A 270,445-nucleotide genomic window follows, 5' to 3' on the forward strand; every position below is an offset into this window, starting at 1 on the left:
TGCTATGCAAAATGTAAGTTTAGAAGTAATAATTGCTTTCCATATATTTTCTGTACAAGCTAATTTAAGATGGAAAAAAGCCTCTTGTTAATTGGTATTCTGTTGATCATTTTTAGGATGAATACAATAATATATATATATTTATTATAACTTAACCGTGTTCCTCTCTCCATATTAGAATCAGGGAAATGAGAAGGTCACATCTCATCCTGCTTTGTTTGACAGTTAGTCATCCAAATGATGACTCCCCAGGTCATTTGACACTCGCATGTCTCTGTTTATAAATTGTTGGTAAGCCTTTCTTGTAGACGTGATGTGTTACTGAGTGCCACGTCTGTGTATCAACCTGGTAGAACTGGGGCATATCTTATGTAATTGTAACAAGCAAAATACACAATGCAATGAAGTCTCCAAGTGGTCTATCTGGTAATAGCCTGTGTTCAGAATGTTATGAGTGAACTGCAGTGGATTTCCATCTACAATGGAATTGATATTCAAGACTTTAAAAACTGTCAGACTGGATAGACCAGGATTATTAACAGTAATGGCAGTATTAGGACTGTTGTTCAACTATTGTTTTCACTGATTAAAATTAATAAAATATATATTTTGTGATTTAAATCATCCAGAAACTGATACATTAGTTCACAAAAGAACTGTACAATACCATTTAAGGCATCACAGATATCAGTTTATAATGAAGGACATTCATAATATTATGCATCTAGAAAACATATACAGTAACATACAGCAACTAAATGATGGTAAAATGGTTTAAAAAAGGCTTAAAAAGGAGAGCAATCGACCCATTTTGACATTTTTTAGATTTTATTTCACGCCACCCTACAAGCTAATGAGTCCACTTTTTTTAAAGCAGGTAACAAGATCCTTTAAGCAAAAATGGAAGCCAAAAGGAAGGTCCTAGAGATAAGAGATGTTACACCTACTATCACACATGGTCATAGGAGATTGTTATTTTAAATACTTTAATTTTAAGCACATCAGTAGTCCAAATCACAGCAACAGAATCATTTCTTGAGGAAAATGTTCAAATGTGCTGGATTGGTAATAATGTAGTAAAAACTAAATCTAATTGCAATGTAAATCTAAAGAAACCCCTGACTGCACTAATACGAGTGACCCTGAAGGATGTTTACACTGAAGAATGAGGAAAATGTCATATGTTCAAAGGGAAACAGATGCCAGGAATTCATCCAGATCTGCAAAATGTTTGCATGCACGGCATATTTTTTGCATTCAAATTAGTTAATCAGGAAGACAGATTTTTTAAATGAATGATATTCTTTGTTGGTATGCACTTTACGAAATAAATTGACTAATCAATGTACTTGAATATTAGTATGTGTTATTTAAAATGAAATGTAAATAAAGCTTTAAAATGATAAAATACAGCAAGCCTACAGACATCAGTGACATTTTTAAGTAAAAGCAAAATGGCAATAATCTGGCATTGTTAACATTGATTTTGGCCACAGGAATGTCACAGAAAAATGCTACAGTACCTATCATATACAGTAAATATACCACAAATATCAAACTGAACAAGAATGTGGAATTAAGATTTTCATTGAACTTTGCTGAATATTTTTTAGCACTGATTGATAGTGATGCAGCAAAATCATTTAGATTGTTGGAATACAATATTATTATTAAAACAATTCTGCTTCATCTGAGGACAGTCTGCTTTAAAAAAAACTCCACTTTGTCATCTTCCACTATTAGGCTTACGCCTTTTTCCAAACCATAATCCCTGACAACATTAGCAGGTAGCACTGACTGACAGCTAAGAAGGCGAGTGGCCAGCTGCCGTTGGTAATGCTAGCTTGTCCCACAGCACTCCCAGACCATTCCTCTTGGCACGTATGCTCAAGGTATCACAAGTTGCTTGGGAATTGCTTGACAACAGTTTTCAAGTCTTTCCAAAGATTGTTTCCACAGATTCTCCAAAAATTAATCAGGATTTTCAAAGCTGCCTGGACATATGCCTCATATTGACATCCCTAATTAACTAGACTCCTCCTTGTCCAGTTTCTCTGTTTAGAGGGACAGCCTGATCTAGGCAGTGTTTGGTTGCCTTCCACTTCTTATGCTCAGCTTCACCTTAACCAAAGTGATACTAAGGGTCTTTAATTATGTTTATACTCTTCTTCTGGTCTGTATTTACATGTATAACATATTAACCTTGGGATGAATAGAAAGTTCCTTAGCTTTCATAGTGAAATCTTCTCTTGTATTTTACTTGCTGACTGATGGAACGTACAGAGATTTTGTATGCATCATGAAATCATGTGAATCACTATTATTGCACCCAGATAGAGGCCACTCAGCTAACTGTGTAGCTACTGTATCTGAGTTTGTATGTTCTTCCCATGTCCGCATGAGTTTTATCCCATTGTCCAAAGACATACTGATAATTGGTTAATTGGCTTATGGGAAAAATTGATCATAGTATGAATGTGTGCCCCCTGACCGACCGGTGTCCTATATACAGTACAGTACACTGATATCCCACCCTGCGCATGTTGCTTGCAGCACTAGGTCTCCCTGTGACCTTGTACTGGATGAAATGGCTAGAAAATGGACAGATTGGTAAAAAAAAACAAAAAAAAATCAGTCACTCTGCAGGCAAAAAAGTTTGAACAATGGAAAAGTGAGATACTAAACCACCAAATACTTCTAGCACACATTGCCCCAAGACACTTTTGTGGTAGCCATGGAAACCATGTATTTTTATTACTAAATATACTGACATTTAGCACAATTGCACTTGATTGTTGTCACAGGTGATTCAGAGAAATTATAGAATAAATAATAGATTTTATTTCTCTTTAAATGTACTACAGTTTAAATATATTCACTGGAAAGAATATTGTGCAAGTATTAAAACTACATACTTTTATACAACATATAAAACAAAACTAAGCACTCCATGCAAATATGCTAAAATACAGGACATTACTCTGGATATATATAATAGTTATTTAATGTTTTCTTTTTTACTTAAGCCATGGCATAGCATGACAATGCAGAAAATTCAACAGGTATGGCCATGCAAAAAAAATAAATAAATAAAATTATTTGGCTGCAGTAAGGCCAGTAAACAAGTCAAAACTGAACAACTGGATTAGTTGAGGCCTCAACAGCACATTTACACCTGTCAATCCAAAATCAAATTAGCCACTTACACCCAGAAGCACCCATGACATGCAAAATATCTGTAAATAGCTTTGAGGTGGATCCTGAGTACTTCTGTCATGGGAGTCTGGAGTGGTGTTTCTGGAATCCATATTTAGAGCCATCAGCATATAATGTATGCAGTACTATGTGCCAGTTTAAAATGGATTAGATAGCATGATTCTTTTTCAGAGTCTACCGTCCCAGACTTCACCCAAGACACTTTTCAGAGGAGTCTCAGAGGACAGAATAAAATGAATTTGAAGAGAGGGTAGAGTGGGATACGATTTTCCAATAGGTTAATTTGTACTGGTTCAGTAACTGTATGCATTTCAGTTATGTATTTCATTATGCAGACCTCTTGGTAATCTGATGTACAAATTCATGTTGACTGACAAATGTATAAATGGCTAGCAATATTTGCGACTCACATCACAGCAGAAAGAAAAACAGTTTTAACTACATTAATTTTTCTAAAGTTAATATGAATGTGATCAAAGCTTGCTTTAGGTATCAAATGGGAATATTAACAGTCTCAAAACAACACTCTTTGTTTACTAAAACGTAAAAATAGGGGTTCTGGGAGTCACAGCTGAAACTGGACTTTTTAAGAGTCTCATACTGACAGGACCCAGAGGCAGTGACTACAACACAAGTGCTGGTACAGTAACTAGATGAGGCATATCTTTTTTTGGTATACCAGATGACAATCTTAAATCTTGAAATCACCTACTGTACCTGTATATGTGAAGGTGTTGACAGTATTGTCTTTGTCATTTTAGAAAGTTACAGACAGACTGCTTGCCTACATTTTGCACTCAAAACACCTCCAAGGACATCCACATAAATATATAAACAGAAAATACTATATTCTATACTATAACACTAGAATTTTTTTTTTTTAATTTATTGTTTAAAAATAATTTGACATTATAATCTGTGTTCAATCACTTCTGGGGACTAAATGTTTCAATAGGCATATCAGTGGGTAAGGGTTGAAGTAACACCTAGACAATTCAAACATTTTTGTTGAAAAGTAGTGAAAAACCAGCTTGCTTTGCAATTATTGCTCTGAATTACATGTAAGCTCTACATTTGCATTAGCAGCCCTGAGGAATATCATTCATTTTTTCATCTAATTTCATGTCTATACTGTACATCAATAAATCCTCACTGCAAACATACTATTATCTCACCTTTGGATATGCACACTGTGATGTCTTGTTCATTTTTTTCTAAACATATGTAGCGGCGAGGCTTATTAATAAGGCAGAATTAAGTGTTTCTGGGCTTTCCCAAATGAGGCCCCATTTCTCTGTTCATCTCTGTGGTGCAGCCACAGAGAAACTATTCATGCAGGCTGATTTAAGGTTCCTTTGATAAGGTTTCCTAGGACAGCTCCCAAAGGGGGATGCACTTAGCTAAGCCTGGCTATCATGATCAATGGTCACATTGGCGCCTATCTGTCTAGGGAGTGCCAGATGGACATCTGGACTGCATTCCTAAGTGTCAGGAGTAAGTGACTCATATCTCACCTTGATCAACCAATCAGGGACTGGTAGGACCGAGTAACCCACGTGGGACTCTGATGCCCATGGAACTTTCAGCCAATCAACGAGCTGAAGTTCCTCCAGGTAAAAACAGGCAACACAGAGAGCCTGAGAGATTCAGAAGAGATTCAGAGGAGGATTCTGTGGACTTTTCTAAAGGGAATTCAAAGGAGAATTCCAGGGCAGGACGGCCCAGGAGCAGAAGGCTCCCAAGGGCAGGACATTCTCGCAGCGCGCCTCCTGACCATCCTGAGACTCAGCACGGACAACCACGGAATGGCCAGTGTGTCCGAGTGCCAGAATTTTCCTTTGTTCTAAGAGTCTAGAGTGGAGGTTGCCAGAGAGTAACCAGAGGATCCACCGAGGTGAGCACCAGCAGCAAGCCTCGTGAACAGGTCGGAACTGTGGACAGCTGAATCACTATTCAGAACTAGCTCTTCATCAGGAACGAACCGGTCCTCTTCCTGACTTGCTGGGACCCACAGTCATCTTTTCTCCTGTGCGCAAACTTTGCTAGTTTAAGCCAACACTAACTAGCCGGTCAGCAGCATCTGCAGCGCACCGTTGCAAGCCGCACAGCACAGCCTGGCACCGAGCCAGAGAGCGCGGATTGGACAGCAACAGCCTGCAACTGTTTCTTTGTGCCCGCAGGAGATCTGAATCCCCAGAGATTGGATGAGTATTCAACTTCAATGCATTACAGCTCGAGAATTCAATTGTTATCCCAACCAGTTGATATCAATTTCATTCCTAAGAGTTATGTACTTGTTTTGAGTATCTAATGTAGAAGTTGTAACCAAGTTCAATTATGAACCGGTCTTAATGAATGATATACTGAACGTATGTCCTCTTGATATATGTAACTCTTTGTAACTGACTGAATATATACCTTTTGTATTCTGATAACCCTCTCGATAAGATCTGTTAGGTTTATATGGATATTTTATGTATTAATAAATGTATCCTCGTGTATTAGTACCTGTGTGTGCGCGTTGTTTGAGTTATGTCGCATGGTTGGATTCTAAAGCCATCAAAAGAATTAATTTTGTGATTTACTGCTACAATTAATAATTGTTCCAGTAAATGCCCAAACCCTACAGAACTGGTGCCTTCAGAGAGCCACTACATTTACATTTTGGCTATGGCAACGTTACACATACAAACGAGCATACAATTGACTCTTGGTATTGAAAAAGGACTTCTAGTTTCCAAACTGACTGAAGATTTACAGTAATTAACCACTAGAGAGCTTTGTAAAACAGACACATTTGAATCACTGTTTCTGAATTGTTCTCTACCTTCCACTTGCCAACCATTTTAATTCATCCTGGTCAAAGCTGTCTGCTTTGCAAATAAATTATTAATAACAATTTTCATGGAACATGAAGGCACCAAGTAAATTTTATGCTGAAAAGTAGAAAGCAAAAACGGTATTTGAGCTGTCGAGGTGTGAATGAGAGAGTAGAACGTTAAGAGATAAATAAAGCTTGCGAGACCAAAGGTGCATGTGAGAACAGTCACAAGAGAACTGTGGTCAAGTAGGTTGTGCAGTTTAGGAGGTCAGTGGTATGACCTCATGGTTTATGTCTTGTAACAACATTACAGTTTACGGTTATCCTGTATTTTTTCTTTTTTTTAATCTGGGAACAGAAAAAAACGTTTTTGTGAAAGGGAAATATCAGTAGAATATGGTGCAAGGTATGGGAAGTCCACATCAGGTTGATGCTTCAAGAATTGTGTTCAGATGAGGGCCCTGTGAATTCAACTTGAAGCATATACAGTACTTTGTGTAACGATCAGTTCTTTCCGGACCCAATGCGGACGACACAATCCGAAGAAGTGGGGAAACACTGGGAAAACGTCATGCAGGAATACGGGGCTGAAAACAGGGGGGCGTGTCCAAAGTGCGCTGGTGCACGGGGGAGGTGTGGCCGAGGCAAACAATCCAAAAGAATAATCCTTAGAGGGTATCCAAAACACAAGGGTAGGTCCAAAACCAGGAGGTCCATCAAAACTAGGAATTAAAACCAGAAACCGGGTCGGAACCGGCGGACAGGGAACAGAAACGGGAACGGGAACAGAGATTAAAACCTTAACGGGACCAGGCGCTTCCAGGTCCCGGACTCGCATGGCACGGAAACCAGATGCAGAGCCCGGATGAGCGTCAGCGCCTGGCTTTTAAGGTGGGCTGGGAATAGGAATCAGGTGCAAAGAATAAAGTCTCAAGTGAAAGGGTTGGAGCACCCTTAAGGAGGGGGGACTATAACCGTGACACTTTGTAAATCAAAGTAAACAGCTTAGTTTACATTTAATTAAAAACGGAGTTTCATTAAAAACGGAGTTTCATTACAAACTGAGAACAGGACTCAAAACATCTTTACACAAAGGGTTGTAGTATGAAACAAGCAAGGTTTTTGAAGATGATACCCTGAATTCTTTACATCAGTTAGCTACTAACTACTAAATGGGCTTGTCAGGGCTTTGTTCTTTTGTAACCTTTCTTACATTTTCAGGTTCTTACGAGTTGCCCTTTCACCTACACCCTGGGATTTGGACATATACAACAAAAAACATGTCGGTATCAACTGGGAAAAATATAATCATATTCTGCATTTAATGTCAATTACATAAAATATTATATGATCAAAATGAAAAATATAGTAGTAAAATATATTACTTAGCATCACATAATGGAATACTAAGCTTCTGAACCTTTTCATCCAAGAACCATTAATAAAACACACAACTATAATAACTATCTTAGAGAAAGGGCAGCCTGCAAAAGAAAGCATTGGCTTCCATGCTTTTAAACTAAAATGCAAAACATACACCTAGTGGGCCTGAAATAGGGCACTTGTGCTGGGAAATCCTATAGAAACAGTACTATAATGTATACCTTTATGACAGTAATCTAAAAATTTTAAATAGGTTAACTCGGTCGTGGGATAAATCAGTCTGGTGCTTCAAGCTGAATGCATTTAAACTTTTGTCATCCAATCTCCTCTTATCTCATTTTACTTTTAAATAAGCATTTGAAATTAAGAACAAAAAAAATCTTTATATAAAACAGATCAATGGTGAAGCACAAACCAGAGAATACAAGTGAGGGGGTGTGCACTGAAGACTGAGAAGGAGGAAGCTCTATTTAAAAAAAGGAATTGAGAGAGTCTGGAATGAGCTTTTAAACCATACTGTTGGAACGAATAGTCTTGCTTCCTAGTAAGAAAAACTATATGACCAGTCCTTGGAAACTGAGATACTTGGACCCAGACTGCATACAATAGGCTGAATGACCTCCTCTTGTTAATAACCCCTTATGTTCTTATTTCCTTTAATGTTTAACCACATGTTCGTAATGAATAATTTATACAGTATATGCTATACTGAAAGGCATTAATAATCCAACAAATCAATAGGAACCAAGAGCATGTGTTGTGTTATATTGCCTGTCAATATATACTGTATAGTGACACTGATAGGGTCATGGTGCAATAGCAGATCTCTTTTAGGTGGGTCACAACCACACACAAAGGTATTAAATGGTGCTCTTTATTTATTGTACAGTGGAATTTACAAAAACAGTCACAAATAGTTCTTCTCAAGCTCTGTCTGAACTCTTCTGTACCCTGAATACCTTCTCTATAAACAGTTGGATAGCTAAACTGCTTATCAGAACCGAAGTCTCTTAACTTTAAAATGTATAATGTTCAAACAGAGGTTTATTCTGTGCTATAAAGAGAAGAAAAGAAACACAGTGTTTTGGATGTGGAGCATTCTTCTTCATTCCACACCCGAAGAAGGCTCTATAGCCAAAACGTTGTTTCTTTTCTTCCCTTTTCATCATGGAATACACCTTCACTTGTTCCTTTGCTGAAGCAGCTATCTGCTTGAACTACTAATGTTCAAACATCCCATGATAGGTCACTTCTATATTTGATAGGCCTGTCTTTTTTCATTCCCAGGCATTACTATGGAATGTACTTGAGAATAGAATCCTCCATTTCTCAGAACCTGCCACTGTCCTACAATATTACACAATTTACTTTGAAGTGCATTTTCTCTACATACTGTACAACTTTGCAGGAGTCTGGAATAAGCTCATCAGTTGTATTTTTTAGGTCAATTCCCTGACAGTGATAAATGTTTGTCTGCCCTGGGATGGACTGGTGTCCTGTCTAGGTTGTATCCTTCTTTACACTCGCTAGATGCTGGGATAGACTCCAGCTCCCTCTGCAAGTTGTGCAAAAAATGTTAAAGTCAAACAATTTCATTTTGTGTTCTTTAAAAAAATCTATCCTTTGCATGGCCTTGGTCTATCATTTTCATGCAACGCATGTATGTTGTAGACAGTTTACTGTACCTTGTGTGCACCTTCTTAATTTTCTCTGGGTATAGGGATTGTTCACCATCAAGCATTATGTAATCTTTGATTTAATGGCAATTCCTTCAGTGTTTTCAAAATCTGTGTCACCATGGCAACCACTTCTACTGACACTACTGTCTCCAGGGGCTTGGCCTTATTTTCATGTTCACATAGATCGCAGCTGTTTTCCTCTAACAAAGCAATTAATGCACTGGGGCATAACCTGAATCTGGAATTTTTCAAGCCCGGAGGTTTCTTTTTTATATTCTGTAGGTAGGCCATCAGTTTACAAGATTGTTTGTTGAGTATATTTCTACTTTCTTTCCTAAAAGTATATATTTTCACCATGCAATTGTTTCTGGTCAGAAATGATAGAAATAGGTTATGGGAGACATAACCCAACAAGAATTCAGTTTAAAAGCCAGTAAAGGTTAAATGAGCACAATATTTTGTATAGTACAGGAATTCAGTTAAAGATCTTTTTCATATTTTCAGAATGTTGCTATTTCAGTTTTCATCGCATTACATGGATTCTGAAGCAATTCATTATTGAATCCTACGTGTGTTAGCCATTTTCTATTTTCATAATTACAATAAAAACAGTAGGACAAATGGTTACAATTATACAATTACTATACTATATAACCAATATTGTTACAGAAAACAATTGGAAATTACTTTGAAGTGTACTTAAAACCGAAGGCACTTTTTTTACACAAAAGTTCATGGGAGTGTGAAACAAGCTACCCAGGCATTTTGTCGAAGCTGATGCTTTGGCTTCATTAAAAAAATAGCAGAATGAGATCTTTGGATCAATAAGCTTCTAATTACCCAAACGGATCAGTTGGATTTACAAAGTGCATCTTGTTAAATTATGGGAAAAGGCCCTAACATTTTACATAAAGTTTCAGCTTTTTACAAATTGTGATTCCAAGCATTGAGCACAGAGGTATGTAATCTTTTCAGAGATGCCCTGAAGCACTTAACAGGATATTAGTGTCATGTGTACGTAATTCAGGCAAAGAAATCATTCAATCACCTTGTCAGAGACATTTCTGTATTCCAAACTAAAAACACAGAAATGTTACTTCACAATTTGTTCTTTGAACAGGGATATTAAGGGATGATAACCTTATTAGTAACTTTTTGTATTTAATAAGATTGGTACATTTAAAATTGTTTTTTGTTAACAGTTTTTCTTTACATCTCCATTCATTTATAATAGTGTCAGTTTTAGCATTCAATTATGCATTTCTAATACTCACTGAAGTATTGTTGTATCATTGTATGAGACATTATCATGATAAAATTAACACAAGAAGATTGTGAAGTTTAAAAGATTAGAAATGCACAATGTACTGTATGTCGAGGGAAACTGTCAAACATTGAGTTTGTACATGAGTACAAGGAAATTACTATATTACTGTAAATCATTTGAAGGATATTTCCAAAAAAGGAGATGAGGCTAGTTGGCTGAAATACCACAGAATGATATTTTAATATCATAAGCTGAAATTTCAAGGTATTCTGTACCAAATACTTCATACATTTGCAGAAAACAGTATTTGTGAGAGGGGTACCAAAGACATTTACTGTATATTACAACTACTTTACATTTAATGCAAGACTTCTGATGTAATTTACATTACAAAGTGAGTACTATTGGCATTACAATCTAAGTGATTTTGCAAAGATTTGTGTTCTGTATATCAGAGTTGCATATCTAAAATGTAATAGAGAGAAATGTTTTTGAAGTGGCAATGTAGAATAATGATTAGATGGAACTGTTCAAAATTCTATGAGGCACTGAAAATGTCTACCCAAACGTTCACTTTAAAGTAAAAAAACAATAATAGAATATTATAAAATTAAATACAATTAAACTGAGATAAAATTGCATTTTGCACATAGCTGTGAATATGAGGAAACAGCCAAGGCACACTGGGCGTGGGATAATTCTATCATTAATGTTAAATCCACTGAAGTACCTTCTCAAAAAAAGTATTTAGTTAACAGAATGACTGCCACACCACCTTCTTCAATGAGGGTATCGCTAGTCAAGGCACCACACATCTGTTCTAGAGTGTTCTACTTTCATGATGTGGAGGTGAGTGTTATGTTAGACCCTGCTCTGTCACAAAGTCAATACAAATGATCCCACTTTACATCTTTTTTTTTGTGGTACTTGTGGTACACCCCTCTCCTTTGTAGGACTGAGTTACACCTGTCAAAAATAGCAGAGTAAAAGATGCATCTTTATTTTGCCATGTTTGTTCAAATTAATCACTTTTCATAATAGTAAAGTGAAGTGCAAATGTGCATTTACTGAACCATGCACAGATGTTTGTTTTGGGGGTGGCATTTGTCAAGATTGGTTCTGATGAAACAGATTTTAATATCGTTACAAAAATAACTTCTCATACTTATTTAAAGTTCAGGTGTTTTCAAAATCTGTGTCACCACTATCCACCCCACTGATAGCTGATGTGTGGTGAGTGTACTGGTGCACTACGGCTGCCGTCGCATCATCCAGGTGGATGTTGCCTATTGGTGGTGGTGAAGGGGAGTCCCCATTACCTGTAAAGTGCATTGAGTGGAGTATCCAGAAAAGTGCTATATAACTGTAAGGATTAATTATTCTTATTAAAACACAATTTTGAAAATAATTTATTTAATCCCAGAGTTTCAAGGGCTGTCTGGTAGGTAAAAAAATAAATCTTTCCCATTTACAAAAAACACTAATTTGCTCAAAAATATAGATCTGGGTTCCATGAACAGAAATACAAGTTAAGAGAGAAGAGTTTCATGAACAGAAATACGAGTTATATTACTGTCCCCAAAGAGAGGGTCAAAATGCTTGTGCTCTGAATCTGTAAGACCTGTTACCAGATGTTTGACCAGGTCACGTGCATATTTTAAGTATCTAACTTGGATTTTAGGATACATTTCAATAAGTCTTAAGTCCAGTAGCTCCCTGATATAATGCCACTTCCACTTCTGTCTGCTTTTAATATTTCTGCAGAAGTTACATTTTGTGCAGTCTTTGAGGCAGGATGTATTGGGAATGATGTGTGGCCCCTCCTCCTCTTTAAGAAGAACCAAAAGCGGATCCTAACTTCGGAAACATTAGTCCTGTGCACAGGGCTTTCCTGTGTTGATTTATGGATGTTGTGCTATGTTCTTATGGAGACAGATGGTGTTTTGGTATGTGACTGACACACAACATTGGTCCTTGAGGGATTTGATAGTGGAGTGTTTTGAATAGTGTCTGAAGTCTGTTTGAAGAAATAAAGATTCCTGTCCCAGTCTGATGTTAACTAACCTAACCTTCAGAAATTAAAAAAGATTGGTGCCACACTGTGTTCTGTTGATAAGCAGAGCATGTTGGTGGATAATATGTATATTCCCCAATACCAGTACCATGAAAGGTACCAAAGGAATGGAAATTTCTGTGTTGAACTAAAGGACTATATCCACATTGTTTATAATCAACATCAACCATTTGTATATTATCATTAGATCAATTTCATTTCACACATGAATATGGATCAATAGATTTATGGTTAATCTAGAGCTCAGAGAGACAGGTTTAGTACCTACAGTACATCTACATGCTATAGTGATTGGCAGCACATCCTTCAGATGATGACAAAAATTAATACACCACATTGACATGACAGACGTCATACCTTCACAGCCAAATGCAGAAGATGTTTTGTGTTGGTGCAGAATTTCTTTTTGTAGCTTAGAGTACGGGGTTTCTTGCTCTGTTCAGAGAAGTTGAAACAAATTATTTTCTTTTGTAACAATGTTGGTGAATAAAAGTAATCAAATCTGTTCAGGAAATGTAAAAATAAATGTCTACAAGTAAAAGTAACAACCCACTGTATGCATAAAAAAGTAGCAACAGTAAGATTTTTACCACTCACATAATTATATACAGTATGTGTATTTAAATCTAAAAAGGAATAGAAATGTTAGTCACATCTTTGCTTCATAAAACACATAAATTTATGTATAACTATTTCCTAAATCTCTTTCAAAAATCAGGTGTCTGGAGAGTATGTTAGCAAGGCTTTCCTGCGTAACTCTACTGAGCATGCTATAATTATGTGAATCATTAAAACTTATATAAACCTGTAATCACTATTTTCTTTTGTTTGAAATTCTTCACTTTGGATTTTTTGTTTATATCAAATGATAAACACTTAATTACATTCCTAAATAAAAAGGCAAAAATATAAATGTTGAAAGTAAATTTACAGATTTATATCTATTATGTAAATTACTTGTTAGCACAAGGGTGCCTTCTAGTGGCAATGTTGACACTGTTTAAGGCATTATTAGGTTTTGGTACTTTCCCGCTAGTGGTTCTGTTCTAAGATGACTGCTACAAAAACAAAGTTTTATGTCACTGTCACTCAAGTGCTCCAAATTCTATGTCTTTTAATAAGGAATATTACAACTTGGTGTAGAGGATGGTTTATTATTATCGCAATCATTACCTAGTGTACTTCTGTGGATGTGAATGTCACAGAAACAACATGGAGATATTAGTTACAGTACTTCAGTAAACACACTATATACAATGAAGGACAAAAGGACTTTGACTATATATTAAATGGTCTGAATACTTTTATAAGGCACTGTATATTGATGCAAAGGAACAAGTAATAGGTTTATTCCATGCTGAAAAAAAGAAGAAAGAGAACACAATGTTTCAGCCGTGGAGCCTTCTTCAGGTGTGACACCTGAAATACCAACATTTTACTGTAATGGGGATAAGAACTTATCTTCATAAGGTTTAAGTAATGGTGACTGTGGTGTACCTTGGGCATTTTGTGTGAGGTGGCTTCCACCTATGAGACTGTAAGAAAAATAGAATATAACTAACAGGGTCCCTGTTGAGTGACACCGGAGGCCTGGGTTTGAGTCCCCAGTGGTGGGGGGCTGACCTGAGGTGGCAGCGGTGAGGGTGCATACCCACATGAACCTGAGAGTGCTACAATATGTAATTACATTGTGCAACAATTCAGAAGTTCAAAAAAATTCTCCAAGTGGATGGTGCAAATAAAATATTTTTACACTGAAAAAGCATAACCTTGTACATTTAATGTTTATTCCTATTAAAATCTATTTAAAGAAAAGCAATAAATCCATTCTTGAAGGGCCTGCATTATTTCAATGAGATATTACAGGACATTCCAAACAAAAACCAACCACAACAGTCTATTATCTTATATGATGAATGGTACGCTGACTGCAGCATCCCCAGTTGGTATACGCACAGCCAGAAATTCTTAATACTTCCCAATGCGAATAAACAACTGATCTGAAAAAATGTAAATTTTGTGGAACACCTAGCGTTGTCTCAGTAGGAACAAAATTGCCAAAGAGATTCAGTGCGGTTTTTTCTGTAAAAATTGATTTGTCAGGGTCTGATGATCTGGTAAAGCTATTACAGACACAGTCAGACTGCAAATGCCAACTTCCTGAGAGATAGTGTCAGGTAGCCTGGAAGAAGACAACTTTCTATGTCACAGTAATGAATGATGCCATTTCCCCCCTCAATCATAAATCAAACATACATATGACACTCAATGAAATTCAGAATGTAAATTTAGAGTTGAATGGTAGAATCGGAAGAATATGTAGTCAGATATTGAACCTGGCATGCTAAGCCCATGTCTAAAATATTTTTTTACATAGAGCAATTAAGAAATATATGATATTCAGTTTTATTAAAATCAGGAAAATGCATGGTGGAATTGTTTCATGAACATTGTCCGTGTAGAAAATGTTGTAGTGATACTAAACTGATATAATACTTCTTTAATAAAGTCATAATCTTGTCCTGGTCTTCACAAAGAAACCCAGATTAAAATCTGTGCAATACTAAAAAATGAAAACATTTCTATAACAAACCTTTATACAGTATATCTGTGATCAATATTAAGAGCCCTGACAATTGTTTCCTGTGTTGTGACAGTACATTAAACCATTTTAAAGATGTAAGAAAGCAATTGAAACAAAAGCAAAATAATCTGTCTAGTCTTTCTTCAGATTTTTTTCCTCTCCACTGTACGGTCAGGCTCACACATAGCCTCTTCACCTTCTTCTCCTCTTCTTTTGTCTTGTTTATTTTAATTATGCATTGGCACACACTTTGTTTGTCCTCACGGGTGCTGGGAGGGAAAGTGTTGGTCCGGGGTCCATCTTTGGGGGGTAAGTGAAGTTCATTTCCCCGACCTCAGGATGGCTGTGCCAACTTCACCCTTTCTGGGGAGGTTCTCAAGCACAAGCCAGAGGGGAGCCCCGGCCACATTATTCTCTGGAACTCCATCTTAATAATTCTCGTTTTCTTTCGCGTCTTTCTCGAGCAGCTTTCTCTTGGGCAGTGCCCCTCAAAGCGATTCCTCCAGTCAGGGGTTCTTTCTCTTCCCCCTTGAAGGGTTCATCCCCAGTCATGAGGCAGCGCCACTCAAGCGACTCTCCGCGAGTCAGGGGTGTTTGCGTTTTTATGCCCCAGAGGCTGCCAAGTCAGCTAACCCAGTCGGCCACCTGGGTTCCCCCATGCAGTCCGGGTGCTCTTTTCTCTACTTAACTAACCCCTGTTTCTCCCCTTCAAATACAGACATAGTGTATATGACACCTGTATTTTTGCCTCATTTAAAAATATGCTATGGATGGACGTTTGGACTTAAATTTCATTTTCGTTGCTGGCTGCATCTGGGCAAACACGTTGCTTTTGAGTTTAACAACATATACAGAAGACATGAGAAAATCCCACAAAATACATAAGCTCTGCCAAACAAACTTAAGTCTATTTAATAAAATGCATCACAGGAGAAAAATATTTATAAAAGTGGGAGAAAAGACATTACAATATTCAAAACTGTAACTTTATGAGGAACTCACTACTAACCGTTTCAATTCGGCCTGTTTAAAATCAATCAGTGGAAGGACAGGTTTATTTTTAAGTTACACTTACAACGTGAACTCAATATGACCACGAACTATGATTATAAACCCTCCATTTGAAACAGAGGTGAATTCTGATCTGTAACCTAACACAAAATGGTGGGATTGATAGATAAACAACAAACAAAATAATGAAGAATTACTGTGTATCATAGCAACGACAAATAATGCATAAGACGTAATGATCACAAAATGTGAGAAATATTTAGAGATTATCTGTGTGGTGTACACAGATATTTATACAGGGATACTGGATAACTGTTGCAAGCTTATTTTTTTTTCTCCTTGATTTTATTTTGCATTACTATAAAATTGAAAAATTCTACATATGTTTGTGCTCAAACTGTAGATTGTCCAATATATGAGGGGCTGATGGTCAGGATGTCCTTTGGTTGACTGGAGTGAAGGTTAGAGATGTTTATATCCTCGCTGGATGCTATGGTGAACCCTATATTTGATGAGCTTCAAGGAATCAATACACCAGCTCTCTCTGGGGCTGGGACTGGCTAGTAGCCATCAAAACTCTTGTGTATGCTAGGCCCAGAAATCTATTTAAGCTTGATAGAATGTATTCCCACCTGGAGGATTTTGTCTACAATATTTAAAACATCTGTGTTTTCTAAATGTTCATTCCATAAGTAAATCTCATCACAAAAATACTAGAGTACACCCTTCATCTTTTTAATATCACTTTGATGACATAGATCAGGGTGGTCAGTGTGTCTAGTCTGCTAGTTTTCTAGGTCTCTAAAGAACCATCACCTAAAGAGTGGGGTTAAGTTTGTAAATTGCTCCTATTAAGCTAATTAAGAGCTGACACACAGACGCACCTCACAAAGACCACAGTTGGATCTCCTTGGTTGACCCAAACCCAAAACCACATGACCACAAATATTAAATAAACATTTTCTCTTTTTTAACATTTAATATGAATAATTTAATCATTTTGTTTTTTAAACAAATTAATTGGTATGCCACAGCCGTCATGAATTTGTAGAGGAATTCCCACTGAAATTCCCAAGTGAGAAATATACTTCCTGTTTTGCTGTTTCAGAGTTTATCCACAGTTTATCCACAGGGTGGGAGTCATGCACCAAATTCCAGAAAGCAGATTGTAGGTGTAACAAACCTGAGCATTTTCCTGTTATTAACAATAATGTAAATATATTAAGAGACGTACTGTATATACTATATACTTAGTTCTTAAAAGTTACATTTATTAAAATATACTGTACAATTAGTTGAGAAGTAAAATGAAGTGAAGCAGCCCTATATTTCTACACTAGTAAATATACTTTTAGGCTTCATGCTTGATGTGATTCGACTTGCCTTCACTGGTCATTTCTTTGAATCACAAGCTGTTTAAACCATCTTCCCTTCATGGAAACTAGATAATTCCATCAATTACTTTCTGAATTAGGAATTTGTTCTCTTTTCGCATACTGAGCTCTTACCATTTCCTGATGCTGATTAAAATAAACAACACTCTCCAAGGACTGATGACTTATGCTCTATAATGTCTGATTCAGTGTTAATTAAATGTTAAATATATTTAAATCAAATAAATGTTTAACTGTAAATGTTTCATTAAAAAATCAATACTGATTGCAACAAACTATTCATGTTTATATTACAAATGGATTTCACTCTCTCTCCATGTTATCGTTTTTTATAGCGTCAGCATTTCAAAGGTGTTTTCTTAATGCTTTAGAAATGAAACAGCATACTGATGTTTGACAAGAAAATGAACATGGATTACCCTGACCTTTAATGGCATGTATAAAACTGGGATTGCCATCATGGCCTAAAAAAACTAAACACGCTCTTTAGGAATTCAAAGTATATGGGACTGTATTTCACTGTGGCGAACTCTAGAATGACTACAGATGAGACAATTTAACGATGAAAACTAGGCATCAGTCTATGAATGAGAGATCATCCTTACAGAGAAAGGGCTCACTTAAATGTGGTCTCTAGTCCTTGTTGTTCAAGTATTCCTGAACGAGAAAGGCACTGGACTTTTGTGCTGGAAACTCAACAAAGCTAACATTGTTTCACCCCGTGATATCATAGGTTTACTGTGAATGTCCTTGTCACATTTGCCCCCTCCCATCTCCCTTTTCCTACACACTGGGCACACTGAAGCCATAACCTGACAAACAAGGCTCCATAGAAAGGATTAATCTGAAAAGCTACAATCGTGCTATTTTATGTCATAATTTATGAATCATGGACGATATCCTACGCCTCTATTTGGGACTACAAGTCACCAGTTTGTAAATGCTCGATCGAGGCATGTGCCAAAAAGTAATCTATATACTGTAACCCAGGTCTTGTAGCAAAAAGAAATTGACCTGACACGTCTGTGGTTTTGTTCAAAGCAAAACCTTAAATCCCCAGCAAGAAAATGTCAGCAACTATCAGAATGTGAGGGGTCGCATAGCCTTACACTACACAAGGACAGCTGCTTATCCCAGACTTGTAAGTACTGTCTAATTCAGCTGATAAGATATTGACTTTGTTCTGTATTGAAGTTTCTTTTTTATCAGTAACATACATTCTTCAAGGAATGGGCAATCCTGAAATTCCTCAGTGAACTGTTGAACTACAATCCATAAATGGGTTCTAAATGGTTTCATAGCAGACTGATATGATATGATGTTTATACAATATTGTATGATTTACAAAACCTTCTTCTCAGTTGCTTTAGAAAATAAAAAAATTTGAATATCAACTCATGTTCTTAGAACTTTTTCCTCATTTAATTTCTTTTAAATGTTATAAAATTAATTATTGCATCTGCTGCTGTATATTGCATTTAATGCTTTACTTCTGGATTTGGACATTACTTTTTCTTGCAAATCTGTTACGTTAATGAAGGCACTGCATTTTGAGTAGTTTAAGTTGTTGTTCATTACCTTGTACATAACATAATTTGTAGTTTCGGAACATGAGAACAGTTATTGTACAAATGAGAGGAAAACATAAGGCCCATCTAACCTTTTGACAATTTGCAGCTTATTGATACTGTATAAAGATCTCATCCAGTCGTTTTGTGAAAAAAGTCTGGATATTAGCTTGAAAAACAAGGATGAGTAGTTTGTACCATACTCCCACATACTCTTTTGCATAAACGTGCCTACTGTTCTCAGTTTTAAAGCACTTCCACATAGTTTTCAGTTATGTCATCTGGTTTGTGTTTCTCTGTTTATTATGAAAAAGTCCATAAGATTGACTTCATCATTGAAGGTTTTGAGTACTTGACTCAAATCCCCTTGTACTGCAATCTGTTGAAGATTAAGAATATTCCTTTAAATTCTTAGTAACTTAGTAACTTTAAATTCCTTGGTGTCCATATCACAGAGGACCTCACATGGTCTCTCAACACCACCTGTCTGATCAAGAAAGCGCAACAGCTCCTGTACTTCCTAAGACGGTTGAAGAAGGCTAAGATATGTCCCCAGATCCTCACTAACTTTTACAGATGCACTACAAGCACACTGACGGGCTGCATCACAGTGTGGTATGGCAACTGCAGTGCTGCTGACCGCAAAGCCCTACAGCAGGTGGTGAAAACTGCCCAGTCCATCACTGGGGTTACCCTCCCATCTATCCAGGACATTTATGACAGACGGTGCTTGAGGAAAGCTCTAAGCATAATCAAAGACCCCACACACCCCAGCTACAGACTTTATGATCTGCTACCATCTGGAAAACGGTACCGGAGCATCGGGCTCGGACTACCAGACTCAGAGACAGTTTTTACCCCCGCACTATCAAACTGTTGAATTCCCAGCCTCTCTCACTTTCACTCTCACCTCACCTCTCACCTATGATCTGAACCTCACAGTGCCTTCTTCCTTTCTTTCTTTCTTACCAAAAACCCAAACACACATTGAAAATCTACCTCTACCATACATGTCAAAAGCTCACTCCCCATAATTTCTATCCCTTTATTTTATTCTGTTGATGCATATTTTTGCACATAACCTGTTACCTTTTTGTTGTTTTGCACATTGCCTGTTGTTGGTTTTTTTTCACATTGCCTGTTGTTGTTTTTTTTGCACATCGTCTGTTGTTGTTTTTTGCACACTGCCTGTTGTCTCTGTCTTTCTTTTGCTACACAATTGTATTGTTGTTGTTGTTTTTTTTCTCTTTGTACTACTTATGTCCGAGAGCTAGCTAAATAGCATTTCGTTATACCATATACCATGTATATGAGTGTAATGACAATAAACTTGAAACTTGAACTTGAATATTCAGTTCTTTTAGCCTGTATGTGTTAGACATTCCTTAAAGTCCTGGAGAGGTTGCTCTTCCTTGAACTGATCTCAGAGCAGCAATCAATTTTTTTAAATGTGGTGACCATTGTACACATTTTACAATATTGTAGACAATATGCTTAATGAAGCCTCAGTAAACACATTACACAATTTTAAAATAACTATAGATTTGAATTCTATACCATATAACTATAGTGTATTTCCTAATATTTTGTTTGCCTTTGTATTGTTTTCCGACATTATCTAAAAGATGTCACAATGTGTAAACATGAATACCTATTCCATAAGTAACCTCTTTGCCTACTTTATATGTCACCTGTGAGGTGTACAGTATGCACAGTCTTGAATTTTATATCCATCTTTTTCAATATTGATTGCTACTTACAAAATTGTAACGTTTGTTAATCCTTCGTTTTGCATTATCTGTAAACCTGTCCAATGTAATAACTATACAATATTTTAACCTAACTAAATCATCCATATGATTATAATCTTAACTGCATGAATAGAACTGCTACCTGTTGTAGTCATTTAGTTTATATTGATTAAGAGATCTCATTAGTAAAGAGTTGTTAGTAAATATTGTTTGAGCTTCCACAAAATGCATGTTGCATTTATCATATTAAAGACAACCAATCTGAGTTTGAGAAACTGAAATCTCATTTGGATAATTCTCAGATTTTTCCCACCAGAACTTTAAGGGTGTATATTTACATTTTTACGACTTGAGGTGACATTATTTAATTGGTGTACAGTCTACATAACTTTATTGTAACTTCACTATTTAAAACCAAAAAGTAGGTCTACAGTGGTTAATATACTAATAATATAACCTAAGTTGTGCTCGTTACACCAGATTTCATATTGGACACAGATTTTTTTATTATTTATCATTCTACTATATGTTTTCTTTACACACCTTACGTAAAGAAAATGGTCCCTTTAATTTACAGAAGCATGTAAATTAGCATAGAATTAAATATATGGATTTGGGAAAACTGGATTTGTAGGTACATAATAGATACTACTGTACATACAGTACCTGTAAGTTTAGGTACTTAATAGTTATAGTACGGAATGCAACTTAAAACTACTGTTTAGAATAACATGCATGAACTATTTCAGAGAATCCGAAAAGTCACAAATAACAGTAGGCCATCAACCTGTCAGTCTCCTTTAAAGTCTCCTTTAATTAAGTGTATGTTCAGAATTTCTAAGTGAAGTCTGTGTGAATTAAACTCTTTTGCATTAAGAAAAGTCTGAGTCAATCTGAGTCAAGATATAAGATAAATATATTAGCTATATGGAAACATTTTCTAGATTCCATATTATAAGCAGTTCATAAACCTCTTTCTCTCAATACTCAGATGCACATGTCTCTGACAACATATGGGAATTTAACCCATTTCTAAGCCAATTGTTCGTCCTGTATTTTGTATTACATAGAGTAGCCTTTTACCTTTATGGACATGTAGAAAGGAACAGCTGACAACGATTTGATAGGTTAATGTGATGGATTAGTACTACATATAGTTTTTCCTGATAATCTTTACTTTCAGGGCTTTTCAAAAAGTTTTTTAGGGTCTTTGTGATGCACACCATATATTATTTTTTGATATAACCACATTTTTGTCAGGGAAAGTGATGGATGCAGATGACAGTCTAGTGTCTAGCATAGCACCGTGGCTGTCAGTTGCCATTGCTCAATGAGATTAAGGACCTGAGAATGACATGTACTGTATTCTGTTCCACAATTTACTGAGGTGTTAGTTTGTTTTAAAAAAGCTTACAGGAAACTACCTCTGAAACAACATTCTGTACAGTATATACCTTTGCGATCATGTATTTTATGCAAGTGATATAAGGAGCCATATTGTTGAAGGCAGTATATAAAAGACTGTCAAAAAGTAATCATGTTTACAAAAATACACTTAAAACAAAGAACTTAATATTCAAATTGAATAATGTTTTCTGAAATGTTACTCTTAAATTTTCTTGCTGCAGGTTTTCAATTGTTTTCCATAAAGATAGTTTATTGACATCAAATTGAAAATTTGACCAGTAAATAGAGCTTAACATAATGATATGATTACAAAAACATATTAATAGATTAATTTAGCCATTTAGAAATAATGCTTTACATTTACACATAACCCTTTTCGAAGGAAAGCTTAATATACTTTAACATATCTTAAAATATACAGCACCCCCTAGAACTGGGACAGATTCAATCTTATTTTTCATTTACAAATGAGAAATGTATACTTGTGATCATGACATTACCTCCAACATGCTTCAGAATTTTCTCAGAAGTACAAAGATGGGGCCCTGAGAGTTTTGGAACAAAGTTTACCAGACAGATGAGACCCAGATAAACTTTTATCATAGTGATGGAACTGCAGCTGAGACCATCTGAAGACCATCTCATCTGTGAAACCTGGTGGAGGGTAATGTCATGTTCTGAGCATGAAGGTCCCTCTGGAGCTGACTCATGTTTCATTATTGAAAATGTATCTAATAATGACAACCGCAAAATTAATTCTGACATTTGCAGAAACATTTTGTTTGCTTATGTGGAAGAAAATATTTCTAGCTTTAGTGGATGGAGCTGCACCAGTGCAACCAAAGAGTTAATCAGTAGAGAAAAAATGGAAAGTCTTAAGATGTCCACGTCAATCTCCAGATTTCAGTCTGCATTTACATTCATCTCACATACTGAAGAAAGTATTGAAGTCAGGACACTCCAAGAATAAGAAAGAACTTGATCTTGTAGCTGCAAAGACTTGGCATCTCACATGATTACACAAACAGTTTAGTGAACTCAATGGGTCACAAATGTGATGCAGTAATTGAAAATAAAAGAGAATATTAACCAAAATACTGACTTTTATGCTCTGAATGAGTATATGATTAATTGTTTGCACAGCATTACAGGAGAAAACTGTGCATTATATTGGAATTATTCATATTAAGCTCATGATGAAAATTATGAATAGTTTGACTTTAAAGAAATATAACAATTTTGACTTTGCTGTCCAAAAATCTTTGGAGGGCAGTCATTTTTAGATTTGTGTTCTCAGGAAAAACTGGGACAGTTATAAGGTGTAACCATTTAGAATAAGACTGATAAGAATATGAGACCAGGCACAATAGGTAGTGTAGATATTGCATGCATAAAATGCCTGCTTACATTCCATAGTTGCCATCTGTTATAGTACATGCCATTTATAGAAGGAGCCTGTTGATTGTTCTCAGTCAGTTCTAAGTAGAATTGCAAAGAGAGCTTCACACTTGACATTTTAAAATTTGAAGATCAGGAGGGAAAAAGACTGGAAAGCAAGATGTAAAAGACATTGCATGCATTTCAGACAGTCTGATAATAGATGCAAAACATTACAAATGTCCAAAAGTGTGATGACCTTACATGCCATCAAATTCAGCAAGAAGCATACTGTAGCTTAAAACTGGATTCAACTCATGTTCCCAGACTGAACTTTCATCGAATGTGAATCTAAAAGGATAATAGATCTTTTTATTCATTACACACTGTATGTAATGCACCTTCCAAATTATTACCATAACAAAACTGGTAGTTATCAAATTAAATCGTCATAGTGCTATTTTAAATTTTTTATTCTGATCTCCACTGATTACCACTGATTACCACTAGTAGTAGAAAACTGACTACAACTTTAGATATTAGAATTTATGATTTGAGCATGAAGAAATTGAAATTTGAAACCCCCATCCTTACCTGAGGTGGCTCGAGGCATTTGAACACTTCGAACACATTAGGACTCACATTGAATGTCACAATGCTGGTGATTTTATTATAGAGGTCTAAGCTTTACAATCTAAATACTCATCAGCAGCATCCCCCACGCATCTTTCAAAACCCTTACTTAACCTTTCATTAACACCAGGTGGTCTCAGAGTTTGAGAAAGTGCAGACTAGCTTCTGCTGTTTTGGGGATGCAGGTGTTTTTTACAGAAGCACCATCGTTGCTGAAGATCTGGGTGAGCTTGGTGGAGAGTGAAAGTGAAGACTCGGGTGAAAGTGAAGTTTGAGAATGGAGTGATTAATGGAGTTAATTAAGTTGAACACTCCTTCAGTGCTTTTCAAGTCTGAAAATCGAGGACAGACCACTTTAAAGGTGAAAAACTAAGATGACACCCTGCCAGAGCTGGAAATATGGTGAACATTATGCAAGCAATTCTCACAGAATGCCTCTAATGGCAGATTGGCTGTTAACAAATCACCTGAAACACCGGCCTCACATAGTAAAATTGGGGTGTATAAGCATGACTGCCTTCACTCAGATTCTTTTTTAGAAATTGCATATGCATGCAAGCAGACGATTTTGAAACTGTATTGCAAGATTAAACATTTGGTCATACAGTACATTAAAAGAGGCTAGACCATCTTATGTTTTCACTTCTTACCAGCTTTCACCACACTCCTAATAACCATTTGTTAAAATGGTTCTCCTTATGTGAATAATCACTTGTACTGTACATGTCACATCCCCCAAAACTTCTAATCAAGAAACATTCCAAGAAGTTGGCAAATATGACTGGCAGGATTGCTGCCATGAGTAGTCATTAATGGCTGTGCTTTGACAGCTGTGGAAACAGGTGACCGCTGCCCTTTCTACCTCAGCCAGCAAAAGAGAGAAATTTACAGGACCTCTTGTGCCACCTTTCATCTCTGAGAAGTTTGTAACAGATGGAAGACAGATGCAGCGCTTTCAAGATTTATTCAGACCTCATACAAAGGATGTGTGAATTGGATAATGTGTGCTGCTGATAAAAAATTCTAATAACTGTATACTGTAATCATAATAGCAAAGGCACATTTGTCATAAATACTTTAAGTACAGAAAACATGAGAGCCACAATTATTCACTGCATTTTAATTAGTATTGTGTAAATCCTCCTATGGCATGGATTACACTAAGAAAATGCCATCTATAGGGTGTTGTAAGATTTTTTTTCTTCTGAGGGTGATTTTTTCCGATAGTTTTTCCTGTCAGAATTGTCCTTCAGATCTTTTGGTTTCCATTTTTGAACCAGCTTCTACTGTTTGAATCACAAATGTTTAATTGTGTAAAGGTCGGGACATTTCAGGAGAATTTATTTTGTGTGAAGTACACCTGTACATTGTACGTGGATCATTATCATGCTGAAAAGTCCATTTTTGGCCGAGTTAAAGCTTCTCGGTGGGGAGATTGGTAACAAAGAGCTGCTGCACACCCTCATAATGTGACCTTTTTTGAGGTCAGTCACTTCTTGCCCTTACCATCTTACACATAGTCACTTTCTTTGTACTTCTGTATGTGTGTGTACTATTGTAATTAAGTTAATCTATGTACAGTATTAGTTATTTTAAGCCAAACATAATGCTGATAGGCATGTCTAGAGATAACAATTTTCATTTCATCTGATCTTATTAAATGGTTTAATTGTCATTCAGACAATTAGTGAAAGTCAAGTTACCTCAGAAGAAACAACTGTAACCCAGTCATTAATGTCATCTTCAAAGATGTCATACAGGTGACGTCAAATGGTAGTTTTTTACACTTTATATCCTGAAGAAGTCTCACAGCATGTGATAGCAAGATTCACTTGGATCCTCTTTCTCACAGGTTATGACCCTATACCAGTAGCCATAAATTTCATCATAACAGATACTGCAGAGGAATGAGGTAGAATTACATTTTTAGTGTGTTTCTTTTTTATACTTACTGTATCCACCACATATGGAGGTCAATGACCATGTGTCTGCAGTATGTGGAGAGCTATCTGACCTTTGTTTTGTTGGATTCTGTTTAAAAGGATATTTGATGATGCCAATAAGCATGACCCTCATGTTTTCTGGAATTCAGTTAATTATTAATGACAAATAAGACTTTGCTTTGTGCAATCCTATAATGATTACAGTATACCATTTTTAGTATTGTTTTAAAAAAAACATTAACGAACCCATAACTCATTCATGATTATAGAAAATGATTTTTTTGCTTGTATTTAATTGGGCATATGAATAAATCTAAATTTGTATTTAGAAATTACGGTTTAAAATCATTGTATAACACAAAATCAGCCCTACAAAATATAAACATAAATGTTGTGACAGCTTGCTTCCATCAATATTATTGGGTATTTGATGTGATGTATAAGATCAATAGTCTTGACAGTATCATTGAAAAAAATATAGTTACTGTACATTCTCAATAGGAAGACTTCTTTGTGGCATATAAGGATTATTCACTATTCACTCTACATTAACAGACTTCAGCAGTGTTACTTTTGTGACTTTTGAAAAAGATCTGTTAACTGTAAAGGAGGTTTGTTCCTTTAAAGTGGATTTTTTATTATTATTCTGGCAGTACTAGAGACATATTTTAGAGTGAAGCTATACCTCACATCAGTAATCAGCGTGATAGTATAATGGTAGCAGAAAGCATCTATAAGGAACTTCTGTATCTCTAGATGCAAAGAGATGTTGATGCTGCTAAACTAGTTAAATTACATATAGAAACACACATACAGTACTGAGTGATTTTTGTATTCAAATGGATCTAACATATAAAATCATAGAGACTATTTTAATTGTTTTGCAGCTACACAAATATAAAGAAAATTCGAATAATTAAATTGTTATAACTATATTGTACATAATCTATTGTTTTTTTGCTGGTTACTCATTAGGCAGTTACAGATGGCTTAATGTCTTTCAATAATGAAAGCTATTCAATAAATTCAATCAACGAATTACTGTACACACGTTCCTTCATTTTAATTGTTTTGGTATTTTGCTGCTCCTTAAAGTGATATATTTTAGTAATGCCTCAAAGTGAGAAAGCTTAGGCAATACAAAGTATCACTTTCTTTGTAGCTAGAAACAACTTATTAACCAGGTCCTTGGCAACCATCTTGGCTCGCTTCACCAGCAAGAGACTTGTCAGTACATAAGTCAAAATGAATGCATAAATAAGTTACAGCTTGGTTCTAATGTCACAGGAAATCTAATCTAGTTTCAATAAGATGTGTGAAATAATGTTGAGTTAAATCTAAATAGATACAGTGTATTTTATTAGCAGATCTGATTGGGCTCCTCCAAAATATTTAGGCTCTAGGCCCACGCCTGGTTTGCCTATGGCTTAACCAATTCCTGCCTTTGGTACCAATTACTGCTGTCAGTTTCTGGATAAGTCTCTCCAAGCTTTGCACCTTGTGTCAGTTTTTTTTCTGTGCCAATTTGTTTCTATAGCTGGTTTCTAGAAAAAATAATATGTTTCACTGGAGATTGTGCAACATACTCTATCTATACCACATCTGAATTTCATCTCTTAACACTTTCGACATATAGTCTGTGTGATCACAGATTTGTCAGTAATCACAAGGTCCAAATATCTTCTGATAATAGTATTGCAGCAGCATGTTTTTTTTTTATTACACTTGGAATTACGTGTTGGGAAATATTTAAAAAATGTTTCTGTAGCCTTGAATGGACATCAACCCTGGTGCTGCTTATATCTACTGATTCAAGCTAATAGGAGTGCATGTCAGATGGATTTCCCTAATAAGCAGCAGGTCCTGAGTCTAAAAACAACCAAGGACCTCATAAATTGGGTTTAATCTTTAAAAGCCTCAAGTGATGAAGGGCCCAGCATCAGTGCCCCAAGAGAAATCCTAGCTGGATTGGGACAAAGCTACAGGTCACCAGTCAATTATTTAATAGATGATCAACCAATAAGGAACCTGCAGGGTGGGGAAGAACACTACACCTTATAACATCACTACCAAGCACCTTTAAATGTACTGCATATCTAATGTTCAGCTTTGCAATTTCAATCCATTCCTGGCAATCTGAAAAAATATTTAGCCATGTACTGTATGTAGCCAACCATCAGTGTCTGCGTTTCAACTTTTTTCTTTTCTTCAAGACACCAAGCTGAGAGTGAGTGCATATGTAAACAGGATTCTGCTCAAGACATTCTCTGCCACAGGAAACATTTTGAGACTCACCTGCCAGTTGTAATTTTGCCTGATCAACTAAATTTATACGGTTGGATTTGTTAACAAGTATCGTCGAATATTCAGCAGTAGCAGCTACATCCTATGGGGACAACAGTTTCTCCACACCTTTGTCTCATCTGTACTTTGTGCATAATCTGTTGGAAAGCCATTTAAGACCATCAAAAACCTTTCCTTTGAAGAGTCATCTTCAGCTCCAAGCTAGGCAGATCTTCTCTTTTTCTTGACACCAAGAGGACTACTATTTTTGCCAAGCCACTGGAAGAATATTTGACACAGCTGCGAATGAACCCAGCTCAGTTCTGTCTACTTGTGGGATTATCAAACTCTCTATCCATCAGCCTGGCCAGTATGTTGTTGGATGAGGAGAAATTCACATGACAAATTTCAAACCTTATCTCGACATTTACTTGTCCTTTAGAATATTAATTTTATATATTAAGCCATTATATGAGACTTATTTAAATTATGAAGTTGACCATAACAAGTGTTAATGTCAATGTATTGTTACGTCCCAGTGTGTGTTCTGTGTGTGTTTTTTCTGTTATGTCCACACTGCTGACCCTTGATTGTTCTCCCTTCCCCATTGGCCCACCATCACACCACTGTTTCAATATGATGTCATCATCAATCAGCCTTCAGCCAATCAGAACACATCTTATTCACTATATAACATGGAGGCTTTCAGAAAGAAAAGGCCTTTCGTTTGACTTCGGTCCTGTTCGGTTTTGGTTTTCGCTTCGCTTCTGGTTATTGCGTCGGCTTCGTTTGTTGGTTTGTTTTGCTTTGTGTGTGTTTATTTTCGTATAGCTTCGGCTTTGTTGTTTTGTTGGTTTCTGTTAGTTTCTTTGTACTTCCGTTTGTTGGTGTGTTCATCCTTGTTTTGTCATTACCTTGCCCAAGTGTTACATGTTCAACTTTTGTGTTCTTTTGTACCCTGCTCCTGTTTATTACTCTTGTTTTCCCTTATTTGTCTTCCTGGTTCACTTGTGTTTTTGTGTGAACTTTTGTATATAAGGTTAGTTTAGGTTGTTGGGTACACTTACACACTTAGTTGACTTTGTATTAGTACACTAGTTAGTACGGGTGAGTGCCATTTGTCTTGTATGGTTTTGGGTAGTCAGTGCAGGTTAGCTAGGGTGTTGAAGACACCGAAGACCGTGTGTTTCGGGTTTTCTTTTGTAGTCAGATTAGCTTTCCCTCACTGTCCTAGCCAGCTCCATTTTGTTTGTTATTTTCTTTTCTTTGGCACCACTCTAGTTCCTTACTCTTGTTATCACGCTTCCTAGTCCCTCACCAAAACCCCCCTGCTTCCAAAAGAATTATCCTAAATGTTACACCCCTTTTCCCCTAGACACTTGGGGTCGTAACAGTATTGTTACCCTCATGATGTTAATATTTTTGTTATCCCTGAGTGAATGAACAGCTATTTGTATCAAAGCAGACTGAGAACACAGTGTACACATGACATTGTTTTTCTGCAATAAATTTAAACATGTTCTAGGTTAAAAAAAAACATCAGTTCAGTGGATTATTTATAATATAGAAGATATCAAAGCTCCATATATGCATGATTTAGGCACAATATAACAGATTTGTTTAAAAAATAAGCAACAAAATATTTATTATTTGCAGAATTATGTCATCACCTCTGTTTTTTCTTTTACATTTAAAATCAAAATAGTGGAAAGTGCTGGCAGTGAAACCCCTACAAACATTCCAACTATTGAAATTATTGCATACTTTTAATATACAACTTTCTTTCCCACAAATATTAAATGATTAATGTTGGTTGTCTTCACAAAATACATTAGCATGGCTACTTCATAATTTTAACACATTGTGACACTGATTCTGGGAAGTTAAAAACAAATTTAAAAATATTCATTTTCAGTTAGGGTTCAAATCATTTGTAGAAATATAACATTTTTAAAACATTCTCAACAAAACACATCCTGTGGTGGAATTAAAGATAGGTATGGCAAAAGGCAGCTTTAGTTTAAAGTTAAAAGCTCTCAAAACAATCCAAAAAGCATCAAAGGATAGCAATAAAAATCTCTTTACAATAAATACACAACTACAATTAAGACAGACTTTAATTTTCTTTTGATGATTTTGTTAGGAATTTTTAATTATTAGAATTTATAGAGTTGAATTCCTTCCTTGAAGCATTTCTATTTCCATTTTTAATTTCCAAATTTCACTGCACTCCCAACACAGAAAACACTCATTCTCTTTACTGAAAATGAAGGCAGATTTGAAAATCCTCTATATGTGGAAATTGAGTCTTTTGTTTATCAGAGAAAGATATACTAAATTAAATTAAACAGTCATATAATAATAATAAAAACGTTATTTTATATAGCGCCTTTAAAGGTGGCTTCTCAAAGCGCTTAATATATATATATATTAATACATTGATATAGTTAATAAAACATTGACACACCCACAGTACAGTGCAACCAGTAAAATGAGGCATAATTACATTGTACTTATACAGGTATAATAGAGATCAATTGTTAATCAATAATTGGCTTAACAAAATTCCACTTTTAAAATGGCTTGTATCTTACATGACTGGGATCTTTGCAGCATTTATTAATGTTTTTAATCCAAATTATTACAAAGACATTCTTTCTTAATATGCTCATCTTGTTAGTTAGAAAAGCATGTTTGAGTGTCCCATACACAACATACTGTACACCTAAGAAGTAGACAATATGCACAACACTCGGATAACTCGAAAGAAATGTAAAACCCTAAAATCACGTGCTTCATATGGTACAGTACTTCAATGTCATCTGGAATTTTAAAATGGCAGACGTATCCAGCAGTGAAACTAAAAATCCCCTCTTCCTTCATTCCATCTAAACACACATTGAGTTTAAAAAATTGCTGCATCAACAACTTCACTGAGGCATTTTTCCTCTTCCTTGTCACAGCACAGGGAATTTAACAGTCAAGGTTAGAATAGTATTGCCTTTACCAGTAGAGAAAGGTATTAACCAATTACTACCCACCCACCCTTCCACCCCTCCAATAAGTGCTCTCCCTCCTGCAGGTTTTGCTGAGAGATGCAGACTGCTGGCAAGCATTCTGTGTTGTGCTGAATTTGAAGGAAGGAGGATCTTTCTGAGGGGAAAAGGCATCATCAGATCTTTAAGGGAATAGCAAGTGAAAGCTTCCATCATGGGCACACCTCTACGGAGGAAACCCCCTGCATTAGAGTAAGTATCAATGTATTTTTTTAATGTATTGCCCGTATTACTATTATTGTTACCATGGTGATGCTAGCAGATGCAGTGTATTGAGCTGTTGCTGTTGTCATTGCTTCTACAGAGACCGGAATCACTGCTAAATATTTTAGCCCTTTGATAATTGACTTCTGCCTACATATACACTGACTCTTTTTTATTATTCATAAAAAGAATTCCATTACTATAGACTGAGTGCCGGTTAAGAGTCAGGTCTTCCTAAACGCCTTTTTCAACAGCCTGTGATGATGCAGCAGGGTCAGCATCAGACAGTCTCATACTTACATGCACAAAGCTGTTTTGACAGTAGGAGAGGAATATGCTCTATTGTTTTTTTAGGGTGTTGTCTTTATAATCTGCATTAAGAGGAAAAAAAAGTCATTTTTTATGAAAAAAACTAGTATCTCTTAACGCATCTGCACACACATGCCCTTTCTCATGCTGCTGTGTGTCTGAAAAATACATATAATAATAACTATTGTTTCTCATCTGGTTTCCCTTTTGTACCACTGCTGTATACATACAAGCTGTTTTCATGAAGACATTGTCACATCTTTCTTTATTGCCTTAGCTTGGCATACAGTACATTTATACAGTAGAAGATATTGCATGGTTCATGTAACAGAGCTCTGGGTAGCATTTCTCATGCCCTCCAGAGGACTGACATTTGTCATGGGATAACATGTCATAGTATCTTAAAAGCCAGCTGGGTCTTTCTAAGAACTAATATAACATTACTGGGTTAGTATTATAGTACTATACTGTTTAAGAAATATTATGAACTGAAATAACTGGAAAATAAAGGATTACTGGTACAGAATATCAAGTCAAACAGAAATAAGATTATCTGTCTCAAGAATACTTAGAGAATTATGTTAACATATTTGTAAATTTTTCAAGGTTGTTTTTAAATCAACATACAGTACATACTTTAGGATGAAGCATTCATTAAATTTAAGCTTATTTTCATTTTATGAGAAATAAACTTTAAAATATATGTAGTAACTCTTTACCTCGCTTTTAGTCTCTGAACAGTTGCCATCAAATTACAATTGACAGCAGAGCCATCTGAAAGCTGGCATGATTTACAGGAGAAAATACAGAGAATTTTTTTTTTTTGACAATCTACTGTACATCATATATAGAAACTGCATGAATCAATGAAATACAAAATCAACACTGAATATACAGTACACCAGTATATCTACTGTTCTCATTTTAAAATGAAGAAGGTGAAAGGTGACCCACCCATAAAACACATCTTTTTTCAAATAATTGAATAAATAAGTTACTAAATGAAAATACAAATCAACAAATTACATTAAGCAAAAAACAGTGCTTCTGACCTTTGTAATACTGTACATTGTACAGTATATATGAAGCTAGAGCACATGATGGCAGTATTATAATGTTGACTTTGAGAGATTTATTTCATATAATATTACTGTGCTTAAGTTTTAGACATGGCTTCAATCAGGTCCTGAAACCTTTCCTCACTCAGTACATTGGAGTATATCTCATAAGGCAATCATAAAAAAACAGAAATCACACAGAAAATATTCTGTGGGGCATGAAAAATCCATCAAATATACTGGGCACGGCATTTCCCAATAAATAAACAGTAATATCCCCAAATTACTGGTGAAAATAATTTCATTTAGTTAATGCTCAAACAGTCATGTTACTGTACCAGATGGTAACATGGGATTTGCACTTTTGCATATTTAAAGCACACCATATTGGGTACAATAGTTAACAAATGTGCAGAAGTGAAGATGGAAAAGGCAATACTTGTCTTTTATGTGTTACTGCTTTTGTGACACAAAAGAAAAGAAAAAAAACTAACCGTGGCACAACCCAAATGCTATAACTGCTCAAGTAAAATAGGAGAAACCCCTAGGAGGCTAAGGTCAGGGTCACCACCACATTGGTGTGCATTGGTCAACTATCACATCTACAGTAGAGATACATACAGTATAGACAGGTTAAACTCATGACTAACAACTGTCAGAGCCAATTGTTATAACCCATTTATGTGATCAGTACAGTATATCCAAATGAGGCATCTCCATCTTGGCATTATCCTAAATATCTACAGCAGATATCTCTCTGCAACAGGACTGTATACATTTAACAGCATATGAGTACATGTTAACTTGTTGAGGTAGTCCAAAGTGTATTTTACTCAAAGGTGTGATGCTCTAATCTTAATGATGCCATTACGATTAGTGAGCAAAATAATTGAAAAAACGATGTACTGTAGCTCAAAAAGATCAAATTTGTTGATTTCATATTTCAAAAGACAGGAATTAAGTTATAAACAATAGAGTTTTCTGTAAAAAAGCTTTTGAACCCTTCCCTCCAAACACACGCATCCACACTCACTTTCCTCCATATTTGCTGATATGCTTCAAATGGTCAACAGCATAACTTATTCAATATTTAAAAGAGTACGTGACAGATTTTCAACTCAGATAGCATTTCTGTTTAATTCTGCAATACCATTACCTCTATAACTCAGATAGTATTTCTGTTTAATTCTGCAATACCATTACCTCTATTAGGAATATTTTTTTTGAGATTACAGAATGTTTCTGTACTGAAATTTATCCAAAAAATGATACATTTTCTAAAATGCTTTCAATGATGTTGCTGCTGGTGGGAGGCAAAGGTTCAGTAATATGGTAACTTACGTCCTTATGTTCCAGTATGACAGTGGGCTTGAGAAAAGGCATGTCTCCTAGAAACATTTCCAGTTCAGTTCACGGGACTATTAATTTATAGTCTCCTTTTTCAAAGAAACAGATGTTTTCAGTTGCATTAGGGAAATAACCCATCAGTAGCAGCTTTTTGGCACAAGTTATAAGGAAACTTGCTGAATCCAAAGCAAAACATTCTCATTCGGTCAAGAGACATACTTAACAGCGCAAATTTCATATTTTTTATAACATATCATTAAGTTTTATACTTTAAAACAAGGAAACATAATGCAAAGAACAAGTTATGAATCTTTTAAAACACAACTACTTTCTCTCAGGCTAGGAATGTACTATATGACATAACCCAGCAATTCAGCAACCCAATTTGCAGAATTCAAGGTGTCTTCATTACTCATGCAATGTTTATGCAACATTTCACTTTAACACTGAGGTGAGACCTCATTGTAAAAACAATGTAATGGTCCTGTAGTCTTTGAACACAGGAAATACCGTAGTTCATGAGAGAGCGACAACATTTATAACAAGGTTCACTTGTTTTCATTGCTAATCCACAAGGCTAAGACAAGGAGTCAAACAGCACACAATTTAAAGTGTGTGTACAGTACAGTACGTAGCTTTACCTTACAGATCTCCATTGCATTGCACAACCATTCTTCAATTTATTGGAATTTCTAAAAGAGAGGTACAAAACAGGAAGAAAATACCTGTTCTAAATTGATTGGTGAAGCGATACAAAGACATTAAAAAAGAAGTGAAAGCCATGAAATAATGAACATAAGCCTGACAGTTAGGCATTTGAGTCACAGCTGGAAAATGTCTCAGCTCATTCAGGACAGCTTGTAGGATGTTTCATAGCAGAAAATACTGAAAGGCAATTTACCTTCATGTTTAAACTCTAATATCTGTAATTGTATCTTTTTTTAAAATAAAAAATGTTTGAACTCTCCATATACAGGGGTGTTTTACTGTATATGGAACACAAAAACTAAACAGTGAGACAAATAATATATTTTTTTATTCATTGATAATGTCACTTCGGCTCAGATTTTACTTTTTGTGCATGTGAGGCCATGCTGCCAGAAACGTTTAATCTGATTTGAAGCACATTAATCTTGAATTATGACAGTATCCTGTTTCTCAATCCATTCATGTAACAAATCACACATGTACCCATGTAGAGTTATCGGTGGAGTTAACTTTAGAGATATCTGCTGGAATATACCAATCCCATATCAATACTTTATCATCTGTGTTGTCTTGGATGTGTCCCTATCTGACCATTATTTAAAAAACAGAAAGATTTTTGCCAATGGGTGTCATTTTAAAGACTTCTATAGTATGTCTAAATTTTATTCCAGATGTTCCAATCACAGCTCATAATATATATATATACTGTATATACACAATATAACATGAGCAAATGCCACAATCCACAACTTATTATGTGGTTAAAGATTTAGCTGAGGAATATTTTTGTTGGTCTGTATTGGTTCAAAATCCCCTATACTCAGAATGATGATAGAAAACTCTAATGCTGAAAAAGCCTTTGGTGCAATTATATGTTTGGTTTGTATATACAGAAGCATACAGTTAAAATCAGCAAAGGATACATTGACAAGTTTAGAAAGGGTCTTGTGTGATTATGGTCTCAATAATTATGAATTTCCTACAAATACATTTTATAAATACATATACTACCATGTTTGTATTCATCCTACAGCTTACATCAATCAGGACACTCCAGGAACAGAAACAAGTTTTAGTACATATTTTGATTGCAATGCTTTTTAATTAAAATAAACATTTTAGCTTTAATTTAATGAATATGTTTGAGCTACAAATAAGTTCAGAAAAAACTATTGTTATGAAAGCGTTTTTCAGGACCCTATGCAGACAGCAGAATCCGGAAGGGAGTGAAACTAACACAGGGAGAGAAGACTAGGATCGGGGCTGGTAGACGAACAGGGGGGCGTGACGAAGGTGCGCAGGTGCTCGAGGGGGCGTGGTCCAGGGAAACAGTCCAAGGGGAGTCCGGAGGGAAATCCAGTGCAGGCAAAAGTCCAGAGCCAGGTGATCCAATCTTAGACAGACATGACAAAGTTGAAAACCAGAGCGGGATCCGGCGAAGGGTCGGGGAGATAAAAGGGGTGACGGGACCAGGCGCTCCAGGTCCCGGATTCGGGTGGTTCAGGACTCGGATTTGAATGAAAAGAAGTTTCAATGTCTTTATGGACACAACTGGAAAATATTGAAAAAGTGTTCTGAATAGGAGTGCATATTCTAATACCTATTATCACAACTCAGAAGAAGTCAAAAAATAAAAATGTGAAAGTAACTCAAAGGTTTCTACTAAAACATTAATAATTAGACTAAAAACACATTCACGTTACTTATAAACATCTGGTTTCACCCAGAAACCCAGAAAAGGGCAAAAAATAAAAATTAAAACACGAATTCTACTTGAACCAAAAACACATTTATAAAAGTCTGGTTTCAGTAATTCTCTAGCCCTAACCCTTAGCAGGTAGCTATGAAAATGAAAATGGCTGTGGGTGGATGTGGGAACTGGGGATAAGAAGACTGCCCACCTGAGGTAGTGAGTGCTATGAAATGATTGGTGGGCCTAAAAAGGTTTTCAGTTTAAGGGTCGTGCTGTGAAATATTGTGGTTATATTGTCATGATTTTGTCAGAAATAGAGTTCCTTGAAAGAATAATCTGTCTAGCTAGCTTTTTGGATTTGATATTCCCATACTGCTTGTACAGTTTGTAAAACAGTGCTGTAATTCTACTTGCTTTTCTTATATATTCTTCCACACATGGCTTTCATTTGTCACTTCACTCTATCACAGACTCAGAAGCATGAAAACCAGACCACACATGATAAATTGCTGGCACAAATGCTGTTCAAACAGCTCCACGTTTGGCCTCCTTTTATATTCAGAAGAGGAAAAATAAACACAATTTGTAACGAAGTTTGGGTTTTTCTAAACGTATCAATATCATCTGTTGGTGTAGAAAAGCTACTTAAATGTCTTGAAAAATAAATTGGTTCACACAAAGAGCTTTAAGTCACATCAAGTAATACTTGACCTCTCGTGTCTTACAGTACTGTATGTCACATACCTTCATATGTTAGAGGGTACTGCTTTACAGCTTATCTTGTTTATTTAGCATATTCTGATAGGCATTAAACTAAAACTGTCTGTAATTGTCTACATCAAGAAGTTTTTAATTGAAGAGCTGCAGTTGTAAAAATATACACAAAAGCATCTAGGCAGACACATTTTTGGAACTATGCCTGAACTATTATACAACTATTTTCTAAAAATTGTGCTGAAAAGATTAGTCATCTCCAGTACATATTATAAATTCTGGTCTTATTTTTATTTCTGAAAATCACTTTTAACATTCAACTTCTAACTGCTCTGAGAGGAGGTGTATATATAATGTATATACAGTGCATACAAAAGTAGTTTAAGATTAAGATTACTCCCAAACTCAATATGCATAATGATAGTTTTTGCCATTTATGGTTTACTCCTAGACAGCTTGTTGCATGGGAAGCCATTTTTGTTTCAATAGAAACAGTATTAAGTGTTGTAATACTACTGCTACATTAAATAAAAGATTGCTAGTAAATTTAAATCAACTGTCAGCAATTTCACACACATATATGTTTTCTAACACAAGGGCAGGGTGTGAAATAATGACAGTGTTTTTTCTGACAACTGCATACAGTAGAAGGTCAAGAAAAAAAGCATTGTACACTTACACTACAGTTATGAGAAAAGCCATGCTGTTTCATTTCCTTATTTTACTGTACATACCAACCTGCGCAGAAGCAGATTTATGAATTCATATATGAACATTTTTATTAATTTTGACAAACAGTAGAAAAAAAATGAGCTCACACAAAGAAAAATGGGTGAAATATACAGTAGTTTATTCTGAATACATCTGAAAAAAAATCTGACCACATAGTCCTTGTTTTCTTTTTTTGCAATAATCCTAATTTGACCAGATTAAATGTGAGTTTCCTGGTTTTGCCTAGTTTTCTATGGTTAAGATTTGCACTTCAAAGGTTAATCTCTTTTATCTAAAATCACAGTGTCAGTCATATGTTTAGGGGTTTCTTCCTAGTCTGTTGGTCATCATATCTGTATTTTAAGAATCATACTTTAAGAAGTGACCAGAATATCGTTACTAGTTATAGATAATCTGTTTCTATAACCTAAATCTTTGTCAAATTATAATTCAGGTTAAGGACCTTTCTAACATAAACTGCATTTTAGGCTGTTTTTTGCCTTTTGTAGCAAAGGAGATGACAGGAGTTGTCTTGAACAATGTCAGTACAGGTTTCCTTGAAATAAACAGAGGGTTTGTATTGTTAGGAGCTTTGAGAAATGAATATGATCCTGAAAACAAAAAGGAATTCGCACCAGCAGTCAAAAAATAGAAAGGTATGCAGCACAAGTACATAATGGTCTTAATGTTTTACTTTAAAAGGTAAAAAGACTTTTTCCAGTTTATTTATTTGCTTTTGGATTTCCATCTCCCTTTGCCTGTTTCACATCTGGAATTTGTTACTGAGCAGTGCTAGTTTAACGATGAGCTCATTCTGCAAGAGCAACAATGTTGCTTTTGTCTGTCATTTCAAGTAATGACGTATGGCTCATTAATTTGACAGAAACGAGAGGGAAAAACTGTTTTTCTTCAGATCTCCAGACTACACTGCTGCACTACTGTTAGGATTGTTTAAGGGGAAACACGATCTTTGTTTTGTTTCATGTGTTAAAACTTTTTTTTTTCTTTTTGGCTGGACCTCATTGGTCAATTGCTCAAGAATTACAGAAAAAATTATCCCACAAGTCTTGGAGTTTGGAGTACAATACTGTAACAGTTTATATAAACAAATTAACCAAATGCATTGGAAATATTATTTTACAGAAAATAAAATAGCATTGATAGCTATTTTAATATGGTTGTGGTGGTGTTACTGTATCAAAAGAGATGAAGGAAATGGTGAAATAAAAATAGTACACATTGATTTGGAAGCAATTTGTGGACAGCGAATGACAGGCTTCTTCATGCAAATTATTTACTGCATTGATAGAGACCTGCAGTGGCCGCTAACTCAAGACTTTGTAAGGGATTCTAGGAAACAGATGAATGATTTGTTTATTGAAGTTATTGCCGTTTTATTTGGGAATACATTTTTGGCTTGTTACAGAGGAATTGTGTTTAACATTGCTGCCTCACAGCACTAAGTCGTGGGGTTCACTTACTGGGGTGTTATCTGCGTGGAATTGAATATGTTCTCCCTGTGTTTACCTGGGTTTCCTCTGGGTGTTTTAGTTTCCTATCACAATCCAAAGACATACTGGTAGGTTAATTGGCTTATGGATGAATCGGTCCCGGTGTGAGGGTTGTGTATGTTGGTATCTGTTTGTGCCCTGCCGCTTCCCTGCCAGGTTGTATCTTGCCTTGGTACTGTACAGTATATCCACCACAGCACTGTACTGGATAAGGAGGTTAGAAAATGGATGGATGAGTTGGCTTTTGAAGAAAAAAACGTTTTTGAACAGTATTTTATTAAAGTATACAGTACATCTAAAACCAGTATGTCTATATGTTGTTAAGAAAGGGTTCTGTTGTTTTCAAACCAGATTTGTCTTCTGAAAAACCCAAATGTGATCAATAATTTATATACAAATTTATGGAAATCCCTTAATGAAGTTATGATCTATACATAAATCAATTGCATATTACAGCTCCAGTACTAGAAATCACATTTCTATTGGGTCGAAGCAAGCCTTTTGGCTAAGGATAACACCTAGTAAGTAACAGGTTTTAATGTGCCAGGACACATTACAGTACATTACAGAACAGTAAAATGGGCCTATATTAGGTCTTTCTGAGGGAAGCAAACTCAAAAAAATTGCTGTTGTTGGTACTCACACAAAGATTTTCACTGTTCTTGCTGGTATTCTAGCTTGTTACACTTACAGTATACAGTATCTTATAATTTGGAATTAAATGAAGGATATGTGCAGTTTCCAATCAAGAGCTTTGAACATTTATTATTCAGATACATGGCAAGCTAAATTGGAAGATGAATATGTACTATAGTTTGCTTGCAATTCTCGTGTGTTTTATTTTTGCATTGAAAAATAACAAACATTTCTAAAGTTATGAAAATGTGCACAGAAACTTTAACTCTCATTCTATTAATAGCCCAATAGCTCCTTCTAATGTTCATTAATTACATAAGTTTTTTATCAGTTTTTTTGTGCATCAGTTTACAAAAACAGGCTGAATTAAGGTGACTTGACAGAGAAATCATGATTTACTGAGGCACTTTTTTACTTATCAAAATGAGATTTATGGAAACTGTAGTAGAGCTAGCTTAATCAAAGAGACACATGTTTAATAATGTACTTTTGTTTATTAGCAACAACACCAACAGCCACAGGGCAAAGATTTATTAATTTAGATCTTTGCAAGCTGTAATACCAGACAACAGGTATGATATACTGTAATCCTAGGTTAATTTATTAGCTTGACACATCCTAAGGTGCTAACAAATTAATAGAAACCTTAACTCAAATGAAAAATAGATGTTGAAATAGAAGTAAGTTGTTTAAGCAGCATCTCAACACCGGGGTCACTGTCTCCTACATTCTATCCTTGATGCACTTAGATTCCTTCCAATGGATATACGTGAGCTGCCAGGCATTTCCCCTCTCTGAGCTGATGTCAGCCAATAAGACAATTTATGCCCAGGCCAAACAGTACAATTTCCATATCTAAATCTTCCATCATATTTTACAGTTTTAATACACTGTATCATTCCAGCCACAGTAAGTTCAAGGATTTTAGAATTCGTGCAATAAAATAGTATTTGTTTCCCCCATAAATACATCAAACTAAAACCAGAACTTCAGTTCGGTTTATTTATCTCAGCATGGTTTTATGATAAAATAGAAAACAAAAACCACAATATTTGTGTTGTTCCATTTTTTTTCTTCATTTTTGCCAGATTTTCAAGGACATACAATGTTGACTTATAAATTGTTGGTCTCTTGACTGCCTATAACTCAAAAAGAACACTGCATTCATTGATAGAGTTCACTGGCGTGTTCTGGTCTGAGTAACAGGGGTTCTTAGAAAGTCCTTTTGCATAACTGTCCAAGAAAATACAAATACAATAATGGGGAATTTCCATTTTTTTAGCAAAAGCGAGGCCTCATACTGGCAAAACGACAACATAGGAAAATAAATCCCCCACTGAGAAGGAAAGTACTAAAATCTCTGCTTTGCAAAATATTAAGACCATGGCTTTTAAGACTTCAGCTAGCCAGTAAGCCCAGCCCCAGTGCACAAATATAAATAAAACCCGACTTGAAGCTAGCTTACAAGGAATTTCCTGAAGAGCAGGGATGAGTAATTCCAGTCCTTGATAGATGCAAGGGCATCTAGCTTTCATTCCTCGAATTTTAATTACCTAACTGGGCTCTGTTTTTATCCCCCTTTTTTCATTTTAGCCTTGAACAGTTGCTTATTGAAAAACACCTGAAAACCGGTATAACTGAAGAAGTCATCTCTCAAGAAGTGGAGAAGCCCATATCTTCATTTATGAAGTTCAGTCAAACTCTATGAAAGACAGAGAAAAGGTGCCATTAGAATAGAGAGCTTTAATGGGGTAACTGGCCTGGCTTTGTAGATCAACAACCCGTCTATAAGAGGAGAGGTCTTGGACCATGACCCCACTAACGAGGGATGAGCCAGGGGGGATCTGTAAGGTTGAACAAGGGGTAGAGGGGAGTGAAAATGGAATATAAAACATATTAATGAAGCAAAGGGAAGGAAAATGGTTTCATGTCAGCAACAGTGATGTACTCTAATTAGGACTGTGCCACAAGGGGGTCTTAAATAAGTGATACCTAACTAATAATTAATATTTTTAAATTCTTCTTAATGCAGTTGCCATTTATGCTTCACTGCATGACATCATTTGCACTGGTGTTAGCGTTTTTTTACAGAAATTTTTTACACAATTTTCTTATTTTCATTTGGAAGACATTTTGAAACTTTAATAATGAAAATATTTTCCTGGCATGACACTCGGAGATCCATACCTTTTCTAATTTCTGCCGTCATTACAGGTTCATTGTTTCCAGATGCCCGCTTCTTAACGTTCTTAACTCTCAGTTCCAATTCATGCTAGAAATTAAAATGGAAAATCAAGAAATGCAACAACAGCCAAGATGGAATTATTTTTAAGAGGGGCAAATGAACGGGGGCAACGAGCAGCTGTCAGCTTTTACGCAGTCTGATGAAATCAGGATTTATTGGTGATTTTTAGAAATCTCAGGCCGGTTTATTATTTATATATACAAAATATAGATACGTTATTAAAATATATTAAATAATAATCAGCACCTTAATCTGTAAAATCTATTTCCTTTCACAAAATCTTTCACACTATGTTTTACAATGTTTTACAATTTATCATCAGAGAAAGACCACATCCTCACATTTAAGGTTGCCACTCTTTTTACTAGTGCAGTTGTTTAATATTGTGCATTTTATCCCAGAAGATCCCAGACAATTTCACATGTTGGAGGGGACCAACTGCATCTGCCCCTGAACTGCAACATCCACCTGGTAGATGAACAAGAGCCATAATACACCAGCAGCATCACTTCACAGCAAGTCTGGTAGAGTAGTGAATTTGCCAATTGAATTAAAGGGAATCTTTAGGGAGGCTACTGTAGGTGTACAAGCCCAGAGTTGAATTTAGCTAGGATACCAGGTTAACACCCCTACTCTTAAGAACAATATAATTGCATTATTATCTCCTGTCATGTCCAATGCAAAAGTCATTAAAATAACTTAAGTTTTAGAAACGTGTAAGATGTTATTCTAGTATTCTTTATTTTCATGTTTCGGTACTACAGCCCTTTCAGTTTCTGCTTCTCTTCCCAACTGTTTGCTTTAGGTGTTTATTACTACTATATTACTACTGTAACTTTACTGTATTACAACTTTATTACTTGTATGTTCTCCCTGTGTTCACATAAGTGATTGGGTTTCCTCCCACAGTCCAAAGACATACTGGTATGTTGATTGACTTCTGGGAAAATTGGCCCTGGTCTGTGCGTGCTCTGTGATGGGGTGGCATCCCATCCAGGATGTATCCTGCCTTGCACCTGAAGCTTGTTGGGATAGGTTCCAGGTACCCTGCGACTGTTTTTTAATAAAGCGTTTAGAAAATGGATGGATATAATAAATATATCTAGATATAAATAATTGGGATTGTTCTTGATATTTTTTATATTATATATTCTAAATATTCCTGTTTTTTAAAGAACCATTTGGAAAGTTTGGAAAACAGCTTATCCAAAAATCAAAACCCCTAGTTACAATTTCTAAACTGACTCTTTTATTTTTAAATATGGAGAGATACAGTAGCAATATTTAATATTTAATAGCAATATTTGAAAACAATCTTTCAAAACAATCAGGTTATCTGGACAACTACATACAAACTGCTTTCATAGCAAAAATGTAGAAAATGTGTTAATGTTAAGCTTTTGGAACTCAAGCAAAAGTCAAGATTCATATAGTTATCTCAGTCATAAAGTTGATATATGACTATATGACTGAGATTACTATACTATATAAAGTCTAAGAATGCTGCTCAACTTTATGGTAGGCTTTAACTCACTTATACATTTAGAAATATAAAAAATGGACATTTCACTTTATACTTGTTACGATGCGTAGGTCAGGACCCTATGCAGATGGTAAAATCATGAAGAGACTGGAGAAGGGAGAACAGGGAAACACGACAGGATCAGGATGGGATAACTGACGGGGGGGCGTGACGGCAGTTTTTCCGGTGCTCGGGGGGCGTGGCACAGGCGAACAAGTCCTGAAGTCCAAAACTATCCAGAAAGGAAAACCAGGAAGCAGTCCAAAAGTCCATAGCCGGGAGATCCATCCGAAACAAAAACTAGACAAGGATAAAAACCGCAACGGGATCCGGTGCAGGGAGAAGGAATGAAAATGGGATGACTGTGTCAGGACGGCATTAAGAAGCCTATGCCCTCAAGTCGCCTCTTCCAATGCAGAGTAGCTTCGGCAGTAGCGAGGGTGCCCGCCTTGAACAAGGAAGGGCAGGATCAGAGGCAGGTGCACATAATCAACTAAAATGTGAAAGCGCCCTTAAGAGGAGAGATTACGATCGTGACAATACTGAAACAACACATTTGCTTGTTTGGCTTGGACATGCTATTTGGCATAAAGGTACAGTAGTCTGAGGTTCTCATGCGCTCATTTCTGTGCAGTGCTGAAACTGTTATATCCGCTACACATTCTTGTCTCTTATTCTGATTTGGGCATCTTCCAGACTCTAGTCTTAGTTTTTGCTTTGCCAATAATTCTTTAAAAGTTTTTTCCTCTAAAAGCAGGTTTGACCAGCTACCTCTGAAATTATTTTTTGTCCCCAATGCTTTTTGAACAAAACACTGTACACGTGTGCAATCAAAACCACCTCTTCCTGAGCATTTATACAGAAATATAAATCAGACATGTGAATGCACAGGTGGTACTGTATATGAGTCAAATTGTAATCATTATACATTTTATATCATAGTGAAATATACTGGGTTAGTTCATGATTCTTCGGAACAGCTGTATTTTAAACCAACTGAAAAACCAACTGACAAATACAGTTTGTCCAGCTTCTCTTTGGAAAAACAAGTAGTATACTTCTAGTAGATATTGTTTAATATAATTTAATAATATATCCCGCCTTGCGACTGTTGCTTACCAGGATAGGTTCCTGCTTCCTCACAACCCTGTACTAGATAAAGTGGTTAGAAAATGGGTGGATAGTTGGAATGCAGTCACTAGTGCCAGTCCTGGACAGACATACTGGGACATGCTCCAGAACAGTTTTGTTTCCTCTAAAACACACACAGGCTAGTGTATTGTTGTTGGCTGTAAACATCAGGCACACCAAATGTCATCTGGCACTATGCATTGAGAAAACTGTTACAAAGCTCACACAAAGCCTTATTCATAAAACATAAGAACTCATTCAAATGACATTAATCAGTACCTACATGTCTTCATCTGAGGCTCCTACCCCTTGCAGGTTTTCACTGGACCTGTATGTAACATGGTTTTACACCTGGAAGAAGAACATAAAACCAATGCACGGTCCTGGGTCCTCCTAGTCCGACCCTGGCACCATTTTCCTGCTACTCCTGATGTGTCTTGGAGTTCTGCCCTGTGACGCAAGTACAATGTTACATAGGCAAAGTGCTGAAAAGGACAAGACTGCAACAAAGAAAAAGAATACAATTATATGGTTTATTATCTACATGTATATAAAAAGTGACAGTTGGTGTGACAATTTTGTTTGTACAAATTGGTATGTGATGTCTTTCATTTTGCATGCTGTAGAGAAGAAAATCACACACCCATCTGGGACTGAAAATCCGTTCCAAGTCTCTCGTTTAAATATAATAAGCCTCATAATGAGCTTCTTATGAATTCTGATACAAATAGATTTTCAGTAGATTCAGTGTGACAGTTCTTCTTCAGCCTATAATTTATTTTTCATCATTTGTTTTAGGATTCTCAGAGTGATTCATCATCTTCTTACCTTTAACTTGATCAATTAGTTTTTTTTTTTAGAACAAATACTAAAATGGAAATGTGTTAAAACCATGATATTAGTCATGTGTTGGAAACAGGAAGCAATGGTCTATGGTAATAATACTTAAATAATTCAACCTCACTTCTTGTGAAAGGGGGTCCCTTAATATGTAAAAGGATTATTTAAAAGAATATTTAACGCCAGTCTCTATTCATACTGGTATAATATTATTAAATATGTGTTTTTCCATTTTCCCATGAACAACCCTGAACATGGACAATTTTTCTTTAATGGTTGAATTTATATAGCTCATTCATATTCTTTTCTGCTTGTACAATACTCTAGTGGTAGAAATAATAATAAAACAAGATGAATAACAAACACTGTACATTAGTCCTTCTTTTATTGATTACCCACCATATCTTAATGAAGCTATTGCACATGACTCAGAGCAGAAAGCTGAAGATTTTTAAAAAGGCAATTTCTGATTCTCTAAGAGTAACTGGCATATTGTAAATGTACTGTAAGTGTTGCGAGTAGAACTCCCCAGACACCCCATATTCCTTATTACAGCTTTAAAGCATGGCTTTTAAAGACAGCAGTTATTGCCCTCTTGCCTAGTGTTGACTGTTGCAGCCTGCCAATGTTAAAGTCTGCCTCTTCCATAGAAGCTAATTTTGGCTTACATAATTTACTCCTGATAGGTATTTTCCTATATCCAGGTATTAAATCATTATACGACAATCTCTTTCTTTTCCACTCCCTATCTTATTCTCTAAATGTTAAACAAAAAATACTTGGTAAACAGAATATTTTTACAGCATAATCTGTATAATTACAACATAAGAGCATACCAAGCATTCAAAAGCTCTCTGGGAAAAAGCTTTTGAGATGATACAGTAAATGTCTTCAAGGCAGCAATTACTAAACAAAAAAAATATTTCAAGATCAAAATAATATAAAAGCCTACTACAATCCAATAACATTTCCATTGTATATCTGTATGTAAATGCTGGAAGAGTCTCGGAACGTGTTGAGAATCTGTGTGAGAGTGATATTAAACATATCACAGTCCTTGCTGACACATCCCAGAGACAGTAAAAATACTTTAAATGGAATGATCAGATAGTGCCCCTTTGTACCCAAAATATTGCAGCTAAAAATATCCCATTCACATTTAGTAAAATAATTGGTACCATCTCTAAGGAATTATTTTTGAAAAATACTTTTCATGTGGGTTTAAAAAATAGTACACAATGCTTATATTGTCTATACACAAGATTGCCGTAACATAATGTGATAATTTTTCCAGGACGTTTTTATGAATTCCTCAGAGCATTTCAGCACGAAGGCACACTTCAGACAGGCTAGCGTGCCTTTTTCCTTATAAGGACTTTTTATGTCCCTGCACAGGAGAGAGCCGGGCAGGAGAGAGTCAGCGGGAAGGAGACAGCAGGAGTGCATTAGGGAGCCTGAAAATCAGCTATTGGCCCATGTACAGTTTCCCTTGAGTCCTTTGACTGTGAAAATGAATCAAAATTAACAAGGTGTCTGGGTTGTGGAGCCAGAGCTTTAGCAGCAGGTCCAGAAGCATGTAGTATGTTCAGAGAGGAAAAATATGGGAATAAAAGTTTTGTTTCAAATTGTTTACTCTGCATAGAAACAAAATCAACTACTGTTCTCTTTGTTTAATGTTAAATGAGTTGTAGTTCTCACATTCAAATTTATTATGAACAATCCCTGGTTTATTTTCATTTGAGTTTACGTAAGCAACTGAGCACGTCTCTTGCATAATGGGAGATGTCCTATTGCACATTTGACAGGAGAAACACAATGTTAACAAAATAGTATAAATGTATAGTTTAAACAATATACAGTATTACAGGTGAAACATCTCAGCTACTTTTATACATTATCAGGTTTTTCAGTTTGCATCCTGGAATTCTACGTACTCTTTTTTGATTACTTGCTATGTGAAATATTTCAGAGCGAAACACATTTGAAGAACATCTGAAACCTGATTTCAATTAAGCATTCTGGGAGCAAAATTAGCATTCCAGAATGCCCTAAAATCTATTCCTGGACAGAAAGCTGTGGAATGTTGATGTTTTCCTAACTTTTTTTTTTCACAAACGTCAGCAGCTGTGAATGTTAAGTTATTTATTATTCTTGAGTGGTTTTAATAGAAGATGTAAATTTAAGGAAAATCAACATCTGAGGACCATACAAACATAAGACCCATATCAAAATACCATAAAATAGAAAACAGTACTGTCTATTGCAATTTACCATCATATATATTGTATGAAAGTGTATTAGTACTACAGTGAAAAAATACTTTCATATCTTATTATAATGAGATGTATTGTGTAAAAAATAAACCAATGTGTAAAAGCATATTTTCTGTGTTCCATTTTATAACTTTTGAAACTACAACTCAATTACAATTTGTGACATAACTGCCATTATTATGGCAAGTATCTGCCATTATAATTAACTGTATTCAATATTGTTTATGATTAAGTCTGTAGGGGCTTGTAATATTCAGATAAATGCCAACACCAAACAAGAGGCAAATTATTTGAGTGTGTTGAAATTAAAAACCACACTAGTTTTATGGAAATGATTTATCTAACCTGTTGGATTGTTTTGCATTGTTTATGAAATATTCAAGTGATTTAATCTATTATTTATTGCAAATTGTTTAAATGGAAATCAATTTTATTTAAATCCAGTGCGTGTGCAGGTACTGTAGACATACTGTACACAAAAGCATTATTCTAGCTTCAGCGATACATGTCCGTTTTTTAGTAAGAGCACAAGAAATGTTACAAATGGGAGGAGCTCTTTCATATTGTAACACATACAGCCAACATTGCAGGTTGTGCAAGCCGGCTTGCCAGCGCGGTGACGTCACCACCCTTCCCTGTGAATAGCAGGGACCTCAGCCGCCGGGCTGAGGGGAGATCTCCCTTTAGCTCAGCTGGCTTGTTCCCTGTTGAGTTACTGTATGTCAGAGGACAGGGTTCAAACCCCTAGTGGTGGGGGGCTGACCTGAGGCGGCAGCAGTGAGGGCGCATACCCACGTAAACCGGAAAGTGCTATAATATCATCTAGTGTGTTTGGTACTTTGTGGCTAACTGGGTCCAAGGATCTCATATAGCTGTTTCTTGAAGGAGACCAGAGAATAAGCTTCAGCAGCATGGCTGGGTAGCTTGTTCAACTCTCCAATAACTCTTTAAAGAAGTTCCTCTCGTTCTTGGTTTTGAATGCACTTCCACTTAGTTTCCACTTGTGACTTCTGGTTCATGTTTCACTGTTTATTCTGGGTTGAGTTTGTCTTTAACTTTGAGGTTTTTGAATAGTTAAAAAAGGTTCCCTCATAGTCTTCTTTGTTCAAGACTAAAAAGGTTCAGTTCAGCCTGTCAGTGTAATATATTAATTTAAGCCCCAGAATGTATCTAGTCACTCTGTTTTGGATGAATTCCAGAGCAGCAATATTTATTGTAATGGGGTGACCACATTTGTACACAATATTCCAGATGAGATCTTACTAGTTTATTATCAATTAACAATAATAATTCTAACATAAAGTGATATAAATTCTAAGCTTTTAATTATAAATCCTTATGTTTTGTTTTCATTTTGTTGCTTTTTCCACATTGTCTAGGAGATGTAAAGATTGTGTTTTTTCCACAAACAGCCTCTTCAAGGTCAGTGTTTCTCATATTTGTAGTAACAATTAGCTAATTTTCTTCTGACCTACTGTACAATGAGGACTCCCCAAAAATGTTTATTTTGGTGCATGCATGCAAAACCACACACCTAAATATTTTCTTCACTCTACAAGGTGTTTGCCCAGTCTTAATCCTTCTATCTTTCTATCATTTGCAAACGTGTCTAGCCAAACTATGCCAGATTCTAGATAACTATTAAAAAATAGTAGAAACATGGTCCAAATACAGGTCCCTGTAGAACTCCATTAATTAATTACATTACCCCAACTTCACCATTTATATTCATTCTCTGCTTTCTATCTACCAACTAGTTCTCTATTCAAATGTTTCTATGATCTGCTGGTTTGGTAATTGGAATCTGAGCAGAAAGAACAAACTGGGTAGTTGTTCAATGAATTTCCGCCCTCAGAGCGCAGATACAGATTTCCCAATTAAAAAAACAGATTCAAGTTCTCATTTATGTCTATGGCCATAACCTTTCTCAACAGCTGATTCTCTTGTTCATGTTTATGTGTAGTGTTTGTGTTTTCTTTATATTGTCTACTGCTGTAAAACATTTTGCCCCCTGGGTTTAATAAAGACACTCTCTCTCACTGAAGCCTTAATGCCTGTAATTTAAAAATTAATATTTTATGTGAAACTTCGTCAAAAAACTTAATTAAATACAGTACACATTATGATACTCTGTGTGTCTCCTTTACTGTTTTTTTTTGTTTAAAGTACTCTAACCAGAGGTTTGTTTCTGCTGTAAAGACCATAGAAGACATTGTGTTGCCCACCACCTATAACATAACATAAGCAAGGAATCACAAGGTGTTTGAAATGTTGTTATTGTTCCTAAATGTAATTTAGTTACTCCTTTTTACAGTTTAAGAACTCTAAAATGGTTCTTTACCTTCCAATGCCACTGAAAATGTTAGACCTGTGCCCTCCAACCCCAGCTGCAGAGGAGGAGCATTGAGCCTTAAGACGTCAAAGAAAAAAATTACAATCATGCTAGCTATCCCTCTACTCAGCTGCTTTGCAGTGCACATACATGGCTTATGACAGCAGGAGCAGAGAGAATGCAGGCAGCTTTACAGGCTGAAAGCAGGCACCCAGCCAGTGAATGAAATGATCCTTCCTTCAGCACAGTGCCTCAAACTGACTGGATACTCCACAGATGAGAAGTGACTTCAGGCTCTTTCACTGGCTCACTCACTGACTCTCACTCGCTGACTCCACCAGGACAGCTACTGTTTCTCCATTTGTGACTACCTTTCTTCTGTGTGTCCTTCTTTTTAGGATGGCAGAGGCTGAACTGCATAAGGAAAGGCTCCAAGCCCTGGCAGTAAGTCAATGTTTTTTTTTCTTTTCTCTGTTCGTTTTTCTTGGAATAGTTCTTTTGGATGACTGAGATTGAGAGCCAGTGATTCAGCACGAGATGAACCATTTCTCTCCTGACTAATCAATGGGAATTTATGACTGTTCCATTTGAGCACCATGGGTCTGTGTGTCACATTTAGTGCATAAAAGAACATGCTGTACATTGCTTTGGTGAAATAGTGCTTGTTGATTAAAATAAAGGGAAGGCAGTTAATTTGTTGTTTTTCTTAACTTTGCTATTCTTAACTGTTTTCTATTTGCAAAGTCTAAAATCTATCCGAGCTAACCTACCTTTTAATTATTCTGTATAAAGAAGACAAAATGTTATTTAGAACTTTTGCAATTTAAAACAATAAAGTTGTGCAAACATTAGAAAACATGATGATCTATAAAATATCCAAATATCTTAAGTGTGGATTACCGGATGGGCAAAAAAACCTTTTGACATTCAGTATTTTTACCAAAATACTGTACATGTTCCGCAGGGTTGAGACTTTTCATGTGTCAAAAAGACATTTAGTCTTAAGTTTACATGATTCCTTCTGCTTTCATTTAACTTTTGGGATTCTAAGAAGTTATGAGTTCTGTTATCAATTAAGCAGTGAATGCTAGCTTCTGGGATTATTGAATGCTCAAATTTAAGGAAGATAATGTTAAAGGTTAACTGTGGAAACAGAATACTACTGCAAGTTGCTACTACTAGCAGAGAAAAAAAAACTCTCTTCCCTACTGTTAGTTGGGCGGAAACATAAGAGAAGGAAATGATCATTATATGTAAGATGAAGGAACATCAAGTCATGGCCATGACTTAATTTTAGCAAACCAGAATATGACAAATTATAAACTGCATGTGATACACAGCCAGATATTTGAAATTGTGTGTTCAAAGGCAAAGCTTTTTAGCACAATTCAAAATAACCCTGTGAGCAGTGCTGTAAAAAAAAAAGTAAAAGTGCCCCCCTAACATGAAAATGCCTCTTTTTAAGGAGATTTCTCTGTGATGCCCAGTTCTGTTCTGTCTCATGCTTGCCACTTTCCTATATTTTATAAGGAGAAGAAACATACTGTAGCTTGAAAGCTTTTAACTTATTTCCATTACACGTACAGGTAGAATAAGGTAATACTAATGGATTTTTTTCTTATCGAATTAGTCTAAGTAAGCATCTTGTTTTTATTACAGCTGTTTGAGCTAAGGAAGTGGGAAAACTTAGTTTTCCTTTTTTTTTTGGAAGCTTCTTTAGGGAGGAAATGCCAAATATGGCATGAAGATATAGTCAATGAGTCAATAAATAGTTGTCCTGCTTGGAAACCACAAACATCACAAACAGCCCCTAGTGAATGAGTAAAGATGTAAAAGGGCACAAGCAGAAAAAATGCTTTCAAAGGCACATGGCAGTCTAATTTTTAGGTTAACTGTTGTAGGAAGTGAAATTTAAATTAATTAACCAGAGATTCAGAAATTTAACCTATTGTTTGGGCCACTTAGATTATGTTGTATAATCTAATAATTAGCTGGGATAAGGAAAGTTAAAAAACAGGCTTCAAATTTGAATGTTCTATTTATACATGGATAGGTACAATGTACAATTCATGGATTGTGAGCTACTGTACATCATTCCTTGTTCCATTGTTTTTTTTCTCATTTGACCTCAAATGTAAATAATTTACAGTGTCCGAACACACAGCAACAAAAAATAGCAGAAAGCATAGTTCTATAAAGATTTTTCAGGAAGATTGTTAACATACTAAAGAAACAAGAAATTAGCTATTCATTCATTTTTTTAATTTCTTTTGTACAGACAATAGTGGGTCAGTGGAGATAAAGGTTCTGCTGATATTCTGTATGAGAGGATTCAATCCATTGAATCACTGTGTGTGTTTAAACGTAGAGAATCATATGGAGTTCAGTTCAGCTGTTTTAAATGTGGTTACACGTGGCTTTCAACAATATCAGTAATGCACCATTGTTCACTTGAATGTAGAAATGCAAGACCATAATTTCAACAGCTCATCTGCAGATCTGCAATTGGTAGAAATAGTGAAGGTGCATAATTGAATAGGTATTGTTGTTCATGCCAATAAAATTATATTTTAAGTCACATATATTTTTAGATTTTTTATGTGTAGTCAGTGCAAACTTAATTTCAGTCAGTCTGTCCAATGGATATTAAAGATTTCAAATAATTAAATAAGAAATCAATTTCTGATAAAAAAAATCATAACAATAATATTTTTCTCCCTATTTGTTAATCCAGACACTAGTCAGCACTGTATAGAAAATGTTGAGCTTGCCTTATTTTATTGCTGTTTTATGGCTTTTTTACCAGTCTGTTTTTCTGAACTGAATCAACCCCCACCCCTAATATAAATTATTACTGCACATCAAACGAGGAAAGCGAAACCAAAATTTTGATCTTAACTCCGATTTTGCCAACTCTGAGGAACTGAAGGCAATGAAATAACAAACCATAGTAAAATGCTAACCAGTAAGACTGTCTTGGTGATCTGCAAAGATGAAGTTTATTTGTGATTTTCTCACATTGCTGTAGTGTTTAAATGCTTTTCTAATCCCACTTTTCCTTCATGGGGTTATGCCTTTTAGTTAGGTTGGCTTCTGTTTCAAGGCCTCATAACCACAGAGCTGAAGACTAACATTGCCTTACTGAGTAAGCTCTGGCCAACTTCTGTCCGCGGGTTTTTGCTTCAGCCAATGAATGAGCGGGCTGCTGTTACTCAGACTGAGCCTTATGAGAGCGGCTCGATAATTGCAGAGGCCTCCGTTTTGATACACCAGGAATCTGGGCCCAAGAGCTGCTCTGGCTGCATTCTCATGTGTTTACACAGATGACTCCAATTCCAGGGCTGCCCCCCCTCCCTCCCTTCACACGCAGTTCCATTTATCTTGATTGGGGGGGGGGGACATTTACAGGACGGTTAATTTTAGCAGCAACTGCTTTGGCTGTAACTTCCACCCTCATGCATGGGGGCTGGGCCACAAAGTGGGAAATCAGAAGAGGCACGGCAACGTCCTCAGGTTTCTTTCTCGCGTAACGGTTGTGAGAATACGCAAGCATGTTGTAAAGGAATGCGGGTTATTGTCCATCTCCTCCCCAGACCTCTTACCCTCCCCTTCCCCTTCACATGAATAGTCATCAGCTGGCCAGCGTGGGAGTGCATTTATAATAGCTTGAAGATGCCAAAGAAGCCAAGTCATCAAAAAGGCACATTACAATCCAAAATGCCTTTTAAAACTGGCCTTGCATCTAAATGTCATTTTATAAATATTGCCTTCTTAAAAGGCATTCCCTCTTAAATGTACTACAGTTGTGCACATTACAATGAATAATGCCGTATATGGGGCCTTAAAGTTGGCACAGTATTGTTTTTAAAATTCTGTTATCTTTATTTTTTTAAATATCAAAAGATTTCGCATTACACAATTTGAGAATACAATGTTCTTTATTTGCAACTTACTGTACAATGGATTGCTTAAAGCACAATAGAGTTGATATACAGTAATTATTACAGTACAAGCTATAAAAATATACTTTATTCCTATAGAGGCAGTAAAAATATATATATTGAATCTGTAACCAATGTATACTGACGCATATCCCCACTCAAACATATTTACAGAATATTGAAGTTCATCATAGAAATGCAGAGAAAATTTTTATTCCATAATGCCACATGGTTCCTCTCACATACTGGGCCATGACAGCTTAGGTTACATTGGTTCATGGTTCAGAAGTGATTTTTTAACACCTGCAAACATCACGTGACCACTTTAGGGAGTGTTAACATAGCAGAGATGCCCAAGGCACTGTAATAATAAATTTAGCCTCTGCAAGATTGTGTTGTTCTCATACCAATTGTTGTGTGCTTTCTATTTTGATAAAATTTCAATAATGTTAAAATATTTAATAAAAATGTTACACATCTTTAAGATAAATAACAAGTTCATCTACTGTAAGTGTAAGTTGGTTACAAAAGATCCTTGTTGTATTAGACGTTTGTGAATACTAATAGCCAAGCAATATACAAAACAATATCAAACCTTTCTTGAGTGTTTTTCACATCACTTCTTTTTAGTGCGGGTTAGTATTTAATAATGCTAGAAATTATTTGAACAGGCTAGTCCACATAATTTTACATGTAAAAATTTCAGCAATATCTAAACAATAAGATGTTTTTAAAAAATCTAACAGCTAATCATATGCTCATAAATAGCTATGGAATTGTTTACTATTGGTTGTAAGAGGTGTGTCATGGTGGCGCAGTAGTTAGCACTTCTGCTATGCATTTCTGAGGCCCGGGGTTCATTTCTGGACATGGAACGCGTGTAGTTTGTACTGTATGTTTTCTCTGTGTTCACATGGCTTTCCTCTGGGTACTCTGGCTTTCTTCCACATTCTAAAGATTAGGCTTCTGGGAAAAAATAGGCTTCTGGGAAAATTGGCCCTTGTGTGAGTATATCTGTGTCTGTGTTTGTGTCTGGTGTGCCCTGTGATGGACTGGTGTCCCATCCAGAGTGCCCATTGCTTATCAAGATAGGTTCCAGATCCCCTGCAAACCTGAATTTAATGAATTAGTTAGAAGATGGATGGATATACAGTATCTGTATTTGTACTTTACTTGTAAGAAAGAAGTGCTCCAAATTCTGAATAAAGAGTTCAAGTCTATATTATGAGTGTTGGATTTAATGTTCCACACAATATATTCAAACAGGCATTAAGTGATGTCACTACATGTGTTTACATACATGTTTCTGGCCTTGACTGGCCTTTAGGGTACAGCTGTTAGAGTTTTTTTCTTAGAGAATTATGATGTTGTAATTACAGGTTGTGAATTCTCCTGTAAAGTGGCCTAATGCATCCTTTCTGGTAGTTTTATTCAAAGTAGGATTTGTCTGAACTGAATAAATAAAAATATTCCATTGTTGAGTCTTCTGCACTAGCTTACTGCAGTGTCTTACATTAGTTTTAAGTTGGTTGTTCTGATTTTTTTTTCTGTTAACAGCTTTGACTCATGCTAGTAATCATGAAATGTAGTTTAGATGGAGTTGGTCTCTCTTTTGGTTGTGCAGGTTTGTTGTGTTCAGTTTGTTTTCCCATTCTCAGCTTTAGTAACCCTTGGTGTGATAAATACAGTAGTTCTTTGCTGAGTTGCTTAGGCCTGATTTAATGGCAAACGCTAGATGATAATATCAGGTACTAATGCTGTGTACTTTATTGATAAGTAACAGACCTCCTGGATAAAAATCTCACTACTTGAATATTACCTAAACCGTAGCTGCCCAGTTTGCAGAACTACTGTATATTATTTTCATGCTAAAAATAAAAGAACTTTAATCACTTTCTCTGACTCTAGAACCATTTGCTTTAGGATGTCTTTTACAAAGCATGTATGTGCTATTTATTGCTAAATGCAGATAACTACACATATAAAATTATTCTGCAAAATAATAATCTTTTTCTAGAGTCTTTTATAAAGCCAATGAAAGGAACATTTCAAGTTGCTGTTCCTGTACAAGTTGAGGAAAAAGCAGATCTGCTTATTGAATTGTTTGTGCCTCAGTTTGGAGTTTTATAATTGCATGGTTTACGCTTCTTTAAATGTCATTTTTTAAATAGGTCTTAAGTACCTCATATAAAAGTCTTATTCATTATGAGCACTTGCTTCTCCCCAAAGTGGTGCTCAGGTTTTTTTGTAATCAAAGTTTTATTTTTCTTGGACATTCAATTTCAATATATCATTTTAGATCAGTTTCCTACATAAGCAGTTAAATATGTAGCTGTGAGAGAGTGGTAGGTTCAGACAAGGTGGAGACTGTTGTAAGAACTGCATTCCCCAGAAGACAATGAAGGAGTGACTTGTTGACCTTTCACAGTAGCCCAGGCAAGAACAGACACATCATGTTTTGTTAGCATGTGTCATCATTGATAAAATGAGAATTTTGAATGTAGGATTGTGTACTGGGTGTATATTCTCTGAAAGCTCTTGTTCTGTCTAACGTTTGGCATTATTGGATGTATTATGCATCATTATCTGTTTCTGTCAAGAATATTGCTGTGCATACTGTTTCTACTAAGAAATTTCATTTAAAAAACCATAAAAGCACAAAATACAAGGAAACTATGTACATTATCTTTATGTTTTGTATCATGATATCATATCATACTGATGAAAAATATATAAAGTAGTGTTTAGTAATTGTAAATTATAACAGGCTTATTTTATCATTTGAACAGCAATATCTGTTACTCTGCTACTTTGTTATATACTAGAATATATACAAAATGTATACATTATGGTTATATCATTCAGTAATAAGCAGTAATAGTGTGAGGATCTGCTAAGATCAAGTAGCTCTTGCCCTTGGGCAGTCAATGTCCCAAAGATTTTGAGAGTTATCTTAATGCGCAGAGACCTGGAATAGAGAAATGTCAACTAGTATCAATTAAGAGAACAAGCTGCTTCAATTACAAGATTCAGTGCAGAGAGATAGGTAGCTGCCAAGTTTGAACGAGAATCTTGGTTTTAAAATTAAATGCATACTTAATGTCCCTAAAACAACTTAGTATTAAAATATTAGTTATATGATCTTTTATTCTACACTTTTTAAGACTTATGTTTTAAATTTGTTGCCGTTTTCATTACATTGAAGATACTGTACAGGTTAAAGCATATACAGTACTATAACATTACAAAAGCCAAACCAGAACTTATTTGTGAAAAGGGTAATATCTTCATCACTTCATCCTTGAGTTCTGTTTTAAAGAAATGAAAGAACTTACATCTGTTTAAAAATACAACAGAGTTGAGAGGAAATATAATAAAATAAAAACAAGAAATGCTATCAAACAACACGCAGAATAAGGAATGGACTTATCAAAAATATCACGCCTTTTATTCATAATGAAAATTGTTCCATGACGCAACAGCAAATTCAGAAAGTCGGACCCTCATTAAAATATTACAGCCCCTGACAAATGTTGTACTTCGTAATCTGAGAGATGCAATACTTTTGGATATAGATGTATGCACTACAGTTTACACATTCACAGTACAATTAATACATGTTAATTTAAATCAATATAACCTTAAAAACCTTAACTATAAACTGTATGTACTGTAGCTGAAAGAAGTGTTACCTGCTGAAGTAGTTGTTTACAATACACTGGTTTTATAAGGTTCCTTTAAAGGGCTTCCATTCTTAGAAAGCATGCTGAGAATGCAATGAATGTCTGTCTCCACATTTTTTTAAAACGATTGGTGAACTACAGTATAGAGGAAAAACACATCACCTCTGAAAGCTTGTTTGTTGAAAGTCAGTAGCTTCTACAAGTCTGAAATGTCTTAATAGGAAAAATGGAAATGTTGTAAACATTCAGTGAAGCTTTTTGTTATTTGTTTTATAGTCTTTTTTTCAGGATAACAAGAGAATGTTTGCCATATGTGGATGATAATAGCTCCCAGACATTCATATTTCACTCATTGTTTGTCAAAGGGTAAATAATGCTGTACACATTAATCTTGGCATTCCTCTGTGTTGTGTAACATTTTTATTTATACTACAAAAAGTATTTTGGATGTTATATTTTTCCAACTCAAAAATAGAACATATTTACCATGAAGTTGCACTAAAAGTATTTTTACTTTTACTTTGGCAATACAGATTACTGTGATTTTAATTCTAAAGCCCTTAGGATATATTTTGCTTGGAAACTAAAATTACAGTATGTGTTTGATGTGAAACTGTACAAATGAGGCTTGTCGTCTGCAAGGTGTGCATTGCAAAAGATGCTATATTAATTTTTGCTTTGAAAGATGCATATTTTAGGGACAATAACTAATGGAACAATGTGAACAAAGCTTTCTCAGATTAATGTCAAAGTATTTAAAAATGTGTTCAGGTAGCAATTTAATCTAATTTCATATAAATAGCCCAAAACTCTACCATGTAACATTTGGCTTTTCAAAACTCTTGCTTTACAGAAACCCGGAAATTGTTTTCTCCACTGTAAATCTCTGTCACACCTTGGAATGCTTGTCAACTCAGGCAGGCTGCACTCAGTTGCTGTTAAAACCGAAGTTATTTTAATGTTTTCTTCCTTATTAGCAGTATGTTTCCAAATAACAGCTGCAGACTTCAGTACTCATAAAAAACGTCTGCTCCGTCTTTCAAAGACCTTTGCCCAGCCTACTGCACATGAAATGTTTGGTAGCTTATCCAACTCTTACACAACAGACAAATATTTTCCACTATTGTAATTGTAATGTACTTGTTTACTTTTAATTTCCAGGAATCCTTTGTGAAATCCTTTATGAAAGATTGTCCTAAAACGATCACTTCTAATAACAACAGTTAAGATTTGAGAAATTTCAAGTTCAGTGTACCTCAAATATATTTTTAGGATGTATTCGTTTGAGCTCAGTAACTGATAATGACATAGTCAAACTAATTGAAGCATGCCATTGCAATTCCTTTTCTCTATCCTTATTGCTTGGGGTCATGTGGTCTGATTTACTAAAACTAAGTCAGAGTACAGTATGTTAATGATATTATATTGTGAAATCATCAAATGAAAGCCATAAGTGTATAGCTTCAGACATTTTTTAACTGCAGAACCCAGAAAAAAACATAAACATGCTTTTCTTTTTATGTTAATTGACTCTCGGGGACTCTATGTCATTAACCTTGGGGTTATATTCTATACTTCGTAAGTGAGAGTGTTAAGAAAATTTGATATGCTTTCTGAAGCATATTTTATTTTTAAGGCATATTTTAGCTGGTCATTATATAAATCATCCATGTTTCTGAAAACAAAAAATGTATTTGTTTTATGTAATGGTTATACAAGAACTGAACACTGCTATACTGCTTTGCTTCACAAAGAATGATGTAAATATTTTGTAGTTCCTAAACACTAGATCACTATTTTGTTAGAATACTAAAAAAACAATATGCTGTACCGTATAAGTGTATTATTTATATGTCAGAGAATATTACATTACTTTACATTTATATCTTACTTTTTTTAACAATTCTTTTAATTTATCTTTGGTTAGAAGGTAAAAAAGAATCATTCTAAACTTACATTATGAAGGGAACTAAATGACACTGCTCTGAGATGGCTGGAACTCCACTTACCCATATGAATATCACATGTGGAAATCATTACTCTATAAAGCAGATACAAGGCACAAAATAACATTCAGTACTGTTATTTAATGCAAATATCCTAAAATGCAAATTTTACATTACTTTACACACTTACCGCAACAATGTAAACAAGTTAGTAATGCGTTCCTTCAATATACAATATGATTCTAATCTAAATGAAGGAATAAACTCTATAGCGGCCTCAAAGAAACCAGACACAGATGGTGTGTGATTAAAGTCAACATGGATGACATTATGCTATTCTATTGAGTGTGAAAACACCACACAGCTGGATGCATCATGTTGGCATTCAGTTAAAAGGAACCATAACGAATGGTAATCTGGTTCCATATTGATTTGCATGGTTGTTTACTTTTTTCTTTTGGCATTTGCTATGTATTTAATATGTCACATTTTAGTCAACTCCTACCAAGCATCTGTGAATATAATTTAATGTAGAATTAGCTTCTAGAAATGCAATTTATTTTGTTTTATCTGTATTAAGAACATGGAAAGAGAAGAACTGATACAAATGAGAAGAAACCATTCAGCCTATTTAGTTAGTACAGTAGGTAATAAATCTAAGGATCTCATCCAGCTGTTTCTTGAGGGAAGCTACAGTAGGTTATCCGCTTCAACAACATTTCTGGGTAGTTTGTTCTGTACTCCCACAACCCTTTGGGTTGACTGTGTTAATGAATTTGAAGATTTTGTCCTCCATAATCTTCTACATTCAAGTTTAAAAAGCTCATTTCTGTTAGCCTGTCTGCGTGGGATATTCCTTTAAGCCCAAAAATGTTTGCTTTATATATTGATTCCCCATATTGTCTAAAAGATGTAAAAGATCTGTCAACTTAAAACGTTTACATTAGGTCTTTTTCGTGAGCTTCTTCTAACGTTTTCCATGTTGTATTTGTAGTTTGTTTCTACTACCTGCATGGAGAAATGTGCCCTTGTATATTGCATATTAAAGTGACCTTCCAGGTAATTGTCCAGTTTTATCAACAATGTTCCATCTAATTTTTCTATAAGGATGCTGACACGCAAATTGTCAAAGATTAAAACACCATGGGTTAATTAAGACTTTTTTCTTAAAGGTTCGTTACAAAGAAATAATAAACAAATTAAACAATTATCTGAAATAATCACACAGATTTGATTTCCTATTATTTAAGTGATTATACTGAATAAATTGAAGTATAAACACAAAGAGAAGTAATATGCACTATGAAGAAAGTAATAAAACCTTTCACCAGCTAAATTGTAACTTACAGTATAAAAGAGTCATCTACTGCATTACTGCATGTGCTCTCCAGTGGTTTTAATAAGCATCTGGGTACGTGGGCAAAGAGCACCACCATACTATATTTTAAATGATTCATTTCCTGAATCTGTACTCTGTACAGAAATCCACAAATAAAACTTGTGATACTGTACACTGGAATGCAAATGTCTTGGGATTTTGCACATGTTCAGGAGGTCCAATTCTTTTATGTTATGAACATCAGTTATTTACTCAAAGCCTTCACTACAATTTTCTACTACTATGGGGAATGTGATGGGTATTAATAAAGCACACTTCACATGGGAAGAAACAAGACTTGTGGTTAAGTGGTCTTTAAAATTGATCACATTGATCAGAATCTTCAAAAGCTTGGCAACAGCTATGTAATGTAAAAAACTGTATACTGTATATGAACAACAAATATGAAGTGCTGTAGTACCTAAACCATCACATCTCTCAATCAAATCTATTTGATTAATTCTCAGGTGTTCCACATAATTAACATAGTTTTCTTCTCTCTACACATCAAAGGTAACACCATACTTTTTTACTGCAAAATACAGATCTGTCAGGATAAAATATTATCTTTAAAAAAAGGCTACTTTGTGTTTCTTCAAAGTATTTCAAAATACTTTTAAAGAACAGGAAACATTCACTTAAAAAGTGGAACAATCCAAAATGTCTCAGAGTTTTGTACAGTGATGTAATTAACTATCTTTTTAAGATACCCATCTTAGTATGTAAATACCCATCAGAACTAAGGTATAATACCTTTACGTGACCTCTGTATTTGTAATAGTATCACAGTTACTCAACTCTTGGAAGACAGACTGAGATCCCCATGCCAGACAACTGTTTTGGCATAGCAGGTTAAGGGCTCATTTGTGGCATGTGGATCAGATGCTAAGAGGTATGCCACTGATGGCATTTCAAATCTGAAGTCCATCCACTTACGTTACATTGGTGCTGGGGTGTGGATTTATCAAATTGATGCTTAGGAGTTCCTGATTGTGCTCCAGACTTCAGAGGGGGTGAGTGTAAAAAGGAGGTTGCTAAATTGGTATCTCTCCTCTAAGAGTACTCAAACTCCCTTCCCCAAGTGAAAGACATTTTAGAATAGCCGTTTTTGGGGGCCGTGTGTATCAGGCACTTAGAGTGCCTTTGGAGGCAGTTTGAATCTGAAGTACAACCACATATCTTATATCAAAATGTCTGTGTATGTAAGTCAGTCCTTTACACACTTGAAAACCACTCATCTTATCAACACCACTTTTTTCACATGGAAAATGGGTTTTACAGACCAGGTTCAAGCACATAGCATGCATTTTCTTGAGCAAATTTCTCACCATTTTTGCTCTAACATTTTTTACAGAACACTTGCTTTGGGAGATATAATTTACTAATGCTCCACAATCATTTAATACCAACTCGTACAAACCTTATGAAAAACATAATAGCCACACTTGTGGTCGGTGGAAAGATTATTTAAAATCATATGTTGGATTTCTCCCAACAGGGGCTTGCCCACATTGCAGCCTATGCAATGGAATTGTATCTGAAAATTAATATTCATTTATGGTATACACTAACGGTTAACATTAACTCAGCCAATCAGCAGCAAAATCAGCAGCTGTATATAAGTGAGTTACATGCAATTCCTTCTTCAAAATGAAGCTCATCAAAGGTCAGATGGTTATCTGGATTAAAGCACTCATAGTTAAAACATTTTTATCTTAAAACATAGTTAAAATATAATTAAGAGGGAAGGGTGGTGATTTAGACGTGGCATGGTGGCACAGTGGTAAGCATTGTTGCCTCACTGTGCTGAGGCCCCAGGGTCAGTTCCGGACCTGGAGATGCTATCTGTGTGGAGTGTGTATGCTTTCCTTGTGTTTGCATGGGTTTTCTAAAGGTGCTCCAGTTTCCTCCTACAGTACAAAGTCATACTGGAAGGATTAACTGGCTTCTGGAAAAATTGGCCCAGGTGTGAATGTAGGTATTTGTGTTTGCTCTCTGCAATGCATCAATCCCATCCAGGGTGTACGCACGTGTCGCTTGCTGGGGTAAGTTCCTGCTCACCTGCAACCCTGTATTGGATCAATTGTATTTAATTGGATAAAACGGATGGTTGGGTGGTGATGTACATGTGAGCTGAATAAATGAAGGCTTTACATACGGTATACTGCAGCTAGTGTGTATGCAATGAAGAGATGAAGTCCTGTAAATCCGCAATTATCTAGTGTATGTCCATTCAGACAATTTTTATTCCACATTTTTATTTTATGGCAGTTTGAGGGAATATTTCTTGTAGTTGTGAAAGCACGTTAAAAACTATTTTTTTCACCCACACTGTGTTCCCAGAAGAAGTGCTTCTTCACTCTATTTTTAGCTTGGTTTCTTTGAAAAACTTGGCCAACATTTTGGCCTTTTCCGTTGTTGAATGTCAGTAGATCTAGTAGAACTACCCTAGAGAATCGACAGAAGCTGGAATTACTTTGAAACATTTTTAAACACTGAGACAAGCTTTAAAACCCAATCTTATACCTCTCGTCTGACCTACATTGCTACAGGAAGTCACTATACTGTTATAATTTTCCCTGTAAGGCAGTATCCCCCCATTTCCCTTCCAGGCAAACCTCCTGTGGCCATACAAAATTCCTTTATTGTAACAGCACTAGTCAAAGGAAAGTTTCAAGCACGCAGCCTCTGTTTCACAAATTGGTAAAGGGTGTAGAGAAGGCAAGAAGGTTAACGCAGCTGTAAAACAGCTGTTGTAGATTTAACATGAGAAACAGGGCTTCTTTGTCTGTGCTGCATTTCATAGCAGTAATACTTGATATAAATGTTACTAAACATTAGTATTTGTTCAGGCTGTTGCCTCTTGGGGCCTGCCTGCATTCATTCCAGTTATTGTCAGTGGCTCCCTGAGAAGAATAAATAATTCTGAATGAGAAATATGATCATTATGACATCACATTAAAAAGTGACGATTGTTATCTGAATCATGACATTCAGTCACAATATAGTTGTACAGAAAGTCTGGTGTGTGCACTAGAGGAAATAGAGTGTCAGACAACTCTGTATTTGAATTACAGACATGCAACAATGTCTCATCCTTTTGGCTGGAGTAAGTGTAAGCTATAATGATCTAAAAAATAACTTAATACGGGGTAATTCACTATTCTTTACTACAGTACCTGCCTTAAGCTTTTATGGTTTTACAATAGTTTCACATGGTCCATTGATTGCTTTCTTTCAAAAACAAATTTAGCCAGAATTTGCAATGAATGCAATGAGCAGTTACCTGCTTTTTTAAGAATAAATTGAAATAAATCTCACCAGTTATACTATTATGTTTTTCATAAGGTTTGTACGAGTTGGTACTAAATGATTGTGGAGCATTAGTAAATTATATCTCCCAAAGTACCTTACATGTTTGGCTGACAGTGGAAAGCATATTGTTCCTATTAAAAACATTAAATTATTAGAGCTGAGCTCTAGACTTTTTTGTTTCACATTGTAAATTAATTATTTCAAGAAATGTCCTGCAAAATACTGTATATTTATATTTATATTTATATTTATATTTATATTTATATTTATATTTAAGTATAAACACATTTGACCTACAAAAGACATATTAACATTCTTGTTTTAAAAGCTGAAGTGAAAGCAGTATAAATCAAATGTTGTCTAAATAAAAAAGAAAATATTTTAATCCCGATTGTGTTGTTCAGGACATTTAAAGAGAAAACTGCACTGTATTTTTCCATAGGTCCCTCTTTTGGTAGGGAATTTAAAAGCAGTCATTCAACCATGAAAGCCAAGGATCATTCAAAATAACTCCGGGATAAAGTTAGAGAAAGACAAGCGAAGAGTATAAAAATCTCAGACACTGAACATCACTGTGAGTATGGTGAAACTGATCATTAAGAAGTAGGAGGCATATTGTACAGTAATACCGAGATTGTCTCTGCTGGCTGAGATTCCAGGCAAGAAGAAAACTGGTTAGGGTGGGGCACGACTTTGAAAAACCTATAGTTCAGTGGCTGAAATGGGTGGGAAAATGACCATGAATAAGGGTTGGCCTGTATGGCAGAGTGGCAAGAAGGAAATCTTTACTGAAAAAAACACCTGAAGTCCTGTGTGGATTTTGCAACATGTCATTTAAGTGAAACTGCACAGTGTGGCATTTTTGTGCTGTGCTCAGATGAGACAAAACACACGGCCAAAGCTATTCTAGAGACAAAGACATTTCATTGCCAGCAACTACTGCTGCACGCGGTATCGTTGTGCATTTGATAAATGAACTTTGATTTGATTTGATTTTTATTTGATTTAGAGTGGAAGAAGAATAAGAAAGTGCATGTCCACAAGTCGCCAAGTCAAGGTCCCAACTTGAAACCTATTGAGAATCTGTGGAAAGATTTGAAAATGGCTGTCCATAAGCGATCCCCAAGTAACGTGAGAGAGCTTGAGCGCATTTTCTAAGAAGAATGGGCAACAATTGCAACTAAAATTTGGTAGTGACTTTTCAAAAAGACTTGCAGTCATAATTGCCTCCCAATATCCACAGATCTGAGTACTAACGCTCTCAACATTTTTCCTTTCTTTTTCCTGTTCTGTACCTGGCCATTAGAAATCAGATTTTGAAGGGAGTATTATGTTTAAAAATGTTTATGCATCGTTTTGTAATGTCATAAAATGAGACACGCTAGATGAAGTCAGGAATATTTTTGCAAGGCACTGTATAAAAAGAATGACTTAAAAAGAAACTTTAAGTTTTACATTAAACGTTTGATAAATAAGTAATTTGTTTTAGCAAGTCCTGGTTCAGCTCATTTGAAAGCAATGTACTGTAACAGCAGTATAGTAAAGTTGTTGTTTAAAATGTATGATGAAGTTATAAGAGAAATTACATTTTCTATGAGTTTTGATCTAAGCATTCTTCTTCTAAATTTGAATTTTAATAAAGGAAGTATTGCTTTCAATATGTCTGAGTACTACTGTATCTTGTAGATAAGAATGAGAGTAGGTTTGTAGTAGAACTTGAAGCTTTGTTGGAAACATGAAAGAATGATAGCATTTTGCTATCTGGAACCTACTTGGAAACATTTTGCTTCTGAAATGCTCTATGCATGTGTTGATCCTGGGTGGAAGTTTTCTTTCAACACCTTACAAAGAGGCATATACTGTAATATGAAGCTCTTGTGTTTACACCTATAAATTGAATGTAAAAATGTCCTTTACAATAAAAATAAATAAGTGAGAATAAGTACAGATGATCTCAAAAGGATGTGTACTTGGGGTTATTTTAAATGAGAGAAAAACTGCAATTACTGTAAATGTTAGATTGCATTTACTACTCTACTAATGTGATGATTAATTATCACAATTAATTCCAGATTAAGTTGCAAGACAAAAAACAGTCTTAAAATGTGTTAAAATTTAGCCTTGGGGAAGTTTAATGTTAATCATTTATACAGTATATAATTCTTAAACCTGCTTCCTTATTAAATTAATGCAAAAGTTGACTAATAGAGCTAATCCTGTACTGCTTACTGTCGAATTTACTGTTGAACTAATATTTAATGTATCTATGCAGTTCAATAAGGACATCTGCTAGATAACTCATTAAACTGTAGATAGAACACTGAATCGCACTGTTCTGGTGCTTTCATAAATGAGCAGTTTCTTTTCCTGCATATAAATACAAAGTTTAAAAATTACAAGTGCTCTGGAGAGGCTCATCTGGTAAAAACCACGCAAAGGATGAGTTCTGATGCCTGGAGATGGAAGGTCTAATCAAGGCTTTCTTACACATCAGCTGTGGCTCAAATCCCCAATGGCCATACAAAACTGTCGGAGTGCTGCCAAAACAGGATGGGTTACAATTGGCAGATGGATTCCTAACATGCCATACCACAGTAACCTTTGTTGATGGCTCAGTGGCTCAGTGCCTATGGGTGCATCAGAGGTAGCTGTGCATCTTTTTGTTGTTTCCAATTTGTGATCATAGTTCAGAAAGTAGTAATAACTGTAGTTGGCATTTATTAATGCTTGTACTTAAAAATCCACATTCTATATTTACGTTTTCTGTGGAATAATAATAATTCCTTACACTTATATAGTGGTTTTCTGGACACTCCACTCAAAGCGTTTAAAGGTAATGGGGACTCCCTTCCACCACCACCAATGTGCAGCATCCACCTGGATGCATGTACACACCAGCTATCAATGGGGAGTTGAACAGATTGATGAAGCCAGTTCATAGATGGGGATTATCAGGAGGGCAAGAATGGTAAAGACCAATCTAAATTTGGCCAGGACACCATGGTAACATCCCTGGGATTTTTAATGACCACAGAGTCAGAACCTCATCCGAAGGACGGCGCCTTTTTTTTTACAGGATTGTGTCACCGTCCGAAGTGTGAGCGCCCCCTACTGACCCTCTAATACCTCTCCCAGCAGCAACCTTAGTTTTTCCCAGGAGATCTCCCATCCAGGTGAAATAAAAATAGTTGGGCACAACACACACAACAAAATGCAGAGTCTAGGACCCATGAGAAATTTCACCCTACCAACAGTAAATCCTAGACTGGGTACATCATATCAGATGTCCACTGGTGAACACAGGAAGTCATCTAACAGAAAGCATGAGGGAATGTTTAGAAAATCTATGACTGGTGGGTGTATGACAATGTGTCCAGTTAATTGGGGGATTGGATTGCATAATTCATTACAATTAATTCATAATTAATTATTTAATTCGGAGATTGTGCTGAATGAAAATAAGAAGACAGTTTGGGCATTGAGATTTCCAGTCAGGGCACACAAAAATGACTATTACACTTTCTGTTAAAAATTCTAAATAAAGTTTTACAATGTTTTCATTTACATTCTATACTTCTTGTAGGGGAAATGTATATTGAGCACATTACTTTTTAATGCATAGGTTTTAAATACAGTCCAATCTATCCCTGTACAAAAAGGGTTTGTTAACCGTTCATTGGCAGCAAACTTTTACTTGTATAAAATAACAACGATTAAATTGCTTCAAAGATTCTTTATAGTTAATATTACTTTGGCCAGAAACATAGGCAGTTTTTTATTATTTTGAATTTGCTAGTTAAAAATGTTTGATGATTGACTTTTCTTTAGTAAAGGTCTCTTTTTTTTCTCAGTCCAAAATTGTTACTAAGCACTGCAATGCGTAAGGTATTGATTGTACCTGGGTCTAAGGTCCATGTTTGTTTATTAATAGTTGGATTTTATGTCAAGAAGCACAGCCTTCAAATGGATTACTGTACTTGATCATGCCTCTGTAAAGTCCAATAAGTTTAAAGAAGCAGCTTATTCTGTTCAATTTTCTTTTTTTTTGCATTTGGTAAAGAACAGGCAATATTGAGGTCTGTCGGAGGGCATAAAATGATAAACTGTTTACATTTGGTAAAGAACAGGCGGTAATAAGGTATGATGTACAGTAGGGCATAAACTTAAGGGAGTTCCATGTCAAAAAACAATAGAAGATAAATAAGAATACAAGAGTCAGTATATTTGTTTTATTTTGCATCCAAATCTCTTTACATTTTCTTTGAAATTCACCATTGAAATTAAGTCTGGAATTGAACGTACTGTATACAGTTTTGATACAATTAATCTAGAGAAATGGTGGTTAGAAATGTTAACAATGTGTTCCTAGTTCTTGACTCTCAAAGGCTGTATTACTCTACAAGCATTGTCAGTGCATTGTCTTTGTAAAGGATGTTGATATTGTTCTTAATATGTTTAATAAATAATATGAATACATTTGTTCATATATAAGCCTTACATTGCATGAGGCCTTTAACTGTGAACATTTAAAGGTGGTGAGAGTAACCCATTTTCTGTCAGATTCAGTCCATGCCTGTTTGCTTTGCTATGAAAAGCTTTTCCATCCTGTTCATTTCCCAGCTGCAAAGATTACTATACCATGCATACAGTTCCAGGTGGATTAACGGAGTGCCTCTGATGTAGCACAGTCATTTTTTTCTGAGAAAGTGAATTACTTTAATAAACCTGAATTCCCAAATGTAGTGCTATAATACATGTCACACAAAGCACACAGGCTGTTTTCATGGAAGAGAAAGGGACAACTTTCAAGTATTAAAGGTGTTGTTAGGGAATACCAGTGTCTGCTTGTAAATCTGAATCTAGCTAAAGGAACTGGGGATAAACATGTATATGTTTTATTGCTTGTTATTCATTTGTAATATTTATGTTTTATATATAGCTGGCTTTTTAAACTAAAAGCACTAATCACATTATATAGGGCAGATAGAGGTATGAAACTCAATTTATCATGAATATGTGTTTGGTACACATCTCTGCTGAGGAGACATCGTCAAATTAAATAACAAAAACACTGTCGTGGGAACAATGTGTTTTAACTCAGTTGATACTTATAGAACACACTCAATTTATGTGAATAAAACAGTAGAAGATCATACAGTGAATAAATAGATCATATAGAGTATACAGTATATTGTACAGCATTTTAGAGGCTCTAGCACATAGTGGTATACTGTTTTACACTTCAATATGTACAGTATACTAGAATAAATAACTATATAAAAGACCTAAATAAAGTGTGAAAATATCAGATTTACAGATAAAGTAATATTTTTGTAACTCAAGTAATTATTTAGTGTCTTCTGAGGGAAGTGAACACACTAGACAGAATATTGACACAATCAAATTAATTAACTTAATCAATTTCCCAGTCTCGCATTCTTCTTTGTAATACTTTATTACTTTTAATACTACATTACTCTATGTGTTACTGTAATTTTAATAAGGTTTTGTATTAAGGTTTTGTGAATATCTCAGAATGCAAAACCAAAGCTGTTACAGAATAAGGGAGAAGCAAGTGATTTAGGAAGCTAATTTTTTCCTTTTTGAATCTTATACGTCTGAAGACAGAATATACATTTTAATCCTTCATTTACAGAAATATTAGTTGTTCCCCTTTGAACATTAACCAAACTCAGGTAAACCTACAGTATATACAGTACTGTGTTTCAAACCCACTGACGTTTGGATGCAAATAAAAATACCTAGCACTTTGAGTAATTTCAAAGTGAGTTAAAGGACTCCTAAAATTTCTTTCTACTGTATGAAGCATAAAAGTAGAACATATAATTTTATTTAAAACTGTGTATTTGTCCAAAGGTGCTAAACATACAGTAACATTGAAATATCCAGCACTTGGTATTGTTATCAATAAAAGCCATTATCTTTTTTTTTCCTTTCAGGTGCTACTTCAGATACTGTATCATCCACAAAATGTGTTTTTCAAGCATTTAGTATTCTGCTATTTCATTACTGCATGAGGCCATTACTTCAGTACTTCAATTCAGCAACACACAAGAAAGACATTTACTAAAAGTTTCACATTTGTAGTGTAGTTCAGTGACACATAATCACACAATTTTCCTCTTTATATTTGTAACTTTACAAAGTTCTTAATTATTCTGTAATGTTTTAGATTTGCTTTGAAGACATGTCACGTGAAATGTGGTTTCTTTAAAAATGTACATGAATTTCTGCCTTGTTTAACTGGACCTACAATCCCATCTTTTGTATTTCAGCATAATAGAGTGTCTTGTATTCCATTTTTATTGATTTTCTATGTATTTCCTTCATATGTTGCATTCTGCTATTTATGATTAATAACACAAGCATAGTCCAATGGTATATATTTTTATTTCAGAATATAGAGATAAATTCTCTAATTCAGGTTCAGGCTTTGAGATCCTCATATACAGTAAATGTACATAAAAAATCTGACCTTTCAAATATAAAGTCTAATGATTAAAAGTAGTTCAAGTTGGTAGCTGCGTCAGCATGCGTAGGCTGCAAAGGAACAGGTAACGGGTTTATTCTACGCTGAAAAGAAAAGAAACATAACGTTTCAGCTGTGGAGCCTTCTTCAGGTGTGAGGAAGACAGGGCAGGCAGCAGAGATTAAATAGCACAGGAGAACAAAAGCTGAAAAAGTGGAGGAGAAGGGAGAGGGGAGAGGCAGAGAGGCCACTCAGGAAGTGCAAAGTGGAGAGGGGTGGAGAAAGGTGTGGAGTCAAATCCTGCATGAGAATAGAGATGATTACATGAAAATAAGTCTGTCATTGAGAGGAGGGGGAAGGTGTGAACCTAGTTTCAGGATGAGTTTCGTTTCTGTTCCTAATTATTAAAAGTGTTCATGTGTGAGCTCTTGTGTGAAATGTGTCTAATAATAGGAAATGTAGTCACTCGCTTTAAGATTTTTATGGTAAATAGCTTTTTTGGGGTGTTGAGCTGAGCTTGCGATTATAATCAGTATTAAAAGTTTTAAGTACAGTTATCTGATTCTGTCTTGTTTCCCACAGACAAACTGGAATAATGTCAACTAGACATGCATTTTGCTGAGAAAGCTTTTTTTGTTCATTTGCTTTCAGAGAAAAAGAGTGGCCAAATGCTGCCTGTGATTTCTTCCTTTACATTTACTGTAACTACTATTTAGTATTTAAATAGATTGTGCTTGGCAGCTATTTTTGTTTATTCTATTATGCGAACATTTTATTTTTTTCTATGTTCCTAAAATGGTTGCTCTTTTCCTTATGCCCTATTTCTGCAGGTTTGATGTGGATTAATAATAGTTTGATAGACCATTTCTTTTAAACAGTGTGGTTATACCTGATTGTGCTATGTGGTTAACAAAATCTCTACTTTCCCAAATCAGCCAATTTACTTTCAGCTGTAGCACAAAAAGCCTATTATTTCCCAATTTGTACTATTTCAAATCTACTGCCCTTCACAGCAGTTGAAGTCTGAAGTGAGCACAACCACTAGCTATGGTAAAGCATCTGTCCCTTAAATTCCACTTTTAAACCTGTACATTTAGGAACTTTTTGAAAACCCTTTCTTCAAATTTCTTATTAATATAACTTGCTATACTTCTTTTAAAGGCATTTGGGGTTTTATTTTCTTTATCACTCTACTTCCTTGCTCTATACTTTAAATATAATAGTACTGTATACAGTACATCTGGTACAATATGCTGTTCTTTTATGATCTTCAGTGTCTAACCACACCCAGTACTATATTATGGCTCTACGGTGTATGGCATAGCAAAGAAAAGTGAGGGGATTTAAAGCAAGCAATACTATGCACATGTATTGTATATTTTATTTTTATTGTCTCTGGGCACCAGTATACCAAATCAGCACGACATTTACTGTATAAAACATTACATGTAACCCTCATTTTGATGTAATTTTCAATTTTTTTATTAAAGGAAAAAAGAAAAAGACAAGCTGAAATAGATGGCAAAAGAAGGCAGCTGGAGGACCTTATATTGCAACTACAGCACCTCAAGGTACAGTAAGAGTGCCCCAGCCGGAGCTGTTCGGGAAATTTAAATGCCAGAATGAAGCACATATCAAATGTTTTATTTTACTTTTCCTTCTGTATGGGTGTCTTTAAAAAGATAACTAAAGTGTTTTACCTTTTTAAAAACAGTGCTGATTTTAACACTGATTAGCTGTCAGCTACTGTACCAGAAAACTAGTATTCATGTGATAAAATGTGCTTCATGCTTGTATATACAGTATAACCTTTTGACTTTTCATTTTTGAAGTTATCATAGATCTAATCAACATTGCAATGGTCTTTTCTATGCAACTACAAAAAGTAAAATTACTCAAATGAAGTTTTGGAATGTATCCATGGTCTCTGCATAGTTTGTATACAGTTTGCTTTGAAGAAAATCTCAGAACCTCTGCTTATATCATCTGCAATGATAAGGGCAAAAGAATAGTAATATAATACAATATACTGTAAGTTTAGAGATCTTGTGATATAATAACAAATGTATTGGTCCTGTGCTTAGTGTTCAGTTCATGTCAAGGGATATAATATATCAGTGGAACACAATTAGTTATAGTCTCTGAGGAAAGTTAACCTTTTACAACATTGTAGGTAAGTACAACTCTAAAATCAGAAAAAAACATCCACATTACAACTTTAAAACAGAATTTTAAAATTTTCTGATCTAATGCCTCAACAGATACAAAAGCTAGTTTTAACTGTTTTTGGACTGTTTTTTCTGCATTTAAACATAAAAAAGGAAAAGTAAAGATCCCCACAAAAAGTCTCCACGTAAAATAGGTCTCTGCAGAAAAATGTCTGGAAAAAAATCTATAGTACATGGTAATTTATAAGTAAACTAAAAAACACACAAAAATCTTAATTTCATAATTAAAAATAGCATTACTAATTTTAATAGAAATGCTTTAAAACAGCATAAACATTACTAGACCTTTTTGTTTATGCTCATTTGCAAACAACTATCCTGTGGTCAGGCTCTTTTCCCTCTCTTATTGTAAAATATAAGATCTAAAATCTTATGCCAATTACATAACAAAAAGCACTTTTCTTTGGTTAATTTGCTTCTTCAAAGACATTTTTGTTTCTCTGCCCTCCAAGTAAAACGTGTTTTTTTTAAGATATGGCACTAAGTCCCAGTGACCATAGCAGTGTGATAAAATACTGTCCTGTGGGACCACTGAAGAGAGACCAAGCATGAGAAATTATGGGTTGTTTGATAAAGAAAACAACACAGAAGATTAAAAAACTTTTAACCCTTCTGTGCCTCTGTTTTCAACAACCCCCAAATCTAAAATTCTGTTAAGGGAAAGAAAGAGACTTAATAGTCATTATAGACAATAACCAACACAATTAGTAAATGTCCTTATATACAAAATTCCCTAATAATATTAATTTACACAACTAACACCAACTAAGGCCAAAAATCATCAGAAAACAGCTCTAAAAAAAGAAACAAACATCTTATTGAAATGCATGTACAGATATTAGCCATTTCTTTAAATCATTCATCTTTTGTTCCAAAATTTAACCAGTCTAATTCCAAGACCTGGTATTATTTATTAGCCTTTGTGAAAAAATAAATCAGAGAGGTGTTATGAGTGATTAGTGGAGAGGCATTGATTTGTTCTGCTAATCGACAAACTCATAACTGTTTGTCTGTCATTCTGCCCTTGTCTGTCATTCAGTTAATTAGGAAGAGCCTTTAAAAAGTTAAAAGGCAGATGTGATGAAAACTGTGTATTATTATTATTTCTTTGACAAGTAGATTTCAGGATTTTGAAGCACTAATACATGTAAAGTAGCTATATAACTTCTGGTAGATTCTGGTGGAAGCTTGAAACAGAACATGGCCAGGATATGGAATGTTTGTTCAACAGTGGGCGTCAACAGATTTAAACTCGTTCTCATCGGAAAGATTGTGCAGTTGCTATGATTATGTGATCCTGTAACCTTCTTTATGAGTTTAGCGTTCAGGCCTTTTTTCCAGACTTCTTCCTTAGGTGGGTGGAGTAATAAAACAATACTAGGGTAAAACATCTACTTGCTCAAAGTCTGCATATTATTTTTATTTATATTTATATGATGTTCTGGGATTTGTTGCCAAAGATAACGGGACAACATTTTTGCACAACATTTAAGTAAAGATACTAAATTGAAGAGTCTAAAATGAGTTAAGGGATTCAACTCAACTACCTAATTTGTACTTACACACCTTTTTCATGTCAACAATATTTTACAAAAAACACTAATGTCTGCAGCTTCCTCGTCAAGTACTGCAAAACACGTAGAAAAGTAAAAAAACAGTAGAAAAATAAACTAATAAAATTCATTCTAACTTCAACATTCACCTTGAAAGACACTTAATCCCATTGCCATTGACTGCAGTCTCTAGCAAGTCTTCTATCCCAAACTCTTCATATTTTCTACTACAAAGTTATTAAACAAAGTTAATGTCAGTCTTATTCTTTTAGCACACCTGATGCTCAATTGATAAATAACAATAAATAGTTTAGTAATATCCCATTATACTGTATATAAAAGTCGCTGAAATTAAAAAACCTTTATAAAGTAAAAAAAAGAAAGTTCAAAGGCAGAATGATATCTTCAAAACAACGTGTCTTTCATAATTAGCAAAAGATAAAAGACAAGGTAAAAGATTCTCTTCAACAGCCATAGTCATTGCTGAATATTGCAAGCTTTTATAGAGATTTAATATTTTAGGTGATATTTTAAACTTAAAAATAAAACATGAAGAAATAAAAAGCTGACATCTTCTGTGCTAGATAAACTTTTTCATACCAAACATTCTTTAAGTTTATAATTCTGTTTCGTGTGTACTGAAATGGGAGATGGACAAGGCAGACCAGTTTGCTGCTGCACACAGTGTTGGTAAACCAGTACTATAGGTGGTGCTCTTCCCTCTGAACCAGAATTTCCAGTCCAATTACACAAATATGAGGACAAGAGACACTGTATTGCTGGAGGTAATTCTAAGTCTGCTCTATACTGTAAATGCTAGGAATTACTATTAGTAGGTGAATAATGTCCCACATTCATTAAAATTATTGAGTTTTAAAACTCGTCTAAATGCTAACATGTTAGCTGTCTATATGTTTATTCATGTAGCATATGACTTTTTCCTGTTGTTGTCTGAAATAAGTTCATAACATTACAGGATGTAACTGTAGATACAGTATAATTTATATGTGATATAAAAGTACAGTATTATTAGGAACAGGAGGCAGTTTAGAGTTGTTTAGTAAGTGTATACATTTTTCTTTGCTTCAGTTTAATAAGATCACAGATGTCATTCCTACATGTTTTCCAAATTTTGTTGTTGCAATGCAGTTTCCTTCTGTAAAGTAGAAATTTAATCAAACAAGAGGCCTGTTTGGTAGTTAGTAGCTTATTGATGCAAGATTCTCATCCATTCAGCCAAAGAAGAAGCTTCAACCACATGTCTGGCTACCTTACAACTACTTTAAGAGGAAGAACAATTATTAAAAGTCAGAATACTATCCCAGAATGCTCATATTTTGATTTTTTTCACCTTTCCTAACAGTTATTCATAACAGCTTGTAAACTTCTCTCAGGTTCCTCATGAAGTTAATTTTCTTAGAGGCAGTTCAGTCTAGTTTCTGTGGTACAGGTGTCTTACAACTCTGAAAAGAAAGAAAGGCTCAGCTCCTCTTCAAAGCTCTCTGAGAACAGACTTCTAGGGAAAATTAAATGTTGTTGATAGCTGTCAAAGATTAAGCCTCTTGTTATCCAACCACTGCCTGTGGAATAGGATAGACAGCCTTTCTATGTCTTCCATTCTCTGAAGCTCCGTCTCATTCTTTCATAGTCTTTTTTTTCTGAAAGTTTAAACTTTTGTTTCGGTATCTATTTGTAAAGTGTCTAAATTTACCTTAAATAACACCTTATTATGACCACATGCTCAAAATGGTTCTCTCATCTCTGTGTTCATCACTCTGTCTTGATGGTTTGAAAGGGCAAGTTCAATAAAGTCATTCTCCCTAGTAGGGAGCAGATCAACTGTAGAACTCTTTTAAGTCCTCTGACAAACAGAAAAAAGAAGCAGTTTACAATGACTGCTATTTTAGTTTTTCAATTGATATTCCTATTGTTTTTTTCCAGTTTGTGTAATGAAAGTTCAAATCTCCCAATAAAACCACTTCTTCATTTATCCCTGTATACAGTATATAGAATTTTGTGTTCTGTAGCCTACTGCTACATACAGTAGCACTATGCCCACCCATATACTGTAAATACTGAAAATTGTCACAGTGTCACATACTGTACAATGGTGGAAATTTGTCATGATTCTGTGATTTGTATTTGTGATCACTTCCTGTGTGATTCTATTTGATATCTTTAGGGAATTCCATGAGACAGGTCTACTATTGTACAGTATATTGTCATAAACGCCGGCTCATATCTGTTTTCCTCAGTCCAAAGCAACGAGAGAGCGATGGCTTCTCCAGGGAGCCCCTGCTGCCACCAAGGAGGAGGAGGATGCTCGCAGGAGGCAGTCAGAGGAGGATGAGCTCCAGGTGAAGAAGCTGGAAGACAACATTCACAGGTAAGGACTCTGGAGTTTTCATACCAGCAAATCAAACACAGAAGAATATACATTACATTTCAATTATTTACATAATGACTCAGAGTTGCCTGGAGCAGGTCTGGTGCTTCATTTAAAAATATATCTATTCAAATGTAAAACAACTGGAAAAGGAGTGACCTATTGTTGTCAGTATTATTAATCAGGCACAGTAGATACAGTGTACTGTAGTAAAAACTTTAAAAAGTCAGAGGAGCACTAATCTTCCAGGACTGCATTTAGCAGACAGTACATTCGCAGTAGCATTTGGATGGTAAAATACGAGATCTAAAATAGGCTGGCGCCTTGGCAGTAATACAAACAAATAGCAAGAGGGTGACAACCTACTAAAATAGAAGCTGCATTTTATGTGGAACTGTGAAGCAGAATGAGCTTGAGAATAATATGAGATCACTACTTCTGTAGTGACACCAATGCTGAAAAGGGTAAACAACACTTTAAAACAGCTTCCTTTCCACATCTCCACCGTTTTAAATGACAGCTGTTTTCCGAGTTCAACTATCTTACCTATAGATTCACATATGTTAAAATTAAATACACACAAAATTATGCTAGAAATGGAAAAACTGTATTTAAAAAAATTGTAAAAAATTGAATTCTTTAAATGTCGACACCCTTTGCAGCAATAACACACACATGCCAACACATCAATGTTTCCAAATAACCAAAATGCAAATACAATATATATGGTACCTTGAAAAGTAAATTTATTTGGCAAGTCTGTGTGTAGGTCTGCCTATGGCCATAGGTTTGTTTGCCCACAGTTTGCTTTACTCCTGCAGTCCAAAAACATGCTCTCCGGGTGAACCCGTGTCTTTAAATTGTCTCTGGACTGTGTCCAGAGTGTCCTGTCTAGGGTGAAACTTCCTTGCACTCATTGTCTGTTTGTTTAGGCTTCAGCTCACTGACACTCCATATTGGAAAAGTTGTTCTAAAATGGATGGATCTTCCTAGCAGTTTTTGTCTTGTCTAAGTAACTATTATTATAAAATGTCTGTCCTGTGGATTTCTGGTTAAAAACTGTAAAGTTTGCTTCCTTTGAATGTAATACATATCTTGGGTAGAAGCAGTTGTCTAATTTTACCCAGCATCAATTTAATTGTTATAATACTGTATATTAAGTTGTCCAAAGCTGTTTCTATGAAGCTACCCAAAGGTTTGTGAATCAATTAGAATTTCATGAATGGAGCTCATTTTCAGCAGAATTTGTTTGTCACAATTTATTTGTATTTGGAGTATTTAGTTAGGTTTTTCAGTATATGTGCTTTTCTACAATTTGAGTATCAACTGGCCCGTTTATACAGCAAACAGAGGTCATACATAGATCCTGTCTTGTAAGCCTCACTTTGAGGTTAAAAACTGGGCTTACAAACAGGCAATAAAGTCTCTTGTCCTTTTGAACCCAATTGAACCATTGGGTTGGGATAATCTATCCTTCCAGTTGGTAAGTGTTTCTGATAGCTAAGCAGAAATGGTTTGAAAGCCTCATTCCTGCTTTTTTTTCTCTGTAAGTAATATTAAAGCTTTTACATACAGTATATGAAAGTATGCTTAATATTGTCTGCAGATTAATATTGCTTTATGGGTATAGAGTACCAGGTCTTGTACATTAGAATAAACATGTGAAAAATGCTGCTTTTTCTAGATTATTGTAATGTTTGCTCTGTAATGCTAATTGTGTGCTAGTTAGGCGGTTTATACCTCAGTTCATTGCTCTGAATTTACCAATTACTTAAAAGCAATCACAGAATTAACACTGTTTGTTATAGTTGTTTTACATCTTTGCGGTTTGTTGTATTTTGTTGAATTATTCAGGTCAAATAATGCAGAACGGAACTTTCAACCTTTCACTCTGTTATTTAAATAATAAAAACACAGTATGAACCAGAATCAATACACCCATGACAGAAATGTAGTATCCTTTAAATACTTTAAACACCATATGGACATTTTATGATAGACGTTTGCTAATTGAAGTGAATTGAGGTGAAAAAATGTTGTACTGCTGACAGTTCAACAAGAGGAGGGCAGGTAGACTGCAAGGAGAAAGCTGTGTCATGGAAATTTTAATGACCACAAGTAATTAATTAAGGTATCGGTCTAGCATTTCATCTGAAAATCAGCACCTCCTATGGTACAGTGTCTCTCATCAACACAGTTGGGCACCGGTTTTTAAGAGCAACTTGTTTTCTCATGAAGGCCTTCCATCCTAGTACTAATGAGACACCAGACTGATTTCAATATAAAGGAGGAGTTCAAACATGTATTAAACACTTAGAAGATGAGAAACAAAAAGGAGAAGTGCTATCATCCGTTAGAAAGTGGGTTGTATACCTTTTAGTTGGTGATGCCTTGCACTTATTATCAAATCAACAATACTGTACATCACTTATGACACGACGCAGACATACAGTAGAGTCTGAAAACTCTATTGACAATGGCTGAGAAGTAATAATATACTGTAGTTCACCATTTTTTACACATTTGATTGACACAAATGCCCTTGGTCTTGCCCATTATTTATTAGATTAGCTACTGTATAGCACCTCATCTTCTTTTTTGGGATAAAACAATCTCTGACTACTGGTGCAATAAATCCAGTTTAAGACAAGAGTGCTAATAAAACATTTGAAAACTTTCTTAGCAGATTACAATGAACAATTTAATTGGTTTGTGAATACATACCTAACGTTGATTTTTCCAACCAGGAATAGCAAAGCATTTGGTTTATCTAAATGTACTGTGTCTTTCCATGGTTGCATGCCAACCATGTGTTGAACGGTATCATGTGAAACTTGGAGAACAGTGTGGAGCCAGTGGGAGGAGATTAAATATAGTCTCAGTGTGCAGAGCAGTGTTGTTTATGGTTTTATGGCATTTGCTGCATTGGAAGATATTTATTTTGCATAATTGAATTTGCAAGAACACACTATAATAATTCTACTGTTTTAATCACAGGTCTTAGTAACCACATTTTCCATGGCTGAGCATCCACAGTCTCCTGTCCAATAAACTGAAGCGATTTACATCTGCAGGACAGCAGAAAATGTCACCATTTTCTCTTCATCTTTTCATATTCCAGAAAGACATTTTCTTTTGACCTCTGATTATACTTCATTAAATTCTGATTTACGACAAGATAAATGCTGTTACACTCACACAGGTCTCAATTATGAACTGGTGAATTAGCATTGAGAAGAAGCAGAACTACTTCATAGCTTAAAGGACATATTACAACTTGAATAAGTCTGCTCTAGTTCTTAAGGTTCTTCAGTTCTCTGACTGAAGCTACTACATCATGTATGGTCCTTGTGCTTTTGTGTTATTGCTTCATGGAAGATATATGTTTTGAAGGAAAACTAGGTAGTTTGTTTTTATGATTGCCTTGATAAATGTAATTACTGCCTTAATGGAAAGAAGAGTCAATTGAATTACTATTATCAGGGAAGCTTTTCAGACTTTATCAAGGGAGAATTGTGCTATTTATGAGACTGGAGACCATGATCAAGGATTATTTATATAATGTCTCTGTATATCACATTGACCATTACCATGGGCAATTTTGCATTACCCTTTCTTGAAAATGATAGGTGGCAATTGTTATCAAGACCGTAAGAGGAACCAAGCTCACTTTCACTATACTATTATGTCTCTGCCTATAGCAGCAAACAGATAGTTGCTGTTAAATTTTAACTGAAAAATCCCATGAGAATTAAAATTAGCTTGTCTGCAAAATTTTATAATTAATTGTTATTCATAATTGGTAGAGATGATAGATAATTTATATAAATAATCGCTTCTTAGAATACCAAACTTGGCTCCATATAATTTGTCATAAGGCAAGAAACTGCATTGCTTGAAATATTTAGAAAGTAAAAGCTAAAAAAGGTAATCATGCTTTGTTGATATAACCATGAGCTATATAATACTATATTAATAAAAGGTAACTTATAAAGAAATAAATATTTGAAAAAATATTATTTTTAGCCAGAACATTTAAGATGAATGAAGTTTTAACACCAATTATAAAATGCTTTACAGTTCAACAACAATTTGTCAAAGTAAGAAAATTAATACATAATTAAAAGAAGAGAGCAGACAGAAAAAAGTAACACCAAGATTATTTGGATATACAGTGTTTTCTCATAATGAGTCAAAACAATGTGATTCTTGAAATCTTAAGAGAATGCCTATTACAACTAATGTATTGCCATACATGGGGTGCTGTGGTGGCTCTGTGGCTAAGGCTCTGCATCTGTGGCTGGAAGGTTGCCGGTTTGTATCCCGTGGCGGACAGAGGAATCCTACACCGTTGGGCCCCTGAGCAAGGCCCTTAACCCCAACTGCTCCAGGAGCACCATATACTGTAAATGGCTGACCCTGTGCTCTGACCCCCAAGCGTCTCTCCCTGTCTGTGTGTCTCATGGAGAGCAGGTTGGGGTATGCAAAAAGATGAATTCCTAATACAATAAATTGTGTTTGGCCAATCAATTTTATCTGCAATTTCTAATTACATTTCTGTGAAAAATTAACTGACAGAAAACCTGTAATTACAAAACAATGATGGATCCAAAGTATAAGTGCATTATCTTAGATTGATTCTGTGAAAAGTGGTGACAAAACCCTCTTTTGTTTCTTTAAAGTGGCAAAATATTACAAATTGTATTTCCATTTACAGTCTTGGAATTTCTGTGCTATTTAAAATCATGCGTGACATATGTAATTATGCTTAAAGTGGATGTGAACCCTGTTTCCAAAACAAGATACCCATCTGAAACGTCTATGTATTGCTATTCCATACAAAGCTGTAGTTTTCTGGTTAGTTTCATAACTATGGTCTTCAATTTGGCATTGACGTAACATTGTCACAAGAAAAAAATCTAACTCAAGGCTGGTTTTCTTCTTTGAGCCTCAGTGTCACTTACTGAAAGGACCAGAATGATCCGTGTCTCTACAGCTGAGATCTGTTCTTTTCTTAGGATGTTAGTAACAATCATTTAGCATGTTCTGTCTTTAAAGAAACTAACTGAAAGGATACTCATCTTTCATTGTGCCAGCTGCTAACATAGAGAAAAATGGTCTGATACATGAACAATTTGTAACTTAAAATCATATTTGCATATCGACAAAGTGAAATGTGCTTAAAACACATGTGCTTAAAAAATGTGCTTAAAATGTGCTTAAAATGTGCTTAAAATGTGCTTTAAATGTGCATAAAATCATTTAAAATGTTTGTCCTTTCAGTCTTTTAGAAATCAAATAAGGTGACCAGACTGAATAATCTCCTCCCATTTGTAACCTTTCTTACAGTTCTTCACCACTTAAAGGTTTGTGAAGGGAGACATTTCAAGTGAGTGAGTGGACACACGATCAAATTCTTCAGTTAGGAGGGTATTGAACACTCATTGAAATGGTGTTGTTTTACTTGAAGGGAAGCTGTTTTGTATTTAAGCCTTAGCCTGTGGGCAACAGTAGCATAAAAACAACTTTCCTGGCATGTGGAGAAGTCATAGGGAGTGTCCCCTGGCTATATTTGCATCGTACTGAGCTGTATCCTAAAAATAAAACAAGAGGAAGACAGTTTTTACTGCTGATTAGGATAGTCACAAGGCTTACACCAAGAGACTGGTTTTCTGTGTATCATTAATGGGGAGTGCTAAGGCAAGGTAACTGAAATCTATGTTTCAGTATGCACTCTGATGCTAATGTAAAGTCACAGGAGCGGGATTTTACACTCATCTCACTGCAGAGCTGTAGGTTAGTAGTTAATTTATTTCCATGCCTAGAAGAGGGCCACCGGGTGCAATCCATACAAAAGGGTATTAGCTTGTGCCTACTACTTGTTTCTTTGATAACCAATTAAGCTTCTTTGATAACCCTATCTTTTCATCGCTTGTTTGACTCATAGAATTATTCTTTTTTCAAACTTTTTAGCTTAGCAAATTCTTTTTTGTATGCAGACACTCAGTTTCAAACTACTGCTCCACTTATTACCCTTTATGAATTTATGTTTTTTTTTTCCCAGATTTTAATATGACTTCTAAAGAGCTCCTCCAATTAAAGATTACAGTATTGTATATTGTGTAAAAAAAAAAGTGCTAAAACCCAAAGGCTGCAGGTGTGGATCCTTATTATGTCCATTCCCAATTATGGCTGGGAGTTCCCAGTTATGGTACCACACTGGCCAAGCTCCATGAAGATTGAGTGGATTGTCCTCAGATTGCTGGGCAACATTTATCCCTGTCAGTGGCCAGGCGCTAGCAGGACTGCAAGCTGTCAGTGACAGCTGTGTGCTTCCTCTTGTTGGATTCCAGCCTCTAATATGTGTTCTCCAGACGTTGTAGTGTGAAAAGAAGAGAACCAACAGATAGCATGAAAGGGAACTGCTAGTGGTGACCTCTGCTGGCTGGATAGTGTATATATAATATATACTGTACAGTATATGTCTTTAGAGTAGAGGCCATGAGTTTTCAACCTGATGAATCAGCTCTTTAAAACATATGCCTGTGGTTCTGACAGATACAGTATGTGTGGGAGTGCAGTTACGAGCTGGATTGAACCGCAGCTGGTGATTTGATATTGGGGAAATGTGAAACCAAAATGTAGGTTGAAAGTGTTTCTGATACAAATTCCAGTGATTAATGAAGAAATACCGGGGTATTATTGTACCCGCCTTTCAGGCAAACAGACAGCAATGAACGAAATCATTTACAAGTATAGAATCCCTATTGAATAAATGTATAGGTAAACTACAGAATAAATGTATAACCACCTCCAAGAATGGGTGAGTTTTTAAAAAATGAAGTAAAATAGGCATATGTATTACACTTTCATTAGCCTTTTCTACATGTCAGCTACTTCCCCCCAACTCTCTTTGTGTTAAAATATGTGGGCTAAGATCCAGGTTCAACACTGCACAGAAGGCACAGTCTGGATTGGCCTTCTATAGCCAAAGCCTGCCTAGCAGTGAATATTATTCACAAAATGTGTTATTCAAGGTTATGCAAAATAATTGGTCCCAGCAGGCCCATGGTCTTTGCTAGCCAAATACATTATGAAGCATTATGTAGAATTTAAGGCTGTAAAGTACTGTTCATAATTGAATATCTCAATGTGCCTTGAACTTTTGATTTATTGGTAACATGACTGCTGCAAGAATGTATTAACATATAGATTCATGTCTTTTTCCTTTCTTGTTCACTTGATACTCTGGAATTATGCGAGCTGCCAGTCATTACATGTGTACTGTATATCCATAAGGTAATAATAACTGGTTGGTTATTTTATGAAGATGGAAGTCAGAGACTGACTATGCACATTAGCAAGAACATGAAGTGCACCCTGTCCTTTCTTTTCATATTTTTGTGACCATTAACTAGAAATCACACTGAAAAAGTAAATTATGCTGACATCACACAAAGAATGACATGGTGTTATGTTTTATAAGACAATATTTTTGATCAATTAAAGCTTTATCTTGGAAGAAAAGTATTTGATTTTTGAGTTATTCTTTCATACGTAATATGAACGAAAAAAATAAAATGCATTCACTGTATATAGCATTTTAAATCTCAAAGGATCTCACTTTGGACCAAATTGGACTCACTTCAATTACCGTTGAAATACTACAGTCACCTGTGTGATGTACAGTATCCATTATGTACCACAACCCCATTAGACATCAGATGTAAAAGTGACAGATAACATCATCAATTACACTAAGGGATAAATTAATATAGGTCAAATTGTGCAAGTCCAGAATGGAATTTAACCAGGATGTTGGTATTAGCACCAAAGGTTTTACAGATAGTGATCTTAAATGAAGTACAGTAGCAATAAAGTTCTTTGCCCAATGTCACTAGTCAAGTGCTAGAATATTGGAAGTTTTGGAAATTCTGTTCCAGAGTTAAGAGTGCCAACTACTAGTCCAGCGCTTACAAAGGCAAGTTGGTTTTCCTTGGAAATGACCCATTACAGATCAGACCAGATGTAACCTTGCTTAGCTCCTGAGATCTGACCAGATCAGACTTGAAAGCTGAATGGCTGTTGTAGTAAGAAGATGTTGTAATAAACTAGTCATAGAAATTACCCAAAAACCTCACCACATAAACAGGCTGTGATAAATTTTACATATGCACCAGGTCATCAAGTGATAGTGAGAGCGTGGTCAGCACAGTTTTTGATGCATGGGCTCATTAATATATCCTTTTGAATTGGGTGTGATGATGCCATACACCTCATTAGCGCCTAGCACTTGCATTTTGAAACAACCTTTCTAGGCCAGCATTTTCCTAGTGCAATCCTCATAGCAAACACTGAATAAATAAATCAACCTGATAGTTTTGTACACTTTTTATTTACTGCAGACAACTGATGTACTCATAATAAACACAATAAATAGTTATAAAGTTATGATTCTGGAACCCTAACCATAATAACATCAATAAAGCCTTTAAAGGTAGCATCTCAAAGAGCTTTTTAGTAGGCCTAATAAAATATTAAAACAAAGTAAACAAAGTTATAAGGATAAAAAATTACAAAATAAGCACACATTAGAAAGACACATGGTTAAAAGTGCAGCAGAAGATACATACTCATTAGAAAACGGAGCACACACAGACATTAAATAAATAAAAGCCTTTCTGAAAAGGAAGGTTTTGTGTTTAAAATGCACATAGAATTCCATGGATTTGGGACAAAGCAAGAGAAGACCCTGTCATCCAGAGAACTAAACCCCCAAGAGAAACAAGGTTTCAGTCATCAGTAAGATAAGAGCGGAACCATTTAAGTGTCAGTGTCAGAAAATCCAAACAGTCTCAAGATGGAAGATTAAAACATCATGATTAACAGTGTCAAAAGCAGCACCTAGGTCTAGGAGATTGTTAATAACTTTAACAAGGGCAATATATATGTACTGAAATTGTCTGAAAACTGGTTGAAAGGGTTATTTACACTAAAATGAATGTTAAAAGTTGTATTGCAACAGCACAAATGTTTGCAAGAAAACACAAGATAGATAAAGGATGAAAATCGTTCAGGTAGTCCAGTGCCATAGTACATTTTTTCTAGGAACAAGCATAACTGAATCCATTTTAAAGGTAGTTGGTACCACTCCAGTGCTCAAGGACTAATTTATTATGTTGAGGCCAGTAGGGCAGTGGGCTGAAAAGCAGGATTGAAATAAAACAGAAGGAATGGAATCTAGCAGACAGGTGATGGGTTTCATACACAACACCATTTCACTAGGCCATGCAGGGTCAAGATGAGAGAAACAAAACGAAGAACAAGCAAAAACAAGACGGCAGTGAATAAGTGTAGGGGTGGCAAGTGTGGAGCAGAGAATGTGGTGCCAGATGTTGTCAATCTTGGTTGTAAAAAAAAAAATGTTGCAAAGTTTGGGTGAGGCAGGAAATGTAATAGGGCAGTTAGGCATTAGTAACTGATTAATGGGGAAGAAGGTGTCTAGAATTGAAGTAACTGGATCTATAGTAGCAGACTCTGTTGCATCCTTGTATCCTTGTATTGACAGCAGCCATATCACTCTGCAACTCACAACTGGCAACCCACTGAAGCTAAGCAGGTGTGAGCCTGGTCAGTACCTGGATAGGAGACCTCCTGGGAAAAACTAAGGTTGCTGCTGGAAGAGGTGTTAGTGGGGCCAGCAGGGGGGCGCTAGTGATGGGGACACTATACTGTAAACAGGCTCCGTCCTTCGGATGAGACGTAAAACCGAGGTCCTGACTCTCTGTGGTCAAAATCCCAGGGTGTTTCTCGAAAAGAGTAGGGGTATAACCCGGTGTCCTGGCCAAATTTCCCATTGGCCCTTACCAATCATGGCCTCCTAATAATCCCCATCTATGAATTGGCTTCATTACTCTGCTCTCCTCCCCACTAATAGCTGATGGGTGGTAAACCTTCTGGTGCACTATGGCTGCCGTCGCATCATCCAGGTGGATGATGCACATTGGTGATGGTGGAGGGGACTCCCCTTTACCTGTAAAGTGAGTGGAGTGTCCAGAAAAGTGCTATATAAGTGTAAGCAATTATTAATTAATTATTATAACTATCGTACTCAATCGAGTACTCCTTCCAAGACATTGAATACTACGCACAATACTGCCAGTCCCCTAGACCCTGGGCTGCTCTGTTACTCTGGATTTCTTTGACAGGTGTGCACTCGTACACCTTGCAGTAGCACTGGTACCTCTTTAAGATCATTGCAGGATGCAAGAGGCATTGCATCATCCTTGCCAAGCACTTTCATCCAGGTGATCAAAATCACTGTTTCACTGTGTGTACTTATAGTTCATGCAAAGTATTAGAAATCTAGTTTCCAGGTCAACTAGGACATACAGTAACTAAGGGAACACATGAGAAATGTGATTATTCCTTGTTTGTTTAAGTGTAGCAGTGCAGGTTGCTGCCTTGCTTTGATTGATTAGAATGACTGCAGCTCTACTCGTCTGAGCAGTCTGATTGACTCTTTGACTCACAAGGAATACAGGAATACATTGTTGATGCGGCCTCTTCAGCAGGAAAATCCTGAGGTTTTTGATTGCTGGTGAGCTTAGAACTTCAGAACACAAAAGATAAAGTGAGCTGAAGTCTCTTCGTTGGACTCTCTTATTTAGTTAGCTGACATTTATTGATCCACAATTCGCAATCAGTTGCTTGATTAAGGCTTGCTGGAAATAAGCTTCTTTACTGAAGTGCAGTAAAGTAAGTGCAATTACTTACCAAGTGCAGTAATTATCATAGATAGGGCTGTTTTTTGTTTGTTGTTCCTCTTGTGTTCAATTCCATGAAATCTTTTTCAACTACTTCCCACAGCTTTAGCCTTGTCATTACCAAAGACATACAGTAACACCGAAATTGATTTTCTCATCAGGAGCGTTTTTTTAAATATTGGTATCGGTTTATTTTGTGGGTGACCATAAGTTTTTGCCTTTTGCAATTTTTCCATTGCCTGTATAGGTGAAGAGCTTATATAAAAGCTGTATATTATGACATTGTATTAAATCAAAGCCTTATTAGGCATTTAGAATGATAAGACAGGCAGTACAGTATGTGAAAACCTTTCCCAACAATTGGGATGAGATTCAACAATTCATTGTGATGAAAACCCTTTTGACAAATGATGAAGGAAATGCAGGGAATATCATCTTGACTTCACTTTTTTTCCAACAAATTTATCTACTGTGTTTACGCCCTGCTGTAGCCTTATCTCCTCAAATCAAATCTCAGAAGCTAAGCAAAACTGGGCCTGGTTAGTCCTGGGATTACAGACCTTCAAGGAAAATCAGTCTGCTGCTGAAAGTGGTGGACTGCTAGTTTGCTTCCATTTGGACTAGGATTTCTAATCCAACGCCCCAGTGTGATGATTGAGAGCAAACTGCACCTTTGAGTTACCTTTGTCAGTATTACAATGGGTCTTCAGTGGGTCACTGAGATATATTTCAGTTTTCATAAAGCTGGTAATGCTTAAAGATGCTATATATTTAAAGAAGGATGATGCATAGCTTTATATGGTAAATTATATAATTCATATACTGTAAACGTAACATATACATAGGAAGAGTGTAGCTGGGAGACACATAAACATTTTGTTTATAATTCTTTTATGCTTGCTTAAAACAAACAAATTGATTGCAGCCAAACTTTCACACCTTTCAAAGGCTTCCTTAAAAAGCTATCAATGGCCCTCATTTTCACATGTTACTGAGTTCACAGCAGCTGCATAAACAATTCTATTTCCATAAACTCTTTTTCTATGGACATACCTTTGTATGATAGCGCAACAAAGCCTACAATAGAATTCCAAGTTTGGTGAGACGCATGATGACGTCATAACCAAGTGCACTTTACTGTACTTGCTAATCAGACACGTCTGATAATGACACATCCAGTAAGGAAGTGGGATAAGGGAACAGGAAGCTGGAAATGGGAGGGGACCTGGGAGTGCCGTGCATGAGGTCACCGCTAAACTATAGTGACCAAAGACTTTATTTTAAGTTTTGGTTACGGTGTCTACCCAATTAGATTTGCAACCTTTGAATACACAGAGGAAATATTGAGTGTTTTATGGCTTTAACAACCCTATTGTTAGGTGACCATATATTAATAAGATTAGCAACACCCATTAGAGATCTTTTCTAATTTTTTTACATAGACTTAGCCAATTATGATAAACAATTGCCCTTTACCTAAATAATTATTTATTATTGTGTGCCTACCCAGCTACGTAATTGTACTCAGTTGTTTTCTTTTAAGTTCTAGCAAGCAAATTATTAATTTTACTTTCAATTAATTATTTGCTCATTAGAACTTAAAAGAATCCCTACAGCTATTGAGATTGACTCAGTCTCTGTTGACTTTTATTTTACATGTGGCCGGAGATTACATCTACAGTATTTTAAAATGGCATCTTTTTATTTTTCAATGTCTAAATGAACTAATTATTCAATCATGGTTCAATTAAATCGTTTAGACTTCTGTTAGAATTAAAACTAAAGATACTGGTATGATGGGTTGAGATGGGGAAAACCTTATCATAGAATGTCTTTTCAGCGCAATTAGATTAACTAAAATTGTATTGGAACTACTGGACAGACATTGGTGGACATCACAGCCTATAGTACGTCTATTAGAAAATGTTCCTGTGTATTATTGCAAGATTACAAGCTCTTTATACATTATACAAACCACTCTATTTAACATAACAGAAAACTCTCCACAACAGAAGACAACAAAAAGTGATACTTAATCAAGGAAAATATGATACTTAACTAAGAAATTCAGAGACTGATGATGGTAATTCACAAAAACAGAATTCTAATAGAAATGATAATTTCTTGCATATTTATATCTCTTTTCAACCCATAGCATTCCATAGCATTCCATATATAGGACACACTTCATTCACAAGTGTCTGTGTGACACAAGTAGCAGTTCCACTACACAGCCATTCATGAAAAGGATGGAATTCATTCAAATTCAAATTCAATCACAACACCTGAGTGAAATTTAGTAAGGACACTGGGGTCAACACCCATACTATTTTGAACTGTGCCAGTCATATTATCTTTAATAATCATGCATTAAGGACCTTTATTTAGTGTCTCATCTGAAGCATATTATGCTTTCATGATTATTTAAAAATCATTGTCAATGAAGAATCTTGCAAAATTGTAATAAATACAGTATATGTATATTATGTATCTTTTTCTGTTTTGCATTTGTTCTTAGTTCTAACATTCCACTTGAAATTTACAAGGACTTTCATGTCATTATATTCTGCTTGTAAATCTTCTAGAGCTACTAAATCTGTGCTACTTAAAAAAATGGAATGCAGGTCAAATTTAACAGGCATTCTCCCTACTGATTATTGAATTTTACCACGCAGGTAATTTTAATTTTAATTTAATGGGAGTTTTCCCATGCAATGTTTGGAAAGATTGTGGAAGTCAGAATTAAATAGAAGTCTTGCTGCATAGAGCCCTAATGAATATTACTTTATTGATTCTATGCTCCATACACTTTTTTGTTAGATTTAAAGGTTTAATGTAACAGTGGGTTTAGCTGAATTGTTTGACATGTAATTCTTCATTATACCACTAGGTGTCAGAGCAGATCTGTTCTCTGGTCACAGCACCCCACAAAGATGTTTGAGAAGATTCTGTGTTAAAAAGCACCATCTTACTGTGAGACATTATTATTTGTCATGATTAATAATATAATTATTGATTATCATTTTGTCTTTGTTTGACTGAATTGTCTTTCATTTTTCTGATGGACTCCAATTTTTGTATATAAAATTGGACTACATTATACAAATAATGGACAGCACTCATCCAGTATAATAATAAATAAAACCAAAAGCTAAAATATTTCCATATGTATGACAAAAGAAATAAAAACAGTCTTTTAATGGTCAATATTTTCCCAGGAGTAACTGGTAAGCAAACAGTTTACATGAACACCCAGAGCATTGCAGGCAAAAATAAGCAAATATGCTTAAATTTGAATTGAAGAGTTTTATCAGGGCAGTGTAACATATATAAGTATAAATAATTGATCTTGACAGTTACAGCACCAAATGTAAATCTGGAGTCAAAATCCTAGAAAGACTAAATCACAAAACATTTTAAATCCATTTCTATACAAACATATATTTAATACACTCGCTATAATTAATAATAATAATTATTGCTTACACTTATATAGCACTTTTCTGGACACTCCACTCAAAGCGCTTTACAGGTAATGGGGACTCCCCTCCACCACCACCAATGTGCAGCATCCACCTGGATGATGCAACAGCAGCCATAGTGCACCAGAACGCTCACAGCTATCAGTGGGAAGGAGAGCAGAGTAATGTAGCCAATTCATAGATAGAGGCCATGATTGGTAAAGGCCAATGAGGAAATTTGGCCAGGACACCAGGGTTACACCCCTACTCTTTTCGAGAAACACCCTGGTATTTTTAATGACCACAGAGAGTCAGGACCTCGGTTTTACGTCTCATCCAAAGGACGGCGCCTGTTTACAGTATAGTGTCCCCGTCACTATACTGGGGCATTAGAACCCACATGGACCGCAGGGTTAGCGCCCCCTGCTGGTCCCACTAACACCTCTTCCAGCAGCAACCTTTGTTTTTCCCAGGAGGTCTCCCATCCAGGTACCGACCAGGCTCACACCTGCTTAGCTTCAGTGGGTTGTCAGTTGTGAGTTGCAGGGTGATATGGCTGCTGGTTAATATAATTATTCATAAACATATTTTAAGGTGTGCTTGAGTGGATATACTGTATATTTATCCATACAGCAGGATGTCATTAAATTACTTTCACTTTAGTCAGAGACTCATTTGTTATTTTTGAGGTTCCTCACGATAAATTCCACTCTACTTGACCTGTTCACACCTATACACAGAGTGGGATTGTCTATGATTTGTTTAAAGAATTAATCCTTGAAATACTGTAGGTGTAACCATGAAAACAATGAATGCTTTAAAATAAAAAGGTTTCAAAGACCTTTTGCTGCAGTTCTCTGTATAATTTCACTTGAAAAAACCCTTCTAAGTTTTGAACAAAAAACCCAAAGGTACTGTACTGTATGTTAACCATGTTTCTTTCACACACCCGTATGCCAAACATGTTATTGAAATGGCGTATGGTATTTTTAATGCAACAAAATATGAACTGTCACTTTTTTGAAATAGAATGAATTAACTTTTCAGAAAAAATATCTGCATAAATACTTAGGCTAAAGAAGTACTGTACGTGTCAAAAGATAAATTAGCCTTCTTAATCTCCTTTATAGCTTATGTTACCTCATGAGTTTTTGCACAGTTCCATGTAAATGTTTACATACCGTATAGCAATCAAATACAAGTTATTTTTTTCAAGCAAGCCTTATGCAATAATTGCTTCTCGACAGATTTTACTGTTTAACTGAACCGTGAACTTTGGAAACATGAAAGCACAGGGCTGCACTGAATTGCATTGAATTTTTAAATTAATTTATTTGGTTGTTTATTTATGCGTCTCTTGACAGCAGTAAATATTACCAGATTATTTGTAGTCGTGGGAAGATTCCCATGCATTAGTGCCATTGTTACTGCTGACCAAATAACTTCTGTGATCAAAACAATGGCAGGAAACATTAGAGGGAGGAGGTAAAGTAGGTTCCTCAGCTAAAAGTTTCCTGATTGGCTGTAATGGTTGAGAATAACCAAAAAAGCATACCTCTGGGAAAAATTACGCCTGACTTTTACCACAGGGATAGTCCCATCCTGCTAAGCAATACACTGATTATATAACAGAGCCCGCAGTCGTGTCAATAACATACTGCTTTTCAGTTCCCTAGATGTGGAATTTTTAGATCCGGATTTACAAAAAAAAAGTATCTAAGTTTGAAGCTTGCTTTGCCTGCCAGATAATGCCTTTACTTGAAGCAAAACAATCTTACAACAGACTGTTTTTTAAAATGCAGACGTCTGATTAATGATTGATAATTAATGAAATGATGGTGGTGTTATTTATTATTTATACCATATTTAATCAATTCAAGGAATACAGTACATTGAGGTGAATAACATTTCTATTCTTTTTTGACTGTTACTTTTGCTTGTGTTTTAGTGATGCCCTGTGACTTTTATTATTTACATGGAAAGCTGGCTGTTTGAACAGCCCCCTGTCTTATTGCATTTCCCTATTTTGGTTTTCTGTAGAAGAATAAACCTTTGGTTTTCTAGAATATCACGGCTGCAGTGTCATTCTGTCTTTCGAGAAAATGTGACACTATCCTAACTATCCACTATAACTAACAAGGGATTATTAACAGCCATGAAATCATAAGAGTGATGAAATCTCCTTGTTCTATATTAAATATTTGGATTTTTCGTTATGAAAATCAAGGAGAAGAAACTGATTTTTTTTTGTTACCATCTAACTACACTATCAGCCTTAAAATACTGATAATGACCCTTTTCATTTCTTCTTTGTTTCATTATTTATTTATATAAATATATTTCTATAAATAAACATAATTATATATTGTTGTCATTTGTACAATACATGAAACCACCTGGATTTAATAAATAACAGTTTAATTTAAAACTCTATTCACTTTTAATTATTCCCTTGCAGACAGTGTGAGCAGCCAGCAGAGGAGTTAGTACGAGATAATAAAATACTTGTTCCACTGCTGTGCACAGCTATGAAAGCAAAGAAGATGCTCTCTGTGTTGTCTATGTCAGTATTTGCCTCACACTGGTTTGTTAAGAAATGTTATAATTAGACACTTTGTCACTTAAATAAATGGCATACGGGGTCATATTATTGAATTAAAACAGATTATAGGTGTGTGTCATTATGCGTTTTAGATCTGATACATTAAGCTAAAAATTGCAGGTCTAAGTCTGTGCATCAGTTTGATGCCTCCCGAGGAATTAACAGCTGCAGTTATACAGTAGGGGCCCTATTAAAACCTAGGGATTTGTGCTACAATTAAGCAACCCACTTACTGTACAGTACCTCAAATGACAGACTAGATCTATTAAATCAAATCAACTGCTGGCAATGATAATAGCTTGGCGTTTCATACAGGGAGGTATCACTTCTTTCTCCAAAGGGTAACAGCCAACTCCCCTGTGTAGCATCATGTAATGTAGCCTTTTTGGCAAGTGTTGATAACTGATAATTAAATTCAATGTCAAGGCGAGAACAGATGCTGAAGTGAAGGCAAGCCTTAGCATAATAATTAAAGGGAGCACGGCAAAAGTGAATTCAATGTTTTATTTTGTTTTGATTGAAGTAAACATTGAATAGCTCTTTGCATGCAATACGGTACAATCTAAACTATACTTACAATGAATTCTAACCTCATAATCACCATCAGCATTATTAGAAGTGGTATTTTTGTTAAAAATACACAGCTTTACTTGTTACCATATTACATCTGAGAGGTGTCGATTGATTGAGAGTTTACCTTTATTTTGCTGGTTGAAATAGTAATGAAACCTCAGCATACTGTATTGACTAGAAAAATTGTACAGTCGCACTGTGTAGTAAGGCAAGACTTGTGTTATTGTTATGATCTGAGTAAGAAACATGTACTCCTGTAGGTCTTCTTTAGAACACTGGCCTATTACTCAATTCAAAGTAAAGCACATTTCTGTTCAGTTTTTAGCCAGCCATTAGTACCATGACTGATCCCAGTCTTTTTTATCCAGAGTGGTGGCACTGTGGCTTAGGATCTGTACCTGTGGTTGGGAGTTTGCTGGTTCAAATCATGCAGCCGGCAGAGGAATCCTTCTCTGTTGGGCCCCTGAGCAAAGGCCCTAAGCCCCAACTGCTCCAGGGGCGCCGTACAATGGCTGACCCTGCGCTCTGACCCCCATTTTCTCTCCCTGTCTGTCTCATGGAGAGCAAGCTGGGACAAATTCTTAATGCAAGAAATTGTATATGGCTAATAAAGTGATTTTATCTTATCTTATCTAGAGGAGCACAGAATGAACAGCCAATCAAATATTACAGCATACATCTTCTTAATTCCCGATCACCAAATGGGCTTATTTTTCACCTGATGCATTTTGTCAGGCACACAAGACACGTGCTGATAAATCTCTGGCTGACAAAATATAAACACCTGCAAAATTATAATGATAGGTTTCATTTACTACTTAAAAATCACTTGTTTCCTTCTGTTTCAAATGTAATATGCACTTGACCCTGACCCTGGCACGTTAATTCATAACATGAAGGGGAAGTTATTATCAAAAGTATTAAGCTTAAAATTAATTAGGAAGTCAGAGTTTACTGTAAAAAAGTTGATAAAGCTTGTGAAGAATTGTTTTGAAATTCTACATTTCTTGTTCTTGAGTTAATAACAAATATTTTAAACAAGAAAGGAGGCCATATGGTCCATCTACTTAATTTTTGTTTCTCAGAGACTAATTGATCCAAGGATCTTATCTAGTCATTTATTAAAAGATGCCAGATGTATCTTTCAATTCAAGTCAAATATGTTTCTCTTTATTTTCCCTAGATTAGAGGGAGAGATCTATCAATTGGAACGCGAAGAATCACAGATTTCAGCCAAGGAGCAAGTTCTAAGAGAAAAGCTTAGAGAGACTGAAAAATCCTTTGAGGATCTTCAGAAAGTAAGTAAAACTCTTTTCAAGTAAATAGGAGGAGAAGACTGCATGAGTCTGCTTGGAAATTCCAGACATCTTTCAGCATATTTGGTGGCTCAGCCCTTCTCCTGCAATTGGGGTGTGGTAACTGGCACACGTTTCACATTTCCGGAAAAATAGGATTTCATGGGTCTCAGGGTTATTAACTCTGCAGCCTTTTTCAGTAAAAACTGTAAATGTACAGTACTGAATATTACAACATAGTGATAAGAAAACAAAATAAATTCCTTCATCTTTATATATAATCCTTCACTACTTCATTTCTTTGTACTACCACTTAAAAGCTGGAAAAGTACATTATAATTACAAAAGACACATAATGGACCAACCAGACAGAAGTTGTGGGATGCTAGAGTGACTTCAGCATAACAAATTACTTTTTAATTTACTTTTTTGTTTACACTATTTCAATTCTAATTTAGTTACATTATGCCAAAACAGTATAGCTTACTATACACTGTGGATGTTAGGCATACTGTATATGTCCTAGCTCTGGAGTGAATGTATTCTACAGTAGTCCAGAAGATCCCAGCTGATCCCAGAGATTACAGGCAAACTTACTTTAACACTGTAAAGGGGCCAGGACCACCTGGCAGGATAGAGATCAACCACATTTAGCTGGACTTGTGTGAGGCCCACACTTTACAACGTGTGTGGGTAGTTTGTAAAGGTCATGCTGCATGCAACATGAGAAATAGTAAAATGAGAGAATGCCATTCAGTCCATCCAATCTCTTGGGTAGTTAATTGACTAGTTAGTTAATTGAGGGATCTTATCTAGCCATTTCTTGAAAGAAACAAAGGTATGGCTTTAATAGATACATACACCATTCGTGTAAAGTACCTCATGTCCCCAGTTTTAAAATCTGTATTGAAGACATTGCAGAACCTGACAAGTCGCAATGTTATACATTTCAATTTGCTTCATGTTTACACTTACGGTTATTTGGGTAGATGGCTATTTAACCTAATTGTAGCTGGATGTCAGAAAATCAAGCTATATCATACCCTTTTTACCAGGAAAAGACTTTGCCTAAGTGAACATTTCAAACACATGCTAAAAGCACTCTCTGCCATCAAACTCTCAGTGGCATCTGTGATGCACCACTGCAGGTGTAATCAAGTTCATTATACTCAACAGCCTATAAATAGCTGCAGCAATAATATTCTCTTGTGGTTCTTTTAACATTTATCTCACAAATATTCAAGCAACCTTCTTAGGAGTCTTTCACATACAGTACATGTAGCTCAAATTTTACATACAATATGTGGTAAAAATACAGTGACGTATTTTCTGCTAAAATTATTTCTCTTATTTTGCTTTATAGAGTCTTCTGAAGCAAGATGGAGGTATGTACCTAAGCTATTGAATTAACCATTTACTGTAAAAATAAAATGCCGTAAAAATATAAAAAATAATAGTGTTGTAACACAAGTTTCCTCAAGTGAAGCCTGAGGTGAGGTTAAATCTGTGCCAACTCACTATTTTTGAATAATGGAGTGCCGTTCATGACTTATAACACAGGTCAAAGAACTGTAGAATTTATAAGGATCACAGAAGCTAAAATATGTCCAACTTCATTAAATATTAAAACAAATATTTATATTTAATATAATTGGAAAAATTACTATGAAAAAACTAAGCTAAAATTACTATTACTATGTTAATGTGTTTGTTAAATATTGAATTATACATATGTTTTATATATATATACTTATCAAAACAAAAGTACCACTTTATACTTGGGACTTTTAACACTTTATGAGTTCATGAGGTATCAAGTCTTTTTTACTCTGAAGTGTTGCTGCTCTAAGACAATTGTCTTATAACTCAATATGAGTTATAGTTATAGCGCATCTCGAAGCTTGCACTTCTTTGTGAAGCAGTGTGGGGTCAGTTCTGCAAAACATGAGCCCCTGGACCATTTCCCTCTTGCCTCAGCTAGGCTTTTGAACTCCAGTCACAAGGCAGTGACTCTGCACTTTGTTTACTTTTATCCACCTATTCAGTGTGTATCCCCCTGGCTGCAGGGGCTCATTGTTCCCAATAATACATTTCCACAGGCTTTTGCTGCCTAAGCACAGAACTACGAGAGAGAGAGAGAAAGAGAGGAGAGAGAGATAGAGAGATAGAGACAGGGAAAGAGAGGGAGGAAGGGGGATGGGGTGAGTGCCCCAGGGCTCTTACTGCTGACCTCTGGTGTTACTTCCTCTTCTCTGTCGACAGATGCGGTGAATTACATTTACTCCCAGATTCCTGATTTCCCTGAGCACTACTCTCAAAGACCTGAGGTGGCTTCTGGAGACGGGCGAAACCCCAGGAAAACTGGTAGGTCTCAGTGACTGTAGGGAGCAGTAGTGGGCAGCCAGCCTGTGACAGCACGGAGATTACATTGAAGGGCATGCAGCATGACAAACATGCTGTCTAGATACTGTATGTACACATCGAACCACAAATGATGTCTAAACCCATATAAAGTGCATTAGTCTGATACACTCAACGTTACCAAACTCGGTCATTAAGCATTTAGTGAAAGCTTTTGCAGCTGTGACTCAGAAGTAGAATGTCATGGGTTTTAATGGCTTGCTTTTAGATTTGACTTACACCAACAACCTTGTCTAATGTTCCAATGATCAATTCATCCATTGTTTCTTCAGGATTTTCAGAGGTGAAAAATCTTTGTTTGCTGCTCATTTGCATGTGCAATATTTATATTAATAATTGAGAACTGACCGCTGCTACCATAATGTACTTGTTTGGTCACACTATTGTGTGATTATCTCTGATTGTTGTACTGCTTTACTGTACTGAGTTTTACCATTCTTTTTAACTAAACTTTGCTGAGCAAATCTTATGTATGAAATCTGGCAGTAAATATGCCGATAACAAACAGCAGTACATTCGTTTTATTTTTCTTATTGGTTGTGTGGAAACTTCAAATGAATAAACCAGTCACAGATTGTTATTAACAGTATTTTTGAATGTTTTAGCATGAAATGGTACTTGTTGTGACAATTGTAATATTATTGAAGTGTGATGCTGTTCCTTGTACTTGGCCTGTTGACTTAGGTTCAGTAATACAGATGTTAATAGTTATTTGCTAGAAGCTGTACTGTATATTTCAGTTGAATTCTTCATCAGTTATTGTATTTCAAGCAAGACATTTATTCATTCCCAAATATAAAATGGTAAAGTCTAAAAAAAAACTGCCCTCTGTAGTATGATAAAATCCCTGATGAACTTGCAAAATAGAGACTTACTGAACAAGAAAAGCATTTGTTATGTCTCCGTTCTGACCTGATTATGTCAAATTGTTAATTAAGTGTAAAAGCTTTTAAAGAATGATAGAAGATGACTTTTTTTCTCCTTTTCAGTAATGTCACACACAAAGATGCAATTAATATATTTAAGAATTAAAGGTTGGTTTAAGTTTCAATGGCATTCATCATTTCAAAGCAGCCTTGTCTTATTCTTATTTGTTAAAACATGACTCTTATCAGAGTTAAACAAGACTGTAGTTTCTAAAACTGCATGTTACAAAACAGATAATAGAATCTCCCAATGTGTTTTCTACTACTAAAGCAGCACTTATCAGCTAGCTGTGAACATATGATTTTATGGGAGGTGTGATACACCAGTAGAAAGATAAGTGACAGTTCCCTACTGTATATGTTGACAGAAGATGAAGATTTTGTAATGATAAAGCACATGCATATAGGAAAAATACACTTTGCTGAAGCCTGTATAAGAGGAATCATGTTATTTTAATTGTAATAGCCTAATATTGTGGAACATTTTAAGGGGAACTGCGACAGTATTTTTATATTTCGGGGCTGTAAAAAATCAGCACTGACAGTTCATTTCAAACCACATTGAAAGTAAGACATACACAGTAACATGTAAAACCTCCAAATTACATCAAAATTTCCAGGCGTCCACAGCGCCATATTGCTCTTATTGTCTGCTATTCAGAATGAGGCACCAAAACATCCAGTGATGTGAAGTGGCCCTATTACACTGTAAACAAGCACGGTTCTGAACATATCTCTTTTTATCCCATAGAAATATTGTTCTTAGTGATAAAATCATATTTAATGCATGTCTTAACTTAGGTCTTAAAAATAATTTTGATAAAAAGGATCACTTAAGTCATGAAGACAGATTTATTCCTTTTTTTCTATCAAATACTGATATCACTACAGTATCTCATTGCATTGTGCTCTCATCGTTTGCTTTTTATGGGCAAAAATGGTATGAATGGCACCTGGTTTGAGCACAAGTTGTGGTTTAGTATCTGAAATGAAAATATATTTAATATGACCAACTCTCAGGCTTTATAATCATATAAACTCTAAAGCAGAGAAAATTACAATACACGTGTCCTCTCCCGAATTAACAATATTTGAAAAACAATCTATTTCTGTTGCAATAAAGCACATGCTTCAGACCAAGCAAATGTTTCTACTGTATTGATTAAATATAGTATTAAAAAAGATCACACATACAAGACACATGCAACAGATTTGGAACATTTCTGTGGTGAAATGTCTGCTGCACAACCTGTAATTATTCACTTGTACAAGCCCTGTTGGTAGAGCTTGAGACTCATAATCTCAGGGTACTGAGTTCGTGTTCTAAGTCGGGTGCCAGGTCCTCCATGTTGGAGGTTAGGCGCTAGGCTAACAACCCTGTCTCATAAAAACCAAATGTTATGGTAACATGTAACATGTTATGGTAAGGATGTTGCTTCCCCTACATGCCGGAAGGCATAACAGGCAAACATCCATCCACATCGTGTTGAATCGCGCTGAAGTCAGTGGGACCAACATCAGTGCCCATGTTTATTACCCACTCTTGGCTAGTTGATTATGCTTTGAAAAAGGAAACAGTTTGACTTTCTGCTGATCCAATCCTCTGTTTTGTGTGCAACCACTATGTACTGCAAAGCCAAATCCTTTAAAATATATACGCGAGTTGAGAAAGCCAAAAAAAGACTAATGTTGTTTGGAGACCAAGGTTCCTTTTTTTGTTTACAATGACTAGTTAGCAGGTAGGGTCTATCTTACATCATAATTCCTGTGATGTCTTGCATGTGGTGAGATCAGAGATTACTTTCACATCAGTACTTTCAGACAGTACTTTCACAAATTTCATGGTTTCATGATTCACAATTTTATACTTAATTCTGAATTTGTACAATTTTGCCATACTTTCAATTTATTTTGTTACCAAGGTTTAATAACCAGTCTGAGAAATTGGGACTGCAGTTCCCCCTTAAAGTCCAACTTTTAGAAATCTTATTTGCTGGTTAGTGGGAACTTACCCAAGGGAAAGGAAAAGAAATGCTAGTCTTCTTGCACCACTCATTTGAACATTGCTCAACTTTCATCCAAAACGCTGGCTAGACTGAATTGCAAATAGGCTAATTTCAGGAATAAGGGAATTTTCATAAGTTAGTGGCTTCTTTCTTTGCAGGGATGGGTTAAATGGTAGTTAGGCTCAAGAGGTAGCAGCAATAAAGATAGGTCTGCCCTGTAGATTAAACATAAGCATCATTGTAACCATTTTAGAATGAAAGGATGTCGCTTAAGAAGACTTAAGTCTTCATAGTATTCCTGATTCATTACAAAGACATAAATAGGATCATTATATAATATGAATAAATAATGTCATATTGAGGTATTTAAGGTAAAATAATTGCTTTTTATTTTTTCTTTAAAAGATGGCTTTACAAATGAAGTTTTAGGACATTCAAATACACTGTCTCATACAAATAATATGCAATCCTAAAAAGGCATTTTTATTTACAAACATTTGAATAACAATAATTCATGAATGTAAGAAATGAAGAAATGTTATTAAAATTTTGTTTTGCTATTTTTCTTATCTCCAAGTATAAACCAGACAAATGCATATAATTGAGAATTTCTTCTTTTTTTTCCCTATTTAAGCAATGTATGCAATGGAGATTAATGTCGAGAAAGACAGGCAGACAGGGGAGACCAAGATCCTCTCTACCTCTGCTGTGAGCCCTGAGGACGTCCACCAGAGAGGTGTGAAGGTCTATGATGATGGGAGAAAGGTGGTGTATGAGGTTCGCTCAGGAGGAGCCCCCACCTTAGAGAATGGTGTCCATCCCTGGAGCTCCACCGATGTTGATGAGCTGATGCAGCGAGTAGGACAGTCTCAGACCAAAGGAGACTCAGGTTCTCCTAGAGTCCTGGCCACCACTAGTGGTGGCTACCCAGGACCAAAGGAACAGATGGTCCATAAGGAAGCCAAGTTGGAGATGGTGCGCAACCCCCATGGCAGGTTGGTGGCTGGAGATCCCAAGTATGGTGATGAGGTGACAGAAGTGCCAGTGGCCACTTCAGAGAAGCCAGTAACCATGATTTTTATGGGCTATCACAATGTAGAGGATGAAGAGGAAACCAAGAAGCTACTGGGTTTTGATGGCACCATTAAGGCCGAGATTGTATTGATTGACGAAGATGATGAGAAGTCCTTGCGAGAGAAGACGGTCACTGACATCTCTACAATGGACGGCAATGCTGCAGACCTGGTGTCTGGCCGGCCCCTGTCAGATACCACTGAACTGTCCTCTGAAAGCAAAGATGAAAGCTCGGCCAAGGAAGCACAACCTGCAGGTATTGAAAAGAAAAAGCGCTGTCGGTGCTGCACTATCATGTGACCTATTCCCCCTTTCCTTCCTAGGAGCACATTCTCTAGTTTCCTCCTCCCTAACCTCATCTTGTACTAACAGCACCTCTACTACTGTGACCTGGGAAAGCACACTCTGTTCTCTCTCTCTTGAGCTCTTTTTGAATTGGCTGAATTGCAGTGACACTCTGTAAAACATTTTCCATGATGAGGGGGGAGAAAGGGAAGTAGATTTGGAGGTTTGAATTTTCTTGTTTGTGCAATTAATGACATAAGCAGAATTCTAGACTTCAAGGTGGGGGGGGGGGGTAAATGTCATTTATATATACAGTACATATGGTAATTATAAAATAAAAATCCATCAGAACAAAAATTTTAACCAGATTATATATTTTAGGCAACAAACAAGTATGATATGGCAAAGACAACACAGATCTAAATCTTGGACCTGTAATTCAATCTCTTCAGTTAAACATTTCCACTCCATCTTTACATAATAATATAGCACATACATTTACACAAAAATGTTTATTCACACACAATTATCTACAGTACCTTTTCATATCCACATGGCACTTACAGAAGAAACAAAACATATTACATTTGTTCAGTGGCCTTATAAAGTGAAACATCAAACTTTTGCTGAAGCCTGAGCAATTAACTAGTCTTCTTTCACAGAACTGAAATTACCTATTGTACTATTTCTTTGGAAGACACAAATCAGAGGAGCAGGCTATGTACGTAGGCTACACACAGTACTAGATACAACAATATAGTTTATTGTTTTATTTAAATACCACTTGCCTTTTGGTATCCGTGCCTATTTCTTCAAAATGTGAGTAGTAGAGGTTTATTTAAGACATGCAGTTGTATTTGAATGTGCTTTGATAAGAAGCCAATGAATGGACAGCTTCATCCACGAAGAAGAGATCGTGACAACAAATCATAAGTGCTTGGATTTTCATAACTTTTAACAGTTGGCTTTACCTTGGGTTTTAAAACTATTTTTTCTTAAAACACCTTTATTGTGAGGTTGATTGTGGGCTTAATTCCTACTAAAGGGTGTCTATGAGGAGAGCGTACTGTACTACTTCTCCCCTTGTTTTTATAAAAGTCAACAAAAAATTGGGTTCGAATTTTATATTATTTAACTTCTACTCGTGGTAGGATTTTTCAGCAAAAAACTGCCTATTGAAGCTTTCCAGCTGCACTCTTCAAGTTTTCCTAACTTTGTGCTCTTTTCTTTCTGTGAAAATAGTACTTTTAATATATTTTTGAAAGGTTTATTCATGTAAAATAGTAGAAAATTAGCCACTGGCAACTCTTTGGGGAATAGAATGATTTTCTGCTTCCATTCCTCTTCCATTGTGGCAATTTTTCAAATCAATTTTAAAAAGAAGAGGCTGCAATGACCAAGTCCCCAGTTTACATTTAAAGTTTACCTGGTGCTAAAATGTGGGGTACCGGCGTCACTGACTGTTTCTTTTTGAAAAATGATTTTTCATTAATGCTAAAAATAAATGTATTTTCAGTTACTGTATGTGAAAATTTCTAAAGAAAAAAAGAAAAGCGCTTTAATTATCTCTAAATACTCGAAAGGCATTGGCTCCATTATTTTCAGTATGATGATGCTTTGAAAAAAATGAGACATGTATTACTAATAAGATGTATTCTAAATTTCAATTTGTCATTATCTCATTGATAGGCTTTGCAGAAGGACAATAATTTTGCTAGCATTTTGTATTTGTAATCTTAGGACAGAATTCCTGAATTATCCTCAAAAAAAGTCCTCACAAAAAGTAAAAGCCATGCTATCATTAGGAAATCTAAAAAATAGAATAAAATACATGTTATTTGATTCAAAGTAAAGTGCCAAAACTTAAGGTACAGTTAAAGGAAGGGGAGATAGTTACTATAATTACAGACTCAGATGAAATGACAGTGGCTAATGTCTTTAAGATCCTGGTTTAGTGAAATTCCTGGCCGGTTCATACAGCCTCAGTGAAGTGAAGGTTCTCTAATGATCATGAATAAAAGAGATGTACAGTAAGACGTTGCTGGCTGTCAGTTTGAGTGGAATGTCTCCACAAATTGTTTGGCAAACAGGTAGAATTTAGTTGAAAAAGGATTATTTAGTTATAATCTTTAGAAATAAGATGATACAGTACACATGTGTTGGTAACTTGTGTATATTCTGTATATGAACACAAATTTTATTTAACACTTTCCCTGAATATTTGTATAAAGAGATTAAATTATGTAATATACATATTTATATATAATAAAATATATCTATACATAATAATATAATCTTCATATGAAACAAATTCTTAAATTCAAATATTCACTTTTAAGACCCTTTTGCTTTTTTATTAGTCTCTCGTTAATTTTATGTGTTTGCTTGTACTATACTTTAGCGGTTTGTCTGAGCATCCCAATTCCTGCAAGAAAAGTGAAAAACATTTTATATGAAACTTTGGTGACACCTCTTTCCAAGCAAAGAGGTATGTCCCTACAGTTCAGCACTAGAGGGACCTGTAGATGTTAAATCTAAGATACTGTTCCTTAGTAGCTGAAAGGTATCTATTAATGAATAAAAACAGCATTTTTAATTGGGGTCTCTTTAAAAAAAAAGATGTGAAGTCAAACAGGATTTTCCCACATGAAATTGTTATGGTGGAACTTAATAGTGTAAATTATAGCTTTTTATTTCAGCCTTTTCATCTTTTAATTTCAAAAGCCATTTTTTCTGTCTTATATTAATTGTAGCAAAAGATCAACAGGTGTGCTAAAAGAGGCCACATTTCTTCATTTTTGGATTCAGTTCATAGGACACACACACAAATACGTTTCAACAATTTAGAGTAAGCACAATCCCCATTTAATCATTTTAAATCTTTCCTTTCATTTGGTCAGAAAAAGTGAGTGCCAAGCGTATTATGTCTTTATCTGAAAATGCAGATATCTGTTTTTACTTTTCTAAAGTACCCTTTTACCCCCAATCAAATGTGTAATTATTTCACTATTGATCTTTTAGAATCAGATACCATAATACTTTTTTTTAGTTAATCAAACCTTTTTTATATTAAAAACATTTTGTCAGATACATTATTTTTTTAAGTAAACACTTCAGGTCAACATTAAAACATTTTGTTATCCATGTTTTTTTTTTAGATAAATCGTATTGCCTACAATATTTCTCCCAGTGAGGCTGTGAAAAAACATTTGAAATTCATAGTTTAATTACTTTAAAGACAAATAGTAATATTTGTCCAACAAAACCAGGTACTGCCTTTAGGTTTAAAAACCAAATACAGAAAGAAAAGAATTGCAACCCTAATGCTGGTATTTTCAATTTTGCAAAATATTACTATTTATGTAACATATATACTGTATGCAGTGTGAATATAGATATACAGTAATGTGCCATTCTTGTTGCTTACCTTAGTTTTAGATTTTAGGGGAAACTGTGTCTATACAACACTCACTTTTATACTTCTCTTATTAAAAAAAAAACATATCCAAATTCAAAGGCTTCGTTTTAATTAAGTGGGTCATATGTGGGTATTTTTCATATATATAGCATATATTATTTTTTATATTTGTCAATTTAAAGTTTATTGGTTATGGCCCTCATCACTGAGGCCCACAAAACCACAAAGTCATGCTGGAGGGACCAAGACTACTATTTTAAAAAAACCCTCTATGGGCTTTTCCTACTTATGGTTCTTGAAATTGGAAATATTTCTGTCTGCTTATTTCATAAGAGGCTAATATGATGAGAAAAGCACGGCTCATTTAATATAATAATGATGTTCTCGGTAATTTGAACAGCATACTGTAAGTTTAAAGTGTAGGGCACTAGATTTGTAAACAAAGTGTAGTCATTGTACATATTACAGATGGTTTAAAGTCTGATAAAGAATGCCATGGTTTATGGAAAATTTCATAGAGACAAACCCTGAACACTTCTGATTTCAAGAATCAAGAACTACAGATCATCTCAAGAATTCCTATAGAGCACATGTGAGCACATGTTCCCAAACTACTGTACATTGCATCTGACTTACACATTGGATTTAAATCAAGACAGAAGTCTGTGCTCTGAGAAGCGAAAACTGCCACAATGATGTTAAAAGTGAGGGTTGAAAAACATGTCCCGCAATCAATACTTAAACACGTAGTACTTTCATCTTAACTGAAAGGGAGAGAATACTTCTTTACTTAAAAAAATAATAATTGAATTATGTTCTATTTCAATTATTACACAGTCCTAAAAGACACAAGCCTAATAGAGCCAGTTTGTAGTTGCCCATGTTAACCCAATAAAAGAATTGTGTTTGTGGATGGGTATGGACTGTAAAGAAAAGAGGATGGTTAACGAAGTAGCTAGTGTAGCAAGAGCTGTTTTATTATGTGGTGGAATGGAATATAGGAAACCCATTAATTTGTGATAGATGTAAAAAAGTAATTCCTCGAATAATAAAAAAAAACATGTTTCTACTGAAGCATATCAGCAATGCTAGTAACAGATGATCCTAAATAAAAGAAAATTAGCAAAGAAAAAAACTATCATTCCTCCACTGTTCCTAAAACCATGAGCTGAAAAGTAATCCTAGCAGCTCTCCTCTAACCAATAGTTCTTCATTATATATTGGTTTGTAAGCAATACTAGATTTCTTAAATACTGTGTCTGCTTAGGTTGGGATATGCTGTACTTGAGTTGGGAAGCACAGTGGTACAGTGGTACAGTGTTTATCATTGCTGCCTTGCAGCGCTAGGACCCTAGGGTCAATTCTGGACTTGTGCTGCTGCATGGAGTTTCTATCTGCTTCTGTGCAGAGTTTCATCATGTTAGTCGGGTTTTCACAAGGTGCTCTGGTTTCCTCCTACAGTCCAAAGACATACTGGTAGGGTAATTGGCTTCCCGGGAAATTTGACTTTCCCAGTGTGTGCCCTGCAATGTACTGGTGCACAATCCAGGATGTACCCTGCCTTGCGCCCGTCTAATCCTGCACTGGATGAAGCGGTTAGAAAATGAATGGATGGGTGTATTTGAGATTTCTTTGATTTGATTAAAATTATATGTATTTGCATTTTAAGCTTATTGATTTAAAGACCCTTGCTTAAATAAAAAATCTAAACAAAATTGACTAACCTTTTTCCAATGCATGTTTTAGTTTTAATGACTGTGAAAAAATGAAAGTAATCCAAATGGTTAGATCAAGATTTAACTTATCTAAATGGGGTATTATGTTTAACACTGTCCATTATTGCCACATAATAAAATGTATTGTAAGAGAACAGTCAGGAATATTGATAGGTTTTAAAAGCTTTGGCATACAAACTTATAGACGATATTGATAGCTGGACCCTATTACACTATGATACTGTAAAATGTCACTTTATACTGGCATTTCAAGATGGGTTTATTTGGCTGCATGCACTAAAGCTAACACTTTATTTTTTTTCTGAAAACGTTTTGAAGTTTTAAAGAAAATATCTAGTCCTACTAGGAAGCCTTATGAACAGTAACTTCTTTGTCTTACAGTACTCACATTGCCACATATTAAAAGGATTGAAATATTAGACATTCATATATGAAATATAAAACATTTAAAAGACAAATCATGTTTACAGTGAAGCAAGGAGAATTTTAATACAAGAAGAAACTAGCAAGTGCTCATTTAAGCCAGAATACGGTGTATAAAAATGTTTTATACAGCAAACATACAGCATTTTCACATTACAAGACTATGAGCTAGCTACACAGGATATTACTATTCCTGATATTATTCTACATTCTAGTTTGTGAGTTACCAGGGAGTGCAAAGAAACCTAACTGGTCTTCAATTACATGCAGCTATGAAAGATTACTGTTACAGTTCCTCATGAGACTGGACGTCTGAATGTTGTGTAGCACACAGTTTTCAGTAGGACACGCACTGCCAAGTAGCGCTCTGAAAGTAGGATTGCAGCTTCAGTAGTGTACTTTTCTGTCTGAGCAAATCAATGTGAATAAAAGAACTTGCAATGGAACTGCTGTGCTTATTGATTGAGAACTGCTGTACTTTTGTAACCTGAAGTGTCATTTTTTTAAAAATGTTCCATTTCTATTTTTTTTCTGTTTCTCTATCTTCTTATAAAAGCTGCCAGCAGCCATGCTGTAACTTTTGCTTCTTCTCTGTATGGTATACCTAGTGAAATAAACTGCATTTTTTTCACTGTGCCTACCCTCTGTGTCTGTGCTATGGTTCTTTGTCTAACACACTCTGCAAGGACACTTCCTTCCTCTACCTAAAGAAGAATTGCATCCCTGTCACATCTCTGAAGCATTACTAACTCCACATTGGCCTGTTATGCATTTTATTGCCTGCCACTACTGAGGCTGCTTTCCATTCATCATACTGCACAAATATGGTTAACAGAAGCATGAAACCATAGAAATAAGCAGATCTTTAAGTTTTTCAAATATCAACTGGAGAGCATGCTGGTTATAATTGTTTATTTGCATAGCAAATTTCCTGTTTGTAATATAATTAAAATATATCATCGTTTTACCTTTTCAGTACTGTATATCCTGTGTTGCATTTTTAGATCATGCCTTGAGGAAATGTCAGTTTAATTTCATTACCTAGAAATGAAAGCACTATAGATTATTGTGTTCTTCAATGTATCTTATCATTGGACTGCTGATACCAAGTCAAGCTTTGTTTTTCAGCATGATCATATATCTTTTTAATCTTTCTGCCACCCTTTCATTCAACATTATTTTGGCTTTAATGTGTCATTCTGAATTAGACACAGAAGTATATATGTACTGATGGTAAAGCACATTTATTTGTGTGTATATACCAACATACTCTAGCCAGCAGCCATATCACTCTGCAACTCCCAACTGGCAACCCACTGAAGCTAAGCAGGTGTGAGCCTGGTCAGATGGGAGACCTCCTTAGAAAAATTAAGGTTGCTGCTGGAAGAGCTGTTAGTGGGACCAGCAGAGGGCCCTCACCCTGTGGTCCAGGTGGGTCCTAATGCCCCAGTATAGTGACGCAGGGACACCATACTGTAAACAGGCACTGCCCTTTGGGTGCGATGTAAAAAAACAGAGGTCCTGACTCATTAGAAAATCACAGGTCGTTAGAAATCCCAGGGTTTTTTTTTTAAAGGAATAGGGGTGCATCCTCAGCATCCTGGCCAAATTTCCCATTACCAATCATGGCCTTCTAATAATCCCCATCTGTGAATTGGCTTCATTACTCTGTTCTCCTCCCCACTGATAGCTGATGTGGGGTGAGTGTTCTGGCGCACTATGGCTGCCGTCACATCATCCAGGTGGGGCTGCACAGTGGTGCCGGAGAGGTGTCCCCATTACCTGTAAAGCGCTTTGAGTAGAGTGTCCAGTGTATATAAATGTAACAATTATTATTATAATTATAATCTAGGGGCCTTTGGTCTGATCGTTTTAACTTCTAAAATATTATTTATCATCATGTTTTTCCCTCCCATTTCCAACAAGGAAATTATGGTGGATAGGTTTTATAAGAAGACGTTCATACAGATCTGCATCCTAACATATGAACTGGCTAATTCTGACTCAGTAAAACCAACCAAGTAGTGCTTATCGAATGTGAAACACTATTTCCAGATGAAATCGCTGTCTCCTTGATTTAAACAGGTTTTCTTCAAATTACCTAATTTTTTTTTATTAATTCAGTAGCACATAACACAGAACAATATCTGACTGTAGAACATTGCTCTAAAAGAAATTTGCTTCACATTAAAATATTCAATGAAGGCCAGTAGCATATATTCAGAACAAGTAAAGTTTAAATCCATGCTAAAAGCAGGAAGAAAAAGGAGGATGTTTCAGTTGTTAGGCCTTCTTAAGGTGTGATCACAGCTGCATACAGTATGTACTGTATATGACTAAACATCATACTAATACCAAATACTAAAACAAAGACCCAGCTGAGTTCTAATTTTAATAATAATAATAATAATAATAATAATAATAATAATAATAATAATAATAATAATAATAATAATAATATCAAAACTGACTTTCCTATATATATAAGCGGTAATGGCATACTGTATTAGTCAAGTTGAAAGGTAATTTTCATAGCTGTTTTTTCTAAAGTTTAGCTGCTTAGTTTGCAGGTCAAAACCAACCCCAAGAACTTGCTGGGCACCTGTAAGCTTGTAGTGCTAATGTTGGTAGAGCTAATGCATCACTTTTGCAAGCAGTGCTAATTTAGCCTCGAGACTTTAAAAATCCTTGTTCCCTCCATGCTAGTGTACATGCTGTACCAAAGAGCTGAAATAAATCTTCAGCAATTTGGGGGTTCCAACTTTGGAGGATTTTCAGAATATTGTGAATGTGAGTTTCCAAGGTAGAAATGGTGGAACAAGTCTTGCACAGGAAGACAAAGTTTTGTTTTGTGTATGAAACAGGGTAAATTGGTTATTAAGATCAACATTTCAAGTTTTTCTACAATTAAGGAAAATAATAGAATTGGAATCATATTAAAAATGATCTATCAAAATGTATCTGAAACAATTTACATAATATTTGCAAAGTGATGCAAATTCATACCAATTCACACCCAAATATTCTTTTTGAAGCATTTCTGACATTGCTTTCTTGCATAAATGTGTAGTATAAACCCGTTATTGCTTTGATAATCAAACATAGCATTAATGAAAAATAACTAACATTTCATTATTTCTGACTGATTTTTACATAAAGACCACAAAACATTCCATTTACAATTGAAACTCGGTCTGAAGCTTACACTTACATGCACATGTGCATAAGCTTTAAGCCTTTTCACAACTTTAAATGTGATTACTAAGCTTTGCTTTACTAACACATTAACCCTTGCTTTCAAGATTCACTGGATGGAGATTGATGTTCAGTTTTGCAGACACACTCTTTTGTTATCTTGCAGTTCTTTCAGGTCACACACACTAATCATGCCAATGCTATCAGACGTCACCACAAACACCTTTACTTTCTATTATTACTTGCAGCTCCTTTAAAATGTCCCCAGTGTCTTGTCTCACACACACTGCATTGAACCTATCTAATCTCCACTTCCTTCAGGCACTAGTCCAAAGTAAGTTATTTTGGTTTTGTTATCCTAACAATTGTATGAATCAACAAATGAAAAAGGACAGCCAAAGTCAAAAGATCCACTTCTGAGAATACCCCACGTGCATATCTGACATAACTAAGGAATCAGGCAAATCAGTACAAAATTGCAACTATTAACTGATCTGTACGTTTACGGATGTGTAATTTTAATTTTACACTACTGCTAACTGAGTATCCTGTTTAATCATACAAGAAGTGTGAAGAAGTCAATTTAACACTATTTCCCACAAGTGCAACCAGTTTATACTCCAAAACCACTCAAAAAGAGCTACACTATCTTCTTAGAAGCAAGTAAAGGTTTATTCCATGCTGAAAAGAGAAGAAAAGAAAAACAAAATTTCACCAGAAGAAGGCTCCACAGACAAAACGTGTTTCTTTTCTTCTCTTTTCAGCATGGAATAAACCTTTACTTGCTCCTTTGCAGCCTACGCATGCTGACACAGCCACCTTCTAAGAAGATATTATGATCTAAATCACCACCAGCTGTGGGTTTTCCATTAAGTTCCATTTCATTTTCTATTATCCCACAGTAGAAAATACTCTTTCTTATACAAAAAGTATTTTTATGCCTAGATGAGAAGTCCTTCCAGTCTATTGTATGATTCATTGTAAGCTTTTTCATTCTTTAGATGATTACTACATGGTGAAATAAAAAAAAAATGAATGGAACTGACACCTTGATCTAAATTGTTACAAATGATAAAGTAATTGTATTCAATACCAATGATTCAATAACATTTAAATCTAAACGTATTAGTATTACCCTGTATTGAATTTACTGAAACTAAAACACTAGATTACAGTTGCAGAAAATTATACTGCAGAAATATGGCATTTCTTTGAGATTTTAAAGAAACTTTCCTTTCAGATTCTTCTTGCCTTGTTAGTGCAGTTGCTCCAACAATAAATACTTGGTCTTAAGAGGGCCAGTTCAGCCATCAGTTTGAATCTAGCGCACTAGTCATTAGGAATTCCCTGTAGATGGCAACAGCTGACGAAAGGTTACTTGCATGTTGTCCATATTAACTATTATTATCTAATAATAGCAACTAGGCCACTGTCAGTCTTGAGAGGATAAAACTGTAACATACTGTAAAACACAAAGACACTGCCGAAAGAATTCAAAACCAGAAACCTTTTTTACCATAAACTGATTGGTTTAGCACTATTACTTTTAATTAAAAAGGACTAGAAATATATTAATAGCTGATTTTTAAAAATACATTAGTTTAAAGAAATAATGAAAACCTTAGAATGTTAAAACATTTTATGGGGCCTTGTGTATACTGTACAATATAAAACCTGGTTTTGTTCATGATTTCCTTGTGTTATTTTTTAGATATTCAGAAACAAACAAATTAATATTAAGTCTTATTTAAAGTTTAGCAATGTCCTTGGGATATTCATTTTGCAGTGTTCAAGCTTAATATATATAGTACTGTACACTGCTACAGTACATCAATAACTTAGAAGAAGTATGAGGGTTATTGAACATTTCTCTTTAATGATCTTATTGAAAAATATATGGCTTGTAAGATTTTCAAAAATTAATTTAAGACTTAATTCTATAAAATATAATTTGGCCATATTTGTATGTAATATTACTCCACAATACAGATTATCTTTGCAATACAACTGAGGTTCCTATACAATGTTAATGGTTACAACCATATACAGTAAATACTGTAGGATGTTGAAATTTCCAGGTTTAATGCTACACTACACTACTGTAGTTTAATGCTAACTACACTAAATTACACATTGCAGCATTGCTAGATCGCACTAGCATTCCTGTTAACAAGACAGATGGTACCAATAACAAGTCTATGATCCCATTTCTATAATAGAAAAAAATATACGCTGCTTGTTTTTGAATTGGTTTTACAGTCACTCACTGCAACAACATGAAGGACTCACACCTTGTTGTTCTTTACTCACAGATCGATTAATCGTCTGTCTGTTGTTAGACTTGTGAGGTAGGCTTACATACAGAAAACTCCTCAACTGAGTCATTCTAAGCCCTACAAATAATTCTAAAGATCACTGAATTCGTATCATTCTTTTGGCATAGGAAAATTGTAATACAATGTGTATCAAAATAAAAAATACATCATTATACCATAAAATTATATAAATTGTATATAGAAGAAACAGAAATATTACATGAATGACAAAACTATTTTAATTTTGTGAGAAAATAAATTCAAAATCAATTTACAATAATCATTTTTGGGAAGGGTTTAAATGTTACTAATTTAATCAAAGTAATGTCCTACACTATACAGTTATCTTGTGTTTACCCTAATTACGTTTCAGCTCGTGAGATTAACGTAAAAGGGACACTTCTGTAGTCTTTGTGCTCTCCATCGTAAAGTGTGTCAGACAGTTCTTGCCTGTTGGCCTTTAATATATAATATTCATTTGTATATATTAATTATGTAATATAGATTTATATACAGAAATACAAATAAAAATGTAAGATATGTACATACATGTTCTTTAACTTCTATAAACAGTGGTTGATAATTAAAGTATTACTTGTCTTTTTTCTTGAGTAATCTTCAGTACTTGGCGGACGTATTCATCCATTTAAACTTTCTGGGTATTTTACTGAAGCTGTATTTACTGATGTACCTCACTCAATAGTTCAACAGCTGTGCCCCAGCTGGGAACTTAACCCACAATCAGAGCTCTAACCTCCACACTACTCCACACTGCTAAAATTAAAAAAAAAAGTTTCTTGAACTGTTATCAATGTCTAACAGACAAGCATGTGCACTTCGTAGGACTTCAGCGCATTCTTTTTTCTACACTAATGACTAGCACTACAAACTAGTCTACAAAGATTATTTAAGTAATTATTTTTAAAAATTGAACTCGTGTACATACTGTATACGAAGAAAAAACAACAAAGAGAATAAATGTTAAGGTGCTTTTCATCCCAAAACAAATCTTTGGTAAAAACACTCACACACTGGAAAAATGTAGTATTATTCAAAATATATTTTTTGTGAACTCAATTTTGTTATCTCCATGATCCATTAAGGAAAACTGAATGCAATATATAGTTCCTAATATATAATATTAAAAAATGCCAATTTTTAAAATGTATTTTCTCAAGGATAGCCATCATCAAAAACAAGCACATAAAACTCAGTTCCAGTCTTCTCCAGAGTTTTAATCTTCTATAAGGTTTATGGCTTTTGACTTCACAGTCTGATATTTTTACCTTTTATGTAAAAGGTTTGAAGATGTACTCACTGTGCCAGCAGAATCTAAAGAATATTACGAATAATAGCTTTAATGTTACAAAAAAATGAATAGTCAAATGTCCTAACTACAAGGAGAAGTAACAATGCACTATTTAGAATTATTTCTATTGGTGTATTTAAAAAATCGCTAAAAAAGACTATGAAGAAAATTTTAAATCCATCTAAATCTACCTAAAACAAACTATATTTTAGCCATCACTTTCTAATTATCCATGAAGAAAAGTTATGAAATAAAATTTGATTGCAATAAAATGTGTAAAAGTATATATATAGTTATATATTTTGATTATAAAGCTTGATTAAAAATGAATCAAGACTTTTTGTGTCTATACTGTATGCCCCACTCTTTTACTTATTGTTTTTTTCTGTACTATTTTCGGCATTCATGTCAAGAATACTTTTCTACATGTACCTACAGTAATGACTGTGAAGATAAAAAAAGAAAGTAAAGTAAAAAAAGAAGTAAAGAAGTAAAAAATACAATACAGTATTTACAATACAGACTGCACACAACTCACTGACACTATCAATCCTGCTTTTCCCTTCTGATCATATAATGGTGTCACATTCCAGGCCCAGAAGATGTTTTCTCAGGACTATTGACTGCAGAGAATGTATCTTCTTCTTGCAACCCATCCAAAGCCCTTCATACAGCACTGGTAAGTCCTGGATGTGTGCAGCTGCATGCCTTTATTGAACTGAAAAAACGTTCAAGACATATGTTGAATGGCAGATACAAAATGGACTTTTACTGCTGTTAAGAATTTTAAAACAGTCAAAATCTTTGTGATATTTCCAAGTGGATGAAACTGCAAAGCACCTGATGTTTGCTCATCACAGCAAAAGCTGTCAGTCAGCTTCACGTTAAGGCCTAAGAGCTTTATATGTACAGTACCATGAATTTTGCATGAAGTGAAATGCACGACACACAGACACATACTGTACACATTATATACAGTATATAGCTTTTATATGACAAATACCTTCATCTTAGGTGCCATTTTGGTCTCCATATGCAGTATTCTCATTATTACAAAAATGAATATTAATTATCTCTCAGTTTCACAAGTGTAAATAAACTTCTAATTCCAAATCACTTATGTTTTTGATCCTTAGAATATTGCTCAACTGCAGCTTATTTCAGTATATACAGTATTCATTAACTTTGCAGAATTCTAGAATTTTTCAGAAAAATAGTGTAACTGAAAAGACTACATATCTAGTTGTGAACATATGACTTTGTAGTTCAGTGGATTATCAAATGGGTTTTGTGCTGTGGTGTCGCCTAAAAACAAACTCCTTCCTGCACTGGATGACATATCACTGGTGTTACTTTTACTATTGTCATTAAGATATCTATGATTAGATATATAATTCTAATATAATTCTTCAGCCTTCATTCAATTTCCAAAGAAAATTCAATTTTTGAACTTTTTTCATGTATGTATTATTTCTGACAAAATCTATACTTTTAAACCCAACTTCTTATGAAAACCCAGTAATAAATTGTGATGTCTAGCCAACCATTTCAAAAGAAATTGTAAGGGTGTTATTTCATGTTAGAAATAGCAAAAACATTGATGCATAAAACTAGCTATACAGTATCTAGCTAAATCTAGCTATATGATACATCTAGCTAATAAAACAATAATTAGGTTACACAAATAGATCTTTACTGGGAACATTAAAGAAAAAGAGCATGCTAGAAGTAAAAATTAGTGAATGCCGTGGTTCAGTATGTTTCATTTTAGGTATTATGTGCTGTATTCAAACTGCTTTTAATAGTTATTTACATTCAAAGTAGACAATAGTTCTACTTAGAAGTAAAGATGTTCTATTTTTAGATGTTAAGTATAGATCAAGAACAACTTTGATCTTTGGAAAACAAACCTTTTCTGTGTCTGAGATAGTCTTCTGGTCTTTAATTTTTTCCTGTGAAAATATTTTCGCACTTATTTCCTAACAGTAACTTATAAAGACGTAATTTCTACACAACTATAGCTGCTACACATTTTGGGCTAGTCTAAGAATCTTGTTCCTTTAACAAATAATTCCAAAAGTAAGCAAAACATGCTATACTGTTATGCAATGAAAACACCCTGTATTACATCAATAGGTCTTTCAGCATATATTTTTGAATACATTCGTGAATAGATAGACTTTTCGATTGTTTAAGTAGTAGTGTTCTAAACTGTCTAAAGTGTATTAAAACTGTCCAAATGAGTTTTGACATTTGATCATTAGCTATTCATAATACATCCAATCAAACAGGCATAGTTTTATTCAATCCAAGATCAGGATCCACTTGGGTGTTCATCAGCATGACTGAAGGCATGAATTAATTAAATCCATTAGACTTGATGCAGTTGCATTTGTTTTATGCATCAATTTATGTGTATTTCCACTGACTCCAGGGTCCTTAAATTAAGTGGTTTCCCATTGCACAATAGAGTTTGCTTTTAAAGTCCCTAAGGACACATACAATCACAACAAGTATCTTATGAAAGAATAAGATTCATATGTATGAATTACTGTATATTGTATGCATTGTAGCATTTGTACTTGGAAATATTAAACAGCTACTGTATATTGGTGTTCACATCACATTTCCTATGAATCCTATCTCACGGTGTATGACGTCATTTAAGTAAAATGTGTATTATCATGATTAGCTTATATTATATTTCAATACACTTGCTGATATTACTTGCAACTCCTACTGTACCATACGTTGTTGTGACGACTTCAAGCTTGGCAAAACTGTTTTTACAAAACTGAACTTTAATTCACTTCCAAAATGAAAGCAGCTGAAATTGTTTTTGTTTGTTATTATGAGTAATGCTAGGGGGGCTTAGAATGCAAGCTACATTATTTAAAGTGGTTACCTGGTTGAGTTCTATGGGTTCTTAAAAAGAGCGGGTTTATATGCATTGAGTTTCACAAATTCTCTTAAGTATTATTCGTTTGAGAACATAGCATGTAGCTGGACTCAACAGTCAAAAATAGGGCTTCGATACTATCAATTACAAATGCAATGACCAATTCTACGTAATATTATCTGGGTGAAAAACTAACAATAACATGGGAAGAGCATTACACATGAACTGTTCAAAGTAGTTAGAAGGGGATAGTAATTAAATTTAAGTGACTCAAGTTGAATTAGAACAACTGTCTCTTTCCTCACCTAGTCAAGGGATATGACCTCCCTGTTTGAGATTTTTAAAGACTTCAGAGTTTCAGCTGAAAAACAACTTACCCAACTGCATACAGAACAGACTGCTCCACAAGTGCTGTACTCAGTACAAAGGCAGAGTGGAAAAAGGAAAGCATATCCTCCACAAAAGATCTTTAGTCCTGTTTTGTCATACTGTCATACTGAGACATCTAAAGCTCATTAGCTGTCTTTTAATACTTATATAGTAATTATACAATTCTTGGCATTTATTTGGCACTCAAAGACATTTACACCTAAGTGCTTTCTACCACTGAAATGTAGCACCCTCTAGGTGACACAGAACAACTATTAAATGTCAGCAGACCCACTACACAGCAGATCAGGTATAGAAATGAGGAACATTTGATTTAAGGAGGAACTTTAGGAAGGCCAGAACATTCATCAGGTTCATGGTAAAAGTTAGTTATGAAATCTTTCAAAATATACCATGTGATCTTAAATAACCAACTAGTCAGGACTTTGGTTTCATGCTTCATCCAAGGGAACACTGTCCCTGGTGTCATAACGGGGCAATGATTTTGTCAATTCTGGTCCAGAGGAAAGGGTGCTTCCTATTGCTCCAACAAGATCAATTACAGAAAAGACCCAGTTTCCCTAAAGATCTCTCATCTCACTGCTGACCAGGTCCAGCTGTGTTCGTGAGATCATAAGATCTGACTATATAGTGTTGAAACTACAGTATATGTCACTTATTGTGCCCCACCATCTAAAAATCATTTTACAAATAAATATTTTATCAATGCTTTTTCATAAATAAATTAAGCAACTGTTGCCTTATCTCTATTCATCCTGTGCTTTGATGGTTTCCATTTTGAAAAATAGCACAGTGTTCACTTCTATTCCTTTTCCCCACCTCGTAAACAGTCTTGTGGGAATTGCTTAGATATCCCTGTAGCTAAAGATTCATGAAGCACTAATGAAATTTGTATTAGTTGGGGGTGAAGATTGGTAAATGTCCCTGCATGTACAGTAGTTTGTGTATTTTATGTAGTTTACGGGGATTTTTCTTTTTTTAGATATCTAGGGAAAGCATACTGAATGTAATGTTAGACTGTCGAGATGTAACTCCAACATAGAAAGTGAATGAGATCTAACATGAGATAAATGCATCTGACTAAACACAAATTTTCCCTAATCAAGGAATTTGAAGTATTTCTGTGTGTGTTTGTTTATCACTGTGTCTCTGAAAATGACTTTACCAGCAGCTTTTTGTTTCCACTGTGACCTCCACAGCTTCATTGAATGGGTCCTATTTGATGATAAAAACACAATGGCAGGATAAGGGACAGATTGTTGTGCAACTGAATGGGGAGCTGTAACCTGACCTAAAACTCAGGGCTCATTGTGTGGCCTCACTGTGATCAGTGCCTGATTGCACTGGAATGAGAGAGAAACCTCCAGGACTACATTATTCATTCATTATTCAGCAGGAGCGTTTACAGAGGGGGAGAGAGAGAGAGACAGAGTGCATTTGAGAGAGAGGCTGGAGCTGGCGAATGCGCTCAATGTCATCCAAGTCAAAACTGCTGCAAACACCAACACTGCATACACACATCGCAGGGAGGGAAGAACAGAATCTCAACCCTTAAAGAAGCTGACCGTTTTCTCCTGCGCACTTTAGAAGGTCTTCTCAATTTTTCATTTTGATTTCAATACAAGGGAAGATTTTGCGATACAGTTTGTGGAAACGGGGACTGTCCTTCACTTGCCTGTCCGGAGCTAAATCATTATAATGAGGTATGGTGTTTCAGTGACATGATGCATGATCTGTTGATGAAAATCTAAAAGTATTTTTTAATCAGCAGATAGACAGCAGAATCAAATGTCAGATCGATATATGTACTCCTGATGCTGAACTATTTATTATATACTGTAGCTTTTATTAGACATATATTATTATATTATATTTTATATTATCAGAAACTAGAAAAGTTGAAAAGGTCCCCTTTTTGTTTTAGATAGTTAAAAGTATTCTAAAAGGGCAGATGATCTAATTATTTCAAAGGCTATGGGCAATAAGTATTAGCAAATTATTAGGTCAAATTTGCATTTTGGAACTAACGTCTCAAAAAGGGGTCATTGGTACTAGGAGACTGCAGAGGTTCTTTCTTGCAGCATAATCTCAACCCATGATAACAATTCATAGCTTTATGAAAAACAGTTCATTTTATACATACTTCAAAAAGGTTGATTGGTGGGGTTCTGAATGTTGTAAAATTTCACCCAACCCAGATCACTTTTAGTAAATGAGAAAGAAAAGGAAGCAAAGTTGTCTGCTGAAATAAATTATGTTGCAGTGTTTATGTTAGATTAATTGTCAGTCCTCATAAATATCTCTTTTTCATCTTTGGTGATGTCTTGTAATGCAGGTGAAACTATTGAACCATATCTAGTCCTCTGTTTCATATCAGGGAATTTTTGTGTTGATTTTATCTCTGGTTTTTGCTTTAAAAATCAAACCACCAGTGTTTCGACATTTGTATGTGGCATAATTACTTAATAAATTAATGTTTCATAGCCCATGTTTAAAATAATTTTATGTAGAAGATGTTTTATATGCACAGTTATTTTAGAATTGGCTTGATTGTCTGGAATTGAGTGAAGAACCTGAACATGCTGACTGAGCTGGGCAATAGCTACATTGCCTTTGCTGTCACTACAAGCAGTTAGTTGGTTTATAGGGCAGAAGTAGCATTGAGATTTAATGTACTGACATATGGATATTCAGCATTGACCAAAGCTGTATTGGAATCTTGTGTTCAAAGTAATAGCGCCCAGCCAGTGGTGATCTATGTAGAGCACCAGGCTGAATTTTCACAAACCAACACCTTCAAAGTAGAAATCAAAGCAGGGGATAAATTGTTACAGTTTGATTATAAATCATTGGGTATTATATGGGACTATATAAAGAACTAGTAGAACGTGTGTTTAAGCCAAAGTCTCAATTTAAGCATTTACTGTATATTCATCAAGGCATGCATATTAAAATGCAGATTACTGCACGGCTAACAAATATTGTTGTGAATTGCAGTGGGTATTAAAAATAATATGAGTTTTTGAAGTGAGTCATTTTGAGGGTGGGGAACTTTTTTGAGTTTTTATATACCGTATATACAGTGTGGCTTCTGTATTTTTACTGGTTTAAAATATCAGTAGCCTTGACAGATAGAAAATCTGTAAGTGACACATCACCAAATATAAAATAGACCTGGACTTTTGTTCAATGCACCATGAAGTAACTGATCTAAGCACTCACACTAAAAATCTGATATTTAGGTCATAAAAACAGAAATTTTGTGGAAAAATCTGCACCACTGCTATTTATGGTCATAGAGTATCTGTTTTAATATGATAGGACTCTGTAATTCACTATTCATGTACTATCAGTATTTGAACTGGAATATCATTCTCATGTTAAAATGGCTATGCATTAACTTCATTTACTGTTTTAGGCCATTTATACCTCTCTCAGTTTTGGCTAGAAAAGTTTTAATCCAAATCACCAAATCTGTCTGATATAATTTGATACTGGTGTTTGTGATGACTGAGTTAAACCTCAGAGTCCTGTACTGTAATATTTTTAATTAGAAAAGAAGTTTCAAATACTGAATATTAAAGCTTTGTCTTTGTATGTACTGATATACTTAGTATAGTACTTAAAAGTTTAAGTAATTTTAGTAATGCGCCTTGTACAGCTTTCAGCATGTATTTTTCTTAGAAAGAAAAAATGCATTTAGCACATGTGGACTATTTTCAACCACTCCCTGTGAAAACATCACATGAAACCCACTTGACTTTAAATGTCTACTCGTCACTCCATTCGAGGTATTAATAACTACAAAGCCAGCCATTTAAATGAAGAGCCACATTAGCAACACATCAAGTTTGCTTCTCTTTCATATACTCTATTTGTTATCATACTTTTATTTCTATAACAAAAAAGAGCTTCTGTAGTTCAGCAATATCACTACTTTTTTACTCTTGGGAATACTCTGTGAAAAATGTAGGAACACATTCAGCTGCACTGATAGGATTTGATATGTACTGTACAATTGACAGGCTTCTTAATCGTGTTGATTTTTCAAGATCATTTCAGCATTCCAAGTCAGGTTGTGTAGTAGGAAACTTCATACAACAAACCACACAATCTAATCAATATCGCTCATTTAATTTGGTCTGATTTTGTCCTCTGCTTGTTGCTGCCAAGTACAGTAGATTCTTATTTTCTTTTTGACTATTGGAGCAATAGTTTTTTTCAGGAGAGTAATGAGTCTTTTGAAGCTACAGTGGACAGTAATTAACAATCCACTTGAATAAAACATTTATCAAGAGTATTGATTCTTCATGAAAAGAATGTATGTGATATCACCAACTATTTAATGAGAAAATGTATATAAAGTATTATGAGTCTTGAAATGAGAAGCAAATATTCAGAAATCTTGGTAACACTTCACAGTAAGGGAACTGATACAATTACATCTGAAATTAATACATTAGTTTCTGTAGAGGTATACTCAAATCCAATTTAAGTCGCAATGCATTCATGGTCTATTCTAATGCCTTTCTTATTATAATGCCTTACAAATTATTCATGTACAGCCACCTGTTTCCAGGTGTTAGCAAAATCATAACAGGAGTAGGAAGTTCTAGAGGGATGACAACAGACATCGCCAATTTCACCCAGCTGTTTTAAATCACAGTTATCACAGACTTTTGCTATACAGTATATACCTCTTACACACATCTCTTCTCAAATTTCTGTTGCATTCACCCTGCCTCCATTCTGTCTCCACCTTTGTACTGTATGTTGCTACCCCTAATTAATGTCTCTCTCTGAATCAGGTTCTGAGCTGAGCCCCCTGTTTTGACCAAAAGGCTGTTCCTTAAGCAAGTGGGTTAAACTATAAATGCATTATTTAAATACTGAATAAATATTCACAAAGTATCTGATACTTGAATGTTATTCCTCATAAATTACAACAGATTTAAGGAAAGTACTTTTGCAGCTGTGTTCCTAAATTGTTGTTTTGTTGGCCTGCATATTTTATGTGCTGTGTATCCTTCCTAATAATCACAGCTGTGATTAATATTGCAACCTTTGTTTTTAGATCAAGAAAAAGCATTTGAAACTAGCACGCAGTGAAGGTGCACATAGGCAGTTCATATTGTTGTACAGCATTGGTTTTGTGCCACACAAAACTATCAGCTCCTGTCGACATTCTACTGATCTAGCTGTGTACAACCATCCGATTTCAACCAGTTTACAAGTCCAGTGTTGCACAGACTGCCAACCGTCAGTGTAGTTTGAACAGATGAATGATCTACCATGCAGCCAAAAAATAATGATCTTTTCTTGAAATCTGTGCTGTATGGTACACAGTGTTAAGATGATGATTCTTTGAAGTTTGATGAGTGGTTCAAGAATCAGTTGGAATACATCTATTAAGATTGATTTGTTCAATTGAAAGACAAATTGTCAAAGCACATTTAGACAAAGGGTGCTGTCTTGTGCTCCACTTTCCTCCCACAGTCCAAAAAAATAATGGTAGGTTAAAGCCCTTAGTGGAACTCACAGATGTCTGCATCAGTATGGGGTTTCAGTGCAGTTACAACATGTATTTTTATACTATTAATCATTTCACATAGTATTGCCCATTCAATTTCTTGCACTTTTTAAAAGAGTGTGTACTGTACATGTGTGGGCATTTCTGTGTGTCTGCCCTGTAATAGACTGGCGCCTTGTCCAGTGTTTGCCCTGTCTCGAGCCAATTGCTTGCCTGGATAGGCTGTGGCTCTCCCACGGCCCTGTATTGGATGAAGCAGTTAGAAAATGGATGGATGTTGTCTCGTTTTTTATAGATCCGAGATATACAGCAATTATTTAGCATGTGCCTTATAAACTGAACAAATGTAATCAGAAACAATATCTTTATTATTTCATGTTCAATTCCATAGAATGTGCATTAATTGAGGATTAAGCCATATTAATGTGGCTACCATTTGATCTTTATTATATTTTAACCTGTGAGAGATAATTGTGACTTTTTCACTTCCATGAAGCTCATTAATGTACAATACAAAACTAAAGGATAAGTCTTTGGACATGATACAGCACTTTTAAAAAACACATTCTGTAAAGACAAACAGATGTTCACAAATACAGGAACACTAAATTAGCCAGGATAAGTTTCTTATTTAATTAAGAAACTGAAATGCTAACAAAGGTTACTTATTTTTTATTTATAGTTTTGTATTTATAAATGAGAGGAAATACTTTACTTCTGTAGGTTGGACAGAATACATTTACTATGGATAATCATTAAAAGATATTTTACTCCATTTATCTTCAGACAACATTTTTATTTACTGCATTTAAATAACATTTTTCTTTTTCGCAAACCCTCCACGTTAAGTGTTAAGTGTCAACAAACTCCATGAAACATTACTTTGGCTCAGAGAAGACATCCTTCGGAATTGTCCTTGAAAGTGAAATTGTGAATGCAAGATGATGACCAGTCTCTTATCAGTGATTTCCTCAGAAACTTGGAGATCGGAGATATTTCTTCCCCACCCTAACTGGGTAATGCCAAGAGTGGACACAGAAGACAGATTAGGGAAATCCCAGAGCAGTGCGTGATACAAAAGGCAACCCAGCCAAGAGGACTGAAACATTTCTAGGAGGGCTGGAATCAAATGTGGAAAACAGGAAACTGTTCCTCTTGTGTATTCTTCCAAAACACTGTCAGGAACAACTATCTGGTATAGTATAACCGAAACTGCTATTTCCGTTTTTTTGCAAAATTCCCTGGCTCAAATCGTTACTATTATTTTTATTTTATGGAGGAAGTGTATGGGTGTGTTTGTAACTTCTTCTTAACATGAAGGAACCGTGAAAGGAGCACAGATACTGTAGAAATAAATATTTCTGCTTCCATGAGAAATAGCACCTACAGTATATACAGTAGGGGTCATTAAGCACCTCACTATGTAGATCTTGGATTGCATCTATGCATAATAGTTACTGTGGTATGTGTAAATATATGTGTTTTTGTTGTTTTTGTGTATTTGTGTATTTGTAATATGTGTTTGTTGTTTTTGCTGTTTTTTTATCAGAGCTGTTGACATGGCAATAAAATATTTAATTGAAACACATGTACAGGTACAGTGTGAACGATAATAATAATTCCTTTTTTCAACTAAGATAAAAACATTAAATTATTGCCAGTTTTGTATTTTTTTAGACGCATACTGTTGATTAAGCAGACAATCTTTAATTTAAAATCCAAACTCATAGATTTGAAAGAGGACACTACATATGTAGTTTTTCATATATTGAAAGCAGTAACAGCCGTGTTAAACGTGTAAACTGTATCCTGAAGATGTAAGTGGCTTACTGTGATAGCAGTACTAAAAGTAATCCAGCACCATGTCAAAAGAAAGAATACAAAGTAAAGGATACTTCAGCATAGCAACTCTTTTCTTTAGTATACAGTAAATATCCCAGGGATTATCTGGTGATCACTTCATGAGGAAAAGCAGTCACACTCCAAGAAAAAGATAGGACTATCTATTGCACACTAGGACTTAACACTGAAGGAACTATCTGAATGTCAGTCCTGAGGCAGTGAGGGAGAGAATCATTCAGCCCCATGTGTTTAAAACTGGGAATGTAGTCTTGGCAGAGTTCTGTGTCTCATCAAGGTCACACTCAGCTACTCTTCCATCTAGATTAGGAAGAATACTCTAGATTGAGCAATTCCATTGGCCATTATTGATAACGTTTCATGATGTTTCTTATCACAAACCATGAAACCAAACAAAATCATGAGGTAGTAGCTGATAATACAATCAAAAGGATAGGACAATTTTAAGGTGTCAATTTGCTGTCTGTAAAACATCCAATAAAAAGAGAAGTCATAAAGCTTCAGGAACGTTGCATTTTGTGTCTCCACTTAAGAGTCTGAAAAAGGTATTTTATATCACAATGTATCTTTGTTAATTCAAATTTACACTGTTTTCAATAAAATGATCATTCACATTTTCTCCTGCCTTATTTTTAGCTTTACATACATATTTACAAATTTTATTAATATTCATTCATTTTACAGTTATAAAGGAATTATTTTGGTGAGACTTTATTTGTCTTCATTACTTGCACAGTAACAACCTTATGGCCTAAGGGTACTGTAGAAGTGTGCAGTAATGAATAAAAGACTCTTGAAGGGTTTGAGTTCAAATACTAGGTGGAATATTGCTATTGTATACTTGAACAAGATGCTTCACTGAGATTGCATTCAGAATATAATTTTCTTCAAATAAAAGTCAAATTAATTAAACATTTTTACAAACAAGACCACACATGATTTTCATTAAATAGGTGGACATGAAAGGTGCAAAACAGCACATTATTTTACTGTAAGGATGACATTTTTTACAAAATGGAGATTGTGTTAAGTTAAGCTAGTTAATCACTGAAGCTTGTTCACACATCTAAATAAAGCATTGTAATCACACTCTTGAAATAGGATTGTGGATGTGCTGATTAGCAATCACTCGTATTCAGTGTGTTTGAAGATGTGTAATTAGGGGATTATGGATAGCATATGAGTCTAGCCTTAAATTCATATTAGGTTAGTAGTAGTTCTCTATATAAAATTGCAAGTCACATGAACAACGTATAACATATGAATGATAATCTATAAATGTCTATAAGTCTATAAATGTTAAAGAATCAACAAACTCTGAAAACAGCCTTGTGGCATATATATTTCTGTGAATTTTAGCATGTAGAAAAAAATCCTGGAACTGAATCGGTAAAACTCATCACACACAATCAGGTCACATAAGGTAAAACGTAACATATTTTATAGAATCTTTATTTATATTATATATATATGCTTTTTTAAAAAGATGGTAATCGCATAACGACTCTTGCCAAATGTCAAATTGGAAAGATAACACGCTTCGGTGTTATCGTAATCTCTTTCCAAGATGTCACGTCAGTTATAGATGAGCTTTTAAGATTAAAGGCCTAATACAATTAATATCTTTTAGGAATGTTTCACATCCCTGTTGCTGAATGCTTTCTGGAATGCGATGAGAAAATTTCAGTTTCAAAACATCAGTATTTTCTGCCAATTTCTCTGCTTTAGAATTCAAAGTATATTGGTATGTAGTGTTGTAAGCTGAAGTGATTTCACTTTTACTGGCACTTGAAGCCTTTCATATCGTAGTGGCCCTTTGAGTCAGAGTTTCTGCCATGTTTCGAGATTTATAGTGGAAGAGTATAACACATCTAAGATTGTAAGGTGAGACAGTTAGAGTTCAATAGAGAGAGCAAAACAATTGTTTTTTTTTCTAAAACTGTATATTTGTTATCGATAAAAAGGTTAATTCTGTATGTTACAGTAGCTAGATTACAGGTTTTAAATGAATACCCATTCTGTGACCTCTTCAATCACACACTTTTTTAGTAATTGCTTTATCCTTAGAAGGTTTGTAGTGAGCTGCAGCCTAGTTTGCAAAGGCCAAGAGGTGGGCCTACAACCTGGGAGAGATCTGGTCCATCATAGGGAGAACACACCCACATTCAATCACACAGGCAAACAGAAATTCATTTGTGTTTGATAGCTTAGAATATTACGATTGTTTTCTGTTGTAGAAGGAGCTTTTCTTTCCATCCAAATTATGATCTCTTCGGTAAATGCAGTGTCCTTTCTTACTGGAACACTGTTTCAGTGTTGTCAAGGCAATGCTGAATCCCCAAACTCAGTGTCATCCCTGCAGCTATGATTAGGAATTTCTGTGGCTGTTGCTGAACAGCCTCAGCTGAAACAGTTGTTTATATTAGTTGTGTTTTTGTGTTTAAATGATTACTGTTTGAACAAAACTACACTTTAATTCAAAAGGGTATATTCAAGTAGAGTCACACTACTACATTGTAGTGTCACGGGATAAAGTAAAATGGCTCATGCAAAACCGGACAAAATGTAACCTCATTATTTGTCTCCCACAAGGAAACCGCCCACATCTCCAGTCTAGCAATATAAGAAAGTGGAAGTGTCTGTATGAGACTATGTGGGATATATAACAAAAACAAACAAAAATGTCTACACAGATTTAACTTCCTCTCTGGAAGCGGTATCATTTGAATTTACAGTATACTCCGTAAAAGTCCCTCTATTCTCCTGGGATTTGGCTCTTCTGTTGGCTGTTTTTGTGGTAAGGAATGGGCAACAAAGAAAAAGCCTGCACTGTCATGTCAGATTCCTGCAAACAGCAGAGCCGGCTTAATTAGAATTAACTTTGATGATCTTTTCCTTAATGTACTTATTATATCAGCACAGGTATACTCTACGTTGCCTTTTTTAGGATGCTTTCCTCAATCTGCTACATGCTTAGAAGATCACTGTTGTCAGGAATGGGGTTCGGACACCCTGGCAAACCTGTGAGTCTTGCCCAAAGCAGTTCTATTGTTCCATGAGTGAAGAGACACAATAAGTATTGTTTATTATTTTGTTCACATGGATATCATTAGGTTATGTGTGCTTATTTTCAAACAGTCTGGTTGCTGATCTCTGTGCGTGTCAGAATGAACTTGCAATGAAGCGTGTCAGTCAGGATTTTCAAAAGAGAAGTCCTTATCCAGTTTTCCAATAGTTCCTTTACCAATAATAAATGTTTATTCCATTTCACTTCTATTTGAATAGAGAGAAAATTGAAAGTAAAAAATGCCAGCAGGGCACATACAAAAGCGTAGAGTTACAGTAAAAAATTATGGCGAAGTCTATGTTGTTTCAAATAATAATTCACTTACTGGTAACCAAAAAGTATTTATGGGTTTTATCATTTATCATTAAGTTCAATATTGAGTGCTCTAGCCATTCAAACAGAAGCTTTATACTAAATGCTATATATCAAAAGTGTAGTTTTATATTTGCTACTCATTATGCTGTAAAATGTAGTAGTGTATAAAGCAAGAGTTTCTTTTTCTGCAATTTAGAAGCCATTAAAAATATCAACACAGGACATGAACAACAATTTTAATTTAACTTGGCAGCTCTCTTACCACAACTGTATAATTTTCCTTCTGTTCCATTCTAAATCCAAAACTGGCTGCACATATTTGAACTTAAAGATGTCTGTAAATGTAACTTGACAAATGTCACTCATGTCCCTTTTTTATTAAAATAAAAATATGCTTTAAATTATTTACTTCAATATGAGGTACTGTATCTGGTTGGTCAGTATTATGCAGGGTCATATTTAACCACACAGAAATATTGTATCACTTTATATGATAAAATTTTCTTTGTACACTATTATAGAAAAAGCTATGAGGGGGAGAAACTATAAAAAATATTTTTTCATATTTGTTTTCACAGTAAAAGACACTTTTGGCCTTAATTTTATTGTTGCAGCAGCAGCTGCACCACAACAGTATCAAAGCTAGAAGGCAAATTCACTACAGGAAATTTAATTGACCTGGAAGCACAAGCAGTTAAAAAAAACAACAACAATGTAGCCACTTGAAATTATTTGTACATGCCTATGACTACCTATGCGGCAAATGTTTTTTAGTCAGACAACCTTTGAATGTGAGTCTCTGTAAGGCAGGCCCAATTGTGTTACTGTACGTGCTGGGGAGCAGGTGTGAGGTCATTCTCTGCTTTATTTGTGTTTGGGTTTTGTGAGGTGCCGTCCCTGGGATATGGAAAAAACAACTTCCTTTTTGGCTTGGACTTTCTTATTGTGTCTCAAGATAAACAGATCAGCTGTTTCCTCTCCCAGCTGTATGTTTGGGAGCTTTAAGTAATATGCACTAAAGAATGTTTAAAGTGAACCGAAACGTTATTTGAAGTTTGCTTTCTTTAGTTCAAGGTTTGCGTTGTCACCCACAGGCAGGCACAAGCAAATTAACTTTCATCCTCAATGTATGGAAGTCTGTCAGGAATGGTCACTCACCCTATGAGACGAAGTGAATACATACTGTCAGACTAACAAATTAGAAGGAACATGGTGTAGAATTAAGATTCACTGAGAACCACATTTGTGAATCTTTAAACAATGGATGACTTTAATTCAGGAAATAATGGCAGGACTTAAAACTGAGTTAAAAGAGCATACAAAGAGGCATTTATTGGGTGTGGTGAACACGTGCATTAAATGAAGAACGGGGAGATTATTAGTGCCTTCTCTAGATGTGTAGCTGGAATGGAAACTGCAGCTAAAGAAAGTGTGTCACTGCAATGCTTGCAAATCTGGGGCATGTCTGACAAGGACAACTGCAGCGATCTATTACTGCCTTCTCACTTTGCTACTAGCGCCAGCCAGTTACTCAGGAGGATGAGCCTCCCTAAGATAGGGCTGTTCTTGGCATCTGAAACAAAGAAACCTGCAGGGAGGCATGATCAGAAAGTGGCATTAGCTGCAGTGACTGCAAAGAAGATACGCAGAAGAAACATGATCTAACAAGACTTAAGGCTGAGCATCAGTCAGGAACGTTGTCTGCAATGTTCTTAAACAGGTTCATATGTTCATAGGTGTTTGAATTGATTATTTTTACAAACACATATCTAGCAAGCAAGCCAGCTGGAGCCCCTGTGACCCAGAATTGGATGGATGATTAGACCATGGATGGATGGGATGTACTGTAGCATACAGTATGTGTGTGGTTTAATTTAACACACTTCATTAAATAACACACTTCAGTAACTGAGAAAGAGCTCATCATTTCATAGTGTGTGTACTCACAAACTGTGCACAAACTTGTACGCAAACTTCTATATAGCACAATATATAATAACTAGGTCAATGTTTCGGTATAGTTCCAAGAGATATCTGAGATCCAAGAGTGGCAGTTTCTCATAAATCAGAGTGCCTTATTTGAACTCTTCTTATTTACAACTTTTCAGTTACAGGTCTAGAGCCCTACTGTAACATCTGTTCAACACTGCTGCCCTTGTGTAATTTCAACATGTTCTGTCTTGGCTGCAGATATACTGTATCTGAACATATCACCTTATGTCAAGATGTCAGTTAGCGTTTCTTAAACACATTTGGTGATGATTTGCTAATTTACTGAACTTACCAGCCACAAAATCACAAAGGCTGAATTGAATTCCTGAAGAAGATTTAAATAAAATGCATTGACCAGAGCCTAGAGGAATAGAGGTCATTCGTAAAGTTACAAGTCATATTCATTCCTTGCACATTTTTATCATGGCTCTTTATTTACCATCTAATTCCACTAAAGCAGTATTTTATTACTTTGTATAATTTGTGCATTAGATTCATACATTTTAATAGAATTGATAGAATGACTATTAATTGTTTGCCTCAATGTCTGAGTTGTGTTGCGTAATGAAATACTGCTGAAGAAACGTCTGATAATATGTTTAGCTGAAATAAGGAAATCATATATTTCTTAAGGAAGTTATTAAACATGAATGTGACCAAGGGGTTCAGTGAGGTACAGTACCTCATTATGATGAGAATATGCTCCTTCTGAAACAGGCTATGAATATATGAATAGCCACGTGCTTGTTTTTCATTTTCCTAAATGAATTTACAGGAAGTAATGATTTCCCCACCCTTGTGTCTCATGTACTGTATGATTAAAAGTGGGATAGTTTTGAATTCATTAGCAATTTGACTCTTTTTGGTACAAGGTGAAATTTGCTCCAAGTCAAAACTAAAATGGGATCTTTTCTTTAACAAAAGAAGATAAAGATTTAAGGTAATCCATGATGTTCTACATTGCGTTTTGTACAAGAGAATAATCTTTTCTATCTGAAGAAAGAGGAATAAAGAAGGGATGTGAATGGTTTGGTTTCAATGTGTTGCTTTTGTTGATCTCCACCATTGGATATGATTATAGACTCTTAACATTAACCTTCTTATGGAAAAGGGCATTTTTGTGGCTCTTGCTAGGAAACAGCGAGATCTGTGAAAATCCAAATTCACCATTATTACTAAGGCTTGAATGATAAAAGACCCTGCACTCAAGCCTTCCAGAAGTGTTTGAAAACAGGTTTGTGCTCAACAGGAGCAGAGACAAATACATGAAATGTGACTGCAAAAAGTACACTACCAAGACACAAGCCCCAAAATAAATGGATTTCCAATTTGTTTAAAGGTAAAACCTTTAATCTTTCAGGTGTCTGTCTTCTGTCCCTGTACTATACAGAGGACAGAGATTGCATGAATATCTGAGAAAACAAAATGCAATCTTAAACAGTTTTTGAAGTCTTCTTATTTTGTCAGTACCATTCCTCCTTGTACTGTAGGTTTGGGAGCAGTAAATTAACCATCTCTGTGTGCTTTTGTTTTAATGGACTTGTTTATAATTACTGGAAAATAGATCTCAGTCAGAATTCTATTAGTATATTATAAATAGATGTATGGTAGAAAGCAAACACCTGTTAAGATAAATTACAGAGATGCTTCTTTCAGTCCTGACCAATATTTCTTACAATTATTTTTTATTTCTTCTTATGATTACAGTATTATAATTTAGGTAAAACTTAAAACACTGGATGGCAATCAGTCCCAAGCTTTATAAAGATACAGTGCATAATGTACTTTTGAACAATGAGGCAATTTATCTTGAGACCATTTTATCTCCTTTTAGTTGCAGTTTCATGTGTATTATCCATTTAGTCAACAGAACATTGGGAAACTTAATTTAATTAAATGTATGTGCACCAAACAGCAGTCTTATGACAAGAATATTATGAGTATAAATTTGGGCTACAGAAAGAATCAATGTTAATTTTAAGTTGTTTGGCATATATAACTATGATTTTCTATAATATTTTGTTATTTTAAAATTTAGCATACTGTTAACATCTAGAAACTGGTGTTTTTGTAATGGATGAAATTGAAAAAATAATGTATTTGTAAAATGTATTGAACAAAAACATAGTAACATATCTTCTTCTGCATCTCAACATCATTTAACGGGTTGAGCGCAAGTAATATTTTTAGGGTTCTATGTTGTATTCTCCTACAGTAGGTGTTGAACATGACTTGTTCTGTTTGATTCCAGTAGCATTCCTGCATTCCTCTCAGACAAGAGAGCCTCCCTGTTGCAGCCTGTGACCTTGGAACAAAGCGGGTGTGCTTTTCATGTGAACTTGGTGAACTCTGTGTGGATGGAAGGGCTGAACTTGATGAGGATGGAAGGGCTGGTTGGCAGAGTAATTTAACTTGCCCAGACCAGCTGGGAGGGGAGAGGTCATCCACATAATTGAGCTTGATGCTAAGCTCATTTTCACATAAAAAAGCTTCTTAGCCGTGACTCTGCTTCGATGTTCATTGCTGAAGACATGCTCCTGTGTATTGGAATGCAACGCTAATGCTGACAGCTTGCTCTTTCCATGAAACCAGTCTGAGGGGTTAAATGAAAGGACTGAAGGAAGTTTGACAGACCCTATAGAGCCCCCTTCAATTCCCCCCTGTTTTCTTGCACTTTCTCAGGATGTTTAGATATACAGCACCCTGGCAAGTACTTTGTCTCTTCATGGAGCAAGGCTTTAGGGTAAGACTTACTTAATCTTTGTATGGCTGTCCCTCTTGAGAAAACCTGACTCTTTTATTGCATTCTATGATTGTAACCACTTGTAATTCATTAATCCTTGTTCAATCATCTCTGGAAAAGCCATGGGAGTTTTGTAGTTTTTATACTGAATTTCTGCACCTTTTCAAAATACTTTGGAAATCTTTAGTATTTGCTCTTTGACTTATTGCACAAGATCTTTTTCAGTTGATTTGCTAATAAAGGAGTGGAGAATTATCAGAATTAAGCACACTGTTTTATCTAAAAATTAAACGGGATATTTATGTACAGTTCATGCAGTTCTCAAATGGTGCATAAGGTATTCTATTTCTGTTTTCATGTTGCATAACATCAAGATACTATCATGAGTGGTTCAGAAAGTCAAAGAAGAGATTAATGTATAATTTTCAAAAGGACTATGTTCACAACTAATGGAAGCTATTCAGAGATTTGGAATATTCAAGGGAAAAGGAAACGCTTGTCACAGTCTGTTTCCTAAATTAATTTAAAAAAAATATCCTTTCAGCATTTGCATATATTGATTATTATAATTTTTAAAACTAGGACAACTGTGTATTAGTTATCTTGGTATAGTTTTTTTTGCATGATGAGCCATCTACTTGTTTAATACTCATGGTTTCAGCCTGCCCTCCTATGAGGGAATATTAGATTGGTTGTGTAAATTAATTTCAAACATTTATAAGTTCTTCACACAAATGGAAGCAAGATTATTCATATTATAACTCAATCCTGTTTTTGCTAACTAGGCTAATTTGAGTATTGTTCAAATAGGTAAAGGTTTTATTCGATGCTGAAAGGAAAAAAATAGGGATACGTTTTTGACGTGAAGAAGACTCCAAACACCCGAAACGTTGTGTCTCTTTTCTTTTCCTTTCAGCATGAAATAAACCTTTTACCTGTTCCTTTGCAGCCTACGCGGGCTGGCGCAGGTACCTACTTGAAATTGCTCAAATAGGCCTTATCACTTCGTGAACCTGTGCCCGAGACAACCAAAGCTGCACTAAAGTTGCAACCAAAGTTGACATTTGGGTAGATATCACCTGCTCCCTGGACCACTCTGCACTGAGGCATGCTTTGTTAATATACCATGCATTATAGACACACTGGTGGCAAACAAGGTTGATTTGAAGACTTCACAGAGGCCTCTTTTTCTCAGAGGCATCTAGGCTAGAGGGAAAAATGTGCCTTATAGAAAGAATAATGTTATTACAGTAACTAAATCGGCCTTCTTCTAAGATATGCAAGTGACACACTCCGAATTGGAATTCTTCATTCTTTAATTATCATTTCTATGTAGCATTGTTACCTTACTGTATAGTGATTACAATAGAAGATGGTTTGAACTTCCCAATGTTACCCTTTAACTTGAGAAATAAGTTCACTCTATAGAAATATTGATTTGTCAAGATTTCTCACATATGAAAAAATTCTAGGTGATTTTTATTATTCAAGTAGAGCTAAAATGCAGCTGTATGAGCTGTATTGACTAATGTCCAAAAATTTAAATTTAAAACCAAAAGTCATAAATTATTATTAGGCAGAGTTGCCTCCAATTTCTCTCCATCTTGATCAGTACAGTGACAATCAAACTCAAAAGAAAATACTTTGTCTAAAGCAAGTTAAACCCTGTAATGTCTTCTAAAAGAAGAAGCTGTGAGAGATTAAAAACAGATTCTGGTTGCTGAGATTTCATTGATTAAAATATTCCCCAAGAAAATAATACAAACAGAGCAAATATATCAGGCTAAAAGGAAAAAAATATTTAATATTGGTTTTCACAAGATGCTAAAAGAGATCAGACTAAAATGCCAGTGTAAACACTAAACTGACCCCATTACTGATTAAAGGCTAGGCAGGCAGTGTGGCTTTTTGGATAAAAGTTCATATTTAATTGTCTCTGTGTTAAGCAACGCTCACTATATTCTACATATAGCATCAGTGGTGATTTCCAGTTTTAGAATTGTCAAGTGTGCTCTTTGTGCTCTATTTCTTTGCTCCCAATGGGATTTTAAAGCAGACTAACTGAGCAACTAAACAGAAAGTAAGAAATAATTCCCAGTAGCAAAGTGAATAGCACCTGGATAACAAGCCTACTTGGGTTTTATGCAGAGAAGCTTGGAGTTATGCCTTCAAGCTGACCTTTTTTCTGTTCTTGGCATCAATATACCCTGCTACCTGCAAAATATATCTGTGCTAGCTTACTAAATATCATTCATCTATTTTCCTTTGTTTCCTCTATTTACCCTTCTGAGTGCAGACTTTAAAATACGAAATACAGAGCTTAAAACTAGACTTTAATGAAAAGGTGTGTTTTCTGTGAAGTGATAATTTCTAATTTTACAATGAAGGGAGTGCCATGTGAAATGATGTTTCCTGGGTGTGTGTCTTTTCGCATACCTTAACAAATATACATGGTTATTTTCACCATCCAGGGCAATATGTGTTAAATAATATAATTTTTAAAACTTTTAAAACTCATAATATACATGAGTGAACTAACATAGCAAGAAGAAAATCTTTTTAAAAATGTTAGGTTAAATGTGTATGTTAAACTAAATGAAACGTGTAATCACTGCAGACAATAATCTTCAAAAAGTAAGTCAAACTTCAGCTAAAGCAACAGAAGTAATATTAATATTTTAAGTCATTGCTACAGTATGTGAAATTTATAGGAACGCTGCATTTTATTCAGCTAAAAAAGGAAAAGGTGCAAATGAAGACTGATAGATGATGAAGAGTATACTGGAGCTCCGTGCTGTCACAGCATTTGCTGATTGACGCTAGGCAAATCTGTGTTGGTTACTTATATTTGAAATTACATTGATTTTACATTTTTTTTACTTACATTATTAGTCTGCTTCCCATAAGAGCAGCCGAACCAGCACATGTCTGAAAGTTTTTAATGTCCATCTTCCCATGTACACTCACAGTCTATATTTGACCCAATAACCCCTTCAGCACTGTTAATACCTCTGGCTGCCACCTGGGTTGCTGTGTCTCTGACGTGTTTCACAGGAGTCCATGATCTCTTTAATCCAGCATAATTCTGCCTTCATTGAAAAGAGAGGACACTATTCTAAACGGCCTATATAAGCCACTTTAGTCATATTATTATTCATTAAGTAGCAGCACTTTGTCGGGAGGGGAGGCAGCTCATTAATGAGAGACATGTGCTTTTCTTCTGGCAGCACAGATGATTAGCAGCACTCTAAGTCTCCTATCCTTTCCTTGCTATACAAAACAAGAGGTCTTGCATTACTATTACTTTTATGAACACCTACTGCACCAGCTCTTAGAGAGAAAAGTGCAAGAGTGCTCTAGTTTTAAGGGCTACTGATAACAACTAGTGCGAATAATGAAAAATATAAAAATGTGTTAAACGTGTTTGATGTTTAAAAAAAACTCTTGCTAGCAATCCTGAAACATGAAAATAGTTCTTGCAGTTCTGATACTCTCTCCCAAGCCAATAAAAGGAAAGAGAATAATCCATCCTGTGTAAAAATATTCCTAGTCTTGGGTTCAGAGAGAACTGTGCTATAACGTTTTTTTCTTGAGCCTTAACTTTAAATATTAAAGTCTTATTAGAACTTATCAGTTCACGTCTCACACTATAGACAGTTGATGGATTCTGCACAGAGGCCTTTCACTGTTTTTTTCAAGGTTTCTTGTTTTAACATTTGGCTGTATGTATTGGCTCCGACAGTTGCTGACATAAGCCAGATGACCCCACTGGGGTTCATTTCCCAGGTTGAAGGCTACATTTGAGACCGCATTTAAAGGCAGAGGCATTTGGCTAGTGGAAGAGAAACTAATTCCCTTGTTTATCTTTCTCTGCATTCATTTCAGCTCTTTTAATAGCCATAAATACAGCTAATCAATTTGGAGTTTCACGTACAGTACAAGGTCATCTTAAATTTGTCTATAATTTACTTTGTTGATTGTGCATTATAAAATGAGTACTATCATAATAATTATACTGTCGTTTTAATTTAGTTGTACTGCATATACAGTATGCATTATTAGATAAAACTGTAATTATAGAAATAAAAAAACTTCTTTAAAAATTATACTAAGTGGAAGCACTTTTGTACAATTATATAAATCTGCAATCAGCATACCCTAGACCCAGAACAAAAACACGGGTAGAAAATCCAGAGGAAAAGAGAAGAATTAAAAGTTTGAAATAGCTATCCAATTTTGTTTATTCTATAAAGGTACAATAAAAAAAACAAATAAACTTAACAGAGTAATTGTAAATAAGTATGTGTTTTGGATTTGATTATTTTGAATGTTAGGACACATTAAAGCTATCTTGTTAGAATATTGGCTCAGTAAATATACAATGATTCCACTCTACGTTTTATAAGGCCTGCAATGAACTTCAAAGGATGTCTGTCAAATCATACTGATATGATTATCAATCAAGATCTCAAAGGCCAAAACCATCAGTTCTGAAAAGTCTTATAGTTGTTTAAGAATTATGGTAATTCTTTAACAACTCAGCTCATCATTACAATATAGTACTAGCAGTGGATAAATAAAAAATGCATGCAGTGCTTGCATCCTCTTAAACAGTGCATGTTCATACCACCTGCTTTATGGCGACAGCTTACAGTGGAATCAATAGAGCTAAGACATCTGACAGAGGACTCATAGTGAACAGTGGCTCTCAATGATATCATTACAGTTGCACAAAACTAAGAACATCATGTCCATAGTACTACAAACTCACTAAGCCCCAGAAGTAGTCAAGCAATTGAGCACTGCCCCTTAGAGAATCCCATTCACATTTGCCTAATCACACATAACCCAGATTCAGACAAGTTATTTCTATATAGTATGAAACAACCTTGTTAATTATTTTTGATTGATTATTTTTTGACCAGTCACTCAGAATGAAATAATAAACATAGGCCTAGATGTTTTATGTACTAGGAAATTTGAAATTTGGGTTTCTAAGTTTGTGTGTTAGCTGTCCTGGGAGATTAATTACTGTTACTGCAGGCTTGTTATACCCAAGATAAATTTTAAATTGTATGGGAGTCAGAGGATGGCAAAATTCAATAAATATGTTCTCTTACATTACTGTCTGCCTACAGCTTCCTTTTAATTTGAACAATCCCTTAGGGAATCATGCAATATAATATCCTACTTCTCCCATATTATTTTTTATCTGGCCAATACCAGAAATAAATTAACACACTTTGCCTATAAACTCTTGATTCTATACACTGACCTCTTTCTACACAAGGGGTAGTGAGTGTCAGAAACTTGTGGATGAGATCCTCCGATCACTAAAGGTACAGTACTATTATATGGCCACCTCTCATTTATAACCATTTATATATTTTATGTTACCACATGATATATACATTTATTATAAATCATTATTATACTGGATACTTGCTGACTGGGGTGATGCCCCTTACCACACTAAGGGATGCAAAATGATTAAGAGAAAAGAGAGAAAATCACTTATTACTGTGGGTCATCTACATCTACATTAGACCTGGCTACTCCTCCACCTACCACAGTACTCTGCATTATTTAAAAAGAATGGAAAAAACCTGAGCAGCCTGTAACCTGCAATTTGAATAATTCAAAGTTTCCTTCCGATGCTTCGTTGAAATACTCTGCAATGCTTTGGTTGGATCTTTTAGGATATCTACAATTAACTGCACAAAAGAGTTGATTTATGAATCCATCACAAAGTTTATGACAGATGCCAGCGTGGGTGATTCTAGAGGGCCTGACGCGTGACTGCTGGTAAGGGCAAGTGGCTTTCTTATTACAGTGATAAGTATAGGAAGGAATGCAAGAAAACAAAAATAAATGATCTTTTGAAATCAACAACACAATAATTACGGAAATCTTTAAACTGTAGACACTACAGAATGTATTTTTACTGAATGCGAGACAATGGGAATGCAATCACAAAATATTGTATGTGTCTGTACTTAAACTATAAATAAATAAGGAGAGATTTACTTAGTTTTTAGCCATTAGCAGTGGCCTGTGTTTACTGGTGCAGTTTCTCACTGCTCTAATTTAGTGCAGAAAATCAATTCTGGTAAGTCTGCTGTTCTGCTTATTCTGAGTAGAAGAGATCACTCTTCTTTTTTGAAAGCCACTGCCTCAGGTTGTTCTCCATGAGAGCAATGACATTCACAAGTAAATTTATGATTTTGGTAATATATATTATATAAAAATGCATTTAAATAAATTGTTGGTGAATATAAACCATGTTGGTTTATATTCAAATATGTTGCAATGCACATAATGCACTTTTTCATGATTACATTCCAGATGAGAGCATGAGGACATATGAAGATTAGAGTAATATTTGCAGTCTTTTTCCCTCAGTATAGGGAAACTGACTGTCCTCTAAGGAAATAGAGCAGGGGTTAGCAGTCAGGTTTGTATTAAGAAATATAATATCCTTCTGAATAAATATTTCAAAGGAGGTTTATGGTACAATATGTACAGTATTTCTCAAGCTGTTAGTCCTTTGTCTCTTGAAATGTATTCACTTTTCTTATTTCATATAATGACAAGGTTTATAATTATAATAAAATAATATGTTAATCTTGTCATTCTCCAATGTTGAACAGTTTATCTCACAAGGGACATACATTTTTTTAACCATTTTTAAACATTTTTTTAAACATTTTTAACAACTGCTTTTCCATAGCAGTGTTGTAATGTGGTGTTTTTTTAGTGTTCTTTTTGTGTTAGAATGAGACATATTTGGTAGTCCACTACTACTGAGTATCAGTGCAATTTAATGTGCACAGGAAATTTGCATCAACCATTAGAAAAACTCATATGCCTTTTCCACAAAGTACAAGACTCTAGATCTAAGTACAAAAGAGAGGCAAGTCTTTAAGGTAGTGTAATGTAGAATTCTCCTCAAAGTACACGTACAGTACAGTATGTTCTTATTTTAAAGTTTGTGTAAACTGCACTAAATTAAGGTGCAAACTGAAATATGTCAATCATTTGCAGAAGCTACCCTAAAAAACTAAGAGAACTTGTCATGTTTGAGACATATTGTATCAACACATACTGTATAATAAGCCAGTATAAAATGTACTTTATACATTTATACACTGGTAAAGTGCTCAGGGGTTTTGAACACACTTTGAAAGGCCTCCTCCTTGTTGTCAAGTCAACAAGTACACTACAGTATTAGATTAGTCTTGTTTTGTCCTTGCACTCAGATGCATTTGATCAATACAAAAAATTGTATTACAGCGGCTGGAGAGTAGAAGAGCTGTCGTATTTAAACACCATACCCAAACTGAATTCATCTGTGAACTAGAATAGCCCTTTAAAAATACTAAATTATACATCTCTCTAAGTAACACCCAGTATTTTACTGTTTGTGATTTTTTAAATATATGATATACTGTCTAAATATGCCTACAAAAGAATAGGAAAATGCTATATTGTAATTTTGGACGTTTGAGTTGTGGAGTCATGGAGAGAAGAAAACTGTTTCCAGGAAAGCAGAAGTGATACACTGACCAAGAACTCATATATTACTGGTAAGAATGTTCAGCTTCTAGAGATCCTTGGCCTTTGCTCAATGAGCCCCAGAGGCCTTTTGAACTGCGTTAAGAATGTTGAATCATTAGGTTTCTTGGTCAGGGAATCTAAAAAGACCAAAAACTCCCCCATCTCCACCAGAACTGAAGCATTTGCATTACACCACGTTTTGCTGGTGCTGCTGCCCTACATGTGGCTTTAGTTTTTTTGTCGCAGCCTATGACAGTAACATAGTGCCCTGACCGTGCTTTGAGAAGTGGAGAGGAGGAGAGGAAGGGGGTGGAGTATTAAAGGGGGTCTTTGTGTGAATGGATTGAAAGGAGGGAAAGGCTCTTCCTTTACCAGCCCCTAAGACCATGACATCATAGCCTGCAAAAAGGCAGGGGAAGGAATTTGACTTGAGGAGCCAAAGAGAGCAGGCATTGTGGAAGTTAAAGCACTTTTCGCTGAAACTGGACAACAGCTACGCAGGGTAAGCCTGGGTATTTTTTTTTTACATTCCGGTAGAAAAGAAGAAGAGAATTTTGTGGTTCGTACTAAAAACAACCAAAGAAGTAACTATCAGGAGACTGCTCTTTTTCACTCTTGTAGAACTAAAGAAAAACTGAGGATGTCAGCGCTTGTTTGTTTCTTCAAAAATGATGGGAAAGACTTTTTAAAGTAATGAAATAGCCTAGGCTCTCCAGTTTAACACCTTCACGAAAAGCCCTGGCAATTTCATGTTAGATGCTGTGTAATTGGAATACAATGCTGAGTTTTGAGGCTGTGAGCTGCTGAGATTGACGTGCTCTAGATATCACATGTGGCTTTTAAAGGATGCTCAAATTTGTGTGGTTAAAAAACGAAAGTGGTCAGAGAATTACATCAACCAAATCATCTGCTGCTGATTATGTTATGTATGGATGTCTTGATTTTAAACATTTGCGCATATTATTATGGATTACGATATTGTTTCAAATTTTCAAAAGTAGAAAAATATTTAGAATCATTTAATTCTTTAAAATGTGATTTAAAACCATTACAGTTGATTACACCTTGGTGATCTGTTATTAAGCCATGTGTAATGGGATAAGCGCATGGGAAAAATGCAATTAGACAAATAACATCAAACTGCAGTGGAACTTTTTCATTTTAGGAGATTATTAAATATTTAAACATTTTTTCACCTTGTCTGAGAGATGACAATCTATTTTTGGATTACTTTGAATTTTACAGGCATTTCCACAGTCAATCATGGCCAGAGCAGTAATCATAGTAAACATCCAGTTCGGTTTTCCCCCAAAAAACTGGGAAAGAGTTATGTCAACTGTGCCAAATTACCATCAGCGAGTATCCGAAGGGGTTAAGCCAATATCTCTAGGTAATAGTTTCCAGATGTGAGAAGAACATTATTTAATGCAGCAGTTTCACAATGCTGGATTGTGAAATGTCAACAGGGCACAAAGCTAGAACAGCCATAAAGCAAAAGAAGTTCTTTAGAAAACCTTTAAGAATGATTAAATGGAGGAAAAATAAGTGCAAGAGCCTAGCTTCCAAACCTGCCTGTTTAACCAAGAGAACTGGGATAAGTAAGTCACTCATCCGTCAGCACTACTCTTAAACAGCAAGTCATATGTTCCTTTCTTAAGTCAGCAAAGGCATGTGGGGAATGTGAAAGCTGCTCTCTGCTGGATGTCCATTTATAAAATCTCGTTGAAAAACAACACTGGCATGTTTAATAAGAGGCTTTAGAAGCAGGAGATATTCAGCTGGGAGGTTTTTTTGTGTCTGTTTTGTTTTTAAAGAAGACATTTTTTTTATGGACACAGAATTTCTGGTATTTCCTTTATTTATATCTCGTGTACCCTTCAGCCTACAGTATTTTGACTTAGCTGTGAATTTAAATTCAGATGTTGAAAGTTTTAAAAAAAGTGTTTTTTTATTTCTTTCACAGCTGCTTTGGAAATATTATCCAATGCCCCATATAAGGTCTTAATTCTGTAACGTATTATTTTAAATTCATAAAGGACAAAGATTCAGAATCATTCATAATAGAGGACTGAAAAGGAAGTAGTCCTAACCTAGTCGTTATTTCACTTGTTTTTTCTCAAAACTATCGAAACCAATTTAATTTTGAAGATTAAATAAGAGCCCCCATAAAATTAAATGTTCTCTAAATTTTTAATCAGACCAATACACTATTATTGCCATGACATTTCAGTAAAATATTGACTATGTTTTCCTGATTCAATAAATCTGCAAATTAATATTTAATAAATACTATAGATGTGTTCTTCTGTTTGTTGCTGGAAAATACAACAAATTTTGTTTCTGTTGTCTGAAAAATAAAATCCTTTGAAAAATCCTAAACAATACTAAAGATTGAATGTAGGGTGTAGTGATTTCAAATCTTGCCTCCAATAATGAAATCTACAGATTAGAGCAAAATGTAGACAGTTCCAGATGAGAAAAGCAATCTTGCAGTATGAAGCATTCCTATAACTACTTTGATTTTAGTGGCAGCCCCATTCCTGTCATATTTGGTACAGCTTAGTACATCTGCATTCCGATAACATCTTAGAAAGAATGTGTCCTTTGCCTTCACCTTAATTCAGTTATCCATCATCTGCAGTAAAGTGATGAAATGTGAGGGATATTCCATCGAAACTTTTTCAATAGATTGAGCTTCTAGAAGACTGGCCTTTTTGAATGGTGATAAGATAATCACTGCCTTAACACTAATGATAAAGATGTCCATTTATCTAGCACATATTCTGTTTTTTTTTCTAAAGTTGAGATGCCAGTTTGAAAAAGTTGTATCTGTATAAAAAGTCACTTGTGGAATGTTATCATGGAAGAATTTGTTTTACTCTGATAATACAATGTGACTATTAATATTATATGAATATTATTCATATTTCATTAAATTAGTCTCCAATAGTTTTTATCCTGTTTTACCTTAATTCACTGGTTTTATCATTTTGCTCTTCTTTTTCCATCTTTTTTTTCATTCTGTACAGTGTTCACTTTGCTTTAACCATGGTAAACTATGATAAACCTTAAGACAGATTGACATACTAAAAAACCAAGAGGTAATTAGCATTGATGAAATGGCAGTTGTAGAATACTTTGGTTTGTATCAGGGTGGGAGTAGAAATTTTATCACAATAACGTCTCATAAGATTCTTTCTGGCTCATATGGTCAATGGCAGAACATTAGTGGTACAATGGTGTGTAAACTGAGCAACACTTGGTACACTGCAGCTGAAGTCCAATGTAAAGCAAGCTGTTCCAGAACAAACATGACACCAGCCACAGCACTCTGTAATGCAGAGGAAGAGAGTCCACTGCCACACCAAGGCCTTTTTGCAGAACACTACAGTACAGTACATCTGTTCCCGGACAATGGAAGTCAATCATTACAACTGGCCTGATTTCGAAAGTGCATATTTCGTTAACACACCAGTTAACAGCAGCTACTGGTCAAGTTAGTAGCTCACCTAGCACCTGCTTTTGTGAAGTATAGCTACTGTATGTGACAAGATCAGAGTGCTCTGTTCTGCTTGCTCATATTACAAGAACTGCTGTGAGGTGTAAGTTAAACTAGGGACTAGAGGATCGGAAAGGCCAGTTTTGTTACAAACATTTTGTACTGCTTCAAACAAAAGCCATTAAAACCTATTGTACAATCATTTTATTTCTTATACAGTATAAAATGTCTTACTTTGTCCTGCAAGATTGTATTTCTAATGGACATAGAAAGCTCTCGGTGGTCCTTGAGGTCTGAAAACACTGTAAGACTGCCAGCTCAATTCCAGTAATGTCAGTCATGGGTATCTTGTTTTAGTGGAACAAACCTATTCGTATTTCTTATAACATTTAAAAGGAAAATCCATGTCTCCCCTCATGACCTCAATCATTAGGGAAAGACATGATCGTTTTCAGCCTGATTCACTGAAACCATGTTCGCTTCAATATTACTGTTATCTAATAGTGCAGAAAAGCCTTCAGGGCAGGTCTGGTTAGAACAGAAACAGCTGTCCAGCACAGATCACTGACTCAGTCCCACATGGCTTCTTCTGAAAACGTACAGTAGTTTGCTTATATATACAACAAAAATATAAACAGACCCGTTGCTATGTGTTATCCCTTGCTCTTCAGATAAATGAATAAAAATGGAAATATAAATATCTTGTAGTTTATCTATAGGAAAAAATCACCAAACATTTATCTTTCCTTTATTCTGAGAATAATACTTAATTTCACATTTTACTGTGTGATTGTTAATGGCCTACACCTGTTAAGGATTTCTTCGTGAGATGTAACCTTTTTTGTATTTTTTCCTTTAGTTTTTTCATGTCTGCATGAAGAAATTTATTTTGTACCCTGTCTTAATTAAAGACACAAGAATTGAACCAAAATACTGTACTTATACTAATCACACCATACTACATATTTTCAAGGTTCTGTTCTGGCTATAACACATTTGCACGTATGTGTTCCAGAATTTTCTGTATTCCTTACCTATGGCTTCAGGGAGTACAAAATCTAGGTCATGATCATTTGGAGTGAGTTACCAATCTGTCAGAGCTAAGGAAGAATATCTGAAGAGCAGACCTCCCAATGGTGTGAAAATGTACTGTAAAATGCAAACCTATTGCATGTCCTGTGATATATAACACCACACAAAGTCACCTCAGATTTAGACATCTCAGGTTAACAGCAATTTGCTTATATATTGTTACCCAGTGGCAGCTCATTTTTATCTTTGAATTTTATCCTTCCACTTCCGGTTGTGAGAGTAATAATAATAATAATAATAATAATAATAATAATAATAATAATAATAATAATAATAATAATAATTGCTTACACTTATATAGCGCTTTTCTGGACACTCCACTCAAAGCACTTTACAGGTAATGGGGACTCCCCTCCACCACCACCAATGTGCAGCATCCACCTGGATGATGCGACGGCAGCCATAGAGCGCCAGAACGCTCACCACACATCAGCTATCAGTGGGGAGGAGAGCAGAGTAATGTAGCCAATTCATAGGGTAAGCTCATGTGTTTGGCTGCTTCCTTTCACTCAGTTGTTTTCATTTTTAACTTTGGTCTTATTCTGGCTTTTTTCACTTTTATTAAAACACTCTATGTTTTTAAATGTGGGAGCAATTTTTACCCGTTTTAATATACAGATAGTTGCAATCTACTGTATGAAGGCCAGTTTCACATAAACTGGAGCACAAGCACAAGCTATTTTCCTCAAGTAGTTAAGAAGATTTTTTTTAAATCTTATATTCCTGTCTTATACCAGTAAACAGTTGCTAAACTGTCCTGTTACATCATTTATGTTACCCATTTATGTAAAACCATCCTAGTATTTTTTAAAACTATTTGACATAACAGTCTTACTTGGCTTGCAAGCCACAGTACTGCCTTTTTGTATGTCTGACTTTGCTGGTTCACCTTGATCTCATTTTACACTTACTCATTACTTACCAAATTGGCACCACAGATGAAACCCATTTCTTGTTTATGGGATCCCATTCCCTTTGTATTCCATTTGCTTTTGATACTCGGCCCTATGCTCCTTGGTGTACACATTATAACACAGTGGGCTCTGTGGCACTGGCAGCTTTTGAAACAGCTGCAGTTGCAGCAGTGCCAAAACGCGTGCAGTACATTAGGTGTTCATAATATGTATACATTTTGGCTTATCTTTTCCTTGCCTTTTTTTGAAAATATTTTAGAATGTGTTGTTTAGATCAATTAGTCATCTCACTCTAAATAAACATTTTTGAGCCCTTTGAATTTTTTGGCTTAGCAATTACATAGCACTGAAATATGGTAACATACTGAAAATGACCTTGTTAAATTTGCTGTTCATCTCATAGAAATCGATACGGGTGCACTATTTTTAATCAATCTCTTAGGGTCAACGTTGAATTCAATCCTGTAAATGATTACTTTCTGCTTATAAGGTTGGAGAGTTTGCTTGGCATCGTTGGTTTTAAGAGTCTTTGTTTTTTTTTTCTCTTGGTGATTTTAGATCTGAGTTTGGCATGGTTACGTTTGGTGTTCCACAGGGCTCAAATACTGGGCCCTCTACTATTTCCTCCAAAGAAGCATGTGTCATGTCTGCCTAGGCTGATGAGCAGCAAGGAACGCTGGTTACTCTGTGTTGGTTACTTCTTTGTGTTTTCTCGGCTTTGGACCCCGCTTGTTATTATGACTATGATTCTGTGATTCACCGTGTTCCCTGGATCTGACCCTCACTTTGCTCTGACAAAGCCTCCAAAATTCCTCTTTGTGGTTTGGACTATGCTTAGTTTCATTGTGACTAGCTTTGACCCCCGCCTGCTCGACCACATTTTCAGACTGTGCCTGTTTCCTGGTTGTCGGTCTCGCCACAGCACAACGTCTCTCTTTACGCTGTGATGCTCTTCTCTGAGTCCCGAGGGTGGCTACACCACCACCCTACCTGCATGCTCACCACACGCTGTCTGCAGGTTTCCCCTTCTCAGGTGCCTCTCACCCAGCACTTGGGTTCATTCTATGCCTCAAGATCTGCCGCCAGTCCCACCTCAGCAGCAGGTCATTACAGCATGTTCAGTAAATCTAATTTGTAGAAACTTAATACCTTATGTAATAAATAGGGATACATGAAAGTGGCCACATATAGTCACCGATTAATACCTGTAAACATATAGTGTTGCACACAAATGATTGCCCTATCTATAATGAACAGTGTATGAAATGAAAATATACAGTAATAAGAAATAAATAAACAAGATGATGATCTTCTTAGAGGCGGTACATACAATAATTCCTTCTTATTATAAACAGGATTTGGTTTTATTGTGTCCATAAACTGCCATCCCAAAACAATGCCAGAATCCCTGACAGTAGGTGAGTCTCAATGGTGGTATGGCTGGCTTGTTCTCTTGTCTCACTGCATTGAATATACCATTGTTTATTCATCCATTCTGTGCAGACCTATGTACTGTCCTTCTTAAAATGACTTGACTAGCAAGAAGAAATATTGTTATATGCTGGTTACTCTAAGTTCCTTTGAGGTGTGTCACATCAGAGCCTAGGTTCAGTATCTTTCTGTTTAACTGGTGAAGATTATTGAAGTGAAAAAAGTGCTAAAATATTATATCCAAATGCCTATTTTTTGTTATTAAATTAATAAAATCCACTGGCTCAATTTAAAAAGTAGCTTCAAGGCTTTGTGTCTGCAAAGAATTGAACTAGACCTACACGTCGATAATAAATAGAAAAATCTTTTTTTTGGGGGGGGATAGGTGGAGCAAACAATACCAAATTACAACATGATATGTGTTGGTTATCTTGAGGTGGATAACCAACAATTTCCTATGGCAGGAATTCCCAAACTCTTTCCATGGCATACACTGTTTTCTGGTTTTTAACAAAACTGCATTCGTACTTAATTAAGTCCATTATTGAAAGAGTGATTGGTTTAATGAAACCTTTTCAGTTTTCCTGGTTAATATTAAGTTCGAAATTATGAAGCTTTATAAGTAACTGGAAATCCACAGTTCTTTGAGAGCTAGGCTAAATTATTAATTAGTTTAGTGGAAGCAAAACCTGGAAAACATAATCAACCCAGATAAATTCTCAAAAGGGGCAAAATAAGAATTAGGTCTAAAAGTGTTTTCTAAAATCTGATTTGGGTCACTTAATAAGTAGTTTTCAAATAAATTGTATAAAATATATTGGGAACCAATTTTTTAGCATGTAACTTAAATCAGGCTTCAAGATTCATAAAACATTAAGTGCTTATTTTAGACTTTGCGATTACCAGTATCTTTAGGGTTTTGATTAGAGTCCTCTTACATCATTATACTGCTATCTTGTGAAAATATTGTATATAGTACTGTATATTTTCCAACAGTTTATTTCAGCACTCAACCTAGATTTATTTATCAGATTACTGTATAAAAACTGCACCTGTAAATCCAAGTGGCTACAAAACTTAGACAGATAAGAAACCACGGGGTCGTTTAAAGAATCTTGTTTACAATGCTGCTGAAATTATGAAATACCCTATACCAAGTCCTTGTGCCATACTGAGAGACAGATTACATGAACATTTTTAAATGTAGTTCAGGTGGGTAGCTGCGTCAGCATGCATAGGCTGCAAAGGAACAAGTAACAGGTTTATTCCATGCTGAAAAGAGAAGAAAGAAAACACATTTCAGCTGTGGTGCCTTCTTCGGCTGCTCACACCTGAAGAAGGCTTCACAGCCAAAACATTGTGTTTTCTTTCTTCTTTTTTTCAGCATGGAATAAACCTATTACTTGTTCCTTTGGATTTTTAAATGTAGGCCACTGGTTAAGTATTTTGCTTAAATTTTACTGCTGCTTTCCTAAGAGAGATCCTAACATTCAGTAACTAATATTATCAAGATATGTTTCTGATTTAGACATCTGCATTTTCTGGCTATAATTACTACAAAACCTCCCAAAAATATGACCTAATTTTCAAATACGTTTTAGTGTTTGTTTAGTTGTTCTTTTGTTTATTATTGTAAAGAGTTTATATGCCTTCAAGCATTTTTACTTTTTTCTCAAGGCAATTAATTGTGTTTATGTGACCCACAGATCACTGTGAGGTCAGGAGGTCTTAGGCTGGGCATGAACTGAAGTTGGATTGTTTGGATTTTTGTGACAGAATTGACACTATCGGCGAGTTAGGCTGTAAAGTGGAGTTAGTCTTTAGTCTTTAACACATTTCATTTTTACTCCTGTTTAACATTTTCCAGCACATCACAAAACCAGTAAACAATGTTTAACATCTTTTAAGTCTTTGTGGGAAAAGGCTACTAATGGTAAGATTCTAGTTACAGCAAATATTCTTTTCTAGATTTCAGCTTAGTGAAATGCTGAGGTAGTGTCTACTCCACAGTGTCTAATCTTCCATGAACATGAAAGGCACAAACTTAAGAATTTAGTTAAATAAAGTTAAAATATGTGCATTATCTTGGTAAATTATATATAGTTTCCTGCACCATCTTGATGTGATCTTACATCAGGAGTGTGTTGGAAGCCATATTGAAACCCTCAATTACAACAGTAATAGTTGATGAAGCTGTCAAGTCTGTAAAATGTTGATGTCTAACAGTTGTTTGTTTATAACTGATAGCCATGGCCCCTGGTCTTAAATTATCTCTCTTATCTTACCTAATCTTCACTTGGCATATTTTACTGCATTTGAAGGCAGTACACACCTAACAAATGTTCACTAAGAAAATAAGAAAGCATCAAAGTATTTATTTACTTTTCCCAAAAACAACAAATAAAAGCAGTGCTACCTGAAGTTTGAAACCCATAATTTCTTGGAAAAATGTCACTTTTAATGAATATTTTACAGGTTGTACACATTGTAATTAATACTGAATACACCATATTTTAGATTAAGGTCATAATAGTCTAAACAAAACATTAATATCTTTTTTCATGTACATACTATTATTTTCATGTTTTGCTGTCTAATAGGAAGACTATCTGGAATGAATAAAATTGTAACAGATGTACTGTATGTTCTGCAAAGAGCTCCCTCATATAACATAAATTTTAGCTATATCTAGTTACGTTTGACACAGTCTAAAAGAGTCAGATGGCTAGACTCAGATAAAGTCTCTGGTTTGAATCAGTTACTTTATACCTGTATCTTTAGCAGAAAACTAGAAACCAAATAGAGCTTTAGTCTTGCTCTTCTTTATTAGTTAAAAAGCAATACAAAATGTGTAATGTGACAGGAAATATGCAAAAATACATCTGATAACCAATATTTGGGACTGGGAAAATCTTTGGTAAATATTTTATTATGGTTATGTAGTGTTCAATGTGCTTTTTTATTCAAAGATGAACTGCTGCAGGATATAATGTCTTTCTGGCAGATGGGAGTGTGTTTTCTGATACCATGTTTGTCTATCACACAGACAAAACCATTTTAAAAGGCAGTCTGGGCCAACATATAAACAAATAAGAGAGAAAGGTGACTTTCCTTCTCTTAAACTGTTGCCAACACAGGAAATTTAGAAAGGCACCAGGTTAAAGAACTGTCTTTAACCCATTAGAAATGAGCACAAAACACATTTAAGCGTACACTGAAATTAACTTAATCTTATTACGTGTAGAAAGGTGAAATCAGTTGATCAACTTATATGTATTGGACAAACTGCCATCAATGAATATGCAGCTACCTATGACAGACTTAGGTGTGTAGGAGGAAACCGCATTTTCTGCTCACAGAAAATGTTGTTAAGAAATAAAAATGCAAACAGAATACTAAGATACTAAGACAAAATTCCAATGGGGGGATCTTGTGTTAAAATAGTACAATGCACTAGTAAGACTTCATTTAGAATATTGTGTTCAATTTTGTTCCTCATAATACAAAAATATTGATGATCTGGAATCAGTACAGAGTAGAGCAACTCACTGCATTGAGACAAATATTCCTTTTTGCATGGCTTAGAGAATTGAATATAGTTTGAAGAGAAGTATATAAGGGGACTTGTTTCAAGTATCAAAATCCCCAAAGGCACTGACAAAGTAAAACCTAAGGACTTATGAATCAACATCAAAACACAAACCAGAGGACACAAGTGGGAAAGTAAGCAGAAGTACATTTAAATTCTGAACAGGAGGCATTTCTTCATATGAAGGGTTGTGGGGAATTTGGAACAAACTAAACAGCCAAGCTGTCAAAGTCAATACCATCATACAGTATCTTTCAAGCAACATCTTGGTGAGATTCATGGCCTCCTTGTGCTTGCCAATTCTATGTTCTAATCAATGATTAAAGAAAAAGCCTAGACCACTGCCATTCTCACTTGTGTTCAAGATCAGCTGCACCTTATCAATCTCCACCTGCTTCTTCGTGCTTCATCTGACAGAGAATGGGTCACTTCACTGACCAAGAGTCTATGGCATTTCAAGAGGCTGGAACAACAACTACTGAATTACACATTCATGAGCAACCATTATTCAAAAAGAAAAGCCAATGGTAAAAGACCAAAAATTAAAATATTACATACACAGGAAGCTCTTAAGCTTTAGTAAACACTTAATTGTGTGTATTAGACCATACCCAGACCATGAGGCTATGAATGAAGGTGCATCTGTCCTCTGAGAAAAGATCTATGTGTGTAGTTAGTTATTTCACCATTTTAAATTTGCTGTTTCAACTAATGTAATTAAACAGTTCAGTTCTTTATGTACTAATGTTTCTAGACAGTGAGGGAATATTTGTACTAAAACATTGATAGAAATGATTCAATAGAAAATATTCTGTATCAGAACAGTGTTTTTATCTGGCATTTTTATTGACCTATATTGTTGCCATTATTAATAACAACTAAACAGGTCCAACGATCAAATGGACATCAAGGGCATTTTCCTAGGAAATAATTTAAACTGAAAAGTATATGTGCACATTAATTCAAGTTATTGATTTATTCAAAGTAAGTTACTCTTGCAATGCTTCAGATATGATCGGATGGAAAACAAGACATTTAACTGACAAGTCAATTCAATATTATTGTTTAGAAATAACTGGTTTGAAAGTGTGGCAGGTTTAAATGCATTTAAACAGAAGGGGGTTTGATACAGACTACAGTCACAACAAGCGTAACATTTCCTAAAATACCACAATACAAATAAATTATATGGTTGTGATTTCACATTTTAAGTCTTTGTCTGCTGTTATAGAAACAATTCTGTAAAAAAGGAACATGAAAGGACTTTTTCTTTTATCTTTCTCAGCAGTCACACAAACATAAAATACAGTTGTCTCCATTTGCACTAAGCTAATAGTAAGGTATTAAGTAAGTAGTAAAATGACAATGGCTACATTGGCTACATCCAATTCATTTAGGAACCATTTTCACTAAGAAATGCATTAGGGTATTATCTACAGGAGGGTCTCAGTCAGAATAATGTGCAGTTTCCCTTGAGGTTACAAAGAAATTCTAACCCAATTAGGACATGGCCTTTTAAAGAGACCCCCTGCAGGTTAAAAGCACTCTGAACCACAATGGACATTCTTAGTATGTGGTCTTCCACACATCTACAATTTGACAGCTTCAGCTATAAAAAGAACTTCTTATTTGATTAATAATTTATCCAACCATGTGCTTAATACATTAGTTACAAAAGCTGAAAGAAAATGGAACAGGCAGTCTCAAGTGGCTGCCCTGTTTTCCTGTCCTATGTGACTTTGCTGCAGAATGTGTAGGACAAAGAAAGAAATGCATTTTCTTAAATAATGGAACTCTGCATAGAAGCCATCCAGAAAAAAAGTGAAATACATACAATGAATTTCTAAGTGCAAACAGAAAAAATACTGTTGCTTGGAATTAAGTTTATGCAGAACATTTCTTTATGGGATATGCAGCATATTTGCTAATATTGCAGTGTCTTCCAAAACATTTCTGTTACAAACTGTAATTTAAAGGATTCTTTATTAATATGTTCCCAGTTTTAAGCACCAGTTGTATTTTTGAAGAAGGGAAGCCATTTCTAAAGGTTGAATGCAATTGATTTGCCCCATATTTTCACAAGTGTGGAAAAGTGTGATGTTGGCAGTCTGCATCTGGCACATGGAAATTAAGAAAAATTCCATGAATTCCATTTTCCCTAAGCATGACTTTGAAATCATTTTAAAGTAAGACATTGCTGTGACATACATTAAATCATTGCTGAAAACATCATTACAGTAGTTATTCAAAACATTTTTACTGAGAACTCACTTTTAAGCAATCTGCATGCTACTGTACAGTATATTGCTTGGGAAAAAATTGGGAAAAAAAACAGCCTCAGATAATAATACCACAAAACGTTGTTCTTAATACCTAAGAATGCTATTAGAGGACAGTCATATGTCCCATTTTATTATTTCATTTTCCTTTCTATTTCGGTATTTTAGGGCTTTTCTGTTGTCCTCATATACAGTATAGTCATATTGTGAATCAGCTTTCAAAAATAGTATGGCTACAAAAAATAATAAAAGAAAGCACAATGATGACTCTCATATAGGAAGTTATTTTTAGTCCTAAATTTAAACAACCTTTCCTTTGCTTGTCCATAAGTTGTTGCTATAGTTACAAAATCCAGGGAACCAGGCCTCATCATTGCCCTATGGGTAAACAAACCAAAGAGACCTTTAGAAGATAATTAGCTATTTGCTTCATCCTGCTTCCCTTCTTGTGAAAGCTGTTTGTTTTTTATCCCTGTTATACTGATTGCTTTCTTCCAAAAGGTATGTAGAACACCAACAGAAAGAGTGTCTGTAATTACCACAAGGGGGGATACTTGTTCTTTTTCTCCTTCAAGAGCTCCTGTTGGCTGTAACTGGGGCGCTTTAGCCAATGAACAGTTTAAAGAGACATTTTAAGTTTGTGTAAAGTGGGACGGCAACAAGAGCTTGAGTATGCTCCTTGATGAAATGCAGTCTAATATCCCACAAACAAGCTGTTACTGTACATTGCACTTGTTTTTACAACAGTGGCAATAAAACACTAAATGAATAATCCTTTGATGTACTGCAAATAATAATACTGTGATTCACTGCACGAGCAGTAACTGTTTAAGCAAACATTCTTTGACCATTTCTATTCCATTTGAATACATTTTTCTAATAGTAAATTTAATCTTAGTATACTATGGATTAATTACACTTAAGCTCCTCTCATGTTTCAAGAGATACTTTTTTTATAACCTATTGATGATAGATTATAAAACAAAACATAGAGAAGAAAACGTAACATCACAAAAGGAAGCCCCAAATTTAAATTTAACTGTTTCTGTGTTAAAAATAAAAGAATGAAAGTGGAATACTTCAATGTCACATATGAATGAAGAACCATCTCTTCAGCCATACCAGCAAAATGAACAGTTCTCCAGAATTGCTGATGTGTGCAAGCAGATGCAATTTCAATGATATAATTTAAGTTATTTAAGTGTAGAAACTGCTAATTACATTGTTTACTAAGAAGCTGCATGAACATCTTGAGACTGGTGGACGGAGTCACAATTAAAAAATAGGTCATGAAAAATGTACACCCTAACAATAGGTCTAGGAAACTGGATTAACAGGGTTGCCCATTTTAGAAGATTTCACTGTAAAACTGCAACTTGAGCTGTATCACAATTTCACATTTCCTCTTTACTTGTAAGCTGAGATCATGATACATATGATACATATTTTTTATTTAAAAAAAGGTTAAGTATTTTTTGTTGTTGTGGTTGGGCTGTCACAGGAATCTAAGAAAAACAATACACCATAAGACAGACTTGCCTTTCTTATGTTTGTTGTTTAATTTCAGATAGTTCTGAAATTTAGGTCTGTACATAAATGTCTAATTTTAACATAGGACATACTGTTCTTTTATCTTTTGTTTTAAAATCATTATTTAGTCCCCTGCATTTTTTTCACCCACAAGAACATTTCTCAAGATACATTTGCAATACATGCTTTGTATTTTAGAATTAAGGACACTTCTTCTTTTAAAGGGTATATAAAGGAAGAGGATGACACTGCTTCAGGCCCTGAGAGTTACAATAAACAAGAATCTTTTTGTGTCAGATTCCTGAATTATAGAAAAGTATGACTTTCTCCAGAGGGAGCAAAACACAAAAAGAAGTTTACATAGTTTCTGAGTGAAAATTATACATCTGCTTTATAAAGCAAACTGTGAAGGAAATAGGCAAGTGATTTAAAAATGCCATATCCTATGTAATACTCAGTATATCCAGAACAAATTAATCACCTTACTCCTATTACTGCTATTATTCTTTTTATATTAACAAAACACTTCTAGACTTATTCCCATACAGATTCTTTTTCTATGCTATTGAAGGCCTGCTTGTTGGAGTTTTAAGGTTTTTGAAGATCAAATCAGGACAAATCATATTTGGATCAAAGTTCAGGTCATACTGTCTAGTGTTTTTCTGAATTACTTAAAAAGCAGTACTCAACTGGTTGGCTACTGCTGGGATTGGATGGGTTTGTATTGAATGTTTTTCTAGACATTAGTTATCCTTACTATGCACCGATGAGTCAATAGATACCAGTTTTTAATTTCACTGCAATAATTAATACATTTCTGTTTGCTAATATTTAGAATTGATTTTCTACCCAGCCATACACATATAGTAGATAGTATTGTTTCAACAAGTATGTCTGATATAATATTTCCATTTTCACCATATACCCAAACAAGCAAAGTAATCCTAATAAGGAACAAGTAATATGTTTATTCCATGCTGAAAAGAGAAGAGAGAAAACACAACGTTTCGGCTGTGAAGCCTTCTTCCTTTGCAGACTACGCATGCTGACGCAGCTACCCACCTGAACTAAAGTAATCCTAATGATTACAATATCAAATATCACTATAATAAGACCATCAATGGAAAATGTACAGCATGTTCTGATGCAATTCTATTAAACAGAAGAGTTGTTTTGACAGCGGGCTTTTATTAGTTACAAAAGAGGATTAACCATTGGTGTATGTGGGTTATCTAATTTGTACCACCAACATCTGTGACAGGGAGAGGTTACAAGGTGTGACGTCTGCTGGTGACATGGAGGTGTAAAGCTATTTAGAGGATTTTGAGTGCAGCTATAATTAACAAAGACTAGATGTGTATCATCTGTCTGCATGCAATGCTGTTACATATCACAAGCCAAATTAATTCTAAAATCATCTACAATAAAAAGAATACTGAAGTCAAAGTTTCAGGCATGATCAAGTATTGAATTAATTGAAAAGTAATTGAATGTCTCTTCATTCACTGCATACAGTACCTTCATGCATTGTTTATTTTACACTGCAGGTTGTAATGGACAAGACAAAGAAGATTTCTGTCAAAGAAAATTAATTTAACAAAGCACAAATTCTGCAAAAATAGGATCTGTAAATTGATTATTAGACTTTGATTTGCCATAATATAACTTTGATATTCACTTTTGATGTCTTTCAGAAATCTTCCTCCAGAACCACAGAGGATGACACTGAGCTGAAGAAGGAAAGACCCTTGAAGAGTGTGAGTTTCTTCGACTCTGTCAGCGTTACAACTGGAAGCAAACGCAAAATGGAATGTGAATCACCCTTTTCTGAATCCCAGTCAGAGAATCAGCATAACTGCATTCCCAGCAGTGGCCAAAATGGCATGAAAAACAGACATGAGTCACTAGATAGTGATGTTGCCAAGGAGATACGTTATCTTGATGAGGTGTTGGAAGCCAACTGCTGTGATTCAGTTACTGAGAGCACTTTGAATGGAACCTCTTCTCCTGAACCAAATGCAATCAACATTGAGGGCTCAGGACCATCTGTACATGTTTCTGGTGGGTCATCACCATTTACCAATGAAGTTATATTAGTAGAGAGGAGGCCAATGCCCCTTCTAGAAAACCAAGATTCCAGCCAGGTGAAGCCCAATGGTCACTCGGGAATAGATGAGCAGGATTACAAGAAATTGTCAGGTGAACCAGTTTTGACAACCATCAAGAAAGAGGCCCGGTTTGAGCTACGGGCTTTCCAAGAAGAGAAGAAGCCATCCAAACTCTTTGACAGCAGTTTAGAGAAGGAGTGCATCCGGGTAAAGAAAATCCGGCCCTCAGAGGAGATCGCAGAGCTAGAGAGGGAGAGGAGGGAGCTAATTAAGAGCCAGGCAGTCAAGAAAAACCCTGGAATTGCTGCCAAATGGTGGAATCCTCCTCAAGAGAAGACAGTGGAAGAACAGCTAGACGCTGATCAGTTAGAATCATATAAGAAGTATGAAGAACGTAAGCAAAAGAAGCCTGAAATATTACATGTGCCACAAACATCACCTAAGCAGACAGTTGCCTCTATTGTGCCACCAGAGCCTACCACAGTCAACAAGGAAGACATTGTCACAAAACAGATTGACTTCTCAACAGCACGGAAGCAGTTTTTGTTGATGGAAAACTCCAAGCAGCCTGTTGCTCCAAAAAGAACCGTGGCTCCCAAACTTTATTCTGCCAAACCATTTTCCAGAGCACCAGAGGTTACCCATGTGGAGAAAGCAACCAGCTCCATAACAGTGGAAAGCCCTATCAAAGGCCAAGTCAAACCTGAGCATGAGGAGGTCAGCGAAGTAACCACAGTCAAAGCAGAGAAGATATATTGCATTCCAGAAGACACAGATGTAAAAGAGTCATCTACACCCAGTGATGTGAAAGAAAGCAACAAGGATTGGATGGAAGATGGAGATTTTACATGTGCCCGAGCAGTAATGACTATATTGAAAGATGAAGATTCCGAAATATATACTTTACAACAGTCAGTGAATACATCCTACCATCCAGAGGAGATTGATTCAGGATTAGATGACCTCTCTCTCAGGTCACAGGACACTACTGTCTTGGAGACCCTGTCTAATGACTTTAGCATGGATAATGTGAGTGATAGTGGAGCTTCCAATGAGACCATGAATGCCTTTTTGGAAAACTCCCTAGGAGATTTCTCTTTCCCATCAACCCCACAAGTCACAACACCAGTTGATGGCAAAATGGAAGGGGGAGCCAAATCACCCAATGAACACAGTGTTTCTGTACTTCAGTCTTCCTATCAAGGAGCCATTCTGACAGAGGACCAGCTGGAATACCATGCGGGTATCTTGGTCCAAAATGCAATCCAGCAAGCTATTGCTCAACAGACAAATGAATTGGAAGCACAGCAGTTGACCCCAGCTCTCAGCACAGAAAAGCATGCGGAAGTCACTGAAAACCCATTTTCATCCTCTGAAGAGAAGTCTAATTTTGAGACACCCCAGGTCTCATCTCCATTGCAACAAAAGACAGACAATGAGCCATCTCAGTTGTCAACTTCAATGCAGGAAAACAGAAATGTTGAATCATGCCAGGTGTCACCTTTAATGCAGGAAAAGAGAGGCCAAGCTCCAAAGATTACAGTTGAGACAACAGTAGATGCTACAGAAACCATTACACCTCTGGTCATTGGCTCCAACCAGTCCCCTCCTAAAAACGACCGGCAAGAGTTTAGCTACTTCAGCAAATACTCTCAGGCAGCTGAGCTCAGAAGTACAGCCTCAGCAACGAGGGCACAAGAGACAGAGGTCAGCGCTGGGCCCTTCAAGTTGCGTTCCAAGAAGCAAAGAACTCTATCCATGATTGAGGAGGAGATCCGTGCTGCCCAAGAACGGGAAGAAGAGCTGAGAAGACAACGACAGAGCTTGAGCACCGCTCCAAGCCCCATTAAGAAAAGTGGTAGCTTGCCTGCAAGATTAACACTCACAGGAAAGACAGCACCAGGTAATATCCAGTATCTCTTTAAAAGCTGTTTTTTAACTTTGACTTTGCAACACAAATACAATGGCTTTCTACTTAGTGTACATTCTTTGTTTACCATAGATCCCTAGATTCCAAACCTTTCAGCTCATGGCAAACGTTTAACAACAAAATCTTTTTGCAGCACACAAAATTATTTTATAATAATCAGTACTCATAGTGCAATAAATTATATTTAATTCAAAGTGACACAAAGAACCAAGAAATATTTCACATCACTTTTTGGACTTGAATTTGTTCACTATGAGCTTGTTACAATGATGTACAGCAGTACACAGCTGGTTCAAGAAGGGAAAGTATCTCCTGACCCTCATGTTTTAAACGTGTTCTTTTCTTTTTCAATGGCACACCTGAGACCTTTCCACATAACACCAGTGTGCCATGGCACACAGCTTGAGAAGCATTGCCACAGAGCATAACATGCCTTGCCTGCTCTTTCTTGTAGCTCAATGTTTCATCAAAACCGACAACCATTTAATAATTTTATTCAATGAAAGTAACTGAAGTTTGGGAGGGATAACAATGACAAGTCAATCTCACACAGCTGTACCTAATCACCACCATTACAGAATAAACTACATATGGTACACGGTACACTCAACTCAATTGCCTCCCTTTGCATTCCTCTGAAGCATCCCTCCTCCTCTTCATCTCCACCTTCCAGCTGTCCCTCGGTTCACTCCTTCTGACTGGGATTCAAGCCTCCTTATCCTATGGCCAGTGAGCTACCCATTTACCAAGGGAGTTAAGCTAAACTTATCCCAAGCATTCACAAAGCATTCAGTTCTTGGATGTTGTTGTTCCTAGTGAAACCATTATAAAACCAACAGTGATTCAAAACCTATCTATTTTTATCCTCAGCAGCAATGTTAACAACGGGACAACCTGCAGTAAACCACTTTTGGAAAAATGCAAACCAAACAATCTTTAGGAAAGAAGGAATCAAATGGTTAGAATGCAAACCTCACCTAGTTCTGTACAGGGAAAAAAACTGAGGAGGATGCATGGAAGACAGTTACTTTACTTATAGATTTAAACATTTAAACCCTTCATTCACACAATTTAATTTATTGATAACTATGACTAAATTCTTAATTTACAGTAATAATCTACGAAGGTTCATCTTTGAGTTTCCATTGATTTTTTTTCAAACCAATCACAAGTATTTTTTAATAAAAAAAGAATAGCATACAATCACTGGTTTATTGTTCCAGGAAATACCAATATTTAGCTTCATATTGTCCATTATTCACTACTTAGTTAATTTTACATTCCAACAGATTAGATCTGTTGCCTTGGAATGAAGACATCTGTATCCGGCACTATGAATCACTGCTTTTTCTTTTCTTCTTCACCCAAAAAATGGCTTTGTGGCAGTTGCCAGCATATTTCAATTGCATGTTTAAGAATTTCTTCAAAATGAAAAATATTGCTTTTAAGGTCATTCATAGTAAGAGGGAGGATTAAATGATGATGCCATAAAACAATGTTAATTGAACAGTTTATACACTTTAGATGTTTTGCATTACATGGACATACTGTAGATGTGATTTTTTTTATGTTGTGCTGTTAAAGAATTTATGCATATGCTAATAGGAAATCCAGTGAAGACACACAAAAACTGTGATCTTCTGCAAAATACTTCTCTTTTCCTCAGCTGGTAATGATAATTGAAGTACAGTACATTCTTGGTTCCAGGAATCAACCAAAGGTCTCTCTCCCTAGAGCGTCAGTATGACAACTGTCTAGACTGGATTGAGCAGGGCACGTCACAGGGGTTATCAAATAAGCATCATCTTGTCTGTGGATAGTTTGAAAAGCCTGGTTATTGCCTTGATCAATACAAACAGGCATTTAAAAATAAATTATCACATAATGCTAAAGCTTTATATTTGCAAAGCAAGTCCTAAATCCCCCTTTTGAGAACAAATGTAATAGTATGAAGAAAATTAGAGAGCAAGAGCTTACCCTCCAAAACTCCAAGTAAATATTATATCATTATAATATTAATTATAATTAATATTTAAATAACACCCTGTGCATTGCATTCATCATTTTGCATCCCTTCCTCCATCATATTATTACTTCAGCTCATTGGCTCATTCTGAATAGTGAGGGGTTCTGATATCCCTGACCTCATTGCTCTGAGCCAGAAGATTGTAGGTGCACATCATAAGTGGATATGCAGTTTGTGTATCCCTTTGAAAAACTTTTGGCTTTGGATGTTACACAATAAAAAAGCCAATCCAAATGTGACATTTTTGTTCATCGCTCACATCAGCCTTAAAGTCACTGTGACCTCTGGTGGTAGTAGTAAGAAATACAATACATTAATGTGGGATTTTATTAAAACATTATGAATCAATTCTACCTCGTTTGGGTAAAAGAGAGCTGAGTCTTGATTTACATAGTTTAACTGCTGGAAATTTGTTACAAGTTTGATTAGATTGCAATTTGTGCTGAATTATTATACAGTATTGTGCTTTGATTGACAGTAAAAGAGCAAAGCAAAACAATTTCAGTTTTCATAGGGATGTTTTCCTTTCACCTTTTATGTTTAATCCTTCCTTCCATTGTAAAACATCCAATGTTTTCAGAGCACCATACAGTATGTAAAAATGTAATATAAGGTTAACTGCTTTTATATGTTTGTTTAATTTGAATTACAACTAAAAATTCACATCTTTGCCGCTGTGCTTAAGACTGTGCGTAATCTTGCAGGCTGATAATTTAAATATTACCCTTAAATTTAACTGCATGTCCTAGAATGTAACACAAGTTACAAATTGGAGGAGGCAATTTGATCCATTTTTATTGTTAATTAATGTAAGGATCTAAACTTGAAAGTTCTTTCTTGAAAGAATCCAGAGTGTCAGCCTTAACAATGTGGCTGTGTGGCTTGCTCCTGGCGTCCACACCCATTTTTGTAAAAATTTCCATTTCCCAGTAGTTCTTACATGCATCCTGTCATTCTTGATTTAATGTTGATTCTGAAGAATTCATCTGGTTAACTCTGACGATAACTGAATACTTGGAGGATTTTGAATACATGAATCAGGTCCCCTCACACTCTTCTGTTTAAAACTAAAATAGTCACCTAGAAGAAGAATTAAATTCTTCCATTTACAGGAATTGAATTGTATATACAATTCTTATGACTTCCGTACTCTGATTACTATTCATCTCTTAGGCCATCTAAGCCTTTCTGTTTTGAAGTTGATAAAGAAAACTGTTATAGTTCCTGTATGAGACCCATTGTAAATATCATTCCAATATCCTTAATAATGATAAAGATTATGTTGTACTCTGCCTGCCAGCAAAATGGCCTTTAATGTAAACATAGAACTTGTTTTTCCTTTTCAGGATTTCATTTCGGAAGATGAACAAAACATTTTAAATGTGTTTCAGAATTATTTTTCTTTTGATTCATTGCATTTGTAGGACCTTTAGTGTAGGCTGTGTTCGTAAAATTCAAATGAAACCTTAATTAGAACAATTTTTATATTAATAATAGTTTTTCAGGTTTGCAAAAAATGTTATTTTCAACATTTAAGCTTTATGTGTTAAAACGTAATGAGAATAAAATTAAAGCACTCAGAATAAGTCACATTTTTACTGGGTTTGAGAAGAGTTATCTATCATAGACAGAGTGTCTAACATTCCAAAAATTATACAAAATTGAAAAGCCTCAGATTGCCAGGTGTTTTCTTTAAAACAAAAGCAGAAATAAATGTAAAATATGATAATAAAAATATATAATATAAAAATATTTAAATTAAGACAAACCTGTGTGCTCTTAATAGAGCTTGACTTCCTATACATTAATCTCTGTCTCTCAGGCAATCATAACAGAGTTTGTCTACTGTATTCAGATCATACCCTTAAATTAGATCATAACTGACATGATGTGGCACAGAGTCTGTAAAGTAAAAATGAAGTTGAAAAACTAAGAGCTAAAAAGAGGCATAACAGAGAGTGAAGTTAAGAAGGTGTCAAAACAAATGCAATGGGAGACATTGACTCGGATTGCAGACACTTGAATCCATTCTTCCAGCTGAGTGTCACTTGTGCTCACTGTAAAAAGGCAAACCTACTGTATGTATCCCAACGACGCCCAAATTTCTGCGCTAAAGACTATGCTTAATCTTGCAGGTTGATAATTTATAACTAACAGTTTCTCTCGTTTGCAGGGAAGATTGAAAAAATTCGATCTGTCCCACCTACCTCCCCCTCGTCAGAAGGTCCTCTGCCGTCTCCTCTCTCAGACCAGGGCAGTGACGAATCAGGGGGTAGCCAGCGTCCAAAGAACTTCATGCAGACCCTGATGGAGGATTTCGAGACACATAAAGTGAAACGGCGAGAGAAGGTGGAGGATGCAAGTGTAAGTCTCGGTTTTTCTACCTTTCTCGTATGACTTCCTTACTTTTCACTCTGGTTTCTCGTTTTGATCCACATCCATTGTTATCCACACAAACCTAGATCCAAGCAATTACAGGCAGGAAATGACAATGTATACATGTGTTTTCTGATGGGAGGCCTTGTCATTTGAGAGCATGGGACATGAATCTGAATCCATGTCAACATCATTCTAATCAACTTGTGGGATAAGTGGCAATGTGTGTTCCTACACATTAACTCACAGTACTACTAATTCAATGTCACAGGTTCCCTGTGGTCAATTCTCGCAGTCATCATAGAACACTTTTACATTTAATTACAGCATTAAGTGCTTTTAGTAATACCGTATTAAGCATCTCAGCTACTTAACATTCTTTGTCCAAAGTAGTGGCAAAGTGTTGAAATTTTAGACTTTCCCTTTCCTTAATATAAACTACAATGGTACATTTCACACTTCTGGTCAGGTTGATATCCTGTATACATAATGTTTGGTATTATTTGAAGGTACAGTATATTTTGTCATGTGAAGTCCCTTTAACTTGCTTTGGTCAAATCTGTTTCCCAGTTAAAAACACTAAAACTAATTACTCTGCTAATTACAAAACATGTCAGGCTGCTTTTTGCTGAACATTTCAGTCAATTGATGTTTTGTTTCATCAATCCATTAAGGTCGGCTTTCAGGTGAAGCACAATTATATTTATACACATATCAGGAAACTGCTGAATTGAATGTGAGTTAAACAGGCTCTGAGATTAGTAATCGGCATCAATAGTAAATTGTCCCCTATGGCCTTGTGAGGCAAAAACCTCAACCCAGTTCTGCAGTTTCCCAATATATATGTGTATGCTGTATATGGTTGTTTATTTACCGTATTTTTGCCAGTTATTGAACAAGACTTCCAGCCAATATTCTTTTCAATTGATTGGACATGTATAGATTTTACAATGATTGTCTCTACAATGTTTTAAATAGTAATGACATCGTCTAATAAACATCGTCTGTCACAGAAAACAATAAATGGTCTTTTTAAAGGGAGGTATGTCAGAAAACAAACACTGGAAATGTGATACATTATACGTTCAAGTTGTATGTAGAGGCAAAAATTAGTATGAGTTTTTTTTTTACCAGCTTGCGCTTTACTTAATGAAATGCATTAATTAGTATCCAACTAAATATCAAACTATAAATCTGAAGTACATCCCACTTGCTAGAAGTAAATTATGAAAAATGAGAGATTTCGTTGTTTAATAATTTTCTATAATGAATATTTATACTATCACTTATAATCTCATCGTAATATACCAATTATTTTTCCAATGTTTGGAGATTTTTCCCTAAATCATCAGCCTTTCAGTCAAGAGACAAGTCATTTCCAAGACTCCCATTTTATTCTCCTATTCAGTTTTCTAAAATAAATTATAGCATCTCATATATGATTCTTTTATACTGTTTCTAATCCTGCAAAATTCCAAAGGAAGTCTATATAGTGCATTCAGTATACATCTCCACATCAGAAAACATTGTGTTACAGCCTCTGTTGTGAAGGCTGCTATAGAAGACTTGGTTGGGACAAAGAACATATGATTATGGACTGCGGGTGGTAGTAATAAAGTCATTCTATGTCTGACAGTGGGAAGGTCTTAAATTCTCAATGTGTGGAAAGACACACTGCAAAGTAGATAACATATTTGTGTCCTGCGCATACACTGGTTTTAAACCAATCAGTAAGTAGATGTTACTCAGTTACCACTGTGAAATCAGTCATTACTGTGTAATAATTTTTTTCCATCACAGTCAGCACTCGTGTATATACAGTAGCATGATACAAATTCCATGTTACACGAATGTGATTCAAGTTCCCAGTCAAATGTGAATTGAATATCAATTTGGAAGATTATGAAATGTCATACTGGTTTGTTCAACTTAAAGGTTTTCCATAAATGTTTTAGAATAACAAAAACATAAGAACAGTTGGTCACAAGAAAATCTTAATGTCTGTATAATCTATTTAATGTTTTAAAATTAGAACTAGAACCAAATTTAATTTTTTAATTTTTCTTACTTTTGTTTCTTTGTTTTTGTTCTTTTGTTTGGGCAGGAATTCATTTGCAGACTTGAAAAATAATTAGTTTATATTTCTGTTCTATGCTTGAAAAATCTGAATTATAAGGTTATAGAAAAAATATACTGAGGTATTGTTATACTAAGGTGTTGTTTATGAATGTTTTTACACACCTTTATTAGATATAAAGAGTTAATAAAGTATTAATAAAGCAAACTAAAATGAAATATTTAGAGTATTTGTCAATACCACAAAGTATAATGCCTGCATGAAATGTCCCTTTATTGCTAAACTTTAATATTGTGTGTGTATGCTTAATATTTAGAGCTATAATATTTTATAACTCCTGTATTAATTATGTATAAAATGAATTAACATGTATAAAGAGCAGCTTATTAAATAGTACATTTGTAGCTCACCAGTGAAACGCAGCATTGTTCAAGATGCTTTCTGGATTTGTTTTTAATATTCTTACATTAAGTATGAATTCCCACTTATAAATTCCTTAATTAATCTTTAGTAAATGTACTGAGACTTTTGGCAGTTAAACATATTTACAGTCACCAAGGTGTTCTGAACTTTGCTGTTTAAGGAATAATAGAACATGTGAATTCACAGTGAATGAAAACATTGAAGCTAAAGTAGTTATTTAGCTTTAAATGTAAATTCTACACATGGAAAAGAAGACACCAAAAGAGAGGAAATGACTCATTGCTACAGGGTGCTCATAAAGTGGAGGTTTTTAGTCTTTTAGCATATATATCAAGTGCTGACTGTTTTTGCATTATTGTCATCTTTTTAAATGAAAAACAATGTGCAGCAGTATCCCCTTTGTATGGATGTGTGGCTACCTTTGCTCAAAAAGTTTGTACCTCTGTTCCACATTTAAATACAAAGATGTTTTCTGTCACTGATTCCACAGCACTACCAATTAACCTTAATGTAACACTGAGAGCAAGTCATACTCAGAAAATATTGGAAGTTATAAACATTAATGTGGCAGGGACAATTGAAAGGTTTATTAAAAGGTTTATTTAGGTTTAAGTAAAGTCAAAATTATGATTTATTGCAGGTGTCTCTATTTTGAAACTATTTCTATCAACTGCAAGATCTGTGACGTTTTTAAGCACCACGCGTCTAAAACCTTTTTTTAAGCCTCCATTGTTTCATTGCATATACTGTACAGCTTTGATCCTGAACATTTCATTTAATGACTCTTAAAACAAGTATAGTGATAATCTTCACTATAAAAAAAAAGTAACTTACATTGACTACCTTGCATCTGGCTGGCTACAGTAACGCCCCACATGTGCTGCAAAGGGGAGGCTGTATTTTCTAATGTTGTTCTTTACACCATTTCCAATGTTTCACATTGACTGACTAATGACTAAATGTTGATTCTTTCCTTTCCATCAGTACGCCCGTTTATTGCTCGCTAATGACGTTACTTCTGAGGTACCTGTTAAGTGCTTGCCTAAAGGCTCAATTCTGTTTATTTTCTGTTTTTGCATGTGTATGGTTTTGCATGCACCAACCCCCACTGTGCCACTGTCTTCATTGTTCCTAATGTACAATTAAACCAGACAAAAGAGTTTGTTTCAGTGTGACTTAATCACCTTTTAATATAGACTATTTGAATTCAGTACTCGGAAGCTCTTCTTATTAAATGGCACTTGCTTCACATTAAAACCATTGCTGGTGTTTTGCAATGGACCAAATATTTTTCTTTCCTCCTCATGTTTGACCGTTTTAAATAAAAAAAACAGCTTATCACTTTCGTACATTTTTGTTTTGAACATGGAATGTCTTCTGTTTAGAACTACTGTAAATGCAAAGCTTTAAGAAGCAGTGTTATCTTGTATGTTTCTTTATGGAAAATACTGTTCTAGGTCTAAGCTCATATAGAGAAGCTATTATTAGTATTTTGAACAATAATACCTATAATAAGTATCATAGGTATACAGTACCTTACAGAATTATTAAGACAGAATTATTGTTGCTTTGAAAGCTTTTCAAAGCAAGTCAGGGATAAACTCATTGAAAAACACAAACAGGAGATGGGGTACAAAAAATAGTGAAGTAAAATTTCCCCCTGATTGCAGTCTGTTCAATTAATTAAAGAATTAGAAGGCCCATCATACCACCTAGACATTTCCCAGATCCAAACGTCCCAGCACGAGTAGCTAGACAAGAAGGGAACTTTTGAGGGATTGCCACTATGAAGCCAGTGACAACTGACAACAAGAGCTACAGAGTTTTATGGCTGAGAGGGCAAAAATGTGCATCAGTCGACAATATCCACAACACTTCACAAAATTAGACTTTATGGCAGAGTGGTTAACCTTTCTCTAATGCTACAGTAACTGCAGTTTACAACAAAGCATTTAAGCGATACTGCAAACATACAGTATGGCAAAAGATTTTGTATTCATATGAGACAAAAATTAAGCATTAGATAAGGCTCAATGCATCACCCAGTCAACATCCTCCCTACAATTAAACATGGTAGTGACAACATTATGCTAATGGATTTTTTCTAAAAGCAGTGACTGTAAAGCTCATTAGGATATAAGAGGAAAAGGACAGAGTAAAGTACAGGTAGGTCCTACAGGAACATGTTTCAGTCTGCAAAAGCCTTAAAATGGCAGAAATTCACCTCTCTACAGGACAATATCAGCCCTCAAGGCAAAGCTACACTGAACTAAGAAATTGAATGTTTTTGAGCGGCCCAGTCAAATAACTGACTTGAATTCTTTTTAGAATTCGTGGAAAGTCTTAAAGAATGCTGTCAATAAATTATCACAAAGCAACCTGAAAGAGCTGGAGGAAATCTGTCAAGAAAAATGGACAAATAGTTTACCAAGTCAGTATGAAAAGGTGGTAGAGACTTCCCAAAAAAGAAGTGTATACAGTACCAATACCAATAATTGAGCTCACAGGTCTTAATACTTATGCAATCAAAATGTTTCAGTTTTTTCTCTTTGGTGTTTGCTGGTATTTACAGTATTGTAACGTATCTTACCCTTAGAAGCCCTCAGTTTCAGCATTCAGGTTTTGAATGCAAACATTCAAAAATAATTTTAAAACAATGTGTATGCATCTTTTTGTACTGTAATTCTACAAAATGGGACACCACAGGAAGGGTCTGAATACTTTTTTAAGGCACTGTACATTATTCAAAATGAAAGTCCTGCAATCCACTCTCTTTAGACATGACAACAAACAAAATACTATTTTTACACTATAACATTTGATCAGGTTAATAGAAAACAGGACCATAATCTTTTTAAGATGTAAACAATTTTATTTGGATTAGCGAGCAAAGAACTTTGTACTCCCTGAATTGTATATACAAGACACAATGGCATTGTATGTGGTCCTGTTGGGATTATATAGACGTCTGTGGTTCATATCAAAAACAAAAAATACTTTTCCTAACATACAGTCTGGAGCTGGTCTTTATGTAACAATTACTATGCACCTGGTAAGTGCTGGCATGCCAGACTGTTTTCCTTTTTTATTATTAGGGTGTTAATTTATGGTTTTTTTATATAGCTGGCCATTAAAATTTCCATTGTTACACACCATTAGTTCTCCAAGTGTTTACTTCATGATTACAAAGATGACTTAATGAAGCTGGCACATAACATGTTTTGAAAGAACAACTGTCAGAATTGTTCTGTATGTTGGAGTAGAGTATGTGCAGTTGGTGCCTCTCAATAAGAAGCCAAATTCTCTTTTTAACTATGCAATTTTTTCTGCTTGTTTCTTCTTTTCTATGCTGTGTGTCAGTTAACCTTGTTTTGAGACATCTTTTCCCTGCTTTTCTTTAAAATGTATTTTTCTGCTCAGGGATTCTTTTCTTCTAGTACTGTCAGAGGAGCAAACACAGAATTTATCCATGCTGGCAAAATGACCTATTTTCTAACCATTAAGTTCTGGTCTGAATATCATTTTAGGAAGAACTGTTCAGTGTGAGACTATACATTTTTAATTAGAGGTAACTGAATGTAGGCAAAAAAGCAAAAGTGTGGGATCAGCCAAACAAAGAGAAAGTAATTTTCTAGCATAAAGACAAATATATTGTAAAAAATAACACCATACTTAAGCATTATTTCATGTTACAGTTCCTTGTGTGAATTGGTTGCTGGAATTTTTGTGTTTCATGTTATCGTTACAGATTCCAGAGTAAACATAGAGCATTAGGCATACCCAAATTATATATAAATAATATATATATATAGTATAAAAATATATATTTGGGTTTTCAAGATCTCAGCACTCAAATCTGAAACATACTCAGCTTGGAATATGTACATTTTTTTATAATAACCCATTTTCAATAATAATGGGGCACTCTAATAGACCACTATCCAAACCAGGCATTTGTCCCTACTTGTATTTTATTATAGGGTCCAGGTCACCCCAAGCCTTCCTGGGAATAAGCAGTTTTCCGACAATGGACAGAAAAGTGGGACAGAATAAAAACAAGTGAAATTAGCTCAAGTGTTACAGTATCCAATTTTGCTGCATATAATATCAAATGGGTTTAGAGTTTAACTGTTAGGGCAAGTGGAAAGTTAAGATTTGGGAGCAAAGTCTGTGTGGTATTCATGATCACTGGAGACATTTCGGAGGACTGAGTACTCTGGTTTGCTTTCAACAGGTGCTGGAGGCAACAAGAGTGACTCGAAGGAAAAGTTCCATGGCACTACGATGGGAAGCTGGGATATACGCTAACCAAGAAGAAGAAGAAGAAGAAGAAGAATAAATTGATCCCCCCCCCCTCCACACTCACATGACAATCACAGAGAGATGCCCAGGATTGCAGTGGACAGCTTTGACTCCCACACGTTTATTGGTGGAAATGGCAGATCTACCATGCAAGACAACAGAGGCACCCTGAAGACAAAGGCCTTCTTCATCATTTCAAAGGACCTCGGTTCAGGGGGATGAACTGAAAGACTATGCAAAGGGGGTGGAGGGGCGTCTTTTTCCTGCTTCAGGTTTTTCTTTTTTCCGTTTTAGTGTGCTGAAGCGCTGAGAATGTGCAAAAGTGAGCTGCAAAGAAAAGTTAAGCTAGTTGCTCACTTTTAAAGGCAATTTCAAGATTGTGGATTGCTTTGAACATAAAAGCCTAACTAGTCAGCCGACTTTGACACCATCCCATTTAAGAAGCCTGTAGTCCAGAGCATGTGACCTAGAGAAAGAGCTGTCTTGGGTCAGGTTGCCTTCTTTCATTTAAAAGACTTTATTCTGAGGTCGTATTGTCAGTTTCGGAAAAAATGAAGTTAAATGAAAAGGGCAAAGAAACCACTCACATACAATAAATGAGCAAAAGAAAATCACACACAAAAAGGACAAAACATTTTGTGGAATGATGCCATTTTACAGTAGATATGTATGCCAATTACTCAATAAATTAGAACGTAAAGAGAAACAACATTTAATGTTAGTACCCAGTGGCAAAGTCTTGGTAATCATACCTTCCTATCCAAATGTGGATGTCTCCAGAATGATATAGAAGTTCATGTAAAAATATACATTATTGACTGAAGACTTTTTTATTATTGGCACATTTTGGAACACATCAAATTGTGTAGACATTGTACTTTTTATACAGTACTTTTTCTAGAGAAAGTAATACAAAAACATAAATATTCATGTTTTTTTTTAATAATGATACTTTAAAAATGACTGAAAAAATGCACATCGTCATATTGATATTGTATTGTTGCCTTTAGTGGCTCAAAAAAAAATTGAAGGACAGTTAGTAAAAGAAATGTCATGATACCGAATCATACAATAGGCATTGGAGAATTGGAGAATCTGATAACTGATTCCCACTGTGCCGTTGGGATTAGTGGGCCCCTAAAGATGACCAGACTGAACAGTTATACATTGTGATTTAGATTATACTGCTCCCATACTTAAGTCTCATAAAGTGTTTTTAATGACAAAATAATACCTTATGAATTATGAATCCTTATAATTAGAAATATTTTTTTTTACATTTGTCTTACATGTTTTTGTGTTGGGGCTCCTAAAGCACTGGAAAGAGCTGTTTTAGTTTCAGCTATCACCTTTCCATAGCAGTACTGATAGCCAGACATGTTGTTATTAAGATGAAGGATTGTTTTAACAATCTTAAGTTGGATCTTGATTTCTTTGCCTTCTTTCATGGGTCATTATTTATGTGCATTTATTTTTGTTTATGGGTTATGTCGAAAGACAAACACAAACAAAGTGTGTCCAAGTGATATTACTCAGAGTTCTGCAATCTTAATCTTAAAATGGGCTTTTAATATTACACATGAAGCAGTCCATTTGTAGACACAGGTTGCAGGATTATCATAGTTCTCTTTTTTCATTATGGTCTACTTTTCTATAATATGCACAAATTATTATATTGGTGTTACTTAACTTTGTTTTTTGTGAGTTTATATTCAGGTGTTCCACTCCCTGGTGAAAACAGTCAAATGCTCAAAAAGTAACTTCATCCAACAGTTCTAATGGTTCTGGAAGAAAAGCTACTAAAAAGTGGCTACTTTATGATTGACTTATACAGGTTGTTCATTTGAAAGGTTTTTTTCCTGCCACATCTAGGTAATGTGCAATGCATAGATTGTCAGAACACTAAAAGCAGGCTTGTTAATAGTTAGAAATAGTTAGAAAATTAAGAATGACAGGTGTCATTAACATATAAGTAGGACGCCTATCTATGGGAAAAATCTTGTTTTTTTTAGGAAGCTTCACTCTGGCTGTCTGATACATATATACTGTATATATCCACCTGCAGGGCAGCACAGGAAACAGACTGTGCCAAGCAGAACAGTTCTCGGAAGAGGATGTTCATTTAGCAGGATGCATAGCTATTTCATGTTATGGGGTTTGGGTGGGTTACTCTGAACAGACCACCTTGCTATCACTAGAACATACTAATAATCTGCAGAAAGAGAAACAGCTCAGTGCAGAGTGCTCTAATCTAGCAGAATTTCTCACATTGGTAGATTTGATTATACACATGAGAATAAGAAAAAACGTTTTTCAGGGATGACAAAAGCCAGTAAAATGGCCTAAGTCTTTTCAATTGTTTTTATTCAGTATCTAAAAATATTACAGCTCAGACATCTGAACTTTGAGCAGGAGACTTGTCATACAGTATTGTAACAATACATCTGAGCACTTGTGCAAAAACGTTACTTGCCAATTTATAATGAGTTAACAGTTTTGTGCTACACAATAAACCTGGAATATTATTAATAAATCACATTTTATTCATAAAGTATACTCCTAAACAAAAAACAATCTAACTACTTAAAGAATGAAGACTACCAAAATGTTTAGGAATTATTTAGGATAATTATGGCAGGTTTCTCTAAAGTTGTTGTCATATAGCCACATTACCAAATTAAACTCAAATTAAATACATACAGTATTTTAATGTTGGGCTTGTAGTTTCTAAACTGGTGTTATTATGCTGTTTCTTGTAGCAAATTCAGAATCCTTATGTAGATTATTGCAACCAGCATATTACACTTACTAAAAAACATACAATATGGAAAGCAGTAGGTGAAAATATATCTGAAAGTATTGTATTCAATATTGCCTCAGTTTTGTGGCCTTTAACAAACATCTTGTGATATTCTTTTAAATCTATAAAAGTCTCTTTCAACTCTCCCATATTCCCACTCTTTAAAACTCCAGCATTACAGTTTTGTGTTTACAATGCAATGTACTGTATTTAACTTTCAAGGCAGACTTTGTCTTGTGGATAGGGGTTAGTTTCTCATTTTATGATTGTAAACTACAGCATGTACAGTAGGTTCCCCTCCATAAAATATTTTTCTCACTGACAGGGACACTTTGTATAAACATTATTGAGTCAATAAATTATGATTTTGTGCATGTTTGTTGAGTACCTGAAATATCAGTTCAGGATTACTCAATCTTTTTACTAATATTTTTGAAAGCTGGAAAATGTTATATCAAATTACTAGATATGAAGTGAAAAATAGATTTGGTAATTGTTGAACTCAATTGATAGGTCCTGTTGAACTCAGGACTTATTCATCTTCAAAGAAGCCTCAGAATACAGAAACCCTTGGCCAACATCTGAGGAGTGAGATTATATCAAACTAGGAAGGGTGTCACCTTTCCAAAACCTGCTTTGGATACTATAAAAAGAATGGAATACAACTTAAAGAAAATGGATTACAGTTTTGCACACACTTGTTTTGGGGTTTTCTGTTGTCAGAATGGAAAGTCTGAATTGGGAGTTCTTCTGATCCACCAGATTCAAATGAAAAGAAAAACTGATTGACCCACAAGGAGCCCCCGAAACTGCTATCTCCAATAGCATTTAGAGGAAAATTATGTTTTTTATTCTTTCTGTTTTTACAGTATGTGCATTTGTGAGCAGCATTCCAAAGGACACTGCTCGTTTAAGTAACACAAAGGCAACTTTGATGTTACTGTATTTTCTGGATTAGTCGGGTAAATGCATTTTTATGAAGTTTGTTTTTTCAATTTGCAGCAAAACCCATAATTTCAAAGTGCACTAAAACACCATACATGATTCCAATTACCAAAACAACAACATGAATTAATGGCAAAATCATGTTTTTTAAAGTAAACTGTAAACACTAATTTCTAGATGAGAAATGGTAATGAATTGGCTTACGTGTTTTTTGGGGGGAGGATTCTTCATGTTTCAGAAATTGCATTTATGTGGCAAATGATCATTAGATATAGAGTTACTGAGATTCAACATCATTATCCAGGAGTCTTCAACTATTTCTTTTCAAATATTTATTTTCAACTATTCCCAGTTGAAAAACCTTTTAAAACAAAACCCACTAAATAAGGACCTTTACACAGAAAACTAAAGCCTATAGGTTTGATTAATATTGCTTATACTGAATACAGATAGACAGTGCCGGATTTCCCATTAGGCGCTGTAGGCACAGTGCCTACAGCCTATGAAATTTTTAGGGCCTACGAAGGAGGGAAACACTAGTGACTAGCAAAAAACAAGCTGAAACAACATGCTTGCGATCGGCTCTAGGTGCTCCAAATCATGCACTATCTAGCGGCTGTTCTAGAATCTAGAAGTATCGAAGTGATGGTCGCTCAACTCGCTCCATCAATCATATGGTTTAGCATTAGAATAGTTAAAAGTGCATCATGGCAATCGACGTAATTCAACTGGCGTTTACCCCTTTTTTTGCACATTTCAGAGTGAAAGTGCCTAGGGCCTACGAACACCAAAATCCGGCCCTGAATACAGAAATTAAAAACCTGTACTACAGGCCATTTGAGCATCTTTCACCATTGTCAGAACAGATCTGCTGTAAGAACGTGTTGATTTTCTGTACAGTAAGGAATGAACACGAAAGTGAAAGGTTTACTTTCTTAAGTCCCTCTGGTCTGTCTCTGATTAACCCTATGGGTCCCAGTGCCGCTGCTTGAGAAACCATTTACTTCAATGTTATGTGTTTAAATCATAAGTGGGTCCAGCAGTGCTGCTGAAATGACCATAGCCATTATGCTTAAAATGTATTCTAAATCAAAAGTTTGTTGACAGGGAGGTTATAATATTTCTTGTATTTATTGTAGGGTGTTGCAGAGTGATAAATGGAAAGTAGTGTAGTGATGGAATAAGATTTGATTTTGAAGGATTTTTTAGATATAAAGCTTGATCTTGGTTGTTGTAAGGTAAAGAGGTTCGGAAAGTAAAATGAAACACTTTAAAAAGGACGTATTTCATAATAATGTTTTGGAGCAAGGTGATTTTTTCTCATGGCAAGGATTAGAATTTTTTTTTTAAATATATGCACATTTGAGTTGATCAAGTATTATTTTGTCATAGAAGCTTTTTTATATGTTATGACACAATGCATAGAAACCAAATATAATGTGATATTTCTATTAGTGATACAATAACATTACAATGGCCTTCATACTCTTATTAAATTATTGTTGTGTAAAAAGATTAATTTACTGTAAATGGCACAAATATAAAGATATTGCCTGATTGTGTGGTCACTATATATCGTACAGTATGTTTTTAAAATGCAGAAGAATGGTTTTTAGTAGTTGGGTGTGGATTTTGAACGTATTTTTAATTATAGTAAGGGAAGCTTTGTAGTTCAAAAACAAAATACAGTGTAAAAATGGCACTGGGATCTTTTTTAAAAGTGGGGTACAGTTTGGTTCATATGGAAACTAAGAAAAATTCAAGTCTAGTTTGTGAAAGCAGTTGTATGTGTTAAACTATTGCAATGGATTTTTTAGTTGTATTTTGTCTGCATTTTCAAAGGGGTTTATGAAGTTGTTTTTTAAAGGAAATCTGCTAACTTTGCAGTATAATATACATTTATAGAGATAATTGGAAATCTGTGTGGTTTATAGCAGTATTAAGTTAGAACTGTTGAATGAATGATTTAAGCAGTGCAGATATTATTTGTTTGAGATTAGCAGCAGCATTTTATATTTCCAATGAAGTGATTATATACAGTACAGAAGAACTATAGATTTAGTGTGGTCTGTCCAAGAAACCCAGCTCATTCACAGTGCTTAACATTTCAAGAGCTTGTTGCTTAATCCATTAAGAATATTCTCAGTCATTATTGTTTAAATACCTGTCCTTCTGTCCTGTTATTGTATAATTATAATAATAATATAATAATAATTAAACTGTGTGAAACAATGTATGAACAAAAAAACAGACACTTTTCAGGTGTGTCTGATCAGAATGAAAAGCTCATGAAAGGACTGCAAACGGTTTTTTTTTAGATTAATTTCCAGTGTCTTCCTTTTTGAAAGATTGAATATTTGGAAATAAGAACAGGACTAAAAACTTGAACTAATGACTTTGACCGACCGGTACTGTACTTGGTTTGGGTGTACGGTGACACTGATATTGCAATTTACATGCAGTTGCAGAACTTCAGTATATTACAAATATTAATGTCATTATTCTGCTACTTCCCCACTAGAGACAGCAATTCGCTGCAGCCACAAATTGCAGATATACAGTACCTTTGCACCACATCCGCAGTAATCCAGAAATCACAGGCTACTTTGTCGGTAAATGTAGAGAAAAGCTTCCCTTAAACAAGACATCAGTGACCGTGGATTTGTTTCTAGAAATTGATATCATTGGAAGCTGAATGCTCTGTGCCATTCAGTTTTGTAAAAAAAAAACCCATAGTGCTTTCTTGTGTGAATGGCCCTTGCACTAGTTTTGCTAACGCTGAGCTGTGCAGATACTTACCTTTTCAGTACCTCATGTGCATGCTGTAGTGAAAAAACTAGAATATATAAAATGTATACAGTATAAGAGCTACAGAGGGAATTGAAAATAGGAAGATTGTTGCTCAAGCAACTTTGTCTCCCATGGAGTAAAAAAACTGTATTCTTTGTTGACTGAATTTTGTGTATGTATTGTTATCAAAAAATAACAAAAAAAACACTATTTGGTGAATTGTTAAGCTTTTTATTTTCAAAATAATAATTATAATAATCATAAGCATAACTGTAACTCAGAAGGCACAAGCATTTAAAGTGCCACCATCCCCTGGGTGAGATGTACAGGAGATGCTGTCATGCCACAACAGTAGAAATCATTGGGAGGTAACCAAATGAATTTAACTGAATGCTCTTAGCACTGTGGGGTGGCTGTGAAAAGCAATCAAATTAACGTTAAGCATCCTTAACCACTTATTGTATGTTAATATTCTGCTTCTTTTGTTTTTATAGGAAATGTAAGGCTCGCAATTACACAAGTATATAATTATTTTCTCATTAAAATTGAATTGTGTGTTATTGTTTTTTTTTGTGTATATTCTATGTTGCCGATACTGTATCTATGTCTTGTTTTGGATCTCTCAAGCTCCTAAAGTTGGTGGGGTGTGGTAAAGTGAGATAATCTTAGATGAACTGATTATTCTGAGAAAAGTGTGGGAACATGAGTTAGTTTTGTACTCTCTGATCAATACCTCTTTTTCTTTCATTCTTTATGTAAGAATTGATCAAATTCTGGACTTTAATGAATATGAATATGGAATATGGAGTATTACTCAAAATGTGTGATAAAATGTGTTTCTAGCACAGGGTTCCAGGAACTTCAGTTGACGTAAATCTTAATCTTTATACAGAGCTATCAGTAGCTGTTTTTTTTGTATGCTCTCCTAATATCACAGAGAATGAGCTTAAAACACCTCGGAATTAAGTTATTTGATCAGAGAAGGAAGAATCCAAAAAAATCAGTAATTGCTGCTTAACATTGATTGGATGATGTCTTGATTGGATAGGGACAGTCAAGAAGATAAACAAGAATTAGTAACTGTACTAATGATCAGTTTTATTTATGAGGAAATATACTGCCTTTTATATTTTTCACTCCTTCCACAACCTCCCGATTTTCAAGAACTGTGTCATTAAGTAGTTCTCCATGTAATATTTCTCAGGTCTGGTGCTATAACATTTCAATGTTCATTAATGACAAGTGTTTGGCTCTTCCATTGCCTGTAACTGTTCATAAAATGTTTAAGTGATTGACTTATGCATCAATTGCAAGTTAATAATAATTGCTTACACTCATATAGTACTTTTCTGTACCCTTCACCACCACTAATGTGTAGCCACACCTGGATGATGGGACAGCAGCCACAGTGCGCCAGAACACTCACCACACACAGCTATCAGTGGGGAGGAGAACAGAGTGATGAAGCCAATTCATAGATGGGGTTTATTAGGAGGCCACGATTGGTAAAGGCCAATGGGGAATTTGGCCAGGACTCCAGAGTAACACCCCTACTCTTTTCGAGAAACACCCTGGGATTTTTAATGACCACAAAGAATCATTTTCGGGGTGAAATTGAACATCAAGAAGACGGAGTACCTGGAATGCAGTGATCAAACAGATGGCATAATCGCAGCTGGTGGGGTCCAACTGAACAAAGTGACACAGTTCAAGTACCTAGGCTCATGTGTCAACTCTGGCTGCACTACCCTCCAAGACGCCAAGACGCAAGTCAGAGCCGCTTGGATGAAATGGCGGCAGGTCACTGGAGTACTATGCGACAAGAAGATCCCTTTATGCCTAAAATCCAAAGTCTACCGCTCAGTGGTCAGACCAGTGGCCCTATACAGAACTGAATGGTGGCCAACGACAAAGAAACATGAATAGGCACTCCATACGATGGAAATGAAGATGCTGCGATGGACCCTCGGCTTGACAAGACTAGACCATGTCATGAATGAAGAGGTACGAAAAACACTCAGAGTTGCCCCTATCACTGAGAAAATGAGGGAATCGCGCCTGCGATGGTATGGACACGTGCTCCGCAGCAATGACACATCAATGGCAGAGACCGCCCTCGAATTGAATGTGGAAGGCAGCCGGCCCCGTGGACGACCATTTACGCGCTGGCTGGATCGGCTGAAAGACGACATGCGCCTCACAAAAGTCACCTGCAGAGATGCCGCAGACCATACGAAGTGGAAAAATCGGTGCAAACAAGCAGACCCCACATAAGTGGGAAAATGCGAAGAAGAAGAAGGAGTCAGGACCTCGGTTTTATGTCTCATCCAAAGGATGGCACCTTTTTACAGTGTCCCCATCACTATACTGGGGCATTAGGACCCACACAGACCGCAGGGTGAGCCCCCCCAACTGGACCCACCTCTTCCAGCAGCAACCTGAGTTTTTCCCAGGAGGTCTCCTATCCAGGTACCGACCAGGCTCACACCTGCTGAGCTTCAGTGGGCTGCCAGTCGTGAGTTGCAGGGTGATACTGCTGCTGCCGAGCTCCAACCCTAGAGCCCGATGGCAACTTTCCATTAGATGAACAAGAAATCTCTGTCAATCAGAGGCTGCTTTTACATGACACATATTGAATTTACATTCAAACATTTTATTTTCATCGTAATGACAATATTAATCAACTGTAGAGGGAGATTCAAAATGCACATACAGTATTTTGTTTCTGAAATAGTCATGTGGTTACTACTGTACATGTCACTGAAGCAATCTCTCAATTTGATCTACACCAAGACTAAAATTCAGGTATTGGTAGTACTATTCAAAAAGAGTATAAACAGTATAAAATATTACACTTGACTGACAGACTAAGAAATTAACTTCAACTTAAATTAACTTTAAGTATACCAATTTTGGCCCTTGTCGTCAATTCATCAAAATCTACAATAAGAAGTTATAATTGTAATAATGACAATGCTCTTCACTGTGTACAGAGTGCTACTAAAACCAGGTGGTACTGTACGTCTTTCACCAACAGACAGCAAGACATTCTACTTCCTGTGATGTGTTCAGGACACACACTGGTGTATAGGAATAACAGAATTACAGAATGCTCTGAGTACAATAGAAATAAATAATGTAAGAATTAAGGAACAAGTAATATGTTTATTCCATGCTGAAAAGAGAAGAAAGGAAACACAACATTTCGGCTGTGGAGCCTTCTTCAGGTGTAAAGAAGAAGGCAGCTCCACAGCCGAAACGTTATGTTTTCTTTCTTTATATTAGAGTTACTGAATGTTAGGATCTCTCTTAGGAAAGCAGCAGTAAAATTTAAGCAAAATACTTAACCAGTAGCCTACATTTAAAATTCCAAAGGAACAAGTAATAGGTTTATTCCATGCTTTGAGTGGAGTGTCCAGAAAAAGCGCTATATAAGTGTAAGCAATTATTATTATTATTATTATTATTATTATTATTATTATTATTATTATCCTGTACTGTGATATACACCAGTAAACTGGCATATACTGTACTAAGGAACAGGTAATAAATAGGTTTATTCCATGGTGAAAAGAAGAAGAAAGAAAACACAATGTTTTGGCTGTGGAGCCTTCTTCAGGTGTGAGCAGCCGAAGAAGGCACCACAGCTGAAATGTGTTTTCTTTCTTCTCTTTTCAGCATGGAATAAACCTATTACTTGTTCCTTTGCAGCCTACGCATGCTGACGCAGCTACTCACCTGAACTATGCAAGAATTAATATTAGTACAGTACATTAGGAGGGTAGCTGCGTCAGCATGCATAGGCTGCAAAGGAGCAAGTACTATAATAGGTTTATTCCATGCTGAAAAGAGAAGAAAGAAAACCCAACGTTTCGTGGACCCTTCTTCAGGTGTGAGAGTGTCAGGTGTGCTCACACCTGAAGAAGGCTCCACAGCCGCAACGTTGGGTTTTCTTTCTTCTCTTTTCACCATGGAATAAACCTATTTATTACCTGTTCCTTAGTACAGTATATGCCAGTTTACTGGTGTATATCACAGTACAGGATAATAATAATAATAATAATAATAATAATAATTGCTTACACTTATATAGCACTTTTTCTGGACACTCCACTCAAAGCGCTTTACAGGTAATGGGGACTCCCCTCCACCACCACCAATGTGCAGCATCCACCTGGATGATGCGACGGCAGCCATAGTGCGCCAGAACGCTCACCACACATCAGCTATCAGTGGGGAGGAGAGCAGAGTAATGTAGCCAATTCATAGAGGGGGATTATTAGGAGGCCATGATTAGTAAGGGCCAATTGGAAATTTGGCCAGGACACCGGGGTTACACCCCTACTCTTTTCGAGAAGCGCCCTGGGATTTTTAATGACCACAGAGAGTCAGGACCTCGGTTTTACGTCTCATCCGAAGGACGGCGCCTGTTTACAGTATAGTGTCCCCGTCACTATACTGGGGCATTAGGACCCACATGGACCGCAGGGTGAGCGCCCCCCGCTGGCCCCACTAACACCTCTTCCAGCAGCAACCTTATGTATGCAGGATACTGCATACATAAAATATTGAGAAATTTGCTTTACAAAGCATTTGGCTTTCGTGTAGATACTTTACAGTGCCAAGAAAAGGTCTCAAGCCAAAGAGCACCTGGACAATCTGCAAGACTACTGAAAAAAATGTTCTCTAGGCAGAGAAGTCAAAAACCGAACTCTTGGGGCACAATGAGAAATATTGCGTGTGGTGAAAACCAAACACTGCCTTTCAGCAGAAGACTGAGTCTTCTTCAGGATGAATTAGGTTGAAGTGTATTTAAAACGGAGAAGAGGAGGCACTTATTTAACCAGAGGGCTGTAGGAGTACAAAACAAGCTACTAAGTCTCCAGGAGGAGATTGAATTCTGACTCGGAAAAATAAGTAGTTAGTCACTATGCCCACAAGAGGGGGTAACAATCTACGTCTTGCAAGAGGTTGCAGCAAACGGAGAGATAAACTGCCAGACCGTCAGGTACAATCCCAAAAGGACTCAGTCCCTTCCTAGGGGGAACTAGCAGTCACAATATCTGTCGCCATCAAGTTGGGTCACAAAACAACCCAATTTACATTCTACAATAATGAAAATGGAACAATACAGCAACAATTGAATCCTGTCTGTCTCCAGTCGAGGAACCCGGAATTGAGAAAACATGATTACAGTACTTCTTAATTACACAAGCACTCATAGAAATCCTTCCAGCCAGCAGCAGAGTGGCGCAGCGGAAGCGTGCTGGGCCCATAACCCAGAGGTCGATGGATCGAAACCATCCTCTGCTAAGTGTGTTTCTTTAAATTGCCCCCGGGTATGAATAAAGTATTTTGGATTTTTAAGGCACGGGTCTAAAGGATTAAGTTTTTACAATAACACGGTACTCATTAGGATCATTATGAAAACGTTATTAAATGACTACCACCCTTCTGCAGTAAAAGTAAGTCTCGTTTTACTGTTGCAGAACATCAATCAATGACAACTGCTACAGTACATGTTTACAGAGACCCACATTCACTTGGCTTCCGTCTCCTGTTCAACAGATTCAACCTGCTGAAACTGAATTCAGTCTAAAATTAGAAGTTCTGGTTATTAGGGCAATGCTGCGGTCGGGAATCCTTTTGGTTTATATCGGGTCACTAATAGATGTTATCCTATATTTTAGGTTTCTTAATATTTCATGTAATCAATTGAAATGCACGTGCAACGCTACACTCTTTAGTGTGATAGCAGTGTATCGTTAAGCAAAATTTACAGTCCTGTGTATGCCCGTATCATTTATACATGATTTATTTTATACAGGGTCAGACGAGGACATGGGGATTAAAGCAAAAAGGTTAAATAAACTTCCCCATTCCATTTCACTGTAAATATGTAGCTCTGCCAGTAATTCGCATTTCATCAGATGAACCAGAAGAAAATGCCATGCATCTATTCGCATCCCCTTTTCAAAACAAAAAAAGGAGAAGTGTTAGATTAAGAAACCGATAGCTGCTGCCGGACTAAAAAAAAACAACAGGCTTCAGTTTCGATCCGTGACATCTTTAAGACCACGCTAATAACAAGCTTCTTCTGATGGGGACCAGGAAGTGTGTCTGAGCTCTGGTCCGAGGACGAATACGAAATCTTGATCACGACATCACCAGCTTCATGTTGTGTTGTAGAAGAAAGTAGAGCTACTGGATTGGGTACTGTTTTTTTAATCATTATGTGGGCGGGTGTCGTCCATTATAAAGGGTAAAAAAGCCATGTGAAAATATTTACGGAAAGAAATGGAAAGTAGTTTTAAAATAGGTCACTACCAAAAAAAGTAGCTCGCAGCTGCACTGAAAGAACCTGTTTCTGGCTCAGTCCGGTTCTTGATTGACTGCTTACAGTGAGTGTATTCTTTAACAGTTTTAACTTTTTCTAATTTATAAGTAGAAATTTCTAATTTCAAACATTGTTTGTCAGCTGAACTGAACTTCTGCAAGGCTGACTGGTTAAAAATGGAATGTGCGGCGTTGTTTAGGACATACATTGAACCTGTTGTGCTCGCAGCTCAGCTTGGAAGTGCATTTTATGACACTGGCTTGCAAATTGTGGTGAAGGAAAGCTATAACCGAAAAACGTCAATAAACTCCACAAACCCCGGGGACGATTTGCAAAAAGCAATATCTAATTTTTACATGATCTACAGCATGATATCGAGCTTTGTTCCTTTCCTACCAGCTTTTTTCCTGGCAAGGCTTGGAGACAAGAGGTGTAGGAAGATACCCATCGGCGTGCCTTTAGTGGGTTATTTTCTCTCCAGAGCCCTCCTGCTCCTCGTTGTCCTGGTTGAGTTACCCATTGAGGTGATGTTTGGGGGAGCAGTGCTATATGGACTGTGCGGTGGTTTTTCATCTTACTGGGCTGGCGTCATGGCACTTGCATCCTCACGCTCAAGCGAAGAACGGCGATCCCTCCAACTGATCAGAATCGAGCTGGTTTATGGAATAGCAGGATTCGTAGGCAGCTTGTGCTCAGGACACATCCTGTCTTTTTCACAAGCAGTTCTGGTGGGAGCAAGTGTGTTCCTCTATTTGTTTTGCATCATATACATTGCATTCGTTCTAAAAGTTACCGCACAGCTCGGCTCTCTTGCAGACAGGAACAAGACCGAAGAAGAGCCGAGTGGACCATTGGAAAGTACAGGCCTGTGCAGTCTATGTGCCTATGGCAAGACTAACATTGTGCTGCTGTTTGTCAGTGCCCTCCTGTACGATGTGTCGGTTGGCAGTGCAATGGAAATTTTGATCTCGTTTGTAATGAAGGCGCCTTTGGATTGGGGTGCGAAAGAGGTGGGGTATGGGAATGCCGCCGGCTTTGTCATCTTCATCACCAGCTTTCTGGGAGTCTGGGTTTTCTCCAGGTGTTTGAGGGACACCACCATGATCATCATCGGGATGTTGTCATTTGCCAGTGGAATTTACGTCATGTCCTTTGTGACAAAGACGTATCTGTTCTATATAGGTAAGATTTCTTTACTGTTTTACTATATTATACAAAATTATATGAAAAATAAAAAAATCCTTTCTCTTTCTCCCCGGGCCCCCTATCCTCTGTCTCCACGTATTAATCATTAATTTTGCCTCTTTTACACTACCTTTTTCAACTCCCACTTCCCCTTTGTCACAGCTCTTTTTGACCTCCCTGCCTTTGTCTCTTACAGTACATCCCCATACACCTGAAAAAAAAAACTCCAAAAAGTTGTTTTTATTTTTTTGTTTTCCAGAATTGAGTTAATCTGTTCTTGTTACTGTATTATAAACCTGTGTTGCGGACATTTGCACAACTTTACCGACCCTTTAGTTTGATTCAGTTGTATTATGATTGCTATGAACAGAGTAAAATGCCAAGATCTATACAAAATAGACAGCAAATGGCATGAATTGGCTTGTATTGATGTAGACAAGATAGAGTGAGGTGAGATAACCATGTGAGAACTGCAATCATTATGCAGACAGTAGCATACAGGTACCATAGGAAAAAATATACATATAAAATGGTACACAGTGAGTTTGAAGATTGATCAACCTTATCAATAAATCTGGAATTTTTATAAGAGAAGAGCAACAAGATGCATTCTGGGGCTTAAAGAAATGTCCTACGCTAACAGAATTAAAGAACTGACTGTTTTTAGTCTTAAACAGAAAAGACTCTGATAAGACCTAATTCACAATGTGTAAATCTTGAAAGGAGTAAAGGTTGTAATAATCAACAATGAAACACAAACCACAGGACACAAGTGGACACACCCATGGAGAGTACTTTTTTAAAATTGAAATCAGTTGGTACATTTTAAACAAAGGTTTGTGGGAGTATGGAAAACAAACTGCCCAGGCATGTGGTTGAAGCTGATACTCTGGATTCTTTAAAATCCTATCGAATGAGAACATTTCCAAATGGCCACGAAATGTTCTCATTTGTAATTATTTAATGTTCACTGGGAATAACATGCGTATCGAAAAGGTTTGTTGAGTCTTTTAGTAAATTTGGCTTGACCTACTTGACTGATGGTCAACCTCCTGGCTGTAGGACCCCGATACAGAGTGAGGAGTGACCAGGTGGTTACTAGAAAGGTGAAGATGGGGTGGAATAGGGGTGCAAAAGGATTGGAGACAATGGATTGGAGACTGACTGCAGAGAGAAGAGACTGATTGAATTTGGCCGGTGTCTTTATTCCTCATCTTTAATTATAGAATCCATTTCAGGCTGCTTATTTTTCTGACTGCTATTGTGCACATGTGATGTTAACAAAGTTAATGCTAACAAAGCACAACAATACTGTCTGCTAAAGACATTATTTTGCCTTCCTTCTACCAAATGAGTTCCAAGAATAATGGGTCAATCTAAGGGGTCATAATATATTTGCTTTGTATTTCTTTAAGTATTTAAAGTTCCCTCACACACCAACCCATGCTCACTATTGAGAAGCCTCCAGTAGAATTCTCGCGTGCGTGCGTGCCTGAGCTTTTTTTTGACTGTTCTGGTACCAAATCTTTGCTCCTGCCTTTTGACCACGCCTATTCAATTTCATTTTTGGTTTGTCTTTTGCGTTTCTCTCGTTACTAGACTCATTGCCTCCCTACTTGACCTAGCCACTGGATTTCGTATTTTGGATTGTCCCTGTGCTACTCTGCATTCTGGATCCTCCTATTCTACCAGTTGGTTTCCTGACAGATGGTATTAGTATGTTGGTCCCATGGATGTTCCTGTTAGATTCAGGTCAGGCAAAGAATTTGGGAATAACAAGGACTTGGCATTTTTTCTAATCCTAGCGTTTAAGTGTGGTTTAGGATTATGGAAAATGATGTAAAATTGAGTCTTTTAGTTTTCAGGAATCTGACAACCAGTTTTCTTAGGGACTTCATCAAAGGATGGCTGAGCAATGAGGTTGCCCCAATCTGCACCAAAGATGTATTTGTCTTTAAGGAGATTCCTCTCTGTTATGACACTGCCACCACCCCAATGGTTGGCATGAACAATGAAATAGCATAATTCTCACCTTAATGTCTCTACACATTGTCCTCCATCAGGTTTATTAAGGGCAAAATGGTATTGTCTAGTAAATTAAAAAAAAAAAATTCTGCTGCTAGCTTAAATGTTCTCCAGCTGTCAGCATGGGTGCCCATAAATGATACAGTATGTAATCTCTAAGGTCATTTTCAAGAAAACAGACAGTATGGATTATTTCTTCCTGGAGCTTCTCATGTGGCTGCCATTGCTACAGTGTCTGAAAACAATTGTGCTGATGGTTTGGGCTGAAGTAGGGGTCTGTCCCAGGAAACAGAACGAGTTTCCTGGTTTCTCTGGACTAGTCAGTTGATTGCTGAACAGTATTCTCGTTCTCAAGGCAACGTCTGTCACACACAGGCCACCTTCAGTTTCCTAATTAATTCTACAAATTGACCAAACAATGAACACCTAGTCTCTTTTTGATCAATTGAATGTAATGTTTTCTTATTGCAGAGATCAATAACTCTCAATCAACAAACCAGATCTGCACTATATTTAAATTGTAAACAGAGTTATATATGTGCTTAATATTGATGTAGAACTGAGGCTAGGTTATTTGCATGTGGTGTTTCGTAATAGTTTCTTGTTCTAGGACCCAGTCATGCTTTACCTATTTTCCTGCTTTCCTTTGATTCTTCCTTTCTGAAGTAAGATGTGACCACCATCGTGGTGCCAATAATTGTTTGCCCCCCCCCAATCGCACAGACAGGTGGCCTTAATTGTGGTAGCAATAGCAGTAGTATGCTGTACACATAAAAAACATAGCAGAAGTATAACAACAAACACTGTAAACTGACCAAATAAAACCAATAGCAAAATAAAGCTATGCATTAAAAGCTGTAGTACAATGACTGGTTTTTAAGAACATTTAAAAAAATGTCTGTAAATGTAGATTTTCTTACGGAGCTGGGGAAAATCTCCCAGTTATTCTCCCTGGGGTAGAGTAAGAGGACCTGAATCATCTCAGATTAAGTGTTGGACTATACTCATCCAACAAATCCTTAAGGTAACCACAAGCCATACTGTATCATTCACTGCCATTCACTGGTGATGTTCTGTAATGCTAAGTAGAATGGTTTGATGAAAGTGTAGGATATAACATAGACCTAATACAGCCCAGGACGTGAAGCAAAAACCAGTGGCAGATGAAATGTGAATAATAAGGTGAAGGTTCATAGTAATGTACACTTGAAACTCCTGATATTATAGTTTTCTAATAAAATATCCTAGCATTTCCCTACCAGGGTCCCACCTTGCAGTTTACTGTACAGGTGGAAGGCAGAGAAAAAGATCTCGGGATGTACTGCACAGGTAGTGTGAATAGATGGTTTTCGAGGAGGTAACAGAATGTGGCCAGAGAGAAGATAGTTTAGAAATATGAATGGCTGGTGACAGGAAGGTTTATTAAGTCCAAAGACAGAAGGGTAAACTACTGTAGCTATTTAACACAGCCATAAGTAAAACACAAGTGTATAACACATGTATACACTTAAATTAAATACAGATTATAAGACCATAAATCCATAGGCCATGCGTTTTAGATTTCAAGTATTATTACATTTTTTTTCTGAAACTTCAAAGAAGTTAAAAATTGAACTAACCCTTACAATAGATTTAAGTACAGCACAGTACCAAAGACATTAGCAGGTAAGAGGTACAGTATAAGTCATGATTAAAAAAAAGATGGAGTACAAAAACATCTGGTTTCTTTTAAAACTGCCTTCGTATTTCCTGTATTTTTTTTTTTGCTGAGTTTTAAAGTTGTTTTCATGTTTCCTGGATTTTGAACTGTTAAACTTTGGAATTTGTGATTCTCTACTCTGAAGACAAAGGAGCACCGAATAACAACGGAGAACGTACAGTAATAGTTTAAAAAACTACCTCCTGATAATTCTTGATTACTAGTCCGTAGGGGAAAAGTTCCTTTCTTAAAGCGGCAAACGTTGTTTTTGTGAAGTATACTTTTATATCGGCACAGAGAAATAATGTGGTTACAGTACATTTTTTGCATGATGCAGCCTGTGGCATTTTTTGTGTAACGTTTTCTGTGAAAGCATGCTTTCATTCTTTAAAATAGTCTGCGTTTGTGGTATTGGATTTTAAAACCCCTTTCACAGTTCGTAAATTAAAGTAAAAAAAATGCAGTGGTCCATTATCCGTGAATTCCTTGAGCCCGTTATTATCGCTGCTCAGGTTGCCAGTTCGTTCTTCGACACCGGTTTACTGATGGTAGTGAAAGAACATTACAACGTGTCGAACAGCAGTACCTCTCTGTTTGCCGCACATTATAAAAACCCCGATGACGATCAGCAAAGGGCAGTAACCAATTTCTACATGATCTACAACATTATTACGGGATTTACACCTTTTCTCCCAGCTCTTTTTCTGTCTGGGCTTGGTGATAAATGGAGCCAAAAGATTCCCATCTGCGTGTCTTTGCTGGGATATGTGATCTCCAGAGCTCTCTCTCTCCTCATTGTCCTGCTTGAGCTGCCCATCGAAGTGATGTTTGGGGCAGCTGTTGTTTATAACTTGTGTGGAGGCTTTTCTGCATACTGGGGTGGACTCATGGCTCTTGCAGCAGCACAGTCCACTGAAGCAAAAAGGTCTGTGTACTTTGGAAGAATTGAAATGGCTTATGGAATTTCTGGGCTTTTTGGCAGCATGGCCTCTGGCCACCTCTTCCAAAATTTGGCCTTTGCACAAAAGAAGGGGGCTTTGTTGTTTGAGCTGAGTGTTTCCCTTTACTTATTTAGCTTCATCTACAGTTTTTTTGTGTTAAAAGTCCCATCTGTTGAGAGGAGACAGTCACCTTTGACTGCTGAGCAAACGTCCATCAATCACAGCCTTCCTAGCAGACATGGTGAAGAAAGCAGTTGTGAGACAGAAGTCACTGAAGTGTTGAACCAAAACTCTTTTGATAAGATTAACATTGGACTTCTGTTCACTGCCGGAATATTGTACGATATGTGCTCCTGGGGCATCACAGATATTTTGAACTCCTTTGTCCTCAAGGAGCCCTTAAACTGGGATGCCACACAGGTTGGTTATGGGAATGCTGCCTACTCTGCTGTTTTCATCACCAGTTTTCTGGGAGTCCTGCTTTTCTCGAGGTGCTTAAGCGATACCACCATTATAATCATAGGGATGGTGTCGTTTGCCACTGGTATACTGGTCATGGCATTTGTGACAAAAACATTCCTGTTCTATATAGGTAAGATCATTTAATGTGTTAACCCGATGTACAGTATGTACTTCTCTGTAGTGTGATTCTGTCGGGAAGAGGATAAATCACATTGAGGAGATAAAAAATGTGATTTATACTCAGGGATGCGCAAGCTCCCATAACCATGTATCAGATCTCTGTTTTACTGATTGTAGTAATGGGAAATACAGCAGGTGCAATGTGGAACATAAAAAGACAAAACAGCAGGCGGATTATGAGAATTTGGTCCAAAAATCTTCAAGCAAATCTGCAAATCCATAGCAAAGAAGATATATATTTTGTAAAGGACACAAATGAGTTTCTTTTCTTCTGTCTTAGGGTGTTCTGTTGTTCATTTAGTTTGAACATTTTTGTTTAATTAATTGTAAGGAGCACAGTCCTGAATATGAATATGATATAATTATTTGTTTTATTTTTTTGTTGATTGAAGCATGGTCCAAGTATAGAACAAATTTAACAAAAATGCAAGAAGAGGTGTGTGCAAGAGATATATTTAGTGAAAGTCAGTAATGGTTGCGATTTTAAATGGCTGGGTGAAATTGGCTTTATCTGTTGTAATCCTTCCCAGCTTCAGATGAGAACTTTCTTATTTTTTCAGACTCCGTTGTATTTGTTTAAAAATGGGAAAAGGTATGGGAAAAGGCATGTATTCTGTTCAGTGTTGCATAATTAGTGGTCTTCAGCTCTTATGACAAAATGTGTTTGAATTGATGTTTGCTTTTCTGTGGTTTCTGAGTTTTTGAAAATCTGCTATTAAAATTCTCCCAATGTCTAGACTTTCAAAAAAAGCATCTTTTAAGTAGAATCCTAAAAGACAACAAGGAAATTATGTAGATACAGTATAGCTTTGTGTCTCATTTCAGTACTCAGAACCATTCGTTATGCTTTAACATCTGTTAATGTTGGCTTTATTTTACTAGCTCTGAGCAGCATGGCAACACAGTGCTTAGCATTAGCATTAACCTTCCAGCATGACTGTGGGAGGAAACTAGAGCTCCCAACCAAAACCTTAGCAAACATGAGCAAAACATGCAAACTCCACACATATAGCACCCCAGGTCCAGAATTAAACCCCCAGCACTGTGAAACAGCAATGCAAAGCACTGTGCCACGTTGGTGCCATTAACTGAATGCACTTGCATTTTTCCCTGCCTGGCTTTTCATTTATCTTTTTTTTCACGTTTTTCTTCGATTTGCAATGCACTTTAACACGTCTTCCAGTTTATTTCTCTGCAGCTGCTACTGATTGGCCAGTGATTCTAATATAAACAGCATGTTTCTGCTCTTTATTTTCTGTGTTTTTTGCTAGCCAACCTCCCGTTAGCTCTGAAATTAAACAGATTACATTGTAGGTTTGGTGATTTATTCTATTTAGACAGTAATCGATTATTTTTAAGTTGACTTAGGATTTCTTACTATTTATAAATATGTTTAATATGTATTTCAGAAACATTTGGTGAACAATGTTTTAAAATTGTGAGGGCGCACAGGTGAATTCTTTGGAATGATCAGAAAGAAAGGTTAATTGAACGAAGTATTTGGTTCAATGCATTCTACAGCATGGCAAGGGAACTCCTCTAGCATTTACAGTCTGTGTTCTTTTTATTTATTACAGCTCGTGCTTTGAATCTGTTTGCTTTGATTCCAATGCCCACCATCCGCTCATTGCTGTCAAAGCAAGTCCCAGGATCCTCATATGGTAAGACTCCTTCACTAGGATTTGGGCACCACATGGAAAGTGGATATACAGTAGTCAGATACTAACGACAGAAGGCTTGAGATACAGACCCTAAATCTGAAATTGTCCTAAGAAGTTATAACTAAAAAGGTTTTTGTTAGTGCATGAATGATGATTTAACCCCTGTGCATAATACCTTCAGACTGTATTGACAAACAGAATTACAGTGAGGAAGCTTAATAGATTACTGCATCTGTTGTTTGCATGCCATATTAAAGCACTGGGGAAGCACAAAAATCAAAATTTGATACTAATTCAAACCATTCTTTCTAGACCTTTGAAATTGTTTAATTGTCAATATTCTAAAAGCTTTAGAAAATAACACATACTGTATTTATATGAAATCCACATAAAATTAGTTGTATGATGCACGTAATGTAGTTTGACTGGGTTCCATAGGCAGAACATTTAAAAAAATGTTGCATTTGCCTTTATGCTCTTCATCAGTTTTATAAAATATTTCTTTCTTTATGGAAAGTGATTTCTTGGTTTGTTTGTTTCCTTGTTTTGTGATTAAACCATGTTAGACTGTAAAATGGTTTGAAATTCCAAGGGTTAATAAACTTGATGTCTTTTACTTCCTAGTCAGCTATATCTGGAGAAGTGTCAGTAATAAATGTGGGTCATTGTTGAGCTGTGCCTGGGAAAGACTGTAGTTCTGTTCTATTCTATCATTCCTGCTCTTCCAGGATAATGGCTCTTTTAGTACTGGGGCTTTCCCTTTGATGTCATCCATTGGCAAACTTGGAAAAAAAATCCAAAATTGTGAAAGACAGGCAGTATTATTATTATTATGAGTCAGGAACTTCAGTAACATTTTATTTGAATGCTGCTGCATAAAGGCTTCATAATTTCTACATAACTGCTAAACAAGATGTCATAATGAGATACACAATGCTTTATGGGGGGATGCACAAATAACATAATGTGTTTGTATTAACATCACATCATACCGAGCGCTGTACTAAAAAAGATCCATTATGCAGGAGCATTCAAATCAAGTGTTACTGGAACTTCATAGAAAAGTAGTATTATATGGTTTAAATAAACACAATGCGTTAAATTTCTGTAAATGATTCCCCTTACAGGCTCCTCTTTCTTGAATACCATAAGAAAAGCAACAATCTGAACTACACTGATTTCATTAAGAGTGAGTACAGGCAGTAACACCTGTTCAAACAGAGCAAGTCTTAGAACAATCGCTATTTAAAATCAGTGAAGAAATGTATTGTCGTCAGGTGCTATTTACATTAACATTAACAAAATCACAGATTCCAAAATATAAAAAAACACTTCAATGATATGCATACAGGTGCAGACATCAAGTCCGGTGCATATAAAGACTGCACCTGCACAACAATCATGTCATTATTTTTTTAAAATTTCTTTTAATCATTAGTTACATAGCCAGATTCCTAAAGAGCAAGGAGTCACACACTGATAATGTGCTCAGGAAATGCATAATCATGCAACCATTCTGTGAAGACAAATTAAAAAAAAATTGCATTCAGGTACCTTAAGCATAAGAGGAGCTTTTATAGCTTTCTATCTATAAAGCATATTTTTTTCTAAACAGTACTTTTATTGGGTTTATTTTAATCTGTCGCACTAAATTTCACAATTCTTATGAAAATATTTTTAAGACTTGAATCTGTGACAGATGAGGTCGAGCATGCTGGGAATGATCTGTCCATAGGTTGGTACTCATATTCCTTTATGGGTTTCATTTGTACTGTTAATCTCATTTAATATAACCCTTATGGTTCCTTGCAGTTGTTTTTTTACATATTCCCACAGACATTCAGCTGGATTTGGTGCTACTATGTAATGCATGGTACACCGCACTATCTTGTTTTAAAAAAAAAACTTCAGAAAACATTGAATTTTAAACAATCGAGAGCTTGTTGATTTTATGGAACTCTAATACTGAGCTGCCATAAACCCTAGCTCATAATGCTAGCATTTCAAAATTGACTAGTCTTTCAATAAACAGTGAGAATTGATCAGCATAAGAAATTGTGATATAACACCCTTTAAAACATGTGGGCTTTAGTGTGCCATTATTCCATATCTTCGAAGACACTGATCAATAATATTTAGCATTTCTTTTAATCAGGTCAAAGCATCTTGGCACATTGCTCGGATGGTAAAAATGTTGTTTTTCCGCTTGTGCACTCCTCTTTTTTGGGCTGGTCTCCAACTCCTTCCCATACTTTAGTTCTCTCAACTTACTGTAGTCTGCTTCTTAGAATTCAGTACAAAGAAGTGAGTTCATTTGCTTACTGCACTACCCAGAACTCAGGTATGTTAAAAATTCTGTCATGGGCTGGAGCACAATTCCCTGCACGTAGTTTTCTCTCCTTCAGTCTTTTCCGGTAAGCTTAATTATGCAATTGAAGCATCTGACCTGTTTTTCAGCTGCAAAAAAGGATAGTCCCCAGGAGGAGAGAAACTGGATGTGTGTTCTTCCCCTCCAGGGAGTGCCTTAGTTTTGGCTTTGGCATGCTGATTCTATTTTATGCTTCCTGAAAGCAAAAACCGAAAGAGTTAGGCCAGTGAGACTGTATATGGTTTTTAAAATGGCCAGATATTGTCTTTGCCCCTTCAGACAAGCAGAGCCTCAGACTTCATATGATTAATTTTCCTGGAAGGAATACCTAAGCTTAAAATGTAATAATACCATATTACTATTTGGAAATAAGTATACAAAATTCAATGAGGTAGCTGTTTAATTTGTAGATGGTCTGAATTTGAAATGAGGTTAGTTTGCCTTCCTAAAATTTGCTTGATTCATTTTTTAATCAAGTTCCTGACGCTGATACAGGTTTTTTAAGCATTAATTTTATTTTCAAGGGAAGAGAATTTTAAAACGTATAATCTCAATGTTAAGTTTAAAAAGTAACATCTAATTTACCTTTAGATGATGTGCACATTAATATAAACACTATAATTAGTGTTATACTTTGTGTACTAGTAATATTTTTTGTTTAAACACAAACAATTGGAGCAGTAAATACAAAGGAGCAATAAAAAGTTCTTATTTATTGCATTTGCATCAAATCAGGAAAGTTCTTAATACTATGAGTATAACTGGAATTTCACAATATTGTTGGTGGGAAGAGAATAACATTAGTTCCTGTAGTCAGCCATTTTGAACTGAATAAGTCACATATCAAATGTGAGTATGGTATGCACAAAGAGTTTTTATTTTATACAGTACCTCTGTCCTTTAATGCCTAACCTTTTTTTTTACAAAGACTACAGAATTGTAACTGCTTAGATATCAAGTTAAAAATATTGAAAGTACAGAGAGAAACCATATCCATTGTTCTGTTGTTTTATACTTTAAAAAAAATAGGGATGGAAAATAAAATTCACTTTTTCTTTAGACAAAATACCATTTTGTCTAATCAAGCACATCATATTTGTTTTCCAAAATAGTTTTTAATAGGAAACAATGAGACATCTCGTAGGTACAGGTTCTCTGCACTCAGTTGTTAAATGCTTATATGAGTGAAACCTGTTGAACTGTTTAAAAAACATAGAAATCTGAGCTTAAAAATTCAATTGTCCCATTCAGTAAAGAGAAATCTTACACAATGGAATCCTGTATATTGTTTTTGTAACTGAGTTCCTGAATGTGCCTTATCAAAAGAAAGGTACAGTATATCCCTTATTCCATCCTCATCTCAGTGCACTGTGCTCTCTCATTGCAGTATCACAGCAGCACACCCTGCTGGGAGAATGTGGTCAGGACTGAGCATAGAGTATCAGCAAACTGATGTTATATCTCTGTGACCTTGTCTTAACCCTTCTAATCTGACCTCAGGCTCCCAGTTGAGCTGTTTTCCACACTCCCTGTTGAGGTTTCCTTGAGTGACCCTTCAGAACACAAGAAAGCAGGCAACCTCATTATTAAATGTATTTGTGTAAATTTCCCATCAGTATACTACAGTGAGATGAAATTCTACTCCATTTTTCTTTTGACCATTTTTCTTAAATACAGATCGCTCATTCCATTTTCCTCAGTCATATTCCTTCAGTGAGAAAAAAGAGTACTAAATACGGTTGTATTTTATATACAACATTGTATATACAGTACTTTATACATTCAAGAAGACCTGGTCTCAAACACCTAAAAGCAATGTTTTTGTAAATAAAAAGAAAACACAGACCTAAATTTTAAGGGAGTTTTTCTTTTACATGTAAGTATTGTTCCATGACATGTGCTATAATTTTAAAGCAGTAAAAGGACGTCCAAAGCAAGTGTCAAAGAGTACCATGGTTTTTATTTTTGCAGGTTTGACTAGAACATTTTTGAGCTGGGAAGTGTTTGCAACGTTTGCCTGGTATGGCAGTTTGAATCTAGGTCAAGCACACACTGTAAGCTTCACTTACATAATGTCACAAAGCGTCTTTCAGGACCCTATGCAGACAGCACAATCCGGAAGGGAGTGAGAAAACACAGGGAAAAAGGACCAGGATAGGGGCTGGAAGAATAACGGGGCGTGTCCAAGGTGCGCTGGTACCCAGGGGGGGGTGTCCAGGGCAAACAAGACCAATGTTGTCCATTAGAATATCCTGGGAAAGCCAATGTCCAAAACCGGGTGATCCATTTTGACACAGACGAACGAAGTTAAAAGCCGGAGCGGGATCCGGCAAAGGGTCGGGGGAAATAAAAGGGGGTTACGGGGCCAGGCGCTCCCAGTTCCGGACCCAGATGGTCAGGATGCTGTTGTGAAGCCTATGCCGTCGAGTCGCTCCTGGACTCTTGGGTAGGCGGGCTTGAAGGCGTCCATCTTCTAAAGCTGAGCCCAGATTGGCAGGAACATCTGGCTTTTATAGGATGGGGGCAGGAACTGGAGGCAGGTGCAGGAGATAGAGAAATAATGAGGAAAGACTGGAGCGTCCTTAAGAGGAGGGGTTTACGATTGTGACATATAGAGAATTTCAAATGAACAAATTCTTATTTTATATCTCGTTATATCTTTTGTTGCATAAAAACAAGAAAGGTTTATGAGACTCCTAGTATACCACAGTAACATCTGAGCTCACATTACAGTTTTGAAGTATGGTTTTTGAAATTCTTCTAAATTAATTTTTAGGAGCATGCACTGTAAAAGTAGCACCCTGACTCAAAAAGTTGCCTAAATATATTTTATATATATTATATATTCATTTAATGTAGAAGCCATCAAAAAAGGCATTGCAAAATGAAGCCAGTGGAAAAACTAAGTGACAGTGTAAAACCCAAAGCAAGATGTTCAGGTTAGATCATTGACTTGAAAGCTATGCATTTGGAGAATACGTTAGGAATGTCTGTTAATGTAGCTTCTTTTTTCCAAAGGCAAAATTATGATCGTGCTGCAGCTGTCATTCACCCTTGCTGGTGTGGCCTACTCACCTATTTTTACGAAGATTTACCAAGCTACCCTGGACTGGTTTGCTGGATTTGTCTTCACTTTGTCCAGTATTCTCACCTGCCTGGCCATTATCCCCATATGGTAAGAAGGGTCTCTGCTCTTACAAGGGTGTAGAACTTACTGCCAGAATAAATTCTACAAGGACAACTGTTCATGTAATGAAGAAACCATTATATTCAGATTTTACTAATGGCATGAGATTTGAATTAAGAATGTAGACTACAACCGTCCTTAAACTGAAGCTCCATTACTAAAATACAGTGCCTTGAGAAAGTTTTCATGCCCTCCTTCCCAAACAATATTGTTGTGTTATGACCAGAATTAGAATTGTTAATGTATTAAAATGATTTTCCCCTTGATTCACACAACATATGTGACAATTTAAAGGGGCAAATATTTTTATTGAGCAGTACATATTTATGGAAAATGAAAAACAGAAATATCTGGTTTACAGAAGTAATCGCCTCTCTGAGTCAATACTTTGTAGAAGCACCTTTTGCAGCAATTACAGCTTTGAGTCATCTTGGATATGTCTGTATCAGCTTTGCACATCTCGATGTAGGGATTTTTCCATTGATTGAGGCTAAACACATACAGTAGTTCAGGTGGGTAGCTTCGTCAGCATGCGTAGGCTGCAAAGGAACAAGTAATAGGTTTATTCCATGCTGAAAAGAGAAGAGAGAAAACACAACGTTTCGGCTGTCTGAAGGCTGAAGGTGTCCACCTGGTGTCGGTAGGTGTCTACCAGGTGTCGTCCTGGTAGACCTTCTGCTGTGACATGCACTGATGGACCTTATGTGGACAGGTGCAATTCTTCTGAAATAATTGTACTGACTGGACTGTTCAGGTTTTAGAGTGATTACACAAGGAACGTAGGTGAACCTGGGCTCAATTTAGAGTGTCACAGTCAAGGGGTGAATAAGTGAAAAGGTTTCCAGAACTCACATTCCACTTTCGTATTATATATTTATTTGTATAGCCCGGCACCTTGATTTCTTATGTTTGTTTTACAACATAGAGTATATTTTCACAACGTAAAGTTAACCAACTCATTCCATTCTGGAAAAAAAAGCATTTGCAGAATCGAAACTTTCAGACATGTTATTATCATTCTTCTGTTTCATGTCGACATTTTTTTCTTTTTTGTAGCATCGTAGGATGGAGAACCACCAGGCAGGAAGGATATGAAAGGATACCAAGTTAATGAAGGAATGAAACCTCACCCTTCATTAGATTGAGTTACTTCTTCTAGGCCTTTTTATATTACTGTCTTCAGTGGTTGTGTGCTGGAATGTTCACTATTTACATTTTACCTCACTGAGCTTATTCTTATAACCTGTCTCAGTGTATCTCTCCATAGTAACAGCCTAAATTCTCTTCAGGCTTTATTATTGAAACACTAGTTTTAAGGAAAGTTCTCAGTATAATTGTAGAATTGTAGAAAAAAAAACAATACGTAACAGATCTCAGACACTTCTGATTTCTCTCTGCCATTTTACTGATGTCTTACATAAGTTGTATTAAACTTTTAAATTAGTAGTGTCTTCACAAGAAGGTTTCCTTAGTAAAAGGAAGCAAAACAAAATATACCATTATTTTGACTTTTCAAACTTGAAACTTGCTCGACCTTGGCAGGGTTAAAAATACAATAGTTTTATTGTTAATACATCTATTTTCTTCTTATTTATTGAATTGGTTACATTATGGGCTGTTCTATTTTTATTAAATACTGTAATTAATTCAGATATATTCAAAGAGGATCAACCTCATTGCAGGGTCTAAATGACATACAGTTTGGTTAGTTGGGTAATGTAAATGTATGTGTAGATAAAACAGGTTTTTTGACTTTAGAAAAAGAAGTGCATAGGCCTCATATGTCTCTGTTTTTACTTGTCTATTAGCTAATTAAAAGTGGAGGGATTCAGGGATTTGTACAGCCTGGTTGTTTCATTGGACTCAGATTAACACTAAGAGCTTAATCGCTGTTTTCTAAAAGTAAAAGCCTGACAAGGTGTGTCAAAAGGTAATTTGGAGAATACATTAGGGTCTTGACATTCGTGAAGGTTCAGTACAGAGATCCATGACGAATAACCAAATACACACATACAGTAACCAAGTCCACTACTATACCATTGTGCAATGTACTGTGATACAGTGTAAACTCATCTAACACAAAGTAACTGACCCTTGATAATTAAAGACCAAATGAGTAGACCTGTGGGAGTTGCTATTTACAGTACTAGACACTCCCATAGTGTAGAATTGTTTTAGTCCAGTTGACCACACTTGAGCTATAAGACCTAAATGAGGGCAGTTCTGAAACGTACTATATAGTACACAATTGATACAAATTACAATCCCCACTGAGATTTAAGAGCTGAAACAAATTTCAAAATATTTCTTTGTCTAAAAACCTCTCTACAGCAAAAAACAGAAATCAAAAGGGACCTTAAGGACAGGGATTGAGGATCACTGCTCTGAATGTTCTACACAATAGTGCAAAAAATGTGGGAGGCAAAAAGAACTTGCTAAACAAAAGTAAACAATGGTAATCACACTACCACCCTAAACAGTATACAGTATCTGTTTATGATTAGTTATGAACATTTTTCCCCATTAGTACTGCAGAAAGTTGTACAGCAACAAATAAGACTTCAATAAAGCTGATGAGACAAGTCAGACCTTAATAACGTAAATCAACTGGGCCAAGGAACAAGTAATGGCACAGCAAGACTTCAGAGTTGCCACCATTTTACATCTACACAAAGGTAAGGGTGATTTAATTATTTTGATTAAGAGGAGAAGTGCTCTCGGCATGTCACATATTTGAAACACCACAGCCAGCAGTGAGGATTCATATGAATCTGCCAAGCCCATTTCGCATGACAACATGATCAGGCAGACAATCTATCCCACCAGCGTGTAATTAAACTACCACTTACCTCGTTACCTTGTTGACAGTACTTCCCTTCTGTGTCTTAGTGATTCATTCCTAAGCCATGGTGATCCTTTTCTAGTGCTTACTTTGCTTCCCTGGCTTTGTTTACCGTCTGTATTGTTAACCATGTCTTTGGATCCCCCTTGTGCTTTGTTTGTGTGTCCTCGTGTTTGACCCAGACTGTCACGACCCAGACTGTTGGATTCTCTCACGTGCTAAAAACAACTCATTTCGCCTGGCTTCACTCCCGAATTTCTCTTCGTGTCCTATGCCTTGTCTTTCGAACTTGAAAACCCATTTGCACAACTACAGCTTTGCTGTGCTCTATCAGGTCAGTGCTGCAATATCTGCACCTATATTGCATATGAATTTGACAAGAGCCTCAAACGCTTGTGGTGAAAATGCAGCCACATTAAACATGACTGTGCAGAATTTCTCATTTGTGCTCTCCAGTGATTTCCTGCATGGCCCTGTGAAACCATGAAGGACTATACATTGACAATGAGGGCTGTAGCAGCTTTTCATTTCCTCATTCCACATTAACTTAAATAAAAGGATATTCTAATTATTCCCATTGAACAATATCTCAAGTCCTCCAATTGGTAGAGTATAGCATGTGAATTTATTTAATGTAATGTTAAAAATGAATTAATTGCTTATCAATGCATATATAAGAGTATGCTATACAGTACTAGGTCCTAGTCAGCAGTGGTCCTAATCAGAATACATTGCTGGGATCACTGCTTCTCTTAATTTATATAAATTTATACAGTTAACAGACTAGTCATTTTTGTAGACATGATCAAAATTCACAAATATTTTGATAAAATTCAACATATATGAAAGATGTAGTGTAATGTAGAGAAGTATAGGATGTTGCATACAAATAGTAAAACCAAATTCAAATTAGATTCAGATTAGGCATGGATTGGGTCTCCTTTTGGCTGCCATTTTGAAAATATAGTGCTGAAATCCCTGTTGCTTGCAATGGAATTTAAATAGTTTCACTATAGGGCCCATTACAAATAAATCAGTAAACATACTGATCAGTTTTCAAAATGTGCAAAAAAAAAGGGACACATGTAGGAAGACCACACAAACACGAGCATAATAAACACACAGATTTTAAATACATTCATTTTTTATTGGTCCAATATTTAAAATCGATTGAGGTAAACGTAATTGCATCAAAAATATCAAAACAACATCAATTTACAAGCTATTTCTCAAACTAGCAGAATCAACACCAATAGTGTTCAGAATCTGAATTTCATAGTAAACAATACATAATGCAAACAATGTAAAGGTGAAAGAAAAGAAAAAATAGCATTAGGTTTGGCTTTATACTGTATTTATTTCATATGTAAATAAAACATAGGCTTTTTAGAATTTAGTTAAGGCCAGTCCTTCAGGAGCATATCCAATGTGATCCTTTCAGAAGTCCAAATGCTGGTGTGAGTAAAAAAAGAACTGAAGTCTTCTACTGAACAAAAAATTTGACAACTGCCCTTAATAACTCAGTATTATCCACTGTGTAAGAGTGTAGTGAATACATTTGCTTTCTTGAGCACGAATTCAAAACTAATTTTAACACATGAAAAATAGTTAAAAGGCTAAATATGTGCACAAGATGTTTTCCACAGGTGTTTTCTCAAATCATGTTGCGTTTCTGCAGTCTTGGCTGGGAAGGAAACCTATTATTTCTTAGATCCACTTCTCCATCATAGGACTAGCCTGTTAAAATGGAATTTAAAATCTCTCCTTGACTGATCAGGTAATCAAATGGCTAAATGCAAGCTTCCAAAATACACTTGATGGCAGCCCTATAGAACACCTGATGCAGATACAAGAATGCTGTACTGTCCTGTAACTCACAAACTGCAACCTTATAATGATTTAGTGAAATCACCAGAGGTCACTGCCTTGCATGGCTATTTTAAGTAAGCAAAACTTTAGTATTTTCAATATCCTATTTTCACATAAATTACTACAAAAGACATTTATTGTATTTTACAGGTACTTCATTAAATTCATTACAATATATTTAAAACATGCTACAAAATTTTTAGAAATGCAAAGTAATTCTAAATATAGGATGAACTGTAAAAAAAATAAACATTTGTAGCTGCCTGAATTACATCCAGTACTTACATATTCATGGAAAAATCTGAGGCTTTAATGGGTGACACATGTCTGGTGGTGCTCCAGGCTATAATGGGACTGTACAACTAACTCTAAAATACTTTTAGAAAAGCAATGGAGTGATAAAAAAAACAACAGTATAACACTATACTTAAAAAGTATGCATTTTCTTGATGTGAAAATGGTTACATCAAATATTACATTGTAAATACTAAGGACAAATAAAGTTACCCAACCTTACAATACAAGATGAAGTTACATTTTTTACACAGTAATACATGAAACCTGTAAATCATATTTGTTAACAATTGAATTGATCATGATCACTTTCAGCCCCCTGTAATATAGGCATGCAGATAAATCAATCGTGAGAGCTATAATTGTGACCCTTTAGTATCAGTCTTCTTTGAGTCATGATCACATTATTTTAAAGGGTAGCAGAAAACCACAAAATAAACAAATTCTAGCCAAGATGACCACTAGGAAGAGAGCAGCAGTTTATGACAGCCTTTAATTTACAAGATATATCTTTTTTCTATCCAAAGGAACCTGCCATTAAGAAACAATTTTGTCATTTGTGATGTGGCTAAATTTTAGTTTAATATATTAAAATACAGTATTCTCTTAAAACCAGGAGGGATCCAAACACCAGAATAAGACAGAAACAGGGTCTTCAGCTGTTTTATAGAACTAACTCAGGCTAGTCTGTTTCTTATTTCCAAGCACACTGCAGCAAAACGAACATCTCCAGCTCTTCAGGTACAAATTTAAAAACAAGAACCAAACTTGTGAACATGCTCGATATACAGTACAGTCATGACTCGATCATTTCAAAAGAGGTTGCTGTATGTGTGGATAGGACGTATATTCCAACAAGTAGAGATATAGCTGTGACCAAAAGATATTCATTCCATTATGTAGCCTGCTTCACCTTTATCGTGCAGTATGTTGACAGCTGATTTTGTTTATAACTCATGAAATCAATTCATGCTTTTTTATTAAAATGTTAATTAAGTCTACATCTGAATAGTACTCAACACTTTTATTACTAAAACAGTCACACTAGAGCTTTGTCACTTTAATTTGAAACTGCTCATACTATTACAGTGTAACCATCTGGAAAGAAAAACAAAATTCATTTAGATATGTTCCTGGATGTCAATATAATATAAGCATAATCCGATGGCACAAAAAAAAAGTTAGGAGAATGACAGAACATTCTTCATTTAGACTTTGCCTTGACTAGCACTAAGAAGCCAAAGAATACACTATTTTAAAAAGAATTTAAACAATTGTTGATTCCAAAAATTCTGGTTTATCTTATCTCATAATTGTTTGACATTTCTATTCCCTAATACTACAACATTAACCTGATGCACACACCATAACTGGATCTGATTTTTAATGACCTATAAAATGCTCCCTTCTTTAGAATATAGGCTGACCTCATTAGTGCATCCCAGTAGTGTAGATGTTTGAGCAACGTCATAAAGGAGATCACATTTTTCCTTAAGATTCTGTCTTTCATGTGTGCACTTAAAGCCATAACAGCTTAAAATATGTGGTTTAGAACTCTAAGAAATTCATGAGTAAAGCAACACAAAGTGAAACAAATTGCTCATGACTAAAATATTACTTAAAGTGCATTTCATTTTAATTCCATAGGAAATTATATGTTACTTCAGAATAACTAGGTAATGTAGCATTCTTCACCACTTGGTAATAGAAAAGAAGAGATCAGATGGCCACTGCAATTAAAACTGTTACATTGAAATTGTGAATATATATTGTAAAGTGTTAGTATTATTAGAGCTAATGCAGAAGGAAAGGCTTTAGGAGACTAACACATTGAAGAAACAGTATTAACTACAGTACATTGGCCGTCTGCTCTTTTTCAAAATCTTTATTGCCAAGAGACAAAGAATGTTACCTAGTTAATATCCAAATAAAAATAACTGTAAATCAAAAACAGACGACCCCATACGTTTTTTAATCCATGAATCGTACTTTTTGTACTATATGTTCACTTTTTCACTGAAGACATTTTGGGAGCGTGTGCACTCAATTTTTTTGGCATTAGCTGAAAAACCTTTAAGGAAAAAATCTCAAATTGCCTTGGACAGAGGGTTGAGTTCTATACTGTAAAAAGTCTTAACAGCTTGTTTTATCTCTTGGGCACCAGAACTAGTAATGCTCAAGATATCGATGAACGTGAAAAACATTAGTTATATAGCTGCAGCAGACATTTTATGTTGCCCTTTTTTAATATACAACAGATGTACAGCACACCCTACTTCTGAACAACACAAGCTCACATGGTTTATTGTGAAATTCCCTCTGAAAGGTCCCTGAAAAGCAGTAGTAAAAGTCACTGCATAAGCACATTTCACAGGATGCAAAAATAGGGAAGATCTTCACAAGTATGCAGCTACAAAAAAACATGAATACACCAGGGCTCTGAAACAGCAATTTGATAGGAGAAATATCAGTATTTTGTAGTGTTAATTTTAACACTTAATTAAGCATAAATCAAACATAAAATCAATATCTATGTTCTTGTATTGAAGAGTGTCTTTAGTATTTGGGAAAAGGTATTGTTTACAACCAAGTTGAAAATTACATTTTTAAATGGGAAGAAAAAACATTTAACGATTCACGATTGAACAAGCCATAAGACCAAGAAACAACAAACACAAATATGTTACGATTTGACACTGGAGCACATTCAGCTTGTTTTGTGTTAAACCTACAGATTCATGAAACAAGAATTTGGCAGAAACTTTTATACTCCAGTAAATCCGAAAAAATATTTGTAAGATGCCAAGGCTTACAAAAACTCCTTCTAACAGAAGAAGGTCCTAAAAAAGCAGTGGCAGACAAAAAAAAACTTACATAGTTCTCAATGTGAGGCATGTACAGTACACTGAGAAAATAAAATATAAAATGATAAAATATAAAATTGCTGATATTTATTGCAATCCTGGCAACATTACCAAAGGTCATAGTCTTTTCAAATGTAACAGCAAATAAATCATCAATTTATTCATCAATTTCCCTTCGGGATCAATAAAGTCTTATCCATCTAACATTTTTTGCCCTAATAAAGATGCATCTACTGAAATGTACTGAAGCATAAAGTAAAACTGTGGGTCACATAAGTACCCTTATGTATTGTTTTCCTTACCATTGTTAAGCCCGTTACATTCAACGAATAATGTTGAAAATAACAGCCAGGAAAACTAATTTACTGCAGTGCTGTCCTTTACTGGACGCTGGAAACTAATCAAAGATAATTGAATGCTTTCCATTCGCCATCTGTCAGACCACAATGACAAACAATGCAAAGTTATCTGCTTTACCCCGACAGCCTAAGAGGTATTTTGATCAAGGAAACCTCTTTCTGATGACCATACTATTACCGAGATATAATAAAAGAGGGAACTTTATTCATCAGTTTCACTGGACAATGACAGAGGTGTTCAGTAATATATACATACCACTGGAGTTCATTCAGTTAGCACAGAGTAAAAGCCTTCCAATTAACCTGAGGTAGTTAAAATGGTAGCTCACAGCTTACGGTGACATTCAGTAACTGTAAAACGTAAACTGACATTAAACCTCTCTGGCTGAGCAACTAAACCAGTTTCCATTTGCAGGAGGGTGCTAGTTCCCCAAGTGCAGGGGTGTTTATAGCATTTATAGCATTTTGACAATGCAAGCTTAAAGAGAAGTGCAACAAAATTACAATGTATTATAAAGAAAATAATTAAACCAGACGTTAAAAAGTAACCAAACCAGAAGGCTTGCTCTTCCTTTATATTTCATCAAAATTACTTGTAGAAGGTGAAGAACACAAATTGGAGCAAATTAAGATATTTGTTGTTCTTGAGGTTTTTATTAACTGGATTATAATTCTGCTAATGACAACAAAGTGTAAAATGAGGCATAAAAATAAAATAAAACCAAATCATGTGGAAAGGTTTTAGGAGAGATTTTATTTACCTCACTTTCTCTTATCTTTCTCTTCAATGTACACAGTAAAATAAAACTTTTACACAAGTGTTATAAAACAGCTCCTCATTTGACAGACAACAAAGAGCTTGAAGCAAAATAAGGTATTCATAAAACAATGCATTTCTCAGAGAATCCAGAAGACAGGATTCCTTCACTTTTAGAAATTTTTGTGTTTTTCTATGAGGGGGTGCTCCAGAGGAAATCCAGAGGAACTTAATTACTTGACATAAGAAGCCTGGATTTCACTGTGGACATTCATACATAGTAAAACTCATTTCAGTTTGTACAGGCCTCTTAAGAGCAAGTTAGGCGTTTTCCTGATGGTGAGTCTTGACAGTTATGCAGTGTCATTCTTGTACCTTTTAACCAAAGTGAATTCTCAAATGAGAGGCACAGTTTTTTTTCCTTCAATGAAAACAGCAAGTGCTGTTTTTATTCCTCCTCAGGCAGTGTCTTTGTCTTCTTTGAACAAACATCAAAACCTATCTTGTTGAACAGTCTATCATCAAAGACATTTGTATAAAAATAAGAATAATTAAAAATATCAAAAAGAAGTAATAAGTGTTTCGGGCCTTTGTCACTGCAGATAATTTTCATAGTGCTTTTTTCCTCTCCTTGTTCACAGTTAAAGTTAAGAGAGTTTGTTGTTTTATATGACCGAGACCCCTGACATTAACAAATTAAATCACACGCTAGCAAACTTACAAAGGTAGTTCAACACTGTAACACCAAAAATGACCAAGTTAAAGTTTTAGTGGAAGGCAGTGTAGAATTTAAGAGAGGCTCAAATATAGTTAATACCTATGATCAAGAATTTTAAAAATAATTATGCTTTATTGTTTGATATCATAAATTAGAATAAATGTAAATATAAATGTAGCTTTGAGTTAGTAGGCAATATTTTCATGGTGTGATATATGTAAACAACACTGCATAGTTACAGTAAGATTTTTAACAAAGCACAAGTCTCCTCAAATATAAGGAGCAGTCTTTTTTTACCCAGCCATTACCTTTATGATTTAAATGCACTGTTTGTTTGACAAGCTCTGGCCCAATGAGCCATTCTGTTTGGTGCTCAAGGAATTCCCTACCTAGTAATTCACAGATAAACTCCCCCTCCTTATCATCCCTTCGTATGGAATGTGCCAGAGATGGAACTGGAAATATAACAAACAGATGTCTGCCAACTTGTCATATGAGTTCAGAGAACAATAGCACAGCTCCCACATGGGAAAAGACGTAGCATCATGCAGCCTGACACACAACTGTCTTTTTTTCTTTTCTGGTCAATCACTAAAACCCCCAGGCGATGAAAGGTTTTGCTAGCCCTTAAATCTTTAAATGTTGTGCAGTATTCAGAGATTATAAAAAATGCAGAATTTTCACACAGCAGAATGAGCTAGCGTGGAAAATGCATTTTCTTTGATAACTGTGATTTACAATGTAAATCTAAGCTGGATGGCTATTCTGAGCCTTATTTTGCCAATATTTCTCTTAGTATTTTAATGTGATCATGAGTTTGTGCCGAGAACAATGAAACAAGTGTTTGCAGAGTCTTAATGTTCATGGTTAACAATTCCAAACCGTTTTCAGGGAGTTTAATTCACTATTTTATGTCACCTCTTTACAGACAGGGGAGTAAAGGAGGGGTGATACACTTTTCTGACAGTGGGAATGTACAACCTGAGAGAACTACTGTTTTTTACTGCCAATATAGCGAACTTTCCTCCACTACCCACTGGAAAGGCAATATGCAGTTCATGAACAGGAAATTAAAAGGCAAAAGCCAATTTTTTTGTCCTAGGCCAACATTAAGAATATCAGCTGAGTAAGTATTTAGTAAAAGAGCTCTAAACCCGTCTCATACATGAAGAAAGCACAGGGCAGGCATAGTACCATTCAAGATTTTAAAGCCATAAAAGTATACTGGATTGTCATGCTTTGTATAACTATACAGAGGACAAAAGCAAGAGCAAAATCATAGATTAAACTGTACTTCTTTTCCCATCACTATTTCGAATATAATTCTAGTTTTAAACTGTTTAATTGTGAAAAAATGTCAGTACAGTTTTTTATACATAGTACTAGCAAATTCTTGTAATTTGTATCTGGACTTTAAGTATAGACATGTTTTCACATAACCAACACTTAGACTTAACATTAAAAAATACAAAAAGCCAAATAGGACCCACTATACCAGGGGAAAATGGAATCCTTATATCTGACTAATTAAACAATACATGAATAAATTTAAAACCTGTTCTTTCCAATATAACCTTCTATAAAGGAAGAGATAATGAATTTAGGCTCACAGATCTTTTAAAAATACAGATTTCAACTGTGAATTTCTGTAACACTGATTTGTCCCAATTAAATGAAAAAACAATCCTTCTCAGACAAATTATGCATCCATCTGGCTCTTCTCTATTTAAAGTTATGAATTAGTCCAATACATAAGGTAGGTCCAAGACAGGCATACAACCATTCAGGATATTGGTGGACAAAATTTAATTTGCTACGAAATACTTCACATCATTCCACAGAAAAAGATACAGGGGCAACAACGACAACCGCACATTTTAAGCTTTGATTTTCCGGTGCTTAAATAGGGTTTAAGTAGCCTGGGAAAGACAACTGTAATCAAAGACAGACTCAAAAAAGAAAACCAAGCACATTTTAAAAAACTAGAGCTTACAGTTGTACTAGTGCCTGTATACTACCCCAATTTAACTGGAGTAGGTTTTAGGACTGGGAAAAAGCTAATGTATCTGATTTTCACTTTAAAGTACAGAACAGGGGGTACTATTTTTAACAGAACTAATTATCATTTGAATACGATTTCTAACAACTGACAATGTTATTCTGAAGTGTAAAAGATGCAAAATGTGCCGATATATAATTTTCTCACCTACTTAATTAGTATTCTGATACAAGATCCAACACTGTTGTGCCTCCAATGGCCTACAAATTATGCATAAATTATATTATTGGAAAATATGAATGACAGTAAAAGAAAAAAAAAGGTTTTTCCCCACTGCCTTTATCAAGAGAATATAATTTTTCAAGCTCAAATCTGTAACAAAACCCTACACACCTCAGTTTAAAACAATTTTTATAAAATTGCAAGTACATTAGTGTCAGCTACCAAATTAAAATGTCACAACACCACCACGGATCTACTGATGTCAACTCCTCCACTAACATGCTAGTGTTGTACACCCAATCATTAATCCAATGCAAAACCTCCCAAGCTAATGTATAATGTAGTCTCAATAATGAAAATAAACAATGACAGAAGTATTAATGCAAACATACAGTATTCACTCTATACACTGAAGTAATATAAACAGAGCAGCTACAATAAAAAAGTTCCTCAAAAGTGCAGAATGTAGCCAAGACTCATTATCAATATTATTAGTAGTTTTACAAATTTATTTTGAGTGTGGAGATCATGGCCAGTGACATCCCCAGATCAGTGGTGGGCTGCACCTTTTGGCTCGCATGTTGAGATGAAAGCACTTGAATTATTAATCATTTAAAATAGTTTTCTCTATTGCAAAATGTTCTGACGGAGGATATCAATGAGTAATCAGATCTATACATCATGTAACTAATGGTATTTCATATTTTGTTTCTAAATGAACTGAGACTTAATGGTTTCTAATAAAAAACATTTTAGGGCATTTACGCTGGTTTTATTAGATTATATTAAAGAAAGCCAAAGTCATCACACACTTCATTTTATGTCGTGCCATGCAAACTACACTAACCTGTACCTTCACTGCAGCCTAAGAGACAATAGAAGTACTGTAATGGTTTCTCAATGTTTTTCTAAAGCATCAAATTAGTTCACACATCTTATGGAAAGCTGGGTACAAAGTGCTTTACCACAGTGCTGCAAAATAGATTAATGCAAAAGTCTGGACAAAATCAAAATTCTTATAAAGACTAGAAGATCCCTTTTTGGTTCTGCAAATCACATTGCATTGGCATATATATAACATTCTATTTCACCAAGAGAAAAACAGAGCAAACTAGTGTTTCTCTAACTCTCCCTTTCCAGTGTTTTCTTGCAAAAAAACACTTATGAAAGGAACACCTCTTGACTCTTGACTATAGAAGAACAGACTGGAATACACATATAACATGCAGGGCCACCAAGAAAGGAAATAACATTTTTAAGTCACTGCTAAAAAAACGTACGAAAAATAAAAAGGATAATGAAAGATACATGCTTAAGAGGTTCCTACTTCCCATCTTCCCCAATATGGGCACCTTTCACTTTCGAGAACTTGCGGTTTGAAATTCACAAGTCCTTGTGTAAAACCATGGCAAACTTTGCGGTTTCGGTCTTCAGATCTTCAGGTGCCTGTGGGTAATTTGTGTCCTGAAAACTTTAATTTAACTAGTTAACTTTAATTTAACTAGTTGTTCTATGAAATTATACAATATCATTCCTTTTGACAGTAAGATTCTGTATTATAATTAACTTGATAATGGGACTTAAAGGAGGTATGATCAGTCAAAGAGCCTTTCCTTTATATTGGATCGCTAAATATAACTTATACCTTGAAGGAGAGTTCACTTTTAGAACAAGTACAGGAAATGAATAAAGCATTTTACCCCTAAAGCAAAGCAAGAAAAACAAGTCCTTCAAAATTCAGGAAATACATGAACTCTTGTTTTTTACCTGCAAATATTGTGCACATTTTATCTGCTGCTCTGAGTATCTTGCCCCCGAAGCAGAATAAACTTAAACACAATCATTTAATTATTAAATAGCCTAAACTAGTTTACACCATAGATTGTAAGTTTCACTTTGGAATTTCTTGGTCTTTTATAAAAACTAAAGCCTTTTGTTTGCTGTTATAACAGAGAATTTTGTTGGAGAATTTTGCAAAAAATATCATCAAGGAAAATGTTCAAACAAGAGATTTAAGATGACGGAAGTCAGATTTTAACCTTATGCTCTCATAAGTAGTTTGTACTTATTGTATTTAACCTTAAATGAATTCTTCATTTAGACTAGGAGCTGACTCCAAGCCATCATTGGAGATGATTACAAAAGGCACTCATATCTTAATCACAGAAATTCTTAAAAATGCACCGAACTCTGCAATGTGTCTCACATATCTTAAGAAGAAGGTTTCTCATTTTGTAATCAAAGATGTGGCACACTCTTTAATCTCTCAGCATAATGACAACGCAAAAAGAAACTTATGCTTCAAGAAACAAAATAACTTTTTCAGTTCTTCACTGCTCCAGGCAAGCCCAGCAGACCAATGTCCAGTATGTTTTTGCTGGCACTATTGTTAAGCATTTTTAATGAGAACTCTGAGTATTCAAACAAAGGCCTTATTTCTTCAACATAATCAGGAGACTAAGTTCTCAGTGTCTTTGGCCAGAAGAGATGGCACATTTCTTAGGCTGACACAGAACACTAGAATAAAATGTGAAGTTGCACTTGAAAAATAGTAATCTTTTGCAATTAAAGGCCCTGCAGATTTGAGTAAAACAATTTCTGGCCTCTCAACTATTTGCTTTTAAAAATGATCAGTCCAGTAGCACAATAGTGTTATTGAATATCGAGAACTTTTTTTGTTGTTGTTATAGTTTCATTTTCCTTTACAATCCTTTGAATGACTGGATCCAAAACATCTACTCACCCAGAATTACCCGTCAGTGGATGGCTGGGTTAGTGAATGAACCCTGTGAGTGAGCTGAAGGACAGGGAAAAAGTTCCTTTATTACAAATAAGAGTAAGAAGAGTAAATCCACGTCACACGACCACATGGTAGGATGGCGGGCAGGTTGGGTTTAAGAAATATGAACACTTTCTTTTCAGAGAGAAAAAAAAAAGTCTTGGAACAAGTCTCTGTAAAGTTCCCCTATCTTCACTTATGGATCTTCCACAAGAACACGAGACCAGAAAGAAACTAGTCAGTTCTGTGGGGCTCAGAGGCTGCGCCAAGAGACAGGGAATGGGTAGACAGGAGCACCGGGGGGGTGTGTGTGGGGGGAGGGGGGCACAGTCAGTTCGTCTCTCCTTTGGCATCTTGTTTATCCTGTAGCAAAGGAACGATGGACTCCCAGGCTGCAAGGCACTACAAAGCAAAAAATAAAAGTGTTTGAGCCTAGCCCAAAACCTATGGAGAGTAATCCTTTAAGTGAATTGTCATATTTATAAAGCAGATTACGAACTTGCTACATCACCTCCTAATCTTTTTCATTGTAGGCATGAGACTACTGTAACTGGCAGATAGTGACCATCATTGAACAGGACAAATTCTAAATAGGGAACTAATTTATTTTAAAAAGTAACCCAATACACCGCCTCTTTAATTATCTACATCCATATAAATGTTCTAGTCATTTATAGTTTGCCTATCAACTAAAATTATGGTATTATTTCTTCATTGGAACATAAGAGTGGTTCTGTTTTCACATGTAGCCCTTAATACAGTTTTTATTGTAATCCTGTCAAAAGATAAAGAATGTTGGTTTCAACACTTGGAATCTCCATTCATTGTTTTTTTTGTCTATGGACAGTTTCCATTTAGAAAAAAAAAACACTAGAGTTCTTTTTAGCTCCGTCAGCATTTTAAGAATAAGCTCTTCATATAACCTTTGGCAAAGAAAACATCTATTAGCTGCTTAAGAAATTCTACAGCAGTTTCCAGTTGTGAACGCATTTTTCCTACATGTGCCAATATACTGCAGCCTGTAACCATTTCACTAACAGGACTGTCTTCAGACTGGAGAGGGTACAGTATTAACAGTATAAGCAGAGTGAGTCTTTATTGTAAATTCTAATAAGATAAGATCACTTTATTAGCCATATATAATTTCTTGCATTAGGAATTTGTCTTTTTCGCATACCCCAACTTGCTCTCCATGAGACACACAGAGTGCAGGGTCAGCCATTGTACAGCGCCCCCGGAGCAGTTGGGGTTAAGGGCCTTGCTCAGGGGCCCAACGGATAAGGATTCCTCTGCCGGCTGCGGGATTTGAACCGGCAACCTTCCAGCCACAGGCGCAGATCCTGAGCCACAGAACCACTCCGCCTAATATATTGTTACAGCCTTAGGTGACTTAGAAGTGTCTTAGATTTTAGATAACATTTGTGACACTGGGAAGAGTAAACATTTCTAACTTCAAAGCAGAGAAGGTGTTAGCTGAGGCCTGGGGTCCCTTGAGCAGAAATAATAGGGCAAAAAGACACAGTATAAGTTGACCTTAAAAACAAGAGGAGAGGGAGGACCAGGAAGATGAGGAGACCCAAGGAGAGGAGAGAGAAGTCCAGAGGAGTTGGGACTTGAAGCTTGTGCCAGGCGAGAGCCCCCACTTCCTGATCATCCAAACAAAACCTGACTGTAGCTATGTATTTGAACCTTGTTAGAGAGGGTGTGCTTTTCTGTGTCTTAGGGAACTTGGGTTTCCCGGGTAAAAGAGACCTCAGTTAGAAACGTCTTTCCCAATTAGGGTGCATTTTCTGGATATAGGCTCCCATTTATTTTGTGGCATCCAGGGTGCAGAGAGGGAGATTTAACTGCAGGTTACTTTTTATTTGGTTAGAAGGCATCTCATCTCTTGTGTGGCCTCTGTAGGCATATTAAGAGTTTAGATCTTAGTAGCAGTCTGGGGTTTTCTGTTTGACCAGAAAGTTAGGCCTCTGAAATACCTTGTCTGTAAATACTGTATACAAGTAGCATGTTTTGTTGTGTGTCGTGTCATTGTTTAAAAATATCTGTCCAGCCTCATTTGTAACAATATCATGTAAGTTGGTGCGTTGTATGTTTTGTGTCTTGTGTAGTTTATTGTAATAGATACTTGTTTTAGCCAAGTGTGCCTGATTATTACTACTCTCAACAAAGCTGTTGAGAATTCATGTGCCTCTGATTATACAAGTCGCGTAGGTATAGAAATCACTTACAAGTCAGGGGTTATGAATAATTATTTCACCGATTGACTAAACCGCTTAGTCAATTCCTGATTTTGACCAGTTTCGTAACCCCCCATTTTACAATATTATATCATTTTGCCATTTCATGTCAACAGATTTAAAACCTACAACTGTTCTCCTGACATGTATTTAATGGTAAGAAGGAGTGCACAGAATGGCTCTGCTACATTTTTTGAGGGGAGAAGAGATAACATTTTTTAAATTACATACACATGCAATCTGAAGTCATTAATTGGGTGTTTACATATTGGGTCACAACCCAAAAGGAGAGAATGAACATATGTACTGTACATATGAACAGGCTCCTCCAAACATTTTTTTATTATTTTTTTAAATTATTTTTTTCCAAGAACATTTTCTTGATGTTGAAATACAAATTCAAAAGACTTTCCAGTTTTATTTGAATCCTGCATTAAGCCATTTATTGATACGCTATAAATTCCACGGCAATTTATCCTCCAGCACTGACTGGAGGATAGATGCGTCCCCTACGGACATCACTGCAAGCCTGCAGGGGGCCTGGACAGTCTAAATTTTACCAGGGGCCAAGAGAGCCCTAATGACCAAATCCCAATCTTCTTTCAGAGGCTGAAACAGAGCTAGTCACACGACCCAAACTTGAACTCATGGTGACCATCTAGATTCCAGAGCTCAACCTACACTCAGAACGAACCCCTCTACACGCTCAGCCACTTGGGAGATCTGGTGAGAACACTGCCTTGTGGCCTAAACAGCATTTTAAACCCAGGTCTCTGGTCCAGGGAGTCTCCACAAAGATCCGGAGACTATTCAAAATCCATATTAAAATTTCAAGGGCTATTTCCATGACGTCTATGCAGACCACTTGTCTCCCACCTTTTCGTAACACTGGATGTTTTTGTCAGCCATCCCTGTGAGCAGTTGCCTGAAATCCTGCCTCTTGTTGTTCTGCCAACGGTCCCAGTCCGCCTTCAGGTCGGCATTGAAGCACTCCACTCGGTCCTGGCATTTCTCAACGTCTGTAGGAACCTGAGGAAGACAGCAATCCAAACAGACAGTCAACCTGCTACTTTAATTGTCCTTAGAGAACTGGTTTCAAGATGGGTTAGTAGCATTTCTTTGTGTGCTGCTAAATCCTGTTTTGACATTGTTACATTTCCTGAGCATCACTTCCCCAGCAGTAAAAAGCAACCCCATTTAATATGGATTTTGCAATGTTGAATAATAAATTCAGCAAATCATGACAACCTGTGTAAATGTGAACTTGAGGCACTTACCCCTGTTCGCTCTTCTTTTCGGAATGCAACAGCCTCTAGCTTGGCCTCATATTCTGCCTGAACTTGATCCCTTTTCTTCAGAACGTTCTGAAAAATACCAAAGCAGGTTAGGGTACAGACGCATTTTAGCAATATGATAGTATATTAGGTGCAGAAGCTAGAATAACTTTTGATTTCTATGCTGCTCCTGTAGGCGAAACCTGGGATAGTTTGTAATCATGGCTATTCACCAGTTTAAAGCAAAGGACATTTCATCCAAAATGGAATTAAACCAGAAATTCAGCCCATTTCAGAATTCACCATTTGGAAATAACACACTGTACCAGGTACCTAATTGTTGGTTTTTGTGTTACACAGTCTTCTTTCTTCCAACCAAGGGAAACCCACTATCAAATCAAAGTTTTCTAATTGGTCATTAGCAGATAGATCACACTTCTTAATTAAATCAGGCTCAGATTTAGTTAGGCTACATTTGTCTTTCAACCACTGTAAATGCTCTATAAGGGTAAAGCCATACAGCAATGATGCAGCATGAAAGTATAGAAATAATATTTTTTCTAAATGGAACGGTGGAAAGTGAACATTTTCACTATTGAAAATTGCTATTTCACTATTGCTCCTTCCAAGCTATTTCGGTTAAATCTTCAAATGGAGAAAAACTCCATTTATATCTCTGAAAAAAAATATATGGATTTATTAACAATATCTGACCATAAGATCAGACATGATTCAGTAAGATGGAACTTGTCATTCAATCCTCAATGGGAAACAAAACAGCAGCCTTTTCAAGCAAACCCAATCAGAACAGTTACTGATTTCAAATTGGAAACATCCTTCACTACGTCATCACATAATTGCAGGTCTCTGACATTTAAGAAAATAAAAACAGTTTTACAAAAACTAAACCTGCTCCTCTTTTCTATTCTTCAAAATGAAAGTTTATTTTAGTTCTGGAAACTATTAACAAACCACAGATTATATAACTTTTTGTGTGTGTCCAAGTTAAATATCAGCACAATTCCATCTGCTGATTTTACAAAATTAAAAGACATGCAGGGTTACTTAAAAAGGGTGAATAGAGTGAACTAATAAATACCTGTACAGGGAGACTTTAAATGTAAGACAGAATGGAGAATGGTAAGCAGAATTATTTGTGACTGAAGGTTTTCCTTTAGTGGAAACTTTTTGGAGCTTCCCTCAGTAGATGCAAATTGTCAAGAAGCCAGAAAGAATGGCTCATTGTATGGAAAAATAATTATTCCAGGTTATTCAATTTTATATTTTTAGCCATTTACTGTCAAAACGCTACTAAGGAACACTTAAGATCATCAAATTAACCACACCCAGAATTAGAAACTGAGCTCTGGGAGCTAGAAACACTCTATAAGTGACTTAAAGCAAATTGCTTACAAAACCAGTCGCTTAAACCTCTGGTTACTGTTTGTTGTGTACTGCCATTCCAGATAGCCATTATGAAGCTAAAGTCACTATATCATATATGTTACTTTATCACAACAAACGTTATATGTTTTATAATGTATAACATTAACTCAGATGGTACCTGCGGCTCAGAAAGGGAAAATACACACAGTAATTATCCCAGTTTTTAATACAGTATAACATTCATTGTATGAGTGTATGCTCAGTATTTCCTGCTATTGCAAAGCAGCTGCTTCTGCTTGGAAGTTTTACAATTTCCCTAACGTTTATAGATAAAGCCCATTTACACTGCCAGGAAGTGAATATGATGGTCTTTTACTGGACTTCCAAAAGGCGTCCAAACCCCCCCCCAAACTAAAAAGACTGCGAGGTGCCCATGCCGATTCACGAGAAAACTCAGCTGCTGTACCTTCATGGACTCGACATAGAGGACGTACTCGCGCAACACGGGCAGGAAGTCCTCGCTCATGTCCTCGGTGAGCTCCTCCAGGGCGGTGCAGCAGTTGGCCACGCAGCCCGACACCCCCTCCAGGGGCTCCTGCAGCTCAGTCTCTGCGGCGGCCCACGTGGAATACACTGGGCCGTACTCTCGCAGCTCCACCAGGTATTCTGGCAACGCAGAGAGGCGACACAGCGATTCAACACACAAGCTCATAGCCTGTACACCACAGAACCCCCGGGAGCAGGCAGGATTGTCGCTTGTAGCACAAGGCAGAAGCCCAGGCACAGCTTCACCCTACAGGTCCACAGTCTGTGTGAACGAGTACTCCACCGAACATTTTGGCGCGTTTTCGAGAAGGGAATCTGTGGCCTTGGTAAAAGTTTCAGTCACTTGCATGACAGTCTGCAAATGGGCCTGCACAATGCACAATGCACAAGACAGCCTATCAGCCTGCCATGTTTGGGCCAGCTTCATTTTCTGCTCTGCACTGTGGCAGACCTGTGCTATTTCTGTGCTGTGGCTGGTAATTATCATACAGAAGAACTTGGCAACTCAGCACACCCCTGCTGAATCCAGTATGGCTCATCTGTTACTTACAAGAGCTGCCCCTATGGACAGCACACTGTTTTTGTCAAGGACAGAAGTGCCACACATTTTTTTGTTTCAGCAATACAACACTGAACTAGGTAAGAGTGAAGTCAAGACTATTTAAAAAAAAATATTGCACATATGCCTTTAATAACTTTGTCAAATAAAAACTGAAGCAATGGTAAATGTACTTTTTAGGACTGCAGATTATGCTTTAGTTCTACGTAGGAGTAACATGTGCAAGCCATTTCTGAAGACAGAAAAGCACTTTAAAGTTCTGGTTATTGATGGTGACTGTGGCATGTTGTGACCAACAGGTACTGCATATTCTTGTTTGCATGCTGTGGAAAACTTTTTGGCCTTGCAATCATACTGGGCGTGGCTACACGAGGGTTCATGTGCTGGTGCTGAAATTTAGATGTTTTAATAGTTTGTTAAAAGAAACTAACCCCAAATCATACAGTCTATACTACTTTGATATGTGAGATTTAGAGTTGCAAATAATATTTAATTTTTATTCTTACACATAAAATTGTAAGGCATCACACACTTTAATTTAAGTCAGTACTTTGTGAAGCTTAGCTGATATATGGAATTTTGAAAAGTTTTTTTTTTCTTTGTTATTTATTTTTGACTAAATTAACTACTTTCAGAGGTAAGCATTTGAATGATTTGAGATTATTCTTGGCTAAATTATTGAATAAAAAATTATTCTTCAGGCCAAATCCAAAAAGATTTATGATTCCCGTACCACACAGCAGCCAAAACAAGTAATAATACCAGATATGTTGTATTATCTGAAAAGAAATGGCATTTAGGAATGGTGGAAGAGCCCAGAATAAAGAGTGGTGATATTTGAATTCTACAATGGAGAGTGTAGAAAGCCAGAAAATGATTCATGAAAAAATAAATGCTTGGTTTTATTTTTCTGACTTGTTGTCTAAGAGTTTAAATAAAAAAAGAAATAATATATTCAACATAACCCGTAATTATTTTAACTGAAGTGTGAAACCTGGAGGAACAAAAAGTTTGTTTCAAGCAAATAATTCTACTGGAGAAACAGATCTGTTTTTTTTTTTTTAGTGCAATAATATTGGACAAATAAAGCGGTTAGCAGTCTTCTGAATTCAAGCCACTGAGGCGGTGATTTGTAAGAGATTGGAACATTCAAGAATCAAAAGGAAAAATTCAATAAGCATGATAGATTTGCGAATAGATGAAAATGGACTAACTTCAGATCCGTGAACCATTTGTATGTCTACTATTAATTATTCATAACCAAGCACCTCTTTTAATAAACTAATTGAAATATATCACAGCATCTATAATTATCTATAAAAAGAATCTATCAACATGCAAAATGGAAATTAAACCTGTCAGACATCACACACAACTAATATGAACTTTAAGGTGCTCTGCAATATACATTTTATTAAGAAGACATTCTTAACACATGGATTTGGTTAATAATTTAGCCAGCACAGACTTTTCAAAAATAAGAAGAAATAAAGCATCCGTCAATTTTCTAACCGCTTCTTCCAATTCAGGGTCAAGGGGGAGCCGGAGCCTATCCCAGCAAGCAATGGGTGCAAGGCAGGGTACACCCCAGACAGGACACCAATCCATTACAGTACACACCTACACAAACACACACACTCACAACAGGGCCAATTTTCCCAGAAGCCAATTAACCTACCAGTGTATTCTTGAACTGTGGGGGGGAAACTCAAGCAAACACAAGGTGAACAATCAAACTGCACTCAGACAGCACCCCAGGTCTGGAATTGAACCCAGGGCCCTAGCACTGCGAGCCTGCAATGCTAACCAGTGCACCACTTTGCTGCCCTAGAAATAAAGCAATATATGTTAAACATATAATAAATCCAGAAGCAGAAACCTTTACTGACATCTTAACATTGTCAGTGAGCATTTAGTAAGCTATAGCAGTGAGCATGCAAACTGTAGAGGTTTAAGATAATTCACAGAGTTGCAACTAGTTCATAGCAATGCTTTACATCGTCAAGGCAACTTTGTTTCACACCACCTAACCCCAACAACCTCCATCTGAGAGCCCTACCTGATTGCTCTTTGATGATCCTCTGAGCTATTCTGTCAATGGTGCCCAGCTTCTGTGTGAACATGTCCAGGTAATCCCCCATCGCGGCAAACTCCAGGGGTCTCCCTCTCAGCTTGTAGCCCCCCGTGACGTACTTCACCGACTCGCCCATTTTCGTCAACAAGGCCATGCCCTGCTTCTTGTACGAATTGAGATCCTTGAGAAAAACAATATTATTATTAACAACAACAATAATTCTTATATAATAATTTATATAGAACTCTTCATCCCAAGCACCTCCAAAGTGCTTTTACATATGGGAAGGCAGACCCACCTGGCAGCCCCACTAGAAAGAAAATCAAGTAGAAAAGTAAGACTCTGCTTCACCAGTTGAATGAGGGAGGACTGACAGCTCAAGCCCACAGTGGGTTTTAGCCAAGACACTGTCATTTTAACACCCCTGTTCTTACAGCCATGGGATCTTTAATGACCAGCTATTCAAGACCCAAGTCTAACATCTAATCTAAAGGAAGGCACCTCCCCAAACACAGTGACCGCAGTCACCATACAAGACTTGTTGGAAAGGTGGCACCCACTGGTCTACCAATTCCACTTACAGCAGTACCCTGGCTATCCCTGGGTGTCTTCCCTCCCAGTTCTAACTTCTAACTTTGTCATCTAACTTCTAAGCTCTGACCGATCAGGCGGAAGAATCAGCAGCACATCACAGGCATGTGGTAATCGTCCCAATTACTATGCTAACCATTACTGATACTTTCTCCAAATGTTCTCCCGTTGGGAGACAGTGGTTGTGAAAAGAGGAGAATGATATGATTCTATGTACAGTACTGGGTTATAATGGTAGATCAACATTCTTCTTTATATCCAGTAATGCTCATGCTCATTAGTAGACTACTATCTATTCCAACACTGGATTAAAGAAATATCAATCTTCAACTTTCTAAAGCAAATGTAGAAGATTTCTGTAAAAATACCATATCTAGATTTTGTATTCTTTATTACAAATGTTTCCTACCTATTGTCCTGTTACACTGTTATCTATATTGGAGTTGGAACTGTCAGTATTGCTATCTTTTTTGTTATGAATACTGTGTGCTCTTTCTGGTAAATAACTTTCCCATTAAAAAACTAATTATAGAGTAAAGCAGTCTTATTCTACTTCTCTTTATTGATAATCTACAATTACTTAAATGTTGCTTTACAGAACTATAATCAATCAAATCTCCTCATCCAAAGTGATGCACACATTTTAAAAGAGATCTTTTAACTTAACCAGCTGTACTGGCACTTACCTTTGCTGACAGAAACACATTGAAGTGTTCATTAAAGGACAGGACAGGATGATCTGCTACCCTCCTCAGAAATTTGTCAAGGGCCCTCCGTCTTGTTTCCACAAACTCTTCTGAAAACCTGTCCACAACCCCTTTCATCACAAACTTCTCAGGGAGAGGCTAAGAAGGCAGAAATGGGACAGGAGTGACAAAGTGAAAGAATCAAAAGGCAAAGGCAAAGACCTAAACGCTCTATTAATATTTGTTAGAGCAAACAAAAAGAGCATAGAAAAAAAACTAATTAGTTCAGCCTTGTCCATCCATCCACTTTCTAAACACTATCTAAAACAGAGTCTATCCTGGCAAGCAATGGGCACAGAGCAGGACACACCCTGACCAGTCCATCACAAGACCCACACACACACAAACAGGCACACACTCACACTAGGGCCAATGAACACATCAGTTTGTTTTTGGACTATGGGAAGAAACCGGAGCACCTGAAGGAAACCCATGCTAACACAAGGAGAATATACACATTGTTCACGGACAGCACCCCAGGTCCAGTAGTCAACTCTTGACCCCAGTACTGACCACTGTGCCACCCATTCAGCCTTGTGATGTAGGCCAATCCAGACACAGTTAACAAGTGCAAATGGACTGCCCTTACCTACTTAACTCCTTTTTTTTTTAATGTTCCAAAGAGGGAGGCACGGTAGCACAGTAGTTAGCATAGCTGCGTTGTAGCGCTGGAGACCTGGGTTCAACATTCCTTTGTGATGTTGATAGACTGTCAGAGATGCACTGTAGCATACAGTAATTGTCTACTAAGCCAGATCAGTAATAACTATCAATTCAGTATGATTACAGTAGAACAGGAAAAATGCAATTAAACCACAGAAGATTTCTTTGGACTTTCAGCCTTCTTTTCCCTTATGTTCATAATTTGCATCCTTAGATGCAAAAAGCACTAGTTACTGAATAGAGTGAAGTATTCCTGATGTAGATACTTGACTCACGGGAATTTTATCCAATACAGTAGCACGCTACAGCATTGGTTGCATTTGTTCTGAAATTTAAAGCAAGTCTGACATTCTAACCCTGTATCAAGCAGCAAAACTCTTCTGTCTCACTCTCTAAATTTACAAATAAATGATTGGTGCATACTGCAAATTTTCAACCTTTCCATACTGTCCTAGACACCCAGCCCACTGAAATTTTAATGTCAGCTTATTTTTTGTTTGCTCCATTACACGCAGGGGTGCTTTTTTCTACTTTACAGACACCCATGGAGGTGCTCAAAAGGGAAATCCAACAAATACAAATCCAAGAAATAAAAAAAAGTGACTCAGACACAAAGTTCATCCTACTTCTTTTAACACTTTTTTTAATTTGGGAAAATATGAAGAGAGGAGCACTTGAGTCATCCTCAGGGGTGCACACTGTAAATTACGCCGTTGACTACAGTGAATTGGAACTTGTTGCTATCTGCTGGGAATACTGGGAATACAGCCCAGCGACAACAGAAGAGCACCGTCAATGGAATCGGCTATGTTTCTACTACCTACAGGAATAAGATGTGTTGGCTGACTCTCTTCCAGTTTGTTTCTGAGCCAGTCGAAGTCTTGATACCTTCGGCGCACCGAGTACTCTGGCAAGTCAAACTCTGTCCTGGTGGTCTAGACACAAAAGCAAAGAAGACCTATGCAGTATATATACATAATATATAACACTATAGATATAGTAAGAGCATAGCTAGTTCAAATAATATGGCAGCCTTAACTGAAACATGTTCCCCATAACCATTTGGGGAACAGGCTGTTGATCTTATTCACCTGACCAGAAGACAACTGGTCAGATTCGAATTTAAAAACCAGGAAGCAGAGAAGTAGCTTTGGATCATGTGTGGTACTTCTCCATTTCTGTGCACATCTCAAAGTTTGTGTTGGTGGCCCGTGCTCCGATTTAAGAAAAACTTTCCCCTCTCATACAAATGATACTGTCATTGCAGAGTCTCTTAACACAATAGTTAAAACAGCAGCATGGAGTATGGGCATAAATATATTTGTTCACATCATAACGAATTTCAAATCAAGCATAAAATATTACTCCCATTTTCTTCAGGAGCAGTGAGTGGCAAACAACCTGCACAGAAACACAATACAATACAAATTTGGTTATAATATGTTTTAGAAATCTTAAATTTTACATGTCTAAATAAGAAGATGTTTAGGTGAAATCAACAGTATCATATGCAGTAATTACTACATGTCCACATTATTTAAAAAGTATATGAAAAGGTTTGCCCACAATATTCAGTTTCTAAGGAGATCTTTGTTTTATCAGTTTTATTACTTAGGAAGTATTTAAATAAATCTAAATATGATATTTAAGTGTAACAGAACCAAAGATTTTATTTACATAATCCACCATAAAGAATGATGATTAATCAGGAAACTGCAGTTTGGAAATAAATCACAAGTTAGCCCATGACTGCAGTTTTACTTTAAGAGACCATGATGAATCGTTAATCAAGAGGGAACAAGGCTGTTGCCGAGATACCGTTTGAATAAGGCTGGGAGCTCAGCTCATCCTGAGTTATAGTCATACGTTTTATGTATTATACCCATAATTCTGTTCTGCTGGTTCTAATGCAAATACACATCCCATCTTCAGAGAGTCCTTTCAGCACTTTGCAGGTAGCTAGATCCCAAAACCTGGATTCGATGCACTCTTTTGTCAAGACAGTATTAGAGTGTATGTTTACCAAAATCTGCTCAGCTGTGCAAATGCTGGAAATATTTTCTCTTCTTTCCGCTTCTTCAATACCAACAAATTGAGCATTGCACACTGCAAAGGGAAGTGCTTGTTGGAAATTGGCTGCAATGAAATTAATCACTTGGATAACTGTGCAATCCAAATCCATAATGAAGTATCCATCATGCACTTCATTCTTCATCTTTGTATCGCACACAAAACATAAGGATGGGGTTCATTTAGGATTTTCCACAGAGAGATACCTCTGAAGTCTTAGAGGTGACTCAGACCACATTAATGAAGGTAATTCCTTTTCTACAACCTCTTATACCATATGACCCAATTTATACTTCCACAATACCCAATACCATTAGGCTGCTTGACATTCCAGAAAGGTGACAGCAAATCCTCCATTTTGTATTCTACTTGCAGTTCTAATTAATAACACAGGGCACTGCTGTTCACACATTGGAGCTCCCTTTTAATCTTTGTCTGCTTCCACACTGTTAAGAGATTTCACAGGTTCAGATTTATCACATATTTTGCTCCTTGTAAAGAAAGATATTTTAATCCTATACAGTAACACAAGTGACTCAGCTAACATTCAAGAAACTCAGTTCATCTTTGCATCAGACTGTTAACCTCCATTCTATTCAGTATATTAATACAGAAAAGTAGAGAATACCATCACATGAAGTTAATGCTACACTTCATAAACTTGTAATTAGGCTCTCTAGTCCACGGAGCCCTCTACTCTTGATAAACGTCTGTCATGCAACATGATGGTGCTGACCCTGGTGATCATATTTACCCTAAACTACAGAATATCTAAGGAGGCTTTAACATTTCCCAGAAACAGCACAGCACATGAATAATTGACAGAACACCGATTTAATCAACCTCTGTACCATTTAATCTCAAATATCCCCCAGTTTCCTCACCTTAGTGGTGACTCTGTAGGTAATATACGTCTCCATGGTAGAGACATGCTTTTTTGGATCGTCAACAGTGACAAAGAGGTCCCTGGTCTCTCCATCCAGGTCGTCGTCAAGCTGTAGTCTGTTAAGTAAAGAGGACGATGATGCTGGGCTGGATGTATCTACTGGGGTGCCGTTGGGTAAACTCAAATCCTGAGCAAGAAAGAAAGATACATTTATTTCCTGAGCTTTTTTCTTCAAAGGATAGCAATCTGAAGTCATACAAATAAACACACTGATCAAGAATCATGCCAGTGTCAATAAGAATAATGCCACTCAATCATCACAAGCAATGATCCCCCACAAGATAAAGTTCCTTTAACAAGAGTACAAACTTATTTAAACAAATATTTTAAATGCAGTGTTCATTATCTCCCATAATGGAATTACATTACAATTCAGATCACAATTCGTATTACAAAGTCATTCCATTTCTTCTTTGCCCAGAGGGCAAAGGGATAAAAATACTGTCCTGAGCCATCTCACTAATTGAAGGAAGACAACAAAAACAAGGAAACTGAGGCTTTCAGTCGATCAACTGCTGCTGTCTGCAAAAAGAGCAGACCCCCTGTTATGTTCTGCACAGCAGTGAGAATGGTTTAAGGATATCATAGGGATAAGCCCTTGGCTACACTGCTTTGCATTTCTGAAGAGTTTTTGGAAGGAAGGTATCTTACAAACAGATTAGCAGTCTGACTCTACGGATAGAAGGATGACCAAAGACGTTTAGGTAGGGGTGTTATAATTTCTGTTTTGGAATTTTTATTGCACTACAAATAAAAAAACACTTTTTACCTGAAGGCTGCATGTCTTTTTTTCCATGACCTACATATTTAAAGATATCCGTTATGTCCCCCTGCCCCTGGGGCCATAGTATGTAACAAGTGGCCTCCAAATACCGTCCTACGCTACTGCGGTCACCACAAGGGGATAATTTAAGAGCATTATGCCAGCAAAGGCACAATACCTAACACACAGCAACAAACTGGTGGCTTGGAATTTGGAAAGCATTGGAAAAGGATGTACTGTACTTTTTTACATGAAAGCATTATTATTTCCCCAAGTATTTAAAATGTTTTTTTGCTGCACTTTGTAATATCACACAGTGCCTCAGTAATAGCTTGCACCCCAGCAAATTGATGCACTTCATTAACACAGGACAGCTACAACAAAACCCCTTCACCTAAGAGACACAGTCTTGAAAAACATACAAGCAGCTGCTTTTTTTTTTACAACCACATCATCGAAACCTTTCAATAAATTAAATCCTTTGTTTCAGGATTAAGCTCTCATGAGACACCCCTGACTGCCCAGGCATGCAGTCCACAAGAGGAAAACCCATTCCTGCAACAGGCTGAGACAGAATGAGTAGTGATCCGAGCGAAGAAGAGCTCTGGAAGCTCCAAAGCTACTGGGACAAGCAGAATTCAATCTATTGTTTATGTGCTTTTTGGCTCAGGACACTAATCAGTGCAAAAAGGCAAAGAAATATGTCAACGACTCACATCAGTGTCAACCGGCAAAGCCCAGAGTTATTCCCGAGAAGAGCTTGGCATAAATATCTATGCTGGCCATCTGTACAGTATCATAAACTCTTGGAAAAACAACAGTTAGCAGCTTTCAAGGTAACAGTGCTTCTCCACATTTTTCAGGACTATTGTGGGTTAATCACAATACCAAAAAAAGATAAATCCCATAATCGGTTATTTTACTAAACATCCCCTCATTGCATTTTGTTGTTACAGCACCTAGATCTGGAGCCCTGCAAAATTTGAATTCTAGGAGAGTTTTCCAGTTTATCCTCAATCCCTGTGTTACAATCGGCCAGTCTTCTTCATAAATATCTGCATCAGGCCTACACAGTGCACAGACAATGATGAGTTTCAGTCTGCTCTGCTTACATCTGTTTATTTCTGTGTGGCACACATTTTTAATAGTGCAATAATGGCAGTTTTTCACCGATGGATCATGGTCTCACATTCACAACGTCACCTTAGCAGATCCTAAGGACTTCATTACCAAAGCAAGTCCTCACTGACAGTGTGGACATACTGCGTTTGTTAGGTCTCTCATATCTGGATAGATGGCGTTTTACCAGGACCTGCAGCAAATGTGTTGTGCTTCCACAATAACTCAAATTCTTGTAGTTTAAGATGTTTAATTGCTTTTTTGTTGGGAAAAAAAGGACATAATTGTAAGAAAACATTCTAGTGTCTGCTTGTGGGAGTGGTTAAACTCATTCCATGAATTTCAGTTGTGCTTTTTAGCACTGCTAGCACTGTTTCTCCATTATCATATATCAATTTAATGGTATCAACGGTACTTACATAAATCAACTAATCTAATGATCAATATATTGTCATGGCATGTGATTTGCAGTGCTTTAGAAGCAATATTCAAAATTAAATATAAACCAAAAGAAAATCTATAAAATGTGACCAAATTCAGATCCTCCCTATTGAGGCCTAGCAATTTTTCCAAATCAAAGCAAAAGCACAAATGTAACTAACACTTTAAAAGTAGAATTCATACATGATGTCTAAAATTATCCATCATTGTTTCTACTTATGCTAACTAATGAAGAAAAAAAATATTGCCTACATGACATATCAAAGCTGGTAGCAGGGAAGCACAAGAGGACAAAAGATTATTTTAAAAAAAAAACAGACAACCTAACGTTTTTAAGGAAGCCACACCATGAAAATATCATTTTATCTTCAAATCAGCAGTTTCTGGTTCTCTTTATTTCATTACTTCCTTTAAGAAACTTTTTTCTTGACTCATCAGTTAGCGGATATGTTCGTCAGACATCATTTGCTTTTATTTTTAGTTTACTTGCAGTGTTTAACATTTTCCTAATCATCTACAACCAAATAAGTATGATGCCTCCCGACAATTTCCACTCCATTAATGGTCATGGATGAAACAAAAAAGAATGACATTGTAAGCAGATATAAAACACAATATAAAAATACTTTAAGAAGGAAGAATATTTAACATAAGATGCAAAATCTTTTAAACAGCAAATTAAATCTGTTGTTCTAACATTTTCAACGATAGTCAAAATATATTTATATTTTTGTCTTTGTATACACAGAGTATGTACAGTAACATCCTAAAATACAAAAAAATAACTTTCCCGTTTCTCATGTGTGAAGAACAATTACTTCTGTGCTGAGGGAGAAAGACTTATTAAGAAAGACTTAATACTAAAACTCTTCACTTAGGATTTAAAATTGATCATGATAAAAAATAATAAAAACTACCATACCACAGACACAAGATCTGTTTGTACTGCTTCTGTGAACTTAACTTACCATGTTGAATCCCATGACCCTGTATTGGATGAAGTAGTTAGAGAATGGATGGATGGAACTAAGAATGTATCTAATCCGAAGCTAGTCTTCAATACCTGAGAAGGAGCATTGTTAAATCTACAAATTAGGAGAAAAATCAAATCTTCTATGAGGAGAAAAAAGTCACACTAGTGACCAGAGAACTAGTATAATAAAGGGTTATTCACATTATACTGTTTTTGCTATAAAATAAAAATCAACTGAGCTTGATACCTGGACAAACAATTCCATGATAAATAAATAAATCAGTCCTCATTTTGGAAACTGCTTTGATAGACCTGAAAGTTTGGATCTATCTACTTCATGTTTACGGTGAAGAAGAAAGCAGAACACTATATCAAGACTGTTACTCCAGACATGATTCATGAACCCCTCCTTCATTTATTCCAAAAACAACAAACCCATCAATTAGCTTGGTAATCCCCCCCAAAATAAATGTTTTAAATCTGAAGTCAAACTCTAGGAGCACTGTACCCCACCCACCATCCCCTGAGCAGCAGTACAGACGCAGAAGTAGATGAGCACGTGATCACAGGTGAAAAACAAAATTAAGATTCCTTATTCCTGTGATTCTGTCCCTCACCACAGATTCCACTTGCTGGTAAAACTCAGTAGAAGTTTACACACTGCTTTCAAAACAAACATTTCCATGGCAACAGCCCTTTTTCGGGAAATGGAAACTGGGAAAAGGTCCTGGATTCTTACATCGGCTTTTTGTATATTTAATATGTTCTAATGCGGCAGCTCATGTGAAAAAGCACCACTTCAGTCTTGGCCACTGTAAAAATGGAAACGTCACTTTCCAAGTAGCTCAATCAGGCAGGTTCAGCTAAACAACCAAAAGCTGCTGCTGAACTGACAGGATCCAACCTAATACCATTGTTCACAGATCTCACAGACAGGGCTTAAACCCAGGTAGGCTACCATGATTGGACAGGTGAAGTCAGCCAAAGGTTCTTCTGTCACCCTTGGTAGACCAGCTCCTGAGATTTGCAAAGCAGAACTGTGCTACATTCACTGGGTGAACTAAACACCATTGTTTTAGCTCAAGGTTGCTTTGTGGAAAAAAAAACAACCAGTCTTGGTCTCAGAGGATTAGTTGTAAAAGGGTAAAAAAAGTGCTCATTCTTTACAGGATGAATACAGATGTGTTTTAGCCTTCTGTGGATATTTATCATTGCCTGACAAAATCATTTCAGTCCTTCTTTTTCATTAAAACGTCAATGTCCACAAAGTGGTGATCTAAATGGATTTTTTACGGAGGTTATGATAGTTCTGATTATGTCTGAGAATAATAAGAACCTTGTTTTTATTGCACCTTTCATAACACATCATCTCAAGATGTGTAATGTCTCACAGATAAAGATAAAAAGTAGCTTTTAAACTCTTGGAAGTGTTTTTTTTTTATTGTGTTAAGTGGAGGAACTCTTGGTCAAACTGCTAAAAATTACACTGAGCTACACAGCACTGCATGAAGCATTTTTTAGAGGCGTTTCTGTTCAATATTTGCAACTGCAAAAAAGCTTTTAAAAACTGTACCAAAAAGATATCACTCTTCAGTCACTCAAGGGGAAAAACTACCTTAAGCAGATGGCATGGTGCACTTGGTACAGGTATATCCTGAACAACAGTAACAAAGCCTGCAATGTTTAAAAAAAAAAGAATTTCATAAGTATCTTCAATAGGCATTTTGCCATTGTCTGGCAAAAAAGAAACTAGATTAATGATTAATGAATTGATATTTGTCTACAAGTCTATCTTCTCATCTTTCAAGCATGTTTCTATGTCTAAAAAGATTTTTCTTCACCAATCAAAATGACAGGAACCATTATCTACTCTACCTTGCAAGGTAACTATGTTAATTAAGAGGAAAGAGACTAACAAAATGATGCCATCTGCTGGCACTCAAACCAAGAAAGGCAGATTTTATTTGCTAAACTGTGTTTATATACCAGTAACCGTGTAAATAAGAAATGAATGGAAGCAACTTGTGAGGGTCTTTTTCTTATTGCTATCGAAACACCTGGCTAAATTTGCTAGCACATAAACACAACTTTCCTTATGTAAACAAACCATCATTTTTTTAAACTGCCCACAGGGTAAATTTGCACTCCCAAACAGCGTGTGAGATTTAACTTTCACTTTTGTTTGTTTTTTTTGTGAAGAATACAAGAGGTATAAATGCAACTGAGTTCTCAGTGTATAGAGCCTGCACAACCTACAGTCCTTATATCAGGGGATCTCAGTAGTGTCTAATTTGTTTTCAGCAGTTAAATGCTTATGTAGTCCTTGAACTTTCTGAGAAGCAATAATTTGTTAGTAAATTCATGAAAACAATTTATGAGATTTTCCAAATTCCAGGTGTATTATTTGCCACTATTTCTCAATGACAGTATAGTGGAGACACAGATCTGCACCAAATAAGGACAACCATCCTGAAGGTTTTATAGATTTGTTTGCATGATCTACTGTTAAAGATTTGGTAACTATGTGCAATTATTTAAGAATAATAGAAAGCTAAGATGGATATCAGTAGTAAACATCCAATGGTGAAATTGTGTGCAATAATTACATTAACCATTTTTCTTCGTTCTCTCATCCGGATGTTTCTGGAGCTATAAAAAACATTTAAAACATCCTTAAGCAACCCAACAGCACGATGCTACTATAAGGCAATGATTACAAGTATAAAAAAAGAAAGGTTAAACAACAAAAGGCAAACAGAGTGGTACCAAGGAATGAAAACAATCCCAAGCAGGTGCGATCCAGAAAAGTATGATTCACACCCACATACTGGGTCTTGCTCAAGTGCATAACACAAAAAAGCACTGTATATAATAAGCTCTGAAGTCACATAGAGCACTATAATGTCACTTACACAACAAAGCACTATTATCATTTACAAAGGGAGTGGGAGGTAACAGAGCTAGCTTCCAAACAGCAGCATGAATAGCATTAGTTTGCAAACCGACGTACACTCACAGTGCATAACTTCACAAGATTCCTTTTCCACATTGTTTACACACCAACAAGCCTCTCGTGAGTCACCGTGCTAAAGCATCCCTGCTGGACTTCCCCTAAAGTGTGCTCACACTAATGGACCTCAATGCTACACTGTCATCAGCTTTACATGTTTGCAAACTTTAGGACGGTACCGAAAAGAATGAATCAAAATAGAAACAGTGGGATTTTTCACTGCGTGAACATGAGAATATTTACAAAGGAGAAGGCCGTTTGGCCCAAGAGGATGGAAGTTCTGTCATTTCAGCTGGCCAGAGTGCAAAAACAGCTGTTACAACCAGTGGCGACTGGACACCACTGCTGGCACAAAACAGCTTTTTTTTTTTAAAGAATAAAGATATAAAATTCTAAACACAGATATGCATTTCAGAACCCTTACAACTTCTCTTTATTTTGTACTGGGTTGCGATACGTTATCTGTGTTTTCAGGATGTATTAGCAAACGAACAAATTTTGCCATTGTTTTGCAAGAATGTCAAAGGGGGCAGATGGAGAATTCTTGGTAGTAGCCCTGCTTCACTCACCCACACAGACTTCTGGTATTGCACACCTCAAAGGTTATCAAGCATGGTAGCCTTCTTCTGTGCTGGAATTACATTGTAATACTGCACCACACAGAAAATGACATTTTGTAAAAGAAAAATAACCAGATCGGATTAATTTGGATTGCAGCCACATGGCCAGGTGGGCATCCAGGTTGTAACAGCGTTACATAGCAGTAATCCCTCATCTGCCTGAGGAAAAAGCCTAAAGCCACCATTATTTGGAACTGCTATCTCTCTCATGAATAGGACCTTTCTTACAGCATTTTGTAAAGAGGCAGGCCCCGATTGTCACTACAACAAGAAAACATCTTTGTAACAGCAAAAGACATATTTAATGGCTTGGCTGAGGACATAATAGCATCTAAAGGATTATTGGAAACACTCTCTGAACTGGAACAAAATTTCTTGTGATGCACATACTGTAAGAGGCATAGATCAAGTCCAGCTGATGGACACACTGATAAAGCACTTGATAGATGAAGCACAGCTAATGCAAGTACAACAGGCAGAATCACTTACAATGGATCACAAGGACTGTCAAATATGTTATGCAGGTCCCATAATGCTAATTCCAGTTCCACAAAATCTGTTCGGCCAATTAACCAAACTAAATAGGTATCACTCTAGTGACAGTGCAATCATAGTACTTTGAAACAGAGGTGCTACTTAAACTAGGATGGCCACCTGACAGCCATTTTGTTCTTTAGGAAGATACGCATCCTATCTTGCCAATCTGGGTGATTTCCAGACCACCATACATTTCTCAAATTCCAAACTACTGCTGTATCAGAACTGCTACAATGATTTAACTTAAAGTCGACCTCTTTCATCACACTGAAATCTGCTTCAAACCTGCACTTCACATGTTGCTGTAACACTTTCTACACCCACAACGGGTTGCCACCTGCATAGCAAATTTCACCCTATATTGCCAACTGCTGCCCTTCTTCAAAAGGCCAATTTGATCTGACAAATAAGGTACACATTAGGTAATAATCATTCTTAATTGCTCTTAGATCAGCACACCTTTAAATCTGCTTGCTGTTTTCTAGTTAGGCCATTTCAATTATGTTTTGCCAAATAATGTAACTGTGACATTTACTTCACTTAAAAAAAAAGAATATGGTCTGATTTTGAGCAGACTGGTTAAAGGGCGATACATTTTTGTTAGTTTTATAATATTTAAATGATGAGAGAACAATGTATTCCTTAAACTCTGGACAAACTCTCCATCCTATCAAGTATTGTAGAACCTAATCTGTATCCAGAATGCAGCACTGCTCACACTAGTCACTACTGAATTGCCCGAGACTTGATTTCTTCAGAATATAATAACGGATCCTTCACTACATATGGAAGCACTAATCTTGAGGACACTCTACCAGGACCCAAAAGCTATGAACCATGCAATGTGAAGAAAGGAAGCTGTTATTGCAGGTGGTAAAAACTGAAGAAGAATAAAGGGGCCATAAAGCCTTTATTCTTCAGGCAGAAGTCACAGAGCTAGGGTGAAGTCTCAGTCTGGCATTGAAAACTGAGAGGACTAACCCAGCAAAACCACATCTGATGTTAAAGGACAAAAAACAAAAAGCACAAAGCACAAGTCTGATTTACTTCAAAACTGTGAAACTTTCCCCTAAGCTATTTTTCCACAAAGCACCCCAGGAGCAGTTTGATTATTAATAGCTTTTTTTTTTACCAGTTCCATCCTACACTCCTGTTCTTTAAACATATGCAACAGTGGAAAACACTTCTTCAGATCTTCCCTATTCATGCAAACTAAAATACAATCAACAGATGTACCCTGTAGACACTGTGCAATGCTAAAACCACTGTCATTCTTTTGGATATCTCTTTACAAGGTGATATTCCCATTTTTCTCACAACTTTCTTCATACACAGATTCCTTGTTTGTAACAATGTACTTTTTACCAGTTTCAGTAATTAGGCTCCTTTTAACCGATGTAAGAATGTGCATACCCTAACAACATAAAAACAAAGGTGATTCTAGATTAGGATACAACAAGTTAAGCACAGCTTTGACTCTCCATTTTAAGCTTCTCAAGATTCTTGATTGCAGAGAATTCTGATCAATGTTTTTAAGGAACATTTCACAACAGAAAATCAAAGCTCCATTGTCTTTGGAAAGTATTCACACCACTGAACAACTGCAAACGATGTCCTACAATCCCAATTTTAATGCATTGAATTTTTTGGCTACTCAAGGACATTCATCTTATTCAAAAGCCACGCCAGTGTCAATATGGCTGTATGAGTGGGGTTGTCCTTCTGGAATGAGACTCTTTGCTCCAGTTGAAGGTCTGTTACTGACTAAAGCAGGTTCTTCTCAAGAATTTGCCTGTATTTGGCTCTATTCACCATTTTAAGCTTTTTTATTTTAATAGATTTTTTCTTAACAAAAGGTTACACGAAAAGGATAAAAGAGCCCTGTTGCAGTTACCTGTATGCCACACTTAACTGAATACACATAACATAAGTATAAAACAGAGGGGGGAAAAAGTATGTAATTTCAGTAATCTGAGATCCAGGAGTATAATAACCTGCATATTATGTTGTCTGATGGTACATTTGGAATGTGACAATGAATGCTTTATACTGATATACTTTTGTGAGAGACAACTTCATGGTACATGGCATATGCTTTCACTTTCAAATGCAACTCATTTTGAAGTCAAGAGTCACAGAAAAGATTCAAATGCTTTCTATGCATGAAGCACAGCAGTACAAGATGAACAGTTCTGAATTCCCATCTTTACCACTTTGACACAGATCTGCTCATGCAAAAATCACCCACCAAAGGCCTTTTCATAAGAATGTTCCTAAGTGGAAAACAATACCCCCAGCTTATTCCAAGTAGTGCTGAAAACTACTAAGATTTTTTTTAGAATTTTAATTAAATCTGGAAGGCAAGTATATCTCAGGGGATTTACAAGGGACTAACCTTTATTTAACAGCAATATTTCAAAACTTAATAAGAGAAAAGGTTCTCTGTCAAACATCAATTTTAAAGAAACTAAAAAAAACAACTTGTCTAAGACTTAGCTTTTCCTTACCACTAAAATAGCATTGTGTTGTTTGTATTGTTTAACTTTTTCTACATATTACATTTCTTCAATAATTATTAAATATTTTTGCCTAAGAAAAATGTTTTTGTCCACCATCACACGAAGTACCATTCCGTGACCGCAAAACTGGGTCTGTTCAAATAAAAAAAAAACAATGGTGCTTTAGCGTGTTCTTGCATTCCTTTTTAGCAGGAAGAACAAACACACTGCCTGAAAAAAACTGCATGTGCAATGAATAGGAGGCAAGGTTTTACAAAACGTAAAACGTTGCAAGACACCGATGACGGTATCCAAAAGCACTAATCAGATTACATAAACTGGGGACAGACCATCCTGATGGAATAGGAATTCCTTGCACTTTTGTTTAACCTACAATTCAGACTACTGCACGTTTGTTCGGATTGCAGGACCAGTGTGTCAGATCTTATATGGGACAGTGCGCAGTGCACAGAGTTATCAACCCAAGACAGACACGCTATTGCAGGACGGACACTTGTCACGTGATAAATCATCTCTGAGCCTCCCCCGATAATGTTTGAACAAGGACTATTGCTAAATCAGGGGCTGTCACACTAACCCTATAGACTTGTGGGTTATGGTAATCAGTTCAGGCAAAACTCACACGCCCTAAGCCTCAAAGGACGTAAGCATCAAATCAATGATGCCAAAACTAAATCTGATTCTTGTGTTACTGTTTTATAATAAAGTATCGCCTCCTAGATAACGGAATAAGTAAAGGAAAATTATTCATTAAAAAAAAACCTCAGATACCAAAGATCCTTACTGATGCAGAGTCCAATACAAACAGTAAAACAGTTTTCTGTGTTCACCTGATGAACACTTGAGTCAGTTAATACATTCAAATTACAAGTTTTCCACGTTATTATTTACATACTCATTCATTCCTGGGATCTATGCTACAGTTTTCATGAGCGCTTTTCAGTAGAGCACTCCGGCTCGATCCAGCAATCCGTCATGCTTGGCTTGACTAGATAAGATGTGCAGATACTGTAACTAGGTAACCACACATCATAAAGTATAAGGTGCAAAAGCAACAGTAGCTATTCTGCATCCACTAAAATGATTGCATCCAAACGCCGTAGGTACAGAGTTAAATACTATCAGTAAGTTGTCAATGTTGTTGGGTTTTTTTTCCCGAGAATAGCTTTGTTAACGTATGGAGTCCTTCTTTTTACTCCCCAAGCAAAAGGATAACTACTTGCCTTTTCTCCGATGCTACTGGTGTTCGGTAGATCTGGACTGGGTGTGAGAATTGTATCCTCCGATGAGAGAGGATGGCTGATATCATGAATGGATTTCTGCCCCGAAGACGGTAGCGATTTAGGGGTGCCAGCACTCATTGTGCAAGCGGATTTTCGGCAGATGTTCAGATCCTTCTCTGGTGGTAGTTTTTTTTTTTATGTGTGTGATTATTCCAGTACAACCGCACAATCCCTCAACCTCTAAGAGTCTGTCAGCTGACTCGCAGTGCGCAATTCAGGAAGTACAAGCGCTCATATACAGGAAACACCACAGATACAACACAACAAATCTCGCTGTGTTATTGATCTCCGTGACCACTGGGCGGCGCTTGAGCCTTTTAGTTTATATCACTGAATGGAGTTTTTGTTTTCCTTTGTAATTCGGCAATTCTTCACACCTGACTCCTCCCGTTAAAAACTCTGCACTGTGATAGGCTGCCCTTAATTGGTACATGTTGTCATCAGTTTTAAAAGAACAATTATTTTCTAACGGATCGCGAATTAGCAATCCTTTAAATTAGGGTTTCTACTTCTACCGTAAAAGAAGAGTGCAGGCTCAGAACAGATTTCTACCAAAGTGACAAGTTAATGCTTGCATATACTTCAGTGATATCACGAACTCCAGTGTTGAATCTTTAACATAAAACATACCCAAAGGAAGGTTACAAACACAGTTAATAAGGCTATGTTGCCAGTAATTTAATAGTAGATCTTGTTGGAGGACTGTTTCACTAAATATCCCCTGATATCGTATTCAGCAATGTGGACGGGTACATTTGCTTCGGACAAAGCAACTCTCTGTGTCAGTATGAGCCTTTTGTTTCCAATCCTATATGCTCCAAAATTTAGTTTCCCCAAATAACCACTTCCTTTCAGGTTTTGAATATCTAAATCCAGTGCTCACTACTCTTCTTTCAGCCTCGGAGATTCAATTCCCTTAATATGACTCGGACATTCATTTCGGACCAGTAGCTAGTCTTTTTTTTAATCGTAGGACAGTATCTCAAGCAGCAAAAGCTCTCTGGTATGTAGTTGTCTGATCAAGGAATTCAGAGTGATTCAACTTCTGATATCTAAACGATAAAAAAACAAAGTCATAAGAACAAAATATACAAATAAAAAGGTTACAACATAGCGGAGGCCATTAGCCCCATCTAACCCATTTGATACTGTAGTTATTAGGTAATTTAGCCAATTTAATCAAATTGTAACCACAGTACTTTGTTGGTTTTCAAGTAGCTTAGTAGATATACCGGGTAGTTGGTTAATTTGATTAATAAGCAATAGGTTTGGGTTTTTTTTTTTTCACTGTCGCAAAATGATTCTGGTCTTTCTTCTAAATCGCGTTGTATTTTGATAGACGCTTGTTTTTCATTTTATACGGTAATACCACAGCTACGCCTTCAATTCGTCATTATAAGGCGCCACTGAAAAGGTATCAAGATCCAGCCTAAGTACATAAGGTAAAATCAGATTTTGTTTAATTCCAGTAATGGTTTAGGAACATTTTTATTTTGGTTTTGTGTGTCGTACAGCTGCCGTAGAAGGGATAACTTTCTAGAACACGTTAGACATATAGTCTTAGTAGATAATAGGATTGAATGACCTGCTCAACGAAAATTTCAGCTTCTGTGGTAGTGTAGTTCTTCCCATAAAGAAAAAACGGAAAGTATGAATGGATTGTACATGTACTAATGCAACTGTTAAATGCCACGGCTTTTTTTTTTGCCTTCTATAACCTGTCTGTTTAGGAACAGACCAGTGTTTCTAATAAACGATTCTGCGGTTGTTTCATTCCGCGTAATTCTGAATGTGTTGCTGTTCGAAGGTAATGCTTTGGGGGCATTTGTGCAGATGGCAGTTTTGTAAGTTTGGAGGTATTTAATTTTCATTATGGAACTTTTAATTTTAGAAATCTACAGACAGAGGTTTACCCTTAAAGGTAACAACTAGAATTTAAACTTGGACAGGGTCAGAAACTCGTTCTAGTATTCCAGTTCAGTCAAGTATTCTTCTGTACTATTTTCTCGTTTAGAACGTCACTTTTCAATAATCATGAATTAAGTACACTAGTGCATCTGTGTACTTCAGCAGTCCGATATCTGATACTGTGATAAACACGCAAACTCTCCTCTGTATTATTAATAGCCTTTGAGTAATTTATTTTATAATTTAAAATAATGTATTTGTTTTAATTTATTGTAATTTAATTAATGTATGTATATGACTTTTATAGCCAAGGTAACTTACATTTATGCAGCTGGACAGTGCATTGAAGCGGTTTTAGAGAACTACCATGGCCCAAAGGTACAACAACTGTACCTGAGCCAGGATGTTTTGTTCTTGATGTTATTGGCATTAATAGTAAAGGCATGATAACTCTTGGTATTCTTTGCATTCCTGGTTTCCTGAAGAGAAAAAAAGGGAGCTGTCACCAATAAGAAAGATGTACTACATCACTCAATTTTTCTGAAGTATAGTAGTATAACAAATAAGTCTAACCCAACCTTAGCCTCAGTCATCTGTCTGGTCATAATACAGTCTGGAATACCCAAGCCCTCCTGAATATGTGGCAGACATCAAGGTCCAATGGAAGGAGCAGAGTTTTTGGATTCAAAGCAATCCAGAGTCCCATTATACCCAAATACAAACCATCACATTGAAGCCTTGAGCACATATAGTTGACATGCAGGTATCATCTAGTGATGGTTTGTGAGAGAGAGCCCCATTAGCAGCCTGTGCCCAGTTGGAAAATACCCAGGTGGTGAGAGGTAAGAGACTAGATGCCTCATACCCCAGTTGGGTGGTATCCATAATCCAGTGGCTGGTTTGTGTTTGGAAAGGGTTAAACCTAATGCCTCTACCCAAAGATGTGGCAAAACTGTCAGTCTGCCATTCGTATGGGAACTGTAGGGTGAACATAAACATCCGAAGTCTCGACTGGGAATAACAAATGTAGCAAAAGATCTGTGTCAGTGACTTAAGGCAGGGGCTGAAAAACAAGCAGCACAAGATGGAAGCCAGGGAAATCTTAGGTAGGAAAGTGGGATTGGGTTCCAGCAAGATTCAGAAAAGGTCTGATCAAATGCAAAATGAAGAGGTGCTTGAAGCTCCCTCCCTCTGTCAGCAGAGATGATGGCTAACCAGTACCTGGTGATACCTTTAAGCACCAGGAGTTGCAGAGCTGTTCTGACCAACAAGATTTACAGGCCACAAGCCCAGTATAGGCTACAGGGAAATATCCTTTTGCAGAATAAACCCACTTGTTCCAAATACAAGGATGAACTACACTAGGTATGGATTATACCAGTTTGCGCAAGAGAGGTCATCTTCTGTTGCAGTGTGGCAGCTCAGAGTTGATCCCAGAAGGTACTGGAGATAGGGAATGGGCCACTGTGGAGCTGATGTATGATGTCTAGCATTTTGGGATTGGCAGTGTTATTGTGTGAGAGGCAGCAGCAGAGGACAGTTGCTGAGGCTGGCTGTGTTGATGGGGTGGGGAGTGGTATTTGGGTATTAAGCTCTGAGGTCCAGATGTCTCTTGGACAGGGTGTTGTAATGGAGGTCCCTGTGGTTTAGCAGCAAGAAGTGGAAGGTGACCAGGTATGATGCTGAAAGAGCCTGATATCCCAGGGCCCTGACCTTAGCAGTGGTGAAACAAGTCATCATACCAGGGCAGACTGCTGCAGTGATGGCTTTGTCTCTTCAAGAGTGAGGGACAGGCTCATCAAACTCAAGATAAAAAAAATATGACCCAGTCTGATAACATTCTTGTAAATATCTGTAAGTTTGCACTGATGCGTAAAGATAAAGATGCTAGATTGCCATCAAACTGTGTCCTGTAGCTTGACTTATAGCTTGGACTTGTTGCAGGCACTGCAATATCTTGATATCAGGTCTCACATCGGATGAGTTGAGAAATCTCGTCTTCACTGCTGATGTGTGAGATTTATAGTTCTGCTCATAAGAGGTAGAACTATAAGAATTCCAATTTTGTCTTGACTGAGCACAAAACCTTTTGCTATGTGTTTGCAGTATCACTTAGGTTCTTTGTTGCAAACCCCATGTGAGATTTGTGAAGGGTTTTTTCAGTTCCAAACAAAGCCGCTTTGTGAAGTTGCCAGTATATTATTGACCCATGTACAATTTCTACCAGTGAGCTCTGTATCCCATTCAAAGTCGCAAAGGTACAGCCTGAGCTCATCAGTGTCTTTGTGCCTTTCATTTCCTAATGATTGTCTTCACCGTGGTCAAAGAGATCTTAAGGGTCTTAGAAATGTTTTTATACACTTCTGCTGATTTGTGCCTTTGTACAGTTTTATCCCTGAGTTGTTTTGTAAGCTCCTTGGTCTTCATGATTGAACATTCACTAGAAATACACTACCTGACAAAGAGGTCTTGCAGAGATAGATGTGTTTGTTCTGAAATCATGTGAACCCCTATAAATGCACAGATATGGAAGCCACTCAACTAACTTTGTGGTTTGTTAAGGTAATTTTGTGCACCTAAAATAGTTTGCCACAGGAAATAATTTGAGTTCTTATACGATCATGACTTTTCCAATTGTCTTTCATATTAACCTTTTACTCCTTTCTTATTTTATGCGTTGAATATTGTGCATATAACAAATATTATTTGCTACTTCAAAGTGTCATGACAGGAAGCTTTAAAGCAACAAAATCTGAAAAACTGTGCAAGGGTGTGATTTCAAGGCACTGTATATCTATTTCCTTTTTGTTTCCTCACAGACAGCCACCTTTCCCGAGCAATGGCGGCAAATCCACCCGGACAGGGTAAGAAACCACTCCTGAATTTTTAAAGTCTTTCTTGCTTCTATGCTTTCTATGCTTGGGGCTTGCGTCTTTTCTACTGGGGAAAAAAATACTTTTAATTGACAAGACAATTTTCTTATTCTCCTCACTCCTTCTATTCTTATTAATCTGTTGTGCCATAATCCACTGTGTGGGTAGCTGTTGACCTACTTTGAAACTCTGTTAAAAACACCTAGAGATACAAGTGTTTTAATGTAATTAGAATGAAGAAGTATATACATTTATAATACCCATCACATTGATAATTGATAATTTGAGAGAAAGTGCTTCATGTTTTTGCTTTATTAAGACGTATCATTTTAAGCACTTTTTGTGAAGAATTTTGTATTCTTTAAGAGGTAAATTTAGAACTAGATAAAATTGAATATTTTTACAAAGGTGCCTTTTGTGAGGAAGCCAAAGGCACAAGGCAAATTAAGGCCTGATAAGGAATAGTGGAAATTCATCAGAACCAACACAACTACCATTCAGTCCTACTGAGCGTTCAAACACATTCTTTGCAGTTATGAAAGTGCTAAAAAGTCAAATTATCGTGTGCAGTTAACAGAAGTGAAGATGTTTCACAACCCTAAGGAAATTGCAAGCACAAGCATTTGGTGTTTTTGCATGTGTGCATTTTTTAGTTGTCCATTATCTGTAACATCTGAAGTATCAATGTTTTTGCATTTAGCAGTATAAGCCATACCTGACTGCCATTGTTTCTGAAAATTCAAACTGAGAGCACTGACTGAATTGAAATTGTGCTGGTTTAGTCAACAATGTGGTCCTTAACACAAACTGGACCTGCTGCGTATACTGTACAGTGTATAGTGGCAGATTACTTCTTTACCGATCTTAGTATTTCATTTTTTTACTTGCAAACTATTCAATCAGCCATTCTATACAATTCCTAGGCATTGTGTAGAATACCTAATACCATCAGGAAAAGTGTGAAATGTTTGCAGTCTCACATTTTACTTAGGTATTGTATGGTTTGATTTGTGTTTTAAAGGAATCATTCTAAATTTGGTTAAGTCTTTACATTCTGAAGAAGAGAGACAGACATCTGTTGTGTGGAAATGTTGGCGGAATGGGATTGTGACAATACACTGTGTCAAAAATACTGTTTTCATATGTATAGTTATCTCTTCATTGGGTCTAAATATAGACTTGTTTTTTCCTAAATGTGACATTATTAGTCATTCAGAAGGATGTTCAGAGGTATTAAAAACTGCTTGGAAATGCTTGTATTCAGAGCACAGCAGGAGACCATACATTTGTATCCCTGTGTTTTTGCTTCCCAGCCTGGCCTGTACATTTAGTAAATTCATTTCAAAACTTCAGTTAGCTGCACAGTGCCTTCATGCATCTCAGTGTAACACTGGACAGTTACTGTCAGTGACACAGAGATACTGTCAGTGTGTTAAAGAACTTCAAACAAGCCTGTACTACTTCTTACTCGTTTTGTCTGCCTACGATCAGTTTCATTTTCAGAATGGCAGCAAAGGCAGTTACTAATGAAGTAGAGGTTGCAACATCAATTTTATCTAGAATTAAACACAAACGAAGTGTTTCAGTGAAGAACAGTGTTTTTCTGATGGATCAGTGTGAAATGATGAAAAGTATTTTGCGCTTGGAGCAAAGCCATCTCCGTGACTACTGGTTTCTGAAAATGTAATATGATGATAGTGCAACTTAAAAACAAGCTTATGCTCTCAGTGGGAATTGAAAGCAGTGTGGTTTTCTGCTGTCTGCAACACATTTCGATTGATCATCAGGTCTTGTCCACCATGACTAATAAATATTCAGACAGGTACAGGAATATTACTTGTTGTGATATATAAAAACATTTTTTCAATCATTTGAACCTCGTCAGCAAAAACAGCGAAGGTCTGAAAAGGGTGCTGTTATTAAGCCATTCTTCATTTTCTCTCATTTTAATTCACTTTGTCAGGACATCATACTAGATTTTCAGTCTCATCCAGATGGGGAATCTTGTATACCAAGATCATCTCACAAAGCTTAGCATTCTCAAACCCTTCAGATGAAGTGAGCAGAGGAGGTAGCCTACATCTTAATTGACATATATACTTTAGTCATATGTCAATTAATCTGTTTTAGATTCTGGGAACAGTTGGGAAATTAGTCAATATTGCTTTCAGCCTGAAAAGTTATGGGCCTGAATTTAAAATTGCAAAAGAAACTGTGGCGCAGTCAAGGAATTGTTTATATCCAGGACTAACCAGGATATAGAGAACATGTTGATAATAATGCATGATGAAGAAAATCAACAGCGAAGTCTTAAGATTTGTTTAATGAATGAAGTACAGAGCTTTTAATGCTAGTCTTAAAAGTTCCCACTTTTTGGTTTCAAGATTAAGGTTGGGCTAAGCACATCAAACTTACCTTAAGATGTTTTAAAGAATATTCAACAAGGTAAATGGAAGTTGGAGGAATTTATTTTTTCAGTTGATGATTATGACACCGATGACTGCCAAAATGTTTATTGCATTGATCAGAAAGAACAACACCCAATTAAATGTTGTGCTTAAAAGAAAGCAGTGGAGCTTCATAGTGTCTGGACTGTCTGGAATATGAATGTTATATGAAGAAAATGGAAGGATATGATGCACTGGTTGTACATTGTCTCATAAAAACAAAATGCAATTGAAAAAAAAACTAGGCCAACAATGGTCTCACTAAACAAGCAAAAAGACCGAAACAGTCATCTTATGACATTTTCCTGACTGTAGAACAAAGATCTACACTTCGAATACCTGTTCCTGAGGAGGCTGAGGAGATGCCCCAGTCATTAAACAAGTGACAGATTTGATTGCTTACAGCCTAGAGATGGCATTGTAAAGCAGTTGTTCTCCAGATCAGTTTTCTGTGTGAAAAAATGACTAAAACGTGTAATCAAGTAACATTGTATTTTGTATAATATCCGAATTTCGGAAACATTGTATTGTGAGTGTCTACATTTTTATATTATGTTTTCCCTGGTTGCAATATTCAACATTTTACACAAACACTTACTCTAAAATTGAAAATGACATCTAGTGTGATTAAAAACAAAAACAGCACAAACCCATTTATCATAAGTGATAATGTCAATAAGAGTTAAACACTGTAATTTTGAATTCAGGAAATAAACACAAAAATGAATGCCAGGAGTGGTTCATGAATCTAAAAACATATTCCATTAATGCAGGAGACAGCGACTAATTTAGTTTTTGTATCCTGAAAGACACTCAGTAAATTGAAGATTATTCTTGACTTTAAATTCTTTCCAAACTGAATTGTGTGGATTTTATTAAAATAAGATAAGAGAGAGATTGGTAAAATAATGTGTTGCCTCTTAAAATAATTAGCTTTGTTGGATGGTCATGATCTGACACGAACCTGCATCATCACAGGCTTAATTCTATTTTTTCTACAAAGATTCACACTGAAATCCATTTTTTAAAACCCTGCTCCTCATCCTGCGTCAATCAAAGCTTGTTTTTTATATTATCATTGTTAAAATAGAATAGCATTTAAGAACAAACCTTTTTGATGAAATGCTATTAAAGATATTTTAATGAAGGTTAGCATTCACATTAACATTGTGATTTGTCCTTAAATGGATGAATCAGATGTATTCAAAGCACAATAAACAGAACAATGATAACCCTTGTTACTACCGGTGCTTTTATTAATTTTTCTAATTAAGGAGAATAGTAGGTGCCACAACCATCACTTCCATTATTGAATGGACTGGAGTTTTCAGCTGTGGGTGGGTTATCTGCTTTTCATATGGATAATGTTAGTCAAGACCTTTTAAAAATATTTTTAGGAGTGCATTTTTGTATATTAGGGTTTTCCTGCTCCCATTGGAAAGATTGAAATAGTTCATTTTCTGTTTGTCATTTTTGAGGTTCATGTGGACATTGGAGTGTTCGAGGCCATACCAGATAGCACTTTGAACTTTCCTTTTCTCAGTGGCTGGAGAGTCTGTGAACCATGCACCAACCTCACTCAAAACTAGAAGCTGGCATGGTGTGATATCTTACTGTGCTTTGAACAACTTGCCCATAGTTAAGATTTGATGGATATAGTTTGGAATGCATGCTTCCAAAAAATTTTAAAAACGTAAGAATACCACTCAACACGTTGCTCAGCTGAAGTTACATCCTTCAGCAGTGTTCTTGCGTGCTCCTGACAGGGTCCTGTATTGATTGCTTGTATGTAGTGTTGTCAATAGTATAAAAAGGTCACAATGCATTATATTAACAGCTGCACCCTACAGTTACATCACTCTGGCTCTTTGCAGTGCCTGTCTTAGAGTAGTTTCATCTAGAGAAGTAGACATGTCACTGGGCCTGGTGTAAAGAATGGCACCTGTCAGTGTCAGAGCTGTCGGTTCAAAGACTTAGCTTCCAGCTGGCGGCGTACCAATGCAATCGTAATGTTTAAAACAAAAAGGCTCAAAATGTTGTGCAATTTTGTGGAAGATGGTAACAAAGCATTATTATTCATAATTGTAATATTATAAACTCTTCTGGCACAATATTATGACACTAGAATAAACATGATTGGATAACTGTGTTATTCCCTTCCTTAGGGAGAGCCCTACTTTCATCATCTTCCAGATGACACAATTATAAATATAACCACATCCTTTAGTCTACATTTGGTCCATTCAGATGACCTGCACTACATTGAAAACCTCTATTTAGATTACTCAGTTTACCCATTCTCATAGCAGTATAGAACAAAGGACAGGTCATGTATTACTATGAGTATCTCAGTTCTTCATAAAATATGCTATAGAGCACTGATGCCCAAGAAGAAAATACATTTTGTCAGCCGCTATCATGAATACTAAAAGCAGGAAGCAGTCCTCTCCTGTGTTTGCTATTAAGAAAGCATTAGCCTTTAAGAGGACTACTAACCTCTTAGTTTCTTAAGATGACTGTATAAAACCTACACTGAAAACTGTACTTTTTCCCTTCCTGCACTTAAAAACAATCATCCTTCAAAACAAGCATCCATTAGCAAGCAATGCTTTTGTATCTAAATGACAAAGGAAAACAAAAAGTTTTTTTCTTTGCATTTTTTCTACATTATTACGCAGTTATACCTATTCATATTGACCTAGTCATACATATCCGTGAGTGCGACACTGAAAACAACAGAATTACATCCATCTGATGTGCATCAGTACTTGAATGTTTTCCAAGGAGATGATGAGGGAACTTGATACAAGTATTCAAAATCTTGAAAGGTATCGATGTGTTCAATCCGCTGAGCTGCTTCAGGCTCTCCAGTGAAACAAGGACTGTAAGAAATTCGAGAAGTGCAGTTAGGACTAAAAATAAAAGGTTTGTAGGTTATCTGGTACAAACTACTTATCCACGGTGTTACCGGTAACCCCATTGGATCTTTCAAGAAATTGATGAATTCTCAGATCAACAGTTGCTCACAACCGAATCAACAGAATGGGCAAGACATCATCATTTGTAGTCGTATTTGTGCAGTTAACATTTTTAACATAAAATTTGAATTAAAATTGTTTTGGAGACATCATTCAAAACAGTTGCCATTTTGAGAAATGTTTTAAAATGTGTTTCCGAAGGCCCACACTCTGTAAAAGAAAAAAGGTTAGTGCATCGCTAATCATTCTTAGCAAAGGAATTAACCATGTTTCTAGTATGAAATGACTGTGCTACATTTTGGAAATTCATAGTAAAGTATAAACTAGTCAAGCTGACCTGCGGGACTGTTCATTCAAGACCTGCCTTCAGTAATCTAGAAATGAATGCTAATTGAAAACCACAGTACCCTTCTTCCCTACAGTGAATAATATGAAATCTAATTACAGTATATTGGAGTTACCCACAAATAAAACTTTCATACAGTAGATTTGATAATATTTTAAAAAATAACATACTCTTTGTTCTACACATTTCAAGAGGCCCAATAATTATAAAGTATGATGAAACAATGTGTAAATTTCTGTTGCAGGTAGTAAGAGCATAAGACGTCACCAAACGCTTTGTGTAGTTATTTGAGGTGCTTTGCTAATCCTTTGCTTCAGCCTCTTGATTTTTGCCTGTTCTTGGTGTATTCTGACTTCGGTGTTTTCTACATCATGTAAAATGCATGTTTAATTAATTGGATTGACATCAGGGGATTAATTTGGCCAGTCTAAAAATTTACAAAGGCGATGTCAGTGCCTGGGCTCAAATTAAGTGAACATTTCAACCTTGCTTAATTACTGTTGTTGCTTGATTACTGTACTTGGAGGCCATATTACAGTACAGTAAAGATTAGCTATAGGTTTACCACCTGCATTTTAATCATATATAGCCATTAGAAACAAGTTCTGAAATATTTTCATTTCAGACAAACCACGTAATGAAGTAGTTTGTTACAGTATAATTATTGTTCAGAAAATGCTGTTTGCTACTGGTGAACTGTGTGAACATCATATAAGTATTATTTAATATTTTAACATAACAGGAGTAGAATATGTAAAATATTGGTATAACTAGTAATAAAAATAGAACTGCCCCAGGTGCATGTTTCATTCCATTAAACAACTTTAGTAGAACACCTTTTAAAGCTTATCCACTCTCTGAATTTTCCAGGGGATTGTGCAGCTAGATTTGAATTAAAAACTAACGAAATTGGAAACAACTGGTGTTGCTGGATATTCATTTTTCTTTGGACTATTTCAGTTTTGTGTGAACAGAAACATTTATAAAGCAAAGTTTTAAACTATACTATTTAAATTGATCCTGGTTTCCTAAGCTGAATAACATTGTATGGTTGTGTTTTTTTGTCAATTTAAACACTAAGTGTCATTGCATGTTACCCCTGTAGTGAAAAAGATCTATTGAAATATAGTGATTGTATATACTTCATATTGAGTATGAATTGATTTTCACCCCTAAGACAATTAATATGCAATTCCACAGATATTTCACAGTGAAATCACTATAAGGTGATGATCTATACCTTTTCTCATTTGACAGGATTTCAGAATAAAAATCGAGTTGCCATCCTTGCAGAGCTGGACAAGGAAAAGAGAAGACTGATACAGAATCAGTCCCTGAATAATCCTGGAGCCAGGTACTGAGAGTCTGCTCTCACAATGTTCTTGAGTCACATGCCTTCAATTTTTACATGTTTGGATAAAAGGACCTCTTTAAAACAAGACAATAAAGATAAGGGATAATAGTAATGCATTAGCACGGCAAGAACAACAAGAGCCTGTTATATCACATTATAAGCATCTGAGTCAGGTTCCAGGGTAGACATGGCGGCTAGTATTATGCTGTTTATTCAGAGGGAAAGTTCTGTGCACAAACCTTCAAAACTAAAGTAAGGCGGGGGGACTCAGTTTAAAGCACTTCCAAGTTATTCTTTTGCAGGTGATTTCTTGTATTGACATTGTTACTCTGTTAGGTAATCAGGGATTGTCTACCAATTTGATTTCCCTTTTGTCGAGTAGCATCAGGCAAGAAGCTTTAACTGCTTCTTCAGGGAGGCGTTTTAGAATGCCTGATGCCAAGGACAATATAGACAAGTAATCCTTGTGCAAATGATATATTAAACAAAGCTAAGTGACTGTTTCCTGTATGAAGCTATTGGGTTAGTGTAATGATAGTGTAATATGGGCAGAGTGAGGGGTGTGTGTATATGCGTATGGCTAGGACTATTGTATTGTTTAATATTATTTATTGTCCAAGCCGTAATATAATAAGTGTTCTGTCCTTAAAAAAGCAATGACCTTAAAAGTGAAGCTTTGTGTCAATCAGCAAGTGATCGCTCCCTCTCGGCTTCTGCTCACTGAATTCGTTATAATGCGAACGGATGCGATCTGAAGTGTAGTTGAACTGTGTTTTGTGCTGACGAGTTGTTTATTAAAAACGGATTTCAGCATTCCCCTGTCAAGACCCGCCCTGAACAAGGACTTCCGTGACCATGCCGAACAGCAGCACATAGCAGCACAACAGAAGGCAGCTCTGCAGGTCAGCCACCGAAGAGAGAGAAAAAATCTGATACGATAAATATCAGAAGACACAGCATTTGATTTTCAGCATCTTAAACAAGCAGCTTTGTCAGATTTTCCTGTCATTCCTTGGATAATTCCAATCTTGTGAGCACACCAAAGATAAGAAAAAAAAAATTCAAAATATTTTTCCATTTACACAACAAACACCAGTGTCTGTTGATATAAAGACAATCAAATTACCTATGATTTTAAAAAGCGAGCATTTTATATTGTAATGGTTTTAAACTACTTGCGAGAAAACTAGTTACTGTTAAAAAAGTATAAACTCTTTCTGTGTGCCATGAGTCTAACTTCTTTCTTGATTACTTTCTCAATTTTGATGAGAGATTTCTGGATGTGTGCTCATACGTTTAAAAATTGGTGTGAAATTTTTAAAAGCAAGAAGTGCATATAGCCTATTAAACTCTACATCATAATTAACCTTTAGAATCCCAGCATCAGTTCCTAAATCTATCGGAAATTAGAAACATTTCTAAAACGTTTTCTAAAAGATTTTATTAGCCAAACTACATTTAAAGTTTGAGCAAATAGTAATATTTCAGTTGATTGAAATTAGTTGTTTAATAAAGAAGTTTGTAAATTACCTTTCCTTCTTAATGGCCTTGTCATGCAAATGTGCTTTTATCCTCACCTTTCAGATGGAGAATCTTTTGAACTTTTAGACTTTTAAACCTTTTAAAACGTTTGCTAAAAAATGCTGTTTTTGGACACATAATAAGAGTGAATCCAGTATAGAAACATTTCAACACTGATTAACCTTACAGATCAGTTTTAGCTTGATTGATGTAGAATTTCTGCATGGAGAAAGGGGTGATTTTAGAAATCAGAATTTCTTAGCGCAGATCATTAAAAATATAAGATATCTAGTCAGTTATTTTGTTTTTATACATGAAAGGATTTAGAGGCTTGTAGGTTTCTGTATGTTGAATTGACAAATGTTGGGTATCATCAAGTGTAGGTGTAGTGTGAAGCATGCTAGGAGCACCATAATGGTGAGAGCAGACACTCAAGAAAAACATGCTCTTATTTTTTTGACGCGTAACAGCATTAATAAACACTGAAGAGCACTGCCAGAGGTTACACATTCACCAGTAAGTTGCATAACAAGCAAACAACTTTCAAAAAACATTATTAACAGTTTGGTGTCAAACTATTTTTTAAAGTGAATCCATGGATCTGACCAATATCTCCGCTCTCCCTGTGCTGATTCTCAATTTCTGTTTCAGCACGCGCATGCACACTCCTCTGGGTTCTTCATAACACAGGATTCTTCATTCGGAAACCTCATCCTTCCTGTCCTGCCTCGACTCGATCCAGAATAATGCAGCACGAAGATTTTCACGGCACAGGGTCCAAGACTGTGACTTTGATTACAAGCTTGGGAACAGGCTGGTGTCTGACTTACACCACTGAAATGACTTACATGGACGGAACTGTAAATTCTTTGTCTATTTAAAACAAATCATTAATTTTTGGTCTTCAGCACCAAGTCTGCTTTGTTAGCCAAGTGGGAGAAAGAGCATTTCCGTATTATCAGTGCATAGACCTGAAGAGTCCTGTAGAGCAGTTTTGGACTTTAAATTTTCAACCGAGAAAATTGTCAGCATTTACGTTTTCAGCTATAGAAGACATTTAACAACACCTTTTATTTCTGCATTTCTGGTGTTTTGATTTCTGGAAAATTGGAAGCAATTTTCATTTTTTAATAAAACGTTTAACTTTTTTCATGGATGGAACTGTTCCAAATCTGTCTTAATTTGAATAAATACAAAATATGTACATGTGACTGTTGTAAAGGAATTAAGTACGGATACAAAGACCATATAGAAAGTGATTGGTTTTTGCTTAAGGAAGATTTTCATACACCAGTACGTTCTTTTACCCTGGTTATACTTGTAATGGAAATCTGGTTTTTTATCAAGTTTCCAAATACTGTACTTCTGTGAGTCTCTGAATTCTATGTTAGACCTCACAATGAAATATATAATCAGATGGTTATTTTGGTACTTCTTCATCTGCCGTCTGTCTCTCACTGGCCCTGACTGCACGTGGGCCTTGTTGTTTTTTTACATTGTGAAATCAGTGTTTTCACAGAAAACAGAATCCAGACTGCTACATCCCTTGTTTTGTACGATACCATGTGCATGTTTTCTGAATGTTATAGTTGACAAATGACATTAATATGTCTGCCTGACTTCCAATCCTGAAGCTGAACTGAAGTGCAGGTTCTGGAAAATCTTCACTCGAATTCAGGACTGTCTCCAAAGACAGAGTGTGCCTCATATTTAATTACAGCTTGTCTTTGTTGTGTGTTCTGTGATTTGAATATCGATTTATGCTGTGTGCCATTATCTGTGTATGACAGATATATATATATATTTTGCAGGCACCTAGTTTTATATTTAGAAATGAATAGAATTGTGGAAGCAAAAAGCTGATTCTGAAAATTTACCACATAGAAAAATGTTTTGTTACTAATATAAAGTGCTTGAAAAGCTTGTGGAATGAATAAGTAAAATGGTACAATGTTCTACTGTATATGGACTTAGTGTGGAAACTCCTTTTGAGTTCTATAACTGTTGATTCTGCCAGGGATCAAAAGAATCCCTCACCAGTTACAGTTTTGGGCAGTGTGTAATATGTGCACGCTTATGAGTTTGCATAAAATACCAAATCCTGCCACCTCCCATTACTGCACTTGTCAGGATTTCACACATACAGTATCTGCCTCCTGCAGGACCATTAGGATCAGATCCTGTTCAACATAAAGGGATGTTGTGGTCTCTTTTTTTTGTGTTGGGTCACAGGTTGCGATTAATATAGTTAATTTGGCAGCCTTCCTTTAAGCAGTCACTTTAAGGAACACTCACAGGAGGACATCTGCTAATTTCAGCTATATTTTCTTCAAAATGCAAAAATACCTTGACAACTACTGAAAAGAATAAATGACCTGAATGGTTTCTTATTCGTAACTGCCTATGTTCTTTGTCAGAATGGTGTCACAGCTATTTCGGTTGGTTTCCAACAGCCATTTCTGATAATAGATTAATGAGATTGGGTGCACAGTCCCTTTCTTCACAGTTGTGACAAGTTAGAGTGGCCAGTTAATTTACAGGCATGTCATTGAGTCTTGAGACGATACGAGTATTCGTGGAAATGTGAACACAGGGAGAACAACACATTTCAGAGAAAGGTGTTAAAGCCTGGAATCAAATCTAGGACCTTAGATCTTTGTTCTTTTGACTGCTTTCAACAGTATACAGTAATTCCAGTCACTATTAATTTTAAGAACCACTGCTTTTGACAAAAGGTAGTCCAGAAAACATGGTTTCAATATAATAATCAGATCACTTATAGACAAATAACCCAACCTGGACTTAAGTGTAGCTGCTCAAAAGCTATACAGGTTATTTTAAATTGTAATGCATTTATAAATTGATCATTTTTATGTGATGGTCTTCATGTTAATTCCTAAATGTGCCTCAACCTTGTAGCCCTGAAGAGAGCATTACATTTAGACATACATCAGTCACTAGACGTCCGCTTTCAACCATAGTGGACTAAAATCCTCTGTACCCCTTTTTGAAGGACCAGAGTCCTTCTCTCTTATTGTTCCCTCTTCTCCCTTAGCTACTCCATTATAGGGAGGACATACTTCTTCACCAAGACATGGATCTAAAACTCTTCCCAAAATAGTCTTGCTTCCAAAAGTCAGCCTCTTATGTTTCAAGTCCATGGACTAGTCATTTGGATACAGAAAACGCAGTTTTCGTTAACACGAGACTAGCATGAGGAAGTCCATGGACTGCTGGAGTAATGAAGATTACTTATTGTGGATGCTTTCATCGTGGCTGGCCTGTCTATGAAAGATGTTCTACTTTAGCAAACAGAAGATTAGTCCAAAGAAACCAGGGAACCAGCTTTGCAAGGGCACAGGCCACACTCTGGAAAGCAGAAAGTCATCAAACCAGCTCAGGGCTTGATCACATCTGTTTAATTATGTGACAGCACTGGAGACCTAATAGACACTGACCTAACAAAACACAATGAGTGGAGATGGCTATATGAGCATTGCTGTGTTCAAGCCACCTACAACTGACCAAGCTTTTATTAAAAAAAGGTCCCTACTCTTTTCTCTCTCCACTCTTCCTCCAACTGGTGCTCATGCGTTCACCCATGCCTGTAACCTGACTTAGTCAAATCTCAGAAGCTCTGCAAGTCTGATCCTGTCTAACTCCCTCCCACCGGAATTATATTATTTCTCTCTGCTTTCCCATTTCCAGAGCCCTTCGTACTGTACCCTTGCTCCTCAGTGGTAGAGCAAACCGCTCACAGAAAGCCAAACTACTCAATTTCTTCCCAGCCTGGGTTGTTTTATTTCTGTTTTTGTTCATATTTTCTGTGATTTTGTTTAAAGCGTCTGCATTTTAAATATTTAACTAAATCAATTATGCAGTAGTGTACAAGAGGGATGCGTTTTTCTGTTGCCAAAGCAAGACTTTATCTTATCAGCTAAAAACCTATTAAATGCGTACTTAATCAATTATTAATTTATTTGGTTGGTCTTTATCCAAGCCAAAGATGACTGAATTACAGAAAGTACATAATGTGAAAGTTACAGTACATAGCTTGTCAGACATTAGCAGACTGAACTCACAACACAAATGGAGGATTTTCCCCATGTTTTTACACTTGCTTCTGTTTCTTCACTGTATCTGTTACACTTTCTGATGGTCCTGTCCTGCTATTCACCCTTTACAATACAACTTCACATCTCCAACAGCAAACACACCGTTCTACGCAACCACACTCCCAATGGTTCTATTTTTACCAACAAGTCAGTACCATCACTGGGCTTAGCCAATCAGAGTTGCAGCGGCAGCAGTATAAGAGCCCTGTTATGAGCAGCGTCAGTATCTGTGAGGTGAACACTAAGAAACGATAGGAACACTAGTTGGAGGCCAAAAGATGAAAACTTTTTTACCTGTGACAGTGTTGCTCCTCTTAACTTCAGCAAATGGTAAGTCCACTATGGATAGATTTTTATGATTGGCTTCTGGTATTATTCTGTCCTTGGTTGTTGTTAATGCAAATTTGCTCCAGAACACAGAAATGCTGTTAAGGAGCTACTGTAATTGTCTTGTGCAGGTGTTCAGAGAATTCATAATAATGCCTTAAGCATCCTCATTTCATAAAAACAATTAAGGCAAGGTTAAATTAACCTGAAGAGTCCTTGCTTGATAAGGCAAATTAAAGGAATGATACACATATTACTCAATTTTAGAAATAATCTTAAATTATTACACAACAATAAGCTCTAACTTAAGCAGTTCCATAATGTACATCCGACAATCTGCCACAATTCAGACAAAAATCTTTACCAATCAGTAGTATTTAAACTTCATCAGTTAAGTTGGTCAAAAATTTAGCAAAACATAAGGTATTGTTAATTGTTCCTCATATGTGTGATGGACTGAGGATTTGTTTTTCCCCAGTTATTGGTACATTGAAAAAATGTAATTTTTAAACGTTTTACCACTGACAGCTGGACTTTTCTTCTTTTTAGTACATACCCACATAATCATCACATCTCTGTGCCAAATACCAACTTTCCAGTTGTCTTGTACAGGTAGAAGTAGTTGGTTATTCATATTGATTGTAATATATTTAACCACTGGCTTTTTCATGTTTTTTACAATATGTGCTGTACATATTGTACTCTGCCCTGGTTACAGATAACCATTTAATTAGAATTGTGTTTTGTCCAAACTGAAAGACTCAGGACTAATTTGAAAAGTTTACTAGTAATGTTTAAAACTACTTAACCAAACCTAAACACAGAATACATCTTGCTTATAAAACATGATGCATGAGTGGGATACCAAAATCTTTCAATCAGACAATAAAGACGGTAGGTTTTTAACATGCTTAAATTGGTGTCTTTTTAAAAATATAAGCAATAGTGCCATACAAATGATTTATCTTCCAGTTCTCCGTGAGTCTTTTGTTTCGATTACGATGAGTGAATAATTTGGAATAATCCCTTCCAAAACTTCAGAGGAGATTTGTCTCCACTGAAAAAACAACAACCTCACTTAATGGAAAGAAAACTTTACATCTGTTACTTCAACCTTATTTGTGTTGAAATGCTCTGGCATAAGAGTAAAATCGCAAATAAACATATTTATTACAATAATTATCAATTAGAATAGCATTTGATTTTCACACAGAATGTAATCTTTATATAGACCTACAGCTTTAGACACTGCTCAGACATTTGGTATCTTTAAAGAAATATTTTCCGGCATTTGAAATGGCAGGCTTTGAAAAATATTTTTTTCTCTATAGTTATGAAAACCTGATAACTGGTCAACTGGGGGAAAAGGAAGAACAGAAAATTGCATAAATGCTTGTAACTAGATAAGATTAGTTACTCAAAATATGTAAAATGTTTTTAGTGGTCTGTAGTTTGGAAGAAAACTAATAACTCAGTGATAGCAAGGATTTGAGTAATAATATTTCAGCCAAATGTTCAAACTATTATTTTTTTCAGATCCAGCTGACAGTCTTAAACATGATTTGAAATCCAGGATAAGAAGAGGTATTTCAGTTTTTGTTGTGAATGTAGGTAGTTTAAACCACACATACATTAGTGAAGTAGTATACTTCATTTTTAAATGAATCAAATATAAACCATTTCAAAATCAGTTGTATTCCTTTGCTTACTACAAATTTTATTTCAGTGTTTCAAAAGGATTTGTTAGAAATTTCTTCTGAAATACTCTAATATGATAAACAAATCTTCAAAGTGAAATGGTGTTGTAGATTGTATACAACAACATTAAAGGACGATGGACCAATAACTGTAGGGCAAGGAGCCTTTACTCAGCAAAACCCTTCTCAGTTACAAATAAATAACAAACAACACCAACCCCTGTGAAGTCTTTTATATATCAAGCAGACTTAATACCATCCATGTGCAAATGTGGCATTTTTTAAGCCTTCAACAATTATCACATTACTTGACTTACAATTATCAAATCCACCTCAAGTGTGACTATTTACAGATATTAAAGGCTTTATCGTCCTCTAGTGGCAGGTCAACTGTAACTACAATCCTTACTACAGCTGACTGCACACTGGAATAATCTTATTTGGGCTTTTCTGTTCAAGCGTTTTTTTCTAAGAAGGCAATCACAGGTGCAAATGAGGAGGACAGCAAATACAGTGAGTAAAGCATTTTCTAAAAAAAAACATAAAGAAAGGCTGCTACATTTGGGACTGAAACAAAGTTTCTACAGCAAATTTCAGTTTCCTCCTACAGCCTGAAAACTTTCTGCTATCCCATCAGTAATGATAATATCCACAGCTGAGTCTTCTGTCTCATCCCATTCTGTCACATACTGAAAAGTATAAACATCTATTTTACTGTACTAATCTAGTCAAAAAAGCATCTTTTTGTTTTCAAACTCTGTGTACCAGAAACAGTATTATTAACCTGGCTATTCAATATTCTCCAACAATTTTATTGTTCAAATAAGCATGCTCTTAACTCACCTTTTCATTCATTTTGTTTCTTTCACAATGAATCTTTGTATATGTCACATTTTATTGACTGAACTTTATTTACCAGAATGAAATGTACTTGTCCTTATTACCCTTTCATGCACATGAAAAGATGGTCATAATATTCTTCTTGGTTAAAATAAGCTTTTAAATCAATAACTTATTTTTGTATTGTTTAGAAAATATTATATTTATGTGTCTAATTATTTAGGAGAAAGATATCGATAAGTGATCATGTTCTCCTAGTCTGTTAAAAAAACAAGAATGATTTCTATTAAATTGTGTGTTATTGCTTTCAGTACTTTTTAAATAATCCATGAATTATTTGTGGACAGCATCACTGACTGTCTGCTCTGTCTGTGTTTCTCCAGACTGTGTGGCTGAGAAGTGTTTCTTAGAAATGATGAAATGCACACATCCAAAGGCCAGCAGCAAATATCAAATCTCAGGTATGCATAGATTTGTCTTCTTCTAAAAATGTGGGCAAAGACATCCAGAGAGAAACACAAATTGTGCAATTGTGTTACATATCTACTAAAAAACCTAAAGATTATAAAGTTTCAGGTGTAGACTGATTTAAGCTGTATCCACATTTCCAAGAAAGGAGATGTAAGTATGACTTGTTTCCAGGCTTGCTCAGTTTGAGACAAATTTGAGACATACAGTATTTTGGAAAGTTTTCATAATTACATTCATTTCTGTTAGATAAAAGATGAATTTGGTATTATTTTATTATCGATCCAACTTTCCAGACTCATTCTTCAACTTCTATGAATAAGGAAATATTATTAAGGAAATATTAAATAATATGTCCTCTTCCGACCCGAAGCTTTCAAATCAGGCAAACACTGAGTTATCTTCTTATATGACATCTGTAACAAGTCTGTTTTTAAAATCCAGTTTCGTATTTTTCAGGTGGAGAGCAAAGGCAGCTGATCCAGGTCCACTGTGTAATTGAATTTGGTGTCTGCGCAACCAACTGTTTCAATGCACAAGGACATTTTAGTAGTGCTTGACCCCTGTAATGTACATGTACAGTATATAGAATTTTTAAATTATAATGTAAATGAGCACCCGCAGAAACTGAGGAATTGGCCCTTTTTTACACTATCCACGTAAGGCCCTGCATAATGGAGATTTGCCCTGCCACAGGATGTCTGTTCAAGGTTTACTTGTGTTGCAGTTGTACAATGCCCAATGACCTTTGCATATTTAGATACAGTTGGGCTCCATGTATAAATAGTGTTGCACACTTTCCGTGTTTATTTTATAACAACACACATTAAGTCTTTTCTAAATTCTAATTGTTGTGAAATTGCACCTTGGGCTTGGTATGTTTTATTATTATTAGCCATAATTATTTTTCATCTCATAATACTCAATGTTGTTCACTACATACAGTACATTGCTGTTCAGATGGAAAATAAATGTGCTACCTTATGCACATAGTGTATATCTATTTTTATTATAGCACAATTACTGTAGTAATGTATAGGACTGAAATGTGAGTTAATTATAGATTCTCTGACATGTGTTTGCTTGAAATGCAAACTATTATGAATGTTGTAATAGCTTTCTTCCTAGGTTTTTCTTAATGTTTAGATGTCAGTGGGCTCCCTGTGATTGATACTGGATTTTTAATAAAAACAGAGCATCATTAACCTTGGTATTAATGTGTTCTTGTCTTTTGGGACTACACATGCATTTGCCTGCCACCTTCCAACATGCACTGTTCACCGAATTATCCAATCACATTCCACCTTCCTCCCTTCTCGCCATTGAGGATTACTCACAGAGCTCAAGTGTAGCATCTTGCAAAAATAGCCCTATCTGATGATATCCCATTTTACCGAATTACAAATAACGTGTTGCACACCCATTTTTTAAAGTGAATTTTTTTAATGGAAATCTGAATGCTCAGACTGAAACCTTTTCTAAGTGAAAATTCAACTGTCAACAAAAACTTCAAAAGAAAATGAAAAACTAAAATGTGTCGATTGCATAAGTATAACTGCAATGTACTTACGTTTGCTATTTTAATTCTAAAAAACACACCTCCTGTACAAGCGTGAATGTGGTTTATATATACAAATATTTTACATGTGTTAAAAATTGTTCTTATTATATTTTGTCTGGTCTCTTTACACTACGAATTAGGTCTTGCAGATTCAGAGCAGCTGAATAAACCTACGATGGCTTGGAAACAGTTACAAGAGTCCCTCTAGTGGTACACTAGGGAACAGCAGGTGCTCTGATCCTGCCAAATAAAGCAACTTCTTATCAAGGTAGCCGTTTTCAATCTGTAGCAATGTCCTCCTATTATAGTCAGAGTTAAACTCAGAGTTAAATATAAAAGAACAGTTCTGTTACGTATTATGTAAATTTGCTATTTAACAGTCTTAATATATTAATTGAACAACTGCATTAACAGTCATCTTTCTAAGCAATAACCTAGCAATGGCAACCCACTGAAGCTAAGCAGATGTGAGCCTGGTCAGTACCTGAATGGGAAACCTCCTGGGAAAAACTAAGGTTGAGGCTCGAAGAAGTGTTAATAGGATCCTGCTGTTTGTGTGGGTCCGAATGCTCCAATACAGTGATATGGACACTATACTGTAAAAAAAGGCGCCGTCCTTCAGATGAGATGTAAAACTGAGGTCCTGATTCTCGGTGGTCATTATAAATTCCAGGGTGCTTCATGAAAAGAGTAGGGGTGTTAACCCAAAACCCTGGACAAATTTCCTATAGGCCTTTACCAATCACGGCCTCCTAATAAACCTCATCTCTGATTTGGCTTCATCAATCTGTTCTCCTCCCCACTGATAGCAGCTGTGTGGTGAGCATACTCACATTATCCAGGTGGGGGTACAGACTGGGGGTGGTGGAGGGCAGTCCTATTACCTGTGACAAGCTTTGAGTGGAGTGACCAGAATTATTATTACTATGATGTTATAGATGCATAAAATAAACATACAATTAAATATGCCTGCATATTGATAACGTTAATCCACTATGCATGAGACAGAATTCCAAACATATGTCAGAATAGTGATAATTTGCAGGTATTGCTCCCAACTACACCACCCATTTTAAAAGTGCTCAGACGCTTCTCCCCGGACATGCTGTCGGAAACCCTAGAACCATCTGTGCACCTGCAGACCAGCACAAGAGAGACAGATTACATAACTGCAGGTTTTTATTCTACTGCAGTGTGTGCAATTTGTAATCACAACAAAGTATCACTGTACATATACATAAAAAATAATTAACCACGTAGTTTCATGCAACCAAGAAGAAAAAAATCCCAAATAGCACTCTGCTGGCTGCATAGTTCTGTCTCTGTTACGTTGCGAACAAAAAAAACAATTACCCATAAGCACCCCCTTCCCAGATCGGCTCATTGCAGTCACCCAAGCGAGTCTACCCCCACCGCACCGAAAAAAAAAACAAACTCAAGGAAAAACACTTCCGTTGCATCGCTAGTGTCTTCCCCCCTCCCAACAGCCCTGAAATGTACATTCCCATCATACCTCCTGTACCCTTGTGTCTGAAACAAGAAGCAGGGCAAGGGGAGGAAGAGAGATCCCCACCCCTTAATCTCCATGGCCTGGGTTAGAAGATTATCGTTGGGTTCTTATTTTATCATCATCCCATTGGCTGGAACTCCAGGACTTGAGTGAGGGGCAGGAATGTCCAGAACAAATTGTGCTTACTTAGAGAAGTGATCGGTCACTACTGTGATTATAGTATTACCTTGTCTATTTGGAAGATCCATTATGAAATCAGCCGCTATGTGGGACCAAGGACAGTAGGAGACAGGAAGGGGGTGAAGGAGACCAGCTTTCCTAGAGCGAGGGGGTCTTAATCCTGGCACAAACTGGACGTGCCCGAACATAATCTGCGACTCCAGATCGCATGGAGGGCCACCAGAATTCCCTGTTCAAGAGATACGAAGTGCGTCTGATGCCTGGGTGGCCAGCGAAACAGGAATCATGGCCCCACTGCAAAACTGCCAGAGTTGCTGAAGTGAGCCATGAAGCTGGGTAAGGGCTTGGGAGTGCTGACTGAGGAGGGAGCAAACAGATTGAACATCTGCCGGATCCATAACATTGGCTTGGTATTCTGTTACGAATCCACGTCAGAATGTAGAAGGATCCTAAGCATATGAGAGAGTCGAGGTAACAGTAAAGAACACTGGAGTCTAATCTGAATCGTCAGGCTAGATCGTGGTCAAAGAATGGAAAAACAAGGTCCAAATCCAAAGAATTCGTTAACAAGAGGTTTCCAGAAAAAGGGCGAGGTAGGGGCTCTCGAGATTGGGAACTAATAAAGAGCGTCGAGCAGACAGTAATGAGGGCTTAAGCTGCAACTAGGAGGAGAGTGGAGCAGGAGGTGATACTGTAGTTAACACGGGTGGCTGAACCCGGTTAACTCGTTTGCTGGAGGTCGTGACAACTGTTTTGGGTACTCTGTACCAGCTCATTTTAGTTCACACACAAAATATCTTCAGAGCTGGCCTTCGTATTAAAATATAAAACTGTGATATATGTTTGCTTTGTGTGTTTGTGTTTTTGGTCTAGGTCAACCGAAATGCACTGCCCTGTCCTATATACATACCTTTATGTATGTATAGAAGAGCAATATTTAATTTAAAAAACTTGTTCTCATTATTTTTCATAAACCTTTCATATCCTTGTGACCATTTACAACATGCATAATTCCATACAATAGGAACAACTAATAGGTTTATTCCATGCTGAAAAGAGAAGAAAGAAAACACAACATTTTGGCTGTGGAGCCTTCTTCAGATTCATGCAACGAAACCTACTGTATGGAATAGTTCAGATTAAATCAGCAAAATAAAATAGACCAGTTATGAATCTTATTTTGAACAAGTCACATTCCACAATTTCAGAAACTGGGACTTAAACATATTGTAACGCATACGGCCATCAGGATGTGTAAGAGCCGGCTTACCAGAGCGGTGACATCGCCGCCCTTCCCTCTGATAGCAGGACTACAGCTAGTGGGCTGGAGAGAGATCTCTCTTTGGCTCACCGGGCTGGATCCCTGTTGAGTGACATGGGAGTCCTGGGTTTGAGCCCCGACGATGTGGGGCTGACCTAATGTGGCAAGGGTGCCTGCCAGAACCCCCGTTGTGTTACAATATTTACTGTTTCAAAAACCAATGTGCACATTTCATATATAGACCACATTTGATAGTTCTCTTATCAGTCTTTCAAATTAATTCTAGAACAGCAATTATCAAAGTTCAGTGCAAAACTATCAGCTACAATTAATCTCATGATAACACAGCATTTCACTATGAATTTCTCTAATCTGGATAGTTGAAAACACGTTGTACCACACAACCCCTTAAATGTTTCTTGTTCAGAAATGACAGGCTTTATGAAACAAAATACTGCAATACGCAGTTTACACATAAGGGCAGTGTGTTCTGTCCTTTTGTGTTGCTTTGTTTTTGGCAGAGACAATCAATTTATTTTATTATTTGGAGTGCGGCCCACCAGCCTTAGATTATTAACAACAGACCATATTTTTATCATACAGGCTACAAAAGCATGTAGCACCCTAAAATGAACAGTAATTAAAATGTGACTGAACAAGAGCTTTAGTAATGTCCTAGTAATTAAATTCTTAGTAATACAGTCCTTCATTTCTTTAGTCACACTCCACTGCCTCTACACTTTCAGGATACTTTTATATTGTTGCCACTAACAGCAGTAAAAGCACAAGTTCGTTGCTTAAAGTGAATTAAGTGATTTACTGCCTTTTTTGATGTATACTATAGACATAAGATACACAAGGCTTTTTGTTCCACCTTTCACAGGTGATCCTTAGATCAAAATTAATGAGAAGCATTTAACAGATGTACCCACTGAAATCCTTTTCATCCACATGTGATACAACAAATGCTCGTTACTGGGCTAGCAAAGTCTTTCATCCACTGTAGAACAAGTTAGACTTTCAAATTGCACTAACGGTAGCTCAGACCCTGTGTTTACCAACATGCACTTATCAAATTACAGTCTAAAAGTGTATACATTAATGTTCCTAAACTATTCTACTTCTTAAATTCATCTATACCATGAGTACTGTGTAATACCATGGTTGGATACAGCTGTGTAGGAGGTAATTTGTCAGAACCCAAGTGCAAGAGACTGGAGAGTGAAAAATGAAAAGTGAAAGGTGAAAATGAGATAATGAATGGACTGGAGAGTGAAAAGTGAAAAGTGAAAGGTAAAAATGAGATACTGGCTGGCGAGGCTTTATCAGCCAAGGTCGGTCAGTAATGGGGAGGAACAACGATCCCAGGAAAAACCAGACAAACTGCATCTCTGGTGGAAAGAAAGGCTGTTAAACAACAGACTGCTGGAAAGGAGCCTCAGGTATGGAAGGAACCCAAATAGCGAGACCCCTAAAAGGAACCAAACTGGCTCTGAAGAGCAGCCCTCAGGAGTGTCAGTGGGGCAGGCTGGCAAAACTCGAGGGTCGACGAGGTGAGCAGTGAAAGGGATGAGTGTGGAAAGAAGTGCTGGCTAGAATCAGAGACAGTTGTGTCAGAGGAAATCTGCTGGTTGGAAAACAGGGAGTCTTGTGTATAGGAGAAACCGAGTTGCAAACTTCCTGTGAAGGGTTTAGAAGGGCAGACTTATGGCCACTGAGAGTGCTGTGCAGAGCGAAGGCTGGCTGTGTGCGTCGGGTGACACTGGAACTACCACTGTGCAGATCAAGGGCTGGCTCAGTGCGCCGGGCAATGCTAGAGCTGAGGGAAAAAGACTTACTGCAAAGCCCACGGATCAGAAAAAATAAAAGGAGGCTCGGGATAAGAAAAAACCCGAATAGCCAGCGTCCTGAAAAAATACAGGGAGGATCAGGTACAGAGAAAGTGAATAGCGAGTATTCCTGAAATAAAAAAGAGAAAAAGATCAAGGGAGCCTAAGGTATAGAGAAACCTAATAGCAAAACTCTAAAAAAAAAAAGACCAAATGGGTTTCAGGGCAGTCTTGAGACTGCAACGTATGGGCAGGGTAAAGCTCGGCAAAACAAATCTGGAGAGTGAGACAGAAGTGCAAGTGAAAATCAGGGCGCCATGAAAAAATGACGAAGTGCCGTCAAAGCGGCGCCTCATCTTAATATAGAGAGGCGGGAATTGAATAATAAGCTAATTAACACGGATCACCAAAAAGGTGATACAGTCAGTGTAGCAAAACCCTGGAAAACTGTGAGCCTGCATGAGAATGTGTTTCCTTGCTAGCCGAGGGACGCCGTCATGACAGAATATGTCTTTTTTACATTTTTGATCACAGTCTAAGTGAAAAGTGGGTCAAAACATGATGCACGTCAGCTTGAACTGGTTATTAAGACAGTCTCTATGTTCATAAACTACAATCTACCATCTGTCACCACATACTAGACTGAACGACCAACAGGAAGGCAATAAATATATTTATTGCTGCAGATCAGTCTCACCCCACCTGCCACGTTTCAGTTCCTCCTATCTGTCAGATACTATAAAAACATAAGAAATAGTTACGTTTAGGATGGCAAATAAGAAGAAGGAAGCTATTTGGCTCATTTAGCCCATTTAGTTGCTAGTAACTTTAGGCTTCTACTTCTGTTCTCTGTTTTGTGCTTTGCTGCTGATTCTGAAGACATCCACTGGATTGACATTGAGGATTTGAAATAGCTAAATCCCCCACAGTCTGTTCAAGATTAGACAGATTAAGTGCTTTAGAGTAGGAGATACATTTAGGTCCTGGGTTCGATTCCTCCCTACTGTGCCTTCTGTGTGGGGTCTCCTTTTTCTCCCTCTGAGTGTGTGGATTTTCTCTGGGTACCCTAGTGTTCTCAAACAGCTATGAAGAGGTGCCTTTGGAGTTAATTTGCATCTCCAAATTGTCCCCTGTTTGACTTCCTTGGTGAGGGGCTGGCGTCATGTCCAGGACACATCCAGTCTTTTCTGCTGGGGTAAGCTCTATCTCACTGCAACCCTGAGTTGTGAATGACATGCATTGAATGGTAGTCTGTAACATTGGAACAAATTCTTTAGATATGTTGTATTGTTGGTGGCTCAAAAGTTGGAATTGCTCCCTCACCCTGACACTGTTTCCTCCCCCAGTCTAAAGGCATAGTGGTACTGTAGGTTGGTTGGCTGAGAAAACTGGCCCTGGTGTGAGTGTTCCCTGCGGTGGACTGGGATCCTGTCCAGGGTGTAACCTGCTTTGTGCCTGTGGCTTGCCAGCTAAAGTTCCAGCTCCTCCGCAATCCTGTATTGGATAAAGTGGTTAGAAAATGGATGGGTGGATGTTGTGACACTTGGGAAATAAGTATCTTTCTTTGTTTTTATTGTTCAGGTTTTACCTATGGATAATACATTTCAGGTGATGGTATAATCCTGCAGTAATACAGTGTACCTGTTTCAAACTGGAGACTGGGATATCCCTGAACTATGCTAAGTTGCATTTATCTGCTGAAATTGTTTTTATATAAAGAAGCTCACTTAGACAACCTGTTCTTAATGCCAAAAACGTAGCAGTGTGGTCATTTGGTTTCTCATTCCGTAGATGTTATGAGTTCCCATACCTGTGTGTTTTTTAAGTGTTACATTTTATTGATCGCTTTGTTTAAAAATCAGTCGATGAACACTGCATGATTAACATAAAATGAATCGTTGATATTAATCATTCATATGATGTCGAAACATTGCAGAGTTTATATTTTTATTAGAGGCTCTGACCTTTTAGGTGCCCTTTTATCATCCATACCATAAATCATTATAGACAGGGTTGATGCTGTCCACAGACAACTACTGGGCTGTTGCTGAGAAACCACATTGTAAATGGGAAATACAATTAGTATTCATTTGTATGCCACACATGATATATTGTGGATGTAAAAAAAGATCACTGGAGAGAATCATTGCCAGGAAACGAAAACTTGAAACCTGATAACTGTGTGGCCAAATAAGAATTTATGAGTGTCCTGATTTTAAAAATAATCGCTATAACAGCTTTGATGGTACACTTAAAAATGCAAATATTTACGTCAAACTAGATTTAATACTGTCCGTTTTACTCTAATTCTTCTTTATTGAAATACTCTTTCAACTTGGTTAAAACAAACAAAAATTGAACGTGAGTAAACATCATAAAATTTCGTAAATACAGAAAAGTGTTATATCATTAAATGTTTCTCAGCATTAAAACCAGTTATCATATCTTGCAGAGCCTAATGTTTATTCACTTCTTTCTTCTCTAAACAGTTGTTTCACTGAAGCTGTAACTGTAAACAAGTTGGAATGCAGTTGAGGTCATTTGCAGTGCAGAAGTATTTTTATCCTTTGCTGTCCCATTTTGTGAAATTAAAAAATGATGCTTCCACATCTTTATATTATTCAAAGCCTGAATTTGTATTTACTGACACACTCTTTCGGGAATTGCACTTCTATAGTAACAAACAGACTACTCAAACAGAAGATAAGATAGGCTACAGTAAATGTCAGCAGAAACTACAGAAAAATGTTGTTGATTGCATAAGTATTCATACCCACGAGCTGAATATTTGTTAGAAGCATCTTTGTCTGTTCTGTTTTGGGTTAGTGCAATATTTGCTATTCTTCTTGGCAGATTTGTTCAAGCCTACTCAGGTTACTTGGGAATTGCTTATGGACATCAGTTTTCACATCTTTCCACAGATTCCCAATTGAGATTTTCAATGGCACACTCCAGGACATTTAGTTACTTCTTTGTAAGCCATTCCAGTGCAACTCTGGATTATGGTCCTACTGAAAGGTGAATTTTTGCCCCAGTCTTTAGCAGATTGAAACATGTTCCTATAGTATTTGCTTGTGCTTTGCACTATTTTTCCTTCAGACTAAACAAGCTTTCATTGTTACACAAGCTTTTCGCTGTTAAGGAAAAGCATCCTCATAGCATAATGCCAACCCTGCCCTTCTTGACTGGTAGAGATGGTTTTGAGTTTAAACCAAATATACCAAAAACATCCACTACCTCTTGTCACGTTTTTGCAGGATCATTCAGATACTTTTTTCAAAACGCCATGCAGGTTTTGAGAGGGCTTATTTTCAGTAATGCCATCCTACTTGTCGCCCTGCCTCACAGGCCAGTTTTGCGAATAACCTTTATTTACAGTACAATAAAAGTTACATAAGAATAACTTTTATTTACAGTTCAAAGTGCCCTTCCAAAACCCAAGGACGCATTACACGTACAACAATCAGACAATCAGACATACATACTGTAGGAGAGATTAGGATCTACCCTTCCACCCGAAATTTACATTATAACTTATGTTAGAATTCACTTTTCTGCTTCAAAGTGGCACTACCATAATCTTTAAAGTAAAAAACTGTGAAAACTGTGCAGGGGTCTGAATACTTTTACAAGGTACAGCATGTGTCTTATATCTTAAGACTCAATTGTAAAAAAAACAGCAAACATGTGGTTTTCTTGTTAAGCAGGCTCCAGCTAGACTCAGTTCTGATATGAGAAGACCACAAAATATTTTTTAGAGCCTTTGACCTGACAAACCCTACAAGCCCTAACTGAGATCCAGTCCAAGTATGGCCCAGTTATGAAATACACTCAGACCTCTAGGTTGCACCTTACATAGAAGACTACTGTCTTACGGTAAAAAAGAAGATGCGTCTCATGTAAAACCTTAAGCTTTGATCTCCATGAAGATCAGAAAATAGGCTTATAAAATCAATTTATTTCAAAATAATGTCATAGTCCTTAATAAAGAATTTCTGAAAGACTGAATCTAATTTTGAACTGAGGCACACAATTCAATCCTGGGAAATAACCTCAAGACAAGAAATGGCACAGCACAGATCAAAACAAGCTCTTAATTTAGGAAAAAAATGAACATGCTAGTTCTAGTCATTGTTGAGTGCTTGAAAATGGCCTTGTACTACTTGCTTTTCACCATTGCTGTTCAGTGTCAGTCATGACTTGTGAAAGAATATCATTTGCAGTCTCCTTGCGATCTTTACTGTAAACGAATGGTAGGAGAAGGGAGAGCTCTGTCAATGCAGCACAAGCTGAAATTCAAGCCTCCAGCTCAATCTCAATGCTACCTGTAGATGCACAAGTGCCTGCTTTTGATCAAGCCCAACACAATCTGACAGCAGAAAAATGAAGCATTATGTTTTCTTAGACTCTTACAGAGTCAATAGTTTTGAAACAAAAAAGCACATGTTCAAGGAGCTTAAGTCACTGTAACCGAAGTTTATTGAATGGATTCTAGATTGGATGCTACATACACAACCCACATTCAATCCACAGCACACACAAATATATTGTAGAGGAACAGCCACTACAAAGGTAATGAAAGGAGTTTTTCATTCTTATATCTTAACCACATGTCTGTGAATACTTTTGTTGTAAATGAAGGCAGACGCTTGGATAATGTTTTTTGGCGATATACTGTATCCATAACAGTATATAGCAACTTTTAGTATTTAGTACAGTATATTTAATATGGAGCATTCATAATTGAGTTTTGAGAAATACATTTATACATTGAAAAGTAATTACAAATCCTTTTCCTATGTTTAAAGTTATCTAAGGAGAAAAACATTTCTAGTGCACGCCAGCAGGTGTGTATTTTAATTGAAACATGTTTTACCCCTGGTAACAGAATAATTGCAGCTCCCTAAATAACTCATTTGTACTATTCATAGAGATCAGATTATGAGTGTTATTTTTCTAATTCTAACATATCACATCTTCAATTTTTTGGACAATTTCCAATTGTTTTCTGCTTGTACGTCATTGAAAGATTGGAACAATTAGGATAGTAAAATTAATTTAAACTTGTAAGGAAGAATGGAAAAAAAGCATCAAACTTTCAAAAATATTGATGGATATCAGCAAAATAAGGAATGTATTTAAGAACCCTGTGTAAATTGTGTTGTGTTAATGTATAGTACTTTATTACTATATAAAGACAAAATAATATTTGGTGACATTTTGAAATTAGTAGTAGTTTTGTCCTTTTTCAAATTTTAAAATCATGCGAGTTTCCCAAACTGAAAAGTCCTTACATTCTTACACCTGAAAGTTAACATACAGAGGAATCACAATATTTCATATTTTTATATTTGTTCAAATTACTTTGTGTGAATATGAAGCTAATTAGGCTAAGTATAAAGTTAAGCAGGGCTTTTCATTTACCAGTACCTACTGATTTCTAGAGTGCAGAAGTAAGGTCACCTTGTTAACAGCTGGAATTGGTGAACTTACCAGACTAAATACATTGTTTTTACAGCACTGGACCAAAGGGATTTTCAATTTAATTTTATTTTAACCTATAAACAATGCTGTGCAGCTGTGGTACTCTAAGAGGTGTTCTCAGGGAAGAATGTCCAGTTTTCCATGATGTTCTCAACTAGATTAAGTTGATAGAAAGACACCACTATAACAATATTTTCCTCATTTATTATTTATTCCACAGCTGCTTTTATCGGCTTTTGACATGCATTTTCCAGTATTTCTGGTAGGCAGTAGTTAATACTTCACAGGATGTGCCCGTTCTTCAAATATGCTGCAATTTAAAATGCAAATGTATCAATTAAATTAAATAATTCTCTTTTAAGCCATTTCAAATAAAGACTACCAATAACCAAACATGAATCCAAGGAAACTCTCTACTAAATGTAATTCTAAATATCCACACAAATTTCTTTACATGGTTTTCCATACTTGAAAGTGGGATTCATGATAGGATTCAGGAGTTTTTTAAGGTTTTTCTATTACCATGGAAAGGAATGACATACACTAGGCATTTCCTATCCCCAAAAACACACAGAAAAAGATGAACAAATGGTACCTAAACAATTAGGCCTTTTCTTGACACCCATCATGCATTCGTAACTCACACATTGTTAAATAAACAATAAATAAACTAATATCATCCATCCATTTTCTAACCCTTTCATCAAATTTAGGTTACAGGGATGCCGGAGCCTATCCCAGCAAGCAACGGGCCGTAACAGGGCAAGT

At 36.0% G+C, this 270,445-nt stretch overlaps 5 protein-coding genes and 1 long non-coding RNA gene across 9 annotated transcripts; 5 read left to right on the plus strand and 1 right to left on the minus strand.

Moving 5' to 3' along the window:
* The first annotated feature begins 18,232 nt into the window (after nt 1–18,232).
* Nucleotides 18,233–109,227, plus strand: LOC148673604 (paralemmin-1-like). Its single transcript, XM_088630247.1, has 9 exons — nt 18,233–18,570; nt 31,474–31,639; nt 51,080–51,125; nt 72,925–73,005; nt 77,471–77,601; nt 96,187–96,301; nt 97,662–97,683; nt 98,561–98,662; nt 102,286–109,227. Exons 2-9 carry the CDS (start codon nt 31,602–31,604, stop codon nt 103,023–103,025), a joined length of 1,275 nt encoding a protein of 424 aa, XP_088486373.1. The 5' UTR covers nt 18,233–18,570; nt 31,474–31,601; the 3' UTR covers nt 103,026–109,227.
* Nucleotides 109,228–120,012: 10,785 nt separating this feature from the next.
* On the plus strand, nt 120,013–168,192 carry LOC148673605 (PALM2-AKAP2 fusion protein-like). 3 transcript variants are annotated; one of them, XM_088630246.1, is made up of 4 exons: nt 120,013–120,398; nt 157,788–160,104; nt 164,331–164,521; nt 168,018–168,192. In XM_088630246.1, the coding sequence occupies exons 2-4, from the start codon at nt 157,899–157,901 to the stop codon at nt 168,177–168,179; spliced, it is 2,559 nt and encodes an 852-aa protein (XP_088486372.1). In that variant the 5' UTR covers nt 120,013–120,398; nt 157,788–157,898; the 3' UTR covers nt 168,180–168,192. The 3 variants fall into 3 exon arrangements, with proteins under 3 accessions (XP_088486372.1, XP_088486370.1, XP_088486371.1); XM_088630244.1 differs by lacking the exon at nt 120,013–120,398 and adding an exon at nt 125,103–125,420; XM_088630245.1 differs by lacking the exon at nt 120,013–120,398 and adding an exon at nt 142,117–142,261.
* A 15,568-nt stretch (nt 168,193–183,760) lies between these two features.
* slc46a2 (solute carrier family 46 member 2) lies at nt 183,761–199,758 on the plus strand. 2 transcript variants are annotated; one of them, XM_088630249.1, is made up of 4 exons: nt 183,761–185,389; nt 192,277–192,360; nt 197,747–197,903; nt 198,972–199,758. In XM_088630249.1, exons 1-4 carry the CDS (start codon nt 184,384–184,386, stop codon nt 199,024–199,026), a joined length of 1,302 nt encoding a protein of 433 aa, XP_088486375.1. In that variant the 5' UTR covers nt 183,761–184,383; the 3' UTR covers nt 199,027–199,758. The 2 variants fall into 2 exon arrangements, with proteins under 2 accessions (XP_088486375.1, XP_088486374.1); XM_088630248.1 differs by lacking the exon at nt 183,761–185,389 and adding an exon at nt 189,302–190,649.
* Nucleotides 199,759–206,878: 7,120 nt separating this feature from the next.
* Nucleotides 206,879–237,230, minus strand: snx30 (sorting nexin family member 30). The gene is made up of 9 exons (XM_088630250.1): nt 236,919–237,230; nt 225,652–225,840; nt 223,522–223,632; nt 221,975–222,133; nt 220,683–220,878; nt 217,985–218,184; nt 216,136–216,222; nt 215,735–215,887; nt 206,879–213,020 (listed from the first exon to the last, which is right to left on the minus strand). Exons 1-9 carry the CDS (start codon nt 237,054–237,056, stop codon nt 212,949–212,951), a joined length of 1,305 nt encoding a protein of 434 aa, XP_088486376.1. The 5' UTR covers nt 237,057–237,230; the 3' UTR covers nt 206,879–212,948.
* A 1,054-nt stretch (nt 237,231–238,284) lies between these two features.
* Nucleotides 238,285–251,616, plus strand: inip (ints3 and nabp interacting protein). Its single transcript, XM_088630251.1, has 5 exons — nt 238,285–238,420; nt 241,706–241,750; nt 248,788–248,884; nt 249,696–249,786; nt 251,057–251,616. The coding sequence occupies exons 2-5, from the start codon at nt 241,726–241,728 to the stop codon at nt 251,150–251,152; spliced, it is 309 nt and encodes a 102-aa protein (XP_088486377.1). The 5' UTR covers nt 238,285–238,420; nt 241,706–241,725; the 3' UTR covers nt 251,153–251,616.
* Nucleotides 251,617–256,048: 4,432 nt separating this feature from the next.
* Nucleotides 256,049–258,836, plus strand: LOC148673609 (uncharacterized). The gene is made up of 4 exons (XR_015936066.1): nt 256,049–256,431; nt 257,004–257,057; nt 257,768–257,845; nt 258,312–258,836. It is a non-coding gene; the product is annotated as an uncharacterized LOC148673609 (long non-coding RNA).
* Nucleotides 258,837–270,445: the final 11,609 nt, after the last annotated feature.

Source organism: Lepisosteus platostomus, chromosome 4 (assembly GCF_059453375.1).
Source record: "Lepisosteus platostomus isolate fLepPlt1 chromosome 4, fLepPlt1.hap1, whole genome shotgun sequence".
NCBI classification, from domain to species: domain Eukaryota; kingdom Metazoa; phylum Chordata; class Actinopteri; order Semionotiformes; family Lepisosteidae; genus Lepisosteus; species Lepisosteus platostomus.

What these genes read in the sequence shown, in the direction of transcription:
- LOC148673604 (XM_088630247.1), top strand. Translation starts at nt 31,602, where the DNA reads ATGGGCACACCTCTACGGAGGAAACCCCCTGCATTAGA. An exon ending in TCTTCTGAAGCAAGATGGAG is followed by an intron (nt 97,684 to 98,560) that starts GTATGTACCTAA and finishes CTCTGTCGACAG; the next exon opens with ATGCGGTGAATTACATTTAC. An exon ending in GCGAAACCCCAGGAAAACTG is followed by an intron (nt 98,663 to 102,285) that starts GTAGGTCTCAGT and finishes TCCCTATTTAAG; the next exon opens with CAATGTATGCAATGGAGATT.
- inip (XM_088630251.1), top strand. Translation starts at nt 241,726, where the DNA reads ATGGCGGCAAATCCACCCGGACAGG. An exon ending in GGCAAATCCACCCGGACAGG is followed by an intron (nt 241,751 to 248,787) that starts GTAAGAAACCAC and finishes CTCATTTGACAG; the next exon opens with GATTTCAGAATAAAAATCGA. An exon ending in CTGAATAATCCTGGAGCCAG is followed by an intron (nt 248,885 to 249,695) that starts GTACTGAGAGTC and finishes AACGGATTTCAG; the next exon opens with CATTCCCCTGTCAAGACCCG.
- slc46a2 (XM_088630248.1), top strand. Translation starts at nt 189,575, where the DNA reads ATGCAGTGGTCCATTATCCGTGAATTCCTTGAGCCCGTTATTATCGCT. An exon ending in AACATTCCTGTTCTATATAG is followed by an intron (nt 190,650 to 192,276) that starts GTAAGATCATTT and finishes TATTTATTACAG; the next exon opens with CTCGTGCTTTGAATCTGTTT. An exon ending in CTGGCCATTATCCCCATATG is followed by an intron (nt 197,904 to 198,971) that starts GTAAGAAGGGTC and finishes TCTTTTTTGTAG; the next exon opens with CATCGTAGGATGGAGAACCA.
- LOC148673605 (XM_088630244.1), top strand. Translation starts at nt 125,355, where the DNA reads ATGTGGAAAACAGGAAACTGTTCCTCTTGTGTATTCTTCCAAAACACT. An exon ending in CTGTCAGGAACAACTATCTG is followed by an intron (nt 125,421 to 157,787) that starts GTATAGTATAAC and finishes GATGTCTTTCAG; the next exon opens with AAATCTTCCTCCAGAACCAC. An exon ending in CACAGGAAAGACAGCACCAG is followed by an intron (nt 160,105 to 164,330) that starts GTAATATCCAGT and finishes TCTCGTTTGCAG; the next exon opens with GGAAGATTGAAAAAATTCGA.
- snx30 (XM_088630250.1), bottom strand. Translation starts at nt 237,056, where the DNA reads ATGAGTGCTGGCACCCCTAAATCGCTACCGTCTTCGGGGCAGAAATCC. An exon ending in ATGTGTTTCTGTCAGCAAAG is followed by an intron (nt 220,879 to 221,974) that starts GTAAGTGCCAGT and finishes GTTTTTCTCAAG; the next exon opens with GATCTCAATTCGTACAAGAA. An exon ending in GAAAAGAAGAGCGAACAGGG is followed by an intron (nt 215,888 to 216,135) that starts GTAAGTGCCTCA and finishes TGTCTTCCTCAG; the next exon opens with GTTCCTACAGACGTTGAGAA.